Consider the following 233025-nt stretch of genomic DNA (forward strand, 5'->3'; position numbering starts at 1 on the left):
TTAAAGAATAAAACATCAAAACTTTTCACTTATTTATAGACTTTAAGGCTGCTTACGACTGTATAGAAAGAGATAAGCTATTTGAAGCAATGGAAGAGTTTGGAATCCCTATAAACTTGTTAATTTAACTAAGGCTACAGTTAATAATGTAAGATACAGGGTTAAACTCCAAAATCATTTATCCGAGCCCTTTGCAACAGAGGAGACCTGCGTCAAGAGGATTCCCTTGCTTGTCTGCTTTTTAACATTGCTTTGAAAAAATGTATCCGGGATAGAGGATTAGACCGAAAGGGCACTCTTTGGAATAGATCCATTCAACTGTTGTCCTAACCAGATGCTATAGATATTATTGGAAGATCAGAAAGGGCAGTGAAAGAAGCCTTTTAAGCTTTGGAAACTTCTGCCATAAATATGGGCCTTACCATCAACGAAGATAAAACCAAATTTATGGAACTCCCGCCCTCAACTATAAATTACAATGTTCCTCTGTGTATTAACGATCATATCTTCGAAAACATCGATCATTTCGAATACTTTGGCACAATGATTAATGACAGTGATAAACTCAGAGCAGAATTTGACAACAGAATGAATGAACATTAAAAATGACTAATAAATGTTTCTTTGGACTGAAAAAACAACTAAGATCCAACTTAATCTGTCGAAAAACTAAACTAAGAATTTATATTATTCCTATTCTGCTCTATGCAAATGAAACTTGGACACTCGGCGTTCTCTGAACATGTTCGAGAGAAAGATTTTTAGAACTATCTTTGGCCCAGTACTAGAGAGAGGATGTTGGCGAACTAGATTCAATTTTGAATAATACAAACTCTATAGGCAACCACAGATAACACTGATTATCCGGAGCAATAGAATTAAGATGGCTCGGCAATATCTGAAAATTCCTTGAAAACAGTGCCCTCAAAATATCACTTTTAAAAATCCTATGGGATCCTGGGCCAGAGGAAGACATCCAACTACACGCATGTCCATAAATTAAGGATAATGCAAGTTCAGAAAAAGAAAGAGTCAGAAGCAAAATAAATGTGACTTATTTGTAAAGCCTATTTATTAAACAAAAGGTAAAGAGCAAAAAAGATGCTATATGTTCATTAATAAAAATTGGGATTTTTTGCTCCCTGGAGCAAATTACAAACACACACACACACACAAAAAAAAAACCTATTTACAAAAACCAATATTACATGATTGGTATGATGGTTAATACATAGTATGTCTCCCAAACGATGCAATACAGTCCGTACAACGCCTAGGCATGCTGAGTATCAAATTATCGATCTGATCTTGGGGAATATTACACCACTCATCAAGCGATGCTTTCCTAAGTTCCGGTAGACATGTAGGAGGTGGTTGACGGGATGCAATTCGTCGGCCAAGCATGTCCCACACATGCTCTACTGAATTCAAGTCCGGTGAGAATGCTGGCTAGTCCATACGGGTGATAACCTCCGATCGAAGGCATTCGTTTACGATGTTTGCACGGTGAGGACGGCGTTGTCATCCATAAACACGAATTATGCGCCCATGACGCCCCGAAACAAACGTACATGTTGTTCTAGAATGACGTCCCGATAGATTTGGCCTGTCATGGTTCCAATTTGGACATGCCGGTCAGTTCTGGAACCCAGAATAATTCCTCCCCAATCCTGCACCATCGTAACGGTGTTCTTCAGTGATGTTCTCTTGAAGGTAACGGATACCTGGCACTCTCAATATGAAAGTCCAGCGACAATCTGCAAGCTAAACCTGGACTCGTCGGAAAACATCACACAAGCCCACTGTTGCGGTGTCCACAATGCATGCTGTCTACTCCAAGCTGACCGCAGGCGGCAGTGAATTGCAGTAAATAGAACACATCTGACAGGCCTCCCAGCATATAGACCAATCTGCCCTAAGCGTCTGTACACGGTCTGCCTTGAAATTGTCGTACTAGTGGCTGAAGAGAGCTGACAAGACGGGTCTGATGCTGTGCTCCGTCTGTTTCTTTTGCCAAATAGCGGTTCTCATTCGGCGTTGTAACTCGGGGGCGACCTGCGCTGTAACATCTACTCACATTACCATCATCTTGGAATCGGTGACACTCTGGGCGATTCCAAGTTCCTCGGATACTTCCAGCTGGGTACGCCCACATTCCAAACGGCGGATAATTCTACCACGTAAAAAATCATTCAAATGCGTATTTTGTGTCATAACTATTGGTTATTGCACTGAAAAGCTTATAAAGCGCTTGCGAACAATTTTATTTCATTTCTTTGGCTGTATTCCTTATACGTCACTCTCTTACATTCTTGTCATTGTGACGTACTATCGATGTCATCTGGTGGCTTCCTGCAATTTGCATATGATTTTTGTAGATGTGTGTAGTCATTTTACGGGTGATATAAGGCATTTTAGTGTTCGATTTCCGCGTGATTCTGAATTATCCTTAATTTATGGACATGAGTGTAGATGGCTAGATGATATGGAAAGAGACCCGAGTGTTCTGAGGATAAAGAACTGGAAGGGAGTTGCGGGGGGTAGAAAGCACTGGAAAGTGCGCGTGGTTGAGGCAGCCAAGGTCTGCAAGGGGCTGTTGTAAGCTCATGAAGAACTCAAGCTTGTAGTTTTGTTCGATCCGGTACTGGCAGAACATCAAAAGCATGTTATAGAAATGTCAAGGTCTATTTATTACCGGCAAGAGTAAGTAATATAAAAAAATAAATATTATGAACGTTTATTTGATACAATACTACATCAACAAAAGTGTTACTATTAAAGAATAATTTCTAGAACTTAACTAATTGTATGCTAGAAGTGCAGCTTCATTTAGAAGAGTTATTTCAGAAAAGCTTAGGTTTGACCCAATTCTTTTAATTAATTGTAGATCACAATGCATCTTTTATGTCAGGTAGCTGCCTGCTGTTCAGCAAAGAATTTTTGAAAAAAAAAATCGAGCATTATTCTTTAACTCTGACAGTCGTTCCTTAAATTTAGTAAGAGTTACTTCCACCAAATTGCCTTATGTTATAACTTTTTTTTAGAGTTATGAGATGTATTTTCAAGCACAGTATTGGGAGGAAATTACTTAAAAGTACTTTAAGAAAGGTAGTCAAATATTGAAGAAGTAATTATTTTGCAACAAAATATACTTTAATTCATTTTCGACGTGAAATTTTAAGAAAAACTAATCGTGTTCAAAAAAGATTGCAAGATCCTAAAATGAATTTCAGGGTGAAGTTTTATGATTTCAACTTTTTTTTATCTTCTAAAACAGATGATATGTAACAAAATGCCTTAACAAAACCCCAAATTATATGTTAAAACTAATGTAATGACATTTTTACCAGTGTCATAAGACACCTTTCTGGTACGGGCTATGAGATCAAAAATCCTTGCCCGTTTGATGAAGATGAAATCAATCACTACATGAAAAGTGTGCTTGATATACTGGAGCATCGAGCACTTGAATCAAGATTCACTGGCCTTAATTCAGGAAAATATCATGCGATTAAATATTTGATGAAACGATTTGAATTTGAAAGCAACCATGTAATCTGTTGTTGAAAATTAGACAGAAAAAGTTGTTAAAAATTAAGGAAATTTTCGCACGGGTATTACATTTAGTATCATTAAAAAGATAATTTTTTTAAGTTTTCAAATAGTGTAAAATTAATTTTTGTCCTCTAATGCAGGATGATTATAATTAAACTTCCCCTATAAACAGCGTCCTACAACGCAAACGAGTGAACGAATTGCAAAGAAATTTGGTATATAGACTATAAGCGCTCATGTAAGCAAGATGCGCTCATGTAATTTCGGTTAAAAAAAAAAAAAAAGTTCCAAAATGTTCACTAAAGGATGCCTTTTTCTGAAAAACCTTAAATTTAACACGATAAACGGCCAAAACAGAATACAGAAACAATATTAACATTTATTGACTAGTTTCTGACCACTTTGTCATCGAACTGCATTAAGTTAAAGTAAGGAAAAAATAACAGTACTTGGTTTAAGGGGGGGGGGGCAGTTCAGTTTGCAGAAACAAGAACAGATTAGGACGAAATTTCATAAGAGGAGCAGTTGTTAATCGTATCCAGGATGATGTAGGGAAAGGTGCTCCATGTGACCACCCTCATTCAGCTGCAAAATTTAAGTCGATGGACAGTATGTTCAATAGCAGATCGTAACTTATCCGTTGTGATGCTTCGCACATGAAGCGTTACGGATTTCTTTAAGTCATTCAACGTCGCAACATCTCCACGATACACCAGACTTTTTAAGTGGCCCATAACCAGATATCGGCGAACATGGTGGCCATGAATTACGAAAGAAGCGACTAATAACACATTCGTCTGTGAAGGGTTGGAGCAATAGCGCCATCACGGACTAATGGATATGTGGGGGCGCACCACCCTGCTTGAAAATGATCGATGTAAAGATCTACCTGTGCTCTAGTTGCGGCTCAACAAACGTCTGCAGCATGTCATGATACCAACGGCCCGTAAAGGAACATGTGACAGGACCCCGAGCCGTTATTTCCTCAAAGAATGGCCCAAGGATGAATGTCTCTGTGAATCCACACCAGACCGTCACCTTTGGAGAATGTAGCGGAATTTAAGTGTGCATCCGCGGATTTTCCGTAGCCCAGACGCGGCAATTCTGAGTGTTGATTGTCCCGTTGAGGTAGAAATTAACCTCGTCGCTCCACAGAATATTACAAGGCCATGACAGATCAACAGTCATTCTGTTGAGAAAATTGATTGTGAATGAGAGACGTTGTGGCTTTTCCCTATAAAGCAGCTCTTGGGTATGGTGAATTTTGTATGGGAAGTAGTGTATTATGTTTCTGATCACTTTTAGAACGGTGTTGTAAAAATAGCCTGTCTGTCGAGAAATTGCACGTGTTCTACTGCCCCCAAACTCTGTTGTCTGTGTCTGTGCTGCAACAGCTGTCTTGACGGCATCAACAAGTACTGGTGTGATAGATTTACAACCTTTTCCAGGTTGAACTCCTACCCGTCGCTTCAAATCTCTTAATCATGGGCCGGATACCTTTAGTAGATATTGGTCCTCGCCGTAGGTTCTTTACACCACGAAATTCACGAACTGCAGCAAAAGCATTCCCCTTGTTTTCGTAAAACAGCTTCATCAATAATACACATTCAACTGAAGATACCGCCATCATTACAGCCGGAAGCATCGACATGTAACATTACAACGTTTGCAAACGTTTCATACCCTAATTTGTTTTGGATAAAGCTCCCTCTTCTTCTCAGGTATGGAAATCTCGACACTTTTCTTTCTTCTAAAACTGACAGCTTTACCCGGTTTTACATTTTATTATTCATAATTCTTGTTCTAGATTGTTAATATCGTTTCTGTATTCCATTTTGACCGTTTATTGCGTTAAATTTAAGGTTTTCCTGGAAAAGACGTCCTCTAGTGGACATTTTGGAACTTTTTTTTTTTTTTTTCGAAATTCCGTGAGCGCATCTCGTGTATAGTGTATATACCAAATTTTTTGCAATCCGTGCATCCGTTTGAGTTGAAGGATGCTGTTTATAGGAGACTTAATTATATAACACTTAATTATATATTTTTTCAATTCTAGTAATGAATTCTAGAATATAATTGAATTTTTACTTTACTTTTAAGTGTAACTCATATTTGTTAATTAAATATTTATTTTTTAGATATATTTTGTCTGGAACCTTTTGTCCTATAAATGCTAAGGAGAAAAGGGTGGTAGCATTTTCAAGACTGGGCCCGAAAAAAGCGTCAGTGGCTCAGGAAGCATAATTCAGTGCCAATTCTAGTGTCTGACGTTGAAAATCTGTTCTATTTATCATATCATTGGAATCATAGTAGTTGGAGTAAAAGTACAATTTTACTTAAAAATAAGCATACCAAATAAGAAACTATCATCATTCAAATCATCAGTGCTTACGTCTAAATTTAATTAACTGCACGGCATTTATCCATTTCTATTAAGTCTGTAATATAGAAAAGTAATAATATAATGAAGTCATCGTTTAAAGTCTGAATATGTGCTATTTATAGTTTCCGATTTATTTTTACTGTAACTTAAAACTTGATTTAAATATTAAGATTATTTACATAGCATAATGCTTTGCAGGGGAAAAAAAACTTTTTTACTTTATTTTCATATTTATTTGCTTCGACTGAAATAATAATTTTAAAAAAATTCTAAAATAGTGATTTTAAGGTGCATTTTTCGCCAAACAACAATTATCTAGAAAGTATTTATTAATAAGCAGTGTGAATTATAATCCAAAATGAAGAAAAATATCTCCTTTTCGAAATATGTTGATGTATATTGCTTAACAGCGGGAAAAAAAATGTAATTTCAAAACTAATTGAAGTACGAGTAAGCTGAAAATTTTCACGGACTAGTCTAATATAGATTATACTAAAATAGTCTTGCGTACCAACTTTTGCCAAAATTTACCAGTGTCGATATTCAAAAATAATTTTTTTAAATATCAAATTTGTTAGACATTTCATATTTTCAGAATAGCCGTGAATTCAAAAATATAAGTACATAATATTTAGAATATCTCAAATTATTGAAATAGAAGGAAATTAGATAAATATCTGTATTATTTTTCAAGATATCAACAAAAATTCAAATTAGACTCGAAACTTTATTAGCTTATAACCTCGAAATTAATAAAATTAAAATGAAAAAAAAAGCAAAAATTTTAATATAGTTTTGAAGTTTTCTTAACAACTGTACAATATTATTTTTATAGATTTTATAATACTCTGTTAATTTAAAAGAATCGAATGTAAAGTTAAGAGGTTTGGAAAACAGTAGCCAAGTATCTTTTCTTATAACTTATAGGCTATTCCCTGATCTATCGATGTTCAGTAATTTCTTACAACTTCTTCAGAGCATATTGTATATCTGCAGAACATAACATCTTTGGAAAAGTTGTAAGTTGCGGGAGAAGCAATCTGTAACAGGTTTAATGAATAAAGATTTTATTTCGAGTTTGGCTTGGCTTGCTTTATAAATCGATTTCTACAAGCAAGTGAACTGATCAAAACTTTGAATGTTTTTAATTTGGTCTTGAACTATGAAGTCCAGCAAGAGAATGTCAACATTTCAAGGCTTTTTAAATTTCTTTCAATTATATTCATGTTTCTGATCAGTACTTAGTAATCTTATTTGGAAATAAGAAAATTTTAAGAGACCCTGAGTGTATGTATAAATATGCAAATAAAATTTTAAAAACACTCAAGTTAAAAATTATACAGAGAAATGTAGTTATTTTCATATATTTGTTAGTAAAACTTTATTGAAATAGTTTAAAATCTTTTTTGATTATGTGCTTTTTTTTAAAAATTGTTTTAATTATTAGCACTCGATCACTTTGATTGGCAGAATCAGAGAGATGCAGAGGTTGTCAAGTACTTCGTGTTGGCTGAAATTCTACCATGCAATCTCACTGAGGGATGAGATTCGTTAAACTGTAACACTCTAATCTAAAATAGAGAAAAACTATATGCAACCACTTTCCTTGATGAAGAGATATCCTTATTTTTACGTGTCTTTAGTTAAGTGTCTAAGTTAGTTTTCTATCAAAAATGCAAAATTATTAAGGATAAACTTTAATTTTAGCATCCAAAACGAATGAAGGGCAGTTCTCGTCTAAATATTTGCTCTTCAAAAATGAACCGATCGCTGATGCAGGAAATCGGATATCGCCCTGTTTTTGAATTCAGATCTGTAATGGACTCAGATGTTGTATATGATTGTCAGACTCTACGTATGGTCTTCGGGAAAAGAATCTGCCTTGATTGAATCGATTCAAGAAAGACAGCTCTCTGGGATCCAATTAATCATGATTAAACAAAAGAAAGACCTATAAGAAAATCCTGTATCTTAAAAGACTCTTAGGAATTGGATAGAAGATGGTCAGAACATGCAAATGTTTTTATTACAATAGTCATGTTATAACATTTTTTAAAAATTTTATTTTCTATTTTAATGTGTAATATTTTTGTTTTTACGTATTATCTATTCACTTTCATTCTTAAAATATTTCAGTGTATCTATCAAATGAAAAAAAAAAAAAAATCTCTCCTATGTTGTGTTCGTCTGACTTGATTATTTCCCTTCAATAATTATAATAATTAATCTAAATAAGATTAAATGGGTATTCTGCAAGAAAGCTATTGATTATATTATCTGTTAGATATTGTGACTATCGGAGGGTGAAACGGTTTTCAAAATTAAGTTTCTAATTTCATTCAGTGAAATGAAATTATAAAAAATGTACATTTAAAACCAATTTTTTCCATTAAGTTGTTTATACTGTTAATTACAATTTAATATCTAAATGTATAATTCTTTTAAGCTCCTTGATATTAAATTCATCTTATTTTTTCCCCTCAAGTATTAATGCAATTAAAATTTGTGTCGCTTCGTTCGTACTTCCGAAAGCAAGAAAGGAAGAGCTGGCTTTGATTTTCTACCAAAGTGAGTACAATATCAGCATCTTCTATTCCTTGAAGATGGCTCTCTGGTAGCGCCATCAATAAGTAGTATGGATATTTCATTTGTAGTAGAACATTGTAAATATCGTGAAAAAAATCTGAATCTTATTTTGCAATGCAGTATTTCAATTTTAGGCATTTGGTATAATCAAGATATAAGCTGAATTTGCAGTTTGTAATAAATAGTCTGAATGCGATGAACTGTTCTGTTTTGGTCACATGAAGAGAAAATGTTAAATTCACATTTCACAATGAATGACTGCTTAAAGCAAATATTTATATCAATCTTTTAAAAAAATCGTTCCAATTGAACTACTTTTAGTCATGCTAACATATATTTTAATTATTATTAAACAAAAATAAAACATTTTTATGCAATATGTATTTTATTACATCGTTATTATGAATTTATAAAATCGTAAAAAATATACGCAAGTTCAATTTAGCTACAAATTTGGAGTACCTAGAGTCAATTTGAGCCAAGTTATGACTTATAATTTATTTTAACTATAAGTTATGACTTATCGTCATTTCATTCCTTAAATTTATCAGACATTCTTATGTGCTATGACATAATCATTAGGGTGGAACGAAAAAACGAACTTTTGATTTTTAATTTGGTATAGCACGGAAAAGTTGCCTTTTGGTGTAGATAAAATAAATTATAAATATGAGGAATATTAGTCTTGAGGTGCCGCAAGAGCGTTAAAGTTTCATAAAATTGAAATGTTTGCTACATTTTAAAGTTCTTTTACGAAATAATCAACTCTTGATTTTTAATTTGCAATAGCGTGGAAAAGATGTCTTTTGGTATAAATAAGACAAATAAAAATTACAAAAAATATTAGAGTACATCTTGTGGTGCCAAAAGGACGTTAAATTTTCATAAAAGCACACTTTTTGTAACTTTTTAAAGATTTTTACGAACTTCGATTAAAAAATAAAAAGCTTTAAATAGGCATTATTATATGAATAGAAAAATAAAAACAATTTTACTCTTGTATTGGTATGCCATCTAGGAAGCTCAGTCATCACTGAAGTAGATATTATTGAGGTGAGGTGCAGTTATGTCTGCATTTGGTGATGAGATCAGAGCTGGTGCCGAGTTCAGTTGAGTTTGAATCTCCGTTTCGTCTGTTGTGTAATGATTAACGTAATTGATTTGTGGATTTATGCGCTTGTGTACTTTGTAGTTAGTAAAAATGGCTCAAGTTAAGTTAGTGAAGACAAGACAAATGTCAGAATGCCCTATTTTTGGAAAATTTAGTGATTTGCTTGAAGTTGAACTGCCTACTTACGAATCTGTTATGAAGTGCTATTGTTATATTAGACATAACCTCAAAATTGGTTTAGAGAAGAATCATTCTGTAAATGAAATAGGTGACACTTTAGTTCGCAAAATAGAACAAATAAGGTCAAGAGCTTCTATTCCCGTTATTTCTAGCAAAAGAATTTTACAAATGATAAAAGCTGATCATGCTAAATACAGGAATTTATTAAACTCTAAAAGCAGAAAAGATTCAAATAAGTTTGATTCCAACCTCAGAAAATTTAGAGAAGAAGCTAAACGTTTATTTGATATTGCTGCCTGTAAATGTGTAAACTTTAATACTTGCACTTTCATAAAAGAAAACAAAGTACCAGTTATGGCACAAGAGTTTCTAAACGATCAACGCTCTAATAGGAAAATGGTTATATAAATAACATTGATGTAGCTACCACAAGGGCTTTGCGGAAGAGAGAAGGAAGAAAAAGTAAACAACTACAGAGAATAGTTAAGTTTAATCAAGAACGAGCAAAAAATACTAGTATGCCAGAAATGGCTATTGACAGAACTGAAGAACAACAGTGTTTTTTAAGAGAGCTCACACAAGAAGAGACAGACCAACCAGATCCATCAAATAGACAAGAAGAGATAAAACTACCAGACCCTTCGAAACTGAACGAAGAGAAAAGCATTCAAATGCGTATTACATTACAATCTATAGCCTCCATTGCTGACTGTATCGGAATATCAGATAGAGCTGTTGTAGCTATAGCTAGTGCTGCTTTACAGGACTTGGGTGTAATCACAGAAGACCAACAAATCGAAGAGTTCTCATTAAAGACAATCGTTATACTCAGATAACCGAAAATAGAGGGGTCCAGTATACAGACAGTATACTGGAATTTCTTAAAGATACAGAACACACAAACAACTTTTGAACTTCACTGCTGTTGAGTATGATGGAACCGTTGTAAACACTGGGTATAATAATGGTGTGATTTCTTTAATGGAAAAGGAAATAGGAAGACCTTTACAATGGTTAATCTGTATATCCCATCGTAATGAGCTACCATTGCGACATCTTTTTTGTCATTTAGATGGTAAAACGAAAGGACCTAATGAGTTTAAAGGCGAAATAGGTCAGCAGCTAGAAAACTGTGTTAGTCTTCCCGTGGTTACTTTCTTGCCATTTGAAAATAACCTTCTTCTTCTCTGGAAGACAAAAATGATTTAAGTACAGATCAAAAATATTTATTAGATATGTGTATTGTTGTATCAAGTGGAAATTGCTCACTAGATTTATCTTTAAGAAACCCTGGAAAACTTTCTCACTCCAGATGGTTGACATTAACCAATCGCTTGCTTCGATTCTATGTGACAACTGAAAATCCAACTGAAGATCTTAAGACTCTATATGAGTACATTGTGAAAGTGTATTTGCCTGTGTGGTTTAATATTAAGTTAAAACCAGCATGTACGTATGGTTCCAAACATCTGCTTAATCTTATCTCATATTCAAGCTATCTCTCTGACGATCTCAAGAACGTTATAGATCCGATTATTCAAACAAATGGGTACTTTGCTGCTCCAGAAAATATTTTTTTATCCATGCTAAGTGATGAACGTAAAATTCAAAGAGAACTTGTTTACAACGTATTTTAAAAGCAAGGACAGAAAGTAGAGACATAGTTAGGAACTTCAAAGTTCCAAAGATAAACTTCGAAAAAGGATTACATGAACATGATCTCATGGTCTGAAAATGATATAACTGAGCCCCCCCCCCTCCCTTGTTAAAACAAGTTTCCAGTGACTCTCTCAAAGACTTTATACTGAAGGTATCTAAAGTTGAACCAAATAATATAGTGGACTCGGTTATCGCTTTTCTCCGGCTTCCTTGTCACACGCAAGCTGTAGAAAGAGCTGTAAAACTGGTGACCGAATTGGCCCAAAATGTCTGTGGTTCAGTCGCAAGAGAAGGATACATAAGAGCAAAAATTGACTCACGTGTAAATATGCCAAAATTTAATGCAAAAAAAAACAGTTTAATGTGGCAATGAAGTAGAAGAAAAGATTTTGAACTGTAGCATTTATAATCGTTAAGGATACAAAAGTAAGAAACAAAATTTAACATTCAATATATATTTTTTTTATTATTATATTTTGTAATTAAGAATTTATCGAGTTGTAATGCTTATATATGTATTTAAAATCATTTTTTTGTAACGTCATATCCACGAAAAATTCATAAAATTCTTTTTATCAAACTTTATAATTTTTCAATTTTTTACAAACTTTAAGTTCTTTGCGACAGTTAAACTTTAAGTTGTTTGTAAGATGTTATAGTATTACAACCAAATTAAAAAAAAAAAAAAATTGAACCTAAAAGGCACGTTTTTCTCTCTATTACCAAACTGAAATCGAAAAAATAAATTTAAAGGCCCATTTTAAAATCTGTCAAATCTGTCTTTTCAATTTTTATCGAATTTCAAGCTCTTTACGGCACCTGAAGATGTTACAATATTGCAACCAAATTTTCAATTATCCTTTATGGACCTGAAAGACAACTTTCCCTTACTATTAATTACCAAAAGAAAATCGAAAAAAAAAAAAAAAAAAAATTAAAGCCGTTTTCGTTCCACCCTAATAATCATATAGTTCATTTATTTTTTTCTTAATATTCTAGATTTCTAAAAGCCAGTTGAAAACTCCATTTGATTGAAAATTAAATACCAATCTAACGGTTGAAGATGCCTCTATGGATAAAGAAGAAGTTGCGGCAAATGTCACTGCCTGATTCTTCTTTACAGATCCTTCGAGAAAAAAATCGAATGAAGATGGAAGGGGTAGAGATACTTGCAAAAACATCTTCAACTTTACTAAAATTTCAGAATAGGCGAGATCAACTGCCTTTAGAGTCATCTTCTATTGAGCTTTAATACGGGGTCACTCTTAGAAGCTTGTCTCCCGAAGATGGATCTCAAATTTACGCAACATATTTTTGGCCTTATTTTAAAATATGTAAATTATTTATCAAAACTTAACTGTATAAAATAAAAATTATTTGAATTTCATTTAAAATGTGTTTTTAAGCCATAAATTTTCTTTGCCATACAAAGCGATGAAGCATTCATTTATGTTAATTTCTAATGGTTAACTTACTAAATTTTATTTGCATTTTCTTTTTGACATATTTTTAGTTTCAGATATAAAATAATCTATTAACTCTTTCAAAAACATGGTGGTTTATTTTCTGAATAATTTATAGCAAAGTATTTAATGCAATTTTTAAACCACTTATTGAAGAAAGTATGTTTTTAAAACATGAGGGCTTATTTTGGGAATTAGATCATAAAAGCCTTTTGTATGCATCAGGTATTGGTATTTATTGAAATAAACTGAAAGTCTACTTTTAAATGCAATTGAAAGAATTGCAAACCAAAACTGGAAATGGAAATTAAAAAAAAAAAAAAGAAAAAGAAAAGATCCTCGAAATACTAATGACTTTTCCTCCAAAACGGTAAGTAAATCGCCTGAAAGACTGTAAAAAAAAGGAGCCGCCGGGAGTCTTTTGTTTTGACATTCCTAGATTGAATATTGGTACCTCCTGCTCTTGTACTTCAAGATCGTATCATACGAATAGTTACTTATCCTTAATAGCTGTCGATAATTTCGATAATATGCTAGCAGCTTTTTAGGGTTACTTTGTATTAGATCTCGCTGACTGCATTGTTTCTTTTCTTTTAAATTTCGGAGGTGAATCACAATTTTAATGTTACGCATCGCTTCCAAAAAAAAGTTACCAACTGGATCAGTTGCCTATTTTTTATATAATAATTAAAACATAAACTGTGTAGTAGTCATGCAAGAGAAATACCGATTTGAATGGAAATATGATATGTATGTAATGGAATTATAAAAAAAATGGCTATTTCAGCCATTTCCTTGTATTATTATCTTGACATAAAGGATACAAAATGTTTCTATAATAGAAAGCAAAATATAAGTTCATTAATATATTTATTGTGATTGAACTATTGTGAAATCAAACTATATTAAATATTAAATTTCAATAAATCACAGCTTGCAACATAAATAATTTTAAATTATACAAACAACAAACATATTTTTACTTTTCTAATACATTTTTGTAATTTTATTTTATCGCTAACATGATATGCATAGTAAATATTTTGCAGTTCTGTTATACTATCTCCATTTAGAAACCAGTTGTGTCGTGATTGTTAGGTAAAAATTCCAATGGAATATTTTAAATATATTGATTGTAATGGCTTCCGAAGCAAAAAAAAAAATTTTTAATTTCGAATTTTGTCATAATATAACAAAAGCGTTATGTCACTGTTTATTGCTATTTCCCTAATTTTCTGTCTACAACTTTATACAACTAATTATATCACAGGAAAGAGCTGTAATGACTAAAAATGGACGCATTTAAACAAATCTTCCATTATTGCTTATTTCTGGAGTTAAACCTTAATTGTAATTGCAGTAAATTTCAAAAATTTCATTAAAATCATACTTTATATTGAAACTTACTTAACATGGGAAAATAAGCCGTATCTTCATATCTTAAAAAAACAATGAAATCTCTGAAGCAATATTATATTTATTGAAACAAAAAAGATAAAATTTCTTTATTGAAAACGATTACAGCTTCGTTTCAACAATGAAATATATTGTTGTGAAATACATTTAAAATACTTTTAAAAATTAATTTAAAAAAGTAAATAGCAAAAAACTGGTATTATTTAAAAGGTAATTTCATGAATTTTGAGATAATGTAAAAATAATATTCATGCAATAATATTTTTGGAAGTTAAGGTAAAATAATTTCAAACACATCTATCGGAGATATACATCTCCAACTTCTAAAGTAAGTATGGGCCAAGTTTGGTAAGTCCTCGGAAATGTGCACCTCGGAATGATTTCTTTTTTGAAATTTTTATTAATTAGAAATTAAGTTGAAGTTTAGCATTTCTCCGCGATAACATCAGAAGGCATAAAAGTAAATTTTGCACCATTTCAAAATTTTCAAAATTGCATTTTTAATGCCAGTTCAACAGTTATAGAAATTTTCGTTGAATTTTTGAAATTTTTTTATCCAACTTCCAACAGTATATTGCATTCTTGCTCTAAATTCACATTGTTTTCACGGTTTCATCAACTGTTTGATCGCATGATTTTTTTTTTCCATTGTTGAATTTTAAAGAAGAAAGATTTTTTAAAAATATTTCTGCTGTTTACGAGACGGATAAACAAGTGAAGCTACATTCCCATAAATTTATAAAATAGATAAACCGAATATTTACTTTCTTAATAGAACTATGATGTTATGCGTGCGTCTTTATTGCAAAGATTCATATTCATGATTAAAAAAAAAAAGGCAACATGGATTGTAAAAATCGATTTATCTAAAATCCAATATAACAAATATACTCGACGAACTAGCTGGACGCCTGAATCAATTAATTTTTACTACTATAAAAATGAATGTGTGTGTTTTTAGGTGCTTATATGCCAAACCATTTAACCTATAAGGACCAAACATTTCGCATATCTATTTTGGAGAGGTGAAAATTTGAACTTTGGAGGTATTTTTTTAAATTTCAATCAATGAAAGAAGGTATTGGGATGCTGGAAGTCGCTCACCGCTCGCTTTCCACAGATCAAGTGAAGGGTCGAAGGTCGTGTTCTTCCCTTTATCTCCGCTGGAACCGGTTTCTCTTCTCGCCGCGTTGGCATTTTTTCCGCGCTAGTGGTGAGCCTCTACAGGCAAACCAACTAGTCGCTAAAGGAGTCGCCAACTAGTTGCTTATTTTTCAATAATATAATTTGCATTGTGGTGGAAAAAAACTGTGTAATGTATAATTTATTTATTTTAGATTTAAGTAGAATATATATTTAATTTTTAGTATATCTTAGATTTTATTCTTAATGGAAAAAATGTATATTATTCGTATTTAGAACTAATTTTAACTTATCTTCCTTTCTTTCTTCTATAAACTAATTTTTTTTCTTCAAGATATTTCTTAAATCAAATCCAAATTGCCATTTTAGTATAAAGTATATTTTGATTTTTTTTTAATTCTATTTATTTTAACTATAATTAATGATCATAAAATTTCACTTCAATTTATACTTTGTAAAAATTCAATTTGCAATTGTGGGTGAAAAAAGTAATTGAGAAAAATTGGTAATTTCATGGCATTTAAGTTAAGTTGCGTGCTAAAATTCGCTAACAGTCATTCAAGCCAAAACAATAAAACATTTATTGAATTGAATTATTATTACAAAAGGAATACATGATAAAAAGATTTTCTGTCCATAAATATCGGAATTAATCAATGTTAATAACGAATAAATGAAAAAAATTAATACTAAAAAGAAAAATTTTTCTTAATTTTTTGTTAATGAAGTTGGAATTTTTTTTTTTTTTTTTTAATCTTATGCACAAAATAATCCATTATAGCTCATATAAAAGGCGAAATTCTGCTTCAGTCGTATTAAAATACAAAGAAAAATTGGATACTTTTGGGATTATTCTGCCTACTATTTTCGCTAAACCTGATATTATCGCCAAAAGGTAGCTTCAATGCATATTCGGAAATCGCCAATCCTTTCGCGCATTTCGCGAGGATTGGCGCATTTTCGCGAGCGTTGACAGGTCGACGGAATAACCCCAAAGTACCGAAAATTGTAATATTTTATTGCAACTGAATTTTTTTCCTTTGATGATAAATACTATTTTGTCTTGTTTCAGTTTTTTCCCCCTTGTTTGCTCCGCTCCGGCAGAATAATTCAAGAGAAAACCCTATATCAATATTGTCAAGGTATGCGGATCCGTAAGGAGAATATCTGTGGAGTTTTCTATAAAGTAAAATCGATATGTTCACCTTCACATTCTATAACGAATTATTCACATATTCTACGTAAACAAATTTATGCCAGAGTGATTAAACACCGAAAGTAATTTCCGAGGGACAAACCAAAATAATTTTCTCGGAATGTATTAAAGTCAAATATCTTTTCGTGGAATTCAGAGAGAAGGCGAGGAAAAAAAATCTAAAATTAAATAGCATTCGATTAGAAAGTAAGTTTTTATTATACATACTACTTATTATACATATTATTGATATTTTAAACGAAACTCAATTAAATATATGAGTTATTACAAAAGCATTGTAGAACTATTTTATTGAACGGAATGATTCACTCCGTAGCTTTTATTGTACGGTCAAATTAACTTGTCTCGGGATATACAATCAAATTAATCCTACTCAGAATTTGAAGCAAATGATCTAGCTATAGCAAACTTTTCAATTAATAAGTCATTTTTTATGAATACTGTAAGAATATTCTAATATTCTCAGCACATTGTTTGATAACCGGGAGTAGAAGTTGAAAGAAGAACCAAGAATTCGTTCTTCAGTTCACTTGGCCTCCATATACAATCAGTGATTGGAAATGCCTCCAGAAATGCAAATAAAGCTGTGTCATCTTCACAAAATGGTTCACGTCAATCCAAATGAGGAAGACTAGAGAAAGCGAAATACCACAATTTCAACCATCCCTCAAAAATTCTCTAAAGGATTGCCACATTTCAACCATCCATCTCTAAAGGTTGGCCATAGAGAGAATTTTACAGGAAAATGATTAAAAAATAACGAAGTATAAATATAATTTAAAAATTTTAAATGTGATCAATTGTTTAAGATTATGAAAATGTATTGCATCCATATTTACTCAAATTATGAAGAAACAAGCAAATTCATTATGAAGAATTAACAGACTTTCAATTTATATGCATAATTACGAATATAAACTGTAGTTGTTTCCGAAGTTTTTCTCAAATAAAGTGGAACGATACAAAATCAGTGATATAATAAACTTGAATGACGTCCAGGGCACTGCACGATTTTTTCGCCTATCCCTAATCGATGTAAATATGCCGAGGCTATGGTTATATTTTTTTTGCTCTCCTCCCAATTGTAATCAATGTAAATAATCTTCGGTGTGGTTATATTTTTTCGACCTATTCCAATCGTAATCAGTGTAAATAGGACCTGGGTATGGTTATATTTCTTCGTCCCTTATCACACTTGAGTTAAAAAGTGATATAAAACACAATAATGTATTATATCCAAAACTGTCACCCATACCATCTGTTCATAGTGGCTCGGAAGTTACTACGCCACTATGCGAAATAAGTTATAATAAAAAATTTCAAATATTGTGAACTGAAGCAAAAGCTGATGTAACTACTGTCTGTCCACGACAAGAATAACTGCTAGACATTCGTCTATGTTTACGGCGGGCGCTATAGAAACAGGTTGCGGTAGGGATGATCCATTTTCAATGGGTGGAATCGGAAAGAAGTCTGGGGGGGTATTCTTTTTCTTGGCGTCAATGTGAAGCGATAACAGAAAATCTATTGCTCATTCGTCTTCTCGCTTTAATCGCACTTGCACGTATCTTTATATTCGCTTAACTTATTTCTTTTATATTTTATTAATCTTTTCTTTGGTTAATATTAACTGCATTTTATTATTTAATATTTTTTTTGTCTCGTAAATTTTGACATCCTTTAAAATGCCTTTTCGATTTAAGAAAGGAGAGACTTTAAAATCACAAGCACGTAAAATTGTGCATAATGTTGCAGAGTTCTGCTCCGAAGAAGCTGCAGCAAAATCTTTGAAGGTTCCTCTTCCACAAGCCATGAAAAGAGCTGCTCAGGCGACTGGAGTGTCGGAAGGCACTATTAGGAAAATTAAAAATGAAGTTTCGACACTGGACAAAACGGAAGTTTTGAGTACTCCTGGAAAGCACCGTAAAAGGCCTATTGACCGAAATTGTGAAATTGACGACTTCGACAAATGTGTTATTCGTCAAACAGTTCAAGATTTTTACGTCCAGCAAAAGAAAGTGCCTTCTTTAAGAAAATTACTTCCCGTATTGAGAGAGAAGTTGAATTTTCATTGGAATAAGGAATCATTGAGGAAAGTTTTGCATTCAATGAATTTTCGCTGGAAGAAATGCGCGAATAAAAGAAAATTTCTCATCGAAAGACCTGATATTGTGTTTTGGAGAAACAACTACTTGCGAAAAATGAGGCAGTACAGAAAAAGTAAATGCCAGATAGTTTTCATTGATGAAACGTGGGTCGACAGTAATCTAACATTTAGAAAATACTGGCAAAGTGATACAATTTCAGGAGCCGAAATAAATGTAAATTCCAAAAATCGATTGATCATTGTGCATGCTGGCTCGTCCACGGGATTTATTCCTGGCGCTCAATTAATTTACAAAGCGTCAACTAAAACTGGTGATTATCATGACCAAATGAATTATGAAAATTTTGAGAAATGGGTGTTGGAAAAACTCATTCCAAATTTGCGCCCAAAAAGTGTCGTGTGCATGGACAATGCTCCATATCACACAAAAGTTGCAAATCCGACACCTACGAAATACAGTACGAAGAAAGAAATGACCGATTGGCTGATTAATAACGGAATAGAATGCGATATGAAAATGAGGAAAGCGGAACTGTATTCGCTAATTGATAGGAATCGCCCTAAAGAAATCATATATAAAATTGACAGCATAATAAAAGAAAATGGGCATTATGTCTTGCGACTTCCCCCCTACCATTGCTATTTTAATGCGATTGAATACGTTTGGTCTTCAGTCAAAAGACTCATCAAAGAGAGAAATATAACAGGAGACTTAAGTTTATAAAACTTACAGAATCTGTTGTGCGATGCTTTGGGCGGAGTGTCTTCCAAGGAATGGGAGGCTCATTGCCGTCATGTGGAAAAACTTGAAAATTCTTATTGGGAAAAAGATGGAATTTTAGAGGAAGTAGTAGACGAACTGGTAGTTCAAATTGGAAGTACTGAATCGGATTCCGATTCAGAAGAAACGGAATCATGTGACAGTGATTCAGAATTTTTTTAAGAAACTACACAACTGTCACTCGATCTCTGCTAGTTTTGTCATTTTAAAATAATATTGTTTTGCATTCTTTTAATCATAATTAATATATTTTATAAATAAAAAGTGAGTTTTAAAATTGCTTTTTTATTTCTTTTCGATTATTCAATTATAGATTATAGCAGAATGGAATTGTATTTAGTCTAATACATTTTGTTTCTGATACATTGTTATTATTTTCTATTTTTTTCATTAATGTGTTCTTGATTTCTACCATTCATGTTTGTGTTAATAATCAAAAGTTTCAGTTTAACATAGTTTTGATTGTCCTTATTTTTTAAGGTCTGTTTTATTTATTTATTTTGCAGATTTTACTAAATTTAAAGCATGAAATTTAGTTAGTTAATTTGCTTATTAATTAATTTTTATAATTGTTATGATAATACTTTAAATTGTAGAAAGTGAAACGAAGAAAGAAACAATAGATTCTAATATTTATCAGGAAATAATAGAATATTTTAGCATGAAGTTACTATGGGCTAAATTAAGATAAAACCTTGGAAATTAATTAAATTGAAATTAGAGTTTAAAATATCATTATATATATACTTTTATAGCTTTTTCTGGATCAAAAACTTTTATTTAATGTTATAAACTGAAATTTAATAAAATAATTATCGTAAATTAGAATTTAACTTTTTAGCATAAATAAGATCGCCTTTTGAATTGATCGATATATGGAACTGGAAAATATAGAAATCCATTTCAGATTATATTTATAAAAAAAATGCACAGTTCAAACTTTTAAAGCAAATTATACTCAGCTGTTTGTATCAGTAAAATTAATTGATCATTCATTTTGAATTTTTTATTTGAAAAGTGTATTGAAAATTTATTAAAAAAAAGTTCTTGCAGGGAACTTTGAATTCCATTATTTTTTAAACAAGTATATTTCACAATTCAGTATTTTATTTTCATCGAAATTATTGAGTAATTTCCTTAAATCTACAGGTATAATTAATTTAGTTATCTACTATCACAATCATTGTCAAGATAAAAAAAAATGAGGAGGGGAAAAAAACCCCGTTGTTTTAACCTTTTGCTCTTAGTGTTAAATAATAATTATGAGAAATTGTATTTATAGTTTAAAAAAAAAGAATTACTTTGAAATTCAAAATAGTGATTCTATTATGCTATATGAAAATATTTAGAGATTAAAACGATTTAATTTCTTTTCTGGAATTGAATGAGTATATGCAATTATTAAGAAGTAATTCTATTAAATTTTTATCGCTAAATATTATTCAACTACATAATGGTATGAAAAAATATTATATTATAGGTAGTGCATTACTTTTTTTTCAATAAAATAAAGAAAAATAGTCATTTATTGAGACTTGTTGTCGCCTCTCTGTAGTTTCAATAGCTTTCCTTCTTAACTAGGATTCCAAGAATCTAAAAATTGTATGCACGTTAATGTGAGTTAGAAGGATTAAAGTATTTAACGAGATTCCTTTCTACTCAGGTGCACTGATTGTGATAGTAAAACGGTAGCAGATATGTATTCTCAAACGGTATTGATAGGCTTTGAATAGAAATGTGAAGAACATTAGGAGTGAAGAATTTTCAACCCCGAAATGATAAAATGCATGCAGGAATTTGGATCCTTTATTGCTTCGAGGATACATTGAAAGGAAAAGCTCATTTATCACTCTTATTTGAATTGACAGCTCGTGAGAAAATTTTTTCTTTGAAATAATTGTATTTCTTTTTCAAGCCGGGGGAAATGAATAAATGGTAATCTGGAATACAAAAACAAACTTTTACCGCGTTTTTCGTAGAATAATGTAAAGCGATATTGGGCTTATTTAGTTGGGTTCCTTTAAATCTGGGACATCTGGCACGTGCATGAATGAACACTTGAATTATCTTCAAATTCAGAATACTTTTACATATAAACTTTGCGAAATTAATTATGCTGTAAAAAGCTTGTGCATATTGAAAATAAGTTACAAATCACAGTTTGATTTTTAAAAATCTGAAAATTGATAGTGTGGTAATCGTTAATTTTGTGTTTCGGGAAATAGTATATACATCAGAAAAATAAATATAAATTTGGAAAGGTTTCAAACCTATTTAACAATGAGCATTTTACTTTAAAACAAAATAAAAGCACTTTTATAAAATTTATGAAATAAGTACGATTAATTATGTCAAATTACGATTAATTATGTTAAATTAGATTACCTCGCGTTTGCTGCGGAGAATTTGATATTAATAACTTATATAAATTTAGAGCAAATGAAATGAAGACGATTAATGTTTTGTCATGCATGATTTTACTTCTTAATTTTTTTTTTTCTTCTTGTGTAGTCGTTAGACATACAAATATTTATTCAGTTTTTCTATTTGATTTGTTTTGTTCTTTGTATACATATGACAGGAATGCCGGATATTTTCAATATTCCGAGTATGCAAATGATTTTCAGCTGAGTGAATTATTTTTTTAAATTTGTTTTCAAGAATTAAATGCAATAATACCAAATATCGCCACTTTGGCGCTAAACGTGCCAATGTAAGAAACTTGAATGAATTTCTACCTCTGCGAAATGAACTCTTCCTACAGTAACCTGTTTCTATAACGCCCGCCGTAAACATAGACGAATGTCTAGCAGTATTCTTGTCGTGGACAGACAGTAGCTATACATGAACAGTAGTAATGTAGATATATCCATGAATTGAAATCTGCTAAATATTCAAGAGTGTAATTTTAAATTTTTAAGTACTTAAGAATGCAACTAAAAAACTTGTTTGGATTTTCAATTTTCTATGAGTTATTATTTTAATTGTTTTATTTTTTTTAATTTACTGTTTATGATCTGGTTTAGAAGAAAAGGAGTTTTGTAAGCTTCACAACCCTGTGGAAATTCTATCGTTAGCTCAAAAAATGTGCTGCAATATTGGATGAGATTACCTGGACTATTCAGAGATATGCAAGATATTAATAGGTGAGAGATATGCATGTTTTTTTAAATTTTATTAAAAACTGTTCTAGAATAACCAAACATAACAAATAACAGTAACATAACAAATATAGTAACAGATGACAATAATATAAACAGAATGAAATCGCATTTTTATTTAATTGTTTAAATAAGTATATCTGATACATTTCTTTGTAGATTTTCTTTCCTAATTATAATAAGAGATGTCTATAAAAATGAGCTTTTTTCCCCTTAGAACAATTAAATAATTAATTTTGGATATTAAATATATATGAGTTATAGATATGAATTCCTTGGATATATAATCCAGAAGTTATCGAATAACAAATATTTTCACTATTGCTATATTTAAATATCGTTCGAAATAACTGTTATTTCAATATTTAAAGAGTTTGATTAATTGTTCATTAAGCGCCTTGAAAGAAAAATCAAAATTTAAGAAAAAAAGAATCGTCGGGTGTTTTTATTATTATTATACTTTCTTCAAAATGTGTGACTTTAGTTCTAAATTCTATAGACAAATGGAGCCTATAGTAAAATACTTTTAGAGGCTTATTGAATGCCACAGTTTATGAAACCACAAATGTAAAAATGGAGACAGCGATGCGACTCCAAACATGCAACTCTTTCAACTTCAAGCATTTTCTAGTGAATAATATTAATTACAGTAATGTGCGATGTTGAATGATTGCATAGATTCTGCAGGTCGAAGAGGGAAAAGTATAATAGTTTCTTCGCATTTCACATTATTCATAGAATTTAGCATTCTCCATCGGATAGCAGGCTGAACACATTTCTTTTCTACTCAACATCAACGTTTTTTTCTACATTTTTTTTTTCTGATCGTATTCTTTTTCCTTTATATCTTTAGTAAGGGGCTTTTTATGACAGCTTGGAACATCTTTTTTTTTTGGGGGGGGGAAGTAAATTGACAAATCTCTATGATGGAAGATATGACCCCGTAAAGATTAAGATGGTTATTTTTGGATTGAAATGTGGTTATGTATTTCACCTAATTTTAAAACTGCGATAAAAAAAAAAGTGCTTTAAGTGCTTATCGATGAATGAATAACACTTGTCTGTCAATATTGTTCATCATCGGTATTTGATTTTTGATATTGCATACAGAATTGCTTTTTACAAATTGCGTCATTCCTAATTTTAACGCTCTTATTTATAACAGAATTTTATTATTAAATAGCTTAACTACTTCGCATGAATCCTAAAAAAATCATTGCTTCAAACGCAAGATTATTTTATCTTTAGTATTGCTATTCCTATAGCACGAACTATTATTGTTATTTTAGCGCATCATTGTGTCTGTATGGCTGTATGCCTCTGTATTATGCCTGTGTATGTGTGGGCTAATATTAAATATATTTTTATTTTCCCGTGCACGACATTTATATTCTATATTTGTCAACAGTTGATTTGATACATATTTACTATAATTTTCGTTATGAGCCATTCAAATTTTGCTCGTGAATACTGAGGCATTCGAAAAGCTTAAAGGTGATTATCCGAAACATAGAATTCAGTAAAATTGTTCCAGTACCACTATTACGCCTTGCTGAGATCTAAAATTTTGTCAAAAGGTACGAAGGTTGTTGCAATTCTGCATAATTCCCCAAAATCTTCAAAATGCTATCATTATTTTTTTAAAGTCCTATAAGCCATGATATCCATTTGTTTGATAAGTGATTTCATAGAAATAGTCGTATTCTTCTTTATAAAGAGTGCTTTATATATACATATTTGTTGCAATCTAAATGGTGATACTGTATTGAAATTTAATTTTTTTTTCAAGAAAGTAAGTCTGAATTTCAAAAAATAAACTGAAATCAATAAAATAGCGAATTATGGCTATGGTTTCTTAGTAACAAAACAGATTTTCATGGGGGGGGGGCATACAGTTAAATTTATTAAAAATAGTAATTTTGTCTTCCGTCTTTGTTGATCTCGCAATCCTATAGATCCTATTATTTGATTGAAGAGATCCGTTCCATTTATAATGGGAATGGTATATAGTCTCCTCCCCCTCAAGAAGGGCACTCATCAGTTTGAATTCGATTTGTATTTTTGAATAAGTGTAGTTTCTGCTGCATGAGAGGAAGAAGTTAGCTATAGAAACAAGTTAAAACTTTAACGCGATGGAAATTTTCATAGTTGATTATACCCGTTTTACTTTTTTATACCCTTGAAATTATTATCAGTTGTAAATCTATACTTATATAAAGCTCAATGTGTGTGTGTGTGTTCGCGCTCTACAGGCCAGGCCATTTGACCTACAGCTACCAAATTTGGTACATGTATACCTTAGAGGTCGGGAATGTGCACCTGGGGTCCCTTTTTTGAATTTTTAATTAGAATTTTAATTATTAATTAAAAACTAACTTTCCCACCAAAAAATCTTCCATTTTCCCCATCGCCAAATGAGTAAGGCTTCAGTTTTTTTCCCCTCAACAGTAATGAGGCTAGGGTTAACATTTTACGGCCAATTATTTCAAACGATTCTGTTTATTTTCTTAATGTTTGATGCATTTAAAATTAAACATTGTTAATTAATCGATCTTTCAGATTCATTCTGAAGTACTTTTGAATTAAAATAACATAGAATAAAGGAAATTAAAAATGTCTAATCTGCATAGCGTTACCCCAACTGGCGTAGAAAAATTCACGCATTTGCGTTACCGTAACTGGCGTTGAAAATTCACGCATGCGCGTTGTGTTCTGATTGTTTACAATATTATCAACGGATGATTCTTGATTTAAATTATTTTTAGGTAAGTTGCATGCTTTTGTAATTAAATTGTATTTATGTTAGTTATATATTTTTTGTATATGCTCATAGTTTTAAGTACATCGTTTTTTAAGTAGTTTTTTTAAACCTGTTTTCGACCGATTATTTTAAACGATTCTTTTTATTTTCTTAGTGTTTGATGCATTTAAAATTAAACATTATTAATTAATCGATCTGTCCATGATGAATCTGAGAAAATTTTGTTGACAAATTCTTGAGATATTACATAAATTAAGAAAGATATTCTTTAATGCCCATAAAGTTTAAACGCTCAGTGACTCTATTATCAGTAATCATATTATAAAAAAAGCTTTGTTTCAGTAAAAAATATTATTATATTAATTGCAGATTCATTCTTTCCACTTTAATTTAAACCATAAATTCTACGGGAGCTAACAAAAAATTAGAGAGATACATATTACGTTATGACTGAAGGCCTTTATAATATTATGAGTGAATTATATGACTCTCAAAATTTGAAGTTTTAAAATATTTTGATGAAGAATCTATTAAAGTAGGAATTGCTTAAAATATTTAATTATTAAAATGAACATTAAGATTGGCGAACCAGCTGGTCGCCAAAGACGGCTAGTATATAATATAAATGTAAGAAATTATGATGTAATGATTGCTTTTAACACTGATAACTGAAAAATCCACCTATATGCTTCTGATATGATAATTGAAAGATAACTGAAAAATCCACCTATATTAATGCTCTTCTAAATAAGCATCTGAAACAGCCAAATCATTTGTCATATTATGACTATATTAAAATTATTAATTACAATATTTTAACTTTTTTTATATTTTTAAATACAGTAAATATTTTTTTTGTTTGTATTCTTATAGTAAAATGACTATGCTGAATTTATTGAAACAGGTTATAGCGCCCTTAGAGGCAAAATAAGGCAGATACAAAAAATAAGTAAAAAAAGTAAAGCAAATTGTCCAAAAAGTCCATTTAAAAATATTCGCTATATCATAATATTATGTACACGAACAATTTTATGGCGGAGAAAAATTGAAGGAGATATTTGCGATTAAGATTATTACCTCTCCGTGACTTGAGAAAGGATTCGTCCTAAAATTGAAAATAGTATTCTCCGGATCACCCACCACCACCACAAAATGCATTTTTCAGATTTTTTATTATTATTATTATTATTTGATTTTCTTCGTTGCTTAAATTTCACTTAGCCGTTGCTTAATCCAGAAAAATTGTGTGGCAATATCGAAAATATTTTTCAGTTTGAGACTAACCCTTTTTCAAATCACGGAAACTTCATTAATCATGAATATATCTTCCAATTTTGTAGATAATTTCTTAAATCTTTTTTTTTTCCCCTTTGCCTTTATTATGGTACAACGTATTTTTTTCTGATTAGACTTTTTGGTTGATATCTTTTATTTTTTTGGATTATTTTTTGTAACTTCCTTATTTTGTCTCTAGGGGTGCTTAACTTGTCTCAATATATTCAGTATAGTCACTTTACTATAGGTACATGTTGTACTTCCCTGGATCCACTAGATGTCTTTTTGTATTTAAAAGGTTTAAAAAGAAACCTTAAAAATCGATCACCCTGAATAAAGAAAAGCGGAAATCTACAACACCTTTTTTAAAAGCATGTTAATTCGTATATAGTACTTAAGTGGTTGGTGTTTTCTTTATAATTTAATCAAGTTTAGGACAATACTCTATGAATTTTTGAAAATGTCCTTATATCTTCAAATTATGAACCAGATTAACACAACTTTATCACTTTTTATTTAGAGCACGTAAAATTGAAAACATTGAATTTATAATATTTTGAATTTTAAAATAGCATAAAATCCTTAGGATAATAGCTTTCGAAGTTATCTCCAAAAATAATTACAAGATGAAATAATGATAATTACAGGGTAAAAGAACAATATAATAATGCTAGAATTATAATTTTAGTCTATTTTTGTACTTCCGGCTGTGCTATATTAGATTAAAATTCTGTTTGTAAGAATTTGCAGGAGAGTTATTCTAGGTATGGCTCCATAATTTTGAACATCGATCCTATGACAAGAAGGATATTTGAGTTGTTATTTCACTCTCCATTTCAAATTCCCACTAACGTAAGGACATTATTTTCTGCTACATATAGCATTAGCCGATCATTACTAATATGCAAAGGTGTAATATATTAATTTCGAATGTCAGCAGATTGAATAAATTTTATAATTGTGATCATCATGATAACGAATAGTTTGTTTAACTTTCCTGCGTTTTAGAATTATATTGTATTAAACTAGGGTCACATTTTAAAGCCACGAATAGGCTATTTTAATACAGATTTCATAATTCTGAAAGGTAACTAAATTGACAAAAAAAATTAATTAACTAATTACTAATTGATAATTAACAACTAATTAACTGATCATTAATATATATTATACAGGATGAGTTTGGCCTAATCCGTTAAACGAAAGAGTGTAATAAAAGAGCCCAAGTAATAAGTCCTGTCCTGTATTTTACCGTTTGAAAGTTATGGCACATAAAATGAAAATACTGCTAATTAGGGAAAAAAAAAAAAAAAAAAAAAAAAATCCTATTTTGGAATGTTTTGGCAGATCAACACGTAAAATAAGCACGTATTTTGGTAGAGCAGAAAAAAAATTTATTCAAACAATTCACCGAGATAATTGGATTCAAAGCAGAGCAAAAACAGCCAACATTTTTGCTGAAGGGAAAATCAAAATGTCGCCAAAATTTCTAACATTGAATACTGCAAAAACCCTTCTAGTCCCAAGTTGTCAATTTTACTAAAATCTTGTCCATTTCATAAGCTTTTAAACTAGGGTACATTAAACCATATTAATGCTCTAGCTTAGGAGATTGATCTTTCTTTTGGAATATAACATCGAAAGCGGCGTTCATTAAAAAGAAAAACTCGCGAGGAACCATTGTCATTCCTGATTTTATTGTTCAATGTAATACCTTAAGCTCGCTGTTTTACTTCAGTATACTAAAAAATTTTTAAAGCCAAGTAAGAAAAAGTATCATTTTTATTGTTATAAACATAATGGAAACGAAAATAGATAGATTGGCGGGCATCTTCATGTTCAAAAGTTTTCATATTGGCGGATTTCCGTACATTGAGTTTATTCACTATTCTTTCTTTTGCCAAACTTTCGACAAATTATTATGTCTATTGAAATTTGAAGTTCCAAAACATTTTTCTAGAGAAGCCATTAAGACCAAATAATAAAAACGTATATTACTAAAATTTTTAGCAAGCATTCTCTTGGTGAATTAACTTGTCACCAAAGGCAGCTAGTAGATAATAAACAATAAAATAATATAACATCTTGATGTGCATATCGATGACACTTTTATAAATATTATGGGAACCTTAAAAAAGAATTGAAATTTTATATTTCAAATCTGCATTGCTGCGAAATTTTTACTCGCGTAAATTTTTGAGACCATAATACTGGAGTTTCTTTATAATTCGAAAGAAAACTCTAAATAATTTTTGTAATCAGAAAATCAGCTCCCCCCCCCCAAAAAAAAATTAACGATTCAAATTCTTTATATTAAAAAGAAAAAGGAAATATAAACTCACGTAAATTTGAAATCCGAATGATAATGTACTATTCTTGAATATATTTTGATGATTGGTAATAACACATATTTTATTTACTTAACAGATTTTCTTCATATTTATTGAAAATTGCTATTTTCGGAAGACATGATATGGCATTCTTTAAAAAATCTTACATTATTCTACCAATGTGAATGAACACTTCAAATAATATTTCATAATAAAAAAAAATAATCCAGGGCAAAACTTTTCGTAATAAAGAAAAGTGAAAATAAACTGAAATAAAATTCTCAGACGGAGAGCGGATGGCAAACTCTGATTAAAACCGAAAAATAATAAATAACTCAAAGTAGCACGCCAACTGCTTTATTATGTCAAATAGAAGAGCAGGGTCAGTTTAAGCCTTCTTATGCAATTCAAGTCTTGAAGGACCCTTTTTCCAATGTCTTACCCTAGATATTTCTTTTGATCTTAACTATTTTGCATAAATAGTTTTATAAAGCAGATTCTGATAAATTGACTAAATATTTAATTAATTATGAGCCCATTTGATAGAATTGACTTCAATATTTATCATAAAAAATCGAGATTCAAATTTTAAGCAAAGTAGTAAAAAAAAAGTTATGAACGCAATATAAACGTTTTTTAATTACATAATAGATCGTATTTTTAAAAATATGAATTAAAATATTTTAAGTTTTTTAACCTTATAATTTAAAACTTGGGAATTAGGAATATTAGAAGAATGTTTAAGCTTTTAATCAATGCTATTAAAAGCTTAACACATTATTCTAATATTGTTTGAAAATGAATCAGTTCATGTGGATGACCTTGTAGATTCAATAAAATCGTCAAATTAAAATACTCATAAAATATCACGAAAGAATAAATCGTAATTACGTGGACTATATGTAATTGCCTACATTGCCTTTTTGATAATCCGACCCTCTGCAGGTACTAAATATCCTCGCAAAATAGGAAAACAACGTCGCACCATTTCGAATGCCATGGCAAAATTCTCCTGAAAATTCTGGATTTTCACAAATTGAGTGTTTTAAGTTAGAATAATTATGCAAACCATCGTAACCTAAGTACGAAATCGAGCGCCTATGAACGAACGAAAATATTTATTTATAAAAAAAAGATGATATTTAATATAGCGCTCTATAAGATGACTGCATAATTAAATCTGATGTACTACTTAATAAAATGCAGCATACAATTAGCTGCTTTCTTAGTGATGTAAGTAACTTCTGTTAAACGATTTTTTTTTTTTTTTTTCATTTATTGTCTGCCCATGAATGCTTTGAGAGCTGATATACACATTCATAATGATCACAATATCGATAACTAGCTAGCTGAGACTCTGGTCATATTTTTTCTTCTAACATATATAAAATCACAATTGAATACATTTTTGGGTTCAAATTAAAATGGTAAGTGTTTAATTGCAGTATAGCAAATTTCTAAGTGCCTTTGGCTGCAATTAATACCTTTGGAACCTTTGGGCTGCAGCTAAATTAACGCATTGAATAAAATTGTATTGGAATTAAAGAGCTTGTCATTCGAAAATTGCTTGATATTAATCAGCAGTTAAATCCGTTGTGCACAAACATTTTCTTTTTTAAATTCATATTTTGTTAAGTTGTTTTAAAACAAATAGCAGGCAGGCATAGCGATGATTTATTTTTAAAAAATTGTAACTTTTTTTTCATATTTTTGCTTAAAGTCAACATTTTATGTTATTATAAGAATAGAATTATTATAATATTTTAAAACTGAACTTCTGTAAGGACTGATTTTAGATACATTGGAAAAAAAATTGATATTTCGGAAATATAGATTTTTCCATAATTTTTTTAAATAGACTTTCCGATATCGTGACGATGAATCGCGATCCAATGAATCTATGCGCACAGTTAATTTTTGTTTTCGAATTTAACATTCAAACTTTTATCGTTGGCGCATTTTCAGAGTTTTCACATTTGTATGTTTTATTATTGTATTACTTTTCTAAAATCTCTTTTGATTTAATTATCTTCTAAGAAATAAACTCGGAAATATAAGTTTTGAAATAAAAACATGAAAGAAAACGATTAAATATGGTCAAAATTACATATATTTATATTATTCAGATGTAGCTATTACATTTTATACAGAATCTCTTGTGAAACGTAACGGCAAACTGCATCGCAGCACATTTCTCACTAATGAAACCAAAATTCAACAAATTGGTGGTTGATTTCTTATTATAAAATTCTGTTCAATTTATATAAAACATTTAAATTGGTATTTATATAGATTTCATGCTTTATTTTATTTTTTATGACAAAAGTTTATTTTTAATGATAGCTTTTCAATCAGATAGATTATTTTAATTCTAGTTTTTCAATTGTTTTTTATGTAATTTTTCAAATTAAACTTTTAATATTCTAATTTTCAATTTTATAATTCGCTTTTCACAATATATCCAAATGCTGATAAAATAATAGGAAATATTATTAATATTCAGAAATATAAACATAATAATGATGATGCATACGTGAGTATTTTTCTTTTATTTGTCTATTTATTCTAATTGCCTCAGAATTGAAAGCCTTATTTAAAGCTTTTAATTTATTGCAATGTTTCTTCGTAACTGCACTTGCACTGCATAATACTCAATATCTATACACATTTCGGAATGATTAATTTTAATTTCTTTATTTGAATCGTTTTATCTACAAATTGATTTCAAAATCTAATTTCATATTTAAATTGAATCTTTTAAATCAAGCATTTTAAATTAAATTAAAATTTAAAACTGCCCTCATAACGTGAAAAACTGTTATAAGAAAAAGCATAATTTGGTCTAACTTTGAAATAAATATTGATTCAAACTAGCACGTATTGTCGAAATAATTTCTGCTATCATTTTTTATATACTTTTAAAAATTGTAATCCTGTATTGAAAAAAAATCATGAAACATTAAACTTAACTATATGGTAAAAATTATATGCAAGTACCGTCTTATAATCATTGGGACTGTTCTTCTTTCGACTTTCTCAAGCGCTTCGGGATGTTGCAAATCTTGAGGGTGACGTAATCATTCACAAGCGGGATTGCGATGTATCTTCCCACTTCCGAGTGTAGTAACGTAACATACTGCGCTATGCATCGTAGTATAAATATGTAGTATTTAATAATGAAAATATCATATTATATAATTTAAATAAATATCATAAAATAAAAATCATAAATATTTAAATAAAAATATCATTCCTAAAAATAACTGGCTTCAGTTATGTAATTTTAATATTACTGAAAATTACGTGTTTAATGGTATTAATTTTTATAAACAAGTCAAGGGTATTCCAATGGGAACAGCTTTCTCAAGTGCTTTAGCTAATATTTTCCTGCATAACTATGAGAAAAAAATAATTAAATATAATTTAATAAACGGGTGGAGATATATTGATGACCTACTTTTGATTAACTTCGACAATACTAATATTATTATTAATTGCTATCCAAAAGATTTAATTCTAAAAGATACAAATAAAAATCAACTTGAGGCTACCTTTCTGGATTTAAAAATCGAAATTGCTAATGATAAAACAATAGTTGGTATATACGATAAAAGGGATGATTTCAACTTTAAAATAACAAAACTATGTAACTACCATTCAGATCTAAACTCTAAAATTTTCAAAAATCTAATTTTCTCACAAGTTAACAGGATCAAAAGGGTTTGCAATAATAAAAATTCTTATATTGAAGCATCAAACAACCTCCTTAAAAATTTAATTAAAAATGAATTTCCTAGAAATTACTGTAATGTCAATTTTTAATTAAACAAGGTATGGGTTGGGATTAATCCTTTGGCTTAAATAAAAATAGAACTTTCCTTGAATATTGGATCACTCAATAGATGGCGCTGGGAGCCTACATCTGTTTACATAATTTACCGTTAGTTTTTTAAAAAACAGGGAATCACAATCGATAGTTTAAAGTTTCCTTGACTATTGATGGTATGTACTGGCCTTTTCGTTTTTAATTTTAGTGCTATTTTTTGTTTTTATTGTTATTTTTGTTATTGTATTTTTACTTTGTTGTGGTTAATTTCTTCTAATTTGTTGTTTTGTATTTCCTTTCTGTTAAAATGGTATATCTCTTGAGCATAATTTCAGGGGATTTTCGGGTCACGAGGAATCATTATTAGACAATGTCTGTATTTCCTCCCAGAAAAAATCCCTTTCTTTGAATCTCTGCCTGAGGGTGACCCTTGAAAAAGTCTTCAGGCCGGATTCTTTTTTTATATTTTTTTTTTGGTTTAATTTTTATTTGATTTTTTGTTTTTCCTATTAACTTGATTCTAATACTTTTGTAGTATTTAATACATATCTTGAATTTCGGTTGCAAGACTACATTAGGCAAAATGCCATATATTTAAGTCATTGCATTTTCTGCATTATGACGTTCGTATATAATCATACAAATCAGATCGACAAAAGGTCATATCGTTGACAGATTTGATCCACATTTTGAAATATATCTACATTTCTAGCGATAAAACAATATTTCAATTTTCATTTATCCAGAGCTTTTCGTTTTTGAGTTTCGCTGTTTATTTGCATACGGTCAGACTTGATAGAAATCTACAAATTCGACCTTAAGATTACGTGCAAAATTTCATCTCTCTAGCTCAATATATTTTTAAGTATCACGTTCGCAGACAGATATATAACTTTTTCTTCTTTTTTACGGTTTCAGGGAGTTCTGAAAGGAATTTATCAAAATCTCGAGACAGATTTTTATAATATTGTTTTAATTATAGTAAAAGCAATTTATCCATCTCTGAGAAACAGCTTCATGACGTAAAAGAATTTTTCAGGAGTATTTCGATGTTTTCAATATGTAATTTTTGAAAAAGATAGGGAATGATTATTCTGAGTATTCGTACTGTATATTCTGACAACTATCTGTTTTATACAATGATCGTTTTCCATCTACCTGTCAAGTGGTTGTTATTGTGCTCTTTGATAAATTCTACTATTGAAAAAAAAAAAAAAAAAAAAAAAAATACACACACACATATATATGGTATTGAGATGGACAAGAATAAATTGAGAAAAAGACTTAAAAACGAGAATAATGCGCTAAATAATGGCGTATCGAAGTTTTCATTGCAATGTTATTATACTATTAATAAATTAAAATTATTTATACGCTTCATATAAATATTATTATGAAGTGAAATATTTCAAACAAATTTATGAAAAAAATAATAATGCTTAAAAATGCAATAATTCATATGAATTTAAAATTAACAAAAGCTTATAAATTTTGAAAATTGTAAAAATAAACTAATTTTGTATTTTCTTATATTTTTAAATTAATTTAAAATTTATTTTAAATAACATATTTTTTAACCGTTTTTGATTATTTTATTATAGAACTATTTTGGAGGACCAATTCAGACATATGTCCTTGTAAAATTCTTCAAAATTAAAAGTATCAATTTCGAGTTGAACTTCCTGAAAATTTGTTTGAACGAAAAATATTTTTAAATTATTCAAGAATTTCTTTACATTTCATATCACACATAAGAATACGTATTAAATTTTATAGTTCGATTTAAATGCAACAGATTTTAAATATGTAAATTCCTTTTTAATTTCATGTATTTTAAAATATTCTGTGATATTGTAAAATAGAATTAGTACTGATTTAGAAAAATAAAATAATATTTTAGACTTTAGATTAATGTTGATCAAACTCATCGAAGGTTATTCTTTTTCTTCCTCCTACTATGTTTAATAATTAAAAATAAAACCTGAAATATTTTATTTCTTAAATAGATTGCTTTCAAATATCCAGCCATTTTACTTGCGAAAGAATATTAAGTTTGTTACAGTTACAACAGAGAGCGTATTCAAGCGTGTACGCGAAATTATCTATATACAATTCTAGTCTATGAAATATGCATGCATTCTGCCATTTCTGATCGGTACTTATAAGCAAGAAAATTTTCAGAGTGCATGTACATGATATGGTTTCATTCCTACCACAGCAACTCAAGGTAATAAGTTGTGTAAATAAAGCACTCTAACCAAGTTGAGCTCAGCAATATCCTTTGATGGAAATCAATTTTTTATGGAAAAAGCATTCAAAAGACCATGTTAAGATAACTAATTAAATAATTTGAAATTTTTTAAATAAAAGTTAACATTTCATTTTATATTTTCAGTCAGAGTAATGAATGGTATATAAGACAGCCAAAAATAATCTTAAAGGTCAAGTTACTTTATAAGAGCGGGATAACAAGAAAAAAGCAATTAAAAATACATTAAAAACTTGTAGAAGCATTTTTACCAGATTTAGAAATCAAAACACAAAAATAGTTAAAAAATTTTTTAGACACTTGAATTTAAAAAAACACTGGAAGTTATTTTCAAATTATATTTGGTATTAAAAATTGACTAAATGAGATAAAAATGCAAACTGCAATCTCACTAAGTTTTTCTTTGAAGGGGGGGGGGAAGTGATTGTAAAAATAATCTTTGAAATGAGGGTGAAATTTTATTCTTCGTTTAACATTTTAATCACAAAATAAATAATTTTCTAAATAATTTTCAATAATCGGTCCCTTAAAAGGCAGGACAAAGAGAAAACTGTTTCTAGAAGTTATTAGTGAAATCAGAAAATTTTACCTTTCCCACTCCAATAATTTTTTTCATTGAGGACTAACGAATATATAATTACAATTTCAATTTGGAAAAAACTTTTTAACGAATTATTTTGCTTTTTATTATTACTATAATAATTGACAAAAAAGCTGAAAAGCATCAATTGTTACAAAAGATCAAGAAATGTACTGAAAAAAAATAAAGAAAATATATTTGTTAGTTCCAGGTTCTGAAATCTATCATGAGTAGTGATTTACCCTGCGACTTATTGTACCAATTTTGTGGGACAAATACATTGCTGTTACTCAATTCAGATTAAATAGATATTGAGAACTAAATGCAAATTTAATTCATAGTATAATTTCTTTTTTCATCTATTATTATTACAAACATTTATAATCATATATGGAATTTTCTTTAAATGGAATTTTTATTTGTTGATTGTTCTTTTCAAGGAGAATAAAACGACCATGCATGTGTCAAACTTAAATAGTAATTTGTTAAAGATTTATACAAATTATATAAAAAAATATCTTATTAATAATAAAAATTAACAGTGTATGAACAGTAAAGATGTGAGTGTATCAGTTTATCTATTGATGCTTTATAGGCAAATTCATTTGTTCTAAAAATACCAAATTTGGAACGTATATATCTTGAAAGATGAAAATATGCACCTTGGTGCAATCTTTTAGAAATTTTAATTAATTAAAAATTGAGTTCAATTTGTGTGTATGTGTTTTTAACTACTGTAACTCTGAACATTACAACACAAAAATTATCTTTGCACCTCTTGTCTTTTTAATAATACCACTAATTTTATATTCTATTTCTAAAATAAAAAAAAAAAGATAGAAATTAGAAGTACTAAAAATATTCGAGTAATACATATTTAGACACACACAGAAAACCCTGTAGCTTGTCTTTACTAGGTACTTTATTTTATATTCATCTTATACAAACAATGGTATTTTACATGTATTTAACAACTCTCTATAATCAAAACATTTGATAAACTTTTTTTTAAAAAAACTACTTTGCAGGACCTTTTGCCAATTCTTTTACAACCTCTAACACTTTTTCGGCATTTAAATTATTTACAGACACACTTGATTCTTTCCCAAATTCTGAAAAAGGAGAGAAACATTAACAGTTTCATTCACTTCAAATCTTACTAATGTTTTTTCACTTTTCAAATAGAATTTTAAATCATAAAATTCCTTTTTAAACTTGCCTTGCTAGTTACATTGAATTCTTTTAGGATAAGATTTAAATTTAATCATTTTCATGAAACGTTACTAAAAAAAAAGGCTATTAATGAATGTCAACAAGTATTATAAATTAATTAAATATGCAAAATAGCATTAAGATATGCATTGATAATAATATATCAGATATTTTCTAAACTAACACTGTACTATTTTTTACATTCAACAAATGAGAGGATTTTTCTCAATAATATTAATTGTTAAAGGAGTTATGAAGTTTTCTGTTCAACAAATACTAATATTTTTTACTTGAAATGAATTATATATATATATATAATATTCTAGTTTCTAATATTCTAGCAAATGCTATAAAAAAAAGTTTTCTCAAAATTTACATAATTTCAATATCAATGTTTCCCAAATATCTATAGAAATGAATTATAACTGGGTAACATTGAATTATAATTCAATTCCCTCTGAATTAATTTCAAATTTCTTTTTATTAAGGAATAATAATAATAGAAATAGTAAAAAAAAGAAAGTTTTTTTTGAAAAATTTAAATGAACAATCTTCTGTATTATTCACTAGTTTCTTACTTTAAAAAAAAATACTGTGTTGTTGTTAAACTATGTGACAAACTACCAAACAATTAGTTTGGCAAATATTGTCTGAAATTAAGCACCTTAAATTCTTTTATCTAGTAGCATGGTGAAGGTACAGCACCAGCCTTAAGCAGTTACCATGGCAGCCCTAGGTGCCATTCACATTTGCTAAACCAATTGATGATGACTGTGGGTGATAAATAATACTATGCTTTGGGTACCACTTATCACCACTATGTCACAGTTCTCATCTACAATTTATAAAAGAAGAATTTGCATTTATAACACAAGTTATAGTGCATATATAAATTATAAAATAATATATTAAAGACTAAAGCAGTGTTTATATTTTCATAATGTTTAAATTATTTTACAATTTGTACATAAATTATCACTAAGAATTTAAACAAATCACAGTGTAATATTTGAATAGTGAAAGTTTTCTCTCCTAATTTTTATTTGATTATTAAGAGCAATTTAGAAGATAAAAAAAAAAGTAATTCAATTTTCTGAATAATAATGTGTTATTTTTTTCTCTCCTCTTCATTTTTGAGATTAAACAATTAAGCAGATTTTATTCCATATGACAGCAGAGTATCTATTTAAAATAAAATAATTTCTGAATGAAGTTCTCAATTTTTTTTTTTAATTGATATACAAGACATTATTAATTTATTATGATGTCTATCTCCATGGTTAAGAAAAGTGAAGAACAGATATATTTATAAACTGAAATAGAAAATGTTTTTCTTACCATATCTAGCAAAAACCTTAGGTTCAACACCATTACATTCTCGAACTAAAATGGGAAATTTAGGATTGCTTTTCTTGATTGGAACATAATGTTTTTGAATAAATTCTCTATAAGGTAAAAAGAAGGAAAATATTAGCAAAGATTTTAATCTAACAAATAATCAAAATATATATTTCTTTTATTTAAAATTTCCAAATAACAGGAAAATAATTTCATACTGGTTACCGTGCTAGAAGATTACATGAAAAGTAAGATAGTGTCTTAATCATTATACATTCTTCAATCAATTTAAAATAATCTATTTTTATGTTTTACCATTATTTTGTCTTCAGTTTGAAATGCTTTTATAAGTTTACTTATTTCTTGATTGAATAAGGGTTATTTGATTTTGAATTATATTTACTAACAGCTTTTCTTCTTCTTCTTTTTATTTATTTATAGCTTCAAATGAGTTTAAAGGGAAGAGCAATAATTTAATCATCTGGAATCCTAAAACCGAAACTAAAGTAAAAAGATGTTAATTAATTTTTTTGTAACATCTCAATTTTGAAAATTCGTTTGATTGAACTATAATTCAAAAATTATGGATATGGGAATTAAAAACTATATAAATATATAGTAAACTATAAGCCATATAAATCTATAGTTTGTTTATGTCTCTAATTTGATAAATGATTTTGAAATTTTAGGAATTAAAAAAAATTATAGGGGAACATTTTTAATTTAATCAGCTTAAAAAGTACCTTGTCCCTAAACTTTCTTTCGATTTTTGACACAAATGAATTCGGATTTCTTTTAATGCAGGTCCTAGTTTTAAGGCTTTGGATGCCATGTTTTGTTTTTTCTGTTACAGTGTTGCAGCTAATATCAAACTTTTCCCTTCTCCACTATATGGAAAATAAAAATAAAAACATTAAATTAGTACTGCCAATCATTTCACTTCAAAATTTCTGCATCCTAAGCCTAATTTGAAATCTGCACTAATACTTTCACATAACTCCGTTATTAAATCACAATTAATATATAATAGATTTTAAATAATTATTTACTATTGGAATAACAATTTTTCATTCAAAAGTTTAAAATTTTTTTTAGGGTTAACAAAACTCAGATTGATTCTCTTTTATTTATTTGTTTCTAAACTCAAAAAAACCCAGCAGTTGTCATTATAAAGAATGGTTTATTAAAATTTCTTGTTCGTTAAAATTGTTAGTTCGAAATATATATCAGGTGGATAAAATGGTAAAAGAATCATTAAACAACAGATGCTTAACCAAATTCCCATAGTTTCCAATTCATAATTCCCAAAAGAAAAGGACTTTCAGTGCTATTAAAAGATATATTTTATAAAAGTACAGTGTTACTAGAATATAAGTTGTTATACATACATTAATTCTGATCAGTTAATGATTGACCATCTGTTTCCTTAATAAATTTAGTAAAGTAAGATGAAAAAAAATTTTTTTTTCAGATGCTATTTAATTTTTTTTTTTTTTTTCTGTCAAGGAAATATTAACCATTTCTTGAGGTTTCATACATGAAAGTAGAACATTTCATTTTTCAGATCTGAAAAAAGCATTCATATAAAATACAATAGTTTGAGTTTTTTTTTTTTTTTTTTTCTTTTAAACTTTTGATTTATGTATACCCTTATTCTAATACATATCCAACTTCAATAGTTTGTTCCACTTAAATAATGTAGAACTGAATTTTTAAAATTTAGATGAAATAAAAAAAATGCAACTTTAATTTATGTATGATTTCAAATGTCTTGCTTGAATTTTATTGCAATTTTTAAATGATAAAATAGATTATTTTTTAAAAACTACATTATTATAAAAAATAATGAAACAATGCTATTTCCTTCTTACAATTTTGCTGTTCATTTTAATAAGTTCACAGTTAAAATCAATGTTATTTATTCCATTTAAATTTTGCTATCCATTTGATATTTTTATTGCAAATATTTCATCAAACTCAAATCGTTGATTGCAAAATCTTTTTATTTTCAGTCGCTGTTGTCTATTCCACAGAAAGGGCAAACTTCTCTTCCAGCTACTAGAAATCTGTAAGTTTTATTTTAAACTACTGAATTCGCTTTGTATTTTTCAGTGAAAAGAACATTTTGAAAATATTTATATTCCCCCCTTTTTTTCTTGTGAGAGAATGAATCTAGCAGCCAACCAATCACAGAGAAGGAAAAACGCCATTTTTCACTTAACCCTAATTAATAATAATTTGCACATTTTGTGATTAATTAACAATTATTTCCTTTGTCAGAAATTTTAGTAATTCATTAGTAAAATATAGATGAAAAAACGTAATTTTTTGCGTTACTTCAAAAAATGCTTTCAAATTTGTAAAACTGGCATTAGCTTTTCTGAATAAGCTATCCTGCTAGTTTTTTTCAACGCGTTTTTTTAGTACAGTAATTTGATGGCTTTTATCGATATGGTGTTCAGGGTGCCATTGGTTTTGTTTATGTGTAGTGGCTGTTATTTTTGTTCATTATGTGACGAAATGAAGTGTAAACACTGTTTACAACTTGTTTTTAAAATGAACGATGCATTTTTTAAGTAAAGGCGAGCGGAAAAAAAGGTAATTAATATTAAACAAGTTTTTTGAGAATTAAGATTCTCTTGCTCCATTGTTTATTGTGTATCGCGGATTTCGCGAAAAAGATATTTGTTCTTTAATGTTTGCCCATGTGTTCCAAGACTATGGTAATTGGTTTATTTTTCGCAAAATACATTTAAAAAAGAAAATATCACGATGGAACATAATTTTTTACCTTCGGATCTTCCGACCCAAGTACCTAGCTTGGCTGCCGCTATTGCGATGAGCTCTTGTGCTTACGCATATAGCATTTTCAGTGATCATCCGATGATGGATAAACCTCCCATGCTCTCTATTCCAAGCAGTACAGCACGCACAGAAGGTGAAGTTCCGAATCAAAATTCTTATTTAACTACAGCTCCATCGAATGGAAACATCACTCGTGTCAATCAAGGATCATTGATTGGCCCATCTGACAGAGAAGACGGAAAAAAAGCGAAAATATTTCCCTGCGAGGTGTGCGGGAAAAAATTTTCACAAAAAGGTAATTTAAAAAATCATATGTTTTGCCATTCAAAAATTAAGCCATATAATTGTGAGGTTTGTGGGAAAGGTTTTACCCAGAAATCAACAATGGATTATCATCGAAGTATCCATCAAGGTTTGAAACCGTTTAGTTGTGAAATGTGTGGAAAAAGTTTTACTCAGAAAGGTAATCTTAAAACGCACCTTATATCCCACTCGGGTACTAAGCCATACTCATGTGAAATATGTGGTAGAGGCTTTGCCCAAAGGGGAAACATGAAGACCCACTTACGTACTCATTATGGTGAAAAACCATTTGAGTGTGAAGTATGTGGGAAGCGTTTCACTTTAAAGGGAAATTTAAATACTCATATTTTATCACATAAAGGTATCAAACCATTTTCTTGTGAGATTTGTGGGAAGACTTTTGCTCAGAAATTAAGTATGGAATATCATATGAATAGTCATACTGGTAATAAGCCATACAAATGTGCAGTTTGTGGTAAATGTTTCACTCAGAAAGGTAATATGAAGACTCATATGAGATCTCATAGTGGTGAGAAACATCATGCATGCCAAATTTGTGGTAAATGTTTCACTCAGAAAGGTAATATGAAAACTCATATGAAGTTACATTGCCGTCCACCAGATGTGGATAAGCCTTATCAGTGTGGAATTTGTTGTAAATCTTTTGTTACACGATCTAGTTTAGAGTGTCATATGGCTAATCATGTAAATAGAGGAATTACAGGCCCAAATAAAGCTGGTATTGCTGCTACGCATGCCCCTACAACTTTGTCTGTTAATCGTCGTGGTAGACCCCCTAATGATTTATCCCTCAAACAACTCAATGAACATTTAGCTAAACAAGCCGCCAATGATTTGTCTATGAGACAAATGAATGATGCTGGAATTTATAAGCAGGAAATAATTGAACCTGGAAATAAGCAATTAAATGAACATTCTGTTAGGCAGATGAATGATGCAATGTGTAAAACAGAAAATCCTGTTTCTCTGAGAACTATTAATGATCATTTATTAAAAGCTGGAAATTCATCTTTCAACAAACCTAATGATCCATTTGGTAAACAAGGAAATGAACTTTTAGGGAGAGCCTTAAATGATCATTTTGGTAGATCTGGAAATGAAGCATTATATCGATCCTTACATGAACATATGGGAAGACCTGGTCATGATTTTTTGAGTAGATCATTGAATGGACACTTAGGTAGATTAGGCAATGAAACTTTAAATAGGCATGTAAATGAGCATCTAGAGAGATCATTAAGTGGCCAATTAGGAAGATTAAGTAATAATTACTTAGCTGGTCCTAGCAGTGAACCAAGATTAAATACTGATCCATTATTAAGGCCAAATGAGCAAATGAGAAGACATCTTAATGAGCAAATGCTGAGACCAGGTAGTGATCATATGGGTAGGCCAAATAATGATCATTTAAACCGCTCTGAGAATGACCATATTGGAAGGCCAAATAATGAACATTTGGGTCGCCAAAATAATGATCCTATGGGCAGACCGAATAATGATCATTTAGGTAGACCTGGCACAGATCTTATGGGAAGACCCAGTAATGAGCATATGAACAGACCTGGTAGTGATCATATGGTTAGACCAAACAGTGTTGATCACCTTAGCAGAGGTGGTAATGAACATATGGGTAGACCTAACAGTGTTGATCATATGAATAGACCTAATAATGATCATATGGGAAGGCCAAATAGTGTTGACCATTTAAGTAGACCAAGTAGTGAACATATGATAAGACAAAGTAATGAGCATGCAGGCCGACAAAACAATGATCATATGGGTAGATCAAACAATGAGCATTTGGGAAGACCTAATGGTGAGCATTTATCTAGACCTGGTGGTGATCATTTATCTAGACCTGGTGGTGATCATTTAGGAAGATTAGGTAGTGAACAACAAATAGGTCGACCATCTCATTTGGATGATCATATGGGACATCCTTCTGAACATATGGTGCAGGCAAATAGTGATCATATGAGCCAGGCAAGTAATGATCATTTAGGCAGCTTAAATAATGATCACATTGTGAATGATATGAGCAGACCTACAAATGAGCTAATGGGTAGACCTACTAATGATCATTTAAGCCAATCCACTAATGATCACATTGGGAGGTCTAACAATGAACATTTGTCAAATAGGGCTGGGAATGATCATTTAGGTAGACTTAATCATGAACATATTAATAAACCTCCAAATGAAATGATGGTGAGTCCCAGTCATGATCATTTTGGAAATTCTCGAAATGAACATTTTGATAGAGTTAATAATGATCACATAGATTCTGCTGCAAATGAGCACATGACAAATGTAAATAAGGATCATTTTTCTAGGCCTGGCCCTGATCATCACAATAGGAATGAGCTGTTGAGTAGTCCTCATAGTGAGCACTTAGTAAGACCTAGTAGTGCACATATTGGAATGGCAGATAATGACCATGTTTGCAGTAATGGTAGTGATCATCTTGATCGACCTTCTCGTAATCCTTCTGTTGATCCCACTGTTAATGAAAATATGCCTGAAAGTGAAAATGACCTGTTAAGGACCCAAGAAAATGAACTTCCTGTGCAACTCACTCAGAATTAATTTGTATGGTGTTCCAACATTAAGATCAGTGCTATTTTGCTCTATGTTATCAATGCTTAGGTTTTAAATTTAGAACTCTGCTTCCATCAACAACTTGTAACATTCAGTATTTGTGCTCATGTATCTTGGATTGAATTCAGAATTAGAATTCATTGCTGAATTATGGATGCAAAGGACAGAAATCATTGCCACTACACATAGCACCAAGAGCCACGAGGACTAATAGAACTGGTAGAAAAATGCTGTTCAAAGAAAAAATCCTAACTGTTTCTGTCATTTGAATACGATTTTTTATACAGAGCTTATCTCACTAGTAAATGTTATGCAATAACTCATAAGCATCAAATATTTTATTTTCGCCTCATTTTTGAGGTATAATTACATAGTCCCATGACTGTCCATAAGTAAGAGCACATTGATTGCATTTTTTTTTAGCTTAGATGATATGCTGAGTAGGTTTCATCAGTTGTCCCAGAAGTAATGCAAATCAATCAAGTTTCCTATGCACTTTTATTGCTTCTGGTACAACTGATTGTTTCTAAGACCCACCTCATAATTGTACTGTAGTTTTGTCCCCATAAATACAAATGGCTCAATAAGGAAAATTTCTTCATCTGGCAGAAGAGAAAAGGCAATTTCTGCCCACTGTACTTTAAGGTTCCGAAGTGACTTTGTTTCTTTACAGTGTTGTATTAAAGTGTAGCAGTGAAAGTATTATTGAAGTTCTCATTCAATAATGATAGATTTCAGTATAAATAGTAAGTACGTATTATCAAATAATAATTGTTTGTATACTTCATAATGCTAAAGTAATAGTGTGACGAAACTTGCTCCTGAGCAATAATTTTCTTATGGGTGTCCATAGTATATGGAAATATTAATCAATCAATGCATTGCATCTGTTAAATGACTGTTATTAGTAAATAACAAATAATGATTTTAAAATATCATTCAGGATTTTAAAAGTATTTTTTTATATATTTCCTTTTTACTCTGCATAATTTTAACTTTAGTTTTTTTTCCCAGTTTGATAATATATTAAACTAATTTTATTAGAAGGTTTCACAGAATCCATTTTTAATTACATGACAGTGATAAGTTATATGGGAAGTATAAGTGGATAGCAACCTTTATTGCACATGAGCAAAAATAGAATTTCATTTTCATTTTTTTGGGAAAACTAGTTGATATACATGGTGTTCCTTGGAATAAGAGCTTTTTCTTTTACAATATTTTTTAACATAAAAACAACTTTTATATAAAATATTATAATATGCAAAGCCCTTTTCAAGAGATAAGTATTGAATTTAAAGAAAAAAAAGTGGTAGAATAGTTGAAAGTCTTAACATTGCCCAGCAAAAGAGTACTATAATTTTAAAAAAAAAAAAAATAATCTGTCTTAGCATTTCTAAAGAACTGATAACAAGTGAAAGAAAAATGAAATCAAAATGAAGTTGGTTTCATTGAAAAGGTAAATTTTTTTTATTCTAAGGTAATAGTTTTCTTTAGATAGTTTGCTTTGAAGTTTTGCAAAAGAGCAAAATATTGGCTGAATTCTTATCCTCTATTGTTGTTGAAATTCTGTTTCGTTTGCCTGCAAGAGCTTTACTTTCCTTGCAGTTTCTGTGGATTGACTTATAATACATGTTCAAAATTTGGTTGAATTTGATCCAGTCATTTAGGACGATATGTAAAAACATAAGTGATTTTTATTTATATTAAGATTCAAGGGAGTTTTCAATTTATGTGCAGTAGTGACTTTTAGTTTTAAAATTATCCATGTTTAAATTGCGCAGCATCAGAATTTAGGGAGTATATAAAAATAATAAGGCATTAATGGGGATTTTAATTTTAAGTGAATATGTTTTATTGATGATTGATTATGAAGCAAAATTTTGAGTGGGTTTTTGGATAATTATAATATTTTTATTCTTTGCTGATAGTTTTGATTTAAAAAAAGATTCAATTATACAAATGTGTATTACTACAAAGTTTTTATTGCACAATTACCTACTTATATTCACCAGCCATTTCACCTTTCTTTTTAATAATAAAGATAATGTTTCAGTAAAGTCAATAAAATACCAAACTTGCATTTAAAATAGTTATCATATTTTATATTCATTTTTAATTAAAATTATTTCAAACTGAATGTCCTGAACCAAATAAGCTATTACTTTAAGGATAAAAGATATAACTAAAATTTTAACCATTGATGAAACAAATAAAGTGGAACATTGATGCAAGTTGATTTCTTCATGAGTATTAATTTTAAAGTATTTCTCCTTGATGAAAGCTTATTTTTAATGAGATCTAGTAACTTTTTAAAGTTAATTGAATTAAACATCTATAGCAGTTGCCAAGATTAAATCTGAAACAATATCTACGATTCCTTGATGACATTTTTTGATTAAACCCGAATTCAAGGCCCTCTTCATGAACGTTACATAATGACTTTCTCTGCATCATTAAAATCACACACTCATACCTTTTCTTCACTGTTAATGTTGAAAACACCAATTCTGCCTATGGGAAACTAAATAACGGATAGTTTAAATTATATAAACATCCTGCTTTCAAACAACCGTAGGACTATTTTGGGACAGACCTCTTAATTTGAATTGTGATTAAATAACATAGATGACTCCTGAGTTTACATGTACCTCTCCAAACTTCTAGTTCCAAACTTGTGGTTTTATCCATTTAGTGAAATGTATGGATTAAAATATATAGGAAGATTTAAAATAGTTATATTATTAAAAAAATTATTTAAAAAACTTTTCATGAATTATTTTATTAATAAATATTCTAGAAACCTATCTATAATTAACTAGCTGAACATAATATAATAAAATATATTAAAACAGTATGTTTAAGAGGGCTAGATAGTAAATGCATTGCTAAAACTGGTTAGGGATGAAGAATGCAACTTAAGCATTGATAGCTGTTTTCCTTTGTCTTTTTCAATTTTCTTTCAAGGATTCATCATAGTGTGGACTTTCACAAATTGCTGAATTTTTGTTTTCGTTGAGCTACTGAAGAAATTGTAAACTATTCTGGAAATATTGCTGCCATTTATTATCGTTCTCTTCTTTTGGTACATAGCCCTCTTTAGATGAAATGCTTAATTTTTTGTTTTTGCAACTACGATAGAAGTATGAGCAGTTTAATATTAATTGAAAGTTTAGAGCTTCTTCTTATTAATAAGTATATTGTTATATTGAGTTATATTGATTTTTCAGGTATTTAAAATGAGGAATGAAAGTTAAATACTTATCCAGGACTACATCTTGATTCGTAATTTATTTCTTCATGTAATGAAAGTGTTACTTATTCATAAATTTTGGGAATATTAAATTTTTTTTAATATAATAATTTTTTTTTTCATACATGGGGTGTTATTTTCCATATATTTAACTGGTCTTTCAACTTGGGAATGTAGGTTTGTATTGATGTAAGGGTTGATGTATTGTTTTGGTATCACCCTACAGCATCAATAAGTTCCTTTCATATTTATCACAATATCATCCAGTAACGAATAATATTTTGTCTTGCATGCTGTAAGATTAATTGTATTTATTTGCAATATTTTTAATTCACAATTTTTTAATGATAATGATATTTACTAAATTTATTTAATTCCATTTAACTATTATAATTTTAAAATTGAGTCTTTTATCTAAAATGAAGTTAGAAGAGTTACTTAAAAACATGAATGAACATAAATTCTTTATTTTTAATATTGTATAGCTAGAATATCCCGGTGTCTCATATGTAATTTTATTTCTTTGATACATAATTTTATCCTTTTTATGTATATATTAGTGAGGTATTTATAGAAGATAAAATTGGTGGAGGTGAAATTCTACAGTTATTACTGTAAATATTGAAGTAGAATATATGATTCTACAGTTCTTACTGTAAATATTTATATAGAATATATAAATTTATAGAAAATTTTTATAAAAGCATAATGATGTTATTTTTATTTAATTTAATCTGTTTATCATTTGTAAATATTTCTTTCATTGTATAATTCTTCATTGTTCATTCATTGTTTCATTTCATCATTCAACATTATCTGTTTAAAATATTTTGAATCATGTTATAAATTGTTGAAAATTCTCAATAATGTTAAGTGATCAAATATCTTTTAAGAATGAAGGGTGTGCTTTAGTCTATATTGTCATTATTTTTTTATATTACATTTGAGACAATATTTGAAAGCGCATTGAGAAATATTGAAAGGTATTTTTTTTTTTGACAATTTGACTTTATTGCTTGCTTTTTGGAAAGAAATCAGTGCATTTGAATATATTATTTATTAATATGTAACATTGTTATGGTGTGTTACTATCTTTGTTTTAATTTGATTTAATTTTTCCAAAATAGCAGTAAAAATAATAATTAAGAATTGATTAAATGAAAAAAGTTATTTGAAATATCTTTGAAGATTAAGTATTGTTTAAATGAATGCGTTACATATTATTTGGATAAAAAATTTTTGTACAGCTTCCTTTGATCCTTCAACTGTTTTCTACTTTATTCTACTGTTCCATATAACAATTTGCCCACATATTGGCTTTGTATTGATCTGGTTTTTCTATCTTGGGCAACAATTTTATAGAGTATTCCATATAACGGCCTAAGTGAAGATTAGTGTGCACCAGCCGATTGTCGCCAATATTGCAACCCATCGGATCCCTCTTATAGCAACGGTACTGCTGTTTTGTTTACTACTTTTTGCAATGGTTGAGTTGTACTTAAACTACAATTAAATTATGAAAAATGTTAAATTAAAAATATTAAAAAAATATCGATTAAAGATTTTACTTTTGTTCTTTATTATAAAGAAATTTAAGCTTATAATTAAAAGTTATTTTCTTCTTTCTTTTTTTAATGTGAATACGAACAGAAAATATTTATTCTTTTGCAATTTTTAATTGTCAGTATTCGCTTTAAAAAAATCGTCTGCATTCTCACTTTCAAAGACAGCTGCAAATGGAATTCTTCGCAGTTCTCGTAATTCTTTTGGTGTTATAACGGTTGGTTCCCTTCATAATTTGTTATGTCGGGATTATTTCGAACCTGTAGAATGGATGAAGAGCGAGTTAAATATGCATACATATATATTTTACGAGTTAATGAAATTAGGAGAGGATGCTTGTTTGAAATTTTGTATTGAGAATGGTTTGATATCGAACCGGCAGAATGGATGGAAGGTGAGTGGAATATATTCTTTTACAAGTTGATGAAGGTGGGGAAAGTATGTTTGTTTGAAATTTTGTATGGAGAATGTTCCGATTGCTTATTTCTCCGTTTTTTCTTTTCTCTTGGTTATGTACTGTTTCTGTTTTCCACACAGACTTTATGTTCAATGTGCTAGCGAAGTTACTAGGTTCCCGCTCCCGCTGCTAGCGAAGCCGTAGGATGTTTTTTTAAGTTAAAAAATCCTGCCCGGTGCCTAAAGCATCTGTAGAAGGCACCGGGCAGTATGAAAAAAAAAAAAAAAAAAAAAAAATACTTATCAGTAAAAAGTTCTTATTAGATGGCGGGAAATAGTAACCGTAACTGTTCCGCGGAAGTATTTGTTTATTTTGTCCGCCATCTTTATTGGCGACTTGGCATTGTTGGCGCAGCTGAGTGCACACTAAAATTCACTTTTACCCATATAACTATTATATTGTTAGGATGAAGATATGTTGATGGCACAGAGAACGGTTTCTACATATTTACTGATAGCTCAAAGATTGGGAATAAAGTTGGGTGTGCCTTTGTTCATTACCATAAACGACCACTCCAACCCATCACTAAGGCACATGGATAAATCATGGATCAGACCGCTGTGACAACAACACTGGCAGGAACTATTGTTGAGTCCTAAAAGTTATCGTCAACCATGGTACGATTCTTCCTGTCAGAAGCACATCACATCATCACTAGGAGGTAGCCAACCACTATCATTTCTGTATCCACCAGGGTAGCGAGAACCAACCACCATACCTGGAAACTTATCAAAATTTCTGAGGTGCCCTCAGTGAAATCAGTGTTCATTACTACAACAAGTTTGAAGTTGCGTATAATCTATAAAAATTGGGGGGTAAAAATGTACATGGCTGAGGTATACACAATTCAGCAATTGATTTTATCATAAAATTAGATGTTAGAGTTCTTACTCTATCTTGGAATAACAATTTTATGGAGGATTCCATATAACTATTATATTGTTAGGATGATGTCACCGAGAATGGTTTCTACATATTTACTGATGGCTCAAAAATTGCGCATAGAGTTGGTTGTGCCTTCATTCATTACTACGACAAGTTGTGTATATTCTATGTAAACTTTGAAACAAAACAGTGTACATGGCTGAGGTGTATGCAATTCAAACAGTAATTGATTTTATCATAAAGTTAGATGTTAGAATCATCGTCGATTCTAGAGAAGCACTAATAATTCTTGGTGTGGGTTCTCTATCTTGGATAATAATTTTATGGAGGATTCTATATAACTATTATATTATTAGGATGGAGGTATGTTGATGACACAGAGAACAGTTTCTACATATTTACTGATAGCTCTAAGATCGGGAATAAAGTTGGGTGTGCCTTTGTTCATTACCATAAACGACCACTCCAACCCATCACTAAGGCACATGGATAAATCATGGATCAGACCGCTGTGACAACAACACTGGCAGGAACTATTGTTGAGTCCTAAAAGTTATCGTCAACCATGGTACGATTCTTCCTGTCAGAAGCACATCGCATCATCGCTAGGAGGTAGCCAACCACTATCATTTCTGTATCCACCAGGGTAGTGAGAACCAACCACCATACCTGGAAACTTCTTATCAAAATTTCTGAGGTGCCTTCAGTGAAATCAGTGTTCATTAATACAACAAGTTTGAAGTTGCGTATAATCTATAAAAATTGGGGGGTAAAAATGTACATGGCTGAGGTATACACAATTCAGCAATTGATTTTATCATAAAATTAGATGTTAGAGTTCTTACTCTATCTTGGAATAACAATTTTATGGAGGATTCCATATAACTATTATATTGTTAGGATGATGTCACCAAGAATGGTTTCTACATATTTACTGATGGCTCAAAAATTGCGCATAGAGTTGGTTGTGCCTTCATTCATTACTACGACAAGTTGTGTATATTCTATGTAAACTTTGAAACAAAACAGTGTACATGGCTGAGGTGTATGCAATTCAAACAGTAATTGATTTTATCATAAAGTTAGATGTTAGAATCATCGTCGATTCTAGAGAAGCACTAATAATTCTTGGTGTGGGTTCTCTATCTTGGATAATAATTTTATGGAGGATTCTATATAACTATTATATTATTAGGATGGAGGTATGTTGATGACACAGAGAACAGTTTCTACATATTTACTGATATCTTGATGATTGGGAATAGAATTGGTTATGCCTTTGTTCGTTACTACAATAAGGTTGAAGTTGCGTGTAATCTATATGTTGCGTATAGAGATAAAACAGTGTACGTGGTTAAGGTGTATGCAATTCAAACAGTAATTGATTTTATCATAAAGTTAGATGATCTTAGAATCTTTACTGATTCTAGAGAATCACCAATAGTTCTGAAGTGAGTTGCTTATAGGAAAGTGCTGATTAGAGCAATTAAAGCAAATTTGTTAAGCAATTCATGTACTTATATTGGGTAAAGATGTGTCCAGAGAGCTAAAGGCAAAAAAGAGCTGATAATTTTCCCAAAAATCATTACTGAGCAAGATTTACCTAATTTTGAAGCTGAATCAGTGAAACAATTAAAAACATAAGCCAGAAAAATTTAAATGATTTATGGAAAAAACATTACTGGAATCATTGAAACTTACATAGACAAGAGGATTATTTGATTGAATCAAAACTTGCAGATTACACTGATATTTTTATTTTAATCAATTCTTGATAGACCATAACATTTTTGTCATATGTTAAGTCAGATTACTTAAGATAACATCTTATTCTCCGTCTATCAGTGACATTGAGTCTTTAGAGCAGGTGATTTTAAAATGTGAACTGTGGGAAAATTGGCGAGGATACAGTCTAGAGATTGGTTCAATCAGATGATTAAAGAGCTCAATGGTAGGCTTGATTTCTAACAAAAGCTTTTGAAATTATATTTGCTCTGTACAAGAATTCATTCATCTGCTTGAGAGTAGTCTGGGTAGGTGGCCAATGTTGAGTATGGTGTGATGTTTGTATTTCTTGAGTGGAGTCTTGTGAAAGGGTTTCCAACATTGTGGACTAGTTTAACTGTTGCTTTTCAACTAGATAAACTATAACAATTTTGTACTTTTTCCATCAAGGAATATAGTAATCTATCTAAGCAGCAATCATTTTAAATATTCATTGAGCAATAATTTTGTTCTACTTTTTATCATTCATATGTTGTTAAAGTAAATCGTGCCTTTAAATTTTTAAAATTAATTTTATATGCCTCTTGTCCTCATCCTGTTTCTACTCATAGATATTTTTAGACAAATAACTTGCTTCCAACTTTTTTTCATCTTGCATTCATATTCAACACCATCTGATTAGGAAGAAGAATGAGAATGTGAATTGATATATTTATGGTACAGATAACTTAGACTTCTGCCCTCGGGTGCTTAGGGGCCTTTACCCTCAGAAGCTACTGGACAAACTCAGCTTAAAATCGCTGGCTTCGTCAGTGGGCTTATCTATGACAAGTGCCATAAGTAACAACAACACTTGTGAATACTGTACTGTAACAAAGGATTTCAGCTACTGAATGATTAGTAATTTTTCTGTGTATTTCTAATTTTTTTTTTGTTTGATTAATTTTCTCAGAATGGCAACAACAAAAAGTTAACTGTTAAAAAATTATGTAAATGAAAAAAATATAATAAAATAACTTCAAAAATGTATTGTTCTCCCACTTGTGTGGTATGGAAGTTCAGAGAGGACCACCAACGCAGGTATCATCCTTGTCACCAGATTGTGGTACAAAATTACGAGGTCTGTCCCAAAATGTCTCTAGTGTTGCTTCAAAACGGAATGTTAATACAACTAAGCTAAACTAAATCAAAGATGTATTTTTAAAATTACTGTTTTTTTCTAACTTTTCCCCTCCTAATGAGCTATTAATTTCAATATTACTAAACAATTCTTGTTCATCTTTTCTTACTTATTTTAAAAGCCCATTAAATTATTTCTTAGTATACTGCCCTTTACAAAAATATTTTGTAATTTTCAAATAGTTTATTATTATTATTACTAAAATCTTTTATCTTGCATTTTTATTTTCAAGTATTTCTTCCTGAATAATTATCTTTGATAGTAATCTTGATTATAATCAAATTCTTAGCATTTTCAAATACTATTTTGCAATATTATTTCTCAGGTCATCAAAGATCTTTGAAAGGATTTTAGTCTTGATTTTTATTAGATAACTGGTATAATCTTATCAAAATGAATTGTTAGCACATATAAATATATTAGATTAGACTGAGTGAGTCGTTTTGAAAAAAATGGTTTGCTACTTTTCTTGCTGGGAATGTTGTGACTTTCATTAATATATTGCTATAAAATGTTTTCCTTCAACTAGTAAATTTGAATATATAATATATAGGAGTGATTAATCAAATTAACTACATATTTTTTTTTAATAAAAATCTGATTTTTAATTTCATTAGATTGATTTTTCTCAATCATCAAAATACGATGCAACATCAATACTGATTTATATTAAGTTCACAATTTTCTTTACCATGACTTCATTTAATTCTTAGAGATATGCATAGAATTTTTTCAGTTCATATGTAGGAAATATATATTTCTTTGTATGTATATTTGCTATTTATAAAAGTGTACTCTTAATTTTGTTTTGCTATTAATCATATATGGTTTGATTACAGAATGGCTGTATATTTTAAAACATTTATTAAAACTTTAGATTATATTCTTGATTCTTTACATTTGCTTTTTAAATGCAGTGCATTGGTTATATTCTTCTTGACTGGGAAGAGTTGAATATTTTTTTTACAGAATCCATCTTGTCATCATTTTGATGTTTGACTTGAAGTAATATCAATTATGCTATTCAATTTTATAATATCTGTGGATACCTATAAGAAATATAAGTACCTGAATATTATCATCATTAATTTTATATAAAAATTAGAATCTATGTAGTTTGAATATCTTTTTTTTTTTGACAATTAATGCTGTACCATATTTTCTAAGGAAAGTTACATACAGATTAAAAACAGAACAAACAATTTTGTTATTTGTGTATTTACTTTTAATTTACATTGCTTAAAAGTATTAAGCATTTCTTCCATGTCATTATTGTGGAATTTGTTGTTTTATGCCATTTGTTGCTCACTGACTGCATAAAGTATTTATGTTTGCATGGATTATGTTTGAATTTTATATGGAGGTGCTGCATATGTTTTTTTTCTCATGTTATTAGTGATACTTTGTTTTTTCTTTTGAAAAAAATGTATCAATTTGTTATCGAGCAACTGTAAATCATTAGTTACTAAATGACTGCAGAACATTTGCTATGCAAAGTTGTTGTAGTGTGCCATTATTAGACTGTCAATTTCTACAGGGTAGTTAATGTTATATGGAAGTAGATGTGTTAGTAATTTGTTTACTTGCTGCCGGTGTATTGTATATACATATACTTGTATTTGTCTAACTAGCAAACTATGTTCAAAGTATACTATTAACAGCTAATTGCTGAGTTTCTTTTGATGACTGGAATTGATCCATTGTAATTCAATTTTTGAAATCTTAAGTCTTCAAATTTTAATTCCTTTTTGAATGAATTTTTTGTGTCTTATCTTCTTAAAAAATGTATGTATTATCATCACATCTAAATTTTAATTCTTTTTTGAATAAATTTTTTCTTATGCATTATCTTAAAAAATATATGTACTTACATCACATCTAATTAAGATATTTCTTGCATTTATTGACAAGGTACTTTTTTTTTATACCAAGAGTATTGATGCATATTTGGTTCACTTTGGATGATAAAAGAATCCCATAAGTTGCTACAAATAAATTTTGCAATTTTTAAGAAATCTGAACAAAAGAGTATACAAATAATTATAAAAGATCATAAATATTATTTTTTAGAATGAATTAAATTGTAATGTTATCATTGTTGTTGGTAGGTGGAAGTGTATTCAGAATCTTATTCATTTGCCTTATTTTATTATTATAGTAAATATTTTTATTTCTGATTTTTGTGGAATTTTTTAATTATTATGTAATTGTTTCTTGATGCTGCTGTGATCTTTAAATATCATTAAAATTCATTTTGACAATTACATGTACTGGTCAAAAGGTATTAAAAGGAAGAAACTGCTTACTAAAGAATCTTTTAACCATTAATTTAACCAATTGTTTTAAAATTTTGCCATGAAAACCATATTATGAAAAGATTTTAAATGTAAAATGAAGCAACAGGTTAAATTATATTTAATATTTTATTTAGTTTAATTCAGCTAATTCTCAAAAAGTGTTGCTTTTTTTTTTTGTCTTTGTTATTTAAGTATTTTTTCAATTGTGGAATTTTTATTCTATTCTAGACTTCAATTACAATTGCAGGTTGATATCTGGATAGTTTTTTTGCACTTCATATTTTTTAAAGAAATGTACTTTTTCCCAGGCTATATAGTTTAATACAACTATATAGCTTTTTGCAATGGCACTTTTTGAAATTGAAAACTTTCTGTGTTTCTCTAATTAATCTTACAACTGACTTTTCAGTTGAAAAAACACCACCTTGTCATTAGGAAATGCTCAAGGAAAATGTTTTGAACTTTATTTCAGTTGTAAATTCTAGGTCCATCACAAATTTTGTTTTAGACTTTCGTTAAATGTTTATTTTTGGCTCTGTATCCTAATCATATATTTAAAATAGCAGTAAGTATGTTAATGCTTGAAAAAAAAAATGATATTCTATTCTTAAAGCTGGGTGATTGTTCATGTATCAAATTTTTATGATCTTCATAGGCAGTCAGAAGTTCGATTAAGTGATTCTTATAAGTGTTGATTTTTTAAATTTTAATATTTGTGATTTTATATATTCAATCTTAAATTTAGATATGATGATGATGATACAAAAAAAAAACTTATCTTTTTAAAAAATGTGTTTCATATGAATCTTATGTAAATGACATGCATTTTTGTTTGAAAATTTCTCTCTTAAATTTAAATAAAAAATTAACAGAGTCGATTTTTTAAAAAGATATTTTATTCAAGTAAAATATATTTTTCTGATTCATCAATTATTTTTGTTCATATTTAATCTGCACGAATTAAAAAGATTATTCATTAATATTTATAAAAGTAGGTTTTTACATTAATAATTTGATCTAGATACTTATTTTTATAGAATAGTAAGATTTTTTAGCTATCAAAATGCACTACTATTGGTTTATTAAATATGTAATAATTATTTTGTAATAATTTTTCAATATTTTTTAAATAAAAATAAAATTGTAAAAGTTGCAATAGAAAGGGAAAGAGTAAAAAAAGAGACAACCCAACAATAATGAAATATATTTGACTTTCAAGTAAACATTTTTGATAGTTTAGTCACTTTTTTTAATAATCAGAGAAGATTGTTGAATTATGGTATAAAAATTTTATTCTTAAATAATTAATATGATCAGAAATTTTATTTTTACATTCTGTTATTTAGTAATGCACTTATGACTTCAGTTTATTTATTTGTCTTAATGAAATTTAGAACTTTTCATTATGAATGTCTTAGTTTTAAAATTGTTACTACTTAAGTTTTTTTTTCATATTATGGAGTGATTTCATTTTTTTCATATTTTTTTTCCTTTCAAATCTTCATAAGAATTTCTTTTTTTAATTGTATTTTGTTTTGTCATGTTTTTCTATGTTTGTCTTTTTAGTTGGTGACTGTTATTCATTCTTTTGTGTAAGTTCTTAATTTGTTAGTATCAATATTTTGTTTTACAGTCCTGCCCAAAATGTCTCCTGTTTTATGTATTTACTACTCATGCATGAAGGGCAACATGTCGTGCTTGTAAATATGTAACTGTTTGTGATTTTGTACAATGTTCTCATTAACTTCAAATGCTTTTAATTCCCTCTTTTTTTTTACTGTTTTTTTGCTGCAGTATTGTAGTTGCGATAATTTACAACTAGAAGCACTTACAACAAGGTGTAGTTTTTATATTTAAAATTTAACATTTGGTTACTTTGGGTTGTTGTGTTATTAAAACTGTTTTTGCTTTGCTGTTTGCTTTCTTTTTTTACCCCATCTCACACACTTATATATATATGTTTAAATCCAGTTTACATTGATAATTTGAGAAATTTTGTTATATTTATCTTTTCTCTTTCATTTCAATATAAATAGTTAAATGAGTAATTAATTGAACCTACTGAACCCTTCATATTTTTGTTTTATTCTTTGTCAAAGATTATACATTTTTATATAAAGATGTCTCTTTTAATCAGACAAAAAAATTTTTTTTGACCAAATGTTATGCTATTAAATATTTTCAAATGGTATCTATAAAAATCCTTTAAAATATTTAAAATTTTATTTTTCATTGATAATTCTCTGCCATATAATTTTTCGTCAGTTTCCACTGTTGGATTTCTTTTAAAATTCTAACCATAACTTGAACACAGATATTAGTAATTGTCAGTGGACAAACAACATATAAATAAACAAAATAACTGAAAATAAAATACTTGCCTTACACATTAGTGATAACATGCTAGTAAATAATTTTAAATGTTTATAATATTTTTGATAATTTTATAACAAAGTAAATAAGATTAAATATTTCTTTAGGAAAGTTTCTTCACATGTTGACAAATCTGATCCAGATTTTTGATGTAATAACTGGTTCAATTTCATTCATCTAGCTTATTTCACTTTTGTTAATTATAGTACTTCATGTGTATGTCAAAATGGAAAAGAATAATTTTGGAAGCTAATTATTTTTTATTGAGATGACAAAGTTTTTGTTTACTACAGAAAACATTTTTTCTGAAAGAAATTATTACTTTTCTATAGCATTTGAAGGAAAAAAAAAAAAAAAATGGTAGTAATATTACTGTTGATATTACAAGATAGTTAAATAACGAAATATGATATAAATGATCTTACTGTATAAATTAATAAAATTTTTTTTAGTAAGACCTGATCTAGAAATGTGGTTTTCTTCTAAAAAAATATGTAGTCAGATGCATAACTTCTGAGAGTAGTTATACTCTGTTCCATCCTAACTTGGCAGTAGAGTATATTCTAGGCATGCCGAATCACAGTCGTTGTTAGGGGAACTGGGTTACTTTAAACTACAAAGTTACTAGAAATGCAGATCGTTGGCAAAACTTTATCTAGCAAATTTTTTGCCAAAAAGTAAATATTTATTAACTTTATTATCATTTTAAATCCGCTATTTTTTCCCTTATTTTGTTCAATATTATTGATACATTATTTTAATAAATCATTAAAAAGATTATTTCGTTTCATTGTTCTTCAAAAGAAAACCCCAAATCTTTCAATGTTCTGTAAAGCATAGTTCGGCTAATGTTTTTCGAAAAGATATCAGTATCATCGTTCACATCTTTTAAAACTTTATCTAATGTTGAAATCTTATTTCTACGAAAAAATGCATGGATTCGTCAAATACAGGATAATGTAAAATCATCATATTTTACAAGACTTCAATGTTTATCTACTGAGACTGGTTGTTTCTTTCCATGGGTACTTAAAGGACTGGATGCCTTTATTTCTTTTTTCAAACGGAAAACTGTTCTTTGCGAAACACCTATAAGATGCGAAACTTTATAGACGATTTGGTTGATAGGATACTGAGGGTTTTCTTCTCGGAGTCGAGAATAAACATTTAATAGGTTTCTGCGTGCTGCACTTTTTGTTGGTTTCAATCGCCTTGAAGGTGTGCATAGAGCAGTCGGTGATAACACTTTTTCAGACATTTTAGCAGTGAATAGAATTGACGGATTGAATAAATATTCAACAATCGAAACTAATAACTACTAATGTTATTAACAGTATCAAAAATATCAGCTGTTAAAAAAGCGAGAATAAAAAAAGTACGAGTTACGATAATAACGGTTGCGAACTGAATGAAGCAAAGTTGGCGGAAACGTACAAGAAAAACGCGCCAAATATTTGACATTGAAGACCGGTTCTAACCAAAGTGGAATTCATTATGTCAATCGTTTGGCTTTATTTACAAAATACTTAACAGATAAGCACTTCTAACTTGAAAATAATTTTAAATACATAGATAAAAAAGGGATTTTTGTAATTTAAGATATTATTTGATAAATTTCTGCGCATTTTAGCTATTTTAAAGTCAAAATTGATGGGGAACTCTTCCCCAACGCGGAGCCTCACATTTTCTGCCTTTTACAATACTGCCAAGTTAGGGTGAAATAGAGTATAGGCGACAATTTAAAAGTTATATAGTGGTGTCAAAACATGAGAATCCAGGTAAAACAATTTTAATACAATTTGCTTTCATTTTTTAACTACATATATTTGATATCAGAATTAACTATTTTTAATAATATATTCCATTTTTTTAAAAATTCCAAGCAGTTTGTTTGTGGAGAGTAATATTGAAATAAAACTCCTACAATTGATTTAAAAGAAGTATCTATTAGTAAGAGATTCATCAAAAATATTTAAATGTACAATTACAAATATCGCAGTGGGAGGGGAAGAAAAAGGCAGAATTTTTTGGGTTAAAATTCTATGTTACTAAGAAACATGCCAGTAATATATATATCTATACACACACACGCTGGTATCCTGGCTATTATAGGATGTTAGTAATGCAATTAGAATTTTTTTCTTGCTTCTCAAGGAAGTATAAGATTGTTTTACCTGTGAAAGAGGAAGGTGGATGGACAACTTTTGAACTATAAATTTTGAAATAACTTTCGGGTAAGGAAATTCTATTTACAAACTTTGATATTTATCAGATTTTGTGGGTTTTAATGCTAAAAAGAAGTATTCAGATGGAAGAAAGCATAAACGTTTTTAGTAAGGATAGTTATTTCACTTTTCATTTCAGGTGTATAAATACAGAGACATGAGAAGCTTATTCTTAAATAACGTGTTAAGAGATTATCCATGAAAAATTGAAATAAAATTGGATTGTTGTAGTACTACTGTACATGAACTATTCTGAAAATATACAGAATGCAAATGTTCTGATTGGTAGAAACATCTTTTCATTACTGAATTTTTAAATATGTATACATTGAATTACAGCTTAGGTTTCAAATATAAGATTTTATTTACATTATTTACAATGCAATGATTTTCATTTACCAACAACTGAAATCTCCAAATTGGCCTGTTATTGTTTTCTTCTTTTTCTTTTCTGTAGTATTATCAATTTCAGAATTTATTCTGTAAAATAATATACGATCATTAAAAAATATTTAATTATGTTTTAAAAGTATCAAGATATTGATATTTACAAAACTTACATAGATGCAGAATTTATGTATTTCCCAACACCTAGGTGGTAAGTTTTTAATATTTTAGTCTTGGGTTCTTCATTTACCATCAATGCTTTTTCTGCAGCTGACTTTTCCTCTGCTCTCAGTTTTGCAAGCTGAAAAAATACAAATAAACTGTATATTTCTTTTAAGAAATGTTATATTGTTATAATGACAAATTCTAAATGGAAAAGTGTTCATTCTTACTTTTTAAAGTTGGTTTTTTAACTTAAAATGAGTCATGATTTTATATATGCATGTTGTAATAATAAAAAATACCGATACAATGCAACATGTTTCAGCTCCTTATCCTTTTAATCAATTTAAATAAATAAATTTCAAAGGCAAGTAAAATTATTAAATTTTCAAAATGAACATCAGTTTCTATTGTACTTGAGAATTTTTTTTCCATTACATTATTGTTCTATGCCACTTTTCTCATCCCATTGAGCAAATTTCTTTTACCCAACTAAAGTTGTGTTATTAGCTGAGAATTATACAACTATTTCAATAATTATAACTATTTGATTAATAAATTCAGCATCTAAATTTTCATAAAAGAGAAAAATAAAAGTGGACAATGGGGAGAATATTATGAATTCTTTACTCATAATACTGTGCCAAATAAAAGTGTTTCTACTGTCACCTTGCTTAACTAGTTAAATAATGTTGAGTCTAATGTTAATTTATCCTTCCTACAAAAGCAGATTTATGTCAGATGTAACAATCAACAAAGCAAATGATTATAATTAATCCTGCAATATTTTCTGATAATGATGAAAAATATTCCTGTAGATTAACTGTAATTAAAAATCATTGCTAATGAGCTTGATTTTTAAATCCAAGGACTGTACCAGAAGATAACAAATAAAGGATGACTTTTAAATTATCAAAATTGCTGATATATCAGGAAATTGATTGCATCAATGAATTCAATACTCCTCTCCTAATATGAAGGGAGGGGTAAAAAAATATGGCCTTTGTGTCATAGTTCAAATCACACCATAGGCTACAAATTAAATTGCAGAATAAAATGAAAACGAAAATTTCTTCATTTTCATTACTTATCTATTGGTATAACAAAAGTTAACTTTAGATTAACATGTAAAAATCTTGGTAGGCTGATGTGGATAGCATAAAGCTGAAAAGTCAAAAATGTCTATTGCCAGTTGATATGAAATGGGAAGGGGGGGAGGGGGACTGTGATTCAAAGAACCTTTTTTGAACATGCTATGTAAAAAGTGAAGAAATGAATGAAAACCTATTTAACGTATATTATTATCCCAATAAAGTGAATCAGTTGCTCTTGCTTTAGTTTTTTATTGATTTTTTTTAAATCAAACTTGAAATGAAAGAGTACTTTCTACATTTTATCATAAATTAGCCTTTATTGTTGATTACTGATATAATTAAAATATAAACCTAAAAATCATTTAAATATAAGATTTGAGCTCAAATGAATAATTGATGTTATTGAAACTGAGTCTATCACAATCATAACCTCATCTTTGGTCCAGAAATATTGAATTTTTCACTCCAGCTTCATGCTATTGGGATTCTATTCTCATGGAACTAGCATTTTATTGGTAGTCAGCCTTGATACCTAACATCTCCCAAATGTAATCAGTCACAGCAATTTTCATGCTTCTGACTTTCTACTGACCACTCTTGAATTCAAAGCTGAACTAAACACATTTTAATCCTTTTCATTGCAGTTCTAAATTGAAATGAAAAAGGCTGAGAAAAAATAGGATATATATTGATGTTACACTCATTTTGTCTTAAATTCTCAACCCAAAAATCATCTATTATCATCAAAGTCATCATATGGCAATCACTGCAATTGATTATGTTCATCTTTTCCAAACATTAATGTAGGACAAATTTATAATTCTGAAAGCATCAACTATATGTAGGGTTAAAATACAAAAATAAAAAAATTAGGCAATTTTAATTAATTATCTACATATATCATAGCTTATATCACAAATTAATAGCTAAATGAAATTTAAGATTGCAATACAAACTCCCTTAACATTAGCTACCACAAGGCAACTAACTACAAGATCCTAATTTAACACATAGGATCTAACTAGGATAGATAGTACTAGTACTAGGTTACTAGTACTAGGATAGATACATAGGATAGGATAGGAACTGTCGAAGTCTAAACGGTACTGACTTCACAAACACATTTTAGTTGGAAAAAAAAAAAAAAAAATCATTATAAAGTGTTAATTCCATAAGAATCTCTTATCCTTATTTTTGATCAATGCTTGGGAAAATGCAAAAGACAGATACTAATTAAGGAAACTTTATTTATAGTTAAACAAACGAACAGGAAACAAAGTATCATTAATATATTTTAAATTTACATCGTTAAAGCTTCAATTCCTAAAACTATTTGATTCTGCTATGTATTAAAAAATCTCTTATCTTCTGCTTTTGTAACTAGTTTCTTCAACAATTTAAAAATTTTTTTCAAACATTCCCAATTTATTGAAGAACTATTTTTCAAGATAAATAAAATGTTTTTTGAAATCACATATCTAATTTCAGTCTCATTGTTTTTTCATTCCAAAATAGAAAGTGTAAATTCATCCACCTTGTTTAAAGGATTGATTGAATGTTCATCAAACATTTGATTAGGTACATCAAGATCAACCAGATTCTTAACCAGTTATTGCATTCGTCGTGTATACACGCCAATCTGAATTTTTATTTTAGTGCTGTCGAAGTGTAATTTATATAAAAAAAAAAATCAAAAATGAAATCTTATTTGTTCTACTATGACTTTTCTTAAAATTTATTATGAAGCCATTTATAATGCTTTTAATATGTACAAACGTCATCGCTCGATTACAATTACCCACTGTGTGAGAGACTTTTAAAAATTTTGTAGTTAACTGATTAAATAGAACATATTGAATATATGTAATAGTGCCAAATACAAATGCACCCTTACAATAGTATACAAATAATAACGTTTTCTGGAGTTCAAAGACCATTGCAGTTCCGAATCTAAGCATTGTGAAAACACAAAGAATGTTGTATATTATCTCTTGTTACTGGATCTATTGAAGATTGTTTTCTTGTGTAGTAATTATGCTTTCTGCAGACCCTTTTCTCTTCCTTCAAACTCAACAGAGAAAAAAATTAATTACTGACAATTATCCTGTACCAAGAATTTTTTTTGTTGGTTGAATCTGCAAGGCAAAATCAATAGTTGAGTTAAACTGTTATAAAATGTGAAAAAAAATACATAACAATCATTTTATCAGTTTAAGTTCTGAGTTGGCTCAAGAAAGCAGATCTCTAAGTTTGCACCCGAAAATATTACTGCATTACGGCCGGAGGAAGTGCAGTATAGAAGACGGACCATTGGTTCTTTGTGTTGAAATAAAATGTTATTAATCTAAGAAAAATTTAATTTGAAAAGCTACAAATATTAAAAAAGTCCATAAAATGAGCTGCCAAATGTTAAGATAGTTTAACTATATAAGATATAATTTTTTAAAAAGCTCCCCCCCCCCCCAATTTGAGTAATTTTTTGCAATTCCTCTTTAAGATGTGTTAAACAAATGAAAATGCCTAATAAAGAATTTAGCTTAATATTTATATTACTCTTCAAAAAATTCATTTTTGTTAAAAAACAACTATAAAGTACTTTTGTATCAATTAAAATTCAGAAACCGAAAAAAAAATATTTAAAAATTTTAAGATTTAATATAATAATAATTGGCTGTAAAAAAAAAAAAGTGATGAAAATACATAATCCAATCATTCATCATAAAAGTGAAAAAGCTCTCGAGAACATCACTTGATAATTGTCAAGCAGAGAGCCAAATATTAAATTACTATTTTTGAAAACCAGTTTCTTCAAATAATAATAATGTAGTGATCTAAGAGCTAAATTATCTTAAAGGATAATATTAAGAAATTTAATGTAATTAAAATGAATTTGAAAAAAAAAATACCTTTTACAAACAAAAGCAATATTGCACAATGTTATAATAAAATATCATCTTTGAACTAAGTGTTAGCTGCAAGTAAAAAGTCCCCCCCCCCTCTATAAGAATCTAGCACAGGATTTCTCAGTATTTACCTCAAATAACATAGGGGGAAAAAAATTTGCATTTAAAAAAAAATTGCATTTAAATTAAACTTTAGAATCTTCTTCCATAGTTAGCTGTTAGGTTATCGTCAACAATGCAAGGGGGGGAGGGCACTCACGACTTTTGATCATATGTTTTTTACTTTAACACAAAAATTTAGTTGTTGACCACTTTACACCAGCATATTTTCTGCAAAATAAATGTTTGTTTAAATTCAACAGAAGATAAGAGCTTTAAACTTTTGAAGAGTTGTAACTTTTAAAGTTGAATACTTTAAAAGTTACAGATATATACAACAGCAGCAGCCTGATTTTGAATGCAAACCAGGTCGAAAAATGGAAATAAAAGACATATAAAAAACAAATTCACATACATGGATAAAAGACTGAGTGAGTGAGTGAGAGAGAGAAGTCAATCGGTGTTACAAAAAAACAGGACTAAAAATTACAGCAGTGACCTTTCATTTAGAGCATAGGTTCCCAAAGTGGTCCAGGTGGACCCCCAGGAGTCCATAGGAGACCACACGGGGGTCCACGTAGACGTGAAAAGAAAACAGGGGTTCACAAGTTGTAAGTGGGGGTCCACGAAAAATTTTCTGGTTTTCATAATAAAGAACAAAAATTTTGGCTTGGATTTACCTATCAACGTAGGTAGGTACTCAGAAATATTCGAGACTCAGTTCAAACACAGAATTAAATAGTACAAGTAACAATATTAATACAAGTACAAGTAACAACACAGAATTAATAGTAGTAAACAATAAATAATAGTACAAGTGTACACCACATGTCGAGACTTCCAAAGTGCCGCCCGTGCGCCCGCTCGTCCGGGATGCTTGTTTAGACCTGCAAAGGGATGAAATGCGACTTGCGCTGTGCTACTTTTTTGAAACTGAAAATGTGCTACTTTTTTTTTTCTTCTTAACACCCCCAATTTAGGGTGATATTTTTTAGGAGTTTTGAGAATACAGTAGAAATGTAGCAGCAGGGGGTCTACCGAAAGTAGTAAAACTTTGAAAGTGGTCCACGAGAAAAAAAAGTTTGGAAACCTCTGATTTAGAGGTTGTGTCTGATCATAATGCCATTGTCTCCTCTTTATATATTCAAAGTTACAAAGAATCCTTTCTCTTACTGCCTCAACGAAATTTTTTCATGTGTTAAGCCCTTTCAATAGGTTATAATTACAGTTATATTTTAATCATATAATATGAATAAATTGTATGAATTTTGATTTCTTAATATATTGAAATATTATATTTCTAAAATTTTATTTCACTATAAAATATAACAAATTAAAAATTTCGAAATCATAACATGGAAAGTATATTTTGGAAGAATCCTTGTAATGTATTGAAAATTAGAATATTTTTTTAGAGATCAGATAACAAAGAAACTTTTTCTTAAGACTTACTTCCTCATCAACTTCTTGAAAAGGGTCCACAAAAATCATGATTTTGATTATCTTTATGGTTTCCTAAAAATAATATAAACAGTCTTAGGTATATTTTATTTAGTGTATAAAATATAAAAAGATAAAAAGTTTAAAAAAAGAAAAACTTTATCATATAACAAAATTAAAAATTTTAAATCATTTTTATGATGCATGAACAATCCAGTATACTCTTAAGTTCAAATAATACTTGGCAGAAGATCATAATTTGTATGAAATTGCAGAATTATTTTTACTATTAATTATAAAACTAAAACTCATGGTCATATAGAGAATCTCGTTATCTTGGTTAAAAATTCTGTAAGAGAAAATGAGATAATTTGGAATTATACAGCAAAATAGGTTGAAAATGTTCTCCATATACAATAGCATGGAAGTAATATTTTAAGCAGGTATTATTAAGTTAAATAATGCAATAGAACAATATGAATGCAAAGTTAGTAAAGTGTATCTAGTATATACAGCAGAGGTGTGTACTGGTCAATTTGAAGAGCATCTGCATGAGGAATATCATTAGCAGATGAGGTACAATACCAACCATAAATTAAGTGGCATTTTTCTACACAGGTGTTGGAAGCGAACGCTTCCAGATGTAGGAGGGTTTTCAAAATCCCTATGTACTGCAGTTCTAAAATAGTGCAGTAAAAAAATTGCAATCTCATACAGGATGGATTAGATAGCGACCTAAGTACTGCTGAGTTGAAGGAAGTCGCAAGCAAGTAGATAAAAAAAAAACCTATTAGCCTAAATGTGAAATAAATAGATTTGTAAAAAATCGAAGTCTGTTAATCATAAAATATAAAGTCAGTTATGCTTGATAAAGCATGGCATTATTTTATATGTTTCATTATGTTTATTTATCTATGTTTATATATACCAAGTGTTTATTTAAATAATAATGTGTACAAACTTTAATGCAACCCAATTAATGATTGATAATAATAAACAAAAACAATATTCGCAAAGTTACTAAAATAAAAAAGAAAAAAAAATTATCTCCATGCTAATAATTAGCAAGAAGATAAATTAGAAAGTGTAGATACATGCAACTAGTTTAGTTTGTCCATTTTATTAAAAGAGGGATCTTATGCTCAAACTTAAAGAATATCTAAATCCATTTTTGTTTTGATCCATAAATCCCCCTCCCCCCCTCCTTATTCTTCTTTAATGTAAGAAACGGAAATGAGTATAAACAGGAACACAAAGAAAATGAAAAAAGAAGAATACCTTGATCAATAAATAATTACAAAGATTATGGTATTCATTAAATTTCTAAGATATAAAACGAATAAAAAATAATAATAAAAGCTGGTGTTATTAAATCAGAAGTATTTTGAAAGCTAAAATCATTAAAAAAAATTGCTATGAGTCTTTTGCTTTTGTAAAGGATAAATTCCGCGTATTACATCAATTATCATTTTTTGATACTGAAATGCAATTTTTCTTTCATGTTAGAATCAGAGTAGCTGGAATTGGAGAGATTTTTTTTTTTTTAAAACCCCAAAAGTGCTATTCAATAAGCTTACTATATTTAAGCTTGCGACAATAATATAGATCAACATTTTTTCTAGATCAGTTGAAAAATTCTAAATGCAATATGTTACAAATAACAATTCAAGTGAAAAATTTTTAAACGCTTTTTGCTTAGTTATCTCGAAATTAAAATTTATCGGAAAATTCTACGTAATTTGTAATACAAGCGGTAAGAGATCGTTTTTTGTCTTAAAAAGTGTCAAGAATTATTTGTGGAATAATATGAGTCAGCTGCCTTAATTACTTATTGAAAATGATGTTATGAAAAAATTATAGAAACTTTTCCCAACTAAAAGGAAGAAAAGTAACAATATTAGTATTTTGAAGTCTTTCATTAACTGCTTCTATGAGAGGAAATATAGTGATCATTAAACAAATTCTACATTCGGATTCTGATGTATTTACACGGTTCAACTCTCCAAGAACTCGAAAAACTCATTTACCGATTTGAGGAATGCGTCATGGAGTTCTTGAACTCAAAGTTCTTAGAGAAAAAGAGCTATGAATATTAACAGCATGGCATTGAGATTACTTTGTAAGTGGTTGTGCTTCGTTAAATGAAGGTATTTCATAGGAAAGAAAAACTGATAACTTATATTTTAGAAAAAAATAAACAAAATTTTAAAGACAGAGTTCTGCATAGGTGTTTTCCTTTAAATTCGGTCCCGAGTCAAGCCAATGTGGTTAAGCTAAAATGAAGATTTAGGCATGAAGATGACAGTGAGGTCTCTTGGCGTTCCTTGGAAGCTTTGGGTCATAATTTTCAATTCCTTTTGTGGTGATGTTATCACTTTTAACAACTTTTCCAAAGAATCTCATAGAGCGTCTGTATTGAAATTCTAGCAATGTTGCAAGGCTAAGATCTTCTCAGATATACATGTCCTTAACAATCGGCATGTTACTGATTTGCCGAAAGATGAAAACTCTAAATGATGTGTTACGAGCGAGGATAGAACCAGGGAATTTATTGTTAGCAGTCGAGTAACATGACCACAATACAAAAGCAATTGCTCGTGTAGCGTAGCTGTTAACTGGCTTCACCACAGACTCTCCCCCCAGTGAGTCGGAGGTGAGATGAACGATATGGTTGTTAAGTATATTTAGTATTAGCTTTGTATTTAGGTTGTATTTTAAGATAGTTAACGTTAGAGATAACATTTTTTGTATTAATATTTTTTAAATGCACTGAATTGCATATTTCTTTCTCCCAAATATACGTGTGTTAAATTTAGTATTTCTACGTGCAATGGTCTATATTTTATATAGACTGATAGACACATATATATACATTCATTTTTATTCTTGGAAGAAATTCTTATTTTGTTATTTAAAACTTTTAGATTAAAGTCTGAATATTCCACACTTTAATTTTTGAATAATATTAAACGAAAAATTTGGAGATATCTGTGAAGTTTAAAGTATATGCTTCCGTGTTAAAAGTCAAGTCTAGTAATATTCCTATTTACAAGTTATTCGTTATGCTATTTTATAATTCCAAAAAATTTGGAGCTTTACAGTTTAGAAAATATATTCCCTCCTTTTACAATATTGTTTAGACTGTTATAGAAAGTTTCTTTCGTTTTCGATATTTTGCTTAAAATTAATTTTACTGTGTACTCTTCTTATTTGTACAATATTGAAATGGACTTTTTATAAAGGGACTTGCGATTTCAGTTTTCAAAATTTACTACTTAAAATTGCTGAATAAAAATTAAATAAAAATCAATAAAAAATTTGGAGAGAAAAAGGGGCTTCGAGATTTGCATTATCTCAAAGCCCCTGAAAGGTTTAAAACGGCCATGAATTCTTCTGAAATTAGAAATAATTACATTGTTTAAAATATGGAAAAAAACGCATAGCTAATCAGTAAACATTTCAATTGTAGATGTATATTGTTGAAGAGTGTAGTATTACCAGAACTTCATTCAACACTATTTTTAATGACTTATTGTACATATAAGAACGATCTTAAATAAAATTAAAGTTTCTGAAGAACATATACTACATATATTAATGTAAAAATAATTTTTCTTAATTCAGTTTTATTTTTTAACAGTAGATTTCGATTATGGTTTAATAAATAGTGCAACTAGAAGAAAATTAAATTTGAATTCAGCTAATACCTCCTACAAATTTTCACAGATACAAATGATTAATTAGCAAAATATTAATATACTTCTGATTTAGTAAGCTGCTTATTTTATGCACCGTATATTTACAATATTTCATATACAAAATGCAAAGTCATATAATGAACAAATAATTTATCTTTATCAGAGTACAGATTTTTTAAAAATGTAACAACATTTAAATTAAATTTACGATGATAAGCCGAAAAGTTTAAATTTGTAATGGCATTCTACTCTGGAAACTGAATTTTTTTTTCAAACTGATATAGCATGGAAACTTAACATCTGTAGTTAGAAGTTTTTCTTACTACTTATGGCATTTCAAGAATTGCTTTTGCAACTTTTCCCTCCTTACAAATCATTCCAATACCACTCACCTCCTTTAATTGTACTTAAACTTTTTTAAGTGCCTATATTTAAATAACCTATATTGTAATGTTCGAACTTATTGAATTAAATAAACGAATCAAGAAGAAATAAAGCAAAAACTAATGAAACGCAAACTCTTTTGTTTAATACAAAACGTTATATTTATGTAAAGTAATCCATTTATATCTAAACTCTAGAAGAAATGATTATTGTTTCGAAATGCATACGCTATTTATATGAGAAGAAATATCATTCCTCAATGATTTTTATCATACATTTTTGAATAAATACATTGAAAAGCAATTCATCTTTCATAAAAAGCAAAGTGTAAATTATTCATATAGTATTAAAACGCATGGAATTGCATTAATGAACGTATCGTTAAGTATTCGAAATTGTGTCAAACATCATGCTAACTCTTGCCAAATATGACACTTTTAGATAAGGTTTAAAATGTTGTAACCTCTTCTAGAACTGACCATTATCAGTAACACAACCACATTGACGAGACTATTGATTGACAGTTTTATGACTGGTACGCAAAAGTCATACAACCACATTTATTTTTGGTTCTGATGGAGATCGTTCAAATCGAAAACGAATAAGAAATCTTCCTAGCTTTGGTTTTTTAAATGGAAGCCATGAATTTAAAAAGAAATTACAAAACCTGAATGACTCATTTTGCCTCAATGAACTGATTAATGCAAATAGAATTCTGTTTCGACTAGGCGACCTTGAGAAGCTAGCGGAAAATTCTAGTGCAGGTATTAGTCTGAGTCAGAAAGCAAGGAACAAAATTCGGCAACTGAGAATGATTTTGAAAAAAGAAAGAAAAACAAAAATGATTCTTCCCTGCAATGTGAAAGTGTCAATAGAGGTATTTCTCCATGAGATTTATAGAAGTAATCTTAATAGAAGCTCTGCTATTCATAATATTGGAATTAATTATTCAGATATCAAAAAGTATAATTTCTAAATTTAATGCAGAATCCCATAAAAACATAGTTAATTGGGTTGATAACATTGAAAACAGTTCTGATTTGTTTAGTCTGTCAGATTTACAAAAATTTGTCTTCGGTGAAAGATTCTTAGAAGATACTACGAACAGAACCGGAAATCAATTTGTGTCGTAAACTGAGACAAACCTTGATTGATAAATTGTCTTTTGAGATAAATTCAGCCAATTTATAAGGGCTTTTGAGCAGAAGGAAGATGAGATACTGAATCCGCTTCAGAATGCACATAAAAATGAAAGAAGTGTGGAACTCTGAGAAAATTGAAGATTCCACTTTAATACACTATGTTATCAAAGGGATAACTGATAGGCATAAAGCCTCTCCATGCCCCTGCGACTATAATCTTTACAAAATAACTAATAGACAGAAAAACATAATTATTTTGTATGGCTATAAGGATTTATTTGAATTTAAAGAGAAACTTAAAAAGTTTACGAAATAATAAAGAGATTCTGCAAAAAGTAAAGGTGCTTTGGATAGAATAAAAACAAAATACGATCTAAATCATAGATTTAATAACCAAAAATTTGAGCATGGTAATAGATTTAACTCTAAAAGCAAAAGTGCAAATAAAATAAAATTTTGTGACGGTCCTGCAAGAATGAAATATAATGATTTTGAAAGTCGTAGGGATAACATTTGTTTTAACTGTGACGACACAAACCACGTCTCACAGTTTTGTAATCATAAGGATAAGAGATTTAAATGTTTTGAATGTTGAGCTTTTGACCATAAAGCTTCAGAATCCCCAAAAGCAAATCTGAAACAGAAGTAGCCACCTTGGATGCTAAGTTCAAACCAATACTCAACAATAAATTAATGATTGATAATTAAGATTTTGCTTATCAAACACTGTAAATCAGTGTTTGATAAATTAAATGTCAAGAAATTGCCCCCATTGAACTCTACCTTAATAGCATTTGGTAAACACAGAGTAAAATCATTGAGTTATTTTAAAGGGAGCATTCAAATTGATGATTTTAAGTGTAATGCAATTATATGTGTTGTAGAAAATAAAGTTATGATGTGATTGTTGGACTTAATGTACTAATGTAGGGTAAAACGTTGATTAATGAATTACGTTCAAAAGTAAATTTCAACATGCAGAAGAAATTAACACATTATACGTCCTACCAATTGAGGTGAAACTTTATGAAGATGAACTTAATGCAGAACCTGACGTTCTAAATACTTTTAAAGATAAGGTACAGCAAAAGACTTCAAGTTATCCACTGCACAAAACTAAAAAAAGTGTTGAATTAAACATTTTATTACCCAACGAACCCATTTTCATCAACCCTACAGATTAGCATTTTCGGAAAAAGAATTTGTCCAAGCTCTAGTAGCTGAATGGTGAGAACAAGGATTGTAGAACCTCGTTCTTCAGAATACTGTAGCAAAATTATAATCGTGTGAAAGAAAGATGGAACCCCTCGTGTTTGCATCGATTATAGGATATTAATTAAAGTCATTGCAAAAGACAAATTTCCCCTTACTGTAATCGAGATATATTGGATAGATTGCAGGGATCACGCGTCTTTAGTACTCTCAATCACAAAAACTTATTCTTTCAAGCTGATGTAAACAAAGATAGTAAGTAGAAAATATACCTAGTTCGTCACCCATGAAGGTCAACAGCAATTTCTCAAGATTCCTTTTGGATTCGGTAATTTTCTAGCCGAGTTTCAAAGGTACATACGCTATTTTTCGACCTTTGATTAATGATGGTATTGTTTTGTCCTATATGACCGCTATTACAATTTTGTCTACCACATTTGAAGAAGGAATCAGAAGAATTGGACGAGTTTTAAGTATTGCCAGTGAATACAACTTTAGGAATTAGAACAACTTTAGAAGAGATCAACTTTAGAAATCCCATCTGTTCAGTATTTTGCTACCAACACGCCAAGTTGGCGAGCTCCCATTCTAGGGTTGCTCCTTTTTGTAACTGCGCGGGTTATGACCCGTCAGAACTAGATTTGAACTCCGAAACGTGATGCTATACCGTTGGTAGCGGGGATGACTCCATGCTCCTTCTCATAGTCCAATAAACCACCTTTTATAGGTACATCGCAATTATTAGTTCATTTTCATTATCATTTGTAGAACCATCATCGGCCTCCACATCATCTATTCTAAAAACTAAAGATGTCCTTAATTTTTCGAAATCAATTCACAGTTTCTTAGGATTAACTGGATACTTCTGAAAGTTTATTCTAAAATACTCCCTTATTGCTAGACCGATGAGTGACTTCTTGAAGAAAGACTGAAAGAATAAATTTGGTTAAGAGGAAATAAACTCTTTTAATAAATTAAAGCTACTTTTAGATGAAAAATTTGTATTAAAAATTTACAACCCTAGTTACGAAACTGTAGTGCATACCAATGCTGGTTTTGAGGGATACAGAGTTATTTTAATGCAGAATTCCTCTAACGAAAAAAACTTTCATCTCACCTATTTCATGAATAAGAAAACAACAGATGTCGGAAAGAAGTACCCTAGTTATAAACTTGAAGCCTTTGCCATTACAGAATAAAGAAATTTCGTGTATACCTATTGAGAGTCCCACTCAAAATTGTAACAAATTGTGCTGCGCTCGAAAAAACTATGCAGAAGAGAGATTTGTCAACTCGCGTTGCATATTGGGTTTTACAAAAATTCGATTATACCATTGAGCTCGTTCTGGTACATAGCTCATGCTGATACCTTATGTAGATCTTCCTTAGATGTATTTTGTATCTCATTCAATAACATCTTACCACGATTAAAATCATCCCAAGACAATGACAATGAAGTAAAAGCAATGAAAAAATTACTAAGAATTTCTAATTACGAAAATTATTGAAATCAAAATGGAATTTTGTATAAATTTGTTGATGGGAAAGAGTTAATACCTTTTCCTAACAGTATGCAAACTGAAATTATAAGAAATATACATGAGAAAGGACTACTGGAATTACATATACTGAGAAGCACCTATGAGACTATTATTTCATTCCTAAATAGATAGAAAATAGAGAATATCCTATCAAACTGTGTCCATTGTATTCTCGTAAATAATAAAAGAGGAAGGTCTGCTGCACCCGTTACATAAGGAAAGCACAGCGTTGGAGAGTGCATATAAAAATTATAGACATAATTTAGCGATCACTGACGAGTTTCTATGGATTTATCCTATGAAAAGCACAACATGTGTCAAAATAATAGCAACGTTGGAAATCCAAAAGAATGTGTTTAGAAGCTCTTATTAAATAATCTCCAACAGAGGTACGGTTTTCACCACTAGCGACTTTGCCGATTATTGTGCCAAAGAAGGAATAAAATAACATTTATTTACTACTAATCAGCCAAGAGCTATTGGGCAAATTGAACGAATCAACCAGACTATCATATAAATTTTTCAAAATTATCACTGGAAAAATCTAACCAAGTGGTATAAATTCACAAATGAGCTGCAGCAAATAATAAATTCCACCTATCAACAAAGCATAGACACCCCATCTTTCGAACAGCCTTTTGGTACAAATATGAATGTTGAAGGCCTGGCTGGATAGGCTCAAAGAAATGGCCAAAGCAGAATTTCAAATCCATTTTGAAACTCAGAGATGAGCTGAGAAAGCATGCGAAACAGCAGATGTTCAAGATGAAAACTGGAAGTCGTACAATTTAAGATGGAAACCAAAATTTTAAGAGTTGGAGATTCTGTTACCATTAAAAGAATTCAGTTTGGACTGTACCTAAAATTAATGCCAACATATATAGGGCCTTCCTCGAACATTAAAGTGGGGAAAAGGGGGAAGGAATACCTATGACATTATAAAAGAGAGAGGTCACGAAGGACCCAATTGCACGACGACATAAGCCGAACACCTGAAACCCTGGAACACGATGGCGGAACTCTAATATCAAAAACACATCTTAATCAGAACTCTGTAATTTTTTTATTTTATTTTGTATAATTGTAGTGTCATCTGGAGGACCAGCCAAATCCAGGTGGGCTGAGTTGTGGTGACAGACTGGTGTCCTGATTGAAGAGCTAATTCTTGTTTACCAGATCAATTATTAGCTGCGCCACTGAGGACTTGACCAGAGTTAGTGAGTTGGATGCACTCGACATAAGACGACTATCGACGGAGCATACGGCTCTTAGAAAGAACTTTAACGATCATGACGAACTGTGTTTTTATTCTCTAAACTTTTTACTTTATTTTTATTTAATATCCTAATTCCAAATCTGTAAAATCTTTTATATCAATTAAATATCTACAATTCAATAATCGTGATTATTTCCGCCGTCCATGACCCATACTGTGTGTGTGTTTACAAATGAGGGAAATGCTTAAAGACGCTTTCAATAACAATATAGCAATCGCCTTCAAATTATTTAATGCAGATTTAAAATTAAGCATAAAGATGGTTAAAAGCGCATATGAGGTTAGTTTATGTTACTTTCTAGTTAACAGTAGTATTTATCTTGAGGGCCTAAAAATAATTCAGTACTTGTTACCTCTTACTATAACAATCTCTTTGTTCGCCTGCACCAGAGATTAGCAGAGATTCCTTCCAGAAATATGGCATGAGTCTGGAATGACCAGCGTCACATCTATGCATTCAGACACTTTATATGAATGATTAGGTATTTTGGGAATTTTTCTGAACAGTAAGTTCTGGAAAAGCTTGATACAGATCCGCTTTTCCTTGTTTCTGTATTATTCACTAATAAGGTATATTTCATAAGGAAAGGAAATTTATATTGCACATTACAGCTATTCTTGGTGTTCTTTGTATGTGTTCCTGCTATTTGATTGGAACTACAGTTTTACATATCAGCAATTTTGTTGACAAGACCGCACATAAAGTTGTCAAATTTTTGAGTTATGACATTCACATAAAAAAATAATCAATCCATTACCAGAGTAGATCCACAATTTGATAGAGTACTCTATGAACTTTTGATATTAAAATCATATGATAAGTTTCATCATTCCAGGATGGACAGATTTTCAGTAAACTAAATTGTCATTTGATAGAAATCGGCAACTCTAGCCTAAAAACTACACAGCAAATTTCATTTACTTGGTAATTACATTTTCTAGTTATTTTTGAACTAACAGACATAATTTCATTTTTTTTTTTTTTTTTTTGACTCGGAAAGCTTTAAATGGGAACATTTATAAGGAATTCGAGGTCGAATGTTTAAGAAAAATTAACCAAGGGTTTTTTTCCCCCAAAAAAATAAATCAGTAGTAAATATTTTAGTTTTAAAATAATCCTGTTAAGACTCGATATGATAAGAAAATGGTTATTATAAACTCATAGAATAATATATTACTTACCAAAGGCTTATCATCTTTATCTGTTTCTATCTTCTCCATTTTGCTAAGAGTATCTAAACCTCCAACCACTCTATTCAAATGAAAAAAATTATTTTTTATTTTCACACATAATAAATGACATAAAAATTATAAATCATGAAGATATTTTAGAAATAATAAAATAAAAGATATATATTTGTATAACAGAGAAATTACTATTCTCTTAAATCTATCATTATTACAATAGAGGACGAGTAAATTAATGAAATACTGAATTGGTAGATATTAAGTTAAAAAGAGCATCACAGTTTAATAGCAAAATATATGTTCATTGCACAAAATACACAATAAATAAATAAATCATCCTAACATAAACAGAAGTCATCATAGCTATGTGTGTATGCATATTCCACATCTCTTCCTGAACAATCGGCCGAATTCAACCAATTTTGAGCATTTATTACTTAAGACAAGAAAAAAATAAGCTGCCACTTTTTACAGTGCAGAAATAAATTAATAAAACAATTAATTAGAAATTTACCAAAGTTTTACCGTTTTTCCACAGTAACTTAGGTGCAAATAGTTTCACAAAAAATATTTTGATATATCATATTTGATTTTGAATTTAAAACTTTACTTTTTCAATAATATTAATTTAGTTTTTGTGCAATTTTTTTTCCTTCAAATCTTATAATTTTTTTAATTTCATAAATAATTGAATAAATGCAGACAATTTTAAAATTAGATGATTTAAATTCATACTTCATACTAAGGACAAGGTCAGATTTGGAATTACTTTATCTTTTAAAATATTTTAAAAGATTATTAACACTTTTTATTGATTTTCAAAGAATTCTAAAGTTTATTTCTTATACACATAATTGAAGATGCTAGAAAGATTTGTGTACAATAATATTTTACATAAAATATGTCTTTGCATTAAAAATAAATTATTTAAAAAGCCCTTTTTTATACACCTCTTGAGATTCCATTGAGTGCTAATAACATATTTTTACCTTTTTGCCTACTTCATATTTTGCTTATATATACTAAAATATAATAAAGGTTATAATGAAGTTTGTGAGGCAACTAATTAAACCGAAAGTTTTTACTTTTTTGCATACGAAGAGATTTTAACGAATTTCAACATTTAAAACATTCCATAGCCCGAAAATCCCATTTTTGGAACCATGCCGGTCTATTTATCTGTGATAATTCAAAAACACTTTTAGATGGACGAATGAAACACGGTATATGATATTACCACCAAATTTGTAGACTTCTATCGAATTTTGAATGAAATTTATTTCTTCAGGCTGAGTGAACACAATTACAAAATGTAAATAACTAGACAGACATTTAATACACATTTTTAGGTAGATTTGTAATAAACTATGTAGCAAATCCGACGATTTACACATTCACATGCATGTGAACGTGATAATTCAAAAATGCAATCAAATAGAGAGATGAAATTTAATAGGTGATCTTGTCCATTAAATTGTGATTGAGTGTCACATTTCAGTTTTATTAGGCCGAAAATAAAAAGATGTCCAAAATACAGACAGTTTTCTTCACTATACAACGAAACATAGACCATTTATGGATGTGAGAAATTTCGGAAATAAAACTCTGAGCACTTGTTGCGTTTACGGTTTTATCCAAAATTTTATGTAGGATGGGGGGGGGGGGATGCATCTGTATTAAAAAGTAAAAAAGAAATTTTTAAAGGGAGATCATTCCTAACGAATAACGCTTATAAATATAATAATAATAAAAAAAACAATAATTTCATCCCGAAAGTGTTGGGATGAAAGTCATATTAGTACTGTGGACGCTGTTTAATATATTATTAATCCATTGTAATTAAACAAAATAAAAGAAAAAATTCTCATACTTTTTTTAACTTTCGTCAATTTTTTTAACTTTTAAGAACTGAAAATCAAAAAGTTCCCACCTTTGAGGGGAGAGTTTCCCCTTACTTCTCACTTGAAAATTCGAATATGTCAAACCATAAAAAAGCTATATTTTGTTTATAATACAAGTTACAACTATGATTCTTCGTAAATATTGGTAATTAATTCTTCTATAAATTATTAGATTAGATTTAAACTTATATCTAGTATAGTTTCTTGTAATAAGATATTTTCTTAAACATATTAATAAAATACAAAAAAAAAATTCTATGATTTTTTAAAATTTTATTTACGTGTATTCATAAAGATTTAATTGAGTAGTGAAGCTTGAAAGATAAAACAAAAAACATAATTTACGAAATATAAATTACGAATTAAAAAAAAATTGAACTTCTTTTTAGAAGATAAACAAACACTAAGCCTGAATATAATTAAAAGAAAAAATGCATTCCTTAAAAAAATTTTCTACCTAGATGATGTAAAATAATGTAATAGCACCAATTTATCTGTAAAATATCATTTTCTTCGATGACGCACATTGCTACAGTGTTAGAGATTACAGATAGAGACAGTTCATGCACTTATTAGTATAACGTAAATTATACAGCAATGAAAATAAAATGCTTCCGAATGCCATCATTCGATGGGGAGATTTTCAATTTCGGACCTTGTATCTTGAAATAACAGTTATTTTAATAATAATAATGAAAACAGTGGAATTTCTAAAGAAATTTCTAGGAGAAATTGCATATCGTAAAGAATCAATTCTCCACATCCTTTATGGATAAGCTTAAAAGAACTATGTAGAATCGCATTACAACTTTAAGGCATATTTCTGTAATAATAATAGACAAAATGGATATTTCGAACATAGATCATTACTTTCCTCAGTAGGTTTTACATCAATACAAAACCTTTCAACCATGGTTACAATAATCTGAATCAATAATCTTAGCATTACATCTTATTCAAGCAAGCATTAGAGAAATGCTTTAAACGTTTCTTGCAACAGGAACATTTTCTTTGTACCAAGTCTTGCCAATTAATATATATATATATATATAGTATTCATTAGTTTTTTTTTTATCAATGAATAATTTTAATATAAAGAAGTTACTTCTTTTATGGCAATATGAAATGCATCCCCAGAATTAACTTATGGGTACACCACTACCTTAGCTCCTTTTAATAATAAGATTTTATTAATTCAATATTAAGGGTTTATTAATTCAACATATTGTATTCAGTATCTCAAAAAACGAAGTACTAGTATAATTAATAATAATAGATGATACGAGAGTACTTTTTATGGGACCAACCCTAAAAATGTGCTTGATATCTCCTACTAATAAGTACCGCTACAATGTAAAAAGTATTTATTTATATGGCAGAATGTAAGCTTCCGTTCACAAAAAACACCCCTTTAAAAAAAATTCAAATTGCCATCTAAAGCAACAGAATAATAGAAAAACAATCAAAATTACAAATTTGATTCCTTTCTCTTTCGCTCAATAATCCAAAATGAAATCGGAAAAAAAGAAGAGGAGATACGAAGACTAAATAGTCACATCAACGATGTTTGTGATAACATCCAACTTCAATTAAAAATAATTTCCGAGAATTAACTGCTAATGCATCTCCACATTTTTCTACAACTATAGCTTCTGTGTATACTCAATACAATTGTAAAGTACCTGCTTGGTCAGTGATATACAGTCGCTCCAAGCCAAACTCAGACACCATAGAAAAAAATCTTGTTTTGCAAAAATACTTTGACTAAAAGGAATTAAAAAAAACTAAGGATGGTTTTCTAATAGTGAATTTATTGCTCTATTAAAAACAAACCAATTAACGCTAATTCATAAATTATAATGACAAATTTAGAGATAAAAATAAAATTGCGGAAGAAAGAGAGCGCAAGCCAAACTCGGACATCTGACAATAAAGCGCCAAATAATTGCAACCCTGAGTGAAAATTGTAGACAACTTCATGAAAAACATTGTAGTTGTTCAGCGGAATTCTCGATTTGACGTTTTTTCATTTATTGCAGAAAAAAACTTAATTTATTGAAAATTTCAAAGGGACCAAACGAGCATAGAGTTAAGGAAATTGATTATTAAGCATACTGAAGATGGAAAGTCTGTGCGAGAAATATCGGAGATTGTCAAAAGAAGTCATTCCCACGGTTCACGACATCATAAAACGCTACAAAACCAATAATCAGGTGGAAAATACGCCTAAAAAAGCCCATAAGATTTTCACCGAAGCAGATGAGCGATATTTAGTGAGAAAAGTGAAAGTAAATCCCTTCCTTAGCGCTCCAAAGCTAGCTATTATTGCTGAAAATGAATTAGGGAAAAAAGCTAGTCCATCAGCAATTAGAAATGTGCTCCATAAGAAAAATCTCAATGGAAGAAAAACCAGACAAAAGCCTTTCATAAGTAAGCGAAATCAAAAAGTAAGACGTGAATTCGCAAAGGAGCATGAAAACAAGGATTTTTTTTTGCTGGAAACAAGTATTATTCACTGACGAGAGCAAATTCAATATATTTAGATCAGATGGCAAGCCATATGTTTGGAGAAAATCGAACGAGGAATTGCGTAGAAAAAACTTGAAACCAACTGTGAAGCATAATGGCGGATTAGTAATGGTCTGGGGATCATTTTCAGCTGCTGGCCCAGGAACTTAGCATTTCATTGAAGGGAGAATGGATCAGAATGTATACCTTGACATTTTAAAAACAAATTTGCCACTATATGTGCAAAAACTTTCGCTTGGCAATAACTTCAGATTTTATCAGGATAATGATCCCAAGCATAAAGCTTATAGAGTGCGTTCCTGGCTCCTATATAATTGTCCTCACGTCATGGAAACACCACCCCAAAGCCCAGACATAAATCCCATCGAGAATTTGTGGGATCATCTTACCAAAAAAGTCCGGGAACACGCTGTTTCAAGTACAACTGAGTTGTAAAGAGTATTATTGCAAGAATGGGACAATATTCAGCCTAATTTTTGTGAAAAATTGGTGCGATCTATGCTTAAAATGGTTATAAAAAACAAAGGATTACATACAAAATATTAATTTATTTGAAATATTAACTAGTTTTAAAAATCTTAGCCGTCCGAGTTTGGCTTGTGCGTTAATTTTTTTTTTGTTTTTTACCATAATTTCTGATTACAATGTAATAATTTATATGTTTTGTTATCTGTTTTTAATACTGCAGTAAATATATTATTGAAAATGCATTTAATTATTTTGCTAATCATTTTTATTTAAAATTTTTTTACTTAATTAGTAGATTTTCTTTGATGTCCGAATTTGGCTTGGAGCGACTGTAATTGTAATGACTCACAAACAATAAATGAAACAACCAAACCATTCGTGCACGAAAAAGTTTAATTTATTCGTTCACAGAAAGAAAGAATCTAACTCATTCGTTTGTTTGCGAAAGAGATGCGTTTGAGCATTATAAGTTTAATCGAAATTTTTTAAAAAATACTAACGTTTGCAAAAATGTCAACGTAAAATTCGGGTATGGTGATGTGGTTGACGACTTCGCCACTTCAGGGTGCGTAATGAGAAGTAGATGCAAAAAGCAAGCACTTTTAAACACCTTAGCCAGAAAAATTAAGCACCTTTGTACATGCATGTATATACTGGCCAACACATTTTTTAAGCATTTGTGCACAGCATCGTGTATTATACAATAAAGGCTGTAATTTTGCTTTATTCTTATTTCCTGTCAATCGGGGCCAATTTGAATATTCTTTAATAACTCATAACGGGTTTAACATACACTTACTACGCATAACTAAAATAAATCCTTCACCATTTAAAATAATAAAAATTAAGAAGTTCGAAAATTTTTCAAATCGAAACAGTTTGACACAGTTTATATTTCGTACTTTACATTTGTGATAACCATTACAATATTTCAGTATAGGTTGTGTTTATTGTTGAAAAAAGAGAGAGGGGGGCATAGGAAAGAAAAAGTCATTAAACGCTATCTTAATATGTTTGAAACCCATGGATTCCTTCCAAAATTCGTCAGTTTTCGTTATTTTTACTTTCGGTAAACGTAGATTTATGATTATTTCCGATTACCAATTGAATGTATGGCAGAATTTAAAAAAAAAAAAAAAAAAAAAGAGGACTCTTTCTTGGAATTTGTCTGTTTTTTTTATTGAAACTTCCGGTAAACAAGATTTATATGACCGTTTTAGATTATCAATTCAATGTCTGGCGGAATATATATATATATATATATATATATATATGTATGTAATGCATTTTTCTAATCCTGTCGGCTAAATAATATGTAACATATTTTGGCTGAAGCAGGATACAGGTTCGAAGCAGCGAAGAGACTTGGCATTTTTAAATCCGCTTCATTCTCTCTCTGGAGGCAAACATGATTATTTGCAAGAAGGCGCGGCGATCACAAAAGCAGAAGGCAAAAAGGGAATAACAAACGATCACTAATCTTATATAACATAGGATTTCTGGCCAGGCGCCAATTCAATACACGTGTGACCTTTGACACCATTTCAAGGGCAAAAGTATCACTTTCATTTGATACGTAGCATTGATGGCGCGTTATTTTTACAAAGGGATTGATTAAACCGAAAGTGGAATTGGATCACGGAATAAGAGAATTTTTTAGAATGAAGTTACGATGGGCTCAATTAAGATAAAGTTTTGGAAATTAATTTGGATTAAATTAAGAGTTTAAAATATCATTACACACACACATATATATTGGATTTTTTCTCGGAATTCCTTAGTTTTCTTTATTGAGACTTCCGGTAATGATTTATGTCGGTTTTCGATTATCACTTCCACGACTGGGGGAATAAAAAAAAAGAGAAATGAAATGAAAGAAAGAATATTCCTAGAAAATCAAGCACCTTTAAGCAACTTGTTTTTTCTTTCAAAATTAAGCACTGTTACGGTATTTAAGGTAAACGATTTTCAAATTTAAGCACTTTTCATGACGCTACGCACCCTGCACTTTGTGAAATTTTGAAACATTGTGATGATTGATTGAGACCAGCAAAAGGAAATAAAAACACAGGCTGTAAGCGAAATAGATGAGGCGAAAACGAAAAAGTCTTGACATTTTAGATTACAAACTGTATGAGAATGTGATGTTCTAAATACCGCCTTCTAATACACCAAAAAACAGATTTGACGAAAAAAGGTGTCAAAAAAATTTTTTTGCCAAAGACAGTGAGTTCAGTTTTCACGCTTTTTTTTCATGAAAAATAAGTTAGTTGTTAAAGCAACTGCAGATCATTGCTTCGAAAAAGTAACCAATAATTATTTCATCCTACACACCAAAAGATGTGCTTAATTCGGATGAAAGCACAGTTTCCCAGGCCATGTCAAGCCAAAATTATCTTTCCAAATTTTTTTTTTTTTTATGCAAATGACTTGGCTAAATAAACAACTTCTGGAATTGGATATCAGCTGCTATGATCAGAAATACTTTACTCAGTGAGATTTCAGTGAAAAATTATAAGGTTCAATTGTTATTTAATTCTCTGATGGTATGCAAAAAGACAAAGACACTTCAGTAACTGTCGCACTTTTCTTTTTCAAGTCAACATGTTTTTTTCATGAAATTTGTCAAGCCAACATGTTTGGTGAATAAGATTAAACACTGATGATTCTGACGGGGATTAATGTTATGAAAAAAACACTCCAACAAGGATCGAAATGTGGCAAGTACTCTATATTTTGAAATCTAACGTACACCATTGTTCAACAAACTTACACACACACACACAAAACAACAACAACAAAAAAAAAAAACCAAGTATGAACAATATATAAAAGTACTTTTAAGAACTGATTATCAGCAAGCATTGCTGCTTTTGAAATAAATTTTTGTCGGATATTGATCTCCAAACTCTATTATGGATCAGTATTCCTAATTTTCAATACTCATGTGATGTAGTATATAAAACTCAATGCTCTTCAAAAACTTACTAAAGCTTTCAATCTACTTTAACGACATCTAATTACATTCACGAACATCTAAAACTACAACACACACAAAACATAGAATTTAAAACAGAAGTAGTCATAAAAAAAAAAAAAAATGCCAGATACAAGAAAGATACAACAAAGTTTAAAAAATAATCTCGTAACCAGTCAGTTTTGTACATCCTCCCACCTTGAGTTGGGAGAGTTCGCAACTCAACGAGTCTCAAAGTCATAAATCGAGTCTTTTTGGTCCATGGACAATTCTTCCAGACCGAGTTTTAACAGTTTCTGAAATGGGACCTTCAGGATCTAATACTTGTGCCTGCGACACCTCATGAGTAGATGGCTCTTGTTACACTTCAGGAGTAACTTGCTCTTGTTGCACATTAGCTTTGACATCCTCAGCCACATCATAAGTTATCTCCAACGGAAACAGTTGTTGAATCGATTTTAGTATTTCTCCACGAGCTGTTTTAAGTCTCATGAGTCTAGTAATTCCCTCTTTTCCTGGGATGAGTTCTGTCACACATTCCAGGGACCAGCTGATACGCTTCTGATTATCGTTTCCTACAAGAACATAACCAACAGAAATAGTCTACCAATTTTGCCATTTTGGAATCGTCAAATAGATAAAAGCTTAGCGAGACTTGTTTTTCTTTCCACAATCCTTTTGGAAACAATAATTTATTTGAGGGAAAAAAATCATTTTAATAATAAATATGGAAATGCTGTTCTTATTATTACAATTCTTATTTCTGTAATGCTGAAATTTTTTGATTTATGAAAAAATAATCGACAATTCATTAAAAAAAAAAAAAAAGAAATACATCAGAAAAGAAGCACATACATATTTCATATATAAAGATATCAAACTGTATCAAAAATGCATACACTGACTACAGTTTTAAAGCAATAATAAGATTATTTTAAGTTTGGACTTACATGAATTATAAAATTACAAATGAATAATAATAATAAATGTAAGTATAATATAAAGAATTTAATTATTACCGTCCAAAAATAGAATGCTTCTTATCCAAATGTTGACATGATCTGTAGGTAATAAAGCTAAAAAAAAGACAAAAAGATCATTATATTTGAAATAAATGCTATATTTCATTTTCAATGATAAAATATTAAGAAATGCTTACAACTGAGATTTATTTGTGTTTGGTCCTGAATTTGCCATACTGAGTATACCTCTTCCCTGATGACTCAGATTTGGTTTGAATTCATCTTTAAATGGTTTTTTCCATGCAGACTCTCCACCAGAGCCTGTTCCAGTGGGGTCACCTCCCTGGATCTTTAATCAAAATCAGTCATAAACTTTAAATTAAATCCTTTATTAAAAATTATTTACTATGATTAATTTGATCAATACCTTAAAAAAGCTTGCATAAACCATGCACAGAATATATCAGTTTTTAAATCTAGCTTTAATATGTTTTTGTTTAACCTAACCTTTTGTTTAACCTTAAATATGCAGAATTGTTTAACCTAAAATCTAAATATAAAAATTTGAGTTTTAATTATTTTATTAAAAGTAAAACTTACTTTGCTTATTTTTTAAACAAAGAAATTTTGAATAAATAAAATTTTTAAAATATCACCAGCATTTTGAAAATAAATTTAATAAGACTAGGATTATTAATTTACAATATGGTGTAAAAATTTTAACAACAACAAAAAAAAATCGTGCAAATTTAACAATATAATATTTTAAAATCAATTTTCTCATTTTACATTATCACTCTCCACAAAAGAGACTCTGCATTCAAATTAGAAAAGGAAATTTTTTAAACACCACTGAAAACAAAATTTTAGAATTATATTATTTATAATTAGTTTAGACGTAGGACATTTAATTTTTAAGTTCATGTTCATTAGATGACGTATATTCCCTCTATAAATCAAAATTACTGACATTAAGAAAGTGAATATAAGAAGAAAAATGATATACAAGAAAATAACTTACCATGAAATTCTTTATTGATCTGTGAAAAATTGTATTATCATAATATCCACTTTTACTTAACTTTATAAAATTTTCACAAGTTTTAGAAGTCATGTCACAATGCAGTTCTATATTCAATGGTCCTAAATTTGTGACTATCTGCAGATATCCTTTCTTTTTTACTTTAGAATATCTTACAATATCATCATCCAATATAGCTATAAAGAAGGGTGGGGAAGATAAAGATTAATAATACTAGATCCTTTTGTAGTTAATTATTAACAATTATTTTATATAAATATATTTTACAATGTACTTCAACAATCTTAGATGACAGATGGAAGGAAGGAGAAATGTTTTCATATTCTATTTGTATATTATGATCAGAAAGGGTAATTGGGAACAATGATTATAGTACACACTGACAAAGCCTTAGAGACAAGAACATGTGTCTTCTTCAAGACAGTTTAAAGGAAGATGAACAAAACATTCCTCTTCTGTTTAGTATTATTTTCAAACATTGATTTACTTTACTTTCAAATGCATTCAAGAAATTGAAATCAAAACTATTCTAAAGGTTATTCTTGCATCGTTTTTTTTTTTAACAAAGTAAATTATAAAGTTATATATTTCTTGAATCAATAAGATAAAACAATTATGGGTAAAATTCAATTTTCATTTTTAGTCTTTCTTATGGGAAACAAAATGGTTTTCCCAATTATCCTTGAAAATATTCAGAATGGGGTAAATATTAATAGTTTTTAAAATAACAAAAAAATTAATATTTTTCAGACATTTGGAAAAATTTATCATGTGATAAAAAAATCTAGGAATACCATAGAATCCCTTCCTACATCAATAATGTTCATTATTTGCCAAATTAATGATGGACATTTTTAAAGAATCTAACATATGGCTTACATATTAATTTTCCCAAATTGAAGTAGGTTATCAGTAACTATATGATGCAGTTTTATGTCAAGTAGAGAAGAAAACAAGAAACCTGATATCAAATAAGGGGGAAAAAATGAAATGACGAAGGAAGAATCTGAAAATGATTGTTTTGATTTCTTTCAATAAAAAATTGAGGTTATGGAGTTGGAGGAAGTAATTTATCTCAAATCATCTATGGTTGATTTATTGATATACAGTGACTCCCAAAATTGAGTATACACTATACTCTTTCTTCTTTAATTTTATTCTTTTTGATATTAACATTCCTATTTATGACTAATATTTATAAGAATGACAAAATATACATTAACAAAAGTATTAGGCTAAAAAACAAAACGGAGAAATCAATATTTTTATTACAGTAATTTTTGTCAAAGTTACAAATTCCAAAGTCACAAAATTGAGTATACACCTTATAAAATATGCGACTTGACTACTATTATTTATTTTCAAATGAATAAGTAAAATAGTTTTGTTACTTTAATTGGCAATCATTGATTTCCAAGTGAAAACAAACGTTTTGGTTATCATAATGAGCTCCAGAAATGAAACAAATGTTGAAATTCGGAAACTTGTTATTCGATTTTCTGAAGATGGTAAATCTCTATGAGAAATTGCAAAAAATATTCAATGCAATCACGGATGCGTTCAAAAAATTATCCAGAAGTATAAAATGTATAGCCAAATTGTTAATAAGCTGGAAGAGGAAGGAAAGAAATCCTCAGTGTCACGACCAAGAGAAGAGTTATTCAAGAGGTAGCAAACAATCCTAAGGTGAATGCTACAAAAATTGCTACATTTACTTCAAGAACAATTGGAAAGTGTGTTTCTGCAGAAACAATTCGAAGACTAATCTGAAAAGCAAATTATAATGGTCGCATAGCCAGAACAAAACCATTCATTTCCAAAGTAAATAGAGAGAAAAGAATTTCATTTGCTAAAAGTCATATTTCAAAACCTCCGGACTTCTGGAATCAAGTAATATTCAGTGGCGAAGTAATTTCAAGGTTTTTGGTAGTGACGGTTGATGTTATGTTTGGAGGTGGTTCACTTCTTGTATGGGGCTGTGTGTCTGCAAAAGGAGTGGGAAATTTAGTTTTCATTGATGGAATCATGGGCAAAATCAAATATTTGGATATATTGAAGAACAATTTAAAACAAAGTGCCCATAATTTGGGTTTAGGGTCAAGTTTTCTGTTTCAACTAGATAATGACCCGAAGCATAAAGCTAAAATAGTTAAGTTATGATTGTTGTATAATTGTAAATTGCAATTGCACACCCCTCCTCAATCTCCAGATCTCAATGTGATTGAAAATTTGTGGGCACAATTACGAAAATCAGTTCAAAAACACAATATTAGGGGCAAGGAACACTTAAAAAGAGTATTACAAGAAGAATGGTCGAAAATATCCGGCAAAACAACTCTAATTCTTGACAATTCAATGCCACACCATTTACAAGCTGTTCTAAATGCAAAAAGATATGAAACAAAATCTAAATTTATCTTTTTCTCTGTTTGTTTACAGATTTTGCTAGTTGTATACACAATTTTGTGACTTTGGAATTTGTAACTTTGACATAAAAATTACTGTAATAAAAATATTAGTGATTCCTCCGTTTTGTTTTTTAGCCTAATATGTTTGTTAATATATATTTTGTCGTTCTTATAAATATTAACCATAAATAGGAATGCTAAGATTAAAAAAAAAAAAAATTAAAGAAGAAAGAGTATAGTGTATACTCAATTTTGGGAGCCACTGTATATATGTATATTTTGGTCTATTATATCGAAATGAAGACTAGTCATTCATAAGCCCTTAGGGATTGATGGAGTTGACAATGGTTAACTTAATATGACATGTTAGAAGAGCACCAATTTGAATAAATCAGAATTTGTTTCAGTGGTTAATGATGATTTATGATTACCAACAGTCAGATAAAAATTATTTTATCAGATCGTACTGTTTATTTAAATTTCTTTAGGCAGGTGTGATATCAGAAAAAAAAAAAAAAGTTGAATAGAAGACTGAAAGTTCTACTTGAATTGAGAACTTTACTTTCTACTATCAAATTGTATTACAAGTCTTTACTCATTTCAAAGAATTAGATATTTCCTTTTCATGTTTCATGAAATTCAGTCATTTCTTTTAAAGATTCATTTTCTGATAGATTTTTTCTCTCAAAATTGAGGATAAAATGTGTGATGGTTAGTAGCTGTGGTGAAAGCTTATAAGCCAGTTAACAACTACGCTACCCGAGCAATTGCTTTTGTATTGTGGTCATGTTACTGGACTGCTTACCACAAGGTCCCAGGTTCAATCCTCGCGCATCGCAAACTCGCCACATAGCCATTGGCGACGTCTGCGTAAACGATTGGCAAGATTCGCCGCTGCCATTGAAGGTTATGGTTTTTTGTTTTTTTAAAAATAATATTATTGAGATGAGCTTGTGTGGCGGAGGGAGAATGATGGTTGTGCTTTTGATTTGAATTTAAATAGAATTTCAAAAGAAAAGTCTGAGTGCAGCATTTTATTTGAGATAAGTGTTTTCTTTAAGAACATGCTCATGTCATTACAAAATGCTTATCAAATATCCCAAATTGTAGGTATTAAATAGTCAATTAATAATAGTACCATATATCAAATCAATATATCAATAGTATTGTATATTGAATGAAAAATAGTATAGTATAATTTAGAATATTTAGATAGTGCAGTATTCCATGAAACAGAATATACTGTTAGTGAGCAATAATAAAAAAATAAGTAATATTATTGGATAATGGAAAAGGGTGGTAAAATAATTTTTGAATGAATAATACTTATCATTCATTATACATTATCTTCAAATCAGTTTGTTACTGTGATCACAAACCAAATCATGTGCTCCCATTATCTTATAGTCTTTGGGATAATTGGGAATAAGCCAATGCAATTATGAATGACACTGTTTTTAGAGATGCACTTAAATGAATGCTTCACTAAGCAATCTAGCTACAAAATATTATTACAAATGCCTGGAAGAAGATTTAAATTACAAAAATACCACTCAGATAGGGGACATAAGATATAAAAGAAATTAAGATAACGGTAATAAGTGTTAACCAGGAAATTTAATTAAGCGTGAAAATAACCATCGGCTGATAGGTGTATGATTTGCCTGTGGAAATCGCTTATATTGTCCGCTTATATATACTATTATGTCATAAAACTGATTTTTCTTGCCTTAAAACTCAAATTACCTTTTTAATCGTATCCCTTTCATTTCTGTCCAATTTTTTTCATTATTTTTTTGTTTAATTTAACACACAACATAAAACAATTTTTAAATGTTATGATGAAATTCAAATGTATCCACCAAAACATTCAATCATGTGTTTTTGAAAGTGCTAAAATTAAAATAAAACAGAATTTTTTCGTCAAGTATAAACTCCAAAGTAAGATTTTCCCTTCCACTTTTATTTATACACTTTTTAATTTGCGTGTATTGTAATTTGTAGTGGACCATATTGTTACAAAAAATTTTCTACAACAAATACCGCTAATCAATCGCAACACATTTATTCGCTAATCATTAGTTCAGCAACTTGCTTGCTTGCTGTCTAATCCTCTCCAAAAAAAATCTCTCGGTCTCGACTGCTTGCTTTTTTATAGTCTTCCCACAGGAAGTGATGTCATTTACAGGAAGTGGCGTAATCTTGGGAAAGTCCCAGAACTTTCTCCAAGTTTCAAGGAAAAAACTGGTCTCGGCGATATAATGTTGGGACCATCTGGAGTCTTCTAGAAGATTCCTTTCGTCGCCAAATTTCCCGCCAAGTCGCCAACTTTTGTCGCGAAGGTCGGCATGTCAGGGATACGTTTTTATCACTTCGTAATACTGCGCCCCCCTTCGAAGACTGCACGACCTGGGTAGTCTCATTACATAGAATTATGATCAGTGGCCCGGTACGGAGCCAGCCGATTAATGTGGATGACTTTTGGCTTGGCAATCGGTGACCTCCGTACTCTGTAGATGACATCGTTTACTCTCTTGACAATAGTATAAGGTCCTTCTCAGTTCTGTTGTAACTTCGGACTTTCGGACACCACAGAGATAAAAGCTGGACAGGACGTAAAGAGGAAAGACAAAAAGGAGTTGAAGGATCAGATTCAGACGCATGTCGAGAGTCAAGTCAAGGGAATTAAGGATCACGTTAATAGTTGCGTAGAGAAGATAGAAGAAGACGTCCAGAGTGTCGAGAGGGAGATTGGAATAGTGAAGTACGAGGCTCGAACCAATATCGAAGCAGTTCAGGAGAGGATCGGCAATCTCGAGAGGAGACTTAGTGAACTCGACGACAGACCAAACAAGTTCCTACCAAATTCAGAATTCCCGTATACCAGACCGACAATCAAACCATTGACATTTGATGGACAGACATCATGGACTGTTTTTAAAACCCAATTTGATGTTGTCAGTTCTACAAACGGATGGACAGATGTTGTAAAAGCCAGCCAATTTGTAGCATCTCTTCGAGGATCAGCGGCGGAGGTTCCTCAAGGAATTCCATCTGAAAAGCTGACGGACCTAATGACAATTGAAGAAGCCTTGGAATCCAGATTTGGGGACAGCCATCTAACCCAATTTTACAGAACTGAGCTGAAGACAAGACGACAAGAGGCAGGAGAAAGCCTTCAAGTTTTGGCCGTGGATGTGCAACGATTAATGAGCCTGGCATACGCCGAATGTCCTCGGGATGTTCAGGAAAGCCTAGCAGTGCAGTATTTCGTCGATGCCATCGGAGACGAAGACACACAGCTTGCAACGAGGCTAACGGATGAAAAAGATCTAAAATCAGCTCTAGCTTATAGCATGAAGTATGAGGCTGCAAAAACTGTTTCCCGGAGTCCCAGATATGTCAGACCGATTGAGATTCAGAATGATGCCGGCAGGAAGAGTGACGACAAATTTGAATCACTCTGAAGTATGCTGGAAAAGTTACTGAACAGTCGTGATGGTGAAAAGAATAACATCCCTCGCCGAAACCCGAATGTGACTTGCTGGAGGTGCAACAAGAAGGGGCACTTACAGAGAGAGTGCTCGGTGGTTGTTTCCAACCAGGGAAACTAACTCATGGCCGTCTTGCGGGGCGAAGGCTGCCTTTTCTAAATAAAGCCCCTGAAGAAGGATTGAGAGTTTCCGCTCTTAGTGGAAATAAAAATGGACTTTACTTAGAAGGACTTATTTGCGGCATCCAGTGTATGATGTTGGTAGATACGAGAGCAAATGTCACACTTTTAAGAACAGACTTGGCCCAGAAATTAAAAGAACAATTTTATTACACAGCTCCTAATATTTCTTTAAAGACTGCTACAGGTGAAAATGTGAAAATACATGGCAAATTAGATGCATCTATTGAATTGGGATCAAGAAAATTTCAACATAAGATCTACATTGCTGACATCACCGATCCCTGTATTCTAGGTCTGGATTTCCTTCAAAAATTTAACTTTACTGTAGACCTTAAGAGATACGAGATACGGACAGCAGGGGAAGAAATTCCTCTGTTTTCAGCCGATGTACAGAATTAAAGTCATGTTCTGTATTGGCCAAGGAGAGAATTTTAATACCGCCAAGATCTAAATGTCTTATCCAGGGGGTTTCTGAAGTTTCTGCACCGTTCAGATACGCCGTAACGGACTTTCCTAGTCAAGTTTACCAAAAGGGTGTGCTTGTGGCAGCCTCACTGGTTGATTTCAAGACGGAAGCCATCCCCGTTCGAGTATTGAATCTGAACAATAAACCCAAGATCGTGAACAAAGGAACTGTTATTGCGTCGTGTGACCCGGTGGTGGATATCGTCGCTCGTCCTCAAGAGTTTTCTGGAGCACATCCTCCGATAATTTTGAAGGACATGATGAACAGCAAAAGAGAGATGTAAGAAAATTACTTAATGAATTTCAAAGCTTGTTTCCGATCTGTGACTCTGATGTTGGCCGGTGCAAAATGGCACAACATAGAATCGATACCGGTGACCATCCACCAATTAAACAACACCCCAAACGATTGCCCCTTTCAAAGAAGGAAGAAACAGAGAAACTAATTGAAGAAATGGTTGACAACGAAATAATTGAGGAATAATTCTTGGGCTTCGCCTATTGTTCTTGTCAAAAAGATAGACGGATCGACAAGATTCTGTGTAGACTACAGGAAATTGAACGAAATTACTAAAAAAGACAGTTATCCTCTACCGCGAATAGACGATACCCTGGATGCTTTGAACGGAAATAAATGGTTCACGACGCTGGATTTGAAAAGTGGATACTGGCAGGTAGAGATCCGACCTGAAGATAGAGAAAAGACGGCCTTCACCACCGGACAAGGCCTTTGGCAATTCAAGGTAATGCCTTTCGGACTTTGTAATGCTCCTGCAATATTCGAAAGACTAATGGAGACAGTATTACGTGGACTATCGTCTGAAGCCTGTTTAGTATATTAGGTAACATCATAGTAGTAGGACGGACATTTGAATAACCTTCGGAAAGTATTCCAGAGACTACAGAAAGCCAACCTTAAGTTAAGCCCTAAGAAATGCCGATTCTTCCAAAAGCAGGTAGTTTATATCGGACATGTTATTTCAGCAGAGGGAGTTAAAACCGATCCACAGAAAATTAAGGCAGTAGTCAATTGGCCTCGACCAGAGACAGTGCATGACCTTCGAAGTTTCCTTGAGCTGTGTACTTATTATCGTCACTTTGTAAAAAAATTTTCTACAATAGCAAGACCGTTACACAAGTTAACTGAAGCTAAATCTAAATTTAATTGGACAGAAGAATGCGATAACTCTTTCAACAGTTTAAAGCAGGCTTTGACAACTTCCCCTGTCTAGACCTACCCTCGGACTGACAAAGATTTTATATTGGATACGGATGCTATTAATGAAGGAATAGGGGCCGTGCTATCCCAGAAGATTGGAAATGAAGAATGTGTCATCGCTTACTTCAGCAAGAGCTTGGGTAAGCCAGAAAGAAATTATTGTGTCACACGTAAAGAATTACTAGCCATTGTAAAGTCTGTAGAGCATTTCCATCACTATCTCTATGGACGGAAATTTCTTCTCCGGGCTGATCATGCTTCCTTGAGATGGCTTTTAAATTTTAAAGAACCTGAAGGTCAGATAGCTCGCTGGATTCAAAGACTTCTGGAATATGAATTCGAAATCCAGCATAGCAAAGGGATCTCTCACTGAAACGCAGATGTCCTCTCTCGAAGACCCTGTAGGGAAAGCTGCAAACATTGCACGAATGCGGAAAGAAAGTTCGGAATGGAAACGGATATTTCCGTGAAAGTTTTATCAAAAACAACGGTGGATCCCTGGTCTTCAAGTGAGATACAAAAAGCACAGTTGGAAGATCCCGCTATTAAGCCAATTTTGAAGAAGAAACTAAATTCGGCGGATCGACCATCTTGGCAAGAAATCGCACCGGAAAGTCCGGCAACGAAACGATACTGGGCTCTTTCCGTCCGTCCCCCCCTCCCCATTCCTGAGTGCCCGTCTTTTATAGTTCCGGGAGGCGGGGCTAGAATCTTCTGAGCAATCAGGACGTATCTGAGAGTATCTCGGGTCTTAGTGGATGGATAATGAAAGTTCTCGAACTTTCCAGCATTATCAATTTAGTGGCCAAACTCGCCAAATTCGTCGCCAAGCTTAGCAATCACGGGACAGATCTTACAACGGTCTTTCTTACGATGACACTAGTCTTGCCGGGTAGCAAAATTACAGATTTGTAACAATATTCAATTAAATTTATGCTTTGCAGTTTTTCAAATAATAAGATGAAATTAAAAAAAATATTTATATTAATAGCTTAACAACATGAAAAGCCAATAATCTGGGAAAACAAATTGGATGTAAAAGGTGGCTAGTCTTACATAAACAATGCCAGATTTAGAATCAACACTATTGCAACACTAAATTATTTTAAATTTACTAACAATAAAATGAGTGTTATAATAGTTTCAAATAAATAAAAATTATAATAGTAAAATATAATATAAAATTATAAAAATTATGATTGTTTTATTTCATAAACTAAAATAATTTTTATTGAAATCTACAATACTAAATCAAATCTATGGCACTTCAGTAGATAAGTCAAGTGAAAATATCTTATTTTCAATGACACTTTTTTTATTCTTTTACTTAACAAAAAAAAAAAAAAAAACATCACGTTAAAATAAATTTTATTTATTTGGGGGTATTATTATATTATAAAGAACAACTGTAAAGTCAAGTGACTTTCACATGGTTCAGAAGCAGGTTAAGATAGCATTGCAATAGTAAATGAAGTCTTTACAGAAAAAGAAAATGATCATTTAGTGCAGTGATTAATTTTTGCCAATTTTTTTAACATTATTAAATGATTCACATCACATAAATCTTTTGATACTTGAAATTAATGATTTTTTTTTCAAATTTATTTTCAGACAATTTGAAAGAAAATTTTAAATAATCTGTTATACAGGATGGGTAAACAAGAACAATTATAATAAATATGATAAATATCTGAGTTGAAATTGCAATAAAGCACATGAAACTCAAAAACTTTCAAACAGTGCTTTTATTGACATGTAAATAAAATTCATTTCATGAAGTTAGATTAGCATCCCAAACATTCAGAGAATCTCATGAGACATATGTAAAGTACTTCATAAAAAATGAATTAATAAAGCTCTAGTGGCAATTATTTATAAAGCAGATATTTCGAATTATACCATTTCATTATACAGGAAATTCCCAATTTTTATGTAAATATGCTACAAATTTTGTCTTCAGAATTGTAAAATTACATACTTTTATAACAAAAAATTGGGACTTAAAGAACTCTCTGGACTTAAGATTAAAATTTCCTTAAGACACAGTATTTAAGTAAAAAAATGATGACCTAAATCAATATACTTTTATAAGTGCAACATGACATATAACTGATATTCATTTGTACATTTCAAACACTATCACAGAGTAAAAAACTAAAATCAGAATTCAGGCTTGCATAAAATTACCTGCTTCATGAAAGGTAGATGGATCCACAGCAGTCGAAGTACTGCTTGCAGCAACAGCACCAGTAGAATAATGAGCAGCATTGAATTTGTCAGCTTTTTCTTTTTCATCAGACTTCTTTTCCTGGCAAAATATTAAATAAAAATTACATTAAATTTTTTTTGAAAATTAGAGGACTGGTTTCTATTATTTTTTCCAGTGGCAGTATTTTAAACAAAATAATAAAAGTGATAATCTCTTTTCGGCTATTGAACTAAATCAGAAAATAAAACTTTCTACCTACACAATTTAATACATAGAATAATAATTATAAAAATCATACCACTTTTTTATTGGCAGCTTCTCTTTTAATTTCTTCAAGAACATCTCTAGTCACTGAATTGACACTTTTCAAATTACGATAATTTTCACCATTCTGATCAGCTTCAGAATCTAAATGAAAAATCCAGAAAAATTAAAACTTTGTATAAGACATTGTGGAAATGAAAAAATGCAAAATAAATTTTAAAACCTTTAAAAACATAATTATAAATTTTGTTTAAATCTATATAATAGTTAAATTTTCCTAAAAATTACTTAATTTAAATTTTTTTTAAGATTTAAGTTTATATTTATTTACAAATAAATCTGAGAATTTATGTGTATTGATTAAAATTTTTTAAGCAAATGCAAATTTGGATTTACCTATAGGTAAAGACAAGTAACACAAGATTAATAATATATTACATAGTGATTGACGATTGTTGGAATTCAAGTATGTAATGGACTTAATGTGGTTTTACAGATATACACTTTCATAAGCTTTGAGTCAATGGCACCATTTGAGCTAAAGTAAAAGCTGTAATTAACTAGTGGATTCAGGCTGAGTGAGAAACATAAATAAAGACCGCATTAAATATAATAGTACGCATTTAAGTTCTTAGTTGGTACAGGGATTCAACAGAAATGTTGCATTTGACAGTTTACTACATCTCCAACAGATTTTATTCAGGTCAAGTAAATTGAAAAAGCAATCTTATTCATTTGAGATATATTTTCTATTCAAAAAGCAAAAATTCTTGAATTCCTTAATTTAAAAAAATTGGACTAATAGCAATACATAGGATTCCAAGACTTTGCCTACATATCTAGGCCAACAATCTTCAAGTCCATATAAAGCTTTTATCAGTTTTTGATTAGGCAATTTATTATAATTTACAAAATAAAAACCAGTTTAAACTTCTTAATATGAAATTTTGAAAAAAGTTCAGATTTAAGAAAAATTTCTCGAAAAATCAACTGCAAATTTTGCTTTTCATTAGAATCTTCATTCAAAGAAAATTGGTCAAACTAAGAAACTAAATTTTTCTACTTTAAAAAACACGAAATATCCGTTTTCCATACGTGTTCACCATGCAACATTTTCTAACTTATTTTGATTATTTCATATACATGTTTGAGGGAGAAAAAAGAATCCAAGTGTATTAATTTGTAAACACTTAGCATAAATTATTTATATTAAGACAATTGACTGAAAATATAATTCAGAAGAATATAATTTCCCAATCACTTTAAGCCATCCCAAGTCAATTATATCAATTGATATTACTAGAATATAACTTTTTATGCCTTCCTGTTTTAATTCGAACCAGAAAAGGTTAATTTCAATTAGCAATTTGTATATCATATTATATATATATAAAATTAAAATTGTATTATAATTGTGAAACAACACATCTCATTCCTAATGAAATTAAAAAAAAAAAAAATATGAAAATTTGTATTAACATTTCTTTTCCTCAAATTATGAAAGTAAAATATTTTTATTAATAAAAAAAAGAAAATGTATATATGTGTGTGTCCCTACTGGTAGTCTGGAGGACAAACCATTTAATTCAGAATTACCAAATCCAAACATATAGCCGAGGATCAAAATAAGGACTATACAGCAATTTTTTTTAAAATCTATAAAATTTTAATTAAAGATTATGCAAAATTTTGAAATTTTCTGTGATAACTTTAAACAAAATTTTCCTCGAATTAAAAAATATATATTTAATTTGTAATATTTTTTTTATTGTATTAAAATGCCTTTCATATTCATTGCTTTGTCAGTTTTCTATAGCCCTTTTGAATGAAATGCAGTCGCCAAAGTCTATTTTTTATAACCTTATATAGATTTCATTTTTTTTTACCTATAATCTTATGTCCAGTTTTTCATCTATTGCATGCTAATTTCTAGAGAAAATTCATAATTAATTAAATTAATACTATTAAAAGTGTGGCAAAATCATCTCAGCACCAAAATTATTTAATGAATACTTAAAATAGATATTATTTACTCAAAAGTTATTAAAAAAAGAAGAAGAAAATGTTCCCTACCTTCTGTTACAGATAACTTATTCTTTACATGATGAAAATTATTGAAATTAAATTTTTCCAGATTAGAAGGATCCTACAAAATAAATAAATAAATAAATAAATAAATAATAATCTATTAAAATGTCATTATTTATCTTGCAAAAAAAAAAATTATTCATTTCATTATTATATCTAACAAATATATACAAAAAAAATGATATCACTAATTCAAATCTTACCTGAATTGTTATAATATCATTCTTTGTAAATGGTTCATCTGTAAGAAGGTCTTTAAAATTCTTAGTTCTAAGGTTAAGTTGCTCAACAGCCTAATAGAAATGATAAAAATTTTATAAAAATAAATAAAGCATTTTTCTCTTTATCTTTGCAGCTGATGGAATATATAAGTTTAACCCTTTCGTGAGCCTTGGGAAGATTACTTCCCACCTACATGATCTTACAAGATACACTTATGGGGAAATACAAAGGGACAAAACAAAAAGGACCCACTACATGTGTACAGACTGTGGTGTGCCCTTGCGCATTGCAACATGCTTTTCGTCTTTTCATGGCGTATAATCGTCATGATTTTTTAAAAATTTATTTTTGTGACTGTAAATGGTTTCTTCTGAAGTATACTTCCAACCCCTGAAAGTTTAATGATAACATAAAATTTGGTACAATTGTTAATAAAAGATAAAAAAGGGGGAGAAATTCAAAACAAAATCAAATGGCCCATGAAAAGGTTAAAATATTTGACAGATAACAAAAACAATACATTTAATTGCGACATATCTACATTCATATACAGTGAAAGTAATTTCTTATGACAAATATGAAAAGAAATATATTGCCAAAAAAATAAGGAATAAGAAATTTTAAAAATAATCACTTTGTGATAGGCCATCTATTAATTATTCCATTCAAACCCATCATAAAGCATAACATTATTCAATATGTAAGGTATCCAAGAGATGCAACTGACTTGTTTATTAATTAAATTAAGATAATACTCAGTTGTTAATTATGTATACATTAAATTAGATTTGCTATTATATCCAGAATTATTCGTTTGTAATAAATATTTTATATTACTTCCAATTAGAATAACAGAATGAAGATGACAAAAATATCAGCAATTAACTTGCATACTTGTTAGAGAAGTTTCTGAAAATCTCTGGCTTTGCTTCACAAAAGCTAGAAATAATTTATAGTATCAAAGCTCCATGAATTCTAGTTAGAATGAAATATATTCAATTCAAATCTATGAATTAGTCCCAGATGAATGGTTCCCATTTTAAGTTACGAGTTCGTCATTTTCTGATTTTACAAAAGTTTTCTTCATTGAGCTCCCAGATTAAAAGTGTAGTAAACTGTGCTTTTCTTCTTTTTAACCAGTTGTGTTAAAAAATTCATACAGCAAAATAATGAAATGATTCACTTTTTCAGATTTTTCTATGACCATGAATGTGAAATAGTAAAATCTTGCCATCAAATGTATGTTAAGCTGTATTCTGAGTGAAGATTTAGTAGTCCTTTAGTATCTTTGGCAGTAACATCTTTTAAAAGGCATCACTCGCAATTACTCTAATTTTGGAAATTAACATTTATATTATTCCAAAATAATGGATGTGGATAAATCCAACATACAGAGGCAGAATAATTTCATTTGATCGTCTGGTTTCTACTGCAAAACACGGAGAGGGTTCTTTGATAGTGTGGGGAGCAATTTCTTAGCATGGTTTGGAGGTTTTTTTTTTTTTTTTTTTTTTTTTTTTTTAAGTTTTTATAGTTTTCAGCGATTAACAGAGTATTATCACAGATCAATTCCACCTTATGCTTCAGACGGTTTTCTTGGATGTTGCTCAATACATGTATGATCTCATATGTCAATTCAGTTGTTGGGTAATACTTGAATGGCCTACATCAGTGTTACATTTCAAAGACAACATTTCATTTTTTAATGATGCAATTTGCTTTTCATTCAATCCATTTAACCAGTCTGGATAGAGTAAAAATGTTTTACTTGTTAAAGAGTTACAAGTCATATGACAATGTCCACTACAGCAACTTCTTTTAGAGAAGTTGAAGTAGTGTTTGTTGCTGCATATTGGTGTGGTAGAGTAGGCCGAAAAAGGCCAAGCAGTAAACATCTTGAAAGAATAAAAATTATGGTTTTCTCTTTTGTTAGTACTAAGAACATTTTGAAATATTCCATGCTAGCTGATGGTAATTTTGTATTTTCTCCTTTTGGTCCTTCTTTTCAAGATTTATGATAAAATCATTTTTTGTAATAAGTCCAAACCAAGAATGTATTGATTCATAATGTCGGAGACATTTACTTGGTGCATGAGTGTTTTTGAATCACATTTGATACTCATGATGCGATTCATATGTACAGTCACATGATCATCAATAATATTAATGAAGTATTAAACACTATATACAATATTTGCTCTTTTAATTTTTTCACTATGGGTACTAAAATCGGTTTCAACATTGTAACATTTGCTTTTGTGCCTGTCAATAGTAAATATGGAATATTTCAGACAGAACTTTCTACATACATGTTCGTCCTTTCTATCACTCAAAGAAGAAATTTCATAACATTTAACAGGAGGATCTTATAGAAAAGGATAAAAAAAAGGACCCTCAAGATAAATCTAAATTATAGGTTGAGCATAAAATAAGCATTAGATTATAGTCATGCCTTATAGTTGTTGATATGGATACTATCTGTAGTAAGAGGTCATTCAGTTTTCTATCTGATAAGAAATTTTACATATGAGTTTGAATAACAAAATTTTTAAATCTGAAGAAAATCTTAAAAGTATTAAGAAGTCCAAATATTTATTATACAGAAATAAATATTTTAAAAAAGCAACAAATTTTCAAAACTTTTTTTTTAAACATGAAATTATGATTTTCCACATACAAAATAATGAAGTTTATTGTACATAAGCAAGATGAAATAAATGGCAGAAAAAAAAATTAAAAAGCAAAAATTACCTCATAAGAAAAAACATTTCCAGTAGTTTTAATGGCTATAATGTGAGAATTTTCATTGAAAACTTTAAAGAGAACTGGGCAGTGATATTTTCCATCAGCATTTTTGGTAAAATTCAATTTTAATAGACTTTTTTGATCCAGAGACTGAAAAGCAAAACAACTTTATGTCAATTGCAAGTAAAATATAAGGTAAAACAGAGTTGAATCATTATTTATTAAACATAAGGGATTTATGGAAAAAATTCATTATATAAAAATTTCAATATCTACCATCCATACCAAGTATCATCACAATAAATTTCTAATTTGGCACCTTTAATATTACTGAAATTTATTCCATTTTTTTTCCTTAGTTTCATTTAAATTCAAAGTACTAATCACTACTTTGCAAACTGATAAATGTTTTAAGTGAATAGAAATATGACTTTCTAAGATTACTTATATTAAGACCAATTTGACATTATCTTGTTTTATCAAATACTACTACCATGATTTGTTTATATCATGGTGACATATTTGCCTTTGCTTATTAAAACAAATATATATAAATTAAGGCAAATAAAATATTTTTAAAAACTTTCATGATTTGATTATGAATGTGAAAAATGAAGTTAGTGCATAGTATTTAAATAAAGATTTGAATTTGGGAAACATAGCTGATAGAATAATGTATCCAGATAATAAGACACTTCAATTTTGTTCTTAAGAGATTTTATTTTAATTTTGGAATACAGGGGTTAAAAAAAAAAAGGCACTTTTTAAAAAATGCAATCAATTTATGCTACGATTTTGTGTTCCCTACTAATGGACACTTGGCCGCCTGTCCCACGCTAAATATGCCACAGGGTCCACTGGCAAGTATTTACAATTTTTTCTTTATTGAAGTAAGAATTTATGAATTTTTTTCATTTAATTCATAATTCTTCCTACAAACAAAATGCATGGACATTTTAAAAATGCTATAGGTATATATAGTTTTCATGAAATTTTTTTGTTTAATATATGGAAAAAGGAGAGTCGCACCTGTTCAAAGTTTGGAGAAATTTTATCAAATCATGAGAGAAAAAGACAATGTGAGACCTCCCAAAGTAAAATTTTTCATGTCTGTTTATTGCATATATACCATAAACTGAATGAGAACAGTTAACAGTGAATTTCAGCAGAAACATTCTGCCCATTATAAGAATATTACAATTTACTCTTCACTGAAAGATCAATTTCCAGAGTCTTGGCATTTTAATTACAATAACTTGTTTTTACCAAAAATTAATCAGAACAATTAACAATTTATATTGGAGAAAAAAAAATGTTTCAGAATAATTTCTTTTGAGCAATGCTTCTTGTAATCTTATTTTCCTTATCAACATTCATACATTAATAACATTTCTGGTACTAGGTTTTGATACAATAAATAAATAAATAAAATGCAAAGGATATATTGTAGAGAAAATACTATAATAAATTTTGCATCCCAGACTATAAGCCATATCTATAAATGTCCATCATTGTCCTCTTCTTAAACTGTGATTTCTTGCCACTAAAAATGTTAAATAACTTTTCTGAAGTCTTTTGCCCAAATGCTGAATGAAAACAATGCTGGTGCAGAAATTACATATTTTATGTTGAAGGAAGAGGAGAAGGTGAACCACAAAATAGAGCACAATCATTTTCCATTTATTAAGTCATTTTACCTATTACAAAAAGGCATTTCTAAAGATATTTTATTGTGTGAAATAAAAATTTGAGTATTTTATTATGCATATATTTTCTTGTAGTGCATATGCTTACATCAGTTGAATTTTATATTAAAGCAGTTTACATGTTTTTTTCAAGCAAAATATAGCTGTAATTATCTATATTATAGATAGTAATGCTATAAAACAAAATCAAAGTGCCATTTTCTGAATGATAAGAGCATAACTGAAATTTGGAATGAATATGAAAAAGAACTACATTACAAGATTCGTTCCCTACAAATGTTTTTGCATAATATGTAGGGATTGCAATACCGGTATACCGAATACCAGTATTTTGAGCCATTTGTACAATTTTGTAATACTGGTATTCACATGTTTAAATACCGGTTTTTCGGTATTTACTAGAAATTTTTTAAATTGTCTCCACTACATGTTCAGGGATCACCAACATAGCAAAATAGTATATGTTTTTGTTTTTATGTCTCCCTAACGGGTGAAATTAATTAGCTAATTAATGGCTTAAATCTAAATTAGCAAAACATGGATTATCCTGAAAGAAGATACTGTATCCATAACGACTGATGGAGCAACAGTTATGAAAAAAAATTTGGATTGGTGCAAATCAGCAATTTAGTTAGGAGTAATAGATGTATTATATCAAAAAAATAAAGAACAGAAGAATCCAAATACTGTGGTTATAGAAACTTCGGATTCCAACTTTGAAGAGAGTAAGAGTGTGAGTGATATTGACAACGAAGATAACGACAATGTAATTGTAGAAGAAATTGCTAATGAGGATGAAATATTAACCCATCAAGAATTGCTTCATATAATTTATAAAGTTCGAAAAATTGTTAAGATAATTAAACGTTCCTCTATAAAAAAAGACATTTTACTAAAATATATACTAACTGAAAATAAAACAGAATATATGTTTATATTAGATTCTAAAACACGTTGAAACAGTTTACTCCTAATGATGAAACGATGTTTGAAACTGCGAAATCTAATCCAAAAAGCAATAATTGACTTAAACCTGTAAATTAAATTTTGAGATAGTGAATTCGACTTAATATCCAGAACTGTATCAGCTCTACTTCCAATAAAACTGACTATTGAGGCATTATGACAGAGTGATTTTAATTTCTTAACAGCTAATGCATTAATAAATTTCATGTTGCAGTCACTGAAAGAACAGTTATATATTACATTAAAAAATCGCACAGAAGAAAGACATACCGAAATAGAAAATGTCTTATGGTATTTACATAATTGTAATGATTTTAAAAATGAAAATGAAAAAGAAGAAAAGAAAAGATCCAATTCAAATCTGATTAAGTTTATAGTAAATTTTCTTAAAATTTTTTACCCACAAATCTATCCACTTTCAGAAGAATTCGGTACAGTTATCGAAGATTATGATGATACTAATGTCAATAGTGAAAAGGAATTGTCCCTTGAGCAAAAATTAGAATTAGTGATAAATAAAATAATTTCAACGAACCAAAATACAATACAGAAATCAGCTATATCCAAAACCAAATCAATTTATTTGAAGATGAGGAATTGGATTTTTATTGAATACATGGAAAAAATATATTGCGCATTGCTAACAGTACCACCAACTAGCATAGATACCGAAAGAGCATTTTCATCTGGTAATTTTTGCACAAAATTACTTTTCAGGCTTAATGGCAGTTCAATTGATGCATTATATTTTTTAAGATTATTTATTAAAAATTTGTAATAGTACCACAGACTGAATAGTGTTTTTGTGTATGTGTGTGATTAAATAAATAAGATGTTCCTTTACTTTTTTGTGATTCTTTATATACTGTTATAATTTATAGGTTACAAATTAATTTTTTGTCATATTTATACTCTGTAATAAAACTGGCAAATAAAACAAAGAAACACCTGCGTTTTCTTTCTTTTTCTAAAATTTCTAATACCGGTATTAAAACCGGTATCCCGGTATTAAGATCTAAAAAATACCGAGTACCGGTATTGAAATTTTGGTTCAGTATTACAATCCCTAATAATATGTGATGGCATTGTTATTGTTGAAAAAGTAAAACTTTAAATGTAATATTGTCATAAAAATGTTTATACAATTCAGAAAAGCAAGAACGTTATTTTCTTCCTTTCAAATGAATGTGTGTATATATATTCAGTAGGCATACAGTCAAAAAATTATTTCATTAAAATATTTAAAAGCAGAAGGGGAAACAATAATCATGAAGCTTTTTTTTAGCATATATTTAAAAATAAACAAATCCATAATTATTGAAAGTAAAAACTAAAGTATTAAAGAATGCCTACCTTTCCAGTAGCAGGATCAACACCATACTTTTTAAGGAAGGGTACAATATGCCTAAGAAGAAATTTTAAAAAGTAGATTTCGTACATTAAGTAATTTTTTTAAATTTTGTTTAGTAAATATTATCACTTACTATCTCTTTCTCATAAAATTGTATACATGAAACTCCTAAAATGTATACCAAAACAGATTGCAGACATTAAACTAATAACAAATGTTTCTTAATTCTGCCAATGAAAAACATTTGGGACTTTGCATAAAATAATTTTTTTAATTAAAAAAAAATTCAACAAAAATTGTATAGCACAATAAATATTCATGTGAAAAAAATTAAAAACATACAAACAGATCTTAAATTATTAAGTTGCTTTAATACAAATGGCAAAATAAATAAACATTTCATAGCATATCCTGAGTAGAAAGAAGAAAAAAAAGATAATAATAAACTAAGAAAATGATTATATCAACAACAATTAGCACAGAGCATCAACAATAATTATAAACAAGAACAGAAATTAAAAAGGCTCTTTTATATTTTATTTCTATTCTCAGAATGCAAATTAAATAGCAACTGTCAGTTTCAATCAAATGAAAACTATTCTATTTATTCAAACTTTTGATGAGTACGCCAATCATATTTTTAATTTAAAAACATCTTGTTTTATAATAATTAAGTTATCATAAAATAATTGTCTTAAATATAGCCTTAAATTTGTTGTATTAAAATAATATTACAATGATTTTAAAAATTATTCTGTTTTCTATAAGATGTTACTGAAACAAAGATAGATGAAAAACTGGCCTTTTTTAGAAGGAACTTGATGAAGAAAACTTACATTAAATCATAAATTACTCCTTCTGGAGTACAAAACGGATGTTCAAATGGTTGTAATGATAATGAACAGTGATCAAAAGGAAGTCGACGAAACTCAGAAGCTGAAGAATTACCAACTATAAACATAATACAAATGTTAATGAAATCTCATATAAATATATTTTAATCAAAGAGCAAATTAAAAATTAATTTGGTGGGGAAAAAAACAATATTTTCTCCACAATAGTACAATTTAAATATAAATGCATAAAACAGAAATAGTTTATATCAATAAGAAAATCACAAAATATCATACAAAGGCAATGCTTGATGTAATATTTAATACACTGATATTATATGACTTGCTATACAACTTTACATCTTCAGTAAGCATCCTTTAATAATTTTTGTAAATACATTTGACATACAGTTCTTTTAAAGCAAAGTATTTCTCATTAAAAATATTACTTTGACATGCTAAAATAAAAATAAAAAAAAATTTAAAAAAAGAATTCTTACCAGTCCTTTTACCGCCATAATATTGAGTATACTCTGAGGCTGTCAAGTACCTAAACAAAATTTTTTCAATATATTAATCCAACTTATCTAATTGAATGTAGAATATGAATTAAAATGATTAGTTTTATATAAAGAATATGTTTGTACAACTATAATATAATATAACAGATTTGAAAGATATATGGGTAATTTGGGATTAATTAGTTGACCATTTTCATACTTTGGGATTATCTCGTTGACCCTTTTCGCCAAAAGGTAGTGAAAGGATTCGTGCATTTTTGCTAGTGTTGACCGGTTGAGAGATAATCCCAAAGTATCGATATATGAAGAAAAATTTGGAAAGGTTTTATTCTTTGGATACTTTATTACTGTATAAAGCAGTATTCAGGGAAATAAATTTTTTTTTTTTTCATTTGGCACTGCAATTGATTATAGAAAATCTAAAAGTCAAATATCCACTTTTCTATGAAAACTTTCTTATACTGGGTCATGCATGATAGTAAGGCTCAACTTTTCCATTCATTACTTTTATAACCTGAAACTGTTTGTTTGACTTAGCAATTAGTGACTACAGAATTTATAGTGTATAGGTACACATAACAGAAATGTCACTTTATCGGTTTCATTCAAATTCTAAAAAAAAAAAATTAAATACTCAAATTATTAACTTAACTAATAAAAAGCAAATGATGCTTAATATTAGGTAAGTATTACAATAGTTGCTTAAGACTATCAGCTGCTTTTCCAAGAATATGGTCAATTTAATATCAAATAAATCATTTAGATATTATTTCATGCCCATGATTTCATCAAATTGTCTGATATTAATGCCATGTAATTTTATATGAAAATATCTAGTATATCTATTTTCTAAATTTTGAATCATTATAACTACATTTTTTTTTATCTGTCATGTAAATAAAGATAAAACAATCTTTCTTCTTTAGCTTTTAATAATGGAAGAAAATCATGCAATTAAATATTTGTGAAATAATGAAAATGACTTAAATTTCAAGGTAATAATGTAATGCAATTGTTGGAAATAAGGCATATATATATATATATATATATTTAAAAAATTGCCAACATTTAATAAATATTCTCAAAACTATTAGACTAAAAAGACAGTTTTTTAAAATTTTGAAGCAGGTAAATTTAACTTTTAAGACATAATATGTTCAAAAGTTATCAGAAAAGACGAAATTCAGTTCAACTTTTAATTAAAATTTCATCAAAATTGTTCCAAGGTGCACATTTTCTTCTTCCAAAGCATATATGCACTGAACTTGGTAGCTTGTGGTTCAAACTGAAAATTAAGTCTCGCCTATAGAGTGTCAATAAATGCACCATCAACTTTATTATGAATAGAAATAGATTAAATGTTTTAAATATTTGTAAACAATGATTAGTAATTATATAAATTTTTTTATTTGAATAAGTTAGATGCTGACTAGCATTTTGATCTAGTAGAATGAAAGGAAAAGTATTATGTAAATGGTTATAATTATTGATGAATAAGTATTATGTAAAGAAGATCATCCAAATTATGATTTTCTTTCGGTACAGCTAAACACATTTCCAAATATCATTGCAAAAGTTTATAGATATAACTTGAATTCAATATTCTCTGATAATTACATACAAACGGGCAGTTATCTTTTTTCCTGCATCTTTCAAGCAAATTTTAAATTTATGGAAGCATTTAATTAATTAATAAATAAACTAAAGATAGATTCGATTATAATCTTGGAGAAGTAGAAAGAACCTACTCGTATATTATATATTTGAATTACAAAGCAATTCTAATTTCAAAGATAAAAAGCAGACTAGAAATTTTTAAATAATGCAGATTTCTCACCCATATATACATGAACAGGTAAAAAAATATTCAAATACCAAATGCCTTATTTAATCATCATATCGAGAACAGAATTTTCTGTTATAGGATGTAAATTAACAAAAAATTATTCAATTTAAGATTGCTTATAATATTCACATACAAACATGTTGGGACTAAATATCTCTCAATTTATTATTAACATATTTTAATTTAAATCTGTGTCCCAAATGGTAATCATTCGTTGTTAATAGCAATGTATACAAAGTATATATCCAGTTATAGAAAAAACACAACATATTACATACATTTTATCTTTTTGATGTTGCTTCTTCCCCATTTTTAAGCAGAATATAAAAACTTTACTTAACTTGGAATTTAGTAGGTGTGTTACCACCAAAACAAAAGGTTCAATGAATGAATAATTCAGAATGTGACTCCGCTCACTTAAACAATCTCTGAGACTACGATTGCGATCACTACAGAATCAAAACTTCACGACAGTCATGTTAAAACATAGGAACAACATTTCGGAAGATTCTTCGGAGCGCATGCGCATTATCTTTTCCTCACCACCCCTTCACCGTTTGTAAAGACTATTTCGCCAATCATATTTATTCATTGTAGAAGGGTAAGTGCAAAATATAACATCTAATCTTTGTGCCTTGGTAAATAAATAAATGCGGCATTAATCATGGGGTTGGACGATATAATGTTGGTTCCTTCAGAAAAGAATTCTGATCTTAAGAAATCTTTAAAAAAACATATTTCAGAGGATGCAAAAACAAAAAAGAAAGGAATAAGAATAGATAACTTTTTAAAACTTGCTAAAGAAGGGCATTTTAGTAAGTATTTTGTTTATGTTGATATATCAGAAAACTGTTTAGTGAATTTACAACATTTCATTATATATGAATGTTTTTTTCGTAGAAGAAGGCTCGATCCATGAAGTTTTAGAAGAATGTGAATTGCTTTTTTGTTCAACGCCTCCACCTCCAAGGGTAAATTTCTCCTTTTTAAATTTGCATATAATTTTACCATTTCTTTTGAATTTGGTTTTACACTCGACGTTATTGAAATTAAAATTATGTGTGGTGGTAATGTATGTTTTATTAGAGCATGTTTTTCTATGAAATTTCAATTTTTTACTCTTCCAATAAGTTTTTTTTTTTTTCGGTAAAAATTTGTATACTAGGCAATATTTAGATCAGAATAGATATTTGAGAAATGTTGTAAGTCCACATTTCATAATAGGATTTTTTTAAATTTAAATTTATGTTTATTTCAATTTGAATAAAAGATTACAACAATTTTCACTAGAATGAAGCATTATAATACTTGGCATTTATAAAGTTTTGTGAGATCTTTTTAATAATTACAGAAGGAAGGAATGAGGTTTGTTTTCCGGCGTGTTTAATAATTAATCTATTGAATAACCAAAATTTAGAAATATTTAATTTTGTCTTAAAATTTCTTCATGATAATTAGTAACAATTGCTAATTAAAAGACGACGAAGTAATTATGTTCACGACGAAGTAATTATGTTCAATAAAGTGATTTTCTTCTTCTTCACTTTTCATTATTGTATATGGATTTTTACTTTTCATGATATTATTTATGAAATAATAATAAATACTTATAATAATATTTGTATATAGATAATTATAAGATAGTATATTTTTTAAAAATTTTGTTTGTATTGTTATAAATTGGGTACTTGCAAATATTTGCTGCCCCTATATGTTACCGCTGAGCAGATGATAAAACATCACTTACTTATCTTATGTATAATGGGACTTGACAAACTTTGTCTAGTCAGAAAATTGTTAAATAAAAGAGGAGCCATAAATATCCACAAGTATCATGCATTTTTTGAAAGAAATTATTTTCCTTCCTGTTAACTTCATACATAGATTTTGTTTTCCAGAATCCAGAATTGGAAGAACGTATTTCTAAACTAAAAGCAGAGCAAGCCAATGCTGAATATAGATCAATGACAAAAAGTTTACTTCCTCCAGATAAATCAAAAAGCTCTTTGAGAGAAGACAGTTAGTATATTTTTAAACAAAATTAATTGCAAATATGTATTGTTTGAGTAGATTTGCTAGTTAGTAATAGTTTTTGGAATTTTGATATTGATAATATATAATTTTTGAATTTTAATATTGATATTAAGAATGCTAAAAGTAATATTCTTTTCTTTTTTTTATTTCTATATTTTTTAACAATTATTTTTAATTCATAAATGATGGTTGGTTTATTAACATTAAAATACAATCTATAAACTTTTATCTAAAGCACTGATATATATTTTTAAATTTTTGTTACATAAAATAATAATGATGGCTTTCTGCTAATTGCATCATATTAATTAAATTAATTTCTTACCTCTATTAATTGGCTGTACTGTACAATATTAATTGTTTAGCATAGGTATTTAATTGTAAGATTAGTATCATATTTAATTTTAAATATTTATTTGATGAGAAAATTCCAAGTTTCTTAAAAATTTATATGGCATTTTTTCTCCATATTTCTGCTGAAACTTAATAGATAGAAATATTAAAAAGGGAAAAATTATTAAGATTTTTAGTTACTTTAGCTAAACTAGTTATAGTACCAAGAGTTTTTTTAAAATTATTTATTTATTATTAAAAATGAAAATGAGAGAAAAAATGTCAATGGGTAAAAATAGTCATTCAATAGTCTTGATTAATATCTGTTGATACTTAAAAATATAAAGCACATTGCAATTGCATTATCATAGACCACGCTTTTGTGAATTGATAAAGAAAATAAAAAGCATTTGTCATTTCTTGTAGTATATAATATTGACAGATACAATAATTTTTCTCAAAAAATGAGTGATATTTTAAGAATGGAAAAAATTGCTTATTTTTACATATATTTTTGTTTTTTCTAATCTGTTTTGATAAAATAGCATTTACTATTTCTATTTTGTAACTAATAACTTAATATTTTCCATAGTAAACACAGTTTCTTCTCAAGTTATTGCTGTCATAAATTTTGTACTCACAGTTGGAGGTACTTTCTGTTTTGTTTACAAAGCTGTTGAATATGCATTGCCTCATCAAAATATTCCTGCTGTAAGTGAATCTTTGTTATTCATAAATTTTAAAATATGTATAGTCAACACTTTAAATTATCTTTATATTATTTTATAATTAAAACTTTTTTTTTCTAGCAAGTTTTGGTGGCCATTCTTGCATCTATTGTTGTTGCTGTGGCTGATATTTATTTTCTGCTACAAACAATATGATGTTATAGTATTCCATAAGAAAAATGTTACTGAACATTATTTATTTTTCTATAGTTTTATTTATACAAAATTTAAATTCCAATTAAAAATACTTTTTAAATTGATATATCTTGTTTTTTAAGTATGCAGTAAGATTATATATATACTGATTGTAAACCCACACATAAAATTTTAAATAATAAATATATTTAAATAAATTTAATATGTATCTAATATAAAAAACATAGCAATCATAATAAAATGTTTTACTTTTATCTGCTCATAAATCCATTGATGATCCAGTGTATATATTAATAAACTAAATATTCTTGTTGCATACCAATAAAAATCTCCTTTCTAATAATAGATTGCTGATATCCAATTTAAAGTGATCAAGTAAATTGAATGAATTCATTGTTGTTTTCAAATGTCATTTCTATGACAAAAAAAAAAGCATATCAATAAGTGGAATATACAATATAAGCAACATTATTTATATATGTAATTTTTTTTCCCCTTTTGTTGAAATTTTAAATAACAGGACCACATTCATATCTTTTAGCTATTTTTACTTTAATGTAAAATAGTGTAATTATAACTAAATGCAATAATTGTTTGTTCATGATGGAAAAAATGATAACTTTTTTTTTTTATATTAAAGAATATTATGTATTTCTTAAAGTACTTCTTGTTTATGGATTCACTCCAAACATATAATTTTGAGGTGAGGCATTTAATCTATCTTGTTACATTCTTATCTTTATTGCTGTTTCAGTCTTATACATACACATAAAAAAATTCCAAAATAGTAGTTATAATAAATATTATCTGGCTTTACAGGGAATCAATAATAAAAAAAGTAAAGGTCAAATTTGTGAAAATTATAATACTTTGTATAAATTGATTTCATAAGATAAAGTAATAATAATAAAAGATGCAATGTATTTTGGATTCTGAAATGATTTGAAGTAGAATATTCTTTTTTTATTTATATATTAAAATGAGTTCAGTTCATTCTTACAAATTAAAAAAAAATTAAATGATAAATGAAATTCATATTAAATGTTATTTCTACTGAGGAAGAATAGCAGAAAGAATAAAAGTCTGGTTAAATGTCTGAAACAGTTAGATTATATCAGATTACACAATGTATAAAAAACATAACAATAGTAATTATTCATAAAAAATAATATTTGGAGTAAAAAAATTATAAAAGCAATATTTAATAATACTATGGAAATTAATCGTTTCATCTATACATTTTCTTTACAAGTATTTATATACAATATTGAAATAAGTATACAGCAAAATAAGAAAAAGCAAGGAATGAAGCAAATGAAATTCACAATGCTCAGAAAATCCTGTGATATAATGTATTTTCATTCTTGTATATCGATCATGATTCCAACATTTTCAACAACAGTATTAGAAGAAATGTCAGATACTTGTCCATCCATAATTTCACTGGAATAAAGCAAAAATATAATTAGTATCTTAATATGTTAATACCTAGTACATAAAAATTATTTATCAACATTTTTAATTTAACCAATCTCTAATAATAATAAAGAATGTATCTGTGTATTGGTTCTCTTCAGATCAGATTGTTTAACCTAGAGAAAACCAAATTCGCTGCATGTTATATATATACTTTGGCAGAAGAAATGTACAAAAATGGTGGGTGGATTCTTTTCAAAGATGTAGTTAATTAAAAATTAAACATAATCTTGTTAATTTTACATCTTTTTGGAATTATTTTTTTCAATGATAATAATCTAACAGTTGTAAAGCTTATTCCTGAATTTTAAAATTTTTTTTATACATATATAAGCACTTTCATTGTTTCCACAAATATTTAACAATTTTTTTCAAACTTTTAAAAGACAGAAAGAAAATTTTTTTATTATAATTTGTGCAGTTTGCATAAGGGGGAGGGTAATGGAATCTTAATACAGCTATACAAAAGCCATTACAAATGGATTACCTGTGCTATCATGCTTTTAATGACACTATGATATTGTGGGGTTTTATTACATTAGAGAATTCATATGCAAAATAAACAGACTATGACATTATTAAAATAATGTTTCACATTTATCGTAATTTCATGCTTAAAATACTTTGTCAAACAAGTTATGTACAAGAGAGACTACATTGATATTAATCACTGCCAATATTTCCAGCAAATCAGCTGGTTGCCAAATCTGACTTATGTTTACATAATAGGTATGTGTTTCATTGTAACTGGTATAAACAGAGAAACATAATATCTTATAATAATTATTGGTTAAATTCCATCTTTAAAGATTAAATAAATTCAAATGAGACTAATTGTAATTTTAATATTGCATTAAAGGAAGAGCTTCAGCTAATGATTATTATTTATCCTATCTTACAATAAATATTAACCAGTAGCTGAAGCACTTCCTAAATGCTTAGATTAAAAGTACAAGTAATAAAACTCTCTCTATATAAATATATATATTATAGCCAATATTTAGGATGCTCTTAAAATTTATGAATTTGAAAATAATAATAAAAGAGGTTCAATTTACATAATATGCTTAGATAATAGGAATTAAAATACATGATTATTCAATGGCTTTTCAATTCTTTAACAGTTATTTGCTAATACACCAGGAGAGATTACAATGAGATGAAAATTCTCAATAATAAGTCAGTAAGAAAAATTAGTGTATATATATATATTACAATACCGCATTTGTGTTAAATTATATTAGTAATTCTGTGAAACCAAAAGTTCTATTAATTCTATATTTTTAAATCTATAATTTGCAAAAAGTGGGAGGGCAAGGGAGCTTAAGATTCAATTTTATTAAGTGCACTAAGAAGAAATGCACTAAAGAGGAAAACAGATCAATTTTTCTTCTCATCACAGATTGCAAGATTAAATCTTTAATATCAAAGTTATAATTATTTTAAAAAGGTCAGCATGAAAATTGATGTTACATTTTTGGTTTGATTCAGACAGTTGATCCCTTTTCTCTCCAGAAACAAATATAAATAATTATGTTAGAAAATTTGTTATAATTTTTTTTAAAAAAAATTAAAGTATTTTTATATTTATTTCTGAAATGGCAGAAAATTTAAAACATAAACAATCCACCTCAAGATATTTTCTAAAATATTTTTAAATTAAAAACTTTTAATGGCAGAAATGCAACATTGCACATTTTATTCACTTTCTTCCATTTAAGACATTAACTTTCAGTGAAAGAAAAAAAAAATTACACATTTGAATGAAATTATTTACATTATATTAATAATATACTTAAAATTCACAATAGTTTGTAATTCAGCATGTTACATTAAAATTAAACATATAATTGGTAATCTTGCAAAGGTGAAGAAATCTGACAATTCATAGAAGTTATGAGGGTTCAATCTTATATATAATAATTTGCTTTTTAATATTAAAATAAAAACCTGGTTTCTTCTTTTTATTATAACTATCCCAAATTAATAGATGTGAACCAGTATCTGCAGCCTCTTTCAAATGTTGAATCAATAAACTGTTATCAATAATATATTCCATAAAATGGGAATTTCTTTTTTTAAAAATAAGTTAACTTCCATATTCTTTCTATATTTTGCAATTCCTTACTCTATTCTCAGTTTTAAAATGGTCAACAGATGGATGACTTTTGGAATTCGTATTTATATTCCTGGAATTTTTCAGAACCACTTTAATGATGAGCATATAACAATTATATTCTAGCATAGGAAATAAATTCAAATTTTTTTTTTAACTTTTTATAAAAAAACAAGTTGTTCTCAATTTTTAAATAAAAAAAATGAATACCCTGAATGTTAACATGCTTAAATATAAGTTACACTATAGACCTCAAGTTTTCAGATAAATTCTAATAGCATCCAATTACCTAAGAAAGCCAAATGGATTTGAAGGGCTATCGTTGAGCACTTAAAGCATTATATTGTTATACATATTTATTAGTCTAGGTACTTAGATCAACTAATATTAATGCCTTGAAATTAACATAAAAGATCACTCAATATTTATAGAAGACATTTATTATGATACTTACCATTCCATTACAGAAGGTTCATTACTGAACATTTCTGCAGGAACTGTCAATGGAGTCTTCTCAGGTATTAAATCTCTTAAAGATTGTTTGGCTTCTAAATGTCTTTCGATTTCTTCAGATGTCATGTGTCCATCACCGAGATTCACCGATACTGATTCAACCTTTACATTTGGCGTTGCTTTGGGTGTTTCAATTGGATTTACAACTACAATATAAAAAAAAAATTAATTACTTTCTTAAATCAGAGAATGCAATTATTTTTTGTACTACTCTTTCAACAAATGAGTTTAAATAATTTTTCAATTATATTCATTAAAAAAAGCATAGAGTAGTCAGAGAAGGAATAATACTAAATCTTGATTAGCAAAAGATAAATATTTCATCAAGAATTTTAGTTAATGTGATTCTTTATTCAAAGTACAAAAATAAAAAAAAAATGCTGCCAAGTAATTTTTTAATTTTATAAGGAATATGCCATTGGAAATCGTATGATGATGACTATGCACGAAAAAAAGATCCCATATGAATAGTATACCTAGCAGTGATATAATTCAACATTGTTATTTTATTAATAAATTAAAATCTTATATGAATTTGTGGTTATTCTTAATAATTGGAATACATGTCAAGAGCAAACTGGTTAATGAAAATTGTACCAAGTTTCAAGGTTCTAATAAGTTTTCACTTTCCTGAAAACCAGTTCAATGAAATGGAAATCAGTTGTCACTGAAAGTCATAGATTGATCAAACAGGCTAGATCTTAACCCACCTAATGTCTCCCTAGTGCTACTTAACAGATGAAATTTGCTACTTGATAGACACATTATAAGAACATTTGTCTCTTTATGAATACCCTGTAGTTTCTGCGAGTAATTTCAATATTATTTAAATAATATTAATTCAAGAAAATTGTAACAGATATTGTTTTAACAATTGTTTTTTAGATATAATTTTATAGCACAATACAAATAATAATTTATAAACTAAAACTTCCTTTAATTATTATTTTGTTTTAAGAAGATTTTTTTATTTATTTATGACTTAAAAATATTATACTGAAATTAAAAATTCTTTTTATATAATAACTGTACCACTTATAAAAATTTTGTAGGTCACATTTTTTTGCATTATTTATAAATTTTCGCAAACTATTTTGTAATAAATTACACTCTTAATATAAAATCAAATAAAGTAAAAACAATACATGGATTTTCTTGGTTGTTTCTTTGCTACTGTAAATTTCTTCTTAAATATGCATGGAATATACTTCAGACTTTTCTATGACTTACTGAAGTCTTAAGATCATAAACTTGATAATGCTATTGAAATTTTGAAAATTGATTTAAATTTATGTACTCATTTTTAAAAATGGAAATTAGTATTTATTTATCGCATACTTCCTCTTTTTTATAAAGAGGAGATATTTTAGCTAACTGAACACTTCACTAAAATTCCTTTATGCTCCTGAATAAAATAACAATAGAAGAAATAAAAAAGGGAGAGAGGTTTATTCAGTTACTTTTTTTTAAAATTTGGACATAAAATTGGAAAAAGAAAAACCAATTTTCAAAATAATGAAATATTATATGGTGACAACGACAATGAAATTGTAACTGTTATATTTACATTAAATTAATGAATACTTGCATTCTTAACTTTCTACATTATCTATATACAAAGGAGTGTCCACACATTTGATTATTTTGTAACACAGCTATTATTTATTTATAACAAACACACACACACACCTTGCTATCTCACCAGTAAATAAAGATTTTTTTTTTCCTCTAAAAAAACTAATTTGAACAAGATTATCTAATAAACATCTCAGAGTTTAGAAAACAGCAATACATCACTATCCCAGAGATAAATCAATTCCAATACAATGAAATTAAAAATAATATTGCTCAAGTCAAATATGCTTTTAAGTAAAAAATAACAAAGAAAACATGCCAAAAGGATTTTTCTCATTGCAAATGGCACAGCAATATATAGCACAATACTATATTATATGATAGGATTGCAAAATATTCATTTTTTCCATACATTACTATCTATTCATTCAACAATTTATCAAAAATTAAAACACTATATTAAAATGTTTATTTAATCTTAATTAAATAGACAATGTGTATGATTCAATATTTAAACTTAACTCATGTTGCTTAGATTTAAAATTATGCATCACATATTTTTAATATGAATATAAATAGTAGTTTTCATATGAATTAATGAAATTCTTTAAAAAGCACACACACATGAGGTGAAAATGGAAGATCATATGGGTTGGAAAATATTTTTGTGATTCTGCATATTTAAATGTTAAGTATATATTTTATAAACATGAAAGACTTTAACAAATGTGTTTAAGGAGATTTCAAAAGAAAATGCATGTTTTCCCTATTTATAAATTTTTTTAAAGTTTTCGATAATACTTAATTCAAATAGAACATTCTTCACTGTTGTTAATAGATCTAACAACAAATTATCTTTCCAAAACAGCATGCTTAATTGTATAAGCTTAAAATATGCCAGAATAGCTTAGCAATTTAGGAGGTTGTTTTACTTTCAATTTTATAAGATTCCTCAGATTAATGTAAAAAATTTCAAGATATGAAAACAGATAAATTCAGTTTGAAAACATAAAATCTTACTATTTCTTAAAAGCCAGGAGCAGAACTTCAAATAAGAAGTGATACAGCCTTTTATGTCACTGATTCTGCAATGATAAGCATTGATTATCTTCAATCAAACTGATTCTTTTTAAAACTAAGCAATCCAATCATATGCAAAATTTTTATCAGTGGAAAGCTTCCAAACAAAATTTATGAACTTTTAAGAAACTCTCCATACACAATAATTATCACTTACGTACTATCATTTTTAGGATTAATGGTAATTGCAACAATTTTAAAATACTATGTTTTCACAGAACACTCAGGTAATATGTACATATTTTGTACCATCTTAATTTATGCTATGAGATGAGAATCAATAATTTTTTAATCAATAATTACGAGTATTAATCTAAATTAAGAATAATTTTTTAATTAAAATTTATGGTGAGTATAATAAGGTCTACATATTATATTTCAGAATATCCTAGGATATTTTTAAATAAATATTTTCTATATTCGAAAAAAATTATAATAATTAATTTTGAAATAAAATCAGAAAAAAAAAAGGAGGGGGAGGGGAAGCCTCTCTTTAAGCAGACTCAGTTTTAAAGAAGATGATCTTGGTGAGCTCTCTCAGGAATCATTTTTTCTTTATTCAACAGATGTTAATAACAGTTGGAAGTATTCTAAAAATTACTAAATTTTAGGTTTATATATTTGTGAGGAAAATTGTGGTGTAAATTATAAATCTTCATATATTTTATAATTAAGTTGTAATTTTGCTGGGATATGGAAAATTAATGAGGGAATTTTGAATAGTTATAAATTATTCAAAAATTAAATTTTTTATTAAAGATTAATTTTTTTTAAAAAAATCACACAAATGATTATAAATACTGCACAATTTGAATAATAATATTTTCTTAAAAATTAAATGGTGAGAAAAACATTTTACATATAATTCAACAAAACATGTGACACTCCTTTATATAAAGATGAATATTTTTAATTAAGAATGCTGTTTCAAAAGAATAAGTCAAAAATTTATCTTACCTTTAATAGAATGAAACAAAGTCACTGTCGTTGTTTCTCCATTAATTCATTTCGGTGTATTCATAATTTGATGAAACAAAATCCTTTTTACTCATTTGGAAAAATTGTTAATAAAAGATGCAAAATATTTTAAAATATTTAAACTATATTTTATTCTTTTAAATAATCTCAAAATGCATAATTTATGTTTATTTTACAAATTAAAAGAAATGAAATTTTGAAAAACATATTATATCTTAGCATTTTATAAAAACATATTTTCACTATCTTTTCTAAAATGTATTCAAATTCTTTATAACAATGGAACTTAAGCATATGGAAAGGTAAATGTAAACCTACTTATTTACATTATAATAAAATATTAGTAAGAATTAAAAAAAAAAAACTGCATTGATTAAATGTTTCTGGAGAAATACAACATATCCTCACAGTCCCCCCCCCTATCTCCTAATATAAAGTAAGTGAGTGCTTTTAAACTCAAGTAAAAATTTTATAATTTAATTCAGGATATGAAAAAAACGATATTAATATAATTTCATCATATAACACAAAAAACCTGTAAACTCTGAATAATTTTTTAAAGAAGTATAACATTATGCAAACTCTCCCTAAAGATTAATAGTTAGTAGTCATAATACAAGATCTTAACCAGTACATAATATAATACAGACAATTGCAATATCACAATACATTTTATTAAAGTTAAAAACTGTAATGTGATATTACACATGATGCAAAAATTGTATATTTACACAAAGCAGTGGTCCAGATTCTGAAAAACAAATACTTATTTTTTGTGAGTAGAAAACATATCTTATATCAAAAGGGAATTTTTTTATTGGGGGGGGGCAGGGAATTTGTATTCAGACTGTTCCAAAAAATAATGAATTTTTAAGGAAACTTTCAGTTTTTATAGAAATAATTGTTAACTATAAATAAAGCAAAAACAGCTATGCTTGAAACATAAAGGAAAAAGACTTAAAACAGAAATTAAAAACTGTATCAAATACTATAAAATAAAATGAATAATAAATAATGTAACAAACATATCATTCATAACATGTCATTAATGCAAAAAAGTTTAAATTATCATTCAATAATAATAATTATTATTATTTAAATTATATATAACTAATAACATAATAATTATATACTTATACATATGTAATTATTTAACATTAAAATAATCCTTAATAAAAGAACCAAAGCTCTCAATAAAACATTAAAAATGTGTCCTGTTGTAAAATGTATTTTATTATTCTTTTATCACAAAAGCCAACAAACTTAACAATGGTTCAACATTCTTTTTTTAGTAACTGTTCCAAATAACAAAGTACTTGAACAAAAATATTGTTAAGAAAAAGTATCACATTCTTTTGACTAGATGATCTAATCACCGAGTTAGCCAGATGTTAAGCTGTCTACAAACCTGGTTTAGGAGGACAAGCTTTCCTGTTTTTCTTCTTTTTCACTTCATTTGTCTACAGAAAATGATGAAACAAATAAATTAACAAAATGTCAAATTTTGTTTTCTATATTTTAAATTATATATAGCATATACTTTATATATATCATATAAAAATATTTTCATAAATGGTAGAAAAATTTTACTTACAACATTATTAGTGGATGAACTTGCAACATTTGTGTCTTGATTATCAGTGTTAGCAGAAGTTTTTTTTCTATAAATATTTTTAAAGTTCAGTTACAAGTTTGTGAATATCTTTTATAAAAGATTACAAAATTCATTATCAAGCATGACTTTTATTACCATTATAAGCATTAAATTAAGAATAAACAAGAATATTGTCATAAATTTAGATTGATCTTTATAAAGTAGAACTGATACATAATTATTTTTTTAGATTATTAAAGTTCTTTTAAAATTTTCTTGATTTTAATTTCAATGTAAATGCTCCTATGATATTTAAAAAAAAAAATCCAATGTTAAATTCTTTTGGTTCAATCACAGCTTAACCCAATAATGTCTAATTAATTTTATGAATAAATCTTGGAAATGTTTTTTAAAAAATTTGTTTAAAGTACCATGCTTACAAACTCTTTGTTGAAAATTTTTGATAAATTTGCATTAAAAGATTTTTAATAATGATAATAAAATAAAAATAAATAAAATTTCTCAATAATGAAACTTTAACTTCAGAGTCTGGATGGCAATGATAGCTGAAACTTTCTTAAGAATTTGGGAATATATAGTGACCTTGGGAAGAAGAATTAAGAATTTGGGAATATATACTTGTTTAATTTAACAAAACAAAAGGGAAATAATAAAATGCAATTGGTTTAGCCAAACATGTAAAATTGTACTGGCCCTTAAATGAGCATGCCTAGCATTAATGGGTTTATATGTTTACAATAAAGTATCTTGGTATTTCAAACACCTATTTAAAAAGTAAACTATATCTGTATATTTTAAATACAAAAAACTATTATCATTATATATGTTTTTTAATCACATGGCTGAATAATTTTTGTGCCTGATATGACACCATGCATCTCCTAATTTTCCTTTACAATTCCAGATGACTCATCAGTGAGTAAAAATTCCAAGCATTTTACAAAAAACATCTCTTTCTTTCTCTCTTTTTTTTTACATATGTAAAAAATGGTGCTATGAATAAATGTAATATTCATTAGGTCAATTATCAATGGGTAGATATATCCACAAATACAACTTACAATGACTACCAACAATGTTTATTGGGTCTAAGATTAAAAATTACTAAGTTTTATTTTTTATGCCTTTAATAAAAATTGCAGACAAATTTTACATTTAATTTTATTGGCACTGTATTTGTATTATCAGGCTTCTTTCAAAAATAAATACTTTAAAAACAGATTACAGAAAGATTTATCATGGCATATTATTTGCATCACAAAAAAAAAAAAAAAAAAAGAAAACTCAATAATGAAAGTTTAAGAATGCATATTTCAATTAGATTGTTCAAACATATGATTGATTTAGATTGCTCAAATCAACAATTTGAAAAAGCTTACTTGATTTAAAATATTTCATTAAAATTTATCTTGTAACTGAATTAAATAATGCCTTATTTCTTAATTCAATATTTCAACATCACATAATTGATTCATTATTCTCCATGATACACCATTTTCACATTCTCTTTATATGATTATCATAAGGGCCATATAATAACAAACATTTGATTATTTTTTAAGAATTATGTTGACAATTATATATTTTTAGCCCTCAATGTTTTAAAATGTTCTTTACATTCACATGTGTATGCATTTAATAGTTCAAAGAGTTAAATTTTTCAATGTATGTGCAAAAAAAAAAAAAAAAAAAATCTTCTTGACAAATAAGTTATGTGCAGCAAAGAGTTAAAAGAACTTAAGTTTAAAGACATATAAAACCGTATAATCTAGAACATTAATTCTTTAACCTGCAGTTGCTTATTCTAAAATGGGTTCAGGATGGAAGTTAATATATTTTCTCTTGTATCCAGGGATAGTTCAAATTTAGTATGTTTAACCTTTATAATTATAACATTTCATGCAGATAACAACTCACTTCATTTAAGAGTATTTCAAATTGCCTGCAATATCATATACTGAACTCTCCAACTGATATAATTGTTAATAGTTATTTTCACAATTTTTAGATACAAAAATGATATGCTAATTATAAAATTAATACATGAAATGTAAAGACAAATATTCATACAATATATATTATATACAGTTATATATTTTTTGTATATGCTTACAGTTTTAAGTACATCGTTTTTTAAGTAGGTTTTTTTTTTACCTGTTTTCGACCAATTATTTTAAATGATTCTGTTTATTTTCTTAGCGTTTGATGCATTTAAAATTAAACATTGTCAATTAATAGATCTGCTCATGATGAATCTGAGCAGATCAATTGTTGACAAATTCTTGAGATATTACATAAATTAAGAAAGATATTCTTTAGTGCCCATAAGGTTAAAATGCTCAATGACTCTGTTTTCAGTTATCATATTATAAAAAAATGTTTTATTTCAATAAAAAATATAATTATATTAATTGCAGATTAATCATTTCCACTTTAATTTAAAGCATAAATTCTACGGGAGTTAACAGAAAATTAGAGAGATACATATTACGTTATGACTGAAGGACTTAATAATATTATGAATGAATAATATGACTATCAAAATTTGAAGTTTTAAAATATTTTGATGAAGAAACAATTAAAATGGGAGTTCATAAAATCTTTAATTATTAAAATTTTAACGAGCATTGATTGGCGAAATGGCTGGTCGCCAAAGGCGGCTAGTTGAAATATAAACATCTATGAGCAATTAATTTATTCATCATTTAGCATGTCATTTTGTATGCATATCAACACCTTTCACCACATATTTTCACTTAAAAATTTGTCATTTTCCATCACTGAAATACAGTAAAATAATATATGACAGCCAACTAAATAGTTGTTTGTTGTGACTGACCACATGAGTCTTTGTTTAATGTAATTTGATTGACTATTAATGTATTAAAACATTATTTAATCCATAAAAAAGGAAATTTTAAAAATATAAGAACAATACATATGCTAAATTTCAATATCAGATTTTTAAAAATGCATCAATATAAATAAACAGAAAATATTAGCTTCATTTTTAGAGGAGTACTTACCTGGATCTAGAATTATGAATTGAAGTCATTTATCAACTAACTACATAATATTTCTTTATAGATATAAAGATATTCAAGCCTAAGAAATGATTTCAAGACAGTAAGTAATAAGGATTCATAAAAATGTTTAAAACTCATTTTAAAAATTTATTTGACTTTAAATTTTAAATATATTTTTTAATTATTATCTTAAATCCAATAAATATTTCTTCCAAAATTAAAGACATAATGTAAAAATCTAAATGGTTGAAACTCAGAAGAGTTATCTGAACTACCTATTTTCAAAATAAAATGCTTGATTTATTGTAATAGGAACAAAAATAATTATTCAGTACAACAAAAACGTGATTACCAATTTCCAAGATTCTTACTTTTTTAAGTTCAGAAGTTCAGCTCTGAATTCACTATCAGAGTCACTAGATACTGTAGCTTCAGAATCACTAGAAGATGATTCTACAGTTTCATATCGCAGTAACCGATCCAATAGAAAACTATTCAAAGATAAAAATATGTCAGAAAAAATTTAATTCTTTCCTATGATATACAACTAAAAATAGAAAGGAATATCAAATTTAAGTTTGGCAAAATAACAAATCATAAGTCAATTAAATGGGAAAAAATACAGTATTAAAAAACTTATTTACTACAAGAAAACTAATTAAAATGTAAAAAACGTCTTGAAAATATAATAATTCCATTAATTGAAAAATTATTTTTTATCCCATTGTTTAGTCTGAATCATACACCTTATAAGGAAAACTGAAATTAAAAAGTGTACCTTTTGTCACGAGAAACCTTTAGAAGTTTTCTTTGTGCTTTTTTTAATTCTTCTTGAAAACTTTCATTTTCCTAAACAATAAAAGCAAAACATTTCATTTAATCACATTTTGGAATCAAAATTAATCTGAAGCTTTACTGCATTTAAATAGAATATTTCAGTATAACAAAAGAGAGAGAAAAAAAACTTTACATAAAAATCATATTTAATAATGTATTCTAGCACATCAATAATAAATTCCCTTTATCATTTAGGAAAGATTAAAAAAAAAAAAAAAAATCTGGTATTATATAATATCAAGATACACTGCAATTTATTTGAAATATTAAACAACATATTTAATTTTTGGTGGATGGAAGGGGGTAATTTTTTTGGGAAAGTTTGAAGATAAAAGTAGGAAGACATCCATGCATAAATTAATGAAATCATTATACTTAATTTATCCATTTAGATAATGAAAGGGGAAAAAAAGTCAATAAGTGATTCTTTTATTATTCATTTGATACTATAAATAGTACTTCAAATGAAATCCAAATATGAAACATTTAAAAGCTTATAAGCATTTTTAAAAAGATTATTAAGTTTTATTCTCATATTAGTTGTCATCAGAATACTTAAAAAAAATCATCGTTTAATTAAAAATAAACTCCTTTTAAAACAATGAGAAATTATAACTAAAACTAGTTTTAATTCAATTTAAAGATATTTTTAAGAGTTACTATTAAACTCTTTTGTATGACATAACTTTCTATCTAAATTTACCTAATAATTTTGAAATACAGTGATACAACAAAGTAATAATGAAAAATGGATCAATAAAAAACATGCGTCTGATTTGAATGTGGAATTAACATGTAAGCAAACTAAAACTTCACTTGTTTCAATACATTTTAGGATAAAATATTGGAGAAATATTTTTTTATAATATTCATATTCAACTACAGATATGATTGGTATTTTTCTTCCCTATTAATAAAAAGACTTGATCCATACTTCACATATTTTTTTGGGAAAAACAAACAAAAAACAATTTACTTTTAAATACTTACATAAAGAAGAAATTTCAACTTTCTTTTTAAATTCAAGTACTTTTGGTGATAATTTTGTGCATCTGGTTCTAAAGACAAAGAGAATGAGTAAGGATTAGCACATTTCGGATAATTTATATTGAATAATATGAAGGCATATTACACAAAGAAATTTAATTCAGCTACCTGAAGAAGGCATTCTCATCCCAAATTAGAGATAACTATAAAAAAAGAAAATGGAATTTTATAAAATTTGAATTCTGAAGCAGTAAAGAATAATATACAAAATAAAATCTAAATTAATTATTATTATAGTCATTTTTATTCATGAATAAGTTTGCTAAATAATAATATAAAAAGAAATATTGATTTGAAACAATGCATATATTTGAAACACTAAATGCAATTCTCCCACTTTAATAGGCTTCAAACAAGCGTCAGAAAATATGCTGTTGAATTCATTTTTTTCATTTAAATTGTACCTAAAGAAATTATTTATATTTAAAGAAGAATTATAAAAAAATTAATTGAATTGGTTTTAATAATCCAATTAATTAAATTTCTATATTCATAAATCATATAAAAAATTAATGAGTTTTTAAACAGGAGCATCATTGATCTTGGCCCTTCCTCTCTTGAAAACGTAACACCATACTTTCTTTTTTTTGGCAATTACTTTATACTTGATACTTAATAATATGATTATTACTTTATACCCGAATTTAGCTTAAAATACAGAATAACTTTTTTTATAGCTGATTCATTTATTATTTTGTTAGCTGGATATGTTTTCCAAAAATTAAACTAAATTTTGTTTGAGACTTAAGAAAAAAATAAAATCACTGGGAAAAATTTTCCATGATTTTTTTCTTTTTTTAAGTTTTTAAACAATTTCAAACAAGCATTATATACCCCTTACTTATCCCCCAAACCTACATATTTTAGTTTTTAAACACTGCATACTTTTTTATAATTGCAATCATTACAATCTGGTATTATTTATCATTTCTTTGTACACTACTGTTAACAGAGGTTTTAATTCTAAGTGCCCTTTAGATAATATATAACCTGTTATTCTTTGTAAACTACTGCTTATATAGGATCAAAAATTTTTACACTTGCAATCATTATCTGAAAAAATTTAACTTAATCCCATTATTTAAGGAAAATTTGCTTTTAATTTAAGAAAGGACAAGATCTTATATATTGTGATTAAAAATACTTCGTTCTACATTTTATACATTATTTAAAAAAAAAAAAAAATATTTTCTTTAGAAATAAGGAATATACAAAAATGCATAAAAAAGTCGTTCTATCAGGGTTCTGAAAGATTCTCAAACAAAAACTGTTATTCATTTAAAGCAACATTTATAAAATAGTATATCTGAAGGGGGAAAAATTATTATCCACGAGGAATGTCAAAATACATAAAGACAATATTCGGTCAAAATAGCAGTAAGAAAAAAGATCAACCTGCGATTAAATTATTCAAGAAAAAAGTTCTCCTAGAAAGAAGATAAGTTTTAAAATGTTTAATTTGTGAAGAAATAATATGATTAAAAACGAAAGGAATGCTTTGGAATACAAATATAACAAAAATGAAACTTGCTTTAGATATGTGTTATCTTTACACTTGCCTTATTTTTATTAATAGATATAGTAATAATATTTTAGCAAAATTAGTATAATTTAACTATTAGAAATTTTCTTCCTCAGGGAAAGCTGACAAAATAAATAAACAAGAGGACAAACAATACGTTGCCACTAAAATAACTGAAAGATATTAATAAGAAAGCAAGATTTCAGCCATAAAGCGATCCTTCAGAGAAGTGACAACACACAGATTCAACATTCAACAGAGCTAATAGATAATCGAACGAGGAAGATTGGAGGAAATATGTACCCCAGAATGTGTACCAAAATTCACTTTTCTTATTGACCAATCCCAGCCCGCGGAAGAAAGCCGCTACGTATATCCATGTATATGAGCAATGCAATCGTACATGTGATTGGCTAACGTGCCAACGTGATTGATTGTGTATGTTTACATTTTGGAAATGAACAGCAAACGTGTGTCAGATTCTGTCTGGTTAATCTTTGAAAATTCACAGGTGGTTTGAGACACAGAAGTGTGAAAGAATTTATGAGCAATTGTTGATATATGTGGGATAGTAAACATAAAAATATAGTTCTTTTTATCATGTACATAATGTTATTCCATTTACATTAACTTACAAATCTTCAGTAACATGTGAGATGATTATGATTTAAAGTATATTTGTATGTATCACCAAATAAGTAGCATATTTAGATAAATGATTTTTTTTAAAATATATTTCAAAGATTTTATTTTCTAGTAATTTTTTTTTTCTTTTTTCGTGCAGAACATGCAAAGAAGGCTTTCTATCAATATCATGTTTTCACAAGTATTGAGTCATAATTTTTAGCAATGATTATCATGTTCATATTTAACTATCAGAATTTTATTGCTGCAGATATTCATATTTCCTCAATTTTAAATACTTTCATCTCTTTACTTTTTGTTCCCCTTTGTTTCAATAACACTTAAGCCCAACTAATGATTGACATTCTTATTAAATACTAATTTTACCTAATTGTTACATGACAAGTCGTAATAAGCATTGCCCTTTTTTTGTTTATTTATTTATTTTGCATTGAAATGGAATATGTAGGGGGAAAAATACTCATATATTGAACATATTCAAAGTGAAAAGGAAAATTTGTATTTTAAAAATATAAAATTGGTTGTTTTTTTTACTTCTTAAAATCAACTACATAGACTTAGACATTGATTTCTATTTATATAGCAATTTCAGCAGAATTAGTCAAACAAATGTCTTTCTCAAACTATAATGCCACGACAATTTGTGCAATTCTTAATTGCCATTCCTTCGATATAAATTATGAAGATCAAGCAACTCATATATGTGTGAATTTTTTAATTGTTTGTGTGTGAATTTACATTGAAATATTTTAATACCATCTGCTTTTACTTTATTTCATATTAACCATTTTAAAATATATCCAAATTTCAATAAAAGACATACTTCTAATAACACGTTTTCTGTATTTTACTCAATATTTTGCTATACATATATATATAATGTAATTTTAAATAGCCATGTTATATTTCTTTAAAAAAAATTTCAGAATATTTTTTTCTGAATTGGTTTGAATTAGTTCTTTCAATAACATATATATCCAATACAAAAACTTTCATATTCCAATGAAGGTAAAATATGCCAATCTATTGAATACCTTTTTTCGTGTAAAGGTGAATATTTTAAAATCCTTTTATGGAAGGCTTTATACAGATGTATGAGGCCTCATATAATGCACTTAGAATTTTAATACAATATTTTACTCGTTAAAGAAATATAATGATCATTGTATGATATTAAAATGCATACATGTTATATTTTTTTTAAAGGATTGAGAAATTATGTATATTTAAAATAAGCTATACAGAAGTTTCATGCAAGCATAATAAATAGTACTTAGTCAGCTCCTAATGAATTTGTTTAATTATTAATGAATTAGTGAATTTGTTTTAAATACAATTAAAGTTGGTACCATTCAGCAACTACATTTGTTGATTATCTCAGTGTCAAATAAATGTTTTAAGATTTAAGTTCTTAAAATATCTCTAATTTTATATAAACCTTGTCCTGGTTTTATATTAATCTTCAGTTTCCAAACTTTTACATTACATTGCAACTTCATCTCTTCACATAATATAGTGAAGCAAAAAAAGAGTAATATTTATTTTTCATTCCTTTTAACAATTTGCTATTTTGTTAAAATTTATTTTTAAATTAAAATAGCTTTCTAACAAATAAGATGCCAAAATTCTTTCTCTTGAAACTTAGCAAAAATTAAATGCTTTGCTATTTCATTTTCTGGAAATATTTAATTTAAACAATATTAATAAATAAATGTTGTATAATCCTGGTTCAATGTAAACTGATTTTATGAAATATCTCTGATATTGCAAATTCAAAAAACAAATACTTATTATAGGGAAATAATTAAAATTCTTCCCATGAAATTGCAAAATTGCTGATTTTTTAATGAGTAATTGATATGCTATTATTCATATACTACAGTTTAGAATTCGTTTTGTATTCAAAACATTTCAGATCCCCCTTCCCCAAAAAAAACTTGTATTGCTTGCCTATATGCCTCTACAGAGTTTAATTTTGACCTGCTATCCATTATTAGGTTCTAATCCATTCAATTTTTTTTTTTCATTTACTGCTTATTGTGCTAACAAAGAATATAATATTAATAAAATAAAAATGATACAACATGTAACACAAATTTAATGAACCCAAATGTGGTACATAGTGCAAAGATTTGGATTATATTTCTAACATGATAGCGTTTATAGACGTGTGTACTGTTTATAATTTCACCATGCATGAACAGATCATCGCATCTGCAACTACAAAAGTTACTTCTTACGTTGCTGATGCTCATTAACCCTTTCAAGAGATATGGAAAATATGCTTCCTCCCAAATATTTCAATTTTTGTGTGAAGTTATGTAGGTTTACTTAAGTTCTGACTCAAATTTTCTATAGTATGGTATGGTATAGTTTAGGTTTTCTGGCACAAGGTACAATTTAGGGCAAGTTGTGTCATCCACAAGGATATTTAAGCATTTCCATCATAAAGGTGTAAATAAAACAAGGATACATTGTAAAACGTCAAAAGTTTAAAAGGTCTATGATTTATAATGATTTGGTACAAGAATAAAAATAAATTTTAAATGCTATGAAAGAAACCAGTAGGTTTTAAAAAGTAAAAAATTTTCAGTGAGGTTTCTCACCTCCTGTCCAGGTCCTGTAAATTTGAAATAGGCGAATGAAAGTGAGTTAAACGATCAGAAGTAAAATTAGGACATTGAGTAAGAATATGTGCAATAGAATTGATCACTCCACAGTTCGTACAATGAGGAAGCTTCAACTTCAGGCTTGTTCACCAAACAGCAAATGTCTATGTGTGTCCAATGCATAGACGAATTAATTTCACATCTGCGCATCAGTGTGGTAAAACTGACTACAAAAGTAATTCGGTTTGAGAACAAGTACATTTTAATGTTGAACTTATGGCGGCACTATAATAAGGCCAGGTTTGGGTGTTCTGTCTAAAACAAATTTTTTCGCTTCTGCGTATGAAATATTTCTTCTAACTTTCAGGCTTTGAATTACTTTTTCCATTTAGGATAGTCACGGGAATAAGCAGGATGGAGCCCAGAGCAGTTTAAACATTTGAAGGTTTGTGAGCTACAAACTGAAGTTTCATGAACATCAGCTGAGCATTTGGCACATCGACGGCTGCCATGGCAAGTTCCCTGCGAATGTCCGAATCTCTGACATTTAAAGCAACGTAGAAGATTCGGTACATATGGTTTAACTTTGGATTGTATATAGCCAGCACGTATAAATTTCGGAAGTTCCGGACTACTGAAAGTTAGAATGACATGTTTTGTTTGGAATGAATGAACCATTACGTTTAATTTTTATGCGATGAGCTGCACAAACTTTTTGGGAATGCAATTCCCGAATGAGTTCATTTTCCGAACAATCAAAAAGATCTAAATCAGAGATGACTCCTCGAGAATAATTCAGTGTCCTGTGAGGAGTTACCTCTACAGGGAAGTCTTCAAGTTTTGTTAATTTCTGCATCGTAGCAATCTGTGTTTTTGATGAGGTCTCAATAAGAAGATTCCCGGATGGAAGTTTTTTAGTAGATTTCACATCACCAATAAATGAAGAAATCAATCTTTGAACTATGAAAGGTCTTTGGTGTGTGTAATATTAGAAATCTAGTATCTTCAGTGATAGGTAAACATGGCAAAGTGTCTGAAAACCCATGCAAAAAGGGGGAAAAAGATTCGGGCCACGACGACACCGCCTTCCACGGAGCCCAACAAGGGAAGGAGCCACTGGCTCCCATTCCCAGCCTTAGCGCTTATCATGGAGCTAGCTGGAACCTAGGAACCTATACGCTGAGAGTCACCCCCGGGGACAGTGACCACCCTTAAAGCTAAGCCCAAGGAGTAACCCCTTCGCTTGATCTTCTTGAGCAGCCCAGTCAAATATCTGGGATACCGGCCGATTGATGCATCAGGGACCGAAATGTACCACCCGTTTAGACGGGTCGTACATTTCGGTTTAGACCCTTAGAGGGTCACCACGCACGGTGAACACGTGGAGTTTTTGGTTGTCCATGCGAAGCAAGAAGCAAACAGAGCGGCGACAGCTTCTCATGGCAAGCTCCCTCGCTTACCGTCGAGAGAATGAAGAAAACAGAAGGGGAAGGGGGGATTTTAAGTGAAAAGGGGATAAAGAAGAGAAAAGGGATAGAGGAGTAGGAAGAGAAAAGAAAGAGTAAAGATCCCTGGGTACCTCGGGATTGGAACACCTGTACCCACCTAAAGAAGGTGAGCCCCTGAGGGGACAAATTTTCTATAAGACAGGAACTTAGATGCTTCAGTTCCTTATTTCACATAAAATAGTGTGTCTTGATTTGTTACTTAATTATCAAGAAACCAAATTTAATTAATGTAATTAGCTAAATGAGTCACTTTTCTTAAGCCAAATTCAATCCTAAAAATATTTTAACAAATCATGATTGTGTAAAAAAAAAATGACCTTTTAAAAGATTAAGGAAGAGTTTTTCAAAATTTGAATTAGATTTTTCACCTAAACATTATTTAAAACTTTAAATTTTTCCTTCAATAATTTTGAAGCATATCAGACACAAACCATTTTTTAAATTATTTTAAAAATACAAAAATGAGTTTTCCGATGAAATTTATTTTATTTCCGTGCGTGTTTTTACCTGTAATTTATATAAAATTTTAAAAATATTTTTTTAATATACTAATTATAATTAATTTATACTCACACACATTCCAAAGATATTAAGTATATTCGTTAGTAATTATTTTCGGTACAATAAAATCAGAGGAATCAAACATAAAATATTCCAGTCGAATTATCATGAAAAGTACCAAAATGTGGAGCAAGTTCGGGAAAAAAAAAATTTAGGAGCAATAATCCCCTCTCCTTTCAACACGTCTCTGATCACAATGTATTCTTAAAGTCGAATTAAAGGACTTATTTGCAATTCTAAAAAATTCAATTGAAAACGATTTTCTATCATTGGGGCAATTGTGTTTTTTAGTAGTCAGACAGAATAACGTTTAGAAATTTAGAATGAAAGTCTTTAAAGGAGTGCTATGGAAAAATAAACCCATTCATCATAATAAAAATTCTTATAAAGAATATTTCCAAGAAGTTGAAGATCATAAGTCAGATAGTGAACCGGACTAAAACGAAGTCTTCGAATGCCAATTAAACCCTCAAGGGGTCGTTTCTCTTTTCCTCTCCTTAACAATATCTATATAAACAGTTTTAAGAAGAAAATTTCATCAAACTGAAATAACAAAAATTTTTATTGCGGATCACTTTCTAAAGTTCAGTATATCGCAATGCCAAATTAAATTTTCGAAGAATTCAACACAAAATAAGTTTTATGACTTTTTAAAGACAATCTAAATAATATTTAATTATAGATTTGATATATTTATTTTAAATTATAATGCAGCTTTTTTTTTAAATTATGGAACAACAAAATATAAAAGTTTCGGTAGAACAATGTTCTAAAAGTAAATAACGAACTGCTAGAAAAATATTCTAAAATTAATATCAATATTTATAATAATAATTAAGTTTGCACGGCTTTTGTACACTAGGCGACAGTACAAAATGAAACTATCGGAAATACCACACACACACAAAAAAAATATCTAGAGGGACCTAAGCAGTTGTCTATTTAATAAAAAGGTCATATTCAGGCACTGCAGAATTGTATTCAGACTATCAACATATACTCTGTTGAAGATATTTTTCATGAAAATGAACTTGTTTTTATACGAATAAAAACAATGCAAGGAACATAAGTTGCTAAACTATCAGATGTGAAAAATTATTAAAAGAAATAACCGCATGATTGACTTCTTAAAAATAAAAATTGCTTAATATTTCAGTGACGAGCTGTTTCATTCATCATTTAGATAAAAAGAAATAGTTTGTCTTCAATATTAGGATATAAATTTCTTGGATAAAAAATTCATACAATTATTAATTCTTCAGACTGGTTATGTGTTAAAAAAAAACTTGTCAACACTATAATGAAACCTCATTTGTAAAAAAAATGAAAATTACTTTAATTTTACAGAGTTTTTTACATCCAATATATTTAATTCATCCAAAAAAAAATTGCATGCAATAATATAGCCTTCAAATGAAATTTGGTAAGGAAAAACTAGTCCAAATATAGTGTTCATATATTATGAGAGGCTTCTTTTTTTACAGAATTTTAACACAGTTTAATTATTTTTTTTCTATAAATTTGGTACTCATTCTTTCTGAATTTCACAGAAAAAACGGAAAATCAGCTCTTCCCTAGAAAAGAAGAAGAAGAAGAAAAAAAAAAAAAAAAAGACAAGAACTTATTTTCTCAAGCTGAAAGTTTAAAAGTAGGAAGTATAGTCATAAAATCCAGTATTCACATTCTACCTTTCTTTTTTCCATTGAAATTTCCCACTCACACCCTATGAGCATAAACAATCAATATCAGCATTTGGCAGGAAAAGTTTTATAACTGAATGAGCTGATTTTTTAGTGATTCACTTGTCATTTTAAAATTAGGATTTATCACATACCTATTTTGCTTATAAAAAATCTTAACTCATAATTAAAATTTTTACAATATTTAACAAATATCTTCATTACCTTATGAAAAAAAGACTAAAAAGATGTTGTATATTTATTCTTAATTTCATAGACATGGCCTTTTACGTTGGATATTGGCAATAACCTAGTCACATTTTCCAAAAAATATTCAGTCAACTGTCTCCAAGCAAGACACTGCAAAAATGTGCTGTGTAGTAAATTATATAAAACATAAAATCAGGAAACAGTACTTTTTTTCTTTTCTTTTTTTACCTTGCTAGATAGTTTATTGCCACTCTATAATTAATTTTTTTAAAATACAAATCTTCAAAATCATAAATAATTTTGTTAAATATAAAATTTGTTTCTATTTTGACATTTTTATTTTATTCTTTCAAGTTATAATGATATTCTCTCAGTACTCCAATGTGCCAAAGAAATAGATGAATTTTATTAAGTTCACTAATTTTATATACTATTCCAAGCACTTATAAATTTGTTTCATTTGCAAAATGAAGAAAAGAAAACTGTATCTGGGAGACATTTATTAAATTAATTGATAACCAAAGATTAATTATATTTATTAACTATGTAAAAAGAAATCATTAAGTAATAGGTATAAATGGAAAAATAAAATAACATAGAATCATTAAAAATCTGTAATTTGTGAAAAGTAATAATGTAGCATATTCTTATTGTTTTGTTTCACTTCAGAGTGTGAGAACTATACATCTTTATATGAGCTGAAAGAAGAAAAATCAAGCTCAGCAATATCCTTGCAGATTTTCAACAAGCATGGCAAAGTGATGAAATATGCAGACAATGAATAGATAATATAACATTATAAATTTCTACATATATTTCAACCATCTACATCTAAATAATTTTTATACAGATTTCTATGCCCCCCCCCTTATAAGAATGTACACTAAACAAATGAAATATAATTATTTTCATATTATCTAAATGATCTATTTTAATTTTAAATACAACGCAGCTATAGCATGGAAAATGTTCCATTTCTTAGCTGTCACTTACTGCTTTATTTCTTGAATTCTTGTTTGGATACATTTGTTAGTTCAGAGCCAGGGTCACCAATGAGGAAGATTGATGAGGACGAGGAGCAAACTCGTGACGTTGGGGTTTGTAGCCGAGTAACAAGACCCCTGGACAAAAGTGTACACTCTTTCCAGAGGCTGTTATCTGGCTTGTAAGCTTCACCACAATTTCTGGTATGGATTTATCCTGATACTAAATTTTTTTTTCAGAAAGGAACTTCCTAAAAGTTAAAAGCTTAAAAAGAAAGCCAGAAATTTCTGGACAATCTTTTCAGCTAAACCATTGGGAATTTGTTCCTTTATTTTAAGACAGGAGAAAATAAATAAACTGAAATATATACAATATAACAATATAAACTGCAGTATAAAAAATTAATTTATTTTTCTTATAAAAATATATACTATTTTGGTAACAGTGAGCTTTTATTGATATACTGATTCAAATTAAATTCACTAAATAACAAACAACATTTAATAAACCCATTAAAATGAGATAAGAACAATTTAAAGTAACACAATCATATACTTATATTAAGTCGTTTTTAGTATGTTGCTTCCATTATGAGCTTGTTTCTTCCTGTTTTGAATATGTGATTAACTTAAATTTTTGAATTTAGTCACTTACCTTTTCTTGACACCATCAAGGCACTCCATTTCCAAAATTATCTATTCTCACTGAGATTAGCAATCATAACTTGCATTAAATCTTCTGTGAAACTAATAATAAAAGAACTTCCTAAAAGTTAAGCTTAAGAGAAAGCTAAAAAACTTTAGACAATCACTTAAAATTAACCATTGGGAATTATTTGTTCATGGTGTTTAAAATTTAGAAGGGATAAGGGATAATTCCCATTAAGTAAGGTTAACAATTAATCAAATTTATTATTTTTAAATTAATATAAAAATTAAAATTTTCACAATAAAAGATTTAAAAAATTTAAGTTTTTAGTAATCTGTTCAAACATTAGGGCTCTAAATGAAAGTATGTTGAAGTCCTGAGTTAAAGAAAATTTATTCAATTTTTGATGTGCATAAAAACTTATATAAACTCCACAATTAAAATCATCAGTTTGTTTTATATGAGATGGAAAAAGTATCTGCCAGTGGCTTTTTGAATTAAGCAATTTATTTAAAATCTTAGACCACTTCCTAACCAAAATTGCAGTATTATTATCTGGTCTGCCAAAAAGTGGATCAAAATATTCAAATGTTTTAAGTTTTATATTAACAATAATCAAAGTCCAATGACAATTTAAATTGACAGGGATAATTAATAAATCTAGATTTGGCAACTCTTGAATCCAAGAAAATTTAAGAATATCCTTCTGATTAAAAATTAAAACTGATTGCAAGGATTCTATTGCTTTACAATTTCTGAATTTCTCGGTTAACAGAAAAAGAAAAGCATCAATAGCAGAATCATAAAGCCAACCCTTCTTAAAGCTCGGTGACACAGACTTTAGATAATTCTCTTCTTTCCGAGTAACAAAAGGATCTAAAGATTTTAATATATAAAAAGAAAGATTGATATTATTAATAGTTACTACTGTTGCAGTAGGGTTACCCACATTCATCTTACTAAATTTATTGAATATATTAAGGCTAGTACATACAGAATTTTCTCTAGCAGAATAAGCTTTTAAAGGAATAATTTCCTTTTTATGACCATCAGGATCATCATTACTTTTTTCATCACGACTAAAGCATTTAGAAATTTCTCCCGCATGATACGATTGTAAAGGTGCAATCTCATCTATAATACTGTCAGGTTCATCAATATTTTTTTCATTTAATCTTTGCCGTTTCCCATTTTTTTTCCTGAAATGATTTTCTCCTCTTATGTCTTTGAGAAGTTTTATAAAATTTAATCTGTGGGGGAATTTTTTGATTGGGAGCAACATATAACCGAGGTGCGACAGGAGCAGGATCATCTTTGTGACAGACAACTCCGCGCATACCAGATACTAAAGTATTTAAACAATTTACTACATTAGTTAGCATAGTTTCTTGAATACGAGGAATTTTAATTAATTCCAAAATCTCGGAGCATAGTTTTTTGCATTCAGCTTCTTTTGTGTTAAAACATTCAGACGAAACATTACCTTTCAATTCCAAATTTAAGATTTGGGGCTCAATTCCTTGTGCATTTCTTTCATTTTCAACAGCATAAAAATCATCTGTTATGTATGTTTTCATTTCAGAATACAATAAATGTACTTTATGAATATGTTTGCAAAGGTTACTATTGTCTTCACAAGAACACACATACAAATGACTACATAGTACTGTACAGTTAATATCAGTACATTTAAAACAGCAATGATCTAATAAAAGACAAACATCTGTAATTTTTTTTATTGAGTATACTATTCCCTTTTTCGTCTATGAATTTACTAACCATTGATCATCATGTTTAACTGTATCATTAATAGGAATTTTTACACCCATTTCATGCTTTTCTTTAATAGTTTTATTGAAATTTGAATTTAATGGAACATTATTTACAACATTAGAAGAATATTTTAAAAACCTATCTGTTTCCATCTTTAAAAGAGTTAAAATTAGCTCATCTATGCGCCTATTAAATTTACGCTCAAAATATACAGTTTTTAACTGATTATGAAACGATTCACAGTAATTATTTGTATTGGTACCACCATGTGGAAACTGTCTATAGCAGGTAGAATAATTTTTTACAAAATAATCAACAAAATTTTGGCATTCATTTAAATATTTACTAATAAAAATTGAAACTTTATTATCAAAATCCTCTAGAGACTTTTCATTCATTATATTTAATAATTCATACGACATCTTCATACGGAGACATTTATCATGGACTTTAACAGTCAACTGCCTTTTCCAAGCACGGTATACATGCCATTGACACAATAGATGCTTGATATCGGGACCAAATACAGAATTAAAAGTAAAACCATCATCATCAGTCATGACTGTATTAACTTTCAAATTAGGAATGCGACAATGTAAACTAGAAAATAAAGCCACTAATGTACGAAAATCTAAATCATTTGTAATAAAATGCGCAACAGGATATCCCTGACCATATTCATCTTGCACATACAATGAAAGAAGAAAAAAATCATAATGGTTTGTGCCATGGGTAGCATCAATACAAAGGATTTTATGGGAATGTTTCATAAGCATGTCTTTTTGAGCTTCAGTTTGAAAACCTAATGCAAAAGAATTTTCACAATTTGGTAAGCTATCCAAATAAGAAGGTCCAAAGATAGTATCCGACATTAGTAATTTGAAAATTAAAATGGGATTATATTTTTCATTTTTTAATTTCTCCACAGTACAGAAAACAGACATGGCATCATTAATCGGCTTTATTGTATTATGTAGATGCCTTGAATAAGACTGTATAGTCTTCCGAGAAATAAAAACTTCTTTTGTTGGGCAAATTTCTTTTATCCCGACAGCCTGCATCACCACGAATTAAGCTTACTATTTTTGAAACAGGAAATGATAGCAATAAATAAGATTTGATTAAATTACGTGTATTTTCTTTAAGTGGGTGGTATCTTTTAGCATGTCGTTCTACTCTTGATTGAATCCTTGACAGATATGAAGGATAAAAAAATTGGTAAACATAATAATGAAATGTTTTATCACCCAAAACTTTTTTGCCTGTTGATTTCTGGAAAAAAGTATAAGTAGAAGAACTTGCAGCTTCTAACCAAATCTTAAAATTCTTAAAAGAATCAAAAGAAAATGTTTTGACATTCTGAATTTGATGCACAGCACTATGATGTTTATTTAAATACCATAGATTAGAAAAGACTTGATTGCACTCAGATTGTACACAAAAAAACAGTTCATTTTTCTTGGTAAAATTGCAAGTTTCTTGACGACTTTTAAAAGGTTTTACAGGAATAATGCTACCACATTTTAAACTTTTTGGGGATTTTTCATAATTATCACTCATAAATTGAGAATTATGTACATTTTGATTTATTCCTACATCTGCAATGGGGTTTATTATTGATTCCTTGTGAGAGTTATTATCCAATACAATACAGTTACTTTTAACTGGCAAACATGATACAGTTTGAACCTCAGATTTACAGCTACGCTTTAAATGATAGCTAAAAGAGGATTTAGAAGAATAAGACTTTAAACATAATTTACAAATTCTAGGATATGTATTTTTAACTTTGGAAGGACGTTTAAATTTTTGACAAATATCTGAAACTGAAGATGTTAATTTAATATCTCTACTTGCTTGTAGATCCTTTGCAGGTCCTGCCACTGATTCTGTCAGACATGCATTTGTTTCCAAAACCCTACTGAAATTTTTTCCAGATGGGGATAAGAAAACACGAGTTTTTGATTTGTTGCATTGATTTAAATGGTTTGAAAAAGAAGATTTAGAGGAATAGGACTTCAAACATTTTTCACATAGTTTAGGATAACAGTCTTTGACAGGTTGAGGGCATTTAAATTTCTTCAGGTGATTTGAAAACGAGGACCGCATAGAATATGTTTTCCCACAATAAACACAGTTTTTAGAATAGAAACAATTTTGAGCGAGCGAATGTTCCACCATGCAATATTTTACAATTTGTTGGCAAAACTGAAAATTTATTTGATGTGGGAATACTACTAAAAACATTTTCACTAAACTGACTGAATGGAATGCATGGGATCACAGGCAGTACAAATTGAGTATTACCTTTAGAAGATGGCAGAGAAGAAATATCTTTCGTCAGCAGAGCAGCTGACTGTTGCACGGGTGTAGAAATTAGCCTTGTAGACTCTTGCTTTGGCCTAGCAGGTTGCACGGGCCTAGGAACTGGCTTGGCAGACTCTTGCTTTGGCCTAGCAGAAGAAACAAATGCTGCGGGAAAAAATGGCAATAGAGGAAACTCTGAATCATCAAAAGAAAAACCAGAGTTGGAAGACTGCGTCTTTGCAATCTGCGAAAATAAAACAAAAACCAATTATAAATTATCGACTTCAGGCTTGCATAAATTTTTAAAATCATTGTGAGAAAAAAAAAAAAAAACGTATTCATGCTTACCTTTTTAGATGCTGTATCTGCTGAGATGCATCCTGTTAAGGATTCAAGAAAACAACTTGCAAGCAGCTTATTACCCCATTTGTTTAAATGCAAGCCATCTCTTGCAAGATAGTTTTTCCAAGATGGCTGGAAAGAACTGCAAAAGAAAAACATTTGAAAATAACATAGTTCTTTAAGTGCACAGTTTATGGCTCGAACCTTATAGTTTAGTGTCTGTAAATAATACTCCGATTCCTTATACTCCTTTCTGTGGAAATCAAAATCTCTTGGAACAATACTCGAGAAAATTATTCTTGCACCTGGGTCATGAAGTAATACCTCAGTGGCCAAAGCTCTATATTTTTTAAGTATTACTTCAATAGTATCCAAAGATGCATTATTTGTGCCAACATGCACTAAGACCCAGTCATAATTTTTGTGTACAGAAATATTGCTAGCTAATCTTTCAATAGTTGCACCAGGATAGGAAACAATGTCCAAATGAAAGTCAAGTGTTTCAACAGATACATACTTATGCAAGTATTTGATCATGGAATCGCCAATAAAGAGAGCCCTCATTGTAAAACAGTGAGATAAAATGGAATTCTTTCAAAAGCTAGTAATAGTAACAAAATTCTGTACAAACTGCCAAAAAAGCATACAGCAAAACAGAAAACAATTATAAGATTCAATATACAGAAGATGTTAAAGATTATTATTAGATACCACAAATAAATTTGAAACTATCAAGTTCAATACACCACTGAATAATTAAAAAATTGAAATAATACACAAATTAAATTAAAAAAAAAAACAATTTCCCAAGTTAGCACTAATCTGGAAATTAAAATCTTTCAGATTATAGATAATAATAAGATATAATTAATCTACGGAAAAACAAATAGTAAAATTAAATATAAAAGTTTATAATATAAAATACAAGCACAAAGAAACTTTTTTGTTTCCTAGCTAACCCTAATTAGTATGTTCAGTGATACTAATTCTAATTAAGTTAAGTAAAGTAAAAAAAAAAACCCTAAATAAATAATGAAAGATAAATAAACAATATAGATTAATAATATATAAAAGAACAAAATGAATTCTTATCTCCACAAGCAAATAAAAGGTGTAAGAGATTCAATACACACGTCTCACGTACAGCAGAGCAAAAAAAAAGGATTAGTCACTAAATATTGCTAGATAAAGCCCGCGCTAAATGACCAGTATGACGTCAACAAAGTGTTACGTCATATCCGATGAATTTTGGTTCACATCCGGTAGAATCAGGGGTATACTTCCGGTGGCAACGACTTACTCCAATCTGTAAAAACCATAGATAATCTACCTAAAGAAAAGAAAAGAGGATATTTCAGATAAACTAATGGCTGATAATATCTTTTAATAAGGCTTTCTCTTTTGAAATATTCCTCTTTTATTTATATATATCTTTATGTATCTCTCCCAACGTATATACCAATGGAATAAATCCTGAAAATCTTTTTGCGGCAAATACATAAATCTTGTACCAAATTTGCTTCGCTATCTTTACCTTTTTTTTTTTTTTTTTCAACTCATTAACTTTTAAAAACGCATTTAAATGTTAAGAATAAAAGAAAGTCCTTTCGATCAAATAGGGAAAACATTAGCTGCAGTGGGATGACAGTCATATGAAAGTTTGAGCAAAAAGTGTAAGATACATTACATACATTAAGACATCTTATAAGTACGAAATGTCAAGGAGTGGTTTTTAATTCCTTATACACGCAATATACTAAAAGATAGTATTATAGTCAAGAAACTTGTCCGGGAAATGATTACAATTTACCACTATTTATACCTCTTCCAGTCCACCCCCTACAAAAAAAAAAAAAAAATGAAATTATATCTGTCTTTGAACACGATAACTCAAAAATGCTTCGAGCTACAAGGATGAAATTTGTATATGCGATCTTTACACTCACTTTGCAGATTTCTATCAAATTTTAAACAAAATACATGCTCAGGAAGTCTCTTTGTCTGTCCCAGTACAAATGAAAGCTTTAACTGCAAAACGTAAAAAGCAAGATGGATAAAATTTGGTACATAAATTTAGCATCGAAAATATACATTCTTATCAAATTTTGGCAGTATGACAGTCAGTCTGTACTTTCGCAACATGTAAGCCCCAAGTCTCAAAGACAAAACAAATTGGATAAATGAAATTTTCCATAGAGTTTTAAAATGTAACGTGTGGAAATTTGACCGTCTACGTTTTAACCGTTTGTTGGTCTGTACATTCTCATGCGATGACTCAAAAATTCAGCAGCTTAAGTGAATGAAATTTGTGTAATCTTGTTACTAAAATTGTAATTGTATGCCAAATTGATGTATGCCAATTTCAATTGATCGAAAAAAAGGTGTCAAAAATGCATAATCTGATTTCTTCACTGTACTAATAATCATAGAAAAATTATGTGCGTAATCACAGAAAAATTTTGCATGTTATCTAATAAAGAGTCTGAGCATTTATGATGTTCACGACTTTGTTGAAAGTCCAATTTTTTTTTTTGGGGGGGGGGAGAAATATATCTTTATTAGAAGTAAACGAAAATGTTTCGGGAGACCATTTCCATTGGCTTCTTTAGAAAATAAATATTTTTTTTTCCATTAAGACCTTAACTAAAATGATAAAGAAGAAACATTATTGTTAAGAAATTAAGTTCTAAGCTGTATTTCTTGGATAATTCATTAATTTGTTATAGAAAAAGACTGTCGTTTTTAGAATATCAGAGAGAGCACTAGAAAGGCAAAACAAGGTATTGAAAATGCTTTTTTTTCAGCTTGTAAGCATGATCAGTGAATTAAGAAATTATTTATTAAATGTTTATAATCGCCATGTTAATGAATTCTGAACTATATTCCTCAGAAAGCAATTCTAATTTTTCTCTCACATTAAACTTGACATAATTAGTCGAATGAATACTAATTTTAAAAAACGGTCTGATTGAGTTGATATTCTTTATGACACCAATTGACAATTTTAAGCAAGAATGAACTAACTGCAAAATATTTTCTATGTATGAAATTTGTCACAATAAATCTAATTTTTCCAATTCTGTATCTGGTTACAAAAATTTATAATAATTTGTTAATAATTTTCTAGTTAATTCTATTTCTCTAATTTCTTTTCAAAATCTAGGAATTCAAAATTCAAATTAAAATTTATTCCCAAAGAAAAACTCTCTTTTCTTCTGAATTTTAATTCGCTAAAACTGATAAGATGTTTATTTCAGCTTATATCAAAAATGTTGAATGATTAAATTCATTTCGATAAGCGAATGAACAGAATTTATTTCATTGCTCCAATTTTTCACAGAATGTCTTTGCATCTGTAAATAATGATGTGTCATACAAGAAAGATAAAGTAACTTAAAATATGAACAAGTTCAAGAAAAACTGAAAAAAAAAAATCGGATTTTTTTTTCTCTCTTTTTAATGGATATTTTTGAAACTCTTTTATGACCCATTTCATGCTTCTAAAAGGAATTTCGTAACTGATTTTTCAGTCGTTATTGATGTACTAGAGTTTTGAAATTTTGTATGTTTGCGATATTTTCTATAACAATTATAATATCTATATCTATATTGTTAGAATGATAATATCTATAAATATTGTTACGAAACTTCAATTTTACTAAGTCCGTAAAGTCACCGGGTTCGTTTGTAGTGAGTGTATGATGAGAAAACAATCAGCAGGCCTCAGTAGAAAACAACGACGGCGTTTATTAAACACGAAGCCACTAACACAAAGAAGACGAATGCACAGACGACAAATATATACGGCCAAGACGAACACAGGCAACACACATCAGCACACTATAACAAACAGTAGTCCACAGGCAGTAATCAGTAGCAATAACAACTACAGCACACAATGCGGCCAGACAGAATTCAGGAGAGGGAATCTTCGCAACTTCACTCTACGGTCTCTCCAAACGACTATATATATATTTCTTATATATAGCATTCAATTTATCAAATTAAGAGCACTTTTAATAAAATACATCAATTATATATATGTTATAACAGTCAATAAGACAATTCAATTTTCAGTAGTTAGTAAATATTTCACTTATGAAATAAATCTTTAAGAAATTTATTCACTTCCACCTAAGTTTAGCATTATAGCAGTTGTTATTTTTGCAGCAGGAGTTTGTTTACTTACATTAATTAAATTTAGATAAGATTTTTTAGAAAATGCAATTTAATATTCATGTAAACATTTTAAAACCTTCTAAGCATATTCAAAATTATCAGAAATTTCATCAAATGTGAATAAAGTGAATTAGAAATGCTCTCACGATTTTGTTTGATTGTTTTTGTTGGCAAATCGCTTACCAAATTCTCTTTTTCGAAGAATTTTTCTAAAAAATTACTGAAACATTTATGGTTACTGGAATTCCATTTACGATTTAATAAATGAACACACACTGAATGAATTCTTCAAAATGATCGAAGCATATCACCGACTTCAAAGGCTTGAAAAAATCTATACCAAAGGTACCAACCCTAGACAGGATTGTTGAAAGGAAAATAAGAAAACATTTTTTCATGACAGTCACTCTTGTGTTTCGCATTAAAGCATCCGTCAGCACACAAGTATTTCCTCTTTTAACACATAATAAGAGGAAAGAAAATGACTCAAAAATTATAACATCAAATGTAAACAAAAAAATCCGCTTCAATTTGGCTTGATTTCCAAGCTTGGCCGATTAGTTCTTTTGGCTCATTTAAATAAAAAAAATATTCTTTCGGTCTCCGATTCTTGTAACTTAAGAGCACAATTGGAAAGTGTTATCTTTGTACTCAAACCTACCAGGAGTTCCTTTTTTCACCAATACTCTTCAATCGGTATTCCTAAGGCTCCACATTGCCACTACGCAATCTTTGCTGGCGATTATAAATCACGATTACAGCTCTGACTCATCGAATGGAGAATTCGATTCCAATATTAAATAAAATTCAAATATTTACCCAATACATCCTCTGAGTCATTGAATACAAATATCTGGGGATTTTGCCATTGGATTCTAAATTATTATTTGATTCTCACATTAAAAAGGTCATTAATAAATTCGAAGTGACCAGTTAATGGTCTGAATCAATCTATGGCTCGAAATTAGCGATCAAGGGCAAATTTTGTTTTGCATATCTATAATTCGACCAATCTTACTTCAAGATTTCTCTATTCGAGGATTAATAGCCAACACCAGATGAAGGAAACAGCAAGAATCTCAAAACCAACGTTAATGTAAATCGTAAATGCCCCTTGGTATTTTAGACATAAAATCCTGCTTACTATCTTAAAATTAAACACATTTTATTATATTTTTAGAAATTTTCCATAAATTGGCTCAGACTTGTTAAGAACTTCAGTATCTCTTTGCTTATAAGCCTACTATCTCTAGCTCCCCAAAACAGCTTCGTGCCATTTTGGAATATTCATTCAATCATTTTCCATCAGTTAAGAAACATACGATTTTTTGATTGAGCCGAAAATTTGATATCCTTTCCCGTTTTTCTAAATTATTTTTAATATACCTAAATGTGTTGCAAAATCCATGCACCGCAATCATGTGGTAGGATTTCTGATTTTTATCAAATGTCCATCAGTTTTTTTCTCTTCAATTAACTAATCTTTCTTAGGGGATTTTCTTTTTGGACCTCCTTTTTTTTCCTTCACCGATTTAAAATTTTTCCTTCTTGTAAAATTTCTCGTGATAAGGATTTTCTCTTTTGAATGTATTTCCAGAAGGAACTATATTTCATAAAAAAATTAAATTTCTTTTTTCTCTTTTTTAAGTAAAACTAAAAGCTAAAATTCAATCAAATTAATTATGAAGTTGTATTGCAAGGTTCTTATTGAATTAGTGATAAGCTGTCACTTTGATTCTGATGCTCGTTGCTGATATAGACACTCGCCTCGTATAACTATCTCCAGTTCATATCTTTTACATCAACAAATAAAAATTTTCATTTGCATGACATCAAAGTCGCGTGACGACAGGTAGTGTTAATCATTGGATCTGAGATTTATTAGTAATTGACAGAAATGTAATGCCAAATAAATTTCCTAGCATAAAAAAAGGGTTGGTAGGAAAGAACAATTCAGCAGTTTCCTGTTTATGGTTGCATCGGGGAATACCCGTTTCTTTGTTATCCGCCGGAATTTGACATTAACTGGCTGCTTTGTGTGAATAACAAGTATCTGGTGGAAGGTAGAAATTACATACTCACTCCCGCATTTCCTGAAAATGATTCTTCCATTGTCCACTGATAATACCTCTTGGTTATTTTTCCACGACAACTATTTTTTATATTCTCGAACCCAAATTAGCTTAAGCTCTACCGATTAATGGCTTGATGTACAGACACTCCAATCCAAACTCGGACATCAAAGAAAAGATACTAATACAGTCAAATTTGTAAATTAAAAATGATAAGAAACATAGTTAACTGAATTTTCAATAATATATTTATTGCAATTATAAAAACAAATAAAAAAAATTATAAATTTTCATTTTAACCAGAAATTTTGGCAAAAAACAAAACAAAACTTAAAATAATGCACAAGCAAACTCGGACGAATAAGAAGATTTTAAAAACAAGTTAATATTTCAAATTAATTATTATTTTATGCAAGTCCTTGTTTTCTATACCCATTTTAAGACGTTTCGGAATAATTTGCACCAATTTTTCACAAAAATTAAGTTTATTATTTTTTTTATTCCTGCAGCAATACTCTATTCAATCCATCTTTACAGGAAAAGCGTGTTCGCGGACTTTTTAAAAAAGTATTCTAATGAATTTTCGATGGAATTTATATCGGGGGAGGGGCTTTCGGATGGAGTGTCCCTGGCATGAGGACAATTATATAAAAGCCAAAAACAGACTCCATAAGCTTTTTTTCGGATCATTACCCTGATAAAATCGCCAGTTCTTGCCAAGAGAAGGTTTAGCACACATTGTTGTATATTTTTCTTTAAAATGTCGAGGTATATATTCTGATCCATTCTCCTTTCAATAAAATGTAGGGTTCTTGGGCCAGTAGCTGAAAACGATCCCCAGATCATTACTGATCCACCACCATCTTCACAGTTGCTTTGAAATTTTTTTTTCTGTGAAATTCCTCGTTTGATTTTTTGACAGATGTAAGGCTTGCCATCGGAACCAAAAATGTAGAATTTGCTCTTATCAGTAAATAAGACATTTTTCCAATAAGAAAAATCCTTGTTTGCACTTTCCTTGCGAATTTAAGTCTTAATCTTATTTTGCTTACTTATGAAGGCCTTTTGTCTGGCTTTACTTCCATTGGGATCTGTCTTATGGAGCATATTTCTTATTGTTGATGGGTTAACTTTTTTTCCTAATTCTGTTTCAGCAATAATAGATAGCTTTGGTGCACTAAGGAACGGATTTTCTTTTACTTTTCTGATTAAATATCTCTCATTTGCTTCTTTGGAAATCTTATTGGGGTTGTCTTAGGCTTATTTCCCACATGATTATTGGTTTTGAAGCGTTTTATGTTATAAACCATTGAATGACTTCTGCGGACAATCTCTGATATTTCTCGCATACACTTTCCATCTCCAGCATGCTCATTAATCAGTTTTCTTAACTCAATACTCGTTTGGCACCTTTGCCTTGATACTTTGATTAAATTAATAATTACATCCACAGTAAATATAGATAAGATAATTGAGAAATTCCCCCGGCCAATTATAACGTTAATCATAAAGGTGACAGCAAATTTTTATTTAGCATTACAATTAATTGTTGCTTAATTGTGAGATGTCCGAGTTTGACTTGAAGACTTTCTTTCACAAATCTTACTTTTATGTCTAAATTTCTAATTATAATTCATGAAGTGGCACTGTTTAGTTTTATTTTTAGCTGTGCAATAAATTCACTTTAAAAAAAAAACTTTTTCGCCTTTTTTTTCTAATTCAGCTTAGTTACAATATTTTGGCAGAGCATTTTTTTTCCTGTGGTGTCCGAGTTCGGCTTGTAGCGACTGTATATATCTCTTTCATAATTTAAACGCTACATTTAATTTCAGAGATATGGCATAAATTCAAAAGGGAGCCCTAAGGTCAAATGAGATTTTTTATTACCTAAATTTCTTTCCATTAATTAAAATGCTGTTTCCAACTTCTAAAGCCTTTTTTCTTTGGATTTTCAAAAATTTTAAACATTTTATCATTTAAATGCGATTGGGTGCATTTTATGGACGATATAATCATACTATTATGAATTTATTAAACACTATTTATATTTAAAAATATTCATTTTTATTTTATTATAATAAATTAAAGAAATCTATGATGTTATCTTAATTTGTATGAAATTCCAAGAACATCTATTACAAATATTAATGTAAACAATTTTATATTATAGCTTGTTTATACGACTAAGTGTCATTAAACGGATGTCGTAATTTTTCCTCGTGGTTTGATGATTCACCTCAAGAAATTTTCCCACCATAACTGCAAGAGAATATTTAAATCCGACAGATTTAATTAGCATGAGGTTGTGGCCTACTGTTTCGAAGTCGAGATCCCTCTATCATTCCATCAAAGCCCACGCTTTAATTTAATTTTCGTTATGCCAGATTCAGAAGACAAATAGAACGACGCATTTAATCTCATATCTAATTGCACATTGTCTTCGGCTATTCTGCGGAATCATGCCTCTTTTTTTTTCTGTTTCAAGGTAGTGAGTGATTTCACAAATTAAATTGATGCAATGCACTTATTATAACGAAGAGTCACTTGCATATGAATTGGCTACATTAATATAATTATTTATCGGTTATCAGGAGTTGGAAACTTCCATTAGTTCATGAAAGTTCCAAATACAGTAATAACTATTTTTATCCTAGACCTTGTTTCGTTGAATTTGTTTGTTACCTATAAATGTTAAATTAAAAACCTTTTATTTCTTATGAATTTACATTTTGGAGCGTAAATAACTAAATAGTTTGTTAACCAGAGCAGTTCAAATGTTAATAATTTTCAAGTAAATGATTAGATAGTGTATAATAAAAAAAGATAACTTGGAACTGTCTTCTTCTTGAACTTTGAACAATGTTTATCCATATCACACAGATTATTTCCCTTTGGTACCGTTTTTTTTTTTTTTTTTTAAAAAAAACAAGACTAAAGGGCTATATGGTTGATAGATTAAAATAACAATAGAAAGTTCCTCAAGAGAACGAGTAAAATCCGAATTTAAAAAAATAACGTAAGCATATTTTTTTTAGTACTGGAAAGCAAATTATTTACAACATAAGAGCATATTTTGACAGCAGCCTATCACAATAGGGGAAAAAATATTGTAAAATATTTCAAACAACTATGGCTTTATTTCGAAATTTTGTGATCTATTATTTTTGGCATTTATTCATTGAATAACAATATATTCTGCTTTGATTCAATGGATACGCATTTTTGTATTTTTAACTTTCTATTAACAATGGGTAGCATTTTTTAAAGATAAGAGTTTCAACATCATGTTCTACTTTACATTGTTTGTTTCAGAGTAATTATTTGATATAATTAGTATATTTTTTCTGGAATATTATCGAAGACTACAAGAATTTCCTTTGAATTTCATATTCGAAAAGTACAAAAAAAGTATTATAAGTGTTAAAAAAATTCAAATTTGAAATTTTGAACAATCTCTGCATTTTAGACAACTTTGCATGGTATAAACTATTTTTAGAATTCTATCTGTCTATCTGCAAACACAATGATTGGAAAACATAATGAACTATCTGGATGAAATTTGGCGTATGATTATTTACACCAAAATAGGAGATTTCTAATTCGGCTCCGGAAGTTCGGTCTGTAGGCTTATGTATCAGCACAATAACACAAGAGTACAATGGGCTAAGAAAATTTCTAATATGTTAGCACTGAATTAAATTTTAGTGAAAATTTCTGTCTGTTTGACTATTTTCCGATCTTAGTATTCATCCATATGTGAAAGCAAAAACTCATTAGCGCAATGAATTATGTATTTAAATAATAGAAAATGATCTTCAAATCCAAGCTTCAGATCTGTCTAATTTTAAACAAAGTTGATGAAAGGGTTATCTAAAGTCTGTTTGTAGTGTATATGTGAAACGATAACTCAAAAAGGAAACGAACTGCAAGAAAGAAAATTTATATGTAGTTTTGAAACCAAAATTGCAGACCTCTATTGAATTTAATTCTCATTCAATCAAAGAAAAGAGGTACAGTTCTAAAATAAATGATCATTTCTCTACATCGTACAAAGGAACTAAACACAGAATTGTATATTACATATGATAATATTTAGGAGAGGATATGTCTATTTGATTTAGATTAATATGAAGCCATTATTTTATGAGTAAGTTGTTAAAACTTTCAATTATTTCTTGCAGAAAGATGGAAACAATAATGTTAGTTTTTCTTTGAATCGAAATAATATTAATAGAAGGGATATAAAAAAAGTGTTAATTTAAGCCTAATTCTTGAAGCATAAACATAACTCAACATTTCTTGAGTTTTTATCTGATTTCGAATAACAATATTACTTCACTTTTGCGTTCCCATCTTTAATATTTTCTCGCTATTTATAATATTTTTGTTTGTTTCCATAGATTTCTTATACTCCCAACATACTGAAATCTTGAAATTCATGCTGTCTGTATCACACTAGGCAGTTCTATAGGAAATAAATCGATGTAAAATGGAGTTATAAATAATCGGAAAAGCTTCGAATAATTATTGTGTCTGAGACAAAAGGAAAGGAAGGGATGAAAAAATTTTTTGATAATTTTTATGCGCTAAAAATATAAATAAAAGACGAGAGAAGAAAAAGAATGAGAGAACAAATATAAGTTTGCTTTTATTACATATTCCAATGGGAAACAGTAATTGCGTTTTTCCTCTGGAATAATAATTTCTTTTTAATAGTATAAATAGAATAATATTTATTAAATTTTAAATATTTTATGAGAAGAAAAAATTTTCATAACATCTTAAGCAATTCCAAACCACTAATACAGAAGACAGCCGATTTCAGCAATAAATTTACTTCTGATGTTTATTTGAGGTAAATGCTGGGAATAAGAACAAAATTCTTCCTAAAATTAATATGGCGCATTTATAATTCGGTTACCTCCTTTAAACACCCCGATTTACATTTTCCTATCATTTATACCATTATTATTCTGAGCAATCCTCTGAATCTCTAGGGAATACTGCAACCATAGAGGATTTTAACCCTTTGTACTCGGAAAAGTAATTCGATGCGCAATTATTCACTTAATGCAAATATTTGTTTATTGCTCTGAAAAATAAATATACATAATTGTTTTAAGTCGAATTTCTTTGAAAAAGCAATCTATATCTTTTTACCATTTTGTAGGTGTTTTTAACAACCAACATTGAAAAATAAATTAATAAAATGCACCATTTTGAATGGCGAGTGAGAGTGACCATCCGAGTGCAAAGAGTTAAAGGATTTCGAACAAGTATAATATAAGAACGTTATATTTTAGGATTAAAAACATATTTAAATTAAAATATTTTTGTTATAAATTTTTACACTGTTTTCATATTTATAAAAAATGGTGCTTGCTATAAAAATTATTTAATGAGGGATATTTGTGGCTGAAATACTCTACACTAAATGTATCGATGAAAGATGTAAAACAAAGTTTATTGATTTACATTTGATTTGATATCAATATACTTTGATATCAAAGTATATTATTATCAAAGATTATCAGTTTGTTTTAAAACGCTTTCTCCAACTCCGTGTTAAATAAATATATCGAAATAGAAAATTAATCAAAGAGTAACAAAACCATACGGAAGATTAGTATCACAAGATATAGCAAGACACGAAACAATATCAAAAAAACGCGCGTTATTATCAGTACAACTGAGCGGCCGAATTTGATGACCTAAACTCGTGTAGGGAAGATTATTGTAGCTTGCAACACTTTTTCTGCTAAGCGATTATAATTATAAAGTAACAATTTACTTTTTTGTTTTAGTCTTAAATACCTTATCTTATTTAGCATCTTTCTAGTTTTTACTATCCATAGACGACAAGAAAGATTAATTTTTTTAAAAAAAGAAAATTTATAATTGCATATGAAAGGATCTATGATACAAGATGACCCTGTACCTTATATTACACCATCTTGTACTTAGGATATAGTACTTTTCTGCTGTTAACTTAGTTTTGTTTGATCCCTGATGGATTGAAACTGGAAAGAATTTCTATGGTATGTTTTCGAGCTTTTTAATTTCAACATTGATAGAGTGGAAAGCTGTTACCATAGTAAATTTGACTTTTTTGGATTTCTTTTGAATTATGTCATAGCGTGTCATATCGCAAACAATTTTAGCGTATTCGCCATCTGTTTTTTCTTCGTTCTACTTGAGAGATCGAATTTTATTATTGGACACAGGGCCGGCCATCTGGGGGGTGGGTGGGTGCGGCGGATGCAATGTTGAGGGGGCCCCAACATGATCAAGAACTAAAATAATGTTCTGAACAGTAATAGCGGAATGGAAAGAAGGGAGGAAGAAATTTAACTGGAACAATCGATGGGTTTGTAAATATACGAATTTTACAGATATATTACAGTTTTTTGCAAGTGTACAACATATTATAAACATAAAATACGGTCATTTACCTCACCTACTAGATAAATGCATATATTACCTTGAAAGTTCATACTATAAAATATTTAATTTTGTTAGATCTAATCATGTTCATGCCAAGGAGATATCCCACTGGGTGTCAAGACTCTAGAATAATTGCTCTAAACCCTCATGAAATTTATGTGCCTTGTCTATGACACTCTTTTAATTTATTAATGGGTGACACCGCTTTCAGCAGTATGTATTGTAATATTGTTTGGATATTTCAACGTTTATGTTGTTGATTTTCTGTATCTACAAAAAGGATGGGAAATCCTACACAAAATAGATAAGGTTGAAGCAGTGTATATACAGTTTAAACAAACTTGTTACCCAAAAAAATTTATTGATGTAAGTAATGGCGGTATCTGAAGCTAAAAGCCTATTGGATTCAATACAAGAAATGACATCTTATGTTTAACAGTATGGTTTACAATATTGTCCGAAATTAACACTATCAATAAACTATTTCAAGTGAAAACAGTTGCCTCGATTGGCTTTTAATTTGGTCAATAAAATAAAAACTGAAATCTAAAATTTAGGAACAAAATTTAACTCATTTTTAGACGAAGCAAACGCGTTTACATGTAATTTGAATCTTTCAGAGCATTTTCCTGAAAAAATAGAAAAATTATATTTCAAAACAGCAGGAGATGAAATTATAGCAAATCCGTTTGAGGAATTTAAATGCTATTTTTTAACTCTGTAACTGATTTTGTTAGTATACAGATAGAAGATAGATTAAAAAGTATTTCAAATTCATCACTGATATAAAAACTTTAGAAAAATATGAATTATAAAAATATACCAAAAACTTGGTAACATTTATAATAACGATGGAGATGAAAATCTAATCCAAATAATTGTTTTGATACGGGATTTGATTTTGAATAAAAGGGATGTAAATAACGCTGAATACATATTGCAATATATATAAATTAATAATTATAAATGTATTAACTGTGTTAAAACTTTTTCTTATATTGTCAGTTACTATAATAAATGCTGAGAACTCTTTCAGCAAATTAAAATTAATGAAGAATTGACTTCGATCAAGCTTGTGTACTTCGATCAAGCACTGTACTAAGCATCAAAAATAAAATTGCAAAAAATTGTAATTTTCCTGAAGTAATTAATAGCGAAAACAAAATCACATATTAAATAAACATGCAATAATAATATTTGTTCATATTTTTTTTTATTACTCTGCAAAAAATTTAGGGCCTCAAAGGGCTTTTTGCACAAGGGCCTTTTCATAGAGAAGGCTGGCTCTGATTGGATGCTGAAAACTTATAAGCCAGACAACAAAATTTTTTTTCATTAATACACAGTTAATCATAGGCACGTTGATTATATATTGCCTTAAAATCGAACTCTTCCTTTTCAAGGAATACTTTTGTAACGTTGTATATTTGAATTTCTCTTCTCCAGATTTGTTAAAATCCTTCAAATTCCGAGCTAATGATGCAAATTTGACATTAAACATTTTACACTACTCTCTAAATTGAAAGGTTCTTTTCCTCTTCTCCCAACACACAGATTCAATTGCATATTTTGTGGTTTGAGAATAAATATTTTCACATGCTTCCCCCTCCTCGCACTTTGCTCCGTGGCATGGTATTATAAATTGAAACAAACACGATAATTATATACCTCGGATCAGTGATCCATGTTACAGATTGTGTTTGTGATCTAAAGTACCAGAGGGGAATTATAGTTCTAATGCGCAGTAACCTTTACAGGTTGTATTAAAACTTACAAACAATATGTAGCATTATTTGCCTTGCAACCTCGCATTTAAATTTAGTATATTTTTTCGAATTCGATATAAATACGCTCAAAAGTGCTTCAATGAGAATTTAGATTATTATGAATCTTACAGAATGCTTTTCTCGCCCATCGATTTCTGATAATTCCTGCAATTATGCATGGTGGTTCAGAAATAACTTGAACAAATTAATTTTCTTATTTAATAAATTAAAATATTTTGAATAAAGTGCTAAATTAGCAAATATTGCGATCGAAGTATGGCTGGAAGTGGCGCGTTGATGTGATAGGAGGCGATGAGTGGTCAGAAATTACGCTACAATTGCATGTTCGAGCATATTTTATGTACAAATACAGTTTTAGGGAGTATAATAATCTAATTGTTAAGAGAACGCACGATTTCCAAGTAAGATTCTCCATTCACATTTTGCCTCCATAATATACAGCTATTTAGAGGCATGATGAATTATGTTTGATGATTGATGGATTATACATACGGTCTCTTTCTGAAAGGCATCTCGCTTGTTTCATTAAATAAAGTCAGCAGCTAGAAAATTGTTTGAAGAAAAAAGTAATAGAATAATGGATTATTTTATTTCTGTTATAATAGTTTTTCATATAGTAAAATTTGATTGTTCTTTCTGCTAAAAAATGAAATTTGATTTAATGAACTTCTGATGTGCTAGTCCAAAAAGTAAATTATTATAATATTAAACAAATCCATCGATAGTTTCTGAAAAGAATGGATTACATCTGCAATAAGTAAATTATTTATTTCCGGCAACAGCATTTTCGGTTTTTTAACCAAGTGTTCTTTTAATTACAAAATTTTAAAATTAATCTTTTAAGAGGCAGAATTTATTTTTCCATTTTTCATTGCATTTCAATAGCAAATCATTTAAATATATAGCTATATTCTTTGCATAAAACATTCTTTAATTTTCAAGAAAACTAATTAAATGCAAAACTGATTGAATTACTAACTTTAAAAACTGCTTTTTTTATTTTAAAATTATTAAATTAAAATACTTGAGAGCTTAGAGGGTTAAATAATGTAATATTTTTAATATTTTGCAATTACAGCTGTAAAAATTTGGCAATTTTCGAATTAAATGAATATTTCTATCTTGTAAAATTTTGAATAGTGATATCGGAAACAAAATACAAAGGATCTTCTTATCCGTCTGGTGAAATACATTAAATGTAGCATGAGATTTTAATGAGATCAATGTATACGCGGTCATAGTCACATGACAAATATAGTTGCATAATTCAGTGCGGATACACAATTTATAATATTTTGAGTAATCTTCTTAAATAAAAAAAATTGAATTTTTTTTTCATTTTTTTTTTTTTTTAGATTTCAAAAAGTCTACAGTTGCTAAAAGCATGCATTCTAAAAATTCGAAAGCAGTTATCAAACTGCATATTGTGTAATTTAAGGGCCTAGTTCTAATAATGCTAACCAACTCACAGTTATACATATATTTATTTAAAAACTTGTGAAAAATAAAAAAATGGCATAGTAAATAAATTAAGAAAAATTAAGTAAATTCACACAGTTATACATCTACACTTATATAAGGCTCAATGTGTGTGTGTGTGCATATTGGCGCTCTCCAGGTTAGATTAAAATAAAACAGAATAAAGGAAATTAAAAATTTCTTATCTGCATAGCGTTACCCCAACTGGCGTAGAAAATTCACGCATTTGCATTGTCATAACTGGTGTTGAAAATTCACGCATGCGCATTGTGTTCTGTTTGTTGACAACTATTTCAACGGATGCGAACTTGATTTAAATTATTTTTAGGTTAGTTTTATGCTTTTGTAATTCAATTGTATATATGTTAGTCATATATTTTTTGTATATGCTTATAGTTTTAAGTACATCGTTTTTTATGTAGTTTTTTTAACATGTTTTCGACGGATTATCTTAAACGATTCTGTTTATTTTCTAAGTGTTTGATGCATTTAAAATCAAGCATTGTTAATGAATCGATCTGCTTATGATGGTCTGAGAAAATTTTGTTGAGAAATTCTTGAGATATTACATAAATTAAGAAATATATTATTTAGTGACCATAAGGTTTAAATGCTCAGTGACTCTGTTTTCAGTAATCATATTATTAAAAAAATGCTTTGTTTCAGTAAAAAATATTATTATATTAATTGCAGATTATTCATTTCCACTTTAGTTTAAAGCATAAATTCTACGGGAGCTAACAGAAAATTAGAGAGATACATATTACTTTATGACTGAAGGCCTTTATAATATTATGAGTGAAGTATATGACTATCAAAATTTGAAATTTTGAAATATTTTAATGAAAAAGCTATTAGAGTAGGAATTACATAAAATACTTAATTATTAGCATTAAGATTGGTGAACCGGCTAGTCACCAAAGGCGGCTAGTAAATACATAAAAAGGAAGACATAAAAATTCTAAGAATACTAACTATAGTTTAAAAAAATTATATGTTTCTCAAAGATTGCTAAAGAAGTTGATTGATTGAACACTAAAAAATTTCAGTTATCAAAGCTGCAATTTGATATGAAAGAACTGAATGAGTGAATTAATTCAAATTTATAAACCTTCGCCGACTTATTTTTGAATCTAATATTGACCTTGTTTAAAAAAAAAATCCATTAAATTTCCTACTGTCATCAATGCTTCTCTCACTGTAGAAAGAAAAAATGATAAGATGTTGCAGAAAACAACTTATCTTATGGTTTATCTATGCTCAACTGGAAAAGGGTTTATTATCTTTCTTTTCCTTTTTTTTATTTATTTATATGTGGACATGAATAAAAATGCTCTCATCACATCTTTCTTTTTGAAAGCAGCTCTCTCCCTTTAAGTACACAAGGAAACATCTGTCACAACAATTACATTATTTGAAACGTCAAGTCATTTACTGTGGAAACTGTAAGAATAGTTAGTAGTGGTGTTTGAATTCTTATTTAAAAAAATCATGAACGGAAGTTCTTTTGGTAAGAAAAATTTTTATTGCAAATCATTATTGTTTTTGTTTATTGTAAAGCATGACTATTTACTATAGAATATTCGCGGATGACTTCATAATCAACTTCAGATAATCAAAATTCTAATTTCTATTTTCTGCTCTATTTCATTCGAGCTTGTACCTTTATTCTTTGAATAAATATAGTTATCAACTGCATCAATGAAAGCAAATGCATTTTATTTAAAAGACTCAGGAAAAAATGAAAAAAAAAAAAATACACATTTAAAATTACTATTAAAATAATATTTATCTTTTAAGCCTAGTAATCAATTTTATTTTTGATAAATGCATAAAGTTCTCGTTATATATTTTACTTGTAAATAATTAAAGAAAAAATAATTTCACTTCATGCAATTTGTTTTTGATTTTGGATATAATTTAAGTCGTTTAAATTTTATATTTAAGCCCAAATTTAATTTAAAAAATACAACCAAATAGTTGACATTTTTGCTGAAATAATAAATACGGAACATTTTAGTATTTAGTTGATTTTTCTTAAATATTTCTGAATGTTATTGGTAATAAAAATATAAAATGAAATGTAATTGTATTTGTCTGTTAATAACTTTTTGCATAATTAATCTAAAAAAAAAGACAATTGAAATTATATCTTAATCAATAGAATTTTTTTAAAAAAATCTGATATTTTACTGCAATTTATTAAAACATTTAAAAATAAACCTAAAATATTTCACTTTTTGTATCATTTACTAGTAATAAAAAATTTTAAACCATGGATATTTCTACTATTTAAAAGTGAAACTGTTAGCGCAAATAACAAGTTACTGTGCTTCAACATAGTCAGAACAAATTTTCAATGCAGTTTTTTTAGAATAATGTGATGCATGTTTTTATTTTTTATTGCTCATTTAATTTCAGGGACCAGAGTGCGAATGCAGCAGTATTGGCAGAATTTTGCCCCCTCCCTTGAGAGCATGATGCTAGACAAGACAGCGTCCATCATTCATATTGATGAGCAAGCTGAAATAGCTGGTCTACTCCCTAGTCTTGAAAACAAACGGGTGCTTGAATTAGGCGCCGGAATAGGGTAAAACCATTTTTTTTATTGGATATTTTTTATTTTAATGAACGAATCACATTTTTTTCATCACGCAAATAATAATGTATTTCCTGCAGTATATAACCAATTCACCTTTAAAATTCAAATATAAATTTTTATTTTCAAATTCTAATTTTTCAAAAGAACTTAACATATAATATATGGAAAGATGAAAACCAAAATATCCTTTTAAAATGGGAAAAATATTTTCCCGCCTTTCGAGTCCTTAGAAGATAATACCTGCACTTCTTAGACCATCCGAAGAATTATCTTTTTTCACATCTCACTGGTAATTAATTCTTCCATTGCAAGTGGGAGATACATTAGGCCAGCTAATTATTATTAGCCACAAGATGATTTGAAAATATAAAGATAAATTCTACGAGAAGAGTGAAACTAATGGTTTAATGGTACAGCATCTGTACCAGTTCCGCAAGCAAATAAAAAAATTCTACGATATAATATGTAACCGGTCGGTACGATATTAATTAAGTTACTTCCAATTACAATACCAATACCGCCGTTACCATAAAAAACATTACATTTACAGTATCAATACGAAACGTAAAGAAAGAGACCTCGTTTTTTAAAGTAAAAATCGATTATAAAATATTTTTTCGCTGCGCAACAGTGGATATTATTAAGAATTAAAAATTGCAATACGGTAAAAAGCAAATTAATAGCTTTTCCAATGGAAGGTTTAGAGTGAATTTATACTTGATATATTATCATGATCAGTATAATATTCCTCATAGTGGAAAATCATTATAAACTTGCCTATTTGCTGAATTGCAACCATTTAAATAGTTACATAAGGTCTACTATTTTCTTAAATCATGTAAGTCAGGAAATTGAGCAATTGTTAGTTTCTTTCCTTTAGAAAAAAGGCCGGTGTAATTTTCTCTATATCTGATCTCAAAAATCTCAATCGGTATTCAAGATTTCCAGACAATATTAAGTATTTCCCTATAATTTTTCGCCTTCATTGTCATTGGTACATTACTGAGTTAAGACAACTACATATTAACTGTATATATTTTTAATAGTAGTAATGAAATTTGCAAGTATACTGTCGAAATGTATACATTTTAAATACTTACTTTCTCTTCTGGCAGGAGATATACTGGGTTATTAGCTTCTGAAGCTCACCATGTAACGGCAGTGGACTTCATGGAAGATTATATATCAGTTAATCAAAAAAACCATGGGCATTTAGACAATATTACTTATATTGCTGCCGACGTATTGGACCTAGAGCTACCTGCTAAAAAGTATGTGTAGATTCTTTCTATATTTTGCAGGAATATTCCTCTATTTAATATTTTTACATTTTTTAGCTATCTTGTATATAAAAAAGATTTTCAAAAATGTACTAAAATTTTGAAATATGCTGATATCTATGCTTAATAAAGAAGATATTGTAAATGCTGAAGATATAGTTGCTTTGCATATCACTCGAAGGCAAGGATTTGAAATATCCATAATTTAATCAGAGCATTACAATATTAATTTATTAATACTGATTAGTTTGATTAATGTAAACTAAAGTTATCTATCATTTAGATTATTCGTTAGTTAATCGATATCATTTGCCTGGACTAATAAAAATTACCAGGATGAAGAATTAACTATATGGACCATCCATATATGGAATTTAATTTTTTAAAATTTCTTTGGGAATGTATAGCTAATGGATCAGTATATTCATTTTCCTTCTCTCTATATATATTTACCAGTCGCATGATTTTTTGTTCTCTGACAGATTTGGGGTTATATTCAGCAATTGGTTGTTTATGTATCTAACTGATCAAGAATGTGTATCATTACTACAAAGAATTCTAAGATGGTTAGACGATGGTGGTTGGCTCTTTTTTCGTGAATCCTGTTTCCATTCTTCAGGTATTAATATTCTATAAATTTTTTGATTAAGCTTTGAATTGAATAAAAATAATAACCTTGCTACAAAGTGGAACATTGTTTATAGAAAAAGAAGTACGTTAGACATAGAATTTTCATGTTCGTATTTCAAAAGGGAAAATTATGGGAACCTAGGAAAAACGAAAAAGAAATTGAAAATTCCAAAAAACAATAACATGTCGATTTTAATACCAATTCAGAAGTTTCCATACTGCTTATGTCTTAACTTTAATGCTATTTAACAAACAATATGATATTTGTTTATTTATAGGTTTCGAATTAACATTATAAATTCCTAGAATATTCTGCAAAGAAATATAAGATTTTAAAACCAAAAATATTCCCCACCACCATCACCATCATTTCCAAAATGTTTATTTAGATTCTTAACTTGTGAAATATTCCCTACATATTCCCCATTTTGTCTTTTTTTTATGATTATAGAATCGCTATCTTTGCATAGTAATAATAATAAATGAATTTATCTTTCAGCATAATATCTTAACATGGACTCTATATATGCTAAACTGGATGAGAAAATTTAAGATTAAAAGTACTAAAACAATAATATACAGTTTTTTAAAAATTGCAACAATAATAATTTTTTTATTTACGAGGAAATAAATGCAAGAAAATTCTTATTTTATTTAGAAATATAAAAACGTAAAGAAAGTCCTTTTCACAAGATGTAATTTACCAAATAATTTTTAAAAAAACTCTGTAGAATAATTTAAAAAGTATTTAAAATACATCTGTTGTTCATAAATTTTAATATATGATACATTTTAATTACTAAATAAATATTTACAGTTAGAAATAATAAATTTGCGAGTGCACACCGTTTAAAATTGAAGCTTTAATAATTTGTGCGATAGCTTAAAATCGATTAAATGAGGACATGTGAAAAAAAAAAGTATATTAAAATTTGCCTTGAAACAATGCAAAAATGTAAAAAACAGTCTCTGTCCTGAATGTAACTTTAATGAAATTGTATATCACGAATCTGACATTTAAAAAAAATTATTTTAGGCAACATGAGCCGTTCAACAAATCCCACCTTTTACAGAACGCCTGAAGATTACGCTAGTCTGTTAGAATCTGCCTGGTTATCTAACAGTGATTCTATTTTGGAACCATCTGAAGACGGTCATGGTTTCAAAATCATTAGCGTTGGTTCTCTGAGATCCTATATAAAGGTAAGGTAAAGTTTAATTAAACACTACATGAAGTTAATCTTTAGATTATATAAAGAAGACTAAAAGTACATGAATGAGGAATACAATAAATAACATGCTAATATATATTAATAATATATAATATGTCATCTATATAATATTATTTAATTATTATTATCAACTATTTTAATTTTTTAATTACTGATTTTTTAGACATGCAATTATGTGTATGAATTGCACAAAAGAGATTTAAAAATTTAAATCAATTAAAAATTTCAGAAATATTATTTTTTAAGAAATGCTAAATTATAGGTGTAACACGATCTTCATACATGAAAACTTTTAGTGTGTAAAATTCTCTAATAAAAAGATGTTCAAAAATTTTTATGGTATATAAAAAGTCTCCGATATAAGCTTAAAACAAAGCATTAAAAAATGATACGTATCGATAAAAAATGCATTATAACGATTGTATGGTGCACCAATCAAAGACAGATAGTAACTCTACAATGTACATGGATTGAGAAATGTAATGCCTATGCAAATGCAATAATACATATGCAAATAATATACATATGCAATGTAAGAATACATATGCAAATAAAATCAGCTTCTAATTAGTAGATCGTACAAAAGTTATTATGATATATTAACATTTATGTTCTTTGCTATTTTGTATATGATTCATTGACATAGATTTTCTTTTTGTTCAAAGTATTTATAAGATTCAAATCAGTAATTTTATATTTTTATTACCCCTGGAATTATCTTCTAGTTATCCCCATTATCATGTTAATTATCCTTGTAATGAAATTTATTATCATCTTATCATCATATGGGGAAATTTACTGAAAGATTTCGTACACAAAATCAGTGCAAAAAAAGTACTTATTTTAAAATTAATTTCTTTTCAAATTGATGTCATTAATTTTTGCTCTGTTTTTGCGCAATGAAGTAATTTAACATAAATGTCGAAAATAAGAATTTAAAGCATTAAAAACAATATTTTTGATCATCCTGCATTATATCAGAATTCGATGTTTTATCAAACAATAGTAATTCTTTATGGGACTATCTTATCTAATTGCTGTAGATTTTAAGAAACATTCAAACCATATGAAATTATTTGCGAAAGTAAATGCAGAAATAAAGTTCATATTTTGTGATATAAAATAAAGCGATTAGTTTCCTTTTTTCGGAAAAAATGAATCCACCTTTAAATTTATGTGATGGAAGTATTTTATTTAAGCAAAGTTTTAAAAAATTTTAAGAAATTTTAAGATTTTTATACTTTTTTCGCTGCCAATCTGATATTAATAAGAATTTATTGCTTACGACTTTTCATCGCCTTTCCTATTTTTGGTAATTTTTACCCTTCAATATTTTTTCTGAAGTATGTGATATCGAATATAAAAGGAAAAATTCCTGTTCTCACATAACACACGTCAGTCGTGTTCCTATATTTTGGTATCATACAGCAAAAGACAAAGTTGCAGTAACGTTTACCACATGACTGTGATATCAAATGAATTTATTGCCCTCGAAAATGAAATTTTGTTTTCAATTCTTATAAGCAATTTATCAATACTTCTATTGGAACAAATACTATGCATTGTTTCATTTTAACTTGATTCTGATTATGAAGGAATAAAAAAAAAATCAATAATCAAAAATGTATCAAAATTCTGTATAAATTTCACAATTTATATAAAAACTCGGAGCTTCTACAAAAATTTTATGCTAGAGGGTGTCTCAAAATTAATGCAAGTTTTGAATTTGCCACCATTCGTGCAGTAAAGAGTTGGCAACCCTATTAAAGAAAAACTCATTTGACAGCTGATAGTTTAGGGTTAATAAAAATAGTGTTACACGATAGGACAACATGTTTCCACTGTTGAACAGTATTTCAAAATTAATGAAAGTCTGGCAGCCATAGTTCGAAAAATTTGAGATTTGGTCCACTAGATCGTGTGATTTAACATTGGATTTTTTATGGGGTTATTTGAAGCCAAAAGCTCACAAGCACGCCTGCATTTAAGGAGGAAATTCAACGCTGCATTAACTAAATTCAGCCACATTTATGCAAAATGTTATTCCATACATAGCCCTATCCTGTGTACTTACGATTCAATAAAAATATAACTATTTAAACTTTTTTTTATTTAATTCAAATCTTGCGTTAAGACATTGTTCTATCGTGTAACGCTCCATTTTACTAACCCTAAACTATCAGCTGTTAAATGGATTTTTTTAATAGGGTTGCTAACATTTTACTGCACGAATGGCGGCAAATTTAAATCTTGCATTAATTTTGGGACACCCTTTATTTCTCGAAAATAAAATGTAAGCCAGTATTTTTTTAAGATTTGTAATTTGCAAATCTTTTAAATATTGATTTAAATATTAGAGCAAAAGAAAATTTGGATTTATTGATTTTTTTTTACCAAACTTGTATTTTTTAATGGATAAAATAATCGAGGGGATCTGTTGTTATGATTGTATGAATTACACTAAAAATTATCTACTTGGTTATTAATTCTTAGTTTTATTCATAAATCTTAAATAAATTTAAAATTTCATAATTCCATGTTTGCTATCTCATTATTTAAAATGAATTTTACATTTTGACTTATACCTCATCGAATATTTTATTAAAAGATTGCGAGTAAATACAAGCTGCATTTATGTTGCATATGACAGACAAACTGCAAGTATTTCGAAATGTCGAAATACCTTCTCTAAAACTATTAGATTTAGCAAACGATATTTGACACCTTTTTACTTGCACATGTCAAAGTATTCGGTTTTCATTCAACGATTTTTTTCTACCAGTCTGACGAGTTTTGTTTTCTCAGTTGAAAATTTATATATTTTTAAGACCAAGGCCGTCTGTGTTATTTAATCTCTGTTTAATGATTAACGTCAGAAAATTCGAATATAAATATCGTCTGCAATGTTATTTTAAAGATACACGTCAAATCCATGAAACAGAAAGCATTGCATCATCGTCTGTCTAAAGGAAAGTCTATTATTTGTCAGAACTTGCAGTAAAGTAAAGGTCGATGTACGTCTAGATATTCGCGGAGAAAAACAAGGTTTTCGAAAGAAAGGTTTGATTCTTGCTTCTTTTTTATCATATTTTTGTAAAAAGCAGTTTGAGCTATTTTAGGTTTTTAAAAGATAAAGTTTTAAAAAATTACCTAAATAAGCTATTTTTGGAGCATTTTATCAATATTCGATAAATAGCTGTAATTTAAAATTTATGTGAATAAGAAGATAAACAAAAATAATCTTTAGATTTAAAAAAGGAAGAGCTGATAAAATGGACTTGCTTGAACTTTATATACTTCAGTAATTTTTTTTACACTGAAGTGATAATATTAAAATTATACATTGTAATTATTTTTCAAATTTAAATTGAGATAATTCGCTATTCTATTCAAGGATGTTAAAGACCTGTTTAAGACTTTTAGATACAAACTATAGAAGTAAAAGTAAAGAGGAAATACCTTACAATTTTCTATCAAAAATATTTTATAACACACATGTATTACAAAAAGCGTTGAATTATAAATATAAATCCATAAATCAATTAGCTCTTTTGATTATTCAAGAAATATTTAGAAACTATTGCGCTTTTCTATATTCTAATAATTATTATTTAATTTTATATCTAATATTCTAATATTTAATTTTTGTATTTATATATTCCATGTAGGATGCTTTATTATCAAAAGTCATTCCACAAACTGTTTAATATTAGTTTATTTGAAAATTTTTAAAATTGCAGATTTAAAAATCAATCGAAGTAAAATATTTTAGTAATTTGTTTATAAAGTTTTGAAATCGTATCAAATGATGACTTAGCTTGTGCAACAAAACCATTTCGTTCAGAATTATACAAATTCCAAATTGGAAGTACAATAGATTTGATTATTAATAACTTTCGATGATACGCGTCACCCTTCTAAATTCTAAATAAAAAACAATAATTTATCTATTTTCATCTGTGAAAAATTTACAGTAAAACAATCAATCAAAACAAGAGTAAAAGAATTAGTTTCATCAGATTCATTCTAATATTAACAATACTCATCTCATAAACATATTTGGTGTTACATTGATCTAGCATATATCTGTAAACATAATTCTAAATAATAAAGAGCTAAATGGATATAATTTGACATGTGGTCTTTATATAAAAAATTTGTTTGTATCAAACTTTGGTTTAAATCCTTTCACGGGAAATATATCATTGTGTACGAAAACAACGTGACTCCGAAATACAAAGAGACAGTTGTATGAAATTTTCAAGGTGTTCTTAAACCAAAAATATAGATAAGCATAAGGTATTGGGTCAAATATGTAAAAAAAGAAGAAAAAGATTTTTAAAAAAGGATATTTTCTTTAGATTAATCTTCCGGGGAAAAGAAGAAAGGTAAAGAAGAAACATCGTATATTCAGAGATGTTTCAACCCGTGTTGCCATTTATGTCTAAAGAAAATATTAAGAGTATCTTTAAATATTACATTCATTTACCAGCACATTGCTATTTACGTCTGATAAAAATGTTATATACAATTTTAATTATTACATTTAGTTATACTCGTTTTGGCATCCTATATAGTGATTTTTCTTTTCCTTCTTTTTTTTTTTTTTGCTTATAAGTTATCACGTTTATTATTAAATTTTTTTTACAAAAAACGTGGAAATAAGAGGAAAAAAAATAGTTGACATCACTGAAAAGAATATATTTTAATCTTTAAAATGAAAAGCTTGAAAATGTTTTCTTCCTACCATATTTTCTGATATTATTTTATATATTATATTTACTGATATTGCATTATCTGATATAATATTTATGGATATTATTACCCCCTCCTCCACAAAAATAAATAAATTAATAATCAATTACAAAAAAACCGTCAGCGGAAACGATATTATTAGAGAATACATGCTACATTTCGAGAATACATTTTCGAGCTACAGGTATTGTTCCAACGCTATTGTTTTTTGCTTTGGAGATTATATTCCAATTTAAAAAAAAATTGGTTATTACCATTTTGAAATTTTGTCAATGTAACCGTCACTGTTAGAGGTTAACTGTTGTTTTTCAAATAATCCTTGAGCGTATACTTCAAAATACCTTGAACCAAATTTTATTCCGTTTCTGTGAATGATATGTTCAATACGGTCTCATATATTGGGATAGTTTTATTTATAATCACCCAGTATATGGACAATATTATTAAACAATGCATGATTTCAGGTATTCAGTTTTGTTGAGTCGGAGATATAAATTAATCTGACGGATTACTTTCAACTGTTTAGTTCTTCTTTTTTCGCATTCGAAAAATACAAAGATAAACTTTTCTATTCATTACTAAATTCACCTCAAGATTTTCACGAATTTCCACATTTCAGATCTCCTAGAGTCCGAAAAAAAAACACTTTTGGAATTATATCTATTTGTCTGTCTATAAACATGAGAAAACTTAGAAACGCTTTAAACTAAACAGATGAAATATGTTGTCTTTACTCCAATCTGCAGATTTCTGTCAAATTTTAGAGGAAAATTCATTTTCAGGAAATTTGTTTGTCTGTCTAAGAGCAAGTGAGCATGATAGTTACAAAAAGTAAAGAGACAAAATTTAGATTATAATTTTTGAGTAGAGAGTGTAGATCCGTATTTTGTACCAAATCTGTCAACTGATTGATCATCTGTCAGTTTGTACATTCAGATGCATCAAAATGCAATAACAACGACCTAGATAAAAAACAAATTAGATATCTGATATTATTGAAATTCTAGTTCTATGTTGAATTTTGGTTTCAATTGGTTAGAAAAAAAGATCTTGCGTGATTACCTTCACAATACTACAAAATGTTTTATGAGTAAAACTCTGAAAATAAAATCTAAACATCCATGGTTTTTGCGGTCTTACCTAAGGACGCAATTTTTTTATTGAAAGAGAGGAAGAAATAATCTCTTTATCAGGATGTATATAAGAAAGTTCTGTCAAGATCGCATTTGATGATTTTTAACAACAGTCCAATCATCGTTTGAAATGGTTATATAAGCAGAATATAATCAAAATAGAATCAATAGCAGAATATAATCAAAATATGGAAATTCTAATTTTCAGGATAGCTTTGGAATTATTAAGATGAAACTGAAATAAATAAATAATTTAAATGATTATACATTGCATAGCAAGAATAAATGGCGCCCAAATTATAACAAGATTTTTTTCGCCCCTAGTCATCATCAGTTTCGAAGTAAGCATAAATTACTTTCGGGGCAGGATTCTATTTTCTTTTTGTCCCTTTGTCAGAATCAGCTTTGAAAAATGATATTCAGGCACTAAGATTTGATTTCTATGATGGCCCCTAAGAACAGCACTGGGATATCTATATCACCCTCCCCCTTATCTGCCGTTTCTACACCACAGATAATTATTGATGCAAGAATGCAATCAGGGGCCGCTCATTCGAGATAACACATTTTTGTTCGATTGATCACATTGTTTATTTCATTTGATTAATCGCAAACAAAGTTGGAATCGTAGACATTTTTCTTTAGAAGAATACTAAACACTTATCATATAAGAGGTCTATTTGGGATATAATTACATGTAAAATTCAACAAAAATGCAATTAAAATTTTTTATTACAATCTTACGAAAAATATTAGTAAAAAAAAATTAAGATTTTAGAATATTAGCTTTGTTAAGCTCAGAATATTAGTTTTGTTATATTCGAGTGGAGGTTTGAAGAGGATGTACCAGCTCAGGTGTCGTCCTGATCATCTTACCGTGGTTCGAAATTACGAGGACCATCCCAAAGTAGCCCTAGTGCCGCTTTAAAACGGGACGTTAATATAACTAAACTCAATTAACTCAATTCTGTACCATTGTTGTATGAATAAATTTTATGCTTGATCTGTCTGCCTTTATTTTGATGTTTCAAATTCTATCTTAATTATATCAATGATAAGGGGCACACAAAAATGAAAAATAACGTTGCAACGTATTTGAGTATAAATCCAATAAATAAGACAAAGAAAAGTAAAGCAGTAAAATATATTTAAAATTAGTTTTAAATATATTTTAGATTTAAAAAAAAATTATACGAAAATAATATTTGAATCACTGGAAAGCTTTTTTAAAAAATTTAAAAGTAATATAAAAATAGTTTTTGTGCAAATATATATCCGAAATTATTTAGGAGAAACGTTATAATTTTGAATTAAAAATCCAATTAAGGTTTTGAAAAGTCTTTCTTACTGAGCACCTTCTATCCAAGAAATAATTTCATGCCAAATTTTATTCAATCGATCTACTGAAACATTCTGAAGGCTTTTTTCCATCATATATGTTGCAATTTACAGATAGCATGCAAGTCTATAAATATTATCATGTTCGAATAACTATTGATATTCATATTTCCTTGATATTACGATAGCATTCATGGTATCAATAAGCCGTTCTATCTAAGAGTTGAAATGGTATCATGGTATTAGATAACTGTTCAATCAGAAGGCGTTGAAAGTTCATTCCGGCTTGTCGTCAGCGTCTCCAGATACTTTGCAACAATATTAAATTATCTAATCGGAAAACAGATAGAGCAGATTGAAATATTGGATGATTTTTGCACATCCTCACGTGTTTCGTTCTAGAGGGTTCAGTTGAAGAGGTAAGATTTCATGTTTTTTTGCTTCATTTTTTTTCTCTTCTTCTGAAATCTTGACACAGTTTCTGCCATCTCGTTAAAAGCGATTTAAATCAGTGTTTACAAAGCAACTTTCCCAGAATTAATTAATAATATATATGGTTCTAGGAGTAATTAAATATAAAAAACATTGATGTTCAAATTCAAAGTGATGTGGAGTAAATGACTAAAAAATTAAAGTTCATTCTGAGGGAAAATTAAATGAAATGCTTTCATATCTCTTTGTGTATTCATACTAAGAATATTAAGTAAAAATTTCATTTAATGCTTCGCAAAATTATCAACAATGCTTTACATGTAAAATAACTTACTTGAAAATTGTTCAAACTTTGATGTGTGATATCAAACACAATGTATTTGGTTATTTTGGAACTCCCAGTTAATGTTCTTTAAAAATTAATTGGGAAATAAAATACAAAATTAAAATGTTCTATTGGCTTCTTTTCCAAATACGCATGCTTTATTCTCTGCAAGCCACCAGTGGCAACCACTGGTTAACTAAGATTAATGCTCGCGAAACTTTTCAATTAAATGTTTCATTTAGCTTGGTCTCTTAATAACTTCATCAGCAAAATATTTTTAAATAATCATGTAACTCATACAATTATAAATGACATAAGCCATTCTATTCTTTGTACTACGTATCTTTCTAATTTGATTCTCTAGACTTTAAATTAAAGTGGAAGTGACTAAATTTCAATTAATTTAAAAACATTTATTCCAGAAATGAAGCATTTTTTTTTTAAAAAAAATATGAGTAAAGAAAACAATATCGTTCGGTAATTAAACCTTATGTACATTACAGAATAATATTCATATTAATTTAAGCACAGTTCAGAGCACACGGGAAAAAACCCTCATCAAGTGGAAGTATTTATATTCAATGATGTCTAACAGACTTAAAGTTTTCATAAAAAAAAAAAGGCAGCAATATTTTGTATGCGTAGACTGAAATATCCATTAGATTATCGTACAAAATTTGTAGCAGATAAAATTATAAAATAGATCAGCTGTTACAGTCAATAACTTAAAACATTTTCTTCAAGAATTGTTTTAAATATTATATTGAAACCTATGCGTAATGAATGCTGACTAAATCTTCGTAAAATTATTGAAGACTATTTAACATAATTTTTTGCCGAGTTTATAACATCCAATCAATAAAAACATATTACGTTCAACAAAAACATATTACTTTATTTAGAATGTTAACAAATTAAGCATTAAAACATAATTTTTATTTAAATAAATTAAAATAGACTTTGAGACCATAGGAGGCACCATCATAATATTAATAATATAATCATTAATACTTTAAACTGATAAAATGTTGTAGAAATTTATTTTCAAGTTCAATAAAAACAAATTTCTGATATTCATTTACTACTTTTCCATTATTAATTTATAAAACTTTTATATAATTTATAAAATTTTATATAATTTTATATTTTTATCATTTTATTATTTGATAATATAAAGCAAAGAAATTCGTTTGATTTTTTAATAATTTTAACTTTCATTTTTGAAGAATTAGTAAGTTATGTATCATTATATGCAATAGGTCATTTTTGGTGAGTGGTAAATGTTATTTAGAACAACTATCGTTATCAGCCATCAATTTTACAATATTTTTCAGATGGTAGCAGTTTTATCTTACCTTAAATGCACAAAACGAGTGCTGTAAAAGTGAACTCTTTTTCTTGGAGTGTATGCATTATAGTTATTTGTTAAGTTTCGGATATTTTCATTTGGATTTTCCGAAAACACGTGATGAGTCTGTTTCTAAGCAACTAACTGTCTGCCTCACGAATAAAAATAATCGATAGTTCAATCTATATATAGAAGAGTTCCATTCATTCAGTACACAATTATATCTTTACGCACATTACTCATCAGCTCTTGGGAACCACACCTACGTAAAGCAACTGCATTTGATTAAACATCGTGTCACCAAGTGCTAATACAATCAAATATGTTCCATCATTGAATTTGTTATAAATAATTTTATTCATATTGTTTGAGGTGCTGTTTTATTCTTTGTAAAAGACGGTAAGCTTTATTTTCAAGGAGGTAATACTTTCTTTGACACTTAACGAATAAGAAATAATGCATTTCAGAAAATTTCATGTTAATATTACTTAAAAATTAGATTTATATGTAAAACTGTAAGAAATATTTTTTATATACTTTTCAAACGTCATCTTGCATATTATTTTTTTAAAAAGATTCTAAAAATGGTATTTGGCAAAATTTTTGGAGAAAAATATTTTAATAATTTTTTTTAAAATAAACTTTATTTATTTGAAATAGATTTCATAAATGATATATATATATATATATATATATATATATATATATATAATCAAATCAGTAAAAATTAGCGAAAAGAATAAATATAGAATCAACAAGTAATAAAAAAAAATTAAGTGAATTCCTATTTTTTCAAGAATTGAACTCGCATTCTTCACCATCACATGAAAAATACTGAAATCCTTGCATTTTACCGATTGATCAACTGCCTGTTGATTTCAATTTTCATTACAAACTGCTAAAACTCTATTTAAAGTATAAAAAATTAATTAAAATTAATAATTAATGAATTAATATTTGAAAAAACTGTATTTACATCAAGTGTCATCCACTACAAGTTTAAAAAAATGTATCTGAACTTGAGTGGATGAATAAAAAATATTTTATTAACGATTGAAAATTTAAACAAGATATATAAATATATATAGGGAGAGTGTGAACTAATTGTAGGAATTGAAAAAGGAAGAAATTAAGAATTCGGTTTGAAGACTTTCTCAAAGGTCACCCTCGGGCAGGGATTGAAACAAGGGATTTTTTTCTGTGAGGGGTCTGACTTTCTCTGCTTCAGGGTGACCCTTGAGAAAGTCTTCAGGCAGGGTTCATAATTTTTCTTCCTTTTTGATTCTATATTTATTCTTTTCGCTAATATTGACTCGGTATTTTTACTGATTTGGTTAAATTAATCTGTGTTTTAGCGCTCTCTAAATACAATTGTATCTTTTTTAGATACAATTGTATTTAGAGTATTGTTATTATATTAGAGATATTATATATATTAGAGATTGTATTATATGCATATATTTTTGATTTATATATATATATATATATATATATATATATATATATATATATATATATATATATATATATAATATAAGGATATGTATAATTTCTTTTGTATTTACATTTAGACTTTTATCTTTTTCAAATTTACAATGTATGCAACATAGTGCATAAGCAAAAAAAGCAATTAATCATATAAGAAGGTAATTAATTAATATTTATTTTATCTGTTAAATATGACTTGATGCTCAGAAATTCTTCCCTTCTATGTAAATTTAATTTTGGTATTCTATACTATTTGGTATTTCCTCATTTGACTTATTAAATTCTAGATTTACAAATTTTAAAACTTCTGGCAAGAAAGTTGCAATTTTTGCCTATAATATAGAATATAAATTATGCAACTAAATAATCTAAGTAGTCACATATATTTTTTGGGGGGAAATTAAATAACTATTTAATCACAAAATAATTTAAAGCCAATACAATATTTAGACATGACTAATTAAACATTTAATAAAGAATTAAATAAATTTTAAAAATTAATTAATACCGTGAAATAAGAACAACCATTGAACTTCCCCAGTTTTGTTGTATTAAAACTTTTATTTCATATGAGAATCAGTAAATTAATTTGACATAAAATTTATTGTGACAATAGTTTAAAGGTAGTTATTTTTCCACATTTTAGAAATGCCTTCTGATAGTATTCCTAACTATTCTAACAATAATCAATAAACCCTTCATTTAGAATTATTTCAGGCGCCCTTATAATGCCAAGGTGTTGCACAATTTATTTCGTATTTGTACTTTTCTTTCTTACTTTGAATAAACTCGTATAATGAAATCTAGATTTAATTTGATTAAAAGCTCTGCATTGCCATTGATTGGCAATATTCAATAATAAAATCTTCTCGTTTTACTTAAATTTGATTCTTTTTTTTTTTCCATTTGATTTAACGACGGTATTTCTACGATTGCTGGGAAATAAAATCTGTTGCAGATTCCACATGGCAAATTTTATTAAACCAGATCGAGATGTTTTTCAGTTCTCATGTCCATATATCCACGAACAAGAAATACACACAAGCATAATTTTTTTTTCCCGGATTAAGCTAGATAACAAATGCGGGGACTCGATAAAATCTCGAGGTCAAAATTTGAACAATATTTGTTTAATGCATATTTGTTGCTTATAAAATAAAAAGTGAAAATTGTCTTTTAACTATAGAATATCCAAATCTTGAACGTGATTGAAATGTTAGAATCGTCTGCGGAAAGAAATGTAGCACAAAGAATTATTTGTTGCACACTGCCTGAAAGTTGCAATATATAAATATATATCATTACATCGGAATCATAATATAATGCCATTTTTCTTTATATAATTTATAAAAAATTAATTAGTATCGCTTAAAAATTATACTTCTCTATATAATATTTTCCTAGTATTGAAAAAGAAGAACAACAATAAAAATGAATTACATTATATATGGTTTTTAACCTTGCGAAAAGCTTATTAGCAAATCAGAAATCATTGTCGCAGCAAAAATTTTAATATGCAATACATTTTCGGTGGAGGCAGTGGGAAAGATTGGAGATAGAACGAACTTAAATAGTTGAAAATCTTTAGTTGAAAACACTAATTGAAAGTTTTATATGAAAGAATCAAAAGGAATACAGTAGCCTGTGATGAGATCTCAATTTTAAAGGAAAGGCCTAAATTCAAAACTTGATCTCACTTCGTGCGCAAAGTATAAGTGGGTTTATAGGACGTAAAATTTGCCGCCATTATCGAGGTTTATGTATGTGTAAGTTTAGAGAGTGAGACATCGGCTTAATTATCGTATTCATCATTTAATTGATGTTAAAAATTACAAGTTTCGCCCGAAAAAAGCCTTCGTGTAATTTCGAAGCATGATATTTATTTAACTAAAATAAATAGTAGAATTAAAGAATATTATTTATAATGCTTCAATACATTTTTTTTTTTTTATTATTTCAGCACAAAAACAATTCTTATCAAATATACTTCTTGGCCAAAAAAATTGATAAAGAGATGAATTCCAAAAGCAATGACAATTTTCAAAATTTCCTGGACAACAAGCAATACAGCAGAAATGGAGTCAGGCGATATGAATGGATTTTTGGTAAAACTTTCTTGAGCACTGGTGGAGAATCCACTACAGGGGTGAGATCTTTGATAGTATTTGTCAAACTATAAAATAGATTTAATTGATTTAAATGAAAACGGGAATTTATTAATGCATATTTAATATATTTAGAAATATATAGAACGTCTAGACTTGAAGCCTGGACAAAAGGTACTAGATGTAGGATGTGGCATTGGAGGTCATAGTTTCTATATGGCAGAAGTAAGAAAACTTTTAATTCATTTTAACGAACAAATTGTTTTTAAAATTTGAAATGGAAGTTTTTTTTTAAAATGTAAAAACGTTAAGGATAAATCAGAATAGTAGGAGCTGATTTTGATAGATAATTTATTTTAATGTTCCCTTTCGAATGTGTCGTTATATCATATCCAAACATATACGATTTATAAGTTAATGTCCGAAAATCTACGAAATTATAATATTTGTTAAATGTGTTTCTTAAAAAATTACGTCATAAATAATAAAGAACGATATTACAGATTAAAAATGAGCTCTAAGTTTGATTTTTTTTAATTAATATAAATCGGAAAACATAGATCCGAAATATAGTCATTAAAAAAAAGTGTATAAAATTTATCGCGCAGTTCCTAAGAAGAATCAAATTTGCTTATTTTGTGGTATGAATTAAAAATTATTTGGAAAAATACATAATTGAACTTTCACTGTAATGATGGACAAATTTAAAATGTAATAGAAGAATTGCACCAAGAAATTTTTTTCGAAAAGCTAAAGAATTAAGCAAATAAATAAAGTTTGTAAATTAGTTTTTCTTCTAACTTCCGAATAATTAAAAACTGATTGATGTTTCAGAAATATGACGTTGAAGTTTTAGGAGTTGACTTATCCGTGAACATGATGACAGTAGCAACAGAATATCTTTCCGAAAGACCACACCTTGATAAAAAGGTAAAAAATGTTTATCTTTTATATTATAATGATATAATTATGTCTTAAATTTGGTGGCTACATTGAAGAGTTGATTTTTTTGTTGAAGTATAAAATATGTTTTTATGCAATATAATTAATTACTCAACAATTTTCTTCATAAAACGTTTGGATTTTGTTTCGAAGTCTTCATTCTTGGAAATGATTGCACTTCAATTAATTTAAAAACAATTTTTACTCAAACCAAAATGTGTGTGTGTGTAGTTTTTAATATTAGTACATAAAACAGAGTCTTTCGGTATTTAAGTCTTGTGTGGACTACAGAATAATTTCCATAATTTATGCAATATCTCAACGAATTATTCAATAAAAAATTTTCGGATTCCTCACAAAATTCAGTTTTTAGTTTTACTTCTAAAAGGATTTATATGACGTAAGTAAAACTATTTAATTTTGTTTCAATATAATTTTTGTCAGTAAATACTCCTCAAAAAATTATGGAATCTCAATTTTATAATATTTATAATATTAATCAAAAGTATATTTTTAATGTACTTTTGATTCTAAAAAATCATATTCTGCGAAATATACTTGAAACTCTTAACTTTTAAATAAATAAAAAAAAGTTTATAACTTCAGAGATCAAATATCACTGAATTATGAACTTCTGAGCACTATAGAACCATCAGTATTTTCATATCTTAGGAAAATCAGCGTTGGGGAAACTCTGGACGTTGATTGGCGTATCTTCCTCGAGACGTTCGATGGATTGGTCTAAAATTGCTCGTTTTTATAATATTCAGATGATTGTAACTCATCCAATTTTAGTCACAATCGAGTGGACTTTTCCTTTTATTTAAAACTGTTTGATCTTAACATTCGTAAACATCTTTGATGATCAGCTGGTTCGCAGGGAATATTGGCTATATTTAATTTTCTTAAAATCATGTAGATACAAGCTCATATTCATGATTACGCAGAATTAGCAGATATTAAAACCAGGTATTTTAATAGTCTCTTACATATTCTGTACACAATCCTTTGGAATCTCTCTCTCTCTCTCTCTCACACACACACACACATACACAATTTAATGTATTGATATAAAATTGATTATACATTTTAATTCATTCTTGAGCTACAGTCACTGCAATATCGAGTTCATGGGCGCATTAAAGAGTTTACATTCACCCTATTTTTGCATTATATTATGATAAAACGGTCTTCTCGGCAACTGCGTACGATTTCTTTCGAATTTTTTTTTTAAACCAAAGAATTCATTGATATTCCATATAAAGCTTAAGAACTAGAAAACGAAAAAGCAACTAGCAAACGAAGAAGCAATACGTAGATTTTATTTAATATTTATTTTCTTTTTATTCATGTAGATAACACATGCAGAGTATTACCTTTTAAAACTTTTTAAATTGAAAATTGTATTTTTTGAGTAAGAACTCCTCCATCTAATTACACATATTCTGGGGAAAAAAAATATGACACATATCATTCGATTATTTTTAAGGCAATGCTGGTTAAAAATCAGCAACTAAATTTAACTGGGAAGATTTTACCATTTCGTATAAAACAAGCAGAAATTACTGTAAGCATTAAAAACTTCGACTTCCAGATTTTGCCACAACGACAACAACAATCATTTTTAGAATGATATCTACCGGTTCAAAAGGATCAAAGCAAATTGAAAACGATCCAGACAATGAAATTTAGTATGCAGTCTTAAGACTAAAATTATAGATATGAATCAGATTTTGGTCACACTTTACCTCTTAGAAGTTTGTTCGTCAGTGTACATAAGATCAGAATGACTATAAAACGCAACAAGTTAGATGAATGAAATTTGGTGCATGGTTTTTATCACCTGAATTGAAGATTTGTATAAAAGTTTGAACCAAATATATTCAGGGATTTTGGTCTATCGATTCGCTTATTTGTGTGTTTGTAAATGCAATGTTTTAAAAACACAGCAAAGGAGACAGATTCAATTACAATATGATTTTCACATAAAACGCACAGATGTCGTCAAAATTTGAGGTAAAGGGACAACAGAAAATGCATAAAGGTGTACTCGATATTTTACATCATATAACAAAATTAAGCACATACATACAAAAAACGCCATGTTATGAATGCATTCAAGATAGTCTAGATGAGTATCAACTTGTTTCTTATGTTCAATTCATGCTATATGCTATATTAAAATGCATAAAGATATTTGAATGTTATTTTGCTAACTATGAATAATAAAGTTATTTATTTCCAGCTTTATAATTTCTTTCATTCGTTGACGTATTTATTTTTGCAACTTGTAGGTGAAGTTCGTCATATGTGATATCACAAAATCCGTGTATGATGATGCTTCCTTCGATACCATATACAGCAGGGATACTCTTCTCCACATTCCAAACAAGGAAGAATTATTCCGAAATTTCGAAGTGAGAAGCTTTTTTTAAGCATTAGAATTTCATTAAATCATATTTGAGATTCACTATGATTAACAGGTTAAATCCAGTCATTGTTTGTAACCAAGAAATCTAACTATGCCTCCAATTAAAAATACAGCAGCCGGTTAAAATTATAATAGTAAGCTTTTTGGTAAATACTTGGTACTGTTCAAATAAAATATATAATTTATTTATAATGATTCAGAAAATATGGGTACCTTCTTATCTGTTATAAAAGTTCTTCAGAAGCAGTGAATCATAGCGGATAGATTCACCGTTTTTTATAGATTTCGAAATTACCTATACAATTTTCAACTTTCAAAACTGATTAATTAAGATATTCAATTAAATAATAAAAAATAAGCCACACATCGGCAAAAATGCTCAAACACTATATCATGTTTTTCCGGTTAGGTATAGAAACTCTGAAAAGAAATGAATGGTATTTTGAATCTTGACAATAAAAATATCAGATGAAGTAACGTTTGCTGTTGTCGTAGCAAACGGAATGAAATTTTAAAATGCATAAATAATTTGTTTTATAGTATAGAAATCCAAACTACTGAATGGATTATTTTCAAATTATGCTTACAAATATTACGAAGAAAAGCTTTAGTGAAGGTTTCAAGCAATTAATTAAGCAGTAAATATTTAATTAATTAAAAATTATATTTTCAAGTTTAGTAAAAAAAAGAAAACTATAACGGTTATTTCTATTATATGATGGTATTGCAGACATTTTAAACCATTCTATTCATTTAAATCCGAATTTTTACTTGCCATGGATAATAAATTTGATATCATTCTTCAATTAATATTTTTAATTATTATTATGAATGATTTTTGTAGAATTATAATTACTTATATCTTATGTAGAAAATTTTTATTAGACTATTTTTAAAAATCGTTTAATTTTTAAGTAATTTAATTTTAAAAATTAAATGATAAGATTCCATATATTAATTATATAAAAGCATTTTTTACATTAAAAATAATAGGCATAAGAATATTTTATCCTTAATAATATCCGGTACATCAGCTAGTAATTATATATAAAAAAAACTTGTGTGATATATTATGGGAAGTATCGACAATAATAAAGAAGTTCTACGAGAAAAATGGAGTTAATTTAGACTCAACTGATTAACCGAATACGCCGTGTTAATTTAACTCTGGAATTCATTACGATCCAAACAAAAAAGGAAAAGACTTGCTCTCCCAACATATTGTAATATCAGGATGAGTCAAATGTCATGCTAAATAGCATACACAGCAATGTTTATCATAAGGTTGTGATATCATATGATTTGTCACCATTATATTATTTAGTGAATTAAATTTTATGATTCGTTCTTCATTTTAGTTAGATTATCAAAAATCGTTTTTGAACATTTAATATAAAATGTAAATTACAATTAATAGCAAAAATATAATAATCTCAGATAAAAAACAGTGGCGGATTTAGATATTGTGGCAGTGCACATTTTGAAACTCCTCTTTTAATAAGATGATCAATTTAATTTTATATTTCAGCTCATTTTTAACACGTGAATGGGTTATTTTAATATTTTATTAATTTTGTGAATATGATTTTTTTTATTTATTGATTATGATTCCAGATAGTGTACAAACTTGGCTATTGGACAATCTTATTGGAGCAGATGTTCAGCTTTATAAAAATTCTAATAATTACGTAATAATGGTGAAACCTATAGTAACAAGATCAATCATATTTGATAAAGAAATTCATATTAATCCTAATATTTAATTATTCACAGAATTCGTATTTTTGCAAATAGTTTTATTTGGCAAATAAGAGAATAAACATTTTTAATCGACGTGTTTACTGTTGTCTATGATTTTGGCGGAGCAAGGATTTGCCTAGTCTACATAGTTAGAAATCCGCCACTGATTAAAAAACGTTTCGACATAAATATTCTCGAATATTATAATCCTTTTTCCATTAACAAGTAATTTTCAAAGACTGTAATTCTTTCTATACATAAACAACTTTTAGAGAATTTGACGAATTTATATATATATATATATATATATATATATATATATATATATATATTCTATTTTCAGAAATGGCTGAAGCCTGGTGGAAAAATTCTTTTCACAGATTACAGCAGAAGTGACAAGGAAGTTTCACCGAATTTCGAACAATACATCAAAGACAGAGGATACAATTTACTTACTTTGCAACAGTATAAAGAAGTAAACTTTTTCTTTTCTTTTTCATTCCAATCATTTTTTTCCTATGCAAATAAATAAATAAAATAAAATAAAAAATGATAATATATATAAGTTAATAAGTCAATACAAAGTAATAAAATTTGAGCAGTATAAAATATAGAATAATCATGTATTTTACTATACTAAATGATCAAATTCTAAGAACAACCTTCATAACGGAACTAATCATGTTGAATTACCTCTGGCTTATGAGATGGCTAATATTTTTCTAAGTACGAATGTAAAGGTTACTGACACTTTTCAGTTGGAATAGTAAACTTTTCTAAGAAAATGGCAACTCCCAGATTGGAAGTGATTACAGAATTGCTCATAGATCTTTCCATTTCATTCCTCAAATGTGCAAAACACTGACTCTACCATAAGCATGGCGAAAAAGAAATCTTTTCTATCAGATCAAACAACCAACTAAATATGGACTATTAGATATCCACTATAATCCGGTTTCCTATATTTTTTTAGTCCATAAAAGCTTTTATTTTCTAGTTTTGGAACAAAATTAAATTATCTCTTATTGGTCATTTACTATTAAAACCAATTCCTTGTAAGATTGGTTTGAATTAAAAAAACATAGATATACTCCGGGATGAGTTTTAATTGCACCGTATTGAATTAGATAAACCAGAATTCTTTTATTATTGTTTATAACATGTTCCTGCCATTTGATTTTTCTTCCCTTCACAAACAAATTTCGCACATTATTCTGCTTTTTATTCGAAATTTCTTCAGCTTAGCTTCCGTTCTTTAAAGACTCGGGACACTAATATACAAGAAAAGGCAAAATGATTAAAGGTTTCAATAACAAGAATGTCTCTTCCAGCATTTTCACATATGGCATATTCTAATCACTCGAATGTCTGGTTTTACCTTAAATTGGCAAATTGCAATGTTTACTTTTTCTTCTGAGTGGGAAGGATATTTTAACAATGAATTCGATTTATAATCTCAGCGTATTTGCTAAAAGAACGAAATGAAGTTATAGTAAACATCGTTTCTAATATTTTGGGCTTTCATGTTATTTGAGCAGTAAAAGAAACACAAAAAATATTATTTTCATAGCAAATACTTTTCAATACTAATTTTTAACATGATTTTATCATTGAAAAGACTGATTTAAGGATTACAAATTAAATATGTTCCTTATTTAACATTTTATGTCAAAAAATATGAGCTTCTGTTTTGAATGTAGAAGTATGTTCCGGATTCCCTTTAAAGAATCTCGAATACTTTTGCAGTTTACAAGTAAAATGACCCTTATAATTTGATTGATGGGGGGAAAAGTCTCTATTTCATAGAACTAATTCTTACTATCATTTTTTCCCTCAGTTTCAACATATTATTTTTTAAAATAATGTTATTTCGATCTTTGCTTTTAAAACTAATGTCTGAAGTTCGTTTAAAATGATGAGCATGATTCAACAGTAAACAAAAGTGTGTTTTAAAACGATTCAAAATTATCTTTCTCGGCAAAGAATCTTTTTTATTAGTGTGCATTGAATTAAGTATTCAGTCATGTTTCACCATATATTTTAATAATTCATTAAGAAGTATTAATTGTGTTGATTTTTAAATATCTTACTTGGGTTCCACTAAAAAAATATCAAAGGTTAAAATTAGCTTAGAAAACAAGACAAGACAAAAGAAGGGAAGAAAAAAAAAAACGCTTACGCCAACAGATATACCCAATACTTCATGGAACAATGCTTGAACAAAAGCAGATAATACAATAAAATGCTTGCAGATTAATTAAACTTCTTCTGCTACATACATGCTTTATTAATCTAAAGGTGATCATGGTATAAAATATCATAAGAATAAATATATTTTAATAAATATAAATTTCTTTCTTTAGTTACTGGAAAACTGTGGTTTTGTGAATGTTAAAGCAGAGGATGCAACAGAAGAATTTCTGAGGGCATTACAAGAAGAATTAAATAAACTGCAAAATGGAAAAGAAGATTTCTTGAAAGTAAGACATTTTCAATGCAGTCTTATGCATTGGGGTAGAGCCCAGGGTCATCAAGGATGCCTAAAATTTATCACACTGAATTTATTTTAATTCTATACCAAAATATTTATTTAATACTAAAAAAAAAAAATGCTTAGAATTGATAACTAAACAATCATCAATTTTGAAATGTTATATAAACATGCATATTAGTTCAAAAAATATTTGCTCGGAGAAAATCACAACCTATGCATGTAACACAAAAAATTTATTTTATCAATGATAAAGTAGATAGCTGCATGCTGATATTTTTGAACAAGAATCTCTGATGACCTAAAACAAAGAAAAATACATGCAACGATAAGCAATATATAATTAATATTCATATGCAACAGAACATAATCGAATATAAATACTTTTAATAAAATTTATATTGTTTTTTTTATTTATGAAAATTTTAACTCTGCAAAAGGAGGAGGGATTTAAATGTTGGTTAACTTGTATTTGAAGCATGAATAATTCATCAACATAATACATTTGCAATTATAGTTGAATATATATAGCATTCCAATATGTATTAGGAGAAGTGGAAGTACAGAGATACATGACAGCTTCATTTTATGGAAAAACTCCCATTACAGTGACACCAATAGCTCACCTAATGATATAAATAGCAATGTCAAAAAATAAAATTAGTGACAACTGAAGTTCACAATATTATTAAATAACATAATGCTCAATTAAATTTTGAGAATGGATATAATGTATATGCTTCAATCTTTGACATATTTGAATAAATTTTTGTTTAAATCATTAGCAGATGTTAAAAATTTAAGTTAACTTTTTTCAGTAGCTCTCAGTGACATTATTTATAATTGATCCGGTCTCTCGCAGCTTATAATATACTAAGAACTTGAATTGTCATATTGACTATTGCAACAAATCCAATTCTATTTTCATTATTTTCCATCATTTGTTGTTTCATTATTCTATGTATATGAAAGTATTCTATAGAATAGTAATTATCTTACATTTTTTTTTCATTAAATCTAGGATTATTACTATTGTATAGAGTTTTAATTTTTTTATAACAAAATTTAATTTTTTAAGGAATTTTCCGAGGAGGATTACAAATATTTAGAAGAAAACTGGATTGCAAAAATCAAGAGAGTTGAAGAAGGAAATCAAACATGGACAGCATGTTATGCAGAAAAACGACAAGCATGAAGTGTTGATCAAATAATATAATGTGCGCAGCTCTTTCAAAAATAAAATTTTAAAAGTATATCTGAAAAACAAATGTATCTATTTGGCTCATTCCTTCTATGAATGTCACTTATTTTAATTAATATTTAATACAAATAAAGTATAAAACAAAATTGCAACAAATTCACATTACCGGAATTAGTTTTGTTGTTTAGACAAAACTTTATTTCAAGTATCTAATAAATCACAATTTAACTTTCATTTACGATTCAAATTAAAAAGGATTTTTTAACAATAAAATAAATGAACCACATACAACAGAAACAAAATGTGATATGGTTTTTAACATTTTATTTGAATTGAAATCACAGAATGTACAATACATGAAGAAATACATACAGAAATATAATATAGTCTATAAATATAACATGTTACATATAATAAATTAAACTAATAAATAAAATTTATATCTACACACTATAATTTAAGCAATGCATAAAAAATGAAAGTGCATCTTAAAGACCAAGCAATATAAGAGCATAAATAATTATTCCAATTTTTTAAATGTGTGAATTTAATGCAGAGATTTTCAGTAACTTTTCTATCTCTATCTGCAAGACACTATAAATAATGCAATTACTAAATATAAAAGTAAGTTGCTTCTGATGTAATCACTACTGATTCTAGATCACGATAATTAAGGAATGCTACCTTTAAAATGCTAATTAATAACAATTAGGACAAAACATTAATAATAAAAGCTTAATGCATAGTAAGCAGTGATATATATATATTAACAAACTTGTAAAGTGCAAAAATGCATACCTATTTTATACTGATTTTAGAACTTTACCAAAATTTTAATTATAATATGCATAAAATACTGCTACCAAAGCACGCCTTTTATCAAAAGATATCTAGCTTAGTAAAATCAAATTAAAGTTCCTTTCTTCTGAAGGAACAAACTTATAGACAGAACATATTTCTTTTATTCAGAAATATATTCAGTAAATGAATCATTACAGAATTTTTAAAACACAATACGAACATGTAACATCACAGTTTCACTTTTCTAAAACAAGAAATTTCAGTAAAGATTATTTTACAGAGGACAAAAAAGGGCGATTTTATCTTCCAATAAACATGCTGATAATTAAAATGATTACCATCACAAAAAAAATCTATTTGCATTTTCATTTATATAAAAACATCAAAAAGAAAGTAAGAATTTTTAACATGAACAGACATAGCACCATATATGTATATACCATCCAAGAATTATTTTCCCACATACTTAAATATAATAAAGCAATGTATAATCTCAACAAATATAAAAATGAAGATAGTATAAAACAAAATATTTTTTTAATAATCCACTCTTAAAGTGTACTTATCCGTGATCTTATTTTTGCAAATTCTAATATGATGTTTTAAAAATTCACTTCTACACTATAAAGGGAATATTTCAACTTCAAACAAATATAAATTATCTGACATTAAAGAATAATATTCAAAACTGTACTTCAAAAATAGTTCTTTAATTAAAAATTTAAAAAAAAATGGTTTAAATAGTATTTAATATTATTAATAATGACAAAAATGTAGTCAGATTTTTTCAACCTTTTTCATCTAACAAGTAAAATTATCTATATTTAAAATCCACCTAGCAACAAATAATTCAATGATAAAAGAAATAAGGAAATTTCATATTAAGGCAAGACATATGTACTTATTTATTTTACAACTAATTCTGCATTATTTTTAAGATTTTCTTTATAGTTAATATCAATAATCTGCCTTTGACTATTATTAAGGAATTCCTATGGGTAAAAAGGCATTCTAAGTACTCAAGATTTTGTAAAATAGTGTTATCAACAAAAACAGTTATTTTTTATAACAATCTGGCGTTATATTGACTAATACTCTGAACCACAACATACTTTCTCTTAAAAATAATTTCCCCATAAAATACTGAAAAAAAAATTAAATGGAAGATAGTAATTAAATAAATTTTTCTATCATGATCATGAAATTGTTATCAAATCAATAAAACAATCCAAAAATATCACATATTGTTTTCTAAAATTTATAACATAAGAATTTCGTAATAAATGCTTTTAATATCATTTACTTTAATTCAGCATCATAATATGTTACGGAAATTATATGAAATACAATTTACAAACATTTATACTTTCATTTGGAAAAAGTCTGAAATTATAAAAATCTCATAAACTACTCTAATAAAAATCAAATTAAAAAAATCATTTTAAAGTATTGAGAAAATAAATAATGCAATTATTAAATGGAAGAGATGAGATGCTTAAAAGTATACGAATAATAAATCAAACATATACAATTGTAAAATTTTATATATACTACAACTACAAGCAATTGTGTCTTTTTCTAAAAAGAAAAGAATAGGATGCTCAAAATACGATTCATCCTGTAAATTTCTACAAAGATTTTGAAAATTATGATTTAATAATTAGTAAGGGTTAAGTGACTAAAACTTAATTATTATAAACAGTTTACAAATATATGATTATTTGTTAGCATATTTATAAATATAAATGAATTATTAATTTATATTGAGTTTTTACTAATACAAATAATACAATTTTCTATATAAAATTATGTCAAATAACAAGACTAGATACAGTCCTTCACGACACAGTTTTCATAAATATAAAACAAAACAATAGCTTTTCCCAAGATGAAACATGTAACAATTTATTTATTTTTTTTACTTGGAAGAAAAATTATAAGTGGTACTTTTCTGTTAGCAAGACAATTTTGGAAATGAATGTTATCACTGATAAAATAGTGCCAAAAATCAAAGCTTGGTAGCATTAAGGGTCTCACTAGCAGAAAAGTACTCCATAAATAAGCTCATAGGATATTTAACAACACAATAGGAACAAAATGCTGATTTGCAGAGAATGAAGGACAAGTGAATACAAGTAGTTTCTAAACACATCAAGAAAAAAAAATGCATCCTTATATTATTAATTATTTGAATAAAAAAATTAAAGAACTAATAAGCATATATTTGATAACTAAATAATATTAGCCTTTTACAACAAGCAAACTTAAGAATTTATGTTGGAAACAAACAAAAAATAAATAAATTCCAAAAGTATTTAAATTATCAGAAAATATTTAAAATTATTCAACTTTTTACAGCATTTAAAAAGAAAACATAGTTATAAAATAAAATGCATAAATATGCCTGATGTGGAAATTTTTTAAATAATACAATTGAATTTTTTAGTCCATGCTCTTTCCAAGAAAAATGGAATGTAGAAAATTTCCTACATTACGTCAAAATCCATTTTGTATAATGAAATTAAAGTTTTAATTAGTTTTTGGAAGTAGTATTTTGCAATATATCATAAAATAACTTTTACATTGTTAAAATTATGTTTAACACTCAGATCGGCGAAATGAAGAATCTTGATTTCTCTCTTGTTGAGAATGCTCCAAATTATGCAAGACTGAAGATAATTGCAAACTTATGTCCATGAGTTGACGACATACATTTGCTATGTCATGTTCTTCTTGAGACATCATGAAGTATCCCGTTCTATTTTCACAAAGATGTTTAGCATATATACCAAGTATCACATCAATGTCATCCTCCTCAGAATTTCCAAATATAGAACCAGGAAACATGGCACGATAGCAATGCAGATGTCGAATTGCTTTACCCCATTTACGAGTATGAACTAATTCCAGTAATATTGCTTCTGCCTCTTGTTGAGAAAGAGATGATACATCCGGCTGCTCAGAAGGTGATAATCTATCACTTTCAGTGTCCTCAACAGCACGTATTACTTCATTCTTCACAGAGGTAATATCTTGAGACAGATCAACTACATTGATTTGCTGAATTCTATTAGTTAACAATGACAGTAATTTCACGTAGCTTTCTAACAATAATAAAAGTTGAAAATGCAATTTATACAAACATCTGCATAAATCTACTCGATGCTCTTCAACAGTTCCTTCAGGAATAGGTTCACCAAGTTGTTCTAATTTAATAGCAGACTTCATGCTATCCATACATTCCATGGTGTGCTCCTGTTTTTCTAAGAAAGTTTCCCAGTGTTCTTGTATTTCTAGAACACAAAATTTATGACGTTCCAAATGTAGCATGATTTCTGGATCAATATGAATGAACGGACATTCTACTTGATTGATGAGAACATCCAACATAGTCAGAAAATGAGAAGCAACACTGCGGAAACCATCTATATGAGAAATCATTTGACAGCATTCTCTTGTCAATCTAGTTACTCTTCTAAACATTTCTTTGAAAAGACGAGACATAATTTGATATGTGTTAGAAGCTATATTCCCTGATGCATCAGACATTAGCTCACGGACATGAGCCCGCCACATATCTTCAATATCTTCTGACCCAGGTGGTAAATGAATTGCTGCCAAAGGTGAAAAACTGGGAGATGTAATACTTAAAGTAAGATCGCCATCACTGGCTAAACTATGAGTTGATCCTGAAGCAGGGCTTATGGGTCTTCTTCTGTGTTCAGATAAAGGAAGTGAGCTTGGAGGAAAGACATATCCACTGCTGCTGCTTGGCAGATCAGGATGCACATCATCAAGAGGAGATACGCTGCCTATTTCATCATCGGATGATTCTTCTTTTCGAGGGCTTAAAGTTGAATTGCTCATATTCAAGCTCAGCTTTGGTTTTGAAACATCATCTGTACTGCCATCATAATTAGTAAGTGATCGACGACGGACACCCCAATTAAAGTTATCCATGCTTTCTCCTTCTTGACTTTCTAATTCATATTCCAGGAAATCAAAATCTTTGAAAACACCAAACTGAGCATGTTCTGGATGGCCATCTTCAAGTTTGCTATCTGCTGATTCATTATTTGTTGCTGATATTTCTTCAGTACTGCTGCACATTGAAGACTGATGTTCAATAATGTCACTGCTTTGACTGAATATAACAGATGGACTTTTCGGCAAACCTACTCTTTGACCGCAACTTGTCAGCAAACCAATTAAATGCTCTCTTGTTCGTGCTTGTGATAACCAGGGACGTTTCCAACCTACAGAACCATTTTCTGTAAAAGAATGATTGTGTGAAAGACTACGCCTGGGTGAAGCAGAAGATCCTTCTTTTTCTCCATTATGGGGACTATCTTTTAAAAGGTATTTTTGACCTACAACTGGTGTTTGTGATAAATCAATGGTAAATTCCATAGTCCGTCCAGGAAGTTCTCTCTTAGTACCAAATTCTGAATCTGCAAATGATGTATTTGAAGCAATACTAACACAATCTGCAGCAGAAGAGCCAATGCTAAATGGAGCTGGAGGAGCGGCAAGTGTTGATGATCTTGTTACAACAAGTTTTAAAATTTTCAATGCATCTTTCCATTGTGGGCCTTCTATGTATCTAGATATAACTCGCAACAGATCTGAATTTATAGTTTGAGCAGAAGTGGTCACATCTAAATAATGAAGAACACAATAAAGAATTCCAAGAACATGGGGTATAAGATTTTGAGGTCCTTTTTCTAAAATTTCTACAAGAAAAGTAATAAGATTCAAAAATATATGACAGTATGCATCATACAAATATTTTACAACACATTTTGTCCATTGAAAACTTTCTTTACTAAATGATCTTCTACTATAAAGCATCATAACAGTGGCCAAGTTTTCTAATTTCTTGGATTTTTCCATACACACTTGAGCAATATTTTCAGCACTTTTGATACATAAAGTGTTTGGATCATCATAATTTAGCAATAAATATGGCAGTAAGGCCATAACATGAAATGGAAAAGCTAAAGATTCAGATGGATCTACAATTGGAATATCAAGTAATGGTGTGAACAAAGTTAAGATTTTAATGGTAGAATCAAATGTTGCTGGAGAGGCACAGCCTTTCAGAAGTAATGCATGCACTCCAGGAAAATTAGACCATTTAATCTGCATTTGAATTTTTTCCAACTTTTCTTGACAATCTGTACGTTCTAAAGGCAATTTGGTCATAACCTTTTCAAGTAATCTCACAGCAAGTAAAAACTCATGTTCATAATCTGATTCTAAAAGTGAAACAGCAATCCAGAAAAACTGTGATAGAAGAGTCATTCTATCCTCTTGAGAAAACTGCTCATCAGCCATTTTCAATGATTGTGCACTCCTAGATCGGCCAAGATTATTTGAACGCAATCTGACATCGATATCAGTATTACTGCGGTTTCTGAGGTCCTTAATTTCTATTGTGGGAGAGTCAGGATATTTTCTTCCAGAATAAGATGTACTGCGCTGATGATTGGAACCCATTGGTAAAGGATTACTGGATCCACTAGAATGACCAGGATGGGTTACAGTTATAGGTGGAGCACTTTTACGGTTACTTTCTTTATTTAAATTAGGTGTTGATTTAAAAAAGTCTTTCATGATATCACTAATTTTAAAAGCTGAATCTAAAGAATCAATAGCCTCTTCAAGGGTAAGCATTAATTCAGTAACATAGCCCTGCATATCTTCTCCTTGTTCAGTAACAGTTTCAACTAGACGAGACAAAATATCACTCAGCATTCTGGCATTCAAGGGTACTTTCAAAGCCCTAAATATCTGCAATGAACGTCCAGCATAATGACGTGAAGAACAGGACAAAGCTAACTGCAATGCTATTTGGGCCCAGCGATCTTGAATATGTGCCATGGGTATGGATTCTTTAAAGACAAAGAGAACATGTTGTAAAAATGTAGACAATTGTTCAGCACTTTTAACTGACCAAACTTTGGCAGTAATATCTTCATAACTCCACAAAGCATGGCCTTTTTTCCCAGCTAAATAATCTATTAAAGATTTTATTGTATCAGAAACATTTGGTGTCAATTTATTGAGTTCTAAAATTTTAGACACAATAGCTTCTTCATTTGCAAGAGTCTCACAGGAGCCACTATCTTGTTCTCTACTAGATGTTGATTCTGTATCATCAGTAGGAGATTGAGGATTTTTAATTTCAGTTATGTCACTCTCTTCAAAAAGTTTCTGTTCTGTAAAGTTAATTTTGGGTACAAAATTCTGTAAAGGAAGGCCATAGCCCAATTCTCGTGTTTTATTATTTAAAAGTATTCTAGCTACTCCTAAATGGTCATCATGCTTAGTTAAAACTATCAGCAATTTTAATAAAAGTGTTTTGCAATGTTCATGAACAAGAGGACGAGTATGATCTAGTCCTAAGAATATGACATGCAACATCAAAGGTACATGAGGTGACCAATCAATACTTATACCATCAATTACATCAACTAAAAGCATAACAGCTAAATTACATCTATGGAATCCAGTAACAGGTTGAGAGCTATCAGGAAGAAATTCCGTTAAAGGAGCATAGTAACCACCAAATTCAGGCATTGGCAATGGATGAGGCTGTGGAGTTTCTGGCTTTACAGGTTCATCAGGAACGTGGCATAAAAGTAAAAAGTTATCTTCTTCAACAGAAGAAATTACAGTGTTTTGTCCATCATCACTAGCAGTTGTAGAAGAGGGACCAGGATTCATTTTCCCAGTTGCTGTCATATTGCAAGAGCTTTGTAATGATTCAGAGCCACAAGCATCTTTCCTGATTTGACTATCTTTCTCACAACCACTTTCAGTACTATGACGCTTAGTATGAAGTGTACCACGTTCTAGAGTAACTTCACTTCTAGGAGCATCTGGTTGTGAACTAGATCCACCGTCATCTGAATGACTGCTTTCTTTGCGGATGCTAGTGACTCTAAAGAAAGGAGGAGTTTCTGTTCTTTCAATAAGGCAATTTAAAGTTTCTACAGTTTGCATATCAGCCATCATTTCATCTAACAGCTTCTCTGGTCTTGCTTTTGCCATAAATAATACAACCCGTTTAGCATACACCAGTAACTCAGTAGGTGCAAGCCCTGTTACAATAAACAAATATCTTATGATCACTTTGAGATTATTTGGCCAACATTTACATAAAGAAGCCCATAAATCTTCAATCTCATGAGGATGATCATTAACAAATTTTGCTGTGATGTAGAACAGATTATTTAATACCATTTCTGTAGCTTCTGCTGATCCCCATCCTTCTCTACGTTCCAGTACAATACTCTGACATGTTTCAGAGGAACAAAATTCTTGAATTCGACTCAGATGTGGAAGAGGGCTACAGTGAGTAATGTTAGGATCTACTAATTCCATATTATAAAGCCATGGTAATACATACTGAAGTAAATTTTGTCTCACAGCTGGTCTTGCTGTTTGCAATCTACTAGTTATTTCAGAAAAGATGGGCATTGTAAGCTCAGGATGTAGCTGGGCAAGATGATGAGACAGCTGCATCTGAGTACATGGATATCCTGATGAAAATAAAGAGTCATAAAACTGATGGTTTTTTCTTCTTAAAACAACATTTTTATTAACTGCATCAGTTTCTCCATCTACTGAAATTGCGGTACAGCTACCAAAGAAACGATGATCCAAAATCTGAAGAAGTTGAAAGGCAGTTTCTTGAATTTTATTTCTTGGACAACCAGTATTAAGCAATGTTACATTAATAATAGCCATGTAATGATCACATGGATATTCACGGACACTAAAAATTGTTGCAAGGGCATTGAAACAACCATCAGCCATTTGAATATCTCCAGTATAACAACAATCTACAAGCCAATCGAGTAAGGTTCCAGAGTCCGAATTAAATTCTAAGAGTAAAACAACAGTTTCTTGTCCCAATTGATATATTTTCTCAACATCAGTATTCAATAAGTCATTTAACCATGAATAAAATGGACCTTCTTCACTAAGGCCTTGCAGATCAAAACAAGGTCCACAGCATAATACAGCTGACATAGCTTGCAAAGCAGAAAATTCAAAATCAGAACAAGGTTCTTCTTTAATTTTTCGATCACCAATTCCAAAATGTGACCCATATTTGCCACTCCATGAAGCAAAAAGGTAGAAAAGATTTCTACGCAAGTCACATCCTAGTAAATTATGTCTATTTTCTAAGGAAAAACTTTTTATTAGTTTATGAATAAATCCACAAAAGTGCTGTTTGATTTCTTGAACAATACCAAGTGCATCTTTATCATTTTCTGATTCAAGATATAAGCGAGCACCATCAATGTATTCAACAAATGTAGTATTTAAGGATGATGCATCTCTATCAAGAACAGAATTGCTTATGCCAAAAGTACCTTGTTCAGCAATCAGTTCAAGAACTCGAGCAAGCTGAACTCTTAAGACATCCCGCCGTCTTCGTCTCCTGACATTTTCTTGCTTGCGATCAATTGCTTCTCTAATGTAAATAACTAATTCCTCCATTAAATCTTTAACAGCCAAATGATTTACTTTAGACAAACCAAGAACAACAGAGTCACGTAAATCTGCTTGTTCACTTCTTAACAAAGGAGTGATTTGTTTAAACAAACTTGATACTTGAACACAAGAATGGTTTGGAGATCTACTATCAGATCTTTCAGAGGTAATACTATCTGGTGAAGAACTAAGATTAAGTTCAGTAGGAATGAAACGAGCAGGGGGGTTACAGTTAGGTGGAGCTATGCGACAAGCAAACATCAAATAATTTCTCCAGAGAGTCAAATGAAGTTCTCTTTCATTTAGAGCTTTTTTCACTACTGGTGCAGGTCTGAGTAATGAAGCTCGATTGTCACTAACAGGATTAAGGTCAAGGTAACTGAATAAAGTGGTTATTCTAGAGTATATAATTGTCCATGAATGGGCAACAGCAGTAGGACATCGTTTGAGTAAAGAGCTATTATCAATGAAACCCATCAAGCAAACACACCATGGATCTAAACCAGCATTTTCAGAAATTTCCAAGTTGCTTGAAAGTTTATTAGATCCCTCTGTTGTGTCATGAAGTCCAGAGGTCCACACAGAACTATTTCTTTCAGTCAACCACTGCAGATCAATGTGAGATGCAGAAAGCAAAGCAGCTTTCTCAGCTGGAGGAAGAAGTGGAAGACATTTCTCCACTACTACAGGGCAACACTGATCAATTGCTTCTGACACATAGTCTTCTTCACAAGATGGAACTAATATTTTTAAAAGTGCTCTTGTTTCTTTTAGTATGTGGACAGATAAACGTCGAGGTGGAAGTCGACAATGGCAAAGCATTACGAGAGCTACAGCTTCAACTAAATGTAATACTGAACATAAATGATCAATTTTATTTTGCTCATGAGATGTCTTTTTAAGTGAATTCTGCGACTGAGAAGCAAGTGCATTCTTCCAATTAGTAAGAAATTGTAGAAGCATACGTAATGCATTATCAAGTAACTGAGGGAATGTATCATTTACTTCTCGTAGCATGAATTGGACGAAGCCATAAATAACATCTTCCCTCCAGTCAGGAAAATCAAGAGTCATATTTTGAAGAGACTGAAATGCTAAAGCACGTAATTCTTCATCCATGTGTACAGTGAGACGAGACAGCAAATCGACTAAATCATGTCGACTCATGCCATCAGGTATAAGTCGTGGAACTGCAGCAACACATGTACGAAACAAATCTATTTTAGGTTTCCTTTCACCTGTGATCATGTCATCTGGCTCTTTATTAATATTCTGCACAGTGGTCATCATTAGTGGTCGACCAAATTGGACATCTAGAGCTTTCAAAATGTCATCAAATACTTTTCTGACATAAGGATGATAATGAGACATACCTATGGTTCGAGCTGTTTCGTCAGTCAACATTTTATTCAAGAAAGTTTTCTTAACTCTAAGTGTATTTCCTGATGGCAAAACACCCACAGTTCTTGGCATAGGTGGATCACCTTCTTTCTGCTGCAAACTATCAGCAACAACAAGAAAAGCTCTTAAGGCAATGCTCATGCGCTCTGGAGTAAGGATTATTTTTATGGGTCGTCCAACAGATAGTAAATCAAAAACAATCTCTTTCATTGCAAAATCCAATCTTTCTTGAGCGATAAATTGTATAATTTTCACAAAAATGTTCAGTGGTGTATCTCTAGGTACAATAGCTTTTGAACCTTTAGGAAACAGTGAATTCACAATACTTTGTAATCTGCTCTGAGTAGCTGTATTACTTTCACATTTTATACGAATCATATATACCCACAATAATCGATACAATGACTCTAGTGCAACACGACACATCTTAGGATCTCTATTTTTCAAATGTGATAAACACATAGCTAAAAAGTAATGCCAATTTTGAAGAAAAAATAATTTTTGACTAACACAAAGCAAGCATGTCACGAGAGGGAAAAGAGCCAAGCTATGCTTTTTTTTAGTACACAAGTCCAATGTATGAGAATATAACATTTCAACAAAAGTCTTCAGACAAGGGACATTCACTTCATTTTTAACAGTAGCCGCAACAGGAACTAAAATTTCAACAAACAGTCCTGCTAGAGCATGTTTGATATCCTTATCTTTCACTTCCAAGAAGTAAGTTGCACATTCTTGCATAAACTGAAAGGAAGCTTCAAATTCTTCAATTGGTACCATTTTCACTCGGAAAAACTTCATACCCATTAGAAGACTAATTATGCTATGAGTTGTAATTGGACTGGGCTCTTTACTTCTCAGTTCTTTCAATTCTGCAACAAATCGCTTCCTGACAGATTGAAATCGAGACTGAGCTAAAACGCCAATAACTTCAGCATACAGATCTGCAATGATGTTAACATTTTGAGCATTTGGACCAGTTTGTGCACCTTCTCGAAATCTGAAGTGCTTAAAGGCCAGATTTTCAATGTACATAACTAAATCATCATGTCCAGGATGTACTGACAGCTGTTTCAAAACTTCAATGAGTACCAAACAAAATATAAATTCTACTGCAAGATCTCGTCTTTCATGTAAGTAATCTTTCTCAGTTTTTTCTTGAACATCTCCTTTATTTTTGGAATCGCATCTCATTCGTAATTCCTGGGAAAGAGGTGAATCAACTCCCTGTCGATCATACCAGGCAAATAAAGTTCTCAAAAGAGATGGAAGACAATGCTCAGCAACAGAGCCGAATGCGCTAAGCAATTGATCAAAAAGAGTATCCTCACCTCTTTGCAAAGATTTTGACAAAGGTCTTTCCAATGGTTCAGCTAAGACTAGATCTATTTTACGTTCTGCTTGAACAGTAAATTCAGCAAAAAGGGTTCTCAAGATAAACTCACCAGGCTTGACTTCTATGTCAATATTTATACCAGATGGAAATGTCTGTCTTTCCTTTCGTACACCCCATGGAAGTTGGGATTGAGTACATATATTGTAGCAATTAGATTGCCCTTTGGCTTCGTTTGAAGCCATCTTGATTTTAAAATTTCAATCAATAGCTTAAAATAAAACTACATTATATATTGACAATGTAATATAATATATCTCAATAGAATGAAACTATCAATAGCAGATGCTTAACGAAACTCAATCAACGAAACATCTCAATCAAAACAATGTCATTATCCGATTACAGTTACGATTTGTTTAACTGTACAATGACAGATGATATATTCTGTACTAGTTACCAAGCAAATAATACTTTTTTTAAAGTAAAAAATTAGGAATAAAATATGATTTTTCAAAATTTTCCTCTATATATAATTAAAATTCTGTGATAGGATGTTTTTTTGTATCAAATAAATCAAATTCAATTTCACATGTATATGCATTTGCTATAGGGCATAATACAGAAGGAATAAAAAAAAATCTACCATCTTAAAAAATAACCATTTAATTAATTACGAGTGAATTATCAATTCATTATAAGGTATTCTATTTTTTTTTTATTTTTTTTTTTTAGTGTCGTAAATACAGTATATTTTTGATGAACAAGAGAAATCAGGTGAAGCGAGTGGATATTCTCTACCTTATTATTTACAAAATTACTGTTTTTTTTTTTTTTTTTTTTTTTTTTTTTTGTGATATTCGTGTTTTGATTTTGTTAACCCGGCACAAGCTAAGCACTCGTTCAAGAGCATACGTCGGAAAACAAACATCCATTCCTTCCTTCCTTCGGTGGTTTAAAGGACAAAATCGTGATAAAAACTCCGGAATTCTGAAAAAGGAGTTAAATAAATGAAAAATGAATATACTGCGTCCAGAGTGAGTTCATTTTTTGTTACTATTTTTATTTCATAAAAGCCTCTAATTTTTTTATTAATTATTCGTGGTTTTATACTTTTCTAACACTAAAAACTGTTCAAAATTCTGTTCTGAATAGACCATTGGATCTAGAACAACATCAAATTTCGCATGTGGCTGCATCTTGCTCAGTTTTTCTCAAAATATAATTTTGTTTTTAATAATAAAAATGAAACCGAATTTAAACATTTTCCCTCGATGACTTAAAAGAATATAGAAGCACGCAAACTATTTTAACATCGCTTTAAAATTTAAGCCAATGAGAGAGGTCTCCACAGAACATTCTTTCTAATAAAGGTGTTATCCTAGAGAACGCCTTGCATATTAAATATTAACCTTTGCCGTGAATCTAGCACGTTTATTAAATCCATCGTGATGATCTTTGGCGAGTTTTTTGGCGATTAATCCCTGGAATGCGTTAATAGCTATAAAGTTTGATATATTTACGTCATTGAGTTTTTGAATTATCGTATTTACTTGTTTTTGAAAGTAGAGCCAGACAGGCAATCAACCAGTAGTTAGGTCTGGCTCAAAATTTAATAAGTATCTACACTATAGATGTAAAAGCTGTGTACCGAAGACAGACAGGCTGATAGACAGACATTTTCTAAAAAAGTGTTTTTCGAATTCAGGGAGGTTTAAAACGAGGTTCAGGGTTCTCGAGTTCGAATTTTTTGAAGATTACTATAAAAGGAAGCTTTTAGTTTTATACAAGTTTCATTTCCTGGAAGGTTTAATTTTAGCTTCTATCTGTAATCAAGCTTTTATTTTTGTTTAAACCGATTTTATAGTTTCATCTTATCTTTCACTCGCTTACATTATTTACCAATATACAGAAGAAAAGAAAAACGTATTTCCTTTGAGAATTAACTTCAAAGGAAACTTTCACTCCGTTTTAATGAACACAATGTTCTTAGGTTTGCAATCTGATGTGAAAATCGTTTTGAGACGCTGATACAATCAAGCCGTATGAAGACAAGATTAACCAACCAAGTTTAAAGCATTATCTTTTTATGATATTTCGGTTCAAATATCCTTTATTTTTTTATTATTAATTTGTTAATATTTGCCTCTTGCTCTTTATAATATGTGGAATATTCACACACACACATACATACACAAAAAAAAAAAAAAAAAAAAACACTGAAAACAATAAAGAATGTGCTTTTTTAATATTTCTGAATATCAACCCAATTATGAATCGTTGGATTTTAGTATGTATTTTTAATCAGCTCCCTGTGTCGTTCGTTGTCATCTGGCTTTTACAGCTTAAAATAAACTCAAATTGTTTTCTTCGAGCCGCTTTCCCAGATGGATAGTCATCCGAAGGAATATATATTTCCCTTGCCTTTCTTTCACAAATTTCAAGTTTAGTTCGAAAAGAAAAAGCATTTTTTAAAATTATATTTGTATATCTGTTGCTCACTCCTCTAACGTATTTGTAAGATAACTCAGGAGCACAACGAAGAAGAATGGTGAAATTTGGATATGGTCTTGATACCAGTATAATAGATCTGTATCAAATTTTGAGCGTAATCAATCAAACGGAAGAGACCTAAAATTCATATTCGATTATCCTTATGCTACAAAACTAAATCAAACCCCGAATGGTTACAGAAGAGTATGAAAAAGGTGAAACTCCAGTTGATTATTTATTACAGTTTGATGAATCTCTATGTAGTAACAAAGATGTTCTCAGGACAAAGCTTCTTCCTTCTTTTTTTCTTTCTTGTCAAATTTGGCTCTAAAATCAAGCAACATCCACAATCATATTTTGCCTCCTCTGGGCTTTTTTTTTCTAAGCGAAAGTTTTTTTCCCTATGAAAACATAATTTGTTCGCTAGTAATAATTTTCAGTTTTAGTGAAGATATTTTTTTTAATTGAATTTATCAGTAGAACGTAATCAGTTTTCGCTTTCACTCTGCATCTCGTGCACATTTCCTAATAAACATGCAAATAAAAACAGCGCAGACAAAATGTCAATAATAATGTCAGTTTTGAAAAATTGCTATTACATTTTGTGAATGGTTGAATGAATAACAGATGAGAATGGGAACAAATGACAAGAAAATATCCAAGAATGCTTTTTTTATGACAAATACCTATTCTAATTACGAATATTTAAAAACATTAAAAAAGATTTTGCTGCTTATTATTAACGCCGCCGTAAGGACAAAAGAGAGAGAGAGTGAGAGAGAAAGAGGAATAAAAGTTATATGCCAAAAGTGTTTGCTGAGTTGTATCTAAATTTTCCTACGAAAAGATAAGAATGGGAACCGAAAATGAAAACGGCAAACATTTACAGATCTATGAACATTTCTTTTTTGTATATTTAACATTCCTTTTGTACGTTCACGAAATGGAATAAAATTAGATATCTATTCTCTATCTCTTATCTCTTTTTTTAATTGTTATTATTATGAGCGCCTAAAATATATGGATTGCGAAAAAAGTCCTCACAATAAAAAAACATGAAAGAGACATTTATTATTGTTAAGTACAATTTTAAGTATACAATATATGTATTCCCCTCTTAAATGTAAATAGCAGGGATACAGGATTTGCGTATCGATTTAGAAGTCTGTTTTAAAATTTTTTGTGTCATTTTAAACCTATAAATTCAATAATTTTTTTAACACTCCTGCTTTTTAAATAACAAGAATTTCGTCAAATTTCTGAGTGTTTTTCTGAATTTTTTTGAAATATCATCTGAGGCTCGGAGTCAAATTAAAACATCTAAAGTCCCTTAGAAATGCAAGTCTTGGGAGTCTTTATTTTTTTCCCGTCCCAACTACCAGAAATAGATCTTTTTTATTATTATTGATTTTAATTTAATATCTATCTGAACAGTTTTGAGTGCCAAATTTTCAAAAACTCGAAAAGTAAAATATTTAGTTGCGGATAACATTTTGATTATATCGGTTATAAACAATGCCAAATTAAATTTTAAAAGTAGTGCCAAGCAATAAAAAAAATAAAAAAAAAATTGATGAATTTTTTTAGCACATTCTAAGTACATTTATAGAATTTGTTGTTTTTTAAAATTATAAAGCAATTTTTTTCTAATTGTAAAGCGACGTAATATAATGGTTAAAAATTATTTAACAGTTATTAGAGTTATTAGAATAACGATAACGAATGATATTTACTGATTTCTACTTGATAATGATATTTACTTCGAATAAATTTGTATATACAACTTTTGTGAATTCAACGAAAGTATAAAAATTAAATTACTTAATTAAATTAATTAATTAATTAGAATAACGATAAGGAATTTAAATGATATTTACTTTGAATAAGTTCAAGTATACAACTTTTGTAAATTCAGAGAAAGTATAAAAATTAAATTACTCTGAAATATCGCAAAATGTCTTGTGGCCTCGGGTCCAAGTTCATTTACCTACTTTACATATCTTACTGAGAATTATCCTATATATATATATATATATATATATATATATATATATATATATATATATATATATATATATATATAACCTTAACAATGATTGTTTTAATGAATTCAATTGTCCGACAGTTTTTTAGTGAATCTAATCTGCGTGTAAGTTCATTCAAAGTTAATAAATTTTGATCGTTTCAGAAAAAGAATGTACTCTTTGTTGTGTTTTCTGCTTCAGGACATAAACACTAAAATAAAGAGAATTGATCATTCGAGAGGCCATGAAAATAACATTCATGAAATGAAGGAATCCATCGTTTCCCTTTAACAATGACGGGGAAGAAAAATTAGAATCCTAATGATGGGTAGATGTTCGCCAAATGCTTCAAAGTTCGGTTTCGGAAACAAAGATAAATTAAAGGTTGTAGCACCAGAACTGTGATGGTTCGCTAGATGGGATGGCAGACCTCTGCCTTAAGCGAACATTCTGGCAACCCCTGACACCGGAAACAGAATATTTCCGGAGTTTTTCTTCAGTCTGTGTGCGGTTCCCTTGCTTACATGTGAGGAACCCATGTTTACTTAAAGAATGCAATTTTTATAGAATTGGTTAATTAAAATTTCTTTTAAATTTTTACTTGACTAATACTATAAGGTTTAATTAGTGACCGAGGGTTCGGACGACTCGCGAGATAATAAATAAAAATCAGCAAAAAAAAAAAAAAAAAAAAAAAAAATTATGAAATTTAAAGTGTAGTTAAGTACGTGGAAATATTTTTATCATCAACAACTTTGGCTATTTAAGTAAGTTATTTGTAAAGACCGTAATAAGATATTACGTAATTAATCATTTACTTTTTAAGTCTTTAGAATCATTTAATAATATTAGAATTTGTAATACTGCTTCCTAAAACAGTCAGTTTAATTGTAATGAAGATAATTATACATATAGTTTTGAAGGATGCTGAATGGATGCTGTGTTATTTATTGAACCCCGACCTTGGTCACATACTTGGCGACCATTCGGAGATTTAGCGATCTTGGAAGCAAAAAATTAAGTTCATGGAACTGCTGGAATTGTAGCGATTTATTGATTCGAAGCAAGGATAGAATATCCTTTTTGAATATTTGATACCCTGTCATGGAAGTTATAAAAAGCGGAGGCGCACTGGCGAGTAGGAGTCGGTCTGTCAATTGGGTGAAGAAAGAGAATAATCGAATGAATTATTTCTTTGTGGTGCTGATCTCCGGTGAGTTACATCTGCACGGTCTATGCTATAATGATTGCTTATTAACGATTTGTTTATTTCTGCAAGTGGTGTTTTCAGCAAACTACGCCTGAATTTTCTTATTTGTGTTTCTGTGCTTTCTTGTGCAATAAAACTTTATTGATGGTTATCATGCTTGTTAAATTTTTCACCATATTCCTCCCCTCACCCTCCCGTGACATTGATGCCAGGAGTGGAATACTGCAGTGTATGATACTGACGAGAACTCAAGTGAAGATAGCTGAGAACGCCGATTTGAATATTTGCTGAAAACTGTTGAAGATAATGTAAAGAACATTATCTGGGTAAGAAATAATGGAGAAAATATGAGTAGAAATGGAATTTGCACAAAAGGAAGTGGAGTAAAGATAAAGAGAAATGAAGAATCTAATCAAACATTTTGGAAAAGAAGGAATAAAAGGAAAAAAAAAAATGAATGCACATATAGAGTGAATGTAAGTACTCACGGAATTTAAGATCATGTTGACAGATGAGTTTGAAGACATGTCCAAAAAATGAGAGGAGCCGTTAAAGATGCGAAAAGAGAGATTGAAGTAGTAAACGGCGAATATGAAGTCGTAAAGAGCGAAGTTCGATGGGAGACTAGCATCATCGATAAGGAATTTCATGATCTGGGGAACAAATCAAAGTGCAATAAAAATAAATACGTACAAAGAGTGATCAAAGTGATTACAGGAAAATCGTTTTATGATTGTCTTGCTTAGAGAAAGCTGTTCTTTTAGAATTACAAAGATTTACCATGAAAAAGGACCGAAAATTTCCATACTTTGCAGTAGAAAAAATGAACTATTCTTGAAAGAACTTGTTTGCAGCACCTCTTGTTTGATGTTAGAGGACATAGGTATTAATGTAAATATTTTAAGAGCACACTTGGCCTAGAAGTAGAAGAAATAATTTGTTTTACGCCCTTCTTCATAGCTCCCTGAAGACTGCTATTGGTAGCAAAACAGTGAATGATGCAACGAAATTTGTGCAAATTAATCACTTCTTTGTATTGATTTTTTTATGTCGCACATGAGCCCTGAATGACTTATTTTATCATTTAATAGGAGTAAGAAAAATAGTCATTGAAATGTCAATTTCTTGCATTGACAAGACAAGGAAAAGAAATTTCTAAAAGATGATGGAAATTTTTTTCTCCAGATGTTACTTTTTGGAAAAGGAAACAAAAATTAAAGTTTCAAAAATAAAAATTATTGAAACAATGGTAATTGTTTTTTAATATTAATTTATACGTGATAAACTAGATGAAACAATGAAAATGAAGTTTTACTACAACGATGGAAGGTAATGCAATAAGTCATATTTAAGAATTAATATTTACGTTATTTTTGGCGTACTTTCTCTGTAATAATAATTCGAAATCTATTAGGTTACGTAATGTTCTTTGAAATGAATATTAATTTCATTTTTCATGTGCCTATTCACGATAGCACTTGCAGTTCTATTATTTAATTCACGAGTTAAGATTTATTAATAATTATACGCTTTGCGTTAAACTACAGATGGTGTTGGTTGTGTTTAGTTTCAGTTAAATTTTTTAAGCATAATTTGATATTCATGATTTCTTGCAACAAAATATTTTTAAGCACTAAATGTGATAGATATTAAAAGAATGCTATAGTAATAGTTTTGCACCTGTCCACTTTCTTATGTAAATGAACCTTCTATGATATTTAGTCCCATGGTATAAAGATGCCTATCCTATTAATCTATTTTATAACTACATGCTATTTTTTGGTAAATTCCAATTGCATTTTTTATTCCACACATAAACTACGTAGATAATGAATAGGAACTTTCTTCTTTAGCTTACAGAAACGAAAGAAAATCATCTGGTTAAATATTTGATGAAAAGATGAAAACAGTTTGAATTTCAATGCAAAAATCAACATTATTGTTGACAATTGCGCTAAAAATATATATATATATATATATATATATATATATATATATATATATATATATATATATATATATATATATATATATATATATATATATATATATATATATATATATATATATATATATATTTTAAAATAGGCAAATTGTAGAAAAAAAATTGCAGGATAACTAAATTAATATCATTTAAAATTTATCTATTTTTTTAATTAAAATTTCAATAAAATCGGTGTGAGATACACATTTCCATCTGCTAAAGCTTATTTGTGCAAAATTTAGCAGTTCTAACCCAACCAAACATACATACATGCACACGCATGCATGCATTTTTCTCTAATATAGATTAAATGTCATTGGAGATAGGCAGCTTCATTAAAAATATTACTGCTGAGAGTCTTAGTGGTCTTTATTAAATAATAACAATGATGAAAAATATACGTATGTGTGTTCTCATGCACAGATGATAAACTGCTAGACCAAAAGTTACAAAATTTTGGCGTAGATATATTTTGAAAGGAAGAGATGTGTATCTTGGGGAGACTTTTTTTGAAATTTTAATAAAAATTTAAATGAATTAAAATTTAAAATATTTCCCCAAAGCATATTTTTATGAATTGTTGTAATTGAATTAGAGAAATTTTTACTGAAAATACATGAATTAGCTTGAAATATATTTTGTGAAGCATAAAATAAAGTATGGAATACAGCAGGAAATACTAAATAAGATACTGATTTTTTTATTTTCTTCCATATATTTTTATTTTTTCATATATGAAGTTACAAGGAGAATGTAACGTAATTATCAAAAAATTCGAACTCGAAATTTTGGGGACTCTCCATGTTTCATATTTCCTGAGTCTAAAAAACACATTTTTCGAATTATGTCTGTCTGGTTGGTTTCAAATAAATCTTTTAAGGATAGTTTGGAAAAAAAAAAAAACCCCTCTAAGACACGTTATTTTAATTTCCTAATACCGGTTTTATTTACTATGCACGACAACCTTTCTAATGAAGTCAAGTCCCATGACATATCATAGTGCCATTAAAAACTTAACTGTTCGAATGATCTTTCTTCAATAGATTGTTGTATTTCGAGTTTCTGTAACTTCTCTTTTCTTTATTTCCTATCCAAATTACACAAATAATAAAAAGAATCTTTCTTTGTTAATTTTCAGCATTGGAAAAAATCATGCGATCAAAAGTTCATTGAAAAAAAGTTGTTTGAATTTCATTCCGACAATGAACATTATTTTTGAAAATTATGTTTAAAAAATGCTATTCAAAATTGGCAACCTTCAAGAAAAAATTTACATGAATAAAATTATTATCAATATAAATAATTTTTTAAATTTTAAAATAGTATAAAACTTATTTTTTTACAATTGCCTCTTTGAAGATTGTTTTGAAAAAATACCGACATCTTACTTAATTTTTAATTAATTAAATTTTCAATAAATTCACTCCGAGATGAATATTTCCACTCTTTAGTAATTCTGCTCAAACGATCTGGTTTACAATGCGCTAATAGATACACACGCACACACACACACACACACACACACACACACACACACACACACACACACACACACACACACACACACACACACACACGCGCGCGCGCGCGCGCGCGCGCAGAGAGAGAGAGAGGCACTCTTTCCACTTTAGATAGATTAGTAGAGATATTATAATTGCAATAATATAATTAACTAATTAAATGATTTTTTTTGCAATATTGCATAACCCTTATACTAATAAATATCCTATCCTCTTTTTTAAAACTATTTTATGGCGAGTTGCAATATTCAGAATAATTTATGTATATTTTTTCTGAATTGCATTTCATCCCAAACAGTAAGAATGTGATTTATGAAGCGATACAATTGACATACTTTTTATAAAAAAAAAAAAAAATCTTTCTTTAGCGTTTTGTGGATAATTGATAACAACACTAAGCCTTCATGCAAAAAACTACAAGGCTTTCTAATTTTAATTACTGTCTATGTACAAGTTATACAGAACAAACAATTAAAGAAGTGAATTGTTAACAGAAGAAGAAATTGCATATATAAAAGCAGTAAGTTGAAGTACTTTGTGACATTTATATATGTTTGCATTGGTATCTAACGATTTTATAAGTTTTGTATTTCATTTTTTCTTTAACACCCTTAAAAGATATAATTGCATTATATTTGAAAGCAAGACAGATACAACCACAGGAAAAAAAAAAGAATAAAAGATCTACAAAGCATTAGAAACACAGAAGGTCAAACTATGTTTCTGATGGAAGAATATCTAATAATATTAAACATAGCTTCGTTTCTGATCAAGCGTCAAAATCCGTGCAGCACTTTTTTGATGACCTCATGGCATTACATCGAAGTACAGGAGAAACTCTTAGAGGGTTAAGCCGTTCTGTCTAATTTTCTAATTTTCTCTAATTTTCTTTTTTTTTTTCTAATCTCTAATTTTCTATCAGCTCCTGTTAAATTTCATCTTTAAATTAAAATGGAAGAGATTAAACTGCAATTAATATTTTTTTTTACTGAAAACCAGCATGCCTTTAAAAATAAATATGAGCACTGAAATCAAAATAGTTAGGCATTAAAGTCTTATGTGCATTGCAGAATAATTTTCATAATTTATGTAATATCTCAAAGAATTATTCAACAAGAATTTCTGATTCATCATAAAATTAATTTTTTTTAGTTTTAATTTCAAAAAGATTTAAATGAAATCAGCAATAATATTTTGTTTCGTTTCTGTCTATAAATATACTTAAAAAATTATGAAGTCCAAATTTCATACAGTTATTTGGTCCTAAAGAATCGCATTCTGTGAAATATTCTCGGCATTCCAACTTTTAAATAAATAAACGTTTCCATCTTCAGTGACAAAATCTGATCGATTTATGAAGTTATAAATGTTACAATTTTAGAAATTTTCAAAATTGCAAGGTCTGTTCCAAAATAGCCCTAATGTTGCTTTAAGAACGTGTTGCTAACATAATTAAACTAAAATCGCCGACTTATTTATCTCTATTTGAAAATTTAAAATTGAATAAAGTTTCCTCATTGGATTAAGAAAGCAGTTTTAAAAATATATTTTTCGATTAGTTTGATTGATACACATTTTAGTTACTTTTTTTAATCCAGTCTTTAATCTTCAATCCATTTATATATCTACATCTACTACGTGATGATTCATGGAAATTAAAATAATGGACTGAAAATAATTAAGGGAAACTAATTTTGTACTTAATTTTTAAGTATTGTTGGTCTATATTATTAATATCTGTCTTTTTTCAGAATGAATACACAATTATAATATCGTTTAAATAATTTTATTTTGAATACATGCAATGTCATGTCAAGCTTTTCAAACCTCGAATCAGCATTATGATCCATTTATCCGAGATTCTTAAAAAACTTATCGATTGCATCCATTCCCTTTCCAAAGTTATATTCCCGACAATGTGAAGTCCATTTTGCATTTCCATGATCATCTGATCCCTGTCTATCCCAGATGACGCATCTAGAACGGACAGAACAACATCTAGGACCAGAAGTGAAACTACATTCCGCACCAAGTGGTAGACAGTTAGCTTCATTCCTACAAAAGAAATATCACAATTGGTGTGACAGCACAATTAAAAGTATTTGATGTACATTTAAGAGAAATATATTTGTTCAAATTATTAAAATTAACGAAAACTGAAATACAGTTTCCTTTTTCTCTATCTAGTTTATTGAAAGTAAAATTTTGTTTTGTTTTGTTTCATGTAAGTAAGAAACAAATTCTCGATATAAAATACTTGGTATTTACTGCGCTGAAAGTGTCCTATACTTATTAACGGAAATGTTTTAAAAATTATTTAATTCAAAAAGCTGTATTATTTTTATCTTACCCAGAAATATACAGTGCTGTTCGTCACTTCATTCTTTAAAATTTCGTTCTCACTCAGATTCTTTTTTCTATCTGAGCAAGAGAAATTCACGTTCCATTAAAAAAAGAATAAAAATAAAGAAGTCTTTAATCTACCGAAATAAATTCAATGAATTAAGAGATATAGGCTATGTTAGAACTAAGAATATATCAACTGCTACATGATTGTAAGAAAGACGAATTCGTGCATTGAACAACACGACCAGAGTAGACACCATTCTTGAATTATTCGGAATATTATTCACAAATAGTGCTGATTTGCACATTTATTACGTTTTTTAATTTTTTTTTAAGGAATGCTATTAGTTATAGGACAAATATTATATTTTTGAATATGTACAATGTGAGTGAAATAATAATAATAATAATAATAAAACTTGTATACTTTCAATAAGATTTTTGAAAATCGATCCAGTATTTCTGAAGAACGGCAAGAGACGGCCTTCATGATTAAGTCTTCATCGTAGCTTTACCGCACCGGCATGACTCTGGAGTAATTTTGGCGAAAAACTTATATCTGAAACTCTGTCTTCTTTAATTCTTTTTGAAACATAAGTTATAAGTTTAATATCTCATGAAAAAACTTTCACTTAACTAAGCACAACCATTTATTAAATACCCTGTTAATACCCATATCACATGTTCAGTCCAATGATTAAGAATGTTGATTTCAATTGCTCATATTGGCAAAAATAAAATAATAGCAATTCCAGAAATTAGTGATGAAATGGGTATAAGTTATGGAAGTATTCAATTTATCATCTAGAATAATGTGCGATTCCGTATATTTATAACAAGGTAGGGGTCTCAGATTTTGAAAGTAAATAAAGAGATTGAAGCTATAGCAATTTGTCAGGCGTTTGAGATTCTTTCAAGCGGCAGAAGGTGTTTTTTGAAGAGCATTTTAATTGATGTGCATCAAAGGTGATAAAAATTGGATACACCATTATCGCCTTTTGACAAAGTGGTCTTGGAAATAGAAGTAGTCATAGAAAGTGAAAAAAATTCCACTAAAAGCAAAAATATTCATTATTTGCTTGAAAAGTTATCACTACAGTTTTTGGGGATACACTGGTTGTATCATTCAAGTTTTCTTCACTGACGACCATGAATTATAGTAACGTTAAATTTTAGAGAACATTTCTGAAACATTCATAGCACATTCCGTTCCATTCAGCGATGTTTTTTTTTTTTTCTTCCAGGATAATACAAGACTCATTAAAGATGCTGTAGTACAACAAAAATTATAGAAACTTGACTGCGCAATATGTCAGCATCCTCCTTTCAGTATAACTTAGCACCTTCAGTCTAAGTATTGTTTAGAATCCCCTCAAAGAATAAGAGGAAAGGTTTCATGTAGGATTGGTTCATTTTTTTATCTATTATACAGAAATACAAAAAAAAAAAAAAAAAGGCTCTCAATATGTTGGGAAAAGCCGGTAGATGGAAGCGGGTTAATGGAAATATATAGAAAAATAACAGTTATGTCAGTTTGTTAAGTAATATTTCAGATAAGAACTTTTAAAAAATGTATATTTAATCTACATTCGTATTTACCTGTCAGTAAAAAAATACTCAAATAACACTACACTAAAAATAGCCAACAAGCATAATCCGAGAAATCCTTGAAAAGAAATGGTTTATTATAAGGATTACTAAAGAATGCAGCTTTTCTTACCTAGCTTCAGATGAATCTTCTCCTTTCAGAATTGCTCTAAAAATGGCTTCTATTATCTGCAACTCATCCAGCCTTTCTTGAATAGCTAAATGATATTATTTAAAATAAAAATTATTAATTACTGTAGTTCTTTACCAGCAATTTCCTAATTATAGTATTTAAAAAATATTGTTCTGAAAGGATATTAATTTACATATTTCTTCTGTTTGAACCTCATTACTGTATTTACTTTAATAATCGAACTTATTTATATTTAAAACAAGGTCAAACATTTCGAAGGACTTTATATATGCCAATCTCCCCATTGAAAATAAATGCCTCAGATATATCACATCAGAATGAATCAAATTTATAATCGGACATAAAATCTACTCATATTACTGTGATTAAAGCGTATCGGGATTGTTGCCATAAAATAAAAGGTGCCAATATATATGGATCAGTATTTATTGCAATTCCTTTAAACTTAACTCCTCTGATTTGCAGTAGACATCTGCCAATATTTTTATCTCAAAACATCCTTTAAAGACATTTTCTTGTAATATTTTCATGGTTCTTAGCGAATTTTCTTTTATTGCTGTAATGGATTCAAAACAAAGACACGCAGAAGCTATTCCAACCAGTCATGCAGAAATAAATAAATAAAAAAAAAATAGTCACAAAATATAATATCTGGTGAATACACCATGTACGGCATATGAAAACAGGTTATGAATTTTTGTCAAAAATTCATAAATAATAATGGCACAATGAGAAAGGGCATAGCTGGGATGTAAAAAAAGTATGTTTTGTCTCGTCGAAATACAGGTAGTTTTCGATTTAATCATATTTGTCAATATAATAATTTTATTCAATAATATATAATTGCCGAACGACAATTATTAAGAACTAATTCTCTAACCTAATCAACATGATGATAATTAGATGAAACTGTTTGTTTACTTGAGTATGATTCACCCTGTATCTTATTTTAAACATTTTAGACCACTCACATACTTTTATTTAGAATAAAAAGTTGTCTTTAAAATATATTTGCTATGTTTTAAATATTCTTGTAATAGAAATTGCATTTCGGGAACAAATTTTAATTCATATTCTTGTTAAACTACATTAATTATTTTGGAAAAATCGAAAATTTAGAATTCTTATTCTCAATAAAAATGCCTTTTTTTGATTGACGGTGGATTATTGGATTATTATCTGCAAAGATTGTCATCCTAGATCCCTAAAAGTTTGCTCTAATAAATGCCCAAAAATGTATTTCGAGTTTAACACTTTCGGTCCAATATCTGTTTGGACTATATATTTTGGATTTAATAAATGTCCGAAAATTTATTTTTAATTATTACTTTTGGTCTAATATATAATATGTATAAACCTCATCAAAGACTCATTAGAGAAAAAAATTAATTTTAGTTTTTGTAGCAAAATATGGAGATTTTATTTCAAATATTTCGCTAATAAGGCTTTTAAATCGGAAAAAAACCCGAATGTAATTTTTGCTATAGTATGAAATCAAATCCTTAGCTTTGCAGATACTTTAGTATTTATATTAACAGATAATTTTACTTATTTAAATTTTATCCTTCTAAAATCACTTCTTTCTAAAGAATCATCTTCAAGGATATTTTCTATTACCTTTGAGAAACACAACCAATAACAGAACACAATATATAATTATTACAAAAAGTAATTACATAATTTACAATTTGTTATAATTGACCCCCCCCCCCCCAAAAAAAAAGCATGTGCATGCATTTAACGGTAGCTGTTTCAGAAAGGTACTTCTTGGAATTATTGATAAAAGCTACAATACTATCCGGTTTTGCTCTTTTACCGGTTTACCACTTTATCGACACATAATTAAAAAGAATAGAATTCTTTCTTATAAGATTAAAAGAAGCAAATAAACAATATACTCTGTTCCACAATGATGTAGCGAGAGGTCGGAGAGACGGGCATGGATAATCTAGGTACTAAACCTGAAGAGGAGGAACTACAACGGAGAAACTATCTTTGAGTGCATTTAATATTTCCAAAAAATTTTTACATCTTCAAAATCAAAACTGAATAATAATTGGTGGAGAAAAGTTCTAATCTTTGTACACATTTCTACCTTGCTACAGCTGTTGCGCTGCTACGTTAGAGCTGTCATTTTTGTGAGGTATCTACACAGCGAATGCACATTGTTTACCGGTTCGCAATATTCTTAATCGATCCACAATTTAACTAAACACAGTTGCAAAAGTAAACATGAAAGTTTTGTTTATCAATTAAGCACAGACCATTTTTATTAATTCTCATAACATATCAAATTAAGGACGTAAAATTGCTAATCTTACTACCATGAGTTATAAATCAAAAAATATATTATTTAAAAACAGAATATTCATTTACCTTTTCTTTCTTCTGGACTTACAGAAATATAATCGCTGATCACTAAAGTCAGACAGCTGGCAATGAAGAGGGAAACTGGAATCATTCTGGAAGATGAAATGGCGGTATTGAGAAATACAGAGCGCCTGAAAAGTTTTATTTACATTTAAAACAATTCCTTAAAAAAGAACGCTTTCTTTTTTTTATTAGATAAAAAAAACATCGATTTTTTTTTTTTTTGCAAAAAAAAAAAAAAAACGAAATATTTTTCGCTGTTGAAACATTTCAACCTGCACATCATTAGATCACCACCATCGGAGCTACTAGGGAGTGACCGCATTTCGTTTTTATTAAATCTCTGCCTGTCGCTATAAGTTAATCAGGCCTTTCGTTCATTGTCGGTGCTGAAGAAACTTATAGCCCAAAATTTACAACGTATATATGTTACAAATTTAAATCCGATAGCATTTGAACCACTTCCTAAAATGAAACCATATTGAATAAGAATGAGTATACTAATGTCCTAATATCATCCAGTAAAAAAAAAAAAAAAAAAAAAACCTATAATTATGATTTTTTTAAAATTTATTTAATAAATATCTGAAGCATATAACTTGGTTAGCTTTCCAATGATTTTTACTTTTTCACATTCAAAGTATTAAAATAAAATTGTTGCAATCCTTAAAAAAAAAAAATAATAATAATAAAATCGAGTTTTTTTACGAATTTCCACATTGTGACCTCCTTGAATCTGAAAAATACATTTTGGAATTATATCTGTCTGCAAATTGCTCTGTTTATTTATTGTCCTTCACTAAATAGCATACTTCAAAGATGTTTTATGATAGACGAATGAAATTTAGTATGCGATCTTTACGTTCAAATTTTGAACGAAAAAAATCTGTCTGGCTCTCGGAATGGTTATAGAGGAACACTTTAACAACAAAACGTAAGGAACTAGATGAATAAAATTTGGGATACGGATTTAGCATTCAAAGTGTAGATCCATATTAAAATTTGCATGAAATCTGACAAAGCGTTAAAGAGTCTGTCTGTACTTTCGCATGTATGTGGACGTGACGACTTAAAACTCAATTATTTAGATAAATGGATTTGACATATAATTTTAGCCTTTAAAATGTGTATATATATGCAATATCAAATGAATAAAAAAAAATCAAACCTCAAACTAAGTCTTTTCAATACAGTTTTTTCAAATATTAATTCATTAATTAAATTTAATTATTTTGTAATACTTTAAATAGAGTGTTAGCAGTTTGTAATGAGAATTGAAATCAACAGGCAGTAGCTCACTCGGTAAAATGCAAGGATTTCAGTATTTTTCTCGTGAAGGTGAAGAATGCGAGTCCAATTCTTGCAAAAGTAGGAATCGACTTAATTTTTTTTGTAATGTTACTTGTTTAAAGTTTAATACACTTGCAAAATTTTCCAATTTATTTCATAAATTAGTTATAATTTTTTTATTATTTAGTTTATCCTATATTTATTACCGAAATGTGAACAATATTTTCATAAAATTAAGCGAGCATTTGTATTAAGTTCTCTAGAGCAATACTAAGAGAATATTACTTTCAGTTAAAATGATATTATCGATGATCTCGGATTTCATTTGAAATTTTTATTGTACTGTTATCCATTCTTACATTTTATTTGGTTTTCTTTAGTTTGTTACATGTTTTTAAAGAAGGAATTTTGCATCTGATTTTTCACTTATTTTAAGTTTTTTTATTATTCTGAATTCTGTAAATAAAATTCTCTGAATTCTGTATTCGTATTCCTATTGAAATTATCCTATTTTAATATCTTTAGAATTTAATTATTAATTAATTATTTAATATTTTTATTTAAAATAACAGACAATATTTGGTATAAAATTTGGGAAAAAGTAAATACAAGATTTCATGATTATTATCATAAAGAATTAAAAATATGATGAAGATAAAAAAAATGAATACTAAAAAATAATTTTTTATGAACGTGTTAAAACAGAAATATAATTTTTTTCCATCAAAATCCCGGAGACTAATGCAAAAATTATAAAAAGGAGAGGATCTGAAAACAGCAAGATAAAAAAAATTAAGCTGAAAAGTATATAAAAAAATGAAAATTCTTAAATATTCATTAAAAATTCAGATATAATATGATCAAAGTTCCCAGTTACTTAGAATATTTCTACAGTATTACATTTTTACTATGCAAAAAGAAGTACAAGTTTAAAAGCTTCTTTTATTTTTATTATCATTTACTCTGAAAGACTTTGTCAATTTTTTTTTTTGGAGGGTCGTATTGATGAACTTAAATTTTATTTGAAAAATTATAGGATGTTAATAAATTTAGGGTTAGCAGAATATTAAAAGCTATTTTTCAGGTATTTGCTGAATATTTTGTTGAGACAGAAAGTTTGCAACTCCACTAGAAAATATAATGTATTTTAAAAACAGGAAATAAATTAATTGTGTTTTCGAAATTATAAAATGATAGTATACTAAAAACTAAACACACTTACTTTTTTTAAGATATAAGAACTATTATTAAGATATACACCGATTTTTTCCACTAAGGATTGATGTAAGCTCTGATGATTTCAAATGCGAGACATAGTTTCTTCCAAAAATATAAATATCGTGATGAACCATTGAGATGCCTTATCATCTGAAAAAATGTGATGCTTTAAAAAGAAGACACTCGTGATTGATGCCAGTATATATTTTTTTTCAATTTGACATTGAAAGAGATGCTGAAAAAGAATAGACATTGCCAAAATAAAGGGATGAAACGTATGGTGCAAAAAGTATGTTGTATCTATGTTTAGTCAATCAAAAAAGATGAAAAAATACATTCGAACAGACCTCATCGTTCAAAAACTGACAAAATAACATTTTTGTTACGAATGTTCAGGCGCTTTTTCGCTTACTATAATGGCCCTTCTTAAATTAAATCCTGGATTAAAAATTATTCTTGTAGAATATTTTTTCTTGCCTGATTTTGAATCTTCAGATGAAATGAATAAAAACCAGTGAAATAGGGTAAACTGAATTAATTAGATTCCCTGCGAAAGGAGGAGGAGGAGTCGAGAAGACAAACCATAAAAATAAAATAAATCTCTATAAAACTTCTCGCATATTCTCTAATAAATGTGTTACCCCCTTCTTGCCCCCCCATAAAACTGTGAACATTGGACAAGGCCTTGATGGCTATAAGTGCTCAGATTTGTATTTTCAGAGTCCCACATATGACAATTGCGTGCTTCGTAATATAGAAAGGAAAATTGGTACTTGTGCTTGGTTAACCATATGTCAGTGGCAAATTAAACTGAACAATGTTAATATCTTATCTAAATCTGCCATTTTTTTGTGTAAAACTTTTTAATTGTCGATGCTTTTTTTATGTGGTAAAAGTTTAAAGCGCTCGGCAGTCATAAATAATTCAGAAGATCATGCAAGAAAGTCATTAATGTTGACATTATACGTCAAGGTAAAACAGTTTTTTTGTTATTACCCAACATTTTCGCTTTTGACACGTACTATGTTTACTATTTATTTGTAAAATGCAGAAACATCTGACATAAAATTGCAAAAATTGCTGTCAGTAAATACAATTTTAAGACAAAAAAAATTGATTTGATATAGCCATATTTTTTTGTATTGACGGCATCTTTCCATCTTTATTCGCTCGTTAATTATTAGTTTTAAAAACTGTTCCAGATTTCTAATTCGCTCTGTTCATCAACTTATTAAAAATTTATATTAAAATTATGTTTGGGACTATTGGAATGTGTTTATAGTTTGTCCCATTTTCTTAAGTTGAGTTTCTCTGACAATTGCTAATAATAATAATCACCACGGACAATCTGTGAAAAATTACGTAACTCGATTTTTGCAAACGTATTAGTTGTCAGATTTGAAGCCATTTGAAATCTATTACAGAGTAAATCTGTCTGCCTGGCTATTCAAGTGGAAATGAACTTGATAACTAAAAAACGTAAAGGGTGGATACATAAAATGTTGATCCATAACAAATTTTGAAGCAAATTCGTCAAGGGATTGATCTTCTGTCGATCTCCATTTTTGCATGATCGTAAACACAATAACTCAATTGCCGATTTATGGAATGGTTCACGGAAAACTTGTACTTTTAAGTTCTTCACTTCCGGACATGACAGTTGGATGGGGTATTAACATTACTTAGCAAGTAGAGATAACTCAAAAATGCGAAGACTTAAGTAAATGAAATTTAATATGTGCTCTTGTTATTGCAATTGTAATTTTGTGTTAAATTTTTTTCAATCGATCCGAAAAAAAAAGGCACCCAAAAAATAAATAGAATTTTCTGATATTAGTTGCATGACAATGATTAATGTCGAAAAAAAAAAAGGCGCACCTGATTCAATAACGTTTTAATGTTGACTCATTGCGCTGAAATTCGCATCGATTCAAAAAGAGGTCCTTGGGTAAAATGCAAAACACCGTAAGACAAAGATGAATTATCGTCAAAGATAAATCTTTCGGTAATGGCATAAACCGAATTTCTTTAATTACATTACGAAATATATTACTCTGATGTGTGGGATTCTGAGCACTCGTAGTGTTCACAGTTCTGCAAAGATCCATAATTTTATGCGGGAGGGAGGTAAGAGGGACTAGCATCTCTATTAACGAGTATGCAAGTAAGTTTCGGGGAGAACTATCCCGATGGTTCTTGTATAATTTATTAAGTGCATGGCTCAGATGTGCACAGAGCATAGCACAAAACAAAGTGGGGCTTTATTTTATTATTTTTTATTTATTTTTTTGTTTGTAGAAAATGGATCCATGCAGATTGTAATGTATTTGACTCTGCAGAGAATTATAAATGTGACTTTTCATACAAAATAATATTACTGATGCTATAAAAATATAATCTTTCCATGAAACTAATTTGTCGTGTTTAAGGAATCTGAAAAGACGCTTTTTTTTTGTTATATTTATACAAAATTAATATACGCATACTATATAATAATAATAATAACTAATAACGCAGAAAACTAATATAACTTTAATTGATATTTATGATTTTCAAATTTATATGAAGTTCATTGTTTAAAGTTCAAAAAAGAATGACCACTAATAACATTTATTTAAACTAAAAACAATATCAAAAAAGAATTATTCCTTAAGGTGATAAGATCCTGCCCTCCGGCCTTTCTTACTACACCAATAATTTGAATAACCATAAAATCAAGTTGCTTCTAGAAACCTATTTCCTAATTATAAGCTTTTGAAGCTTTGAATTTAATTATTTTAAGTCAGTTACTAATCGCCTCGAGCAAGCGCAACCCGTTTGATTGGCGTGTCTTCCTCTAAGCGGTCAAATAGTCTTAAATTATTTAAAAAATGATATTTAAAGTTTTAAAATTCAATCAACTTTCGTCATAAAACAGTGGAACTTTTTTTGTGTAAAATATGTGTTAAAAATATTTTATTTAACAAGACTAATAAAACAGTCGAGTTATATAAAGATTTAGACTTGATAATTTTTTCGTCCTAACATTTATTTACTCGAACAACATAAAATATAAAATTTTTAAGTAATGTAAAGCATTTTTCCAGTTAGAAGTACATACCTATCATTGATGGTCAAAAAATGAACTGTTTCACCGTGATTAAAGTGTATATTATTTCGTTATTCATTTATTATTAATCATTGTCATAATTTAACATACAGTTATCATCGTTGGGCAAAATTTCATTCTTTACACTTAGTAATTATTCAGTAACTTTTACTTTAGAAAAATCTTATTTGAGATATTATCTCATAAAATTTTTTTAATGAGCCAGCATTAAAGTATTAATTCATTATAATATGATTATATGCATATTTGTTTAAAAGGAGTCTGATCTGATAGTAAATAAAAGGAACTAGTTACTGACAATGAAAGTAATTCAACATAAAATTTTAGATATGAATTTTTATATTTATATAAGAGTTCATACATTTTGTTTCGCTTACTAAATAATTATATAATTTATATTCTGCGATTAAAATAACAAGTTTGTCAAGATATATCTCGAAATGACTGGCAGTTTGAAAATACTGGCAGTAACTGGCATTTTGGTTTTTTTAATTGGATAAGTTTAATATCTCTTACGATAACTTCAGATTTTGTTATTTTCCTCTCCCACTCTAAAAAATTCGTTTGACTTCTAAAAAAAATTCAGAATATCAATCCGATGTATCAATTGGTGTATCGATGTTGGTGTTCGATGTATCAGATGCTTTTTTTTTTCCTTTTGGTTGTCCGATTTAAAAAAAAAAATGCTTATTTTTAATTATAATCTCTATAAAATGTTGACAAATAAATGTATTTACTACATTTACAAAATAAAGTGGCTACGCAAACTAAATAAATGTTATAATTATACAAAAGTATAACTTTTTTTTTGGTTTCTTAATAGCAAGACAGAGATAGATAAAAATATTATAAATATACATCTTAGATTTCGTGAATGCAAGTGCACTTAATTTCAAAAATAAGGAGAAAAATTGAAATTGCTATCTTTTGTAATTAAATGAAATTTGGAAAAAGTATTTTTCAAACAGTGCTTCATAGATAAGACATAAAAGAAAAGCAATGGATTTGTTTTTCATCTTGAAATACACAATATAAAAACACGACAAAAACACAGTATCTGTAATTTATCTTCAATTATACTATACAGTCATGAAAAGGATGTACCACCCTAAAAACGAATACGTTTATTCATTCATTAGGCAACAATTCCTATTGCTGTTCCATCTCCGAAATTTATAGCTGACGGTAAGTGCAACAATATGTGTCCCTAAAGCATCCTAAATATGCAAATTTGTTAGAAGAACCTGTTAGCGAATGAAGTCCACCAAGTTTTGTATGGCCGCGCATTATCATTTTGTAGAAGGAATCATTAATGGCATCTGTGTAAGGACGTACAAACAGCTTAAGAAAATGTATGTAAGGGTATTAAAGTGTGTCAGGGGACTCACAGTGGCTAATATAAGAGAAGATTTGATTGGATGTACCGGTTATGGGCTTTCTTGCAGTTAGCTGCAAACAGCGGTCTTAAGATCATTATAAAGTAATAAGGATAGGTAAATACTGAAAAGGTTCTCTTGACAAAAGGCAGCAACGTATCTCATTCTAAAAATTCATTAATAAATTTTTTAAGTCAAAACCATTTTGAGTTCTTCAGGTACTGTCTTCAAATTGAAGCAATATCCTTTGTAATTTTTTTCTTCTTTTCATGCAGTTTAAATGGTAAACTATTTTTTATATTTTGAAATGCACACACACACATGGACGCAAGTGCGCAAAACAAATTTTTAACTCAAGTGTACTTTTTTATGTTACTACATTTTATAGCTACTTTCTTGATACTTCAAAAATTTGAAGAATTTTATGAAAAAAAAAAAGCTTTTGTCAAAGTTATTTAAAATTTAGCTTTACCCTTTAAACTAATATAGGAAATTTCTTAAAATTAATTATTTATTAATTGTAAAAATTAAATTATAAAAATGTAGTCATAGATATATTACTCTCAATATATCAGAGTAAAATGGGCATTTACTCTAAAATTTAGAAATAGTAAAGTAATATTTTTCTATTATCCAAATATTCTTATGCTGTTTAATAATGTTTGCAAACTATTTCCAGTTATTAAAAAATAAAATAATAATAGTTTTATTGTGAATACAAGCGAAAATGACATTGGTTTCTACTTCCACAGTGAACTGACATCGTCCCAGATGTTCTCAATTGTCTTGTATCGAAACAATTATTTAATCTTGTTTAATAGTTTTTTCAATAATGTTATGTGGCAGCATCTAGATGCTTACATAGGCATACAAGATCATTTAGCATGAATGATTTTTTACTCCTTGCCCTCCTGATTTTCTTTGCTTTGCTTTGATTAGATATCATTAATTGATTTGAAACTACTAATGATATTTGCCGTTAATACTGAGTTAAAAATTTTGTTTGCTAGGTTGATAAAATCAGATTTTAATATTCCCTCTGTATTTGCCCCTTAACATTTACAAAAAAATTGTCGCAGTTGATCTTCATGCCTTTGAACATATCAACTCTAAAAAGTTGTTAATATGCGATGCACGAAGACAGAATTTAAGTGATTGTATCTGATCAAAGTTTGCTTTATTGATGTCAGGTGAAACGTAATTTACAAACTCTTAAAAAGTATTTACATCGGCTTCTTTGATAAAATTTCAGATATGAAACCTTTTGCAAATGTTTTGTAAAAATATTTAAGGTTATCTACTTTTTAAATGCACTTTATTAAGGTTTTACAAAGGGTGTAAGTAAGTAACCAAGTTTGGTAACCAAACATCCTGCATCAATTTTGGGGACGTGGTAACTGCACCTTTATAGTGTTTCTATATTAAGGGAAATATTAAAATTTAATAAAATTTTAATTAAATTAATAAAATTTAATTAAAAATTAATAAAATAAACTTAATTTAATTAATAAAATAAAATAAAATTTTAATTTAGTTAATAACTTTTAAAATTTAAGGTGTTCTTGTTATTTTAATTAAAGAATAAAATCATAGCCATAGAATAATGTGAATAGAGTAGTATCTCAAGATATAAGTGGGAATTTTTTTTCTTTTTATTGCGCAATCGACTCTCCAATTTTCATGCTCTTTTTAAAAGATGATTATTTATATCAATACATCTATAACCTTAAAAACCCGAGAATAAAATATTCTTAACAGATTCCTAAAATCTCAAAAAAATGACTAAATACGAAAAAAAAAAAATACTTTACTTCTTTTAACGATTAATGTATTAGATCTTAAAGTTATTATAAAGAAAATTTGGTATTCAGACATCTAAAGATTTCTCTCATCGACTTCCATAGCATGATAGGTGATTTCTTATTGTTCCTGAGAAGACATATTTAATGTTACTATTACCATGTTAGGAAATTCTTATTACATAAATTTAAAAAGTTGCACAGGCAGTGAGTGACCTGATGTTTTACATACGCAGTTGCCTTGACTCAGTTTACATGCAACAAATTTTTAGAACGATGAAAGAAGGTAGCACAACAGCGAAATAAATTTCAAAAGTAACTGGAAACGGTTTGAATTTATCCTGATTTATAAAAAATAATAATACAGTTTTTTTTATTTGTAAACTAATTTTATTGTACTATTAATGCTAATCTTTCACAACATATGCAACATTTAATGATCACATTGTAATCTTTTTTCACCTGCAACCCACTTTAACCGAGGTTCTTGAAAAAATTGTAAATTTCATCCAACCAGACTCCACCGTTGTATTCTCTGCAGGCAGACCTCCATCTGGCGCGTGGAGTACCTCCATTTTCTAGTCTGTCAAAAACATTGCACCTTGTTCTGATCGAGCAGCAGTTGGGTCCAGTCCAAAAATTGCACTCGGCCCCAATGGGAAGACACTCTTCTTTCTTGTCTTCGGCCCTAAACGGAAAAAGAAAAAAATTGGGAATCAGAAATAATCATCATGTTTACAGTACCAAACTACGTCATGGGATTTTTGGGTTCCAGGGCGATATCACATACTATGATAGAAGAAAAGAATACATTTATCAACAGACTTCCGACAATATCAACAAATTTTTTCCCTCTATATATGAATCTCTACTCGTTTTGCCTGTCTTCTAATATTAAAATATTTAATTAAATTAATTATTTTGCCTCTGTCAATTTCCGGATATTTTCTTTCCTTATCCCATTGTTCTGCTTTATGAGTGATATGTTATTCATAAGGAAACCAAGAGTTTGTAATTACATAGTCTGTCTAAAGAGGCCACAGTTCTTACTATGTAAAGATGTGAATGAGAAAAAATGCTCTATAGCGTTTCTCTACCAGGATTCTTCTGAGATTTCATTTAACTGTAATCTAAACCTTTCGTACCTCTTCAGTAGAAAGACTGCAGCATGTTTAGTCATGTAACGGGGCTATTTTGCTGTAAATACGCAAACGTCTTAACTCTGTGCAGCTGCTGGCCGCCAGATATTTTTTTATTGAGATTATTATCATTAAAGCTTGGAGAGACTTCGCTTGATTACAGAGTAAAGAATCTTTTTTAAATATGCATACATGCATGGCATCTTAGGCCAGTGAATATGTAATATATATATTGGCGTGGAAACATTTTGGAACATCGTTCATTTTCTTAATTCTGAAATGCATACCATGCATGTTAGGTATTCACCATTTTGGCGTGTTGCATTATTTTATATGGTTCTCATTAAAAATAGTTTAATTCTAATACTCAATATTTTCTGAAAATTGTTTATTTTATATTTATGAGCAAAATATTTTTATTCTTTCATTAAATTAATTAATTAATTCATTCATTTTTATTCTTTCATTTCATTTCATAATCAGTAAACAAGAGCCGCAAATCATTTTAATTAATTCATTAATTTAATTTAATTCATTAATTTTATTTATTTTTATTCTTTCATTTCATTTCATAATCAGTAAACAAGAGCCGCAAATCATTTTAATTAAACAACTTTATATGAAAATAAAAGTAAAATGTTTACTGTTAGGAAATATAGAAGCCCTTTTAAGTAAAAAAAAAAAAGGATTTGATTTTAGAAAATTATTTGTAAGCATTTATTTAAACTCAGCGTTCCCAATGAAGAAATTAAAAATAATTTAACTGCAGATTTTGGAAAATATCATAAAAGATACGTGAAAAAACTTAATACATAAAAACAAAAAAACAAAAAACTTTAAAGTTTCTAAAAATTTGAGCTTGATTAGAAAGATTTTAAAAACATTATTTCAAACTGGACTTATTATATAATGCTATAAATTTTATTTTACCTTTTTTCTATTTTGTCAGATTCAAATATTGCTTTCATAAAATCCTTAATCAGCTGCAACTTGTCAAGATTTTCTTGGATGGCTAAGTAAAAAATACAAATACGACAAATCACTGATACATTTCATAAATTACAAATGACAAATTCCTCAGTTTATTTTTATATCTTTCTGCTATTCTCAAAACAATATATATGTTTATGAATTTCAGCACCAATCAAACAGTGGACCTTGGCATAAGAAAAGTAGCTAAGATGAATAGACTATACCGTGCGTAATTGTCAGCTACAAGCATTTTTATATAACAATTTTTCTTATTCTTTTATATGAAAGACTGGTCCTCCCAAGCGATCATCAAGCCTGATTTGCTGTTAAATTGTTGCTTGGCTTGCTGAAAATTGATTAAAAAAATAACTGTTAAATTTGATTTTAGATAAATCGTTTAGATATAGTGAATGCTTCCGCTAAATTGTTTTACATTAAAACCGTGTTATTTTATTGTTTTATTTATTGAATGCATGAACCTTTTAAACCAAACAGGAAACCAAAAACACTTTCAAGCATTCTATTTTTACCTTATAAATAGAATTTAATGGTGGTAACAAAAATTTTCATCATTTTTTAACACATCTATACATAGTATAAAATGAAGTCTCCTGAAAGCGTCTGTATGTTTGAAAGAGATAAACTCGAGAAATACTTAACTGATATTGAAGATATTTGTACCATTTTGTAGGGCATTTATTGGAGAAGGTTTTAGTACATTAAAGTCATATAAAAATTAAAAAAGGAGTTTTATAATTGCAATTTTAATTATTTTCCTACTACGATTCATGCATGCGTAAAACAGCAATATCTGTGCTTTGCACTTATTCACGCCTGTGCGAAAACGTCAAACTGCTCATCCGCAAATAGCAAGACCTGTGGTATGCATATGCGATGCATTTCTTTGTTTACGTCTGATTTTAAACATCGATTGAAAACTCATTATACCCCCCCCTCAAAAAAAAAAAAAAAAAAAAAGGAAATCCAATCTTGGTCGGAGCACATTAAATGCCAAAGCGCTTTGTTTTGTTGCGCGATAATGAAAATGTAGAGGAAAGAAACGTTCGGTTAGCGAATATTAGAGAAAGAATGTCCACAATTAAGGAAGAAGTGTCTTCTGTTGAGCGAAGTAACCGTTTGTCTTTAAATCGCACTGCAAATGAATTACAGAGACAGAATGAATCTCATGAGGAGCAAAGTGATCGCTCAGCCAAAATAGTTTACAAAGAAATATTATGAAGCCAGTTAAATTTTGTTTCCATATCAGATTTAATACATTTTAATTTCACGCAGAGTTGTTAAGTAAATATGGAACAGTGGGTACAATGACTTATTTGCATATTTTTAAATTTTAAAACATCTCTTCTGTTGTACATTTTTAGTGAATTGTTTTATCTATGATCATATCATATTTTTCCCTTTTTAACAGTCTAAATTAACAGTCTAATATTTCTGAATGTGTTCTATAAATTTTTTTTGTGGTTCTTTTTGAAGATTTCTAAATATATTTTTATGTCTGTTTGATGTTGCGTGGCATACCCATATCATATCGGATGGAGGCTGGACTTAAGTTTAAAGCCAATTTTTCCTCTTGGACATTATGTCACGGGCAACGCTGTGCGGGTACTGTTAGTATATCATAAGTAATCATTCTATAACAATTAACAAAATGATATTTTAAAATTTTGATGGAATCAAAATAAAAAAAAAGATTATATTTTAATTTAATTGTTGGTCCAAAGAAAGCAATGAATATGTATTCTTCTATAATTTAACACGTGAAGAAATATTTCACTTTTTAATTCATATTTCTGAAATTGCATTGTCTTTTAATTTTAAGTAAAAAACAATTTAAGAGGAAAGCTGTTAAATTGTAAAAATTGTAAGTAAATGAAAGCATATTTACCTTTTCTCTCCTCTGGAGAAAGAGGGGAATCGCCAGTGCCGAAAACAGAGGCAAAACAGATGGTAATCAGTAAGATACTGATTAGACCCATGCTGAAATTTCTAACAAAAGGGAGAGAATCAATAATTCTGATGATAAATAGTGCTTGATAATAACATTTTATATAAAATTTTAAAAGATAATGGACAGTCGAATGAATTTTAGTTGATAATTTAAATCTTATTAATACTTTATATGAAATCTGTTTCTTGACGTATCTTTTTGTAATTCTTATTACTATAATTTTTTGTGATAGCTTTGTATGATTTTTTCCCCAGAAATCCAGAATTTATGCAGAATGCATAAAGATTATCATTTAAAAGGAGAAATAAGGATACAATAAAATACCAACATTTTAGATGATTACAGTTGGAGAAGTGAGAAAATAACCTTACTATAAGCGTGAAATACAACATACAATGCCAGCAAAATTCTCTTATCATCTTCTGTAATATATCGCATTCTGCCTTTAAGAGCACGGGGAAGATTCTTTTCTATTCCTGTATTTGGATATAGTCTACGAACTCTTAAATTTGATCTAGCCAAGATAGTAGTGGAGCAAGCACAGATTTGGATGAGGCTAGATTATTTAAAATTCAATTTTCTTTTAGATATTTTTAAATAAATTTCTTTGATTTTAATGTAAATGATGGACCAATTTGATTGTTCGCGAATAAAAACCACATAATTCTTTACCACAAAAAAAAATCTTTAACAAAATGTAAAAACATTTCTTTTGAAATTTTTTCCTCTATGTGAGCATCATTTCCCCACATAATGGCAATATTTTAAGGAAATAAGAGCGAAAGCGTAATGTCTAGATTGCTGAGAATTTTTGGTTACAATTTAACATAGTGACAGGAATAGTAATACGACTAGAAAATGGTTTATGTAAATTAGAAGCGATTTGAATTTTTGTTTTGTTAAATTTGATTCTGAAACTACATTAATTTCTGAAACTATACGAGTGCTATCTCGGTAACCTTCAAGTTCTGGGGATATTCAAACGACAAGGATGACGTCTGAACTAGCAACTAATCCCTGAAATTTTTGTTACACATCACAGAAGGACATTTAATTCCGATACTGCACCAAGTACATTCAAATTCGAGATCTGAAAGCCGAATTTTTTTTACGTTTGCTGGCTTAATACTTATTGATTGCTGATAATCTGAAATTTGATACTCATTTCCAGTTTGAAAATTTAATTTTATCAAAACCGTTAAACTTTATTATATTTAAAAATTAAGGAAAAAGTATGAAATAATCGAAAACGTGTTTAAACTTAAAATGCATATAATTTTATAATTAATAGCAAATATTATTTAAAAAAGGAAATATCAGTACCTATAAATCTCTTTTTCAAGTCAGATGCAGTAGAAGTTGAGTCCTGTGGAAAACTTCTTGAGATATAGTTAAGATGGTGTGTTTATATATACAGATTTCAGGTGTCCCCCCCCTCTAATTTAATTTTTCAAATTTTACATAACGTACTGACATAATGACAGTTGTGTCAAATAAAATGATGATGTAATGCCTACTCATCTCAAAATTTGAGTTATTTTTTTTAACAAGAAAAATATGGTTCCCATATTAAGTTAATTACTTTTTTTCCGGTAAAGAATCACATAAGATCAAAATGCCACTTGAAAAATAACAGAAGAATACTACTGTAAAATTATGATACATTGTGTTATCATAGATAACTGATGTCTGCTACAATTGACATCAAAGTATCAATGACATTGATTTAATATATATATATATATAAAGAAAATAGTCTGGATACATTTTATCCAAATGGTTCCTACATTCTTTGTTAGGATTTCAACCATTTGGACTCCTGTTACCTTTTTCTCGAACTTTCATGATATTTAATTTTAATACAACAACCACCTGAACAGAATTATTGTACTGTGTTTCATGCACCTGCAGTTTCTATTTCGGAGTAAAGAAATTAGAGATTAAAAAAACTGGATTTTCTTTCTGAAGTTATGCGTATCCTTTTTATAATTAAGTTGAATTCGTGTTAAAAATTTTTTTAAAAATGCGATTTAGATTTTTAAAAAATGCTGAAAAAGATTCATTGCTCTTAAGAGATTAAAGGAGAATTTGAAAATAACTCAGGAAAAGGAAAGACGAGGATTGGATTTGGCAATTGTTAAAAGGATTTTTTTTTCAGAAGAGGGACTAAAAATTTCAATTTATTTTAATTAAGAAACAGTAGAAATGTTGAAATTTATAATTATAAAAAAACAGTTGAGCAGCTTTGTTAAAATGCATTTGGGAATATAATTAGGTGGATTTAGAGGATAATGATTTGAGGATCGAAGCGAGATTTCATTTCAAATTGACTGTTCGGAATTTTATCTATTTGTCTGTAAATGTTTCCTTACGAATTCATGACCAAACGTGTTGTTAGTTTTTCTTTAATTTTGATATGAATGTCCACTGAAATCATAAAAAGATGTATATGAAAAGATTTTTATTTTTAAATTTTTGCTTCAAGATAGTGGCTGTTTTAATGTTTGACAACCATTAGAACATTTGAGATATTTTGATAATGGCGAGACATTTAATAGTTAATATTGGTACAAAAAGGGATTTAACAGAAATAAATAATAAAAGCAAATATTTAATAGTTAATACTGGCACAAAAGGATGCTTAACAGAAATAAATAATAATAAAAGGAGACATTTGTTATTATTTTGTGAATGCTGTTAAAAGCGAGACTTATTTGAAGAACAAAAATAACTAAAAAGACTAAAAATTATTTTTTTACTTATGATTATTCTTAAGTGAATTACTCTAATGAGTGGATTCTGAAAGACACAATGTCCAAGCAGTATATTACAATAGAATCTAAATGAGCTATAGAATCTGGAATTCGAGTCTTAACTGCTATTCACATTTTTTTGTTTTTGTTTTTTTTGTTTATAGTCATACAATACCAATTATGGTACACTGTCTGTAAATTGTATCATGTGACATACTCGTTGAAAGAAAAGTCGCTCAAAACGCTTTACAAGACAGACGCTAGACCTAGAGCTATTCGGCACATATTTACTTCTTGGGTCTTAATGAAAATTTTATCATTTATCAACAATTACACCTTATTGCACGAAACCCACTTTTGCACAACTTTAAAATAATAAAAAAACATTTCAGTGTTATAAATTTTATCTCCATGCATATTTTTTCTAAAATGCAGCTAAGTTAAAAAAAACATGTTTAAACGTATATCACAATACTACTTATATTTTTAAATGAAAGTATTTATCCGCAAACACGACGCGACGCTATTAAATACATTTTTTCTGTGTGTACATTTATAGCTGTTATGTAATTAAAAGTAAATTTTAAAAATATTATGAAAATAGGCGCATTAAGTCTAAGAAATTATCATGCAACAGACTGAAAGTTCGAATTTCCTCTGATTTTTCTATTTGTTACTATTACTTCAAGGACGTTTAGAAATTCTCGATGTCTATTATACAGAGCGAGCCCAAATGAGTGATCTGATTTCAAAGCTCTACAGTGTAACAGGCTGTTATAGTATTTTATTGAAAGAGTTATTAACACACATCGTGGTGTATTATGTAAGTGTGCGTGAAAACATTGAACAGAAATCTCCAGGTAGTTTTTCTGTTCTTTGGACCTAATTAAATTATTAGATTTCTTTATTTTTTCCCCCATCTTTTCCTCTTTTTATCTGGTAACATCTCCCGGTACAAATTTAAGGGTCTATTTTGGATAGCCAATTTGGTAATTTAATCCAATGCATTTTTACGTTTTACGTTTATGTTATGCATTTTTACGCACTTTGCTATTTTCTATAAAAATTCGACTGGACTAATTAAGATAAAGAAAGGGGTAAAGCAGAGGCATACTAGATTAAATAAGAAAATTTGATCACCCAAATTTGTTTTATGATTTATAAATTGCAACAGTTATTGGCTACATGTCAAACTTATTATATTTCTACAAGTACTCTAAGTACTAGGGTGTACAGATGAATGCAGGAAGATTGTTTACCAAAGCAAGAAAAGATACATCTTTATTTCAGAAGCTGAATTCTTCGTTCGAATTTTTCCTTTAAACCCAAAAGCGCTCTTGCTTTCCATTTGGTATGCATGTTTTTCCTACTAGAATAGCTATATAGGTTAGTCCTTAAAAAATGTGCTTTGACAAAGATTATTTTGATAATACTAGCGAATAATTGTTACAAACTTATTCTTAAATTAAATCTAGAATGAAAAAAAATTCTGCTTTTATCCGTCTAACACTTTCATTGCTCGTTTATTTTTCACTCTCAGCATCATAGTGTGTTAGACAGTCAGGCCAATCATCACTTTAGATGGGCGATCATTCACCTTTGGAAGAGGCTTTATGATTACTGGGAGTTATAAAAGTGATATTTTGGGACCCGTATTACTCGCAGTTGTGAATTTATTTTTATGACCTACACAATGTTTACCCACAAAGAGTTCATCTGACAGAAATATTTCTAGAAAAGTTTTTTTTTCTATAATTTTTATCTTCCCTGCGAATATTTTTATATTGATGACCCTCCTTCTTGCGTACAGCCGACCACCCCACCACCACTGAACGTAGCAGTATCGACAGGATTTGTTGTGGCCGACTGCTATCTTGAGCATTGTCCATCCTTGCATTGACCGATTTGCAAAACTGGCATTCTCCTCGAGGTAATTGGCGACAAAGTGGTCAATTACTGTCCTTCTTCCTTATCTACAAACTCTCAAATAGTTGGTAAAAAACTGACAATTTTTGACATCATGTCCTTCAGAGTTTTAAGATTACCTGGTACCATTAGTACTGTACTTAAGTCATTATTTAAAATTTTCAGATTTTTTCTTAACTCCGAGATTTTAATACATTCCTCTAAATAGTGGTAAACAGTACCGATTCCTCCACAAATGCATTTATTGTCTTGCATTCTTCCAAATCTTTGGAAATATGCAGGAAATCTCCCATGTCCTGATATAATTTCAATTATCAGTGGATGGTATCTTCTTATTTTTATTTCTGGATTAGGAATAAAATCGAAAGTTACTCTCTATATTGATGACCCATTCGCAGGGTCATGCGAATGTAAAGTAATTGTTAAATATAATAGATGTCCATGCCTAATTTAATAATACAGACTGGAAGTTCTCTTGATAATTGACTTAAAGGGAAAGTTCTCTTGATTTTAAACAACACTAGCATGCTACGAGAATAACTTATCTGATACGTCACATAACTATGAATCATTTTCCTCTGAAAAAAATCACTCGATAATTTGATAGTAAAAAAAAATATATGTTAGAATAAAAACCTTGTTCGAATATATATTAGCCTTGACAATAGCTCAGCTTGCGGACAAAAATCTTTTTGCTTTATCCAATTACGTTATGCCAATTGAAATATTTAAATACATGAATAAGTTCTGAATATTTTGATCCTCTTTTACTTATAATAAAGACTAGCTATTACCCGCGACTTCGTTCGCGTGGAAACTTTGATGTATATGCATGAGAACTGACCTAGGCATCTTGCGCCTCAATCAATACCTAAGTTCCGTTAATGACTAGATCATTGTGAGTGCCATCCAGCCTATGCACGATATCTTCTGGTAAAGCGTCCTTGTATTTATCCCACAGTTAGAAGGGGTTTGATAGTCCACAAGTGCTCACTAAAATTTGAAACGGGTGATTGTGAGCTAAATGACAACGCCGCCCATCACCGCCTGATGTCCTGCAGGCTGCGGTTTAACGTCTCTAATGCATGCTTGTGCGACATTTTGCACTCGCCCCATAATATTAACTTGCACTGCTGCAAAAGGACTCCCCGGCCGCTGTTTTTGGTGATATTGCATGTTGGGGTATCTTTGCTTGCAAGATTAAGCGGCAGTTTGAAAACGGAATGTGCCTCCAGCCACCGTTAAGCAAAGTTGCAGCAATGCCCGAGGAAGCTACAGCCAAAGCTATATTGTGGTCCTTGCGGAGTTGGGCTAGCAGAAGATTCAAATCAAACCCGTATATTTTAAAAATCAAATCTATTTTATTTATCGACTGAGATAGCTACAACAGTATAATACACATAATTTTTTAAACTTTTAATTAAAATGAAAATACAGTTCCCAATAATAAGAACAAACTGCTCATTCGTGAATTTTCAACTCCAATTGGAGTAATGCAAATGCGTGAATTTTCTACGCCAGTTGGGGTAACGTAATGCAGATTAGAAATTTTTAATTTCCTTTATCCTGTTTTATTTTAATTTAAAAATACTTCAGAATGAATCCGAAAGATCGATTGATTAACAATGTTTAATTTTAAATGCATTGAACACTAAGAAAATAAACAGAATCGTTTGAAATAATTGGTCAAAAACAATGTTAAGCCTAACCTCGTTAGTGTAGGGGGAAAAAATGAAGCTTTACTCATTTGGCGGTGAGGAAATGAAAAGATTTTTGAGGGGAAAGTTAGTTTTTAATTAATAAAAAAATTACCGGAATAAATGGTAGCCTATCTCCTATTCCAGACTATAATCTATCACTGTGCTAAATGTCATCCAATTCCGTTCAACTGTTCTAACGTGATTGATTAACAGAGATAAACAAAGAAATGTATCGCCTATACATACCACAGTTTTTGCTATTTGCACATGCACAATTTGAGGCTTTCGCGCATGCACGAAATAATTAAAATCGCAATTATAAAACTCCTTTTTTTTATATATGACTTTAATGTACTAAAATATCCATTAACTATTTCTCGAGATTTTGTGGTTGGATTTCCTTCTTCTGGGACTAATAAGATTTGAATCGCTGTTTAAAATCAGACATAAACAAAGAAATGTATCGCATATGCATACCACAGCTCTTGCTATTTGCACATGAGCAGTTTCGTGTATGCGTGAAATAATTAAAATCGCAGTATGCGTGAAATAATTAAAATCGCAGTATGCGTGAAATAATTAAAATCGCAGTATGCGTGAAATAATTAAAATCGCAATTATAGAACTCCTTTTTTTATATTTTGATATGACTCTAATGTACTAAAACCTTCCCCAATAAATGCTCTACAAAATGGTATAAATATCTCCAGTATTCGTTAACTAGTTCTCGAGTTTTTGTGGTTCAAACATATAGACGCTTTCAGGAGATTTCATTTTATACTATGTATAGATGAACGGGTGTATGTTGGCGCTCTACAGGCCAAAATCTTTAAGTTACCAAACTTGGCACATATATACTTTGGAGGCCGAGAATGGTAAACTGGTGCCATTTTTAAAATTTTTTTAATTAGAATTTCAATTAATTAAAACTTAAGCAAAATGTTTCCAGGATATCCATTCCAAAAATATTACAGAGCAAAAATGATTTTTAAGTCTTAAAGTTAAGGTATCCGAACACGTTCGGAGCACTTTTTTTTAGAAAAACATGGTGTAGACATACTGTAACCACATTTCTGGGTTTATGATTATTAAAATTAGTAATAGGATGTCAATATTTGAAATAAACATTAAAACTTGAAAATTGGCATTTAATAGCATAAATTTAAGCAAATTCTTTATTAAACTTCAAATTGGCTACACCAAAAGCTATTACTCTCATCCGAACAAAACGTATACCAAAATAAATTACATAGTTTTCTCTAGGGAATGAGCTATAGTAATAAATAAATAGTTATAGTAATAAATAAAGTAAAATAAAATGGTTATAGTAATAAATAAAAATTTTA

General features: G+C 28.8%; 10 protein-coding genes across 12 annotated transcripts; 3 read left to right on the plus strand and 7 right to left on the minus strand.

Annotated features, from left to right (window-relative positions):
• Nucleotides 1–36706: 36706 nt before the first annotated feature.
• On the minus strand, nucleotides 36707–39295 carry LOC129970239 (NADH dehydrogenase [ubiquinone] 1 alpha subcomplex subunit 2-like). The gene is made up of 3 exons (XM_056084443.1): nucleotides 39096–39295; nucleotides 38353–38459; nucleotides 36707–36914 (listed from the first exon to the last, which is right to left on the minus strand). The coding sequence occupies exons 1-3, from the start codon at nucleotides 39182–39184 to the stop codon at nucleotides 36820–36822; spliced, it is 291 nt and encodes a 96-aa protein (XP_055940418.1). The 5' UTR covers nucleotides 39185–39295; the 3' UTR covers nucleotides 36707–36819.
• Nucleotides 39296–40790: 1495 nt separating this feature from the next.
• On the plus strand, nucleotides 40791–47633 carry LOC129976613 (zinc finger X-linked protein ZXDB-like). Its single transcript, XM_056090264.1, has one exon. It carries the CDS (start codon nucleotides 41125–41127, stop codon nucleotides 44065–44067), a length of 2943 nt encoding a protein of 980 aa, XP_055946239.1. The 5' UTR covers nucleotides 40791–41124; the 3' UTR covers nucleotides 44068–47633.
• Nucleotides 47634–60360: 12727 nt separating this feature from the next.
• On the minus strand, nucleotides 60361–109459 carry LOC129984600 (RING-type E3 ubiquitin-protein ligase PPIL2-like). Its single transcript, XM_056094558.1, has 16 exons — nucleotides 109240–109459; nucleotides 107095–107144; nucleotides 106598–106712; nucleotides 105764–105815; nucleotides 101745–101888; nucleotides 98975–99064; nucleotides 98757–98829; nucleotides 96718–96827; nucleotides 96398–96518; nucleotides 86422–86618; nucleotides 85598–85749; nucleotides 85458–85514; nucleotides 76558–76627; nucleotides 66135–66197; nucleotides 60598–60725; nucleotides 60361–60517 (listed from the first exon to the last, which is right to left on the minus strand). Exons 1-16 carry the CDS (start codon nucleotides 109269–109271, stop codon nucleotides 60433–60435), a joined length of 1539 nt encoding a protein of 512 aa, XP_055950533.1. The 5' UTR covers nucleotides 109272–109459; the 3' UTR covers nucleotides 60361–60432.
• Nucleotides 109460–109529: 70 nt separating this feature from the next.
• LOC129984785 (transmembrane protein 199-like) lies at nucleotides 109530–112316 on the plus strand. The gene is made up of 5 exons (XM_056094776.1): nucleotides 109530–109776; nucleotides 109862–109932; nucleotides 110860–110980; nucleotides 111921–112039; nucleotides 112138–112316. Exons 1-5 carry the CDS (start codon nucleotides 109626–109628, stop codon nucleotides 112210–112212), a joined length of 537 nt encoding a protein of 178 aa, XP_055950751.1. The 5' UTR covers nucleotides 109530–109625; the 3' UTR covers nucleotides 112213–112316.
• A 1079-nt stretch (nucleotides 112317–113395) lies between these two features.
• LOC129984693 (uncharacterized) lies at nucleotides 113396–128252 on the minus strand. Its single transcript, XM_056094667.1, has 9 exons — nucleotides 128007–128252; nucleotides 126584–126618; nucleotides 126419–126486; nucleotides 125370–125440; nucleotides 124963–125082; nucleotides 121545–121611; nucleotides 121359–121410; nucleotides 116259–116463; nucleotides 113396–113655 (listed from the first exon to the last, which is right to left on the minus strand). The coding sequence occupies exons 2-9, from the start codon at nucleotides 126600–126602 to the stop codon at nucleotides 113571–113573; spliced, it is 687 nt and encodes a 228-aa protein (XP_055950642.1). The 5' UTR covers nucleotides 126603–126618; nucleotides 128007–128252; the 3' UTR covers nucleotides 113396–113570.
• Nucleotides 128253–137110: 8858 nt separating this feature from the next.
• On the minus strand, nucleotides 137111–141881 carry LOC129971329 (uncharacterized). 2 transcript variants are annotated; one of them, XM_056085017.1, is made up of 2 exons: nucleotides 141270–141881; nucleotides 137111–141165 (listed from the first exon to the last, which is right to left on the minus strand). In XM_056085017.1, the coding sequence occupies exon 2, from the start codon at nucleotides 139673–139675 to the stop codon at nucleotides 138605–138607; it is 1071 nt and encodes a 356-aa protein (XP_055940992.1). In that variant the 5' UTR covers nucleotides 139676–141165; nucleotides 141270–141881; the 3' UTR covers nucleotides 137111–138604. Both variants share the same exon structure in this region, with proteins under 2 accessions (XP_055940992.1, XP_055941078.1).
• A 16672-nt stretch (nucleotides 141882–158553) lies between these two features.
• On the plus strand, nucleotides 158554–184764 carry LOC129963707 (uncharacterized). The gene is made up of 12 exons (XM_056078229.1): nucleotides 158554–158734; nucleotides 159646–159814; nucleotides 160942–161097; nucleotides 161589–161725; nucleotides 162773–162939; nucleotides 175748–175933; nucleotides 176028–176117; nucleotides 176727–176822; nucleotides 179129–179251; nucleotides 181349–181480; nucleotides 183369–183485; nucleotides 184575–184764. The coding sequence occupies exons 1-12, from the start codon at nucleotides 158716–158718 to the stop codon at nucleotides 184689–184691; spliced, it is 1509 nt and encodes a 502-aa protein (XP_055934204.1). The 5' UTR covers nucleotides 158554–158715; the 3' UTR covers nucleotides 184692–184764.
• Nucleotides 184765–186900: 2136 nt separating this feature from the next.
• Nucleotides 186901–197106, minus strand: LOC129963700 (protein furry-like). The gene has a single exon (XM_056078217.1). The coding sequence runs from the start codon at nucleotides 196983–196985 to the stop codon at nucleotides 188097–188099; it is 8889 nt and encodes a 2962-aa protein (XP_055934192.1). The 5' UTR covers nucleotides 196986–197106; the 3' UTR covers nucleotides 186901–188096.
• Nucleotides 197107–207741: 10635 nt separating this feature from the next.
• LOC129969277 (uncharacterized) lies at nucleotides 207742–215048 on the minus strand. Of its 2 annotated transcripts, none has more exons than XM_056083781.1 (4): nucleotides 214941–215048; nucleotides 212435–212520; nucleotides 210038–210122; nucleotides 207742–208026 (listed from the first exon to the last, which is right to left on the minus strand). In XM_056083781.1, the coding sequence occupies exons 2-4, from the start codon at nucleotides 212517–212519 to the stop codon at nucleotides 207822–207824; spliced, it is 375 nt and encodes a 124-aa protein (XP_055939756.1). In that variant the 5' UTR covers nucleotide 212520; nucleotides 214941–215048; the 3' UTR covers nucleotides 207742–207821. The 2 variants fall into 2 exon arrangements, with proteins under 2 accessions (XP_055939756.1, XP_055939749.1); XM_056083774.1 differs by having other exon boundaries at nucleotides 212435–212559; nucleotides 214941–215047.
• Nucleotides 215049–221606: 6558 nt separating this feature from the next.
• Nucleotides 221607–226734, minus strand: LOC129968155 (uncharacterized). Its single transcript, XM_056081978.1, has 4 exons — nucleotides 226624–226734; nucleotides 225238–225338; nucleotides 223290–223371; nucleotides 221607–221908 (listed from the first exon to the last, which is right to left on the minus strand). Exons 2-4 carry the CDS (start codon nucleotides 225326–225328, stop codon nucleotides 221695–221697), a joined length of 387 nt encoding a protein of 128 aa, XP_055937953.1. The 5' UTR covers nucleotides 225329–225338; nucleotides 226624–226734; the 3' UTR covers nucleotides 221607–221694.
• Nucleotides 226735–233025: the final 6291 nt, after the last annotated feature.

This window comes from Argiope bruennichi, chromosome 1 (assembly GCF_947563725.1).
Source record: "Argiope bruennichi chromosome 1, qqArgBrue1.1, whole genome shotgun sequence".
Lineage (NCBI taxonomy): Eukaryota > Metazoa > Arthropoda > Arachnida > Araneae > Araneidae > Argiope > Argiope bruennichi.

What these genes read in the sequence shown, in the direction of transcription:
- LOC129970239 (XM_056084443.1), bottom strand. Translation starts at nt 39,184, where the DNA reads ATGGCATCCAAAGCCTTAAAACTAGGACCTGCATTAAAAGAAATCCGA. An exon ending in AAAGAAAGTTTAGGGACAAG is followed by an intron (nt 38,460 to 39,095) that starts GTACTTTTTAAG and finishes TTTACCTTATAG; the next exon opens with AGAATTTATTCAAAAACATT. An exon ending in TAAGGTTTTTGCTAGATATG is followed by an intron (nt 36,915 to 38,352) that starts GTAAGAAAAACA and finishes CTCCTTTTTCAG; the next exon opens with AATTTGGGAAAGAATCAAGT.
- LOC129976613 (XM_056090264.1), top strand. Translation starts at nt 41,125, where the DNA reads ATGGAACATAATTTTTTACCTTCGGATCTTCCGACCCAAGTACCTAGC.
- LOC129984600 (XM_056094558.1), bottom strand. Translation starts at nt 109,271, where the DNA reads ATGGGGAAGAAGCAACATCAAAAAGATAAAAT. An exon ending in GAAATGTTTTTTCTTATGAG is followed by an intron (nt 99,065 to 101,744) that starts GTAATTTTTGCT and finishes CATTTCTATTAG; the next exon opens with GCTGTTGAGCAACTTAACCT. An exon ending in AACACAAATAAATCTCAGTT is followed by an intron (nt 85,515 to 85,597) that starts GTAAGCATTTCT and finishes TCTTTTTTTTAG; the next exon opens with CTTTATTACCTACAGATCAT.
- LOC129984785 (XM_056094776.1), top strand. Translation starts at nt 109,626, where the DNA reads ATGGGGTTGGACGATATAATGTTGGTTCCTTCAGAAAAGAATTCTGAT. An exon ending in TGCTAAAGAAGGGCATTTTA is followed by an intron (nt 109,777 to 109,861) that starts GTAAGTATTTTG and finishes TTTTTTTCGTAG; the next exon opens with AAGAAGGCTCGATCCATGAA. An exon ending in CAACGCCTCCACCTCCAAGG is followed by an intron (nt 109,933 to 110,859) that starts GTAAATTTCTCC and finishes TTTGTTTTCCAG; the next exon opens with AATCCAGAATTGGAAGAACG.
- LOC129984693 (XM_056094667.1), bottom strand. An exon ending in AGTTGAAATTTCTTCTTTAT is followed by an intron (nt 125,441 to 126,418) that starts GTAAGTATTTAA and finishes TTTATTGTTTAG; the next exon opens with GAAAATGAAAGTTTTCAAGA. An exon ending in AGCTTGTCCTCCTAAACCAG is followed by an intron (nt 116,464 to 121,358) that starts GTTTGTAGACAG and finishes TTTATATTGTAG; the next exon opens with TTGTAAATCCAATTGAAACA.
- LOC129971329 (XM_056085017.1), bottom strand. Translation starts at nt 139,675, where the DNA reads ATGCAGGCTGTCGGGATAAAAGAAATTTGCCCAACAAAAGAAGTTTTT.
- LOC129963707 (XM_056078229.1), top strand. An exon ending in ATAGTTTCTATATGGCAGAA is followed by an intron (nt 176,118 to 176,726) that starts GTAAGAAAACTT and finishes TTGATGTTTCAG; the next exon opens with AAATATGACGTTGAAGTTTT. An exon ending in CTTTGCAACAGTATAAAGAA is followed by an intron (nt 181,481 to 183,368) that starts GTAAACTTTTTC and finishes TTCTTTCTTTAG; the next exon opens with TTACTGGAAAACTGTGGTTT.
- LOC129963700 (XM_056078217.1), bottom strand. Translation starts at nt 196,985, where the DNA reads ATGGCTTCAAACGAAGCCAAAGGGCAATCTAATTGCTACAATATATGT.
- LOC129969277 (XM_056083781.1), bottom strand. Translation starts at nt 212,519, where the DNA reads ATGATTCCAGTTTCCCTCTTCATTGCCAGCTGTCTGACTTTAGTGATC. An exon ending in AAGTCCAGAAGAAAGAAAAG is followed by an intron (nt 210,123 to 212,434) that starts GTAAATGAATAT and finishes AATATCATTTAG; the next exon opens with CTATTCAAGAAAGGCTGGAT. An exon ending in GAAGATTCATCTGAAGCTAG is followed by an intron (nt 208,027 to 210,037) that starts GTAAGAAAAGCT and finishes TTTCTTTTGTAG; the next exon opens with GAATGAAGCTAACTGTCTAC.
- LOC129968155 (XM_056081978.1), bottom strand. Translation starts at nt 225,328, where the DNA reads ATGGGTCTAATCAGTATCTTACTGATTACCATCTGTTTTGCCTCTGTT. An exon ending in TTCTCCAGAGGAGAGAAAAG is followed by an intron (nt 223,372 to 225,237) that starts GTAAATATGCTT and finishes TTTTTTACTTAG; the next exon opens with CCATCCAAGAAAATCTTGAC. An exon ending in TCTGACAAAATAGAAAAAAG is followed by an intron (nt 221,909 to 223,289) that starts GTAAAATAAAAT and finishes TTTTCCGTTTAG; the next exon opens with GGCCGAAGACAAGAAAGAAG.